The sequence below is a fragment of the Channa argus genome, chromosome 15 (genome assembly GCF_033026475.1).
Source record: "Channa argus isolate prfri chromosome 15, Channa argus male v1.0, whole genome shotgun sequence".
Classification (NCBI taxonomy): Eukaryota; Metazoa; Chordata; class Actinopteri; order Anabantiformes; family Channidae; genus Channa; species Channa argus.
The window spans coordinates 22655460-22933616 of NC_090211.1; the positions used below are offsets into that span (position 1 = coordinate 22655460).

Genomic DNA, 278157 nt, shown 5'->3' on the forward strand with positions numbered 1-278157 from the left:
CTAATCCGCCTACGGAGACCAGTTCGACGGAGAGCAGGTAACTGCCCCCCTCCACCCCCACGGAGCACATTCTCCACTCTTGGTTTTAGCGAACAAACGGCGGCGCTGCAGCGGCTCCGTGCGCCTCCGCTGCGGCACACGGGGCTCGGCTTCAGGGGCGGAGGCTGCGATTCGGCCGCCGGCTCTGCTGCTAATGTGGGGCCAGGCTGCAAGGGACACACCGCTGCTCATTGTCCTTATTCACTGTCTGCTCCTTCTGCTAACGCTGCGTTACTTAAAAAAGGCAGTGTGTGTGTGTGTGTGTGTGTGTGTGTGTGTGTGTGTGTGTGTGTGCGCGCTTAGGCGCTTTTGTGCAGTCTGCACAATGGTGTGCGCTGGTCGCTGCAGCCGGTGTGATAATGTGTGTGAGCTTCGCACAGATATAATCGGCAGTTATTTGTCAGTATTCAGGGCATGACTCAAGCCGCCTGCAGGAGGTGAAGCTGCCAAAGATCCGAGCCCTCAGAGCTGCAGCAGGGCCAGTCAGAGCCCTGTAGCAATGCGGTACAGCGAGGCCGGGTTAGGTTTCCACAGGACCTGGGGCAACTGAAGGGCTTTTATTTATGTTGGCTCGATATGTCACGGGGTCATGGTTTGCTGACAGCAGCAGGAAGGTGCAGGTCAGGAGTGGTCAGCGAAGCAGCTCTCCTGTCTGGGCTGTCAGCCGCAGTGAGGAGGAGCAGCCTGCCAGGTGAAGAACAGCCAATGAATGATTCAGGAACTCGCTGCATACGATCAACGGCTGCCGGAGACAATACAGCAAGAGGCTCTGAGGGTGGATCAGCTGAGAGGACTAGGACATTTAACAGTGGTCTGCTCTGATCCGTCCTCAGCCAGTCTGTTCTGCAGATGTTTAAAGTCTTTGTAGAGGTTCTTGAGTCTTCAGGCTTTGCTGTCCTGCAGTTCCTGACCCAGTGACTGGGGGGGAAGTGTTTTGGGGGTAGATGCTGATTTCTTACTGGTTTACAGCTTGGTTTGCACTAACTTGAATGATTTCCTGATTGCAGCTGACACCCAAACACCCAAACCTGCTCCACCACTGGTAACCAATCAGAAACATGAACCAATCAGGACGTGATTTCCTCTCACCTGTGACTTTGTTGGTCCTCGTGTTTGAATGGAGACTTTTGGAAATGACATTAATTTCGAAAATGAATGTAGTGATTCTGAAAAGTTTGGCAACTGAGTTCTGCCCAGGACCATCAAAACACGGTGAAGACACATGCTGTGAGTGGTTAGTGCCTCCACCTTACATGACCATATGAAGGTCCCAATGGACCCTGACCCCACATACAGCGTACTCTGTCTTCTCCTTGGATCTTCAGAATTGAAGCCTCCAGCTAGATGCAGGACATCCACTGTTGGTGGTCAGAGTAACTATGGTGCGAGTGTCACATGCTGCTCAGAGGCTCAACTAGTTGGACGCCTTCACTAATCCATACAATCATCTTTACCTTGCACAATCCTAATCTCCAGCTCTCTAGGAACAAGGCTTCTTTTTTTTTTAACACTTTGCATAATGTCACTGGTCAGAGTCCAGACCTGCACAGGGACAGTGTGTTGCAACAGCTCGCATTACTACAGGACAAAGCGGTCATGATGAGGACGCACTCTGCTGTGGGGAGTCTCTGAAACTCTTGCTGTGAAATCAGTTGTCTTGCTTTTCCAGATCGAAGAGAACCAGACACCAGGTCAGAACCAGGACAACTCTTCTGTTTTTGCTCCTTATTTTGGCTGTTAGGAGACGGAGGCCCAGGCAGCGAGTTGCTGATGCTCCAGGTCTGCCCTGAAACATCTGGCAGCTCAGAGCAGATCCTGAATGACTTGTTCTGGAATGTAAACGACACTGGAGAAGTGATCAGATGGAGTGGGGGGGGGGCATTGGTGTCAGTCTGCAGGGAACTGTGGAATCTCAAACTATCTGATTTCCTCTGGTTTAGAAAGTCGGGCTTCTGGTGTGTTGAGCTGAGTGACCTGTGTGTGTGTGTGTGCGTGTGTGTGACAGAAGGTTCCAGTGCATGAAGGAAGGAATGATGCAGTAAAATGGAGTGTGCTGAGCTTGTTGCTCCATCCTAACAATCCTCTTTTCTCTCCTCGCTGAGCTTTTGTTTTCTTCTCACGGATTTCTTGTGTCCTAAACAACTCTCTGTAATCCTCTTGCAGAATATGCATAATAATAAGCTCTTTTGTTCAGGCTGCATACTGTATTCTCCCTCTGCTCCTTTCCTTGCTTTAGACAGCCTCTGTCTTCAGCTGATTGTGTCTCTCATTCTCTGTCCTTTGTGGACGGGATGAACCACATCCCTCCGCTGCAGCTCGTCTCCTTTCTGAGTGACGTTCAGTCGATCGAGCCTGTCTCTGTCCATCACCTGCTCTCTCTCTGTGTCTTAGGTGAGCGATGGAGACGAGGGAGGTGATCGTGGTGGCTGGCAGCTTCGTGGGATTCCAGCTGCTCTTCTCCGTAGCCAGTCCGTGGCTTTCCACCACCATCACACCGGACTCTGGGCGGCTGCCTCCCACCAAGTTCACAGAGTGGAACTCCAGGTGTGTCCTCTCTCACCTGTTCTCACGTTTACTCAGCCTGTAAACGGTGTCACTCTCACCTGGGGACCATGTGGAAACCAGAGCTGGGTTTTATTAGCTTCATTACACCGAGCTAACAGCTGAAACATGCTTCAGGTTTTGCAACGTTGGTTTCACGTGTCGCGTTTTGGAGTTTGTCAGCTGGCGAATCTTTAAGTGCAGGCACCAAAGCATCTTTATATTTGGGCGGATTCCACTCCAGTCTCCCACAGTCCTACTGTAGACAGGAATCCTCTATTCTTCCTCCATGTTGAGTCTGTTCACCACAGTCACACGGTGCCGCAGTCTTGTCCACGTGTTAGTTTGTGGATGGTCAGACAGTTTCAGTTGCAGGAGCTGATTCAGCTGTGTGGTCATGTGGAGTTTATGCTCTTATACTGATCTTCTTACTGAATTTGTACCTTTTCACCAATGTCACAAACAAACTGAAACACTATGAGCTTCATAAAGAATGATGTGGCCCCAAAGTGCTGACTTTACAAAAGTAAAATGAAATGACCGTTTTGTAATTCAGGACCTAAGATTTTCACACATTTATCATGGAACATTTGTACAAACGGTAATGCTATAAAGTTATTATATCTGCCTTAGACTCCAACCAAGCAAGTTGGGGAGCTAATCAAAGTTAATGAATGACAGAAAGCTGTGACCAAACTCTTTGAATGTATGCAGCTCGCTGTGTGAAACGCACATGGATTCTTTACACCCGAGGTGGTCGATGTCTGAGTCCGATGATAAAGGTTGGAGACAGAGTAAACTTAAAAATCAATGTCCCGCCGTTATGTGTGTAAACAAATGACTCCAGTCACTGGTGGATTTACAGAACGTGAATTGAAGCCTGCAGAGACACATTTCTGTAGAAAGCTGTTACATCCTTACTGAACTGACCTGCTTAACAAACACCAGCGTTTCTGCTTATGTGGTTCGGTTGCATCAGGCCAACTTCTAATCACTGCACACAGATACATCTGCAAAGAGCGGGGTTAAAGTTCAAGTAGAAACCTCAGAGCTCTGTTTCTCACTGTTCCTTCTCTTTTTAAATACAGTTTACATTAGCCTGTTTGTCCAGGGTGGACTGCACAGAGTGTATTGACCAAAGAGTCGTCCAAAACAAGTCAAAAGCAGAGCGCTGGTGGTTTCAGAGTGGCCCTTCATTGCGTAACAGGCGGCTTTCAGTATGTCAGCATGTAGTTTATGTAACCACAACTTCAGTGCACAGAAAGCGAAGGCATTCACAGGGTAAGCTCAGGGTCACATGTCTAATGTTAAACACAGCTGCAGGAGCTCCAAGTAATGTGCTGCCTTTCTTCATCTGTCCTCTTCTTACTTCTGTATATTTTTTGACCACACATAATCAGGAAGCAGAGAATAGCTTTAAGGTTCCTAACATAGCCCACAATGACGGCTATTTAACCAGGCTCCTCCATGTCCGGTCCATTCCTAAACACTTGACTCCCGTTTAGCAGTAATAATGAACCCATTCTGACAGTAGACCGTCTGTGCAGCCGGTCTTGGCTGGAGCTCAGGCCGGCAGCTGGAGCCTGTGGACAGAACCACTGAGCCGCAGAGGCTGTGATTGTGTGGAGATGAGAGCCACTAGACCTCTGAAGTATCTGCTGACTGCCACTACAGAGGTCAGAGGTGACGCTGTTTCAGGGCCGTTAGGAAACGAGGTGGACACAGGAACATTTCTACCTCTATTCTTCCTAAAAGGGTTGAAATTATGTTTCATCTGTCTCGATGCAATTAGCTTTTATTTTCCTGTTTTTTAAAGTAAAATAAAGATCTTCTTTCTGAACAAGTTCAGAAACGGTGATAAATACCACACCACACTGAAGAAGAGAAGAAAACAATCAGCTACTTGATGAAGGTAAAGGCTACAGGAGCATCTCTGAGCAGCTCCATGTTCCTGGGAACACAGCTGCTCATGTTCTCAACAGGTTTAAGGTCCATGGGAGCCGAGCTGAGTCCAGACAAGCTGAACTCCATGATCCAGTTCCAACAGTCGCAGCAGATGGAAGAGGATCCATTAAAAACTGAGTGGAGTTTGTTCAAATACAGATGAGCCACAATCCCACTGTGGACAAGGTCTGTTTTAGAGCTGCTTCACTGCAGGAAACCGTCAAAGCAGTGAGGAGATGGAGGCATTCTGGATAGAAACTAACTGCCCATTGTCAGACTCTGTCTCAGGATCATGATCCAGACATGAAAGCACCAAGCACTGAAGAGAAGTCCTGATCTTCATCCAGTTGAATGTCTGAGTTTGAAGAAGGAGCCATCAGAGCTGAAAGAACTGGATCAATTTGATCAACAAGTCTTAATAAGAGACGCGAAAAACTTGTGCAATGAGCTAAAAAAACATATAATTATTATACTTATTGCTCCAAGTGGTTTTGTTTTTGCTATTTGAATTTGTTTTACTATTTAATGTCACATTAAAATTCAAAAACATCTGGTTTTTTTTTTCTCTTTAAATGTGTAAAGTTCCAACATCTTCATGGTGCAGAAACAGATGAGACATCCGCAGATACTGGATACACAACCTGACTGTAAACTCCAGCATGTTTAATGACGTGTGTGTGTGTGTGTGTGTGTGTGTGTGTGTGTGTGTGTTTCCAGGTTGGTGTCGACTGTCCATGCTCTGATCGTGGGTTTGTTCTGTCTGTACATCCTGTGGTTCGATGACGCCGTCAACGCCAACCCTGTCTGGTAAGAGCGATGTCAGTGGAACATAAGAGCTCAAGTGTGTAAACCCTGAGTTTACCCCAGTCCAGCAAAACTACAAATGTAGGTTGGGAAAACCCTTGTGTGAATGCAGGAGGTGTTTTTTTTTTTTTTTTTTTTAGTAGACCTCTGTCCTTTTACATCAGAAGCTGTCATCGGCTAAATGCGCGACATGTCCAACAGTCCTGGAACGTCCTCCTTCCGTTAGACAGAAACAGATTTCTGCTGCTGCACTTTCACAGTCTGTTTCTCAGTGGATTGATGAGGAGTCTGGTTTATAGACCTGTTTCTTTTCTGTCCATCTTCTGCCCTAATGAATGAATCCTGACAATGAGATGTGGACGTTTCTGTCCCTCACTTCTCACCTACTTTCTACAGAACTTCCTTTTTCCTGTGTCTTGCTTCCTCTTTGCCTCTGCAGCAGAGTGATGAAAATTCCTCCCACAAGGCTTCTTTTCATAGAAAACACCAGCCCCCCCCCCCCCCCCCCCCCCCCCCCCCGCTTCTCTCTTCATGCTGAACCCCCACCCCACCCCACATCTATGGCTGTCGACTCAATGCAGCATACCTCCCTCGCTCTTATTGTCTCTGTGTTGGCCCCCGGCCGCCATCGCTGCTGGAGAGGACAGAAAAAAGGGGGTCAGAGGAGTTCCCTCCCCCCTCCTTCCCAGTGTCCAGGTGCTTGGTGTCTTGGCCTCTTATCCAAGACTCTTTTAACCCTTTGAGGGCTGCTTCAGATCTGGTTCCAACTTTAGAACTAGCAATTTGCTTTTTAATAGCCTGAGCTCAGCCAGAAAAAATGGTTCCAGATCAGCACCTGGTTCAGAACCCAGACCCACTTGCACCAGGAAATGGGGGTTGGATTATCTTGACCAAGTAGACCAAAAATAGGTCTGAGCTTGATTTATTTGATTTCATTCACCACAGTTAATACCAGGGAGCTACAGGGGTCCACAGGTCCAGGAAAAAGTCTAAAAAAAAAGTCTTATATTCACGATTACTAACAAAAGGCATTAAAGTATTCGTTTTTTAAGTTCACATTGACCAGGTACTAAATTTATTTATTTTTCATTTCCCATGAATTCCATCTGGCACCTGTCCATTGTAAGTTTGGCCTTAAATGTAATTTTAAATTCGGCTTGTTTGTCCGTGTACACAGCCTGTTGGCAGCTAAAGCACAAAGATGAAGTTTGTTACACACGGTGTCTGATCGCTGAGAGCAGCACAAATGTGATGGATCAGTGGTGTTTTGATTCCAGCATAAACTGGAATCAGGGCCAAGACTTGTACGGAGACTTAGTGATGTATACAGTCCAATAAGCACATGGCTCTGAACCATCACTAGCACCAAGTTCATGTGGGTCAAAAAGGGGGATTTGTCTTTATGAACGTTATGAAACAGTCGTCTCTTTGTGGAAATAGTTCCTGTGCTTAGATTTCTCAGCTTATCCCCTTCATCCACAGTAAAACTCTCAGCAACACTGGTGTCTGGTTGTGTTGTAGCATCATTAAGACGTGTCACAAACGGCAGCATTGTTCTCCCTGCTGCTCTCAGCAGTGCTGCATTGTTCCCAGCCGCTTTCAGCACGTCGCTCAGGCCGCCACTGCCGCCTTGGCTGCTATCATAATCCATTCAGTGCAGCTCTCAGCTCCTGGCCTCTGCTGCAGTCTTCGATTGTCTTATCAGGACGTGAACTGAACACATGCAGGGCCCTAAGAGGAGCATGTACGACTACGCCTTACAGTGGGCGCAAACACAATGGGACTTGTGTGAATAATAGATCTGCTCTCAGTCTTAAAATACATCGAGCACATGTATTTGTTTTCCCTTCACCCTTTTATAGCCAGTTTTCTTGGATGTGCCATCTTCCCTATTTCTCTCGGCTGTAGTCCACCACATGCTCAATGGTTTGGCTGATTCTTGAGCTCCTGATCCATCCTGAGTGCAGACAGCATCTCCTCAATGAAAATTACTCGTCCACACAGCAATAACTTTTCAAAAAATTAACTTTTTACAAAAAATAAAATTCTCAGCAGACAGACGCGCAAGTGACCTTCAGCGTGATGACCAACAGGCAGTTATTCTGAAAAACACCTGAACGTGTGGACAGACGATCGTGGTCTGGACTGGACTGGACTGAATACGTTTAGGCCGACAAACTGGATTACAGGATTTGGATTGGGCCAAAAAAGCAAAAATTTTTTATTTTTATAATTTTTGGGAACTTTTTTTTTTCAGTAAGTTTATTTCTACAACTCACACAAATAGGTCAACGTCTTTCAGTTTCATATACTTCAGTCAGCAGCTCAAGACAAAACGAGACGTAGAAATTCCTGAAATTATGAAAAATATTTTTTAAAAAGGAAAAGACTTATTCAGCAGGTCTTAACTACTTTGTTTGTACATAGTACAAGTAGAGGATGTACTTGTACTACGTACACACAAAGTAGTAAACATTGCGTCAAATCACTGGTTTGTTCCCCTGATCAGTTTAAACGTATTAGTCCAGTGCTGTTATCACACTTCCTGCGTAAAAAAAGTTTTTCTGGGCCAAATTCCAGTCGCCTAACGAAACGTACAGGGAGAGGAGGTCATGGCTTTAATGTACATTTAATTAGCTGAAGCACAACTGGTCTTCTGTGGTTATCAGGAGGCCTTTGGACTCTGACAGCTGCCTGCAGACTGTCACGTTATCACTGAGGTTCAATATTTACAGAAAGTGATCCAGCTGATTGGTGTCTTATGAAACACAAGATTAGATACATAAACATAGAACAAATCATCTATTACTGACAAAGCTGCTGCTTCCATGTGAACTTGCAGTCAGTGGTGGAAGAAGTACTCGGAATTTTTGCCAGGAAACCAATTTAAAACACTTACTGCTTTCAACATCCCACAGATGCAAAAAGTTAACAAAACGTCTTAACAAAAACACCCAAAAACTAGATTATTAATGCAGCTGTTTGAGATGGAGTTTAGCAGTGGAAAGATAAATTATTTAGTTTTTGTTTTTTTGGAAAATATTCATATATATTTAACAGTCTGGGATTCGATCAATAATTGTAACCAAACTGAAACTATTATTATGTTTTTCTATATTGGGGCTAAATAAGTACAGTGGTCACTATTTCTTCTTGTATAAGGTTATTTAATATAATAATGTATTCATTTTGTAGAGTGTAGTAATATTTTTATACTATTTTTTTAATTTATAGTTATTATTCACAGCACATGTACAGTTTTTATAAGTCATTTGCAGCAAATGTGCACTGTTTATTTTTATTTCCTCTGTCTTTACTTCTTGAAGAAAGGTTTGTTTTCCAAGATCTGAAAGGTATTTTAGCCGCTTCAGTGACTCATTATGAGGCTTGTGAGCTCCCAGCAGCCCTTTCTGCTCTGAAGGGGACTGTGAGTCAGGGTAAAGATTAAACGGGCTGGTTTCAAACTTTATTTATTTTCTAGTAATAATGTTTATCGCTTGCATTAATCTGATACAAAGAATTACTGAGGTTATCAGGCAAAGTTCCTGGAGATAAAGCCAGTCAGGCTTAAAGGAGACTAAAGCTGCTTTAACACCTTCACTACCTGCTTTAGTCCACATTGGTGTAACTCTGTGTCCAACACTAATTGTTCTAAATAGTGAGCTTCTATTATGCAGGTCTGAGCACAGCAATCGCACTCGGGTACAAACTAGATCGGTCCCTTTGCTGCATGTGGTCTCAGCCTGGTCCCAAGCTGCAGATTTTCACACAGTGTGACACAGGGAGTTCTAGAGGTTTCCGTATAGTCAGCATCTGCTGCAGGGTTTTGGATCATCGCCCAGATCACCACGGTTGTGCTGTTGTTTCAGAGATAGAAAGAGGCAGAGGTGGAAAGAGAGGAACCCTAGAGGAAAGCTGATCAAGTTGGCATCCAAATCGAGCTGTTTCTATCCCTATAGCTCATATACACTTTACAAGTTGAGTGCTGGTCTGATGATCACCTGGTCTGGGAAAGGTGAGCCACCGTACAGTAGATATAGATATGTGTGTGTGCTCCTGGGGTCCTGTTACACCTGCACTCGGCCTGTCACCTGCTACCTGCTACCTGATACATGTGACTAATCTAAGGATTACTTACTTAGGATTGAATGTCTGATGAAGCAGAAACACTTTCATTGTTAAATTGATGGCATTTGCAAGGACACAGAAGGGTCACGGGAGCAGGTCGGTGCGTTACTGTTACCGTCCTTATCAGAATAGCATCAGGTTCTGGGTGAAGGGCCGCACTTCCATCACACTCACACTCCTGTATTTGTTGCATCAGTAGATGATTCTTCAAACACATGAAGGCAGCAGGAATCCAACATTCATGACTTGCAAGTTGTCAAATAGTGAAACACACCAGATCTGTTCTACCCCCTCAAACAGTGATCATTAAACAAGCAAGAAGTAAATCTTTTCTTCCGAAGGCCTGGAAAAGCCCAACTGCACACTTCATCTCTAAAACCTCTCATCCCTCAAACCTGTATGTCCTTGGTCTTCATTTGAGGCTGCCACCCTCAAAGATCTCTAACCAGGTTACCAGTAGGTTTGAGTTCAGTACACAGTTGTACCCAGTGGTATTTTGAAACCCCAAGTCCACATGTCATGCAAAAGTCATTTTGACAACCCCAGGGACCCTGGTCACCTCAAAAGGTCTTTGTGAATGATGCAGTCTTGTTGGAACAAGATATCTTGGGGTTGGAGCCAAAGGCTTCCTCTCTCTGTATCCTTCTGCAGGTATTCACAGCTTTGGAACTTTGTTTCCAGTGTGCAGCTACTTTTCAGAGGGTTATTTATTTTTTTCTGTTCTTTATCTGACTTGAGGGTCCAAGGATGAAGGGTACCAGCAAACCGTCATCGGGCCACTAGAAGCATATAAATAAACTTTGGTTTGACCTGAGCAGGGTCAGTTTTCCCAGAATCAGTGTTTTTCATGTCCATCCTCGGCGGTTGGTGGATGGGTCAGCGTGGCCCCTCTGACCACAGAACACTCAGTATCAGCAGAGGTGTTTGAACAGGTTAGTCTGACAAACTAATGAAGTGTTGCTCAGTCACCTATTAATAATGACCACAGGTGCAGATTGATGCTTTAGTTTCATTAGAGGAGAGATTTTCTAAATTGATTGTGTGTGTTCATCAGTCCCCACACAGACCCCGATGATGAACAAGTCTCTAAAGGTCGCTGTGTTCAAATGACTTCAGTCTGTGTTCTGTTCCACAGGGGGGAGCCCAGTCTGGTCAAACTCAACGTAGCCATAACCTGTGGTTACCTCCTCTATGGTGAGTTTTTTTTTTTTTCTCTCTGTGCTGATCATTTCCTCCTATTTGTCTTGGAAACTCAAAGGGCAGAAGGTCTTTGACTCTGAAGTGATGATGGCGCAACACCATCACAACACAAATGCGTGACTGGTTCATTAGGTAGCAGGTGGACGTCAGCAGTCTTTAGTCACCTCAGTAACAGACATCAATTTTTTTCATGTATATATGATATGAAATTGTGTCCTGGAGGCTTTAGTGGGAGGAAAAGTGGTTTGGTTTGAAATTGGAGAAGTTAGAATAAAGAAAAGAATTTAAAGGGGCAAAACAAATTCCTTTAAATACACTAATTTTAATGCACATTAGTTGGTTAGTACAATTATTTCATCAGAAATGAAATAAATTTTTAATTCTGTAAGTGGATGTTTTTACAACTTTTACATTTAAAATAAATTTCATTATCTGACTAAAACCCCAATAAGAAAAAAAATGTGTAAAATGTAAATAAAAGCAGAATTCAGAGATTTGCTAATTTTATTAACTTTTTTTACAATTTCATGGAAAATATTAGCTCATTCTGAATTAGATGGCAGCAGCATATGTTACTGGCCTGGTGCCAATTAATCTATTTAGTTGTCAAATGCTCCTCCATTCATTTTTGATTTGCAGAAATTACTTTTCCAGCCTTTTGTTGCATCTGTTCCAACTTTTTTTGAGATGTGTTGCTGCCATCAAATTCAAAATGAGCTCATATCTTCCATGAAATGGTAAAATGTCTCAGTTTCAACATCTTATATGTTATGTTCTATTATGAATAAAATATGGCTTGATGAGATTTGCAAATCATTGCATTCTGTTTTTATTTACATTTTTCACATTGAGTTTTATACTCTATTATTTTTGTTGCTTCTGATGATGAAGGAACATTTGTACCAGCTGGATGTGTCTATTATAATAATAATAATAATAATAATAATAATAATATGTTAAGTTTAGCGTTTGGCTCTACTGAATGACATGTAGCAGCACCCAACTGTATGAACACATATATTTGTAATGGACAAGGTTCATACAGTATTAGATTGTGTCCAATCATGACCTTTCAGTTAGTGCTGCCAAAGTGCGTGGTGCTGATCGTGGTCGGCTTCCTGATCTCAGATCAGCATCAGAGGAAACAGCTGACAGAGTGATGTGTCTGTACACTGACAGTTTTCCGCCTTGTCTCTGTATAACTGTCCTCCTGTCTGTCCTCAGACCTGGTGCTGCTGACCTGTAACTGGAGCACTATGGGCGACGGCTTCTTTGTTTGTCACCACTTGGCGGCGCTCTACGCATACGGATATGTGCTGGTGAGGCTCCTTCTTACTGTCTGCAATCAGTTTGACTTGTTTTATTTTAAATCTGTGCACAGGGTTATTGTCCTGTGTTTTTGGCCCCTTTTTATTGTGTTAATTCTCATTTCTACTGTAGACGTTATTCAGCCTTGTCTCATTATCAGTCGTCTCTGCAGTAGGCAGCTGCATTGTTTACTTACTTGCTTACTTGTGTCCTTGCAGACGCGTGGCGTGCTGCCCTACTTTGCCAACTTTCGTCTCATTTCAGAGTTATCGACGCCATTTGTCAACCAGAGGTAAGTCCTTCTGAATAATCCGATATCTGCCAACTAGCTGGATGGAAGAAGTGCTCAGTGTTTCAGTGGAAATACTCATATTCAGAATCCTTCTTGATCAAACATGTCCACATTGAAGTAGTAATTGTGCAGTAAATTTTATTGATTGATTTTTTTTTTTTGTCAATGGATTTATACAACAGGTTCTCAGTAACCTGAGTATTTCATGTTTTTTTTTATTGTTCATTCGAAATAGAAATATCTGTGTGTACAACTACTTCAAAATTGTAATTTCCTTCACTGGCCTCTGCTCTGACATGTCTGACCCCCAACTCTCCCCCCAGGTGGTTCTTCGAGGCATTGAAGTACCCCCGCTCACACCGGCTGGTAGTTTTAAATGGCGTTGCCATGGCGGTGGTCTTCTTCCTGGTGCGTATCGCTGTCATGCCTTCTTACTGGGCAAGAGTCTTCGCTACCTTCGGCACTCCAGACTTTGAGCGGCTAGGCTTGGGCGCCCAGGTGGCCTGGATCACGTCCTGCATCGCCCTGGATGTCCTCAACACCGTCTGGATGTACAAGATCGCCCGCGGCTGCTACAGGGTCCTGACAGGGAGGGGAGGTGGGCGGAAGGTGAAAGTAGGAGAAGACGTGTCTTCCTCGGACGGGAAACACGCCAACAACCACACAGACTAGAGACGTGTGGAGCAAAGGATTTGTAGAAATAAGCAGGGAGGGGGCTGGATACCAGGAACCTCCCAGCCCCCATGTTGCTATAGTCTGTGTCCCCTCCTCACCCACCCCAACCTCACCACCCGACTCCCAGTGTTGGTCCTTGATCTCGTCAGCTGGTGGAGCAGGCTGCGAGTCTCTAGGTCCTGACCTGGCGACTCCCTCAGGCACCAGCCTCTGCATCCTGCTGGGTGATCAGTGCCCCCAACACCACTACCACAATTTCTATACAGCCCCATCCTCTGAAGTGCCTGTGAAAGACAGGAAAGCAATAATCATGGAGGATCACACGCAGAACTTCTCCACCAACCCCCCACACTCAGTGTTAATAGGGCTCTTGTCTTAAACTCACAGACCTCACAGACAGAGACAGACAGAAACCACCATAATGCCTCTTCTACAGTATCACCTGCTGTGGCCTCCTGCCTCGATCACCAGCCAAGCCCCTCCAGCTCCTGAGGATCCGGATTGTGCAGCAGGAGGGACTCGCGTCGCAGAGGACGGCTTTTGGCTTCTTGGTGTTTCTGTGGTTACTGGGACGTCGCGCTGCACCCGTCGCCTCGCTGGGCGGTGCTGCACGGTCCAGCTCTGGTGTTCCCTCTCCCCGGCCTCACGCATTTTTGTCACACGCTCCCTTATCAGTTCATAGCCACATTTTTTTTTTCTTCATACTGTAAAGACTAATTTTAGCCTTTAAAACATGATCCGTCTCGTCCCCGCCGGTTCACAGGGACTCGTCCCTCTCTGCTAACCCCGCCCATGGCCAGTGCGGTGAAATGCCACTTTTCTCCCCGTCCATTTATCTGCTCTGTTCTCAGTGACACTGAGAATCCAACGGATGAAGGAAACAGGACAAGAGTTCACGCACAGCGAAGCATTGGAGCTCGAGTGTTTCTGTCTAATTGGATTCAGTTGGATGCTCTGATCTGCATGTCAGTTTTGTTTTCTCCCCCCACCCCGTAGTGCATGGTGACACTCACTGTGATGCCTTAGTGGATAGTGTAGATAGATGACGAATATCTAAATATGAACTAATGCTGACAGTGTGTCAGCCCGGAGCAAACTCAATGCATGCCCCTCCCCCCTTGCATGTCTGTACAGTAGCTGTACAGGGACAGCTCTTCTCCATGGCTTCAATCATTCATTCATTCCTGTTGTTGTACAGTCTGCCGTGAGCAGACGCTAACACCCACAGAGCTGAAATCAGGACAGACAGAAACACAGGAAGACAACGAGAACAGAAGTTTACAAAGGAAACATTTGTACTCAGAACTCCGCCCGTTTAGCTCCACACTCATCATAATGGACAGATTTCAAACTTGGAACCTCGCGAAATCAAAAACTCAAAGCGCTTCCACCCTCCGCTTAAACGGCAGGTGGAGCAGAATGTCCCTTGCGCTGATGAAGGCTGCGTCAGAGAACAGACCCACTAAGAAAACATGATGACTATGATGTGACACTTGTTCAGGTTCCATACACTAATGTGAGGAAGGTCATGGCCTCCTCATCGTTCCACACGTAGCCTGTGTTTTTCTCTTTATTATTTTGTTTTCAGCACATAAAGCACATCACTGTTTACTTTCATGGACCTGCCAACGTTTTGCGACTCAACAAAATGCAAATGTTTGTTTGGCCAAATCTTTATTGTAAATCAAAAGCTTTCACTGTAATTTCATGCATTCTTGACCTCATTACAGTGCCAGTGTAGACACAGTGAAGCCTGCAGCAGCCACGCACCTTCGTCCTTTAAATCCACACGTCCAGGTTTTCGCTCGGGTCCCTCTGGAGACCAATGTGATGTCCAATCTGTTCTCCTTTAAGTCTTTGTATCACTGCTTCCACGGACAGATGGAATAGTGTGAGAACGTGTGGTGGAACTTAAAGCACATGCCCTGTGGTGCAATAACTCAGTGACGTCCTGTGTCTCTGTCTGTCCACACTGAGGAGAGGCTGCAGTAAATTGTGCCTTTACACACGGTGGATGTGATGCATTCACATTTGGATTAGCATGACCTTTCTAATGTAGTACCCAGTGATTAGCTCCTCTGTATGACACTTGTATACTCTGTGTATATATTTTTGTAATCTGCCTGCACAATGATTAATCTGGCCAAGTATTATAATCCAAAGCAGATCCTCTCGGGGAGCCTCCTTTTTCTGTGGGCCCTGTTTGTCTCTGTGAATGTTGCAGTGGCATTAAGTGGAGTCACAGGTGAACACAATGGAATTCACAGCATATATATATATATTTGAATATAAGCTCCTTTGCGTGTGCAGGAATAGGCACTTCTCCGGCCTCCTGAGCTCCAAACTGTGAATAGTTGTAGAGAAAATCGAATGTTGCTCAGTGAACAGCAGCGTGGGAGATTCCACTGCTGCTCTTTGGTGCACAAAATAAAAAAATTAAAAAATGCACACTGCGCGTTGCCCGTTTGGAGTTTTGTACTCGTCAGGATTTTCTACCGTGATGTCCGAGCTGTTTGCAAATCAACACAATGAGTTGTTTAGTCCACAAATTTGACACAATGATGATCTGAAGTATCAGGTTAGAACAACCACATTGCCTTGGTTTCTCTTTGGAGGCCAACACGTTAAAATCTGTATATCATCAGGATATATAAGAATCACCTGGAACACCTGTTGTGTGAGCTCTTAGGTACGTTCTAACAAAGCTGCATTCCTCTGGTCTTCTCAAGGTTTGGCCCTCTTTTTGTTCTTAAATCTTTTGATTTTGAGTTTGATCCTCAGACGGATTGAATGTCCGCATCACGAATGAGTGGAAAACCAGATGCCAATTTATTTCCTTTTGAATGACTTTGCCAGTGTGGCTTACGTTCTTTCCCCTTTTTATGTGTCTTTTAAAGCAGTTTCTTGAGCCGTTGTTGCTGTTGTTGTTTTTTCTGGAGATTTTAATGTGAAGCAGCCGACACCACACACCGGCCTTAGGGTCGCGGTCTGAGCGTTGCCTTGTGACTCAGAGTGTTGTAATCTGCAGTGACCACTACTAATGATCATGTAATTGTAGTGCTGAAAGCTGAGACTTACTTGAAAGTGTTGCTCTTCAATAAAGTTGAAGACAAGAACATGAACTGAGTCTTTGTTTTGACTTTGAAAGGTTTTTCACTTTTACTTTAGGTCTAATTCATCAGTTTTTAAGTGGGGGGGGGGGGGGGGGGGGGGGGGGGTTGGGGACCTATCGGGTCTATGCCTGGATGTAATTAGACCCCATGCCCACAGAACTCCTTCAGAAGGAAGCAGTGATGACCTTTGCCTGAGCATCACAAACCTGCAAATCAACTTTTTATTTTTTTAGACTCAGAATTTGATCAGTAAAAATGAATTTGTGCCTCAGTAGCTGTCAGATGGGCTTCATCTGTGTCCACTGTCACAGTCTGCATGTGCCACAAGTCAACTAAACGGTGGTTTAATGCATCTAAGGTTTGTGCACTGTCTTTGTAAAGTGTTTACACATCTCATGTTCAGTCCAATTCAACAAAGAACTTGTTCTACTTCCTCCTCTTCGCTCTTACTGTCTACTGCCCAGAGCTAACACCAGCTTTTGTAGTGTGCATGAGCGGAAGCGGTGCCACTTCGTGTCAAACAGAGCACTAGAGGAAAAGCGTGCACGGACCACAGCTCAACGGGCCCCTGAGACTGTTGACATTTCTGGGTTGCAAGTCAGAGTAAACGACCACAAAAGTCAGTTTCCAGTTCCTGAAAAGCAGAAAGAAACGTGTGTGTGTGTGTGTGTGTGTGTGTGTGTGTGGGGCTCCTGCTTGTTATGCTGGAGTGTGTCACAGTTTGGTAGTCGCTCGCTCTTGAGATAACATTTTAAAATTGTCTGACTTAATTTGTGTCGTACTGTCACACACACCCAATCAGTATAATCCATCCACATCCCTTCACACCTCCGGCAGGTCTCACTGTGCTGCAGTTTTCTTGTAGGTGCTCAAACACTATGGTCTGCTCCATGTATGGATTCTGTTCCTTCCTCAACAGATGGCGACGTCACTGGGACTTATTTCATTGTTTGTAATACACTTAACTTCCTGTGTGATGTTTATAATGAGTTCCAGGTGTAAACAGTCCTGTCCTGATGAACCCCCCTGAGCTCCACATGAAGGTGTGGGTGTGTGGGTGTGTGTGTGTGGGTGTGGAGATGAGCAAAAAAGGAGACTTTCAGAGTGAAATGGGGATATGAAGGAGAGAGGTGGTCTGAGCTGCAGCCTCTCTGTGATTGAAACCATCTCCTCAGGGAGAGAGCGAGTGTGCACCGATCGGTCAAAGGGGGCCTGGCCAGAGACGTGCCTGAGCAGCTTTACCAAACATGGTCACATAACAGCCTCGGTGAAGGTTCCTCCACTGCCTGCTGCAGCTCGCGCTCATAGTGTGGGCTTGACTCACACACATCATCACCTGCGTGTCGGCTACACACACACGCACCCACCTGCTACTTAAATCCAACCGTCTGTCAGCACTCGACTCCACATGAACCCACAGAGCACCCAGTGTTTACCGGGTGTCAGCTGCATTTGGGGGACGTTTGTGGGACATTTGAATGTCCACTATGTGTGTTCTCAGTCTGTTCCCTGTGAGCAGGAACCAGCAACAGTATTAAGCCACTTCTCATTATGTGATTTCAGGGATATTTCAGGAGGAATGTATGGTGAAGGTCAAAAAACTCAATCAACATTCCTGAGTGTGGACAGCTCATGAACTAAGCCAGTTTTACAAGGTGCCTAAAGCCTCGGTCGGAGACTTGGTAACAAGCAGCACCCAACTGTCACCACCCGCCCCACCTAAAGATTTCTGTCCCCGGGAGTCACGAGGGCCGGGGTTAAAGAGCGAGAAAAGGAAAAACGTGAAGACCCGCTGCTCGCATGAGTAGTGAGCTCAGCCTCTCGGGTGAAGAAATTGGCCTTAAGAGATAAAAGTTAATATTTCAAGTGTCAGATGAAGCAGAAGAAAATATTCTAGTGGTTGAAGTCATTGAAGCTTGTGCTAAAACGTGGAAGGATCTAGAGTGTCAAGCTGTCAGCTTTTCCCGAGGAGGTTTTCTGGACTGGTTCTGGGTCTTAATGCCTCACCCTCATCATCTTAAAGTCCATCTTCTTCTCCTGCTGAGATAAAGTACTTCCTGCTAACATGATTAGCTAATCATGATCTGATTAACACCACTGCACATATCAATGTGTAACTAGTGAAGTGAATCACCAGCATCTGCACTGACTGAAAGAGGAAAAAGTCCCTGAACATGAAGGAAGATGACTTAATCTGTGTGTGTGGGATCACAGCTGAACCTGTGATTGAACTGGTTTACTGACCAAATCCAGGTTTGTTTGAAGCTTCCAGTCTGACTGTAGCGACACTCTGGAATTATGATGCCATGAACTCAGAACTCTTCTACCATAAATAGCCAGACGGAGAGAGGAGAGGGGTCGGTGGGTGGAGGGAGAACCGGCTCCGAGTGGAAAGGCCCCTCCGGGTTTCTGACACTGCACTAATCTTCCTCTCGTCCTCCTCCTCTCCCTCACTTTTCCTGTTTGTGCTTTTCTGCTTCAGACTGTTTCAGTTTCATGACTTTCATGACTCACATTCATCCTGCAGCTGTGCTTTATATAGCTGTACATTCAGTGGAAGATTGAATAACTATTGGAGTATTTATTTTAAATATCTTATTATGGTAATACACGTTTGCGTATTGGACATAAACACACACTGTAATAAATTGCCTAATTCACAGTAATTATCTGGCAAAAAAGTTGCAAAAATAAAAAGTCTAGTAAAATTTGCACCTAATTACTGAAAGGAATTACAGAATACAATTGGGTACATTTTACAGGGTTTTATTGTATTTAAAATTCCAGCAATACATTGTTTTCTTACAGATAAACAAGAATTAATCTAGTTTACAACTTTATCATGTATTCTATTAAAATTACAACAACTAAAATTGCCAGTAAATAGCTGTTAAGTGTTCACAAAACAGGAAGTTGTTTTAAATATTTTTACTGGTCATCTTTGCTTTTTCCATTAGCAGCTTTTTAAATCCCACCTTAGTGTAAAAGTAATCCACAATTATCATTAACAAAAAACTACTTTTATTAATCGTCAATCATTTTACAAAGCTTAAGAACCTGAGATGAAAGACGCCTCATCTTTTATACAGTATATGACTCGACTGTTGTTTTCTTCTTGTGCACGTTGATGTCTTGGAGCCACTGGTCGCCTTGGTTCCAATGAAATATCTGAAAATTACATGAAAAGAAAGTTATTCTACATGAGAGCAGAATCCACATGGTTCTACATGAGAAACTAATCATTTGCACTTACAAAATGAAATGTGGGCTGTTCAAGCTGAAGCAGAAAGCAGCTCTGCAATACAGGGACAATGGAAATGTGGGATTCTGAACAGGTAAAGGGTCACTGGGATTTTGCGTCGCTAGAGTTACTAAGGAACAGTGATGTAGTTTGATATTACTCAACCAGCCACAGCTTACAACCACAGCAGCATCAAACATAGCATTTAGTTCTCATTACTAAAAATACTGTCATGGTTTAATGTCCTTCAGCAGTGGACTTTTGCTGCGGTTGATGTGGAGATGTTGGGAATTCTGGAACAAAATGACTTCTTTAAAGGAAGGTGGTTGCTACCTGCTTCTGTCTAATAAGAGCAAATGTCCTCAGTCACTTCTCACAGACTGTATGAAACCGAGCTAGATTTAGCTTTAGACGTAACACTAAATACACCAAAGCTCACCCACTAATTAGCGTTATTACCATCAAAAACTGCACGGCACCTTCTGGAAATGTCAATAAGGTCTAAACTAGGTAGTATTACTTTGAAAGGATTTGAAACAGCATTAGTGTAACTGTTACTGACCAGCAGCTTCACTCTGCAGTGTTTGTGGGGTCAGAACAGCTTAGTGAACATGATGGGAAATTACAGTCGCTCTTACAAACAGGACAATTCTGTTCTCACCACACGAATGACTGGTGCTCGTCTGCTTCGGTCATCACATGCTCCCGTTCCTCCTTCAAATTCAACCGGCAAAATCCACAGTATTCACCTGTAATGTGCATCCAATACAGCCAAGATACAACTTGCCTGTAATGGTGGAAAAATGCTGTTAGCAACGGTAATTGGTTCTTACCCATGATGCATTGCAATATACAGTTCAACTGTTGAATGACACAACAAGAAGTTCTTGGAACATTTGACTGTAGAAATTACAGCAATTTGTTAGTCGTAAAGGATTATTTCTGTTAAATGTTGCTGTGTGCGTCTTCCTTCAGAGGCGAAGGTTTACTTTGCACTTTACATGTGTCTGGCAGCTTTGGTTACTCGTTACTACTCAATTAAGATTTTAAAAACGAGCTTTACTTTTGTAAATTCAAGTGCCTTTTGCTTAAGTAACATTATGTATTAAGACCCCACACTGTGGTAATGATACTTTGACTTAAGTAAATGATGGAAGTACATCTTTCACACTTGAAAGTACTTTGTTTCACCTAAAAGACTAATTAGAGAAAACAAAGCTTTGTGTGAGTGAGAACCTTTGAAAATGCAGGGACTTTAACTCAGGGAAAGGTTTTGGCTGTGTGTGTCCATATACTTCTGTCCCAGTGGAGTTTGGATCTCCTCTCTCTGTTTGGCTGTAACACTTGGAAAAGCTCTGGAAAAGTGCCCCCAGCTTTGGAAAGGAAAGTGAAAATGAAGCACGTTGTCACAGTGCGTCTCCCTGCACACAGTTATTGTCTTTTTGTCCTCTGGCTCCGTCCACATGGCATTTCCTAAGAAAACAAACGTGCCCCGCAGACGCCTAACAGCATCAGCGAGCTGGGAGCCAGCACAAACAGTGAGGCTCAGCGTGCAGTAAATATCTCCTGCTGTACTGTGAGGATTCCTCTTCATCGAGACATTACATCTTCATCCCCTCTTCCCGTTGGCTGGGTCCGTCCCCTCTCCCATTATGCCCAAATAAAGTGTCAGCATTCCATGTGTGTGCTGCTTCTTTCTTGTGTTTATAAGACCCCAGTGTTGTGGTCTGTGTGTGTGTGTGTGTGTGTGTGTGTGTGTGCGTCTGCGCACATCAATGAGCATCATGTCTCTGCGATCCTGCAGATTGTAATCAGGTTTTTCGTCCTCTTCTGCTTTGGTCAGAGGACTTTATGTCTTAGCTGGACTCAAAGTCCTGGACTCGAGTAGAAAGAAATTTAGTTACCAGGTCCAATTTATTAAGTTAGAACAACGTAAATTTGTTTTACATTGATCAGTGCAGAAGTTTACATGACACCAAAATAAGTTGCTGTAACATTATTATTTCAACACAAATCACAAAAGTACGTATTCAAATTAAAATGTGGCTTTAAACCAGTAATTTAGGATTGTTATCTAGGAAACATGCATGTAACCAAGTTGTGGTAAAACGTCTCCACAGCCTTTTCCAAACTGCTCCAACAGAAACACCAAATCACTTTTTTAGATTATAGTGTGAAGCTTAGATTATTGGTGAAGTTGTTGTTTAAATTGTTTAATTTAAAAACAAATCTGCAACTGAATTTACTGAACATTATTAGATTCATGAAGGACAATTTACTGTATGAGTGACTCAGTTTGAGCTGGATGTACCTAATAAACTGACAACTGTTTATGTGTAGCAGCATCATTGACTATTTTGCCTCGAAGCGTTGCACTGTGAATCCTCCCTGTGAGATGATCACACGTGACCCTTCAGTCCTTAAAGCCAAGCTAGAGATGCTGCTGCAGTGTCTCGTTACGTTTACTGATACGTGGCCTGTCAGTCAGTTGTTTCTGGTCCATGAGAGGCACATTTTCAGTTGACACTACTGTAAAACCCTGTAAAACCCAACTTTGGGGCTTTGCTGAAACCACTTCTGGGTCTGTGTTTGGTTCTGGTCCAAATGGCAACACCTCCAAATGTCATCACTACAACCATGTTATTTACTGTCTGTGATTAAAAGGAGCTAATTAAAGCTACAAAAACCATTTGCCTGGGGCGTCCTGACTGTAAAGACCCCGGGGGCCCGCACAGTCGCACCCCTCAGGTCGTCACCTCTGCATGTTCTGGAGGATCAGAACCAATCAGCTGCTGGACTCCTGCAACTTCACTTGAACTTTATCACATTTCCTGGAGAAAAAGCCATGTGGAGAATGTTTTTCTTCAGAAGTCACATGGTATCTTCATTCCAGCAGTAAGTGAATGAAACCTCAGAGCTTAGTGTTGTGGTCAGTCAGCGCCTCTCATGCAGACCGTCGCTCTGCACTAAATCTTCTCAGCTGTGGGTAAATCCGCCTCTGACTGACGGTGTGTGTCCAGTAATCTTCCATTTGTACTCTTTCATTGTGCATCAGCCTCTTGTCCGCCACGGTTTGTTCTCTCATCCACCCCTGCTGCCCTTTCCACAATCTTTCTTTCCACCTCCATCAGCAAACCCGTCATGTTTCTGGTGCCAGCACAGAAGCTGCGTTCACAGCACAGGCCGTGCTGTGCGGTCCAGATTCCTCACTCACGCCGAGGACCGCGTGTGATCCACACTGGTGCACATTAAGCAACAACTTCTTTGTTCAAGATATTACATTGTTTGCTAGTAAATAATAGGATAAAAATGTGTCACCTTTCAGGTCTACAGAGGCTCTGTAATGAGTTTTTTCTCATATCTTGTGAACGTAGCCAAACAGAGCGTAAATCAGCTCCTCTGTGCCCTCTACTGATTGATCCCCTGAATCTGCTGCATTCCTTTCCTTGTCATCCTCCTGAGTGTGTGTGTGTGTGTGTGTGTGTGTGTCTTCACATGCTGGAGTAAAATAGCACACCCACCTCATTGTTAACAGTGATGGCAGCATATCTGAAATGTGTGACATAGCTGAGAGGAAATACTGCTGCAGTATATATTTGGATGTGACTGAGCATGTGAAGGATTCTCCTCTGTGCTGGTTGAATTAATAGTTCCACAACCACAACTGCACAGATGTTGTAGTGACATCATTTGTCTGTTTTCATTCTCGCTGTTCACTGTGAAATAATAATAAAATTGTTGTTATTGTTATTTTCTTCTTATTATTATTACCACAGTTCACACAAGCATTATTCACCCACGGACTTTAAGAAAGATGCATAATAACAATGAAGAAAAAGGAAAACAAGTATTAACCTATAAGTAAACTATGACACTATGAGAAGTACAAATTCAGGTAAAGGTAATATTTTCAGCTTGTACCCGAGTATTTCTACACGTGTATTGATACTTCCACATTGTACTTGTTTCCGTTACGGTGGAAAAAGTGACACTGTCTCTAGTATAATCTAATACCTGAGCGGTGACATCACTCCCCCCGGTGAGGAGCTGCTCTCTGATTGGTCGGCGGCAGCGGCCAACCAGCGAGCAGACACATGGGACGAGTTTAAAACCGATCCGGGAGGTGTTGGGCCGTGCAGACGATCCAGCTGCAGGTCGGAAGCTCCGCACGGATTAGTTCGGGACTGTGTCCGAGAGCTGAAGCATGTCGACGCACTTCAAGAGCGGTCCGGCTTTCGGTCTCTCCGCAGAGGTTAAGAGTAAGGTACGGAGGGAGGGAGGGGGGGGTCTGCCGTGGGTTAGTGGAGCCTGCCAGACGTCCTGAACACTCTGTGCACAGTTTATTAGGAACACTCCGGCTTTCCGTTTGTGTTGAGGCTGGATGCAGACCGGTACCCGGTCAGACCGTGAGAACCTTGTCCCTGAACCAAGCTGAGCTCCTTCCTTCGTTAGTGTGTCGGGGTTGTGTGTTTTGTGTGAGCATCCCACCTGTGTTCGTGTGTGGGTGTGGACGTCGGCCTCGTGTCTCTGTGAGGGACAGTGGGGACTCTGTTCCATGGGGGTGAGTCAGAGCCGAGAAAGGTCAGCTGCGACTCATCTTCAAATTTACTGTTGTCCCCCTCCCTCAGCACTGGATCAGAGAGGGGGCCTGGTTTTTTTGTGTGCTTGTTGCTGCTGAATGGAATGTGGGGCATCCTGGTCCGGCAGAGAGCAGCAGGATGGAGACAGCTACATCTGGATCAGATGTAACGGCCTTTTAAGGAGTGACCGGGCTCAGACTCGGAGCTCCACGAAGTGTCTTTATGTAAACAGTTTACAGCTGAGTCAGGACTGATGGGACAGTGCTGACAGGACACAGGAGGACAGGAGACATCCCTCAGCAGCTCAAAGTCACATGTGTGTCAGAGCTCAGTCTCTCTCACCCTGCAGCTAATGGGTTCACACAGAGTAGCCAGATTATTAGGAACCTGATCCCACAGTCCTGCAGTGAATCCTGCATTTACTGATCACACTCAGGAGTTTATTTCTCTCTGGTTTCACTAGTATCTGATCATACTGCTGTACTACGTTACTGCAGTAACTCCAGCTTCGTATTTCAAATGTTCACACATTTTATCGCCTTAGAGAAACAAAAGTTCTAAGTCTAAATATTTATTAATAAAGTCATTAAAAAGTCTCACATCATCATGATCCATCGTTTTATTTTGAAACCAATTCTTAGAATCTTTGTCTGAAACCCTGTAATAAATTATGAAAGTGATTCATTGTAAAAAATAACTGGGTTCTAACTCATCACACCTTTTATACATTGTCCATGTGGTGTTCAAGTCTCACATTTCACTGGAGAAGAGATTCAAGCAGCTGAACAGGAACCGGAACCAGTCGGCTTCTCGCACAGTTAGTGAAATACAAAACGCAGGTACTATATGTTAACATCGCTGTACGTCAGTATTTCTATTTGATACTTGTACGCTACATTTCAGAGAGACATGTTGTACCCAGACTTAATAAAAAAGGTCAGCAGCAGCAGGTGAACAGTGAGTCATTGAAGTTGATTAGTTCAGTCAAGAGCTGCTGTAACTGATGCTGCTTCTGACCCTGTGTGTGTGTGTGTGTGTGTGTGTGTGTGTCCATGCCAGTTCTTGTTTTTTAACAGTGGGAGAAGATGTACTCAGATCTTTTAAAGGAAAAGTATTATTACCATAGTGTAGAAGTACTCTGTTGCTAGTAAAAGTCCTGCATTCAGAATGTTAAAGTACTACTAGCAGGAAATAGATTAGTGAAGTAGTATTTTTGCAGAACGGCCTGTTTCAGTATAGATACTAATTATCAGTGCATTTATTCGTTCATCGCCTTCATGTCAAAGTTGGTTACCATAGAGCTAATTGAACCACTTAATGAAGTCATTTGTTCATTAATCTTCCAAAGTTCAAGTACAGCTGACAGATAAAAGTAGTGCAGTAAAACTTTACTACTAAAGGAAGTACTATAAAATGGACATGTGTAGATAAAGTAGGATACGTCACAGTACTGTGTACAGTCATCTTTGTCATCTTTGCAGCTCTGTCACCATCCAGCTGTGGCTGATGGGAGCTCGGACTTTATCAGACTCTCTGTAAAAGGGTACGTTGTGAAAAACCCCGGGGGGAGAGAAATACGAGCTCGGCCAATCCCAGGCAGAGAGCGAGACGGGGGGGTGGGGGGGGGGTTGGGTCTGGGAAAGCTGTTTCTCCCAAGTTTGGTGTGATGGACTGGAAGCTTTGAAATGTATGTTTGTGTTGGCTGCAGAGCCCAGACTGTGGAGACTTATCTCCAGAACATTTAGGGAGGGGGGGGGGGGCAGCTTCAACCCCACAGCAGAATCCAAAGTATTAAGGCAGCGGGTGTTTGCCAAGAAGGAACTACATGCAGAGCGAGAGACAGGACAGAGTGTTTCTCAGCGTCCACACACTGATTTCATCTCATAGCCGTTTTTATTTTATGGTTTTTGAAAGGGGGGGGGGGTCGACTGAATCTAATGAACCAATAAAAGCTGATGTGTTATTGTGGATAAAGCAGCTGTGTGTTCATAAAGTGTTCAGCTTCACATCACTGATTTACACACATCATTCTGCATAATGAGTATTTTTTTTAAAGCTTAAACACTTTTTACTTTAGTAACATTTTGAATACAAGACTTTCACCTGGAGCAGATTTTTGCTGAACTGTGGTAGTGGTACTTCTACTTAAGTAAAACATCTGAGAACCTCTTCTACCTCAGATGTTGTGTCAAACATGAAGTTTTCTCTTTGCAATTATAGTCCACTTGTGTTTGTTTAGGTCCAGATTCACCATCATTTGTCTAAATAACACATTTACATTAACACTACACACAGTGTGTTAGAAGTATTTATAAGTGTTTATAAATCAGTTACTGACTTTCACCAGCTGCACTTACTTTTGTACCTTTACTTAAGTAACAAGTAAGAGTATTTTTGTGTCTCTGTGTGTTTTATCCTGTTGAATATGTTTAAGTGAACCTATTTGTCCTCGGCTGTTTTTATTCCATCCCTAATAGAAGCTCCCTCTTTATTTTCCTGGAAAGAGCAGCCGAATGTGTTACTGCTTTAGACAAAGTAAACACAGACGCTCTGTTGAATTTACCAGAGTCCAGCTAAACAAATGTGGATAAATAAATAGATATTTACTTTTCCTTCAGGAGAGTTCTTGTTTTTCCATACTGTTGGCAGCTTACATTAGTGTGTTTTCAGCATAACTGTAACCACATGAAGTACTTTGGGTTTCTCTAAATGAGTAACAGAAACGGTGTTGCCGTTTTTTTTTTTTTTTAATTTCAAAGTCATCAGGTAGTTTGACACACTAACACACTGCAGCCCTGCTCCTCATGCAGCTGCAATGCATTAGTCTGCGCCTCGTAACTGTGCACAAGGATGGGCTGAAACTCGTGTATCTGACCGGCCCTTTAACGTTGAATGATGTGGACTCCAGTTTTTATTCCGCTGGACGATATTTAACAGCTTGCAGTTGGTGCATTAATCCTTTGTGTGCTTCAAAGAGCAGACTGTACATTTTTTTTCTCGTCAGTTTCCTTTTCTTCGCTGCATCGCACAAATATTTTCCTGCTCGCAGCATGGCTGCAATTTTTACTCCTGATTGCAGAATCACCGACTGGGAGGGAATGAAATCCGCCGCCGCTTTGTCTCAACTGAAAAACAAATCCAAAGTCCAATCTGCTGTTTGACCTTTGACCTCTGTCCTCAGTTGGCAGGGAAGTATGACCCCCAGAAGGAAGAGGAGCTGAGGATGTGGATTCAGGATGTGACTGGCAAGAGGATCGGGGACAACTTCATGGAGAGTCTGAAGGACGGGGTCCTGCTGTGCGAGTGAGTGGGTCCTCAGTGGGACAGTGCTTGTAGCACAGTGCTGTATGTGACACGAAGCCTCCTGATTTTTCTGTGTCTCTGTCTCCGTAGACTCATTAACCTTCTGCAGCCTGGTTCTGTGAAAAAGATCAACCACTCCAGTCAAAACTGGCACCAGGTAACACACCAGCTAAGTGGATCAGAGCACGTGAAGCTCCGTCATCCTGCTGCACACAGCTTATTTACATGGCATCAAGTAGCTGCTGTATCCAATTACATGCAGCGTTCATTACACTGATGCTAACGCTGAGATGAGGCTCTTCGCAGTTTTCTCACTGTGGAGGCTGCACAGCTGTCGTTTAACAATCAAGTCCAAATATTAAGGGTAGAATAGTGTTTTTAGAGTATTTAGTCTCAATATTCTGATGTTTTTCTCACAATAATCCAACTCTTGTTTATTTACATTTACATATTATCTACATGTCAAACAGTAAAAGAGTTTGAGACTCCTATCATCTTTTAAATCCTTTTACTGTGTGAAGCTGGAATCAGGGTGGAAACTGCTCAGGCTTTGTGGACGATGCCAAACGGACGCTCTTCTTAACTCCTCTTAAAAAATGTTCCTTCTTCTTTAGCTTGAAAATATTGGGAATTTCGTCCGTGCCATCACAGACTACGGCCTGAAGCCACATGATCTCTTTGAGGCCAACGATCTGTTTGAGAACGTCAACCACACTCAGGTCCAGTGCACACTCATCACTCTGGCTGGAATGGTAAGGGTACACACACACACACACACACACACACATACAGCTACAGTGACGTGCTGTCGGAGAATCAGGTGCAAAAAAACTGGAATAGTTCTGTAGCCTACACATTCTGTTTAATGCAGTACAGTAGTATCCTGTAATTAGTGTATACACAGAAATGCAGAATATATTTGTCGAGTTATTTGCTTCTTAAATGTAGAACTTTTAGTATAGATGCAGTAGACGAACGGTCGTCTTTAGCTAAAAACAAAGAAAAGTGCATTCAAAGAACAGGATGTGTAGTTGCTTTACTCCCTATTGTGTAAGTTCCAGCTCAGTCACCTGTGAGTACTTTGTGTTGCGTGGGCAGAACAAAAACAACATGGATGTGAACCATACACTCCATTACCACCATTTTCCTTTCTGTCTCTGCCACGTTTGTCTCTCAGGCCAAGTCCAAAGGATTCCACTCCAAATACGATTTAGGAGTGAAGTACGCTGAGAAGCATCAGCGCCGCTTCGCCCCGGAGAAGTTGAGGGAGGGACGAAACGTCATCGGCCTGCAGGTCAGAGCGGCACACGTGCTGGACCAGTTACCAGCTAGTGTGTTACTTTAGCACCACACTTTATGTGGCTTTGACAGTCTTATTTGTTTTTAGTCCTACAGATGCTACTTCCCAGTGACAACTATGTCCTTTATAGCTCAATCCATTTCGCTGTGTGTCTAGATGGGCACCAATAAGCTCGCCAGCCAAAAGGGAATGACCTCTTACGGCACACGGCGCCATCTGTATGATGCCAAGATGGGCATGGACAACCCACTGGACCAGTCCACTATCAGCCTACAGATGGGAACCAACAAGGGAGCCAGTCAGGTGAGGAGGCACACAGCTGTTTGTCTGTGGAGACACAGGCTTGTTTGTCCCTGTGATTTCCTCCTAAAAAACACACCCACACCTTCAAGTTTACAAAAGTCCACAAAACCAATGTTGTCCATGTTGGGATTTGCTAGTTGCTAGTTTATGGTTTTGTCTTGATATGATTTGGCCATTCTGGATGGACTGGATGTTGCTGTGAATGTCAGTGTGATCTGGCCCATGAGGTGCCACTTTTGCAAGTTGTACAAGTCTCAGCTGAGAAAGGGGCCTGGTGGGTCAGTGGTAGAGGCCACTATTTCGAATCCCACCCCACCAGGTGTGTCCCCGCCGAGGCCCCAAGGACGACCCTGGTGCCGGTCCCGAGCCCGGACAAAAATGGGACCGTTGCAAACAACCGCTTCAATGTACGGAACACGTTCTGCTGTGGCTCGACCGAGAATCTACTGTTATTAGAAGTAATGAATTAACAGATGAAGTGATGGATAAGAATCACTTAGCTCAAAGTGGTGGAAACCTTTAAGTTAGATATTTTTAATATGTGGCAAAAGGGTTAAATGGTCGAATTAGATGAAAGTAAGTTAACAGATGCACATGTCTATAGTAACAAATTAGTCTTTACGTTTGGTAACGAGATAAAAATAAAAAACAATGAACAATGTTCGGACAGTTGGCCAAAAGTGTTGAGACAGGTGAATGTAAAGGACGTGATTGACGCTAACCTCTGCCAGACACAGTACAAGTCTGTGTGTCACCAACATGTTCTTTATAGTTGTGCAGATCTTTATACCAGTAATATTAGGATCAATGATAAATAATCTGTGATATGAAGTGAGTATCACTCCAAGTCGTATTTTCCCTTCGTCCTGTTTGTGTCCCCCAGGCTGGCATGACCGCTCCAGGGACGAGGAGGCACATCTTTGACAAGAAGCTGGAGCTGGAGAACTGTGACACCACCACCATCTCTCTGCAGATGGGCACCAACAAAGTGGCCTCCCAGCAGGGCATGACCACCTACGGCCTGCCCCGCCAGGTCTACGACAACAAGTACTGCACCAACCCGACCGAGACCTACTATAACGACGGCGAGATGGAGTTTGACGGCTACAACCAGTACTCCGATTAAAACCAAACCAAACACGGACAGCATCACAGCCCCTCCGTCCTTTCTGCTTTTAATTCAGACAACCAAGCACATTTGTCTTTGTGATGAGCTTCCAGACTCTTATTTAACACGGATTGACGTCATCGTCGTCTTCATTCTCCGTCTTTGTCTAAATACATTTTTACTCTTAGGAATGTGTTTATCTTTCCAAGAGTAAAAGAAAAATGGTGTGTTCACTGACCTTACGTCAAAAGCAAACCATGCAGTGACCAACTTCTGATCTCATTGCTCTGATGAATTTTAATACTGCTTAAAATATCCAGACAGCACTCAGAAGTTCAGTTTTATTAACATTTGCTATTTATAGATTGTTTTTCTACAGCTTTTTGTTCTTACAATTAGAGATTTCTCAGTGCCTCCTCCCCCCCTGGTTCCAATTTCAACACTGCTGAAGCAGAATTTGAAAGTTTCTTGAAAAAAGTGACCATGTTGGTGCTGTTGAACTTTGACACAGTTGGAGGCAAGTCCACGTCGGGGCTCTGCAGACTCTAGGACTTTAACAGAAGCTCCAGGTCCAAAGGCTGACCAGGGTGGACGACGCAGCTTCATGCCATCATCGCTTTGTGCTGTGAACAGCTGCGCTTCCAAAAAGTCATGTTCACAAGCCTAGTGCGAAAAGATCTGTGCACCGTTTGATTTCCCTGTGCTTGTGTGCAGCATGAATCTTTGTTTTTTGGGAAGTGTTGTGAAAAAGTAGAAGGTTCGGTGAGACACTCTCTAGCAATGCAAGCAAATTTAGGTGTTGGATCCAGTTGAAGTAAACCTGTAGTTTTTGTCCTTAACTTTAGCTCTTTTCGAACTTTTTTAAAACTCATGTCTCAGTGAACTTTGCTTTCATGCTGTTGCTCCATTTGCACTTTACCTGGCTTCACTGCATGTGCAACAAACAGTGGGGGAATGTAACTAAGTACATTTACTCAGATACTGTACTTAGGAAAAATTTGACGTACCAGAATTTCACTTGATTGTATTAGTTGCCAATTTAAACTTCTACTACATTTGGCAGCACTTTACAAAGAGTTTACACAAAACTTTGTAAGTAAAAGGTAACAACATACAGTGAAAGTTTAACAATTATAGGGTTGATTTTCTGCCAATGAATATTTTTACTTAAGAACTTTTCACTGATAATTATGTATTAGTAACATTTCAAATACAGGTCTTTAGAGTTTAGGTGGTTTTGCCATTTATGCTTTAAGTGAAGAATCTAAGCACTAATGAATTGTGGCAAATATACAGACTCATTTGAAATTGCATCAGTTAACCCACCGATTGTCCTGAATGTAATGTTAGATGAGCCACCAGTGGGTTTGTGTCTGTTTACAGGCCCAAGTTGGTTGGTTTTAAACATCTGAGTCTGCATTTGTTTGTGAAATATTCAGATTTGTTGGATTTGAGTTACTATCAGATTAATCTGAGGAAAACCAACTCATTCAGCAACAAGTGTGCCATCTAGAGGAAACTGTGTGTGTTCCTGTATCAAGCCTTCAAACGTTTCCCTTTGTTCATTCTGATGTAGAAATTTAGCAGTTTGTCGTCAGTAACACGCCATGAAAACCCCACTAGTTAGATTGAGTAAATGTACAGTAACAAGTCACCCTAGTGTGTTGTTCAAACCTTTTGACATTTTTCTTTATGCCTTTCACTTAACACGACATTTGTGCAATAAACAAAAAAACACTTAAATTACTGTTCTGCTTTTAATTTTCTCAGTCATTTTTCAAAATACAGTTAATGTGAAATACACAAAGTAGTGTAATATAAATTGCATGATTGTGATTTTTTTTTTTTTAAAAAGGACAAAATAAATAATTACAGTACAAATATAACGATTCCCTTCCAAAAAATAACACTGGCAGCTTAAAATAGACTGTCCAACAACTAAATGTTTCAGTGCATTAGTGACAGGGCTGAGCACGACTCTTACAAAGCTAATAATGTTTTTCCATTTATAAAGAAAACCTGAGAGCGGCTCAGTTACCAAAATAAAATTCTGACATTGTGAGAATAAAGTCAGAATATTGTAAATGTAACTAAAAATAGCCTTATTTCTAAGTTCCGTGAATAAATAACAGCATGTCTGAATACAGGTGTGTTAACGTTACCCTACCACCTGTAGCGACTTACTTTTGGTTAACATGGCACTAAAACACTGTGAAAAATAAAAAGGTCATGGAAAGTTTTCAGTCATTACATTTCAAGCGTACACAGTTTGTTCTGACACAAGAGAAACATCCTGATCTTATTTTCAAAAAAGAAAAGAAACAAACAAAAAAAACCCTGACAATCCAGTCACTGAAAGGAGATGACGGCAGTGCTCTGGCCCAGCCAGAGGAAAGAGTCATGTTTTACAATTACACAATCATCAATATCATTCTAGGGAAAAATAATAATCATGACACACTGTGCTACATTGTGCTAGACAGGAACTGACTGAGTGGACCAATCACAGGGCTGAAATGTCAGAGACTGAGGTTAGAGAAAAGGTAAGACGTGAAATACACGACTACTGATTGGCTGCTTCACAGGCATCGATCCAGTCGCTGTAAACATCCACAGGTTCGGACAGATCTGTTGAGAAAAGGTTAAGGGACGTTCCAGGTGCAGCTGTAACAGAAACTTCAAGTCTGCTACTGTGGGAACTTTTACTGTGTGAATCTAAAACCTTTTCTCCAGAACTCTGTCAACTAATGATGCTCTGTTTAACTTAAGAGTGAACAAAATTTGTGGAAGTGGAAAATCCAACGTTGTGAATAATGTTAAAGTGCCCAATAAATAAATAAAATATCTTGCTCCAAATGCTTTGAATCGCCATCATCTTTTAAAGTGAGTCAGCTGCTAGTTTTGACAAATTGTCTTTCCACTCACAGTTCAGGCTTAAATTAAACCTGCTCTCAGAAGTACCTGGGTTGTCTCAACAAGGCTAAAATAACTTTTTTTTAATTTAAAATGTTGACAATTGTTCAGTCTGAACCCACATTCCATGTCTGCATGAAAACACTGCCTGACTTCAACATGACTTCTTCTTAAAGGATACAGGTTATTGGTGTCTGGAACTCCTCCAAACAAACACTGCATGATATAATTCCTGTGTTGCGTGTTCGTTCCCTGGAAAACAGTTATATGACAAGTAGGTGGTCCAACACTATGTGCTATGGCACAGTTTACATAGAACACACTTGAGACTTCTTATCATTTCAATTTACCTCACCTGGCCCCCAGTCAGATTCTAGAACCAAATTTGGATATAATAATAAAGAGTAGAAAATACTTTTCCAAAAAACAGATTTCAGTTTTCATAAACACGTTTCCAAATCAGCTACATTACAAAGTGGGCTAAAAGTCTGACTACTTTCTAAAGTTGCAGTGTGTTGTTCCTGACGCATTTTTGTGTTTTTTTAGGATGCTACATTGAGTTGAACTCACATTTTGACATCGCAGGATTTCTCGTGGTTACAGAAAGGGCACGTGAACTGGGTGTCCAGGTTTCCTGTCATTTTCTTTTTAGGAGGGGGTTTCCTCTTTGACTTTCTGCGGCCCATTTGTAAAGTTGGACTTCTGCAGAGGAACACAGTTGAAGGTTGTGCATCAGTTGGGGACTACAGCTGCAAGTGCAACTGTTTCACTAACTGTCCAAGCGGACATGTAACAAGATTCTCACATGTTAGGATTCAGTGTTCTTTGCCATATGTGACAGAAAATCAACATATTTTAGTGGTGAGATATTACTCACTTTGAATTAAGTGAACTTGTGGTATCTGAAACTTTAAGGGGATAGTTGGTAACAATGGAGCTCATTTTTGTTTCTTTATATACTCGGAGTAGTTTATTCATTTCGTATCCCAAACCCCACAGAGAGAACCTAAGCACAATACTTAGAGTAACCTCCACCGCTGACAGCTTGATGCAAACAATTAAAGCTTATCAAGCCACAAAAAGGCTCAACTTTACAGCAGTTGGCCTAAAACCTGAAAGGCAAAAACTTCAAAAGGAAACTGTGTGATGTCGTTGATGATATCAGTGATGATGCAACTTAAAAGGGTTAAAAACATGCAAATCTTAAAAAGTACAAAAGATATTAAAAGACCCTATACAAGTAATAATGTTCTTTATTAGCTTTGAAGGCGTTTTAAAGTTTGAACGAGGTTTCTAGCTGAAAATATGCCGAAAGAGTTAGCGCCAAAAACCGTACGGAACAAAAAAGTAATAATAATAATAATAATAATAATAATAATAATAATAATAATAATAATAATAATGCTCCAGCATTCACAGTAGACTCGTTTAAACAGCTATCTAAATAACTAACCCAGAGGTTAAACCAAAAACATCCATAACAATAAAACGTGTGTTTTGTGCCAGACAGCACCAAGATGCTGCCGCTACAAGCTAACGAGATAACTCGCTAACACTGGCTAGCGTCTGTTGAAAATAACCGGACAATGAAAAATGCTTTTGAAAACCTTTTACTGTAAAAGGCAAAGCTGTGGTGTGTGTGTGTGTGTGTGTGTGCTGAGAAGTGTAGCGTGTCGCAATTATGCAACAATATGAGTGTTTTCTTACCAAACAGACCTTTAGGATGCTCTGCGTATCCAGATAGATGCGGATGCAGCGTCTCTCCGAGGAGCATCTAATTGGTTAGTTGAAATTGTGTCCGCATTGTGATTGGCTCAAAAGCAATGACTGATAGCAAGGTGTATCCAATAGCTGATTGCGTTATCTAAGTTAATTCCCTCCTCTAGTGACGATACAATCGTGACGTCATGCGTCATTTGACTGATTTTATTAATTCAAACATTTCATCAAACAAAAAGAGCGTCGATCCATTTACAGATATGCATGAACTTGTTTGTATTTGTGAACTTTTAAATGTCCTTGTAACTTATAATACTTGTTATTTTTTTTCTTCGTGGGAATAAACTGGAAACAATAATGAAAAGGTTTTTAAATACAAATGGCTTTTGTTCAAATAGAAAAAAATTACAAAAAGTCACTAATGAGTGAGTGTTTGTCATATACAGTATGTGCAGAGTTTAGAAAGCAGTAATATGGAACCTTATCTTCTGATTGATATATTTGTAATAATGTGTCTTGTGGACAGTGGAATTAAAGTTAAACACCGTGTAACCCGAGTGTCCTGATTGTGACATGACGCAATGAAATATGAACTTAGACGTGACGAAGGGGGTTGTATGTGGGGGGGAAAGCACAAAAGCACTGTCTTAAAATATGTGTAAAGAGTATATATTAAGTATATATAACGGATGTGTAAACAGCATTTTCACATTGTAGTTGCTAGGGACGATAGTCCTGTAATCTAAAATAACTATATTTATTGAAGTATAGAAATTAGAGCTACGTGTTTTGTCGATAAAATCTAAATCTGTCAAGTCAGCACCAACTAGAAAGCTATCTGAAAATGTAAAGGGGTAATAAAATAAAATAAAATATATATATATTTCCCTCAGACATTAAAAAAACAAGAGAAAAGTATCTAAGAGCTGCACGTAAGTGCGGATCAGACTGTTTGAATGAAGAAATTAAACTGGATAAAAGAGATGAAATGTGGGTTTAAACTCTCATTGGTTGGTGTGAACCGACGGGGGCGGAGTTTGTGGATACAAGAAGTCTGTCTGCAGGACTTGAGGTCTCAGTAACGTTCGGGTTTTGGTCTTTGGGATTGGACTCGCGGTGAAAACACTGAGGTAGGTGAAGCTCTTGTGGCGTTTTCGCTGTAATTATTGCCCAAATAGAGACGAGCTCCGTGGCTACAGCGCTCAGCTTGTCCAACAGCAGCCCCAGGCTGCACGAGCAAACAGGTGACAGAGCCGACGACCCGTTTTTCGTAACCGGTGATGTTTGAAAAACCCAGAATGCCGTTTAAAAGCAGCGAATGTCATTCTGATGGTTTTTCACAAATACACAAACACTCTATTGACCACCTGGGTGATTAAAACATTAAATTCAGTAAGTGATAAAAAAATATTTTGTCTCTTTCCCCAAGTAGCGACTCTGTTTAAAAATCAAAACAAAGATGGCGGCAGACCCAACGCTGGATACGATGAAAGTGAGGCGCGACATATGAAAACGGCTTAGAACTCGTTATTACATATGTGTTTTCGTTCAGATGGGAAGAGGAGTCTGTACAGATTGTGAGCACAACATCGGACGAGCAATAATTGTTTCAACCCCACAGTTTAATTAAATTGGGTTCCAGTTATCAGTTGTAATGTGTTTGTTTGCTCTGCGGCCTTATCAGCTCGATTACACATTGAAGTACCAGCCTGTTATCTATGACCCTGCTGCAGACAGGAACATTATATGCCAGACAACCAGTTAATCTTCAACATTTTAGAGTGGGGTCATCAGTCCTCACCCACCCGATATCTGAAAACCAAGCTTTACTGATGCTGAAAGCTGATGGTTTGACACTTGACGTGACCCTGATGCCAGTGGGCACAAACCACTGTTAGTTATGTTGCATTTATTCTAACACATGGAGGAGCAGGCACGAAAATGTAATTTCAGAGTCCACAGGTTGATAAAGGCTGACTGTGTGCATCTTGTACACCTGTGTTGTTCACAGTGTGACCATGGCCACAGAAGGGGACCCGACAGACCTGGTCAAAGTGCTGCACCTGCTGGTGCTTTCTTTCTCCTGGGGCATGCAGGTGTGGGTCTCGTTCATTGCAGGTACGATGGCACAAGACAGCACAATAAATAAATTCCTGCCACGTTGCTATGTTACATTAGAGCTCTGACTCCTTTTCTTGCTTTTGATGTGTGTGTGTGAGCAGGCTTAGCATTGGTGTTGCAAGTGAGTCTGCACACCTTTGGTTATGTGCAGAGCAAGCTCTTCCCTGTGTATTTCTACTGTCTGCTCGCCAGTAACTCTGTGAGCCTGGCTGTATATGCAGTGTACCACCCCAGGGAGCTGCTGGATGGCCACGAAACTCTGCAGGTACAAGATCTCTTCTCTCATGAGATGATCGGGCTCAGTCTACACTCAGCAATGTATTTTTTAAATTCGCTCCTCTTGTTCTGCAGATGCTGCTGTACTTCGTTGCTGTGATCATGGCCGGTCTGAATGCCAAGTGGTTTAGCCCAGCCATCATTGAGGTGGCTCTCCACATGAGGGATGTAGAGAAGGAGCATGGCCTGGGGAACCAGATCGGCACCACCAGCCATAAAGAGATGTATGCCAAACTGAGACAGCAGGACCCCAAGTACAGAGCCTGGAGGAACAAGTTCAACCGCTACCATGGGTTGTCCTTATTCAGCAACTTCACAGGGTTTCTCTGCACCACCGTCAACCTGATCTACATCGCTCTGAAGTTGTCCACTATCTAAAGAAGGCTTCTGTTGACGCTGCTCTGGCGCTCATCTTCACATGTGAGAAAATTCAAGAGGGCGTTACTGAAATATAATTGCACTAAGATAATTCCTGTTTTCCCGGTGTCCTTAAGAGTAGAGACACTTTTGTTGAATCTTCTCTAATTTTCCATTCTCTCATTCAATATCTGATTAATGCCAGCTCACAAACTGGGTGTGTTTGTGCAGAAAACAATGTTCTAAAAATTCCAGCACACACAAGGGATCATATTCTATTTTTAATAATTAGTTTACATGACTGCAAATGTGCCAGAAACACATTTAACCTTATAGCTTCCTCTGACAACAGGGATGTGTTTTTACAGCTTCTAGTGTCCCTTAGTAGTGAAGCTACAGATCCAAGGACTCATACTGTAGTTGCTCTTAAATTCACAATATCTGCACATTTATTGGATACTAACTATATATTAGATAGTAATTTTGGGGAGGGTTGTGTCAGGAAGGGCCTAAAAACTGTGCCAAATCAACAAGCGGACAATGATCCGCTGTGGTGACCCTGAACTAAAGTGATAAGCCGAAAGAACAGAAAACAAAAAGTATTTACAACTAGTTCTTTGAGTTCTTTGAGTTCTTTGAATCTTGAATCGTTCACTGGGATGGATGTGATCATGTGACTCCCCCCCAGCTGATTGCCGAGGACCATATGAAGCTGTAAAAACACACCTGTTGTTCACAAATTTGTGAACAACATGTGTTTTGTTTTTTTTTTGTTTTTAATTACCTGGTAAATCTGGTAGATGTATGAACACACCTGTGCACAGGATTATGAACTGTGAATTTAGTAGAACTTAAGATGTATTTTTATATTGGCTTTTAATGTTTGTCTGTATTGATCACACCCTGTTAATAATTACATTTTTTATTTTTAAACCGTAAGATTAATTCACTGAAGCTCAGAAGCTGTAGATTGTGTGGGCTCCCCCCCCCCCTCACACTCTCCAGCAGGGGGCGATGTTTAGGCACAGTTTGTAGATTCAGTGCTTACCACAACACAACATCCTGTTTTATTCATCTCTAGAATTGAGTGTCCGGAGACTTAAATGAAAATGTATTTGCACTATGACTGAGAAATTAAAAATGACTTCTCACCATCTTTACGTTAAACTCTTTTTTTTTTTTTTTTTTTTTTTTTTTGCTGCAGTGGAAAATAAAAACCGGCTTTTAATGCTAGTGCACTCATTGTGATGAGAGAAGCCAGAACCTACAGACAGAGCCTGGTTTTGGAACAGACTGCTTTTAATTACATTAGTCTCATAGCAGATTTTGAGAGGAACAGCTCAGAATGCAGAGTAGATCTTTCCTTGTCTTCCACAGCATCAGCACTAATGGATGATAATGGATCAGTGCAGCATAAAAAGCAGCGGCTGGACATGGAGGGAGGAGGTTTTCACAAATACTGTTCTGCCTTCTCTGATTTGACCAGTTTTTTTTTTTTTTTTTTTTTTTTTCATTTTCTGTTTTCCAGTTAATACAGTTTAAGTCAGGAGCCCAAATGACACACACTCTGTTTACATGCACTTAAGTAATCTGATTACAGTCACCTATGTTAATTAGGCCTTATACTATCTTTAAAGAAACTCTAGGACATTTAGCACAGATAATGGACGGTGGACTATTTATACACAGTTGGAAGCATCTTTTGGAGAATTGTCTTAAAGACCTGTAGTAGTGATCACCAAAACCAGCTCCTGGGCTTCTGCAGAAAAAAGTGACACAGTCTGAGGCTCTGGGGAATCTGTCAGGTTGGAAATAATAATGTTTAACTACAGAACAAGTTTATCCACTTATCACTTCACTGCATGGAAGAAGGTGCTTTATGTTGTCAATGTGACTCAGTTAAAACATTAAGAACAGCTGTTAATTTGAACATGTGTCTTGTGCAGACGTCCAAAGTAAAACATGAGGAAGCCAGAAACAGAAGGAAGAGTTGGAGAAACGAGCTTCACCATTCTACATCGGACATGAACATTTACAGTGTGACAGCTCATTGTTTGGAGCTGTGGTGACGCTGCAGAGCAGCTCTGCAGTCTTATTAAATAAATCATGAGTCTAAGAGCCACACAAAGCTAAAGTCACTTTTCACCTGTGGCAACAAGAACCCGTGAGAAAACAGAACTCAGAGCTTTTACAACAAGAAGGAAACTGTCCTGACACTTGACTCTAAAGTCAGGATGTGTTCCCACTACCTAAACTAAAAACCAGTCCTTCCATTTCCAAAAACGTAGAGTTTGTCTAACTCGCTGGACAGCATGAGATGAACTGACACAGCTGAAACCTCTGGATGTTTGGAGTTCACCATGAGCTCATCTGTATTCACAGACTTCATTGAGAGATGGTCCTACTGGTCACAGGCCAAGGGTCCAAAGAGATTGGGGTCCTGGGTCAGAGCCTCTGGGCCTGCTCAGTCCACCAGTGGTTTCTTTCTTTGTTGTAATGTGTTTGCTCAGTGTTGGGGTGTTTCCCTCCAACAAGCCGAATGTCTTCAGTGTACTGGAGAACAAATGTTCCAGTACTTTTGGAGGAGTACATGTAATGATGTGACGGTGTTCTCTAAATATTTGTGATGACCGTTCAAATGTAGACTATTTGAACTTTGGGATGTTCGCAGTAGTAGCAGACATATGAAATAAGGTCTTCACTTCACAACAAACACAAACAGTCCTGAGGTGACGTGGACAGAAAGTCTCCACTGAACTGTTACAGCCTAGTTTTTTCTACCTGCTCTGCCCTGAAGCGTTTCGCCACAGATGAACGGATGAACATTCACGTTGATTCTTTAGGGCGTGTGCGCTTGTGTTGGGCGCGTTCTCGTGCGCGGGCACGGAGGCCAGCCCCCTCCCGGAGCGGTGCAGACAGACAGCCCGAGCTCCACGGCTCCACAGAGTCCGCATTGACCTGTTCCACACCAGCTCCAGCTCTGTGCGCACAGATCAGGGAGCTGCTCCGCTGGCGCCGCGGGAACCAAACGACCTGTTGAGGGAGGAACACGCGTGTGCTGCGGCTGCTGGAGCAGGACAAGACGTTTGAGCGTCCACGCAGCAGTTTATCCCGCATCCGTCTCAGCGGCAGCGACCGAGGTGGACGTCTGCTTTCCACCGCTAGAAGGTGAGTTTCCGTCCTTCAGTCGGAGCAAAGTTACGCGTTGTGGAACAGGTGGCTCGCGCAAGGTCCGCGCGCTAGTCACACTGTGTAAAAGAAGTTTATTAGAATTTAAACTAACGTCCAGGCTTTTCTCGGCATCACCCGTCCTCCTCTAACGAGGGAACAGACGTGACAGCTGCCAACTAATCGATAGCGGTCACTTCCTGCTGATTCGGCTCAGACCTGCACCGCCTCCACGGTCATAATGGCCTCAGCCTGGTTCACTGCAGATAAAGCCGCTGCCATTGTGCTCCTGTCCTGTCCCTGCTCACTGTGGACAGCAGCTGATGTTATCACAGTCCCCACAGCTGGGCCCCGCTCTTTGAAGTCGCTGCAAAATCCATCTGGAGCTGTTGTCATAGCAACGAGTCCTTAAACCCAGAGCTGCCGAAGTGAAGCTTCTTGACAGTGAAGTGGACCGGGACCACTTTTCATTTTCAGACAGAAATGCTTGGGTTTGTATAGATACGAAGAAAGAATCCACACACACAGAGCTGCAGACAGGTTCAGGGCTCCACTTAAAGCTAGTTCATTTGAACAACTGTCTAATATTACAGCTGTTAATTAGAACATCAGCTACAGATTGACAGACTTTTTACTTTAATAGTAATAATTGCAGCACACTGAGTTCTATTCAAGCTTTAAACATGTGCACACAGTTGTAGAAAAGGTAAAATGTGGACACATTCAGTTTCAGGTTTTTCATTTAGAGTCTTATGACACATTCTTATCTTTCATGATAGCGGCTTATCTTTATAGAAATAAAATAAAACTTCATCCTGTTGCTTTTCACACAATCGACACAGAAACAAACCCACAGTTACTGACGATGCTTTCAGCGTCTAGTTCTGCCTTTATGTGAAGCTCAGACACAAATTGAGGATTGTGTTTGCCTGAGGCCCTGGTCCGTGATGTGCAGCAGGTTATTGCGAGCAGCTGTGATGTGTTACACGCTGCTGTAGTCAAGACCAAGACCTCACTAGATATCGAGACCACGTCACGACCATAAGATCAGAAACAAAGCAAATAGTGGACAAATAAGTGGAATTTGGAAAAAGAAAAGGATAAAAGTGAATAAAAACATACAAGCACCCACACACACATATACAGAGAGAGGCCTTGGTCTTGGTTAAGTGGTTTCACTGGCGTTCCGGGTAGAAAATCTGATGAAGATACGTGCTGGTAAGAGAGTCTGTGTTGGGAGGGGGTCTGGGTGAAGACAGAAAACACTGGACTTTCCCACAGGAGACAGATGTGATGGTCCCTGTGTTTAGGGCGACTGATGGGGTGAAGGATTTAGATGTTGGAATGGACCAGGCTCTGCTCTCTGTTCCCAGATGTTACAGGAACTTAGAACATGAGAAGGAAGAAGACTTTATGCTGCATGTGCTGTCAGTTTATTAGGAAGCTAAAGCTATGCAGTTTACATTAAAACCAAAACCTTAAAATCATATTAGGAAAAATGTCTTGTTCACTTTTTTTGGCCTCTACTGAAAGTGATTTTGACAGATTACAATTTAACCTGCTTATTTTTCTTGCAATGAGTCTTCATGCAATAACGGCTCATTTCAGCTCCTGTCCCTTTAAGCCAAGACTTTGTTGTTGTGTGGTTTCTTATGTACGTTCAGCTCAGAACTTCGGCAGGGTCCTGTCACAGGAGCTCAGAAAAAGGTCTCAACATTCTGGGCTATGACCACTTGTTCTCTCTCCTATGAGCTGAATGAATTTAGCCCAAATAATTGTCAAATCTCTGACTGAACACAGAAGACTGCTGTGTTTGGACAGACAGATCCTACAGCAGGTTTTTTGAAATTGTAAAACAATCGGTTTAAACAAAAAGTTTCTCATGTTTATTGTAAAACACAGGAAGGACTTAGCCCTGTTAGCACATTTGTATGAGCCCCCCCTGTAATCTAGAGCAGGAACCTGACACCACAGAATTACGTAAAACCACACAGTAACAAGACAAGTTAGTCCTGCAATGGACAGAAGCTGTTTTATGAAAAGAGGAAGATGATGGCGTATAGACTCCTGCAGATGTCTTAATCTGCACATGTGACTGCGTCCGGCTTCAGGCGGTTGAAGTAAGAAAACTGGCTTTTTGAATAGTGGCTCCATGTTTCCGTGTCAGGAGGTGCATGAGCACAAAAATGTGTCCTGCAGCTCCTCTCGCAGCACAGGCATCGTGTGACTGAGGCTTTCACAGCCAGTTCCTGAGATTAGAGAGACGAGAGTCTGAAGGCTTTTCTGTAGCAGCCACAGTGTCTGTAAAGGGCTAAAAACAAACATGTCCTTAATAATGACCATAGCCTGATGAGTAACTGTCCATAAATGTGCTGCATATACACCAACCTCATCAAGCATGTTGGGCCAAAACAAGGAAAACCCATGAACCCATGATCACAGCCAAACTCTACAGAGGAGCAAAGATTGTTTGTGAGGGAAGATGCTACAGAAAGAACGTCGCTCTAGAAAATCCTGCAGTTACAATTATTAGTTATTCTTTAATTTGTGTCACATGTGGGCATCACTGAGAGTAAATAAAGGACACAGTCATGTATTGATGGCAGCATGTGTTTCAAAGAAAAAACAGGACTTTGGAGGTTTAATTAGCAACGTGTCTCCTTTCTATTTCTGTGCATACATCTGAATGTAAATGAAGACGACAACATGTGCATCTTTACATTTTTCTTACATCAGCGGTCATCAGTAGATAATGTGTAACATTTATGTTAGCTTTATGCTAACAGGCCAGCTAACACCTGATCAGCTGCAGCCATTTTTTTCTTAATCCCAGGAAAAAGAATATGATTTTAGATTCAGACTGAAACAGCACTGGGGCTTCCTGAACCGAAGGCTGGATCCGGAAACCTTTGTCACTAGGGGGATACGCTGGTGCAGCTGAGTCCTGCTCTATAGAGACCAGATCTGCACAGATTGCTCAGCTGTTTGCCCCCAACCTCAGCGTGGAGGACTCACCTCGACCAGCCCTCGGACACTTTACACTGACAGATGGACAGATGGAGCAGTGTTAGCTGTTCCACACAGCCTCTCAGTCATTGTCCCCTGCAGTACAGACCTTTTTAATGCAGTCAGAGCAGGAGTTGACCCTGATCACAGGTGGTTTCATTCACATCTGGATGAGCTGTGGGTTCAGTAGTATACAAAGAAGCTCAAAACATTATTGGATGGATTTGTCCCTAAATTCAATTCAACTTTATTTATATAGCGCCAATTCACAACAAAGTCATCTCAAGGCACTTTACAGAATAAAGGTGCTATAGAGAGATGTAGAACCCAACAATTTCCCTTTGAACAAGTCGTAGGTAACAGTGGAGAGGAAAAACTCTCCAGCAGAACCAGGCTCAGGGTGGACGACCATCTGCCTTGACCGGTTGGGGTGAGTGGAAAGTGAAGAGAGAAAAGGAAAGAGCAACAAAAAAACATTGGTTGTTAGAACCAGTAGCCTCACACTGGAAAACACACAGCTCCAAAGCCGGGGACACCTGCAGAAAGGGACAGAGAGGGAGACAGAGAAGGACAAAGACAACTACTGGAGAAAACACACAGAGTTAATGTCATAAAATGTCTTTTCTGTCTCTCTAGATGGCATCCAATGACTCACGGCTGCAGCAGCAGCCCTCGCAGAAGGACGCGGCCGACCAGAACTTTGACTACATGTTCAAGCTGCTCATCATCGGCAACAGCAGCGTGGGAAAAACCTCCTTCCTGTTCCGCTACGCCGACGACTCCTTCACCTCTGCGTTCGTCAGCACCGTGGGCATCGACTTCAAGGTCAAAACCGTCTTCCGCAATGACAAGAGGATTAAGTTGCAGATCTGGGTGAGTGGACTGAAGAAGTGGTTGTTTTAACTTGTTAGGGTTTGGAACAGCTCACGGCTTTTAGCACAAATTTACTGTGTACAGAGGTTGTTGTTGGAGGAAATGTGTTTTCCAGTCCCATTCAGATTACTTTAGCTGAAAATGACAAGCAGGCGGACAGAAAACACATGTTGGCACCAGATCGTCCCTCTCAGTCAACGTCACTCAAGACGTTGAAAGACAGGGTTTTGTCCACACCTGTGGGTCTGGTCATTGTGCGAGTGTCCATGCACGTTCTTCCTGCTCTTACGTGGTAGCTCACTGTTCACAGTGGTCAGTTTATTAGGTACAACCAGCCAAACCTGGGTCAGAAATAATCCAACAGAGCTGCAGCAAATCCTCACTCATTTTACAGTACACATGTACTTTATGTAATAATGTACAGAGGAGAAACCACAAAGCGCGGATGGAGGTTATTACTGTGCTCTACTTGATGCTCGGCCTTTGTTTGTTAAAGTCATTGCTCATGGCCATGTTCCGCAGGGGAAACGACGACATGACTCAGTAACAGTTTGAAAAATGAACACCTCTGATACGTTGGGTGGGTGGACACAGTCACTCCCATCAACCACTTTGGTGGGTTGAAATGCAGTGACAGTACAACACTACAACTCCCATGAGCACTACCTGCACACAGTGTTTGCTCATTGGTCCATTGTGACGCCTGTTGCCTAGTGACCAACAACCCAGGACACTGTAAACAAGACGTCCCTGTGGAGAACGTGGTTGCACAAAAAAGCTGAAACAAAACCTGTAAATAGGCCTGTCGCTATACGGCACACGGACATGACTTCAACAGGATTTACTCCCCTTAATATTGTTCTTGGGACTGAAACTCAGATGGTAGTTGGAGTGTAGACGTACACTCTCCATTTTACATTAAAGAAACTTAGAATCTGCTTCTATCAAATGCTGCAGGTCTGAGGCGAGATGCGTTCAGGGACACTACAAAGTGTAGATCATCTGTGTTCCCCCATAATATTGTACTAAATCGATTGTAGGATGTACGGTGGAGAACAGGTGAAGGGGAGTCTCGTTCGTGGTTGTGATTTTATTTATCCCAACAATCTCTTTCTAGTTTCAAAGTATCTTATAATTGTTGCCAGCAAAAATACTGAGTAAGTTTAGAAAACACTAGTCACAGTGGCTGGTGAGCAAAACATTAAAAGAAGCCTTCACTGATACTGAACTTGCTTCTTTTGGATCTTTTGGGTGGTACATGTAAAAAAATGTTAATTAAACTTTGCTCTGACTTCCTTATTTTAAGATATAGATAGAAGCAGAAAATGATACTGTATTGAATGATACTGTGGCTTAATTTGAAAAGGTTCAGCACAGAGTTATCACAGTCACTGTCGTCATCGTGAGGTGAATAATCAAAACCAGTGAAAACAGTTGGAAGTCTGGAGGTCTGGAGCCAGAGATAATGGGATGAAGACAGTGGCCACAGTTGTTGGTTTTCCCATGATTTAGGACCATAATCTTTCTCCAACCTGAACAAACTGCTGTGAGAGTCTAAACCCAACCACAAACCACTTTAATAGCTCTGTGGTGGAACTGGGTGGTGTTGTGTCAGATCAGAAATTTGGGTGGATGCTTTCAAACATTTGCTCAGCCTGACACGTACGTTGTCTTTACATTAGCAGAAAGCAGAATGTGGCTGCAGGTCAGTCGTACAGAGACAGGACTTTAAGAGGACGGCGTGTGATCAGGGTTCTCTACACTTTTCAAGACACAAGGAAGAGATGGAAGGAAGTTAACGAGTTTGACCCAAACATGAGTCAAAACGTGAGAACAGCTCAGTTTCCATTCAGTCTGTTTTCTCCTTTTAGGATGTTTTTCCTGCCTCTGTAGCTGCTGAACGGCGTCTCAAAGGTGCAGCCGACTGTAGCACTTTAACAATGAATACAAACTTCAGTACATGTGAGGAAGCTGCAGTACTAACTTACTGCAGTACAACTTTGTAGAAACACGCTTATTTGCCCAGAGCTGGATGAGAAGTTAGCTGCCACTCCTGTGTCTGTGTGACGTTAGAAACACGCTGAACTGGAGCAAAACCTCTGACAGGAAATGTATTGACAGGTTCTTGTTTTATTTGAGTATTTCCATTTTATGATCCTTCATTCTGCTCCATGGTCCCTGTGCAGGTTCTGGGTATTAATACCAACAGGTTCATTTTCATTATTCTCACTTAGCATTAAGGCTTTTTTATGTTGTACATATTATTACTATTACATACAGGGCTTTTACTTGTAACAGGCTGTTTCTACACTGTGCTCCTCAGTAAAAGTTACTTCAGATTCTTCTGTGAGGTGTATCCTTAATGTACCTGCTCATTCCTCACTGCTCACGATAAATCCTGCTGATATACGTTGTTAAAGCTGATCAAACAGATGATTCATCTGAGCCAACACTGTGTGTGTGTGTGTGTGTGTGTGTGTGTGTGTGTGTGTGTGTGTGTGTGTGTGTGTACTATACACAAAGTACGATGAATCAGCATGAGAGAAGCCAACACCAAAACACACACTCTGACCAAACATGTGTCTCTAATAAACCACAGACCATATGCACAGAGGATGATAAGTCATATGTGCTGTGTGTGTATGTGCGTGTGTGTGTTGGGGGGACACTGTGTGTCTGGCATCAATGTAGCTGCCGCTGTAAGAGGAAGGGAGCTGGTATTTCCTAAGCTCAGGAAGCACAGGAAGTTTCCCATCAGCCTCTGTGGCTGCGGCTCAATGATCTACTGCAGCGCTGGCTCAGCTCTGTGTTTAAAGGGCGTGGGAGCAGCGGGCACATCTTCGTACGCTGTTAATGATCTACAGCATTTTCTGGCCCCTTGTGCCACGTGAGCTTCCGCTGAACGCCATCTGTAAAATGTGTCAGCAGACACAGAGCGTTGTGATGCTGCTGCTTTGTCATGGAAACAGGCTGATAACACGAGCTCGCAGTGTGGACACTTTACATCTCACAGCTTTCTGTGTCATGGAAATATGTTTCTGAGCAAACACACACGCCTTTCATAAACGTGCACATGTATGCTGTGTGTGGCAGGGGATGATTTCCTGTGTGTGTGTGTGTGTGTGTAAACACAGGTGATGCTTGTTGAGTGACCAGGGTCCAGGTGACGTCAGAGGCACAAACCAGATTTAACCTCCTCCCTTTCCACCAACACAGGAGGGAGCAGCGTTTGTTTACTGGATGGGGCTGATCACAGTCACCCTGGAGACTGTTTGGACAGACGTCCCATTACACCGCTAAATATTTGATCATCTCTGCATGGAAGAGATAAACGTGAAGCTGGGAGGTTTCAGAGCAGAAATAACCTCTGACAGACACCAAAGTGAAGCTGAGCTGCAGCCTCTGACAGCAGCATCACTGCAGCTCTCTCTAAATCGAGATAGATGGTTTAGGCCGAGCACCCACAGCAATCCAGACTGTAATGGAACATTCACAACCTTCAGTGGCCTGTGGTTACCTGGACAACCTTCATCCTCCTCATTGCTGGCAGGAAAATCTCAGACTAACACAGAAAAGCACAGGGGCAAATGATGACCTCAGACACCAGGAGAGAGGAGTTCACTCTGTGATGTCACACACAGCGACCACTTAGAAGGTGTTAGCAGGTCGACCATGCTGACACGGGGAAACATGTGAAGACGGGAGGTTTAAGCGGAGTTTAAATGACAGCAACATCAGTTACATCTCCTAAGAGTCAGAATCTTAGGAGGGTTAAGCTGGAAAATACCACTGATGACTAGGAACGTTGTGCAAACATGTCAGATTTGTGCACAAACTTTATTCATGAGGTACATGTGGAACACATCTGGACTGGCCTCGTTCAAGTGAAATAGTCTTTATACTTACAAAATACTAAGTACTCCTGATTACTGCATGATTGCGGTGGTACGAATTAGAATTCGTGTACTTGTATCACCTCTGCTGTGACATAACTGTCCGTTTGCATTCTGCACATGTTTCTGAATTTGACAGTGGACTGAGTCCAAAAACAAAATGATGCATTTAGTCCCAACATAGTGTGTGAACAACAGCTCAGACCTCAATCTGAGGACTGCAGCACAAGTCCAGGACGGCACTGCCCCCCTGTGGTTCAGTCAAGTATTGAATGGTTACAGAGAAATGAATGATGTTTAGTCACATTTTTATAGATTCGAATGAAAGTTATGAAGTGTAACAGGTGTATTTTGTGTGTGTGTGTGTGTGTGAATACAGGATACAGCAGGACAGGAGCGCTACCGGACCATCACCACAGCCTACTACAGAGGAGCCATGGGTTTCCTGCTCATGTATGACATCACCAACCAGGACTCTTTCAATGCGGTGCAGGACTGGTGAGTTGGGAATGTTTGAACGCTTTGACCAGTTTGACCAGTGCAGCCACCAGGACAACATGGAAGTTATTGGCTCTTGGATGAAAACAAGCTTTTAGCTGCAGTAGATTTAGTTTATATCGTCTCTGGCTGTTAAACAAATGTGGTCATCTGCAAACAAGAAGTAGAATCAACATTTTTCATGGATTCCTTGGTCCAATTAGGAAATCACCTTCTCACCAACACCCCCAGTTTTCACCACATGGGTAAGATAACATGACAATTCACATACCAACTGTTTCCAGTCTGCAGCAGAACGAACCTTCTACAGACATGGACAGTAACAAGCACAACACGCTTAACCTACAAATACGAAACACTCAAAGGTCCTTTTGCTGTTACCGCACACTGATTTGTCACGAAAGAGATTTTGCTGTTTCGGCTGCTGAAACATTTTATTGCTGGAATTTGTCGCGTTGTGTATTGTGTTGAAGGACTGAAACTTTGTCTTACAGGGCGACGCAGATCAAGACGTACTCATGGGACAATGCTCAGGTGATCCTGGTGGGAAACAAATGTGACCTGGAGGACGACAGGCTGGTGCCCACAGAGGACGGGCAGCGACTGGCAGAGGAACTAGGTGAGAAGTGACATCAGCTTTTGACTGATCTCACAAAAATACAATTTTCTGTGAAATGAACTGAGAAAGGATCCAGTTCTTTCAGCTCTGACTGCTTCTCCTCCAAACACTGAGACATTCAACTGGATAAAGATCATGTCTTCTCTTCAGTTCTTGGTGCACTGGGCAGTTTGTTTCTCTCCAGAACGACTCCATCATCTTCTGCTTTCACTGTTTCCTGCAGTAAAGCAGCTCCAGAACAGACCTGGTCCTCCTCTATGGTCCACAGTGGGGAGGCTCTTCATCTTCTCTTCTTTAGTCACCAAAAAGTTATGGTTCTGTTTCATTGTGGCTCATCAAACTGCATTTGAACAAACTCCACTCAGTTTTTATGGTACCTCTTCCTGGTTCTAAATCCATGGAGCCTCTTTCAGTTAGAAAACCATCTGCTGCGATTGTTGGACCTGGCTCAGCTCTTATGGACCTTAAACCTGTTGAGAACATGAGCACCATGTTTACAGGAACATTCACCAAGTTGCTGATTGTTTTCTTCTTCTCTTCTTGTCTTTCCCTTGTGTTCAGTGTGTTGTGGTCCATTGAAACAGGCTCAGTGACTGATTCTGAGACTGAGGACAACAAGCTGAAGTCTCTCTACTCTCTCTACACTTATTTATCCCCATTTCTGATCTGGCTCAGGAAGGTTTAGAAAGAGATCTTTCGAGATTCATGTTTATATTTTATTTCAGTCCTTTCCTTGAGGAGCCGAGCTTTGTTTCAATGGGTTGTGAAGGTTCCAACAAGTTTGACCACGTGTCTCGGTTGATAGTTCAGGAAATTAAATCCTCTGCTCTTTCTGCTCTTCAGGGTTCCAGTTTTTCGAAGCCAGTGCGAAGGACAACATCAATGTGAAGCAGGTGTTTGAGCGTCTGGTGGACGTCATCTGTGAGAAGATGAACGAGAGCATGGATGGAGACGTCAACCTCATGTCCAACCACAGGAACCAGGGCCTTAAAGACTCTCCTGCTGAGAGCCAAGGAGGCTGTGGCTGTTAAACCACCCACCTTACTCACACACACACACACACACACACACACACACACACACACACACACACACACTCCTTCTCTGTGCCTCAGCCATTGAAAGTGCTGCTCCTCCTCCTTCTCCTCCTGCTCCTGCATCTCTTCTCACTACAGCTCTGTTTCACCCACCCAGCAGGAACTGAAGGACAGTTGGACCAAATTGCCTGTCTTCATCAGCGCTGACTTGTCTCTGTCTCTCTCTCTCACGGTGTGTCGTCTGTGCCCCCCCCCTCAGACTTTGAATGGTTTGTGCAGACACAAACAGCTGATGCCAAATGTGGTGGATGTGATCACACACAGTGTGTAGAGCTGAACCTCAGGCCTTTGTTGTTCTGTTTGAGCGGTTTCCCAAAGTTCATTTAAAGACACTGAGCTGTGTCCTCGCTCTGTGCCACTCATTCTTTGACGCACACTGCATCATGCTAAACACACTCAGACATGAGTATTTATCTTTGTTGTTACTGACATTAAGAAGTGTGTGTGTTTGTGTGTGTGTGTGTGTGTGTGTGTGTGCTAGAAAGGGCAGAACACTGATCTCTGAGCTGGCTGATGTTAAAGATTCTGTCACGTTTTATCTCATTACTGTAATGTCTGTGGTCTCATTAAACTCGTGTGTCTTTCCTCACTACGTCATGTTCATCGCCTCTTCTTCAGTGTCCTCCCCCACACAGTCCAAACACAGACAGTACAGGTGACGTGCCTGGACAGATTAGGACACAACGGGTCCCCGACACTGAAAAACACTCTCAGATCCTACAGCCGTGTCTCTCTGTTGTTTCTTTGTGGCAGTTTTGCCTCATTGGCATCTTTTGAGGACACGTTTCTTCTTTCTGTGGTCGACCATTTAGTGCAGGATTTTTGTTGCGTCTCTGTGTAAGCTTCAGGGGAAGAGGGAGGGGGCCCTCACACTCTGGGCCCCTTGGCCTGTGCCCAGTCATTCATGAGTCCATCCATGTCCATAGCTGTGGATTTCATGAGTGGCTGTCTGTATATGTGTCAGAGTCGTGAACCAACGCCCCCTGTAGCCTTAAGGATGACTGGGTGAATGGAAGACACTGTACAAAAGGACAAATTGCTTTGCTGTTGTTTTCTGTTAGTTGCCTTGTCCAGCATTTACAAGACAGTGTGGATGTCTCTGCGCACATGCTGATCCCTGTCCATCAATTAGCCTTATCCACCTCTGCATGGTTATACCATACACACACACTGTGCAGTCCACCCCAAGTATCTGACAACTTTAGAAACCTTCCAAACGTTTGTTCAACCAGACTGGACAGGACACAAAGTGGCTGTTTTTCTTCCAAACCAAGTCTGTTGTAACTATTAAAACACTGGTCTTTGTCTTTTAGTTTTTGTTGTCTGATTTTTCATCTTTGCAAATATTTTGCAGTTGTGAAAGGAGCTGGTAATAAATATTCTTTCCCTTAAAAAGTTTCATTTATCTGCTGATTGGTACGAACTGAAGTGTCAATTAGTGGTGGGAAGGTCTGTCAAGTGGTTCTCTCCTTGAATCTGTACATGAACTAAACATTTGAGGTTTCTAGAAGCTTTATTTATGAGGCACATGTGGAACACATCTGGATCGGACTATGCATTTATTGCACAAACAGCATTTAGTTCTAATGCAGTTAAATATTTTGTTTTTATCAGTAACTCAAAGAGAAATACATTTCTTACTGCACTTGCTGGACTCGAAGTACATTTTACAGCCTGTACTTTGTACTTCAACTCGAGTAAGCGCTTAGTTGCAGTGCAGTACTCTTCGGGCACTGAGTGTGTGATTACTCCTGTTCATTCCTGATTGGTGCTTTCTTTCGGATCCCTGAAGCTTTGTTAAGAAGTTCGTCTCATAAACGAGAATGATCGTTGAAATGTGGACATGAGAATAAGAACATGTTCCTCACAAGTTAAACTTTGCTCTCTCATTACTGTTCTTACTTGTGTGGCTCTTTTTTTTTCATATTTTATCTGAAGAACCAGAGAAACCACATTGTGCCTCTCTCCTCCACAACAGTTCACATTTCCTCATACTCCTCTTCCTGTCACTCTTCCTCGTGCCCCTGTGCCTCTGCCTCCAACCCCACTAACAAGCACCCGAGTTTCACAACATGGCTGCAGTGTGTCATCACCTGCAGCTGAATGTCACTGTGTGAGTGAAACAACATCTCCGCGCTCGAGTGATGTAAAGAAGCGCTGATGTTGCATTTAAACCAACAGGGAGGGGCCACTACACCCCCCTCATCTACTCATCATGGTTTGAAGAAAGAGCGGTGGCTGCGGCTCTGATAACGCTGCTCAAATGAAGAAAACATGCTAGTGCAGAAAGCTGATAAGAAACCGTTTAGGTCTGCTCCTTTGCGTCTGTGAGTACTCTGCGGTTTCCGTTACTTGGGTTCATGATGAGATTCAAGTGCTGGACTCCACCTCCTCAGATCACCTCCTGAAGGGGGTCAGCCTCTGTCTCCATCCACCTATCGCATGTATAGGGAACAGGCTCAGGGATCAGGAGTCAGCAGGCCCCTGGTCTTCATCTGCAAAGTGTCTCAGAAGCAAAGAATGCACCTAAAATGCCCTCTAACCTTTACAGGTGAACTGAATTTGAGCGTCTCTAAACGTTTGAATGCACGTGTCCAACTGTTCAGTGTTTCACTACTTATTGCGTAACGTGCTGTTCTCCAACAAGGTGATTAACCACAAACATCCCAACGTGAATCACGCGTCGTGTCTGATCCATGAATCGACCCCTAAATCTTCTGGTCTAATGACTGATTGTATTTAAACGGTCGTCTTCTTCACGCTGGTCACATTTTGCGGTGGTTTACCGACCACTGTTGTTTGCTTCTGTCTCAATAAATAGTTTGAGACGAAGACATCACCACTGCAGGCTTCTACTCAAATGTCCTACTATGTCCTACGTGATAGCTGAATGTAGCGTGAACTATTGACACTTTCCATGAATTTCACCGCAAACTAGTGATGTGTCATGAGCAAAAGATGCGGCTCTGAGAGCCGATGCTTTGTAGTGAATCAGAAGAGCCGGCTCGCATCGAGCGAGAGCTGGCTCCCAGTTTTTTTCCTTTCGCTGCTTACTTCAGTTCTCAGCCCGAGCGCTGCTTTAGGCAGAACTTTGTTTTGATTGGTCAGCAATGGCATCGCGGCCAATCAGATGTGAGGATATGGGATCATTATGTGAAAACAGAGAGTCGGGTGCCAAGAAGTGAAGCAGCGTTAACTGTCTGTCAGATAGCGGTGAGGGGAGTGTGTACTGTTGGCGTAATTGAGACTATGAGTGAAACCCGAAAGAGAAGCAGCATCTGGCTCCAGTTTAAAGACAATGGAAACAGCAAAGCAGAGTGTGTTCACTGCAAGATGAAAATTACTTTAAGAGCAGGTTCCACCACAAACCTGCATAGACATATGAGAACTGTCCATCCTACAGTGCAGTTAGAGGAGAGAGGGCAAGCTGGCACACATCTACAGATCCTGGTGTGTCTCATCCCAAAAAAAACAGCAATGTCAGCAGCATCTACAGGCTTCCCCACACATCGTGTATAACCTCTCCTACTGTAACTCAAAGCAAAGTAAGCCAGTTTATACCCAAAGTGATGACCCCACCCAAACAGCACAGCATTGATGAAGAGTTGGCTAAAATGATAGCTACTGATTTCCAACCCTTTTCCATTGTGGAGGACAGAGGTTTTAAAAGTTTTGTCAAAACTTTAAATCCCACATACAATCTATCTATCCAGTAGAAGAACATTGTCCCAAACAACAATATCTAAACTATATGACACAGAATGTGCATTATGGCAAGAAAGGGTGAAAAAAGCTCCATCAGTTTGCCTGACAACTGACTGCTGGACCTCCAGAACCACCTGCTCTTTCATGGCTGTCACTTGCCATTTCACTGAAAATTACAAGATGACATCTTGTCTTCTCGACTGCTTTGAGTTCACAGACAGACACTGCAGAAAACCTGGCAGAGGAGCTAGTAAGAGTGTCAAGTAGAGGACAAAGTGTCGTGCTCTGTGGATTTATTTGCTGTTTTGTTGTTAATTTGTGCAATAAAATGTTTGATTAAATATTAAACAAAACAATGGTTTTGTAACAGAATAAATGCACAAAATTAGGCAATTATAAGGATTCTCATAAAAACACTGCACATGAAAGGGTTTTCAACAAACAAACCATGAGTTTTTGCAAAGTTATGGTAAAATAAAGGCCTATAAAAAATCCTAAATTAAGAGCCGTTCAGGAGTCGAAAGAGCCGGCTCTTCTTTGGGAGCTGAGCCAAAAGAGCCGGCTCCCTGAAAAGAGCCGAACTTCCCATCACTACCGCAAACTTTAATTTCCCTAACTGTTTGTGATTAGTGCATCTTTGTGCCTGTGTAATCTTGACCCAGCGTTCGTGCGCTTTTACACACGGCAGCAAAAACAAGTCGTAATCACTGAGCTCGTGATTCAAGTTTCGAGTACAAACTTCTGTAGCCCCCCACCCCCTTTTCTTTTTTTTTTTTCTCTTTCTTGGCAGGACGTAAACAGCTCGGTTGTGAACACCTTATCGCTCTGCAGCAGGCGCGTAACCGCGCTGCGCTCTCCGTGGTATCAACCCCCCAAAACAAGCCTCTCCCGAGCTGGAGCGTTTGTGGCATGTTGTTCTTTATGATGCAGGTGGACAACGAAAGACCCGCGTCTTTGTGCTCACGGAGAAGACAAAATGATGACATGTGACCACCTGAGACTGGTGTTGGGATTTTACATGATGTTCTGCGCCATGCGAACAGATCTCATGGTCCAGGGCGCCGGGGGCTTCGAGAAGAAAGGTAGGGGGACATTATTTGGACATTATGGTGGATCTGTTGCTACCGGCGCTGCCCAGTTAAATGGGAATGCTGCAGATAGGCGGAGATACTGGGTGAAACAAAAGTAGCATCATAACTTCTTTTTACTATGTTTTCTTTTAAAAAATAGAATTTTATGTGTAAAACAAAAACATGGAAAAAGCTGCTTGCTGCTCTCATGCTTGTCTGTCCTTACAACCCCCCCCCCTCAAACATCAGTATCTTTTTTGCTGAAAGAGGAGCCCAAAGATCCAAAGTGTTTTGCTGAAGCCATGACAGACTTCACGTGCTTCTGGGAGGAAGATGAGGAAAGAGCTGGTTCCTTGGACCAGTACAGCTTCACATTCAACTACGAGTGAGTCCAACAAGCTACGTGGTTTCCAATAGGATCTGTAGTTTACTTGTTGTCTTTTCATGGTTGTTACAACAGGAAAGCACTGAGCAAACTGTGCACTGTGAGTAGAGCCTGTATAACACTTGGGGGCTTAAAGCTACTATTTCAGTGGAGACACTGTAAAAAGGACCATTCAGCAATGTGCTGAACCAAAACAGCAACAGGCGTCTCTGTGCCTCCTAGTGATCCTGTCTTCCTCTGTCCTGAGCAGGAAGGAAAACAGCAGCAGATGCCCACTGAGAAGCCTCCCTGCAGCAGGCGGGAAAAAGCTGTACATCTGCAAGATGAACCGAACCCTGATGTTTGTCCAGATGTACATCCAGGTTCACCGGGAGGGAAAACTGATCCACAAACGCAGCCTCTTCATCGACCAAGTCTGTAAGTAACTTTAGTGGAGCTGTGCACTTCTGAGCAGAAGAAATTGCCACTGTGAAAGAGAAGAGAATAAAACTTTTATTAAAGGCTGAGCATCTTGCTGCTGCACCCTAATTGCGCCGTCTTTGTGTTCCAGTTCTTCTGGACCCCCCTGCTAATGTGACAGTGAGCAGCACTGGGCAGCAGGGCCAGCTCAACGTCAGCTGGGTGCCCCCTCCTCTCAAGTACATGGATGACAGCATGATTTACGAGGTCAGCTATGCTGTGGCAGACAGCCACCTGGAGCAGGTACGGAGGTTATTAATCAGAATCACAGGTTTTACAGATGTTTGATGTGCTCTCACACGTTTGGACTCCACGGTCTGGATCTGTGCTGATGTGGTGAGGACTGTCTTCCAGGTGGAGGTAGCAGGAGCCAGCTCAGAGCTGATCCTTCGAAGCCTGAAATCAGGTACAAAGTACAAGGTCAGAGTCCGTGTGAATCTGGATATGATTAGCTACAGTGGCTACTGGAGTGCGTGGAGTGACCCGGTGTTCATGGAAACTCTCCCTGCAGGTGAACATTCGTTAATATGCACTGATGCAGCACAGGCATCTCTTGCAGAGTTCTTTCTTTTTCAGCGACTGTGTTTTAATCATTCTCTGCCTCCACCAGGGTTCGACCCACTCATCATATCTCTGACCCTCATCATCTCTTTCATCCTCATTGTGCTGTCTCTCACTCTGCTCCTGTCCCATCGCAGGTCGGTCAAACATCGAGCACAATGACCTCAAAAACATTTGCGGTTGCTCCTGCAGGCCCCGTTTCAAAACGAGAATGATGATGTTATTCCTTTTTTCAGGTTTCTTAAAAAGAAGATCTGGCCAACAATTCCAACGCCTGACAGAAAGTTCCACGGCCTTTTTACTGTCTACAGTGGAGACTTTAAGGTGAGAACAAGACACACAGACAGACAAAGAAGACAGTAAACAGTGTGGTCTTCATTCGCTGAGATCGGTGCTGACGCAGACATGGCAGAATGCTCACAGTGACAACACGCTGATGCTTATCTTGGTTTAACATGTTAGCAGGCTCAGCTAATATGATCCATCCAGTAGTAGAAAAGTAACGTCGTCACGGACTCGCTGTAGAAAAAGTCAAGAGTGACCCTTCTTCCTGTTTAGATTAAGACAAACAAAGCTAAACTTTTTCCTTTGTTGCGTCTCTGTACAGGAGTGGTTACGACAGAGCCACGGAGGCTTGTGGTTGACTCCTGTTTTCACCTACTCAGAGGAATGCCCCTCTCCCCTGGAGGTCCTCTCAGAGCTCACCCAGTGCTCCTCACTGCCACCCCTGCCTCTGCCACCCAAGGTCTCCAGAGCTTTAGCCACAGACAGAAATAAGGACACGGTGAAGACTGGTGTGGACGAGAATGAGCCACTGGAAAGGGGAGATCCAGCAGCTGTCACGGACGGGTGGAGAACCATGCCGCACGAGCCCTGGCTGATCGACCGCTTAAGGCTGCTCCAGCAGCTTCACCACGTCCCTCACTCTCAGTCCTCTGTCCTGGAGTCCCAAGATGCGTACGTTACCCTTAGCACCAATGAGTACGGCAGACAGGAGAACATAGATGAAGTTCCCGAGGAGGATTTACCGCTCGAAATGCTCTTTGCCTCCAAAAAGAATGTGCAGTATGAATCTCACTCTGATCTGGGCTCCATGCAGCAGAGCTCTGGATCAGGACGCCTTTCAACCCAGTCCAGCTTCGAGTACCCAAACCAGTCCTGGATGCCAAAAGGCCCTGGGTACACCTACATGGCAGTGGCAGACTCTGGAGTCTCTATGGATTACAGCCCCATGAGTAGAGTAGAGGACTTTGGAAAAGGGATTATCTACACCAACGAGTACAAGAACGAGATCCCCGCTTTCAGAAGACCCTTGCTACAGAGGCAGCTCCCTGTTCATGATGATGGCTAGTAGCTCCAAAGCCCAGGCTGCATATGTATTGAAGCTTGAGGCAAGCAAGGTGGAGTGGATTCTTCCACAGCTAAGCAGCTTCTCATCAACTGTTGAGAAAGGTGTAACAAAGAGCTGACTGATACCAAAGTGTAAGTCCACAGGATGGACACACCATCATTTCTACTTCAGCCAGATCAACTTTGATCTGTACATGGAAACGGCAGCTGTGGTTTACATCACATACCGATGTTCAGTGTAACAGTCTGTGCACTGATCTCATAGAACTCTATCCTGTAAATATCACATTCTTCAGTCCTGTAGAGATTTATTCTTATTTGGGTGTTATATTATTATTAAGCTTAAATGACAGAATAGCTGTTAAAATACAGAATACACATCGCAGAATATTAAGACTGTTATTAATTCTCAATGCTGTTTCTTTTTCTATAACTTGTAATGATAAGACTGTTGATAATGTGTAGTTGTCTTATTGTCAATAAACCCAATAAAAAACAATACATTTATTGTACGTGTTTCACCTGTGCAGCTGAGGCCTGGTACCCTCTCGTCCTCGGGCCACTAATCTTACCAGCTGTGAGGCTACCTACAGTCTGTGTGAGACGCTACTACAGTACTGTGAGGTACTACCGTGTATACTTAGGTACATAAACTGAGTACTCCTTCCTCATTCCAGTGCATTTCCGAGTTAAATAAGTACGTTGAAGTTGTCGATACAAATGGAAAACTCAGACTAGTTTCACCAAAATCCTACTTGGAACCAGAACCTCTGATCTTCCTCAGCATTCACGCAAACTGTGTGTAATAATAAAAGCAAAATGTGTGATAATGTGCCTAAACAGATGTGACGTATTGTATGAAAGCCTCTCCTCTATCATTTCTTTAATGTTTACGCTGGGCTGATGCTGCCTGCCAAATGTCTTTGTCTCAGTCCCACAAAGTTTTCCACAATGTAAACAATCAACATGGCTGAACATGAGACAGCTCATGGAGCTGTGACTTCAGAGGTTCCAAAGAGTTTGGAAATCTCCAGGTATCAAGCTGTCTGGAATGCAACATCACACCTGCAGCATGAGAAGAGAAGTGAAGAAAAGTTACTTAAAATGTTTTCAGTCTTCTTGAAGTGGATGTGTTGGGAGCATGAAACATACACAGCGTGAGGATCTGAGCCACTTTGACAAAGAATGTAAATGTTAGAGGTGAACCGAAGGGTGTGGGATTTGAACCTGCAGCCTTCAGCATCCCAACCCAAACCTCTACCACTGCCCCCTGACTGATGGGTGTATGACAACACTGAGTAATGTCGGAGCATCTGTTCTCTGTGAAGTTGGGTGCCCAGATCCCAATTCGAACACTAAAATCCAGAAATTTAGGTCATAATTTATTAAGTTTCTCACAATTTCTAAATTGTTTGAGGACTTAACATCAGAGGAGTTGTGACAGTCAAAACAGTGAAGCACAAACTGTACGGATGCAGACTGTAAATTAAAGGAAAGAATGTCTGAAAATATGTTTATACTCTCACTCTCACTCTTTATAGACAAAGAAAAGATTCACAATCCTCCAGTGATGGTTACATCCAAGCTGTTGTTCAATGGCAGCTGAGATGCTGACTGGTCAGGAGTCTGGTCATTTAAACTGTGGGCCAGTTAACAGAGAGAGGTGGAAAAAAAAAAATCAAGAAATGTAAGCAAATCCAGCTGCTACTGTACAGACACTTTGAACACATATTATACTGTAGTACACCCCACTGTTTTTAATTAAATATTAATTTTTCCACATTAAAAACTTAAGTGGATTTGCTGGAAGACATTTCTAAAACACCAGAGGACTTGTTACACTTGGCTGGAGTGAAGAACTTTCAGTGACAAAGTGCAACAGGGACAGAGAAGAGAGCAGCAGGTCAGTGTGGAGTCATGAGGGAACTGAAGCTTTTCTCATTAATAACAAACTAACTAACAGAAATGTCACATTTCATCAAGTTCTACACAGTTTTGCTCTGTTTCCAGATGGAATGAAGCTTTTTAGAATTACAAAGCACCTTAATGTCGCATTTTGTTCGGACCTGAGAACAGGCTCAACCAGGGGCTCATCTACATCAACCAGGATGGAAACACAGTATATTTTTTATCCTTTCAAGACTTTTGCTTAGGATCTTTTCTAACTACAGGGAAAAAAACAAACAGTTTGAAACTTAAAGCTGAGTAGTGCTGAACATTTGCCCACATTCTCTAAAACAAAACTGATCCCTGAGTCTTTTCCATAATAATTCTCTGATGCAGAGATTTTTAAACAGGTCTAAACTCTAATAAACCACTAGGAAAGACTGACAGCTGCCACTCCTGGGCTACACCCAGCCTGTCCTCACAGTCTTTGTCATCAGTGACACCTGTCCCAGACAGGTAAACGTGCCACAGCTCCTGCAGTCCGGCTGCTGCAGCGTCATAGCCTCTGTCTTGGTCCAGACTGCACCGGACCTGGAAGTAGCGATCAAGTACATCAAGGACGGGGTCTGTGGCAGAAGAAAGTCCGCCGACTGGTCCAGAGTCTGACTGGAAAGAGACGAGTACACGGCAGGGAGCTGAGCTGGAGGACTGCTGCTGCAGGACCTCTGTGAAGAAGGCAGCGGTGTCGCACAGCAGCGCAGACAGGTGTGCAGCGCAGGACTGCTCACCTGGGTGACGCCCAGGAGCGCACAGGAAGGTCTCCAGCCTGTCGACGACAATCAGAGAGGGAGGTAGAGGAGACATGGACTCGTGAAGACTGGCCACCTGCTGCAGCAGCTCCTCCACTGTCCTGGGATAGGAAAACTTGATTTTCTTTAAAAAAAAAAAAAGGGGGGGAATAAATGAATTTAGACACAGTTAAACACAGTTAATCCTTAATAAATCCTGATATCAATTAATATTCCTACCCGATTTCATTCGTACATGGCAAAGCGACTCTTTGCGAAACCATGACAGGTCTGTGTTAGACCATGTACAAAGGGGGCAGATGTACTCACTAATGCAGAAGAGCAGACCTGTTTCAGGTATGATCCTAATGTTTGTGTCTTCTCATAAGTACAACAGAGAATTCAACAAGCGTGAAAGAAAGTGCTGATTCATATTTTTGCAAGACTCATGCACAGCTAACTGGAAGAAGCCCAAACCGGGTCTACAGTCAAACGTACTTTCATTTCTCGTAGTCATTAGTACTAGTATTTAGTAGGGGTTTTATAGTGCCGTGTACTCTATAAGGACGCTACACAGGTACTGATATAAAAGTACAAACAGTGCAGTGACTTCTACCTTCAGACTTTCTGGGTTGAGGCTGGGGACACACGTCTGCAGAGATACCGGCAGACTCTGGATCGGAGTCTGGGTGAAGAACATGACTCTGACACCCAGGTCGGATGCAGCTGTGACGGCCGCCAGCAGCATCACGGAGCGGCTGATGCTGTGATCTCCGACCAGGAGGGTGCTGCCACAGTCTGTCGGCGGCGGAGGATCGGCCGCGCTGCTTTTCTTCAGGCCCGGTTGTGACATAAACTTCCTAAACACCAGTGTTAAAATATCTGCCATGGCTGACACTAGGACACTATGTAAAGTATCGTTACTTTCCTCTAGTTTATGACGTTTCCCGCGTCTGTTTGCAAGTTGCACATGTCAGTGCTCGTGCTGATGCCGTCCGTGTGGAAACCACTGTTCCCCCGCTGGTCTCTGCGTACACACTCCGCGCTTTGACAGGCATATAATCATGTACTTTTTTTTTTGACTGTTGTCCCCACTGTTGAGGGCAGACATGCAAAAAATTAATAAGATTAAATAAAAAAACATTAACACGTCTTTTTCGGCGCTTCCTATTTGGTTTGGCACAACTTCCGGGACGATCCGGCAATCACAACATCAGCTGTTGTGGCCAAGATGGCGGGGCTGGAGGTTCCCCTGGACGCGGACGGAGCTGGGGACAGAGGAAAAGCGGGTTTGCGGCGTTGCAGAGGACGCCCCAGGCTCACGGACTCAGACCGAGCTCAGAGGCGTCTCGAATCCCGAAAGAAGTACGACGTGCGGCGGGTGTACCTGGGGGAGTCCCACCGGCTGTGGAGCGAGCTCCGCAGGCGGACCAGCCTAAGCGATGCCGGGCTGGCAGAGTACCTGATGCTGCTCCACTCCACCTACGGAGAGCAGCACCAGCAGAAACACGGCGGGTAGGAACCACCGGGGGGGAGATTATTTCTATAAGCTACCGTTACCCAGTCAGGTTATAGAGTCTCCGACAAAGCTAACTGCTGCAGTGGTCTTTCTGCCTGAGTCTGTTCCAGCTTCATTTTAATCTGTGTAACATTAACACCATGCTGTCAAACGCATGGACAGACACAAACGGGCCCCTGTGGACAGTAATGTCCCCAGCACCACAGAAGCAGGAGCACAACCTTCAGACAAAAAGACCAGAAACCACAGTTATGTCGTTTGTGGTCACGTTTTGTGTCTTTGAGGACATTCTTTGTGTCTTTAGGGACATTTTGTACGTGTTTATTGTGGTTTTGCAACTGCTCTGTTTTTGTCTCTGTGGGTTTGCATGTCAACGTCATTTTGTAGCTGTTGTGTGTTGCATCTCTGTGGTCCTGTGTATGTCTGAAGGTTGCACAGTTACACCGAGTGACAATCAGATAAGTGATGTTTCAGGGAGGCAACAGTGTTCAATTGTAGTGTAATGTACTGTGGGCTGACACTTAAAATAAAATAACAAATGACATGATTCTGCATTGCAGGAAGATTGTCCCAGAGGTGTCGATAAAACAGAAAAAAGGTGAGTGCCATTAACTGGAATCACAGAGGGTTGGATGTTATATCTTCTGCTGTTAGAAACCATCTTGTATATTTCGGCCTAAAATCTGTTGTGAGTGCACTGTTTTCATTCATGTTCTGCAGACATGCAAACCAACTAGTAGCTACTCCTCCTGCTTAACTAACTCACACTGCTTTAGACAGCTTCACAGGATAAATAGATGAAATGTGAAGAGTTAGAACATAAAATACTCATAATGAACCGTACAATAGTCTTCACTCATCTTTGAGTGTTTTCCTGTGTCCCAGACAGGAAGGAGTGCGTGTCCAACCTCCGGAGGCTGGTGTGTTGGTACCAGGAGCACTCCCGCTCTTGCCCCCACGAGCCCCAGCTCCAAGCCCTTGAACTCCAGTCTGACTTCTCCACCGCTGCGATCTGGCAGTGTAGCTCCAACCATTCATTTGTGCAGTACCTGTGTTCATCTGGATACTCTGAACACAAAGAGGGAGGGAACGGAGACGGCCATGGAGGGGGTCCAGCCAAAACAGACGGGACAGTGGCAAAAGGTGCAGTGAACAGAAGGAGAACAAAGGAAGCACGCAAACAGTTTACAGGTACAGAACAGAAACCTTCAGTTATTCGGTTCATCAACTCATTGTATTTACCTATGTCTATTTTTCTGTCGATGCAGGGGAAAATGTGGATGTGTCTGATGGACAACATCCCACCCCGAGCCCGACGGAGCAGCCTGCCACTCTCAACCACCAGCTTCGTGTCGAGGCATCTTCCAGGGAGGCTCAGCTGACAGGACACCCTGTCTGGGAGATGGAGATGGTCGTTGAGCGACAAGAAGATTCCCCTGGTGCAGCTTTGCACTCCATCCCCTCAGAGGAGGAGGTAGAGGATCTGAGGCAAGATGATGGGGAAGGAGCAGGAGAGAGACTCAGAAACGAAGAAATCAGGACTACAGCACACAGATACGATTGTGTGATGGCGCCTTTGGTCGATAAACTGGTGAAGACAGATGAAGACTCAGTGCTGAGTAGCTCAGAACCACTGGACTCTCAGCCAGAGCTGTCAGTCCCCCCAACTATGCAGGTACAGGAGCAGAATGACCTCTTTGACCCCCAGACTCTCCAGACGGTGGTGAACAGCTGTGACATTCCAGACCAGAGAACGGCTCTAGAAGGCTCACAGGTATGTGACGGAGCAATTAGCAGAGGAGTGGCTGCTTCACGGTTTCACTTTAGTAACTTGAGAAAATATTCCAAGTCCCAGATTTTGACTCAAGCCCCAACATTATTACAAACAACAAAAGGTGTCCCAATACTTTTCTTAATAGTCACAACTGTTGTTTTCAATTTGTTGTCATTCCCAGTTAATTATCATCACTGGTCCCAGCTATGAGGCCTTGGCATCAGAGGGGATCCAGCTTAATATGGGTGGTGGAAATGTTGAAGAAGTTACTTGCACTGTGATTGGGGGGGTCACCTACAACCAGAGGTCGATGTCGGACTCAAAAATGCGAACGGCAGAGGATGAAGACTCCATGACAGGTGGGCTATGTTTAAAACTCTGCGTGTGTGTAAAAAGAAACAAAACAAACCTGTGATGTGCAAAAAGTCAGTCAAAATTCACAGTCCATCGAAGAGGATTCCAGAGTCCTCATGCAGATAGAAATCAGACAGAAACTTGTGACTGATGCCTATTTAACAACGCTGCACTTGGTCACTGGTACTGGCTTCCACTGGAAATGTTTCCAGCAGAGTTAATTTGCATTGGCTGTATATTTGAATAGGCAGGTGTTTAATTCTGCTTTATGCAAATATCAGATCTGCTCTGACCTGACGAGACCTACGACCGGGGTCCAGTACATGTGTGTGCACAGGCGTGTCCTCAACGCAAACCATGCAGTAATTTATCAACTAAAGGAAAAATAAAATGAAAGTGTGAAAGTCAAAGTAGAGATTAGTCGCAGTGTGTCTTCATGTCATCAATTGTCTGTAGATAAACAGGCAGAGAACGGGAACAAAAAGGGATAAAAAGGGATTTAAAAAAAAGGGATTTGTTTGGAACAAATCCATATAATTTACAAACTTGGATCAGTCAGAGGAATGAATAGATCTGTGTGGAGCATTTAATTAATTTTGTCTCAGATCAATAGAAATGCTCCATAAAGCGAAACATCACAATGAAAACACATTAAACCATAACAGAAAAGTGTCTGTTATGGCAAATTCTAATAGTACTGTTGCTAAATGCAGTTGCTCATTGTTGCTTATCGCTAAATTTCTTAGTTTGGAATAAAACTATTCCGACACGTTATCTCTCTCTTTCTATTTCTTGTAGGCTTGATGCTTTTGATTCTGTGGGCGACCAGTTAGACTATTAGAGCTGATTTCTCTCTGGAGTCATTCTGAAATGGGCTTTTTCTCAATCTGTTTCTCTTCAGGTTTGAGTGACAAGCAGCTGCTGCAGCCTGCTGTTGATGTTCTGCAGCTGAACAGTGAGAGGGACCTGCAGAAGAGTCTGAGCAGGTCTGTGGGTCACATACTGTACATGGTGAAGTTCCCTGCGGGACAGTTTCAGACAGGGGCCGAGAAGGATTTGAGATGTAGGAGCTCAGCAGAGATATTAATCCATCTCCCCTCCAGTAACTTTGGACTTGTTTCACAGGTCAAAGAGAAACAGACGAGGTCCGGTCATTGAGCCTGACGGGATGCTCAAGATGTTCCACTGTCCATACGAGGGCTGCAGTCAGGTCTATGTAGCTATTAGCAGCTTTCAGGTGAGACACTTTCCTTCATACGTTACATTTCAGCTGCAGCGGCAGAAGATTGAAACAACCCCTTTTCTGTAGAATCACGTGAACCTAGTTCACAGGAAAGGCAGGACCAAGGTTTGCCCCCATCCCGGCTGTGGGAAAAAATTCTACCTCTCAAACCACCTGCATCGCCACATGATCATCCATTCAGGTGATACACACAACGACACACCTGACATGTAAGAATCTTTACATACATGTAAATGTAACATTGTTTTCACAGGGGTGAGAGATTTCATCTGTGAGACATGTGGAAAATCGTTCAAGCGTAAGAATCACCTGGAAGTTCACAGACGGACCCACACAGGAGAAACGCCACTGCAGTGAGTTATCAAAGCTGGAAACTTGCCTTACTCCAGGCTGTGACACGTAGTGATGGATTCTGATGGCTGGTTCTGTTTTTGGTCTGGCTGCAACCAGGGAAAAAGATTCTTTAAGCTGCACAGCTAAATAAACCACCTGTCAAATCGATTTTCTGTTTTGACTCTACAGAATCACTTTCAGATTTAGATCCTTTTCACTGCACAGCTCCAGAGCGTCAACGGCAGGATGAAGCACCTTTTTAAATATGCACTATAATATAGTTCTGAGCAGAATTCAGACCAGTTTTCCTCCAAATTTAGGAATATTCAGAGAATATGAATGACTCCTGTCATGTGTGAGTCCATCAAGATAAACCACTGATGGACCTAATTTCCATTTGCTGCAGTTAAATCACTGCAGAAGAAGAAGACACATCATGATGACAAACTCCAGAGAGAACAAGTCCAACTTCAAGGAAAGAAAACCTGGAGATGTGGCTTGGGTGTGGTTTGCTTCATGCACTGATTTGAGGAAATCTTCTTCTTACTACACGCAGCCGTATAGACACTTCTAATAGCTGCTTCCAGTCAGTGTGATTACAAGCAAGATTGTTATTTAAAATCGTGCCCTTTGTTCTGCTACACAGCAGTTGTAAATTCATCATCACGGTCACTTTGAACTAAAACTTCTGCACCATTGGTCTCTGAAACGGGCACAAATGAAAATAGATGATTTGATTTGACAGCCAATAAGAATTTATAATAATAATAGAATAGCCCATAATCATCTGCACGATACTCACCTTCCTTTTTTCACCCTCTCCCTGTGGTCAGATGTGAGATCTGTGGCTACCAGTGTCGGCAGCGGGCCTCCCTGAACTGGCACATGAAGAAGCACACACCCGAGGCCCAATACAATTTCACCTGTGAGTTCTGCAACAAAAGGTTTGAGAAGCTGGACAGTGTTAAGTTCCACAAACTGAAGAGTCACCCGGACAAGCAGTCGACCTGAGGGGCTCCAGCTCCGCTGAGCATTGCTGAACATGTAGAGTTGGCCCTCAGGAAGCACAGGATGACTCGCAGTAAAGAAACAGACTCTCCTTTGCTGTGCCTGACTCGTTGCTCTTGTGAAGGACGAGAAAAGCATCTCAATCCGTGGATAAAGGCATCGCTGTAACAGCTGTGCTGGACACAAGCTGTGTGAGAGTGCAGGGTCAAAAACGCAACGTTAATCTACTGTTAGTTCACCGTTTCACCCTCCACTAAAACACCCGGGTTCCAGTTGTCAGTGGGGAGAACAATAACGTGTGAGTAGAGACGTCCTTCACCAAAGGGTTTACAGTGGCCTTATATGCTGCCAGCGATTCTGATTTCTCCCGTCTCCATTCACACATTTGCCACTGACAGCAGATATCTACTGAAGTTAATATCCAAACTTTTGGATTTGTTGACGTGTGCTCAGCTCTAGTAACAGTGCTTCTCTAGTTTAAAGGAGGTGCTGAACAGCGTTGTCTGTTAGGTTAATGACTGGCTGAATATCTAACTACATAAAGAGTAAATTGTTGGTGAAGCCAGTGGCACCTCATGCTTCATTATGTTATGCAGGTATAATTTAAAAAACGTTCACAACAAGCACATAAACTGCAACTATACTACAGTTTAGGTTAACGATGACATTACTGACTGTGTTTTGCACAGTATTGTGTTTGGGAACATTGACATTCCAACAACTCATTTCCATAGTTTTATACTCACCTGAAAAGACCTTCGTCCCTATGAGTAAAACATACAGTTTGAAAACATGAAGACAAATGCAGCAGAAGATGTCTTAACTTCTTCAGGTGGGGCACCGTTAGTAAATGACTGAAATTCTTGTGTGTTAGGTTTAAATGTGATTGGAGATGTGCACACTGTGATGGCCTGCGTGTCGGAGAAGCAAAAAAACAAACCCCACAATGAGACAGACTAAAGATCACTAAAGATTTAATATCAGCATTATGTTGGATCCTTCGTTATTTTCCTCACCCTGCTAATGGTAAAATGAAATGTTAACATTAGCTGCAAATATCTTTAAGTTATGTCTGAATGTCTCACTCATTGTTTTTTGCTTTTGTGAATTTATTTGTACACTATAATCACACTCTGAAATCAACCCTCTGAAAATGTATTAAGATTCAAACTAACCATACTTACTATTAATTTTCTCTGAAAGGAAGGACGTCTCCCTGTGTGGGGACGTCTCTCTTCTGATTGGTTCGCAGACCCTGGGTCCTCAGAATTGAGGTCCAGACCTTTGGTTGAACATTCTGACATTTTGTGCAACTTTAGCCTTAAGTTCATTTGGAGTTTTTAAGGGGTCTGAGCACAGCCCACTCTCACAGCTCACATTAGCTCCTTTAGCTACAGAATAAGCTGAAGTTAAACCTGATACAACCTTTGCATTGTAAACGTCTGTAATAAAGCGAAACCTGCTTCTATTTACCTCTGTCTGAAATCAAGAAAACACGCTGGTCGTCACAGGAGCGTAGAGTTGTGACTTAAACTAAGAAAGGAAATATTTTCCATCAGAGGAAAATGTTGTTATTTAGGCAGCAGTGATATGAAGGACAGAGTATTTCCATGAAATGGGTTATGGTCTGGTCCTCAGAGCATCACAGAGTACGACGACCCAACATAAGTGTGTGAAATACACGTGCTGTTTGATTGTAGGTTTAAGTGAGCATGTGTTGTGTGGACCTGGAGAACATTTTCCCGTTCTCCTTTTTCGCCACTCCAGTGTCCTGACTCACAGATGAGAAATTATCTGCGAGTTTAATGTTTCTCAGGAAAAATTCACCTCACTCTTTGTGTTCTGTGTCTGTTTCTTAGTTTCTAAACAAATGCACTTTTTCTTGCTGCTGTCAGTTGTGTTAACTGATGAGTCACTAAAACATTATAAATAAGGAGACTTGTTTGTATTGTGCTGTTTGTCTGAAAGATGTTTGACACAAATTATTATTCATTTGCAGCATGTTCCTGCCTCTTGCATAATGAACTCTCTGGTGTGTGTGTGTGTGGTAGTGTGGGTGTGTGTGTGTGTGCATAAATAGTAAGAAAGGACTTGAAAAGCATAAGCGACATGACACCTAATCATGAAGTGGTTTCACAGATACTGGACCTTTTCAGTCCAGCAGTGAAGGCTGACATGTAGCTGGTTTCTGCTTTAGCCTCCAGGAAAAGGATGTTAACCTCTTCAGACTTAGGAGTATTGGATCAAGTCATAGTAGGAGATATAAATATACGAAGGTTTTTAGTAACCGGTTTGTTTCACGGTGCAACGAATCGACTCACCTGGACACTGCTGCTAAGGACCAAAATGTCAAAAAGCAGAACTGGACTGGAAAGGTGCAATGGTCAGGAGGTCTGTGCAAAAGTTTGCATATCCTTCCAGTGAAATTACCAAAAGGATTAAAATTAACTTATTTTTTTTCTATCAACATGTTTAATTCAGTTTGAGCTAATACAAAGTACATTTTGAATCATTTTTTGTTGATGTTTGCTTCCCCTTGATGAATCCATTAAAAATAATGTTTAACTGAATGAATAGATGTATTTATTTTCTTATTACACTTTTCAGACTATCAGGATGCAAACTTTTGCACACAACTGTAAATACAAAGTGTTGAACACGTCAGGTTCCTCCCTCACTGCAAACAGCATCTGTCCTCCTCTGCTGCTTGGATTATTTCACCTGCTGTCAGAAAAACGAGGAGAAACTGTCATTTCCTGAGCTCTGTCCGACCTCCTCTAACCCGCTGGACAATGGAGAACCGCTGGGAGATTTACTTAGCCTGACTGAACTTTGATAGAGTTGGTCGCCTACTTTCCGACAAACACAAGTGAGAAACAAATTGTTGTGTCTTCTGCTTTGGGCTGGAAGATGCTGCATGTGCTATTTTATCTACACACGCGCTGTGTTCTGCTAAAGGATGTGGTTTTGATGGGGTGAGGCTTGGGCTATGATCTGGATCCTCTGTGACATCTTCTATTTCAGCTGTTTCATGTCCAACTGCAAGGAAACCTGTGGTGGACCCAGAACACGCTGCAGAGATTAGATCTCTTATCTGGACTGTGAACAGCTCTGTACCCACAGAAAGTGAGAAACGTTGAGCCTATTGAGCTGTGACAGAAAATCGATGTGTGGATTTTAATAATTAGCTTTAATGTGTGAGGGTGTAATATGACTTATCATTTTCTACATTTAGGCTCATTCCACAGTTACCGTTCACCTGGTCATGTTGGTTTCATCATCTCCAGCCATTTCTCTCCCTCTGTTCTTTATTCTCTGTTTAAAATTATCACGAAGGATTAAACAGAATTTACTGTACAATTAAGAAATACACTTTCCATTATTTAGAAAAATCTGGCGACGCCTACTGACAGCTGTCGACTATATGAAAATGTAAGTCAGGTTATAGATCACATTTATTCCATTCAAATGCTTTTTAAATTGACCTTCATACTTAACCATATTAAAGAAAACAGCAAGTTCAAGAAAAAGTGAACAAAGTTTAGCTGAATCACTGTTTACTTTGATAAGAGCTGGCTTCCTGCTGGGGGTCCGTCTGCATCTGAAAGACACTGTAAGCCCTGACAATCAAAGGAATATGCTTAGTTCCCGTTGAAAGTTCTTCTTGACCATGGAATTTACCAGAATGATCTCACAAGGTTAATTCAGTTGCTGTATCTTCAAAGCTTTTGACCATAGCACATGAGCGTCCTGTGCTGGAACGTGTTCCCACTGCAGATGTTAAGTAAACCAAAACAATGGAGGCAAACTTCCAGTCATCACTTTAATATTTAATATTGATCCATTGTTGATATGAAAATGTTGATTCGTGAAACCCTCTGGGCTCTGGCTGGGCCCCTCAAGGACGTTCACATAGTTGTTCTGTAGCCGCTCCTGTTACCTCGGCTGTGTTCTTAGGGTCGTTGTGTGGTGAAAGATGAACCATCGCCCCAGTCTGAGGTCCAGATGCTCTGGAACAGGCTTTCATCGAGGACGTCTGTGTACATTGCTGCGTTCATCTTTCCCTCCATCCTGACTAGTCTCCCAGTTCCTGCTGCGGAAACACATCCCCACAGCCTGATGCTGCCACCACCAGGCTTTACTGTAGGGATGGTATTGTCCCAGGTGCTGAGCGGTGCCTGGTTTCCTCCAGACATGACCCTTGACATTCAGGCCAAAGAGTTGAATTTATGTTTCATCAAACCAGAGAATTTTGTTTCTCATGGTCTGAGAGTCCTTCAGGTCGGCTATCATGTGCCTTTTACTGAGGAGTGGTTTCCGTCTGGCCACTCTAGCATACAGGCCTGACTGGTGGAGTCCTGCAGAGATGGTAGTTCTTCTCTCTCTCCACAGAGAAATGCTGGAGCTCAGAGTGACCATCTGGTTCTTGGTCACCTCCCCGACTAAGACCCTTCTCTTGATCGCTCAGTTTGGCCGCTCTAGGAAGAATCCTCGTGCTTCCAGACTTCTTCCATTTACAGATGATGGAGTCTACTGTGCTCATTGGAACCTTCAATTCAACTTTATTTATATAGCACCAATTCACAACAAAGCCACAAGGCACTTTACAGAATAAAGTCAAGACTATAAGATGTATATTGTATGAGCCAATCAAGGGTCCAGAGTTTAATTATTTGTTTTATGTAATGTGTATCTGTGTGTAATGTAATGGTTTTATGGAATGAGTCTTTGTGACGTGTCTGTTTACTGATGATGTCATTAGTGACATCATATGGCTTTAATAGTTTGGCTTTGATAGTTGCCTTTGTAGTTTATGTTTTAAGTTTGTTGACCAGTGGTCAAGGAAACAATGCAACGCTAAGGGTTTGTTAAAGAGAGATGTTGTTCAGCTCAGCTACTGAAGGGAGCAGACGTGACACAGTAACTGGTGCAGAGGAACTGACTACAAGGAGGTGTGGACCACAACAAGGTAGAAGAAAAAGGTTCTGTGTGTAGCTGTAGAGGCACACGGTTCTGTGAGTTCAGACATACTTTGAGAAACTTGTTTGATGAAACTGCTAGTGAACGTGCCTGTGAGATCACTGCTTAAAGTTGTATGTACAATTGATCTGTCATCGGCTAAGTTGAGAAGCGAGTACAATAGATGTTCAATGTTTGTGTAACAACGATCTCCGGAGTGAAGTATGTGCTGAAGCGTCAGATTCGAGTAAGATCACCTCTACATATAGAGAGAACCCAACAATTCCAAGGTGTTTGCTTTTCCAAATCATGTCCAATCCACTGATTTTCCCACAGGTGGACTGTAATCAAGTTGTAGAAACATCTCAAGGATGATCAGTGGAAACGGGATCCACCAGAGCTCAATTTTGAGTGTCATGGCAAAGGCCATGAATTCTTATGTACATGTGAGTTTTTTTTGTTTTGGGGTTTTGTTTTTGTTTTTTTCATAATTTGCAAAGGTTTCAAACAAACGTTTTTCACGTTGTCATTATAGGGTATTGTTTGTAGAATTTTAACGAAAATAATGAATTTGATCTATTTTGAAATAAGGTCCGTAACAATGTGGAAAGGTTAAGCGCTGGCATACTGTCTGGATGCACTGTACATAGAGAATTTAGGTATTTAAATCAGAAACGTTTCGAATGCACCGTGAAAAGCAGATTGAGGAACTGTGAATGTCCAATCAGGAAGTCTGCAGACCTGTTCACTTACTAAATATCTTTGTGTGCTGTGGGTCAAAAGTGTCTGTTGAAGCCTCCTTTCACAGTGCAGCTTTACGTTATCTTGGTTTACTGTCTACGGGCATCACCTGGATTTGAGAGGTTTATTCCATTCTTCCTACACACTGTCATAGATCTATGATCTGAGACGTTTGTCCTGGTGGTTCCAAACTGTTTGTTTCACAATCATTGAGGCCAGTGTCCTTTCTGAAGGATTCAGAGCATTTTTTCTCGTCTGCCAGAAAGGTTTCTTGTCCTGACTTGCAGTGTGAATTGTGGGATGGCAAATAAACAGGTGTGTAATAATTTTAAACTATGTCTAATTAATTTGGTTTTCCACAGGTGGACTCTACTCAGGTGGTGACACACCTCAAGGAAAATTAAACAGGAGGAACCTGACCACAATTTGGGGCCACAATAAAGGGTGTGAGCTTTAGAAATAGGTTTTCACTTTGTGGTCGTGGTGTGATGTGTGATGGTAGTTTGGGATTGAATGAACAGAATGTGACGTGAACACAGTGACACTTGAACATGGATTTGACTTTGGTTTGTGATGCTGGTTCTGGGCTGTGGTTATCAACGAGAAATGGTCCCATTATTGTGTCATGTTAACAAACTTGTCATGTTAACATTAACGCCTGGAAACAACCAAAGTGTGTGTGTGTGTGTGTGTGTGTGTGTGTGTTAACAGCTCATTGCTACTTCCCACATGCTCCCTCCCTCAGGAGTGACAAGCCTAACGAACTCCATGGTGATGTGTGTCATTACTCAGCAGCTCTGCTCCCGCCCAGCAGCTCCCCCTCCCTCTCCAGGACTTATAACCAGCCGTTGCTCCTGAAAGAGGAGCACAACACTGGAAGACTCACGCTTTGATAACAAACAGGGACACTCAGCAGACGGAGGGGGGCTATTACACGGTGGCTGATTTGTCTTCAGAGGACACTCCATTTCTTCTTTTATCTTACAGTCAATCTGTTTCCACAGCAACCGCCGGCATCACCTGACTTAAGGTAGAGACTTCACCTGTCGTGTGCCCGGGAGCTCTCATCTAAAGGTAAGAGGAACTCTGACTTCATGTTTGTTTTTTAGCTTTTACTGGGTCCAGTTTTGTCCCAGCGTAGGGCGGAATCCATCCAACAATGATCCTTTGTCCCCCGGGACCTGCCTGTAATTATTCCCCTGAAAGACGTCCTTTCAGCGTTACCTGTGTGTTGGATGGGAGCTGGCCAGTCACACACAATACAGAGTTTCACTGTTGACCACATGTTTAGCACACACAGTGTGTCCACTGATCTCTGAGCAGCTGTTCGGTGATTCACAGAACACAACAATACCATGTATAAAGGAATCTTATTTCTATAATGGCCCAAACACAAAGGGAAGGAGACGTGTAACTTAAAACCAAAGTGACGTCACTACGAAGGGGATGAAAATAGCTTCCACAGCAGAAACCACAACAAAGAGAAATCATGCAGCTCTCAGTGTCTACAGGTCACTTTCTGTTCACCTGCTATTTAGTCACATGTTCACATGCTTGGGCCACAGAAACATGCCGGGCTGAGGTGGACAAATTACTGTGTCTGTGAAAGAAACGCGAGTTGTTTGAGTCGAACGTCACCGAAGAGAGAAAGGAATCAACAGAGGAGCGATGAGGAGGCTGGGATCTTCCTCACGCTCACACACCAGAGAATCAGCTCCACAAACTGTTGATCTCCTGATAGTCGCAATCGTTATTACATGTTGTTTATGATCACACATTGTGATCATTTTTAGGATTTATACATTTGTTTTATATGTAACTCAAGGTTCAGAGAGAAGATGGAAAAACATGTATTATTTGATTTTTTTTTCTTTTAATACAGATCGTTTTATACTTGGAGGAACTATTTATAAAAGCTTTTCTCAATCTTTGTTTGCACATAGTTGAATTTTCAGCTTTTACCAGAATCGCCATCATCAGATTATAAGACCAGAAAGAAAACAAAGTTTGAAATCACTTTTAGATGCAGATTAGATAGAAAATGTGAAGGTTACATTACTGAAGGTGGTTTTAAAGTGGTTTAAATGAGAAGAATACAGGGCTTCAGGAATAATATTAATCATTAATTATGAGCAGGTTGAAGGATTTGTTGTTTTTCTGAAAGCAGAAGCTGAAAATGAGGATTCAAACATTTAATCTCCATTTGTGGGACCAGCTGTGTGACGTGCTGACAAACCCGTAGCTGCTGTTTACAGCCTGATGTTGAACTGTCTGGTTCTTTATTCAAAGTTTGCCGTCTCTTAATGTTGAAATGGCACAAACAGGGATGTCTTTCATTCAGCTGGTACTAATGTTCTTTTACCATCAGAAGTAACAAATGATGGCGTGATCAAGAGTTGTAGTAAAATAATGAAAATTAGATTTTCTTTAAATGAAGGAACATTTGTAGTTGCTCAATGTGCAAAAATGTTCATTTTGCCTTTTCAAAATTAGGCCCCACAAACTTTGTGGACTAATTTCAGCCTGTTCAGTGGAACAAGTCTTTATTGGGGTGTTTTATAGATGTGTCCCAGATGTTCAGTCTCCTCGAAAACTGAACTTGTGTTTCTAAAGTGTGGAAATGTCCTTTTCACACTGTCCTTTTCTGTAGCCGCTGTGACAATTGATGTTGTTAATCCTTCACCAGCTGATTCCTCAGGGTCAGAGAGCAGCTGCTGACCAGGAGGAAGTGGGACACGCTCAGTGGACAGAGATGATTGACGGGGTTTTGGGGGAGTCACCCTCTCCCCCAGAGTGTATGATTAACTTGAAGACGAGCAGCTTTACTGTAACGGTCACTTCCTGTGTTAGCGATGAGGCGTTTGGGGAGAAAAAAGGAGGAGATGGGAGCTGAGAATTAACAGCATGAGGGAAATCTACCTGTTGGTAAACACAGTGGGCTCTGCTCCATCAGTGCTGTGGAGATAACAAGTTGTCTATTTGTCACGCTACACAAAGAGCACTGTCCTCCCCCAGGACACACACACAGAGGCAGAGGCTGTGAGACTTGACACACAGGAAGCCATTAGTTGTGATAAATGAGATACATGTTGAGTGTCTGAGCCCGTTTTTGCTGTCGCGTGAGCACAGAGGTTGTTGATGAGCTGTTGGCTCCATGAAGTCTGACTAACTGAAATTTCCATGCAAATACACAAACGAGTGGGTAGACAGGTAAGGAAGAGGTGGCACTGCACAGGTGTATGCAGCAACAACCCCCACCCACTGTATTTACACTCAGTCACAGTACACAACCCCCCACACACACACTGGGGAGGTTACTGAGTTTCTGATACTTACACTTTGACAGGCCGTCAGTCAGTGACAGATTTAAAATGTCATTCTGCTTGAAAATGAAGTCTGGTTTACACTTATTAGATGAAACTAACACAGTAAATATCTGTTCAATTTCTTTTTTTAAAGAGGAAGTTTCTCATTCAGACGACTCGTTAGGACAGAACAGTTCAGGGACGTGTCTTAATTTAGGCCTTAAATCTTTCAACAAATGACAGATTGTAAAGTTTTTTTTACTTCCTCGTATTTTTCTTAATTTTTCATCTTTAACCATCTAAGTCAACAGTGGTTAGTAGTTAAAGTACAGTTAACAGCATGTACTCAGTACTTTAATATGAAGGACTACTTTTGCTTGCAAAGTAGAACTTTTTAGGCAAGTACTTGCACTTTTACTGGACCATTTAGTTTGTGTACTGTGAGCACCAGTGAAAATAGGATTCACTGTAAACATCCCCGGATTCGTCGTCTGTGTTTTCAGTGTATTTTGTGTTTGCAGGTGTCTGTCTGTCCGTCTTTGTGTCTTTCTGCTGTTAAAACAAACTCAGGCCTTTGTGTCCCAGTGTGATCTGTGAATTTACTCCTTGTCCTCACTCGCAGACAAGAAAACTGATTCATCACGATGAATTTAATGTAAATGGTAAATGTAGATCAGATATAATGCAAATATGTAGAGAAAGATCAGTGTCACACACTGCAAAAAGGGAGAAGTTACAGAGAAACAACATGTGCACGTCGGCGTGTTTATTTCCAGGCCACTGTTTGTTTTTTGTTTCTTTTGAATGGACCAGGAACTGGACTTCCTCTAACATCAGCGCTCTGGTTTCTGTGAGGAAAGCAAACAAAGGGAAGGTGATATCAGCAGCTCAGTCCTCACACTGTAAATGTTTGAGAGAGAAGTTATTAAGATTACAAAGGTGAGCAGCAGGTGCCCCCCCCCCCCCCGGCAGTTACTGCGCTGCCAACCAGGCAACACATTAACAGACAAACACATCAGGCCCGTGATCGACACACAGATGGTTTTTAAGTGTTTGTCTGATGCTGACGTAGTGAAATAAAGTGAGTGTTTGTGTCTTCACAGGTTCAACCATCAGCTGCAGACATGGGATGCTACAAATTCCTCAAAGGCATGATGTTCGTCTTCAACGGCATCATATTTGTACGTTCTCTTTTTCAAAATTACAGCTGATGTCATGGTCTCCTCTGCTGTGTTCACTCTGAAAATAGTGCGAAAGTGCAAAAGATTTATGATAATTATTAAGGCACTTGTGAGACTGAATTTAGTAAATTATGTGTAAAGCGCTTTTCAAACAAAAATTCACTGGTTCACAATAAAAGCACAAGATAAATACAAAATAGTTAAAAGTGTGAGGTTTGAAGATTGTAAATTTAAAACTGGAGTTGGATTAAAGATCAATAATTCCCAAACTCCTCAGTGAAAATATTGGAGTACAGGCACCGTTTCCAAGTCATTTTCCTTAGATCTCGCGTGTACAAGTACCTCATAGGACAGGTTCAGCCTATTTCACAAGGACTGTGAAACAGGTTTGACTTGTACTCAGTCCTCCTGTTAGTACAGGCCTGGATGTGATGGGGGCCCGTGTATTGAAAAGCTCCAAATGAGTCACATTAGGCAGATCTCCTGTTACGTTTAGCACAAATTCTTCCGTATAGCTTTTTAATAACTGCAGGTGTTTTGTTTCAACATACACAACATTATTACCACATGGTGGATTTAATATGAAAATATGATGAACTAATAAAAGCTAATGTATCATTCTGGTTTAACCAGTTTTTATAATTACTGTAGATGTTTTACCATAATCTGTAATCCTTATAATACGTTGAGTCCTTTTAATTTTTTTTTAAATCGTACGTTTTATTTTAAGATGTTACGACCTTAAGTTTGTACCTGCTGCATCCTGATTATTATTTGACAGAAAAGCACACCTGTGTATTAGTACTGGGCAAATACTACAAATGCCAAGAAAGGTCTGCGCGGGCTTTTAAGAGAAACATTGTCGTCAGATCACCATGACGACTAATCTGAGAGGTAGAATAGCTGGACTGCTGCTTTCACTCTAAAGATGACGTCTTCCTGTTCTTTCTTCTCACCATCACCATCTTCATCGTGTCCCTCAGCTGGCGGGCGCCGCCATCCTGGGTGTCGGTATCTGGGTGAAGGTGGACAGCAGCTCCATCCTCAGCTTCCTGGGGAAAATCCCGAACGTTCCGACCGAGCTGAGCCAGGTGCTGAACGTGGGCTACCTGCTGATCGCAATCGGAGTGCTGCTGGTCGTCATCGGCTTCCTGGGCTGCTGCGGCGCCATCAGAGAGAGCAGGTGCATGCTGCTGCTGGTACGTCCGTTTGGGAAAGTATTACAGTGTTGAGAGTCTTGGTGTTAAAATCTCCTCCTGATTAAATGTCCATGTTTTGCCCAGTTCTTCATCATAGTGCTGCTGGTGTTTATAGCAGAAGTTGCAGGAGCCATCGTCATCCTGGTCTTTAGACCGTTGGTGAGTCGTTTTTCACACAGACGATGATAAGAATGACATTATTTACCTGTTAGAAACATTTAGACCATTTATACAAAAAAAAACCACCTGTGTTCACTGCTAAGAACTGAGAGCTGCGGTTACTTCACTGGGGCAGATCACTAACACAGAATCCAATAAACTCGTAAATGCTCAGGTGTGAAAGTCAGCTTCACCTTTGAAGGGTCAAACAGTGAAGAGCAGAAATGAAGCAGACCTGAACATATCAGATTCCTGCAGAAACATTGAGGCACATCAAGTTCTATATGGTTTTAATTCTTGGTTTTTCTCCAGTAACTCACAGAAAATCACTTTGCTGCCTTTGCACAAAGTACACTTTAGTTTCAGTAACGTATTTACATTGTATTTTTCACTCCTAAACTTTCCCTGGAGTACTGACTCTTTGCACCACGTGTGCTCGTGTTTTAGGCCAACCAGATGTTCACCAAGATCGGCATCGCAGCGGCTCAGAACATTCACACCGAGTATGGCAGCAATAGTGACGTCACCGGGCTGTGGAACAGCGCCATGACCACGGTTTGTGGATCTGCAGAACTAATGGCCCCTTTCAGGCTCGCTGAACTCTGTGTAACAGCATCTCTCCCCGTGTCCGTTTTAGATGAACTGTTGTGGATTCAACAACGCCACCGACTTCGTGGACTCTCCTTATTACAAAGCCAACGGGGACCAGGTCCCGCCTCTGTGCTGCCCGGGCTTCATTAACCCGTGCAATATAACTGTGGCTACCAACAGCACGGTACGCGCTCTGAAACTACAGAAACACGGTGCAGGACCCGAAACCAGCTCACGTGATTAACAGTTTCTCGGTTATGATCCTTAGATCACCGGCTGTTTCCCAAAGATCCAGCAGCTGGTCGATAACAACACGGTGGCTATTGTGGCTGTGGCGCTGGGAATCGCAGCTCTGGAGGTAGGAGAACACCTGTCGTGACGTGTACACGTTCACCTTCTTGCTGCATGTTATACTGACGTGTCCCCCCCCCCCCTCCTCCCCAGAACACCTGTCGTGACGTGTACACGTTCACCTTCTTGCTGCATGTTATACTGACGTGTCCCCCCCCCCCCCCCCCCCCCCCCCCTCCTCCCCAGAACACCTGTCGTGACGTGTACACGTTCACCTTCTTGCTGCATGTTATACTGACGTGTCCCCCCCCCTCCTCAGGTCTGTGCCATGGCCGTCTCCATGATCCTGTTCTGCAGAATCAAATCCATGAACAGTTAACTGTGACGGGATCGCTGAGCCTTTCAGCCTGCACCTTTAAACACACCTCATCACTGGATGTCACACGTGCAATCAGATTAACTAATCTATTTTTACTACATTCCAATCTAACAGATTCCTTCAATGAATGTATAATATTTTAATGTTTCGGGAACGCGCTGAAGTTTTACATGTTTATGAGGAGTGTGTGGTAATGAAACCGGCTGGTGTCGGTGATGTTGCCATAAGCAGCATGTGATGTATGTATGAATGTTGTGATCTTCAGAATAAAGTGTGAAGTATTTGTAGTAAGTGGTGAGTTTCTGTGACATTTTAAAAGGAGGAAGGGAAGCAGCAAACAGGGAAAAATGACAAATTCTTCCTCTGTTTCACTTCAACTTTATTTATAAAGCGCCAATTCACAACAAAGTCATCTCAAGGCACTTTACAGAATAAAATCAAAACTATACAATAAATAATAATTCATTTTATTTATAAAGCACCTTACATTTGTTAACAAATCTCAAAAGTGCTACACAAGCAGATTAAAACCCAGAATAAAACATAATAAACATGTAAAGCATAGAAACATAGAAAACAAAAAATAACGGCCTTAAATAAAATGTAATGATACATTACATGATACATGATACATGGGGGGGGGGGTGGAGGCGATAAGTGTTGGTGGTATGAAGATGTCTAGTTGTAGATTGCAATGTGAGGAGTTCCTTCAGATACTGGGGGGGGGTTCTGTGGGTAAGTAAACAGACTTTGTAGTCAATGTGAAGGTGGATGGGAAGCCAGAGAAGTGTCCGGAGAACAGGAGCGATGTGTTCGTGTTTCCGCACCCTCATTAAGATCCTGGCGGCGCTGTTTGAACATATTGGAGCTTTTGAAGGCTCCTGCTGGAGATTCCAATGAGAAGTGCATTGCAGTAATCCAGCCTATACAGACTGTAAAGAAAACCCATCAAATCCACCTTAAGAAAGCCTATAGGCAACAGTGGAGAGGAGAGAAGAAAGACAACTACGGGAGAAAACACAGAGTTAAATTCATACAGTGGTTACAGTTGTGAGGTTCCTCTCAGCCACTACTTCACAAAGTACTAGGCTTTGTTTTTTTTGGTCATGTTAATAAGTTTGACGTAAATGTAATAAACTTTTTTTTAACCACTGTCAGTTAAACTGTTCCAGCAGCTTAAAGGCCTCCTGTGTTGGCGCAGAGAAGAACGACTGGCATGACAGCGTGAGGGGAAGTGTCACAGGAGGTCAGCTGAGTAGGCCTGAAAGTGTCTGGGACAAAAGTAAGAAGGTCAGGTGGTGAGTAGTGGAAGCCTTTTCCCCTCCAGGTGGACGTTTCCATGAAGCTGTGACAGATCCTCCACCCTGGAAACAACTTTAAATGAAGCTGTCGAGTTTCATCTCTTGTTAATTTGAATAAAAACAGTTAGGGGTCACTTTCCATTTTTGTCATGTGTGAGTTTTGAATAGTTTTGTTGTTTTGGTTCTTAAACTTTTCTTTCATTTCTTTTGCTTTATTTTCTGTCATTTCATTTAAATTGTTTTGCCCTACTGATCAGAGAAGAGCAACAGTTTCAAGCACCACCAAGAGCCACCTTGGTGCTGATCCCGAGCCTGGATAAACTGGAAGGGTTTGGGGCAGGAAAGGAATCCGGCCTAAAAACTGCTAAATCATGGCGTGACACGTTCTGCTGTGGCGACCCCTGAAGGGACGAGCCAAAAAGCCGGTAATCTATTAGCTTCTCATTTGTTGTAGTTTAAAGTAGATTGCTTGCCAGGCTGCGTTGAGGGTGGTGGAGCATAAAGAATGAAGTAAGGCGGTTCCAGCGGAGGGAAGAGGGAGGACTGGACAAAGAAAAGGCTGAGTCTTATCTTAGCACCAATGTAAATGACACATTGGAGCTTTAACCCTCACTTTGTACACAAGCTTTGACTCCGGGCCCCTCGACCTGTCAAAAAAAGTTGGGCTATGTTTAGGATATTAGCACTACTGGGTCACATTACCAGAAAACGATTAAGAATAAAGCCATAACCTCTGATTTCCCACCAGGAGTTTCAGGATCGTGTTGACATACAAGATAACATACAAAAGTGTACGTGTGAATTGTGGTCTGGCTGTGTGTGGTGCTTTGTTTAGTTTGATACAGATATAAAAGAAGGTGTTAATGTGTAACTCGGAGCAGCAAGAATTTAATCTGACTTTTACATAGTGAGGTTTTTGAAAGCTGAACTTAAAAGAGCTCCAGTTCATCTGGAGTCAGTGCTTTACCTTGGACTCTGCTGCTGCTCATCAAATGGAAAGAAACTTCCTCGTGCTGCAGGGGCTGTTGGTTTTTGTGGGTTAATATATGAATGATTTCATGATTCCTGTAAGTGGTTGTATTTTTCCAAACCCCTGTGTCCATTATATCTCAACCTTCATTACTTCCTTGTCCCTGCTCAGGAATCCCCTAATTAACCAACCAGCGTGTCAACCAGCTTAGTACTCGGTGTAGAAAGTGCGTACGCGGTCATATACTCTTTGTTCTTTAAGGAGCCTTCAGTTATTGTTCATTCCTGCTTGTATTTAGTGAATACTTTCTTTTTGTTAGTGTCCCTGTCTGTCTTTGAAGTGACGGAGAAAATGAAGCTTTCTGAAGGATCTGAACTGAGAATGAGTCACTAGTTGGAAACCTGAGATAAAACAGCGACATCTGCTGCTACATCTTTGAAATTACACTTGTATCTGTGAGTAATCAGAAACCGTGTTAGAGAAGAGGGAATTAGTGAGCTGAGTATATTTGTGTGCAGCAGTTACAAACAACTTATGTGAAATTTGCAACTTGCACATCAGGTTGTAAATGCTGCTTTGAATAAACACACTAACCTGATGTCAGTGAAATGGCTTCACATACTCTTCTCTCACACCATCTCTCTTCTCTGTCCAAAATGTGGACATTGTCAACCCTTGTCCTTCAGTTGTAGGTACATTACTGATTCTGGTCCTGAGGGTTTGCTTCTGAGCTGGGCACCTCTTGTGTGGAGACTGGTTTCTCCAATGTAGAGCTCTGAGCACTCTGGACTACATACGTTGCTCTTCTTGTGTTTAGGTGTTTGGTCTTTCGGGTGAACGAGTCTTTGTCTCAGTGTTCTTTAGTCTTTGTGCATTTCATCCTCTATGAACTGCAGTGTGCAAGGTCCCAAAGGATCCCTCACATAACCTACTTTATTTTAATCCACACAAAGTGGTTTAAACATGAGCTTTGTCACATATGTACTTTTCTTAAAGATGGCGCACTTCACCTTTTCAGAGCGGACAGACAGAACTTAAAACGTAAAGCAAAAGGAGGTGGAATCTGTTTTTAGATCAGCAGTGGCTGGTGCAACAGTGTTTGGGTGCTGTCTCTGCTCTGGTCCTCGGACCTGGAGGCCTTCATCATTGACTGCAAAGCCTTTTTACTCGGCCCGTGACTTCTCTTTCATTGTCGTCGATGTTTGGCTGACAAGACACTTGTGTGTGGATCAGAGAAACCCGGACGCCTTATTCATCGTCGTAGGAGGCTTTAACAAAGGTCATCTCTCCCACAAACTCCCCAAATACAGTACGAACAATGTACCGTTCTAGGTCTGCTACGACCAGTCTGGATACGTGCACAGACTCTGTGACGTCCGACATTAACTTCTGTGAGGACAGTGTCATTTGAGCAGAGCTCAATCAGCGCATGGTGAGAGAATGGAACAGCTCATGAAATCTTTTGAGCGCCTGGTCTGGTCCCAGCTCCAGGACATCATAGACCCTCTTCTGGACCCGCTGCATTTTGACTACAGAGCCAACAGATGGCATGGTCCTCCTCCAGCATCTGGACTCCCCAGGATCCTACACCAGGAAACTGTTTGTGGACTTCAGCTCTGCTCCGAGACAAGCTGTCCCAGCTGCACGACTGCATTTGTACTTCGTACGGCAGCTGCATAAGTTTCATCTCGCTGTGAAGATGTTGGTGAACTTCTACAAAGCCAAGCTGCAGCTTGTCATCCACTCCGCTGAGAAGATGCATCGACTGCAGCTTCCCAGGATCGCAGCCAACCCCCCCTCAGAGGAACGTGAACTCTTTCAGCCCGTCCTCTCTGGACCAAGACCTCACGCCACAAGAACACTTTTTTCCCCACTGCAGTCAGCCTGCAGTCATTCTCACTTTTTAAGTTGCACTTCTTCCCACTACACACTCACTTCGTCCTGTCCCTTTGCATTATAAATGTATATTTTAGATTATGTGTTCAAACCTGACACCAAGACAAATCCCTAGTACTGTTAAGTGTTCTTAACTGCACCTGCCAATAAACAGATTTCTGATTCTGAAAACAACAATTCTTGTTTCTATGGCACTTTGATTTCACGTATTCATGTCCTGCAGCGCCACCCAGTGGACAGAAGTCAGAGCTGCTTCATTAGTCCGGTGAATTACTGATGTTAACAACTCTTTGTGGTGTGACGGCGCAGTGGTAAATGTTTGGTTTGGTTTTTTCACAGTAAACTCGAACTAAAGGTTATAATGGGCTGAAACATGCTAACAAAAAAAGTACTGACTCAAGATTGACAGAAATATTCTGCAGTCAAAAATGAACAGACGCCATCATGACTTTAATACAAGGATTCGTACTGGAAGCTGAGCAGCTTTAAGGGGCCTTGTAAGCTGTGAACAAGGAGGTGGTGATATTGTGCCATTTTCCTGCAGGAGGTGCCATCAGTCTTTGTGCTGCTCTGATTTAAAATGAAGTTAAGTTAAAATGAATCTTCAGCAGGAGGTGAGATGATGTCCAGGTAAAGCCTATAAAATCGGAACTTTGCAAGGTTTATTAAATGCTATGTATCTCTGTCAACTGGGGGGAGGGGGGTTAAGTGATCAGTGTTAGAGCATTGGGTTGGAGTACACAAGGCTATAGAATGGGAGGGTTGCGGCAGGTGGGGCATCTGGCATAAAATCAATGTGTGGAACACGTTCCTCTCTGAAGGGACAATTTCAATTTAAATTGGTGTTTTTGTCATTAAAAATAATAATCATGTCTTAAAATTATGACCAACATCTTCTAAAGTGAAAGTGTTGAAGTCTGTTCATCTGTGGTAAAAGATGCTGCATTGTTACTAAAACAGCTACACAGGGTTAAAAAGTAAAACTTAAGTTTAGAGGAATTTTGTCATTATGGTAACAACTTATAGAACAAAGTTTCCCAGACCCTTCAGTAATGTTTCCACCTCAGGTACAAAGAAAGAGCCACTTCACCTGTGTGCACGAAGCCCCCTGATAAAACTACAAGAACCCAGTAGTAGTAGTAGTAATCATGTTTAGGACTTGGGTAGTGGTAGTGCTTGGTGTCTTCTGTGCGGCGCTGGCGCCACCAGACCAGACGTCATTCGTTGGCAGACCACAGCAGACAGGAAGGATTGTATACTTGTATGAGTAAGTTGAGATAAGCAGGAGATGTTGAGTTAACCACCCTGTGAGCAAGAGACAGAGCTTGGAACCTGATGCGAGCAGCTACAGGAAGCCAGTGCAGAGACCTGAACAGTGGTTTGACATTGGTCTTTTTGGCTGATTAAAAATGAGGCGAGCTGCTGCGTTTTGGATCATCTGCAACGGTTTGATTGTGGAATTTTACATATCTGCATGATTTTGAAAGTCAGTGTGGTTTTATGAAAGACAGTCATCTTTCTAATAACAATAGACACATGAGATCTAATGAACAGCATTATTGGATTTGATTTAGATTTGTTTGTCTGTCCAGCTGGTTCCTGGCCTCCTGTCATCCCCGGGATCAGTGCTCCTCTGCTGTGGCTCAATTGCTGTGCATGTCCCTCATTAGCAAAGCACACAGGTCTGTAAAGCAGCCACTTTCCCTCTGTCCCAGCTGTCTTCTCCTGATCTGGTCTTTAGTTTATTACCTGGTTTATTGCTATTTGATCTGATGTGTCTGCGTCCCATTACATTTTTTGTACATTTTTTTTAAAGTTCACTTTGTAAATGACAGCAGGTGTTTATTTAAATAATGTGATTGTTTGGGTTGAACTTTTATCTCTGCAACCTCCATTTTTTTCCGTTGTTCCGTGTTTTCTTCGTGCCTACACTTCCCACAATCCACCTCTCCGCCAGAGACCAGCGGCAGCTCCACGTGCCTGTGGATTTAAACAGGTACCTACTACAGAGGGGAGGGGCGGGAAAGTGTGTCACTGGGGCACGAGGCTCTCCCCGCGGTCACATGGTCCCGTTTTCTGCCGCGTGCGGGAAAGAACGGCAGCCCCCGCACATTCACATCATCATCAACGCGCGCTCCCTGTTTGAAAAAATACAGAGAGAGAGAGAAGCGCGTGCAGCAGATACCCGGCTCCTCGTGCAGCAGACGGACATCACCTTTGTTAAAGTAGAAAAGTAGAATCGTGGATTAGAATCTTTTTCTCCATCGTCATCTTCTTCTTCTGCGGTGTTTCACTCCTGTTTTTCGTTTCCTTCTGTGTGATGCGCGCGGCGGAGCCGCAATTTCTCAGGGATCTTTAAACGCCGCTCCAGTACGTGACTGTGTCAGAGTCAGGATGACAACACCTGTCGTGGACATGAACAACAACACAGGTAAAGAACACGGCTCCCCCATGCACGCGCCCCTCACACCTTTCCTCTCCCCGCGTCCGTGAAATTACAGCTAACGTTAGCTAGCGGCAGATGCGGTGCGTGAGTTTTAGAGCAGCGGAAAGTTTCGTTTCGTCGTGAAGCTTGAGGAGCAGTTCGGTGTAAATCTATCAACTTCATGTTTGGTGTTTGGTTCGCTCAGTGCTTTAAAAATGTCATATTTATGTCCGGATAGTCGGACTATTGCCGAAACGCGTTTGGATGACTTGTTTAGTTTGACCCGGGCGGTGTTGCGAGCAGCAGTACTTGGGAAGGTGTGAAACATAAGGTGTGAATCCACTTTAACGGGCGACTCCGCAGCTAAACGGACAAGCGAAACTGTGTAGAATAAACATGAATGGGGTCTGACGCGCGTCGCACTGCTCTGCCGTCAAACGCTCTGTTGGTGCGTTTTAACTCCTAAATAAATGTCTAATAAGCTACACACTTAATAACCGAATCCAATCCGCGCCGTCAGCCCTTATTAATTTGTGTGACGTTGTCAGTTTGATTGGGTTTGACTCTGAGCGTCAGTGGGTTTCGGTACCCACTAGGGAACAGGTGCGCGTTCTGATGTGGACGATCACGGGGACAGTCACCGTGATTCCGGCTGCGTTTTGGGGAACTGGGTCATGATGACAGTGCTCGGTCGGTGGGTCGTTCGGTGTCAGGTGGAACAGCCCGGATGTGTGTGTGTGTGTGTGTGTGTCTGTGACATGTGTGTTCCTTCACTATAGCTGCCGTTGCCGGTTCACATGGACCGGCAAACTGGGCCATGTGCGCTTTGTTTTCACTGAGCTCCGCGGCTATGATTGGCTGCTGGAGGAAGTGAGCTCATTACATAACCCCCTCCCCCTCTCCTCCCCCTGACCGCCTCACCGTGTGTTTCTGTTCTCAGCTGCTCCACATTTTAATAACAGCAGCATTAATCATGATAAAAATAAAATCTAAATGTTATTTTTTTTAAATACTTGATTGAAGCATTAAAATTAATCTAACTTACCTTTTTACATTTTTCCAAGTCAGGCAATGAGTTTGGAGATAAAACTTGTTTTTCAAGTTGAAGGTCCAACATAGAAATAAGTATAAAACTAATTGGTTAATAACACAGTTTTTTGTGATGTTGTGGTGGTGGAAAGTTAAGTAGTATGACTCGAGTATGAGGTACTACTACATGAATCTGCCAGCAGCGGTTATGTTGGAGACGCTTATACAAATAATAATCAATTAATTATGACATTATTATTATTATTATTATTATTATTATTATATGGCCTGTTGAGGACATAAGTATAAGATAATCACACCTGAACCCAGCTAGAACACTGTGAAGGCCCAATGCTTTCTATTCACTTTTAGGTTAGTTGTAAAAAAAATGTAGTTAAAAAAATGATAGTTATTATCAGACTTCCAATGGCAGAGCTGCAGGTAATGATAATAAGACTATATAGCTGTTCACTTCCACCTGTGTATCACTGAAAAGTGAACCATGTAGATTTGTTTGTAGTCACTGTATGAACTAAACTACAGTTTGTATCTGTAGCTTGTACCGTGCATCTTTCAGAAACACTGGATTGCTTCATAACAAGTTGAGTATGTTTTTAGTGACAGTGTCTATTTGGTTTTACTTTTAAAATGTTTCCCATTTCTTCTGCAAGTTAGTACTGCTGCTACTAACATAGAAAAGTTAAGTACTTTTTCCACCACTGTATGTGTAACTTCAGAGCTGATTTAGCCTTAACTTTTACCTTAAATTACGAGGTGGACGTAGGCAAAGACAGGATAACTGTACTGATGTGTATTATCTGACTCCCACCTCCTCTTCATTCCTGTTTTGCTATGTGCAGCCTTGACTGTGCCCCCCTTTCCTTCACCACCCTGCAGTGTGAGAAAGTGAAACAGCAGCCACACCAACAACCAGAAACACACACAACACTCTTCCCATAACCATCAAACTCAGGCTGATTTGATCTGAAAAAACTCCCAAATCATTTTTATCAACGGCCTGAAACACAGCACCTCACAAGAAAGTGAGGCTCCTCCACAGCAGGAGGAGAGGGAGGAAAGAGGTGTCACAGCTTCTGTGGTGGTTTCTGATGGGACGTTTTACAGCCTGAAGTTTAGGTTTAGTGCTTACATTTTGGAAATGTCTGTGCTCAGTTTGCCTTTACAGTGTAACTGAGTGGAAACCTGTTAAACAGAAAAGTTTGGAAAAAAGTTTGGTTTCTGGTCCTGCAGTGGCCCATATCCAGACTGATATTGACTGAACCACAAACTGAACCCATGTACAGTTATTACAAATGTATGGAAACAGGAGATAAGAGATGTTAAACCACATTTTTCTTAACTTTTTAAATGGATCATTCTGTGTTTTACTCATCGCCCTGAAGACCTAGCGTAGCATAGGGTTTTTTCATTTTTGCTGAATTAATTATTCCTGTAATCCATAGATGGACATAAATCATGTGTTTGAGCAAGGCAGTAAAAACGTCCCTGTTTCACAAAGCGTTTGACTCCAGTCTGGGAAATGGTATCACATGTTAATCCACCCCCTCGCTGTCTCTGAAACACTCACATTTTCCAGGAACACCATGGACAGCTCCACACACTTTGTCTGTCTTTCTCTGTGATGTCAGCTTACGTCTGTAAACACTCAAACAGCCCAGAGCGGCTGGAGTTTAGGTTCAATGGAAACCTCAGCTTTAGGTTATCCTGCAGTTTTATTTCTGCTGTTTTTAGCCATTTTATCTTTGTATCTTTTCGATTTCTGGTCATTGTGCATGTCTTTGTAGAAGTCATTTTTCATTTCCTCCGTAGTTATTTTCTGGTCTTCTGCAGTATTTGTCTATTGCAGTGTATCAGTGAACCCTGTGTTTGTGTGTTGGTTGTGAATGGCAGGAACGTGAGAGGATGGGCAGAGGGGAGGAGGCGTGTGGGTGTAGGCGGGCTGGTTTTGGGCTGGTCTCGTTGTGGAGCCGGCTGTGTGGAGGAGGCACGTGGCTAAGGGGCGTGACAACCGAGGACACACGAGCCTCCCACTGAGTCTCACAACGGAGGGAGGGAAAATAAAAAAGAGAGCAAGTGGGGGAGAGACGGAGCTGAAAGAGCAGCACTTTGAATTAAAGCCTAGAAACCAGATTCAGTGTGTTTGTGTGGAAAAACTGCAGGGTTACTGATGTAACTGTAAGGTTTGGAGTACTGTAGGTCTTAGTGATGACATAATAATACTGCTTTGATGTTTCAGTGATATTCTTATATTAGTACACTTTGAGTGCCAATAGGTAGAAAAGCACAGTGAAGTGCAGACCATTTATTTTCAGTTGTTGTGTTATATGATATAAACCCAACATACACGGAATTTTTGTACATTTGGATTTCAGCCACTTTCTGTCACAGGGCTCTGGAAGACTGTGTGCGAGGAAACGTGTTCTTCTACGTGTTTGTGTCATTATGACCCATTTAGACAGTTGGCAGGAGGCCTGACTGGGAGTTATGTGCTGTTACATAATGAAAGTAATGGATCAGACTCAGGACTGGTCTCCATGTTTACATCCTCTGTCCTTATTCTCAGGGTTACAACAAGCTGAATATTTAAACCGCTGTTAATACCAAACCTGCAGCTTCATAAAACCCAGCAAAACACTTCATTTGTTCCTGATGAGTTGGAAATTTCTGCAGCAGTACAGTATAATATACATTATAAATTTTGGGCTGATGCAAGACATCAGGGCTTTACATTAAAACTGCCAAAAAATATACATTAATGGGAGTGTTGTGAATAATCACAGGACTGTGCTCCAGGGAAAGACTATTAATTCAGTTTTCTTTATATTTGAGATATTTAATATCACACAAATATCATTCAAATGTATCTATCTCGGAAAAATACAAATATGAACTTAATGGAGTAATGGGAGACTGGTGGTATTAGTAGAAAACATTATTATGTAACATTTTTCCTGAGGGTCATTTTTCATAGCCGCAGATTCTGTGCTAACACAGAACAACACAAATCAGGTGTCGCTTTTTTTTCTTCTCCAGCTTCTGTTTTGATGGACAACGATGTGAGTAATTCTCTGTATTCAGCCTACAGCTGCTGTTTGAACAAAGAAAATATGACAAATGAACAATGAAAAGATCAAATATACATTATGCTCCAATTACTTCTGTATTATTTCAGTGAGTTCTAGTTTAATAATCAATACTTTTTGAAAGACTAACACGTGGTGATAAGAATGTGTTAGTCCTACCTTACTCTTCTACTACTACGATGACAAGTACTGCTGTATAAAATCGGCACTCAACTAAACTGTATCTATCTATCAACTGTACCATTTGACGCAGACCCTCACAGTAAACCAGTGCAGTCCACTGTGTTTTGGGTAAGAAAAGTAAAAAAGAAAATTCAGAACTTTTGTAAAATTACCGGCTGTTTTGTTGAATATCTCTCACACACTCACTTAATATCTTAACATTTTTCCCTCCACTCATCCTTGAATGCACGTTTTTGCAATTAACTTTATTTTTTTCAATTTCAAGTATTTAAACTGGGCTCCTTTCGCTGACAAATCAACTTGAGAAAAGCAGCCACTAGCTTAAAGACAGGGTGAGGGGAGGTGTCACTCGAGAGCAGTCAGGGGCACGTTGGATTTGAAAGTTTGTTAAGGGTCCTCATTAAACTGTAAAAGGCTCGGTAGGAAAATGGAAGCTCCACACAGAGATGCCCCAGTCAGCTGGCAGATTCAAACAGTGCTGCCACCAGGCTAAATGATATACTGGGAAATAATTAAAGTCACAGAAATACAGCTAATTTCTATAAAATATTACAAATGCTTCCTGATGTTAGTCCCATGTACAGAGCAACCAGCCTAGTTTAAAAATGAAACCATGTATTTGTGGCAGGTTTTTAAATGATGATGTTTTTAGTAGGAAATGGGCTTTAAGCTGAGACCCTCAAAGAGCAGGTCAGAATGTTCTATGACAGATGCACGAACACATTTTTGGTTATCCAAACAAACAGACTTTGATTAAGCTCATGCATAAAACATCACAACTGGCAGAAGTGATGATGATGTGTTTTCCCCTTTTGCACCTCAGCTCTTATTAAAGCAGCAGTGTGTTTCTCAGTGAAACCAGGCTGCACTGTGTGTTTATCACCTCATGCAGACAGAAATCAGGCTTCACATGCAGCTCTGACACGTGGGAGAGTTAAGACTCACTGCAGGGTGAAGGCAGAACATGCACTCGGAGAAAAACTGGATATGCGAGGGTTGTTTTTTCCTGTCAGGTTACACCACACTTCTCTCTGTCATCTGTAACAAAGTACAAGTACTGCTTCTGCTACAAGGCTGCTACTCTGACTTATTTGACATATTAGCAGTATTTAAAGTGAGCCAGTTCTCAGTAATTGTACTCTTGGCCACAGCTAAAGTGATAACGGTCTAAATGGTTCTTGGTTCTTGATGTTGCTGCACTGAGAACACAGCTGGGACACAGCTGGTCCCTGCTGATTCATTCATTGATAAGACTGAAGAACTGACTTTCTCTTGGCATCTTCTCAGTGGTTGTATTGGTGTTTTATTCTTGAAATCACAGAGCTGTTACAGAGGCTGTTCCTGTCACTATGCGATGTTACAACATAAGAAGTTTAGAAATAGATAAAACAGCCTTAATCCATTATTTATGTTTATTAACATTAATTAGTTTATCTGAAGTTTAAATGAGGCTTCAGCTTTTCTCTTCATTTTAGCCCATTAAATCCAAATTTCCCTCTTTTGTTACTACGATAGAGAAACTGTTGTGACAGCACAAAGACTAAATAAAAATGTCCTATAAACAAGGCTCAGTAATTTAAGCCTCTCTGCAACAGCTCCCCATCACCCTGTCCTCTGATAATAGTTAATCTTTAGGTATTGTGAAGGTCACTAACTATGACTAAATTACTCTCCTTTCTCCTGCAGGAGGTGTGATATCCTATGTGGGTTCATGTGGAGACTCTCCAACCCGGACCAGTCCAGTGTCTATGTACAGTGAGAACTCCAACTCCCAGCCCAGCTTCATCTCCTCCTCTTTTCCACCGTCCTTCCTCAGCAGCAACAGCTCCAGTTCTGGCTCTGCAGGAGAAGACGGCTCCTCCTCAGCATCCTCCTCTGCAGGAGGTTCACCTCGAGGCCGAGATGACGGAGGCTCTCTGAGGACGTTACCCAGCAAGTCTGTGGCCAGTCTGACCAGTAAGAACCAGGAAAATGCCCATTAAAGTGAAAAATTATTCTCTACAATTTATTGATTTTGTAGGTTAATTTGATTTTCTCAGTTCAATTCTAGATTAATCAGTTCTGCTCTCAATTAAAACTGCAGATGAGTATGACGTCCTGTCGAATCAGTAAAAGATGCAGTCAGATTAGTAACTGGTGATTTTCAAACAAATTGTCTTCTGTAACTGTGAAATCAGCCTCCTTAATTTATCAACTAAGAATCATAACCTCCCGCGCAAACAATACATCATAGTAGTGGTATTGAAAAGTTTAGAGCGGTTTCTAGGTTTGTTTGAAGACCTACTGACACCTAATCACTGTGTTTCAGAGCTGAACGGGATGATGCTGCTGTGTAAGGTTTGTGGTGACGTGGCCTCAGGTTTCCATTATGGAGTTCATGCCTGCGAAGGCTGCAAGGTGAGAGATCCCACAATTCTGTATACCCATACCCTGTCCCTAACCCTTACCCAACCCCTTATCTACACCTACAACACAGCAGTCATTTCGACTTAGGATCTGCACTGGTTATCTGTTCCTGCAGGGATTCTTCCGTCGGAGCATCCAGCAGAACATTCAGTATAAGAGGTGTCTGAAGAATGAGAGCTGCACCATCATGAGGATCAACAGGAACCGCTGTCAGCAGTGTCGCTTCAAGAAGTGCCTGTCTGTGGGCATGAGCCGAGACGGTCAGCACCCACCTTGCTCTCTGCACACACCTGTACACTTGGCTGCGGTTCTGTTAGCACATCTGCATTCCCTGAGATCACTAACATCCATATACAGTACTTAAACATTCCTGTAAGGTTGTCGCGTACAAACCAGAACACACAACAGATTTCACTCCACTGTCATCGTCCTTATTACCAAAATCCATTCTGATTTCTTCACACCTGTTCAATGTGACCTTCTTTTTGTCTGAAAGAAGCGATAATGTAAGGTTGTAATCACACCTCCTTCTGCTCCTTCTGCTCCTCCTGCTCTTCTGTCCACAGCGGTTCGTTTTGGCCGAATCCCGAAGCGTGAGAAACAGAGGATGTTGGCTGAGATGCAGAGTGCCATGAACAACATGGTCAACAACCAGCTGCAGAATGACTTCCAGCTCACCCACATCTCTTCCTCCTCCTCTTCATCCCCGTCATCCTCCTCCTCTCCGTGCCCAGGAGTGACCATCGCCCTTCAGCCTCAACCCTCAGCCCTGCCGCTCGCCCCGTCCTCCCCCTCCCCTCCTGCCCCAGCTTCCTCTTCCTCACCTCCACCTCTTCCTCCTACTCATCACCCCTCCCCTTTGTCCACCCCCCCGCCGAGCCCTGGATCTGACTCCACCATCAGCGCCATTGCACGTGCTCACCGTGAAACTTTCCTGTATGCACATGACAAGCTGGCAAATCCCCACGTGCCACTTCAGCAGCAGCAGCAGCAGCAGCAGAATAACAACACTCACCACGACCCTGGGGAGGAGGCATTCTGGGGACCCAACCGCTGCCCCAACGGTTACCATGCCAACGGCTTCAACACTATCTATAACCATAACAACAACCTAGAGAATAGAAACTATATACCAGACAACAGCGGCAACATCACACCTCATCACAATAGCAATGGGAGGAGGAACAGTAATGTGATTGGAGAAGACAGGCTTGGTGATCATGTAGCCAAAGAACAGAACTGTCCAATGAAGAACCGAACCGGGATTGTGCTGGTAAGAGCTCCCTGGTAGATTGTTACCGGTTGTCTTCAATGCTATCTGATGACAACTGGACTTGCCTGAGGTTCTTGATAATGTGTTATGGAATGGCTTGATGGGTGACTGACAGGTGGGAATGCCATCTTCAAACACCTCAAGCAAGTCTAGTTGCCAACAAGTAGTACTTTTAGGGATAGGCCGACCTGGATGACTGAGAACCTCCACGAACATGGTTGATGTAGTTCTCTCTTTGCAGGCTTGTCCGATGAACATGCAGCCTCATGCCGACCCCTCAAAGTCCCCCCAGGAGATCTGGGAAGACTTCTCTCTGTCCTTCACCCCCGCTGTCAGAGAGGTGGTAGAATTTGCCAAACATATCCCAGGATTCAGTGCTCTGTCACAGAATGACCAGGTCGCCCTGCTAAAAGCTGGCACCTTCGAGGTATGATGAATCTCTGTATCTCTGTTTTACTATCTATGCTGCTGTCTTACCTGTCAAACAAATGTGTACACTAAAGATTCAACACCTTTTTCTACCTTCAGGTGCTAATGGTGCGTTTTGCATCATTGTTCAATGTGAAGGAGCAGACGGTGACGTTCATCTCTGGTGCCACCTACAGCCTGGTGGAGCTGCAGGCGATGGGGATGAGTGAGCTTCTCGGAGCCATGTTTGACTTCAGTCACAAACTAGCTGCAATGGAGTTGAACGCAGAGGAATTGGGACTATTCACTGCTGTGGTGCTGGTGTCTGCAGGTGAGGATGGAGGGATAAAATGATGGAGTCCACATTTAACAAAGTTTGGTTCATTATTTTAAGTGAGCATGTGTTTAAATTTGCAATATGTGGTCATTTTATTCAAATAATGTCCGTCTGGAAATTGGGCCTGATATTTATGGAGGAATGTGGGCAGTGTGCGTCTCTTAGAGAGAGCAAACGATAAGAATTGCTAGGTATGATTCAGTCGTGTATCATCTGCATATCAAGAAACAAATCTGCAAGAAAAAATTGTCATCACACAAATGCAAGGGAATAGAAAGTGGAGCATTTTACTGTGAAATGTGGTTAAGTTAAAGTAAAATTAAAATTGAAATATTGATCAGGTCACCCTTGAAAAATATGTTCTTAAGCTCAAGAAGCTCTCCAGCTGGTTAAATAAAGCTTACATTTAAAAAAACAGTGTAACCCTTTAACTACATCACAAGAAAAACAGTTTTTGTATGTAGACAAAATCATGTTCTAAACAGTTTTCCTCATGCTCTTCTACCTCAGACCGATCTGGTATCGAAAATGTGGCATCAGTGGAGCAGCTGCAGGACAACTTGATCCGGGCTCTGCGATTGTTGGTTAACAAGTCGTCCGTCGCTCTTGGTAGCGACCAACACAATGTGGACTCGCCACGTTTCACCAAACTGCTGCTGAAATTGCCGGACCTCCGGACCCTCAACAATATGCACTCTGAGAAACTTCTGTCCTTCCGCATCGATGCGTGATGACGTTTTCTGAATTTCCAGTGATCTCTGGTGACGACAGACATGACTCACATTATGTCACATTGTTACATCAACATTGCCACAACATAAACACAGACATGATGATGATGATGTCATCAGCAGAACCACAGCTTACTGCCAGAAGAAAAGTTAAAGAAGCCGTTTGACATTTTACCCAAATCCTTTAATGAGTATCTGACTCAGTGTAAAGCAGAAAACAATAGGATTCATACAGGATTCAAAATGTCTACTCGTCTTGTCCAGATGATTTAAGGTGAAAAGGGACACTTTCAAAAAACTCGTTCAGACACCAGCACGTAAAACAAGTAAAGAAAAATAATAGAGATTTTAAAAAGGACACTGTGGATTTAGTGCTGCATTACTAAAATAAAAACATTCTGAGAATAAAGTGAGGGTTTTATTTGCATATTACTACAATAATGTTGAAATACTTGAAATATAAGTTAAAACTATTGTTATTTTCTAAATATTATAAAAATATATATTGTACATTATGCTGTATTCTGACTTTAGTCAGTGAATTTCCCAAATGGATTCCCAGACTTTTGCAACTTTATTCTCAGAACATTATTATTTTCCTTATTTATGGGGACATGGTACTATAACTCTAAGATATTTGCTTCTTTCAGAGGACAAAGAAGAGAATTTACCTTTTACTGTGAGGAGGGAAACTTCCATGGTCAGTCCACCTTTCCTCTTCTTCAAACCCAATAACACCAGCCAATAAGTGAAGGACAAATAGAAAATGAGACATTACAGCCAGCTGCAGTCTCTCTAATAAACATTATGCAGCAGACGTTCTACATAAAAACTGTAAATACTTATAAATACAAATATCCAATTAAACTTGAACAGTTAGCAGAACTGTGTTCCACAAATATATTATACTGTACAGCTATATTTTTTTGTTAATATGATTGATGCCTGTGTAAATATGACTATAATGAAACATGGTTCAATATGAAATGCATCTAATAGAGCTGGGATTGGGATGTATGTATTTTAATCTGTTTTATGTTGTAAGACATATATATACACACTTTTGTTTCAGATAGTGTGGAAATTATTTTTTAATCCCGATTACGAATGGATTACTGAAGTCTGTATAAAATGTTATTTTCTTTTTAACAGGGTCTCAGAATAAATACCTAAAATGTGTAAACAAATTTTTTTTTCATAGTTGCTTTTGCAGTAAACTAACTTTGAACACGATCCACTTCCAGGTTTTGCACTGAGGATGTCTTCTATTTTTCTGTGTCTCATATCATTTTTAAAATTAATCTCATTGATTTCAAGGGATTGAGCTAAAGGAAGCATTTAAGAAAATTAAGTAAAAAACACCAAATGGGCCTGGTCATTTAAAGTCAGGCCCATTTGTTTGTAATAAGATATAACAGACCTAAAGAAGTTTTCATTAGCCGAAGTTCTTTTGTCAAAACTCTTCAGTATAATACACGCAGAGAGATCAATGAAAAACCTTCACGCAGGATGTACATACATATCATATTGAAGTTATTACCAAAATATATCAACAGACTAACAGAAAACAGTGTCTGAATCAGAGTGTATCTGAAACTGGGAAGCAGCCCCTGCTGCTGCTTCCTGATTGGTCAGTTGTGATGCCGAGGTGTAGCAGCAGCTGGCCAATCACAGAACTGTGGGAAGTTGTTATGAGGTTCCAGTTTGACCCATTTTACATTAGTGTGACTCTTCATCTCCCTTTGTTACAGTTATAGTTACAGATAACTCATCTTCTCCACTCTGAAGTTTCCCTATAGAACACATGAAACAAAAAATGTATTTTCATTCAAGTGACCAAGTTTTACATATTTGTATGGCAAAAGGAACTGGTCTGACCCTCGTTTTTCATCAATAACCAAACATTACCTTTAGCTGTCAGCTCTGCACATCAGCTTAGAGGATTTTAGCCCATTCCTCTTTACAGAGCAGCCTCTCTACAACTTCTGTATTGGACGGCTTCCTGCATAAATTCCCTGCTTCAGGTCCTTTCAGAGCATTTCTGTAGGATTAATCTACATCAAAAGATTCAGTTTGGTTGCAGACGTTTTCTAACACGTGTGCGTGCGTGTGTTATGTCACAGTGTTCAGAGGAGCCGCAATGCTTGCTGGGAGGAAACACTGACTCCTGGGGTCCACACAGCAGCACTGCAGAATCAGCTTTACAAAACCCACGAGCTCAATCAGCAGCATTTCATTTGTGTTAATTTACTTATTTGGAAAAGTTTTGTCTTATGTCCCAAATGTTTTACATAACAAAGAAAAAAAAATTACTTACTATATTTATTGTTTTAATTTGTAGTCTTTCCCATCCTAACTTACTTAAGTTAATACACAGTACAGACACAATACAATATATTTAATTCTTCATAGTCACTAATACATCTGTTTCTGATTAAGAAATCTGTAAATATCTTTGAATTCAAACAAAATAAATAAAATGCTCCACTTTTCTCCAAGAGGTTTGGAGCACTGATGCAAAATCCCAAATAATAAAAACAGAGCAACATGAAAAACAAGCAAATTTAATATAAGAACAGAACAAAGAAATAAATACAAGTTAGTGGTTAATGGTTCAAAAGACATTCAGACACACAGGGAGCCTGCAGAAAAGGATTATAATAAGTGTAGAGGGACAGAAGAAAAGAAAAAGAGAATTGTCATCTTTTATACAACTGGACTGCTGCAGAGGAAAACCAACCAATTTGTCAGACTGAGATCAGTTTTCTGAGGCTGAAAAAAGAAACAGAAAGAAACAGATTAATTCACGTAAACAACAAACTATGACACAACACAAAATCACAGATTTCTTCAGTCGTAATATTCTGAGCATTGTAATACTTTGAAAGGAAAACGTTTAACTGGAGAAAACTATTTATTTTAAGGGGAATCAAGTTACACAGAAAAGTATTTCTGTGTTAAGCTACATAGAGCTCGGTGACATACGCAACTCAAGAAGCCACTTGGATGATTAGCAAAATGTTTCCACCATAGAAAGAAGCCCAGTTGACATGACTCAACTCCCACATAGCCACACCTGGAGGAGTGAGAGCCGACTTAATCCTGGAACTCATTTACATTACTTCATGTTAAACGATCTTTTCAAAAATGTTTTTGTGCTGCTGTTTTACAGTTTGTCTCAGCTTTTTCGCTTTTTGTCTTATTGTCAGTGGACTGTAGATGAATTTATTTTATAAACTTGTCAGATGTCTGAGAAGAAACTGAATGTAAGACGCTTCTTACTGTGCAGCAGATAAATCAACTGTTGAAGCAGAGATATTTTGTTTTTCCTGATCAGAAGCCACAGTTTTTAGCCGAATGTCAGAGCGAGGACTTTGTATTCTTACTTTCAGTTCAGATGTGTCCACAGGTTGTCCGTCTCTTCGTACCGACAGCAGTCGAACTCTTCCGCTGCTTGGATATCCCTCCTCCACCTCCAGGTGACACACCTGTGATGCAGACTTCAGGTATATCAGCAGCCGCTGAGCAGGACGCCAGTCAATGGGAAAACTGGAAACACAAACAGAGAAGTCTGCTGAGTCCACCAAAATCTAGGGGCTAGTCCAAAAGTTTAAAACAATGTGTCAAGCTTCAAAGGGAGACTTCAGTGATATTTAATTATCTTTGTTTCATGTCAGAAACAGTATTTTGTCCGGGTGACAGAAAGTCAGTCTCAGAACTGTCAGCTCCTCATGACAAGTGGTTATTGATTGAACAGTTTTACATCTGATCAGATGATCATCAGAGGTCTCGCTGATCATCACAGACTAGCAGAGAAAGCAGGGTTTTCACTATAGCTGGTTTACCTGGATCTCAGCGCCTGGATCTCACACAGCAGCTCGGCCTGACCCACGTAACACTGCATCACCTCCAGGAGGGCAGCACTCAGCTCAGACCGTCTGCCTGACATGCAGTCCTCCACCAGGCCAGCTGTCCCCTCATTCACCTGTAGTGATACAGACACAGAGGGGGTCTTCCATCGAAATATGGCTAAATTATGAAATACAAAAATCCTACAACAGAAAATACGAAGGAATGTATTAATGTAGGAAAGGTTACAGTTTCCTCACCGCTAGTGGTGGGACGACACATCGACGTAATCGATTAGGAAAATGTCGATTTACATAATGTGGGTCATAAGCAGGGCTCCAAATAATGGTGTCCCATTGTCCCATGGACATCAAAAAGTGCACCTGGGACACCAATATTTGGGATCTGGGATCATTTTGAGACAGTAAAGAGGTTGAGCTCACAGTGCACGAATTATGTGATAAAAAGCTTAACTAGAGCGCGAAAATGAATCTCTGTGTTCTGACATCATTGTATACGAATTTCTAAAGACCCCACTGAGATTAGCAAATAAAACAATAAACTTCTCTCGGAGTATGAGTGAGGAGGTCGGCCAAGTGTCCCTGTCTGCAGCAGAGAGGGAGCAGACAGCTCAGGTAAAGACAAAGTTACTCCTTAACTCGACTGGACAACATCAGTGTTCGTTCGGTGTACTGGTGTAAAAACGCTCTGTAAATTTACGACCAATAGGAGAAAAGGATCCAAACACTCATTTAAGGATCATAAATGTGCAGGAAAGTGATCATTTCAGCTGTGCGCACAGTTCCCCATCCACCATCATGTGTTCGCCACAACAACTTTTTAATAATGATAATAAAAAGTATGCCAACATCAAAAACAAAGTCATATCAAATCTGTGAAATTACTATGAGTAATATGAGTCTTTATAAACAACTATCTCCTTGACTTCACTGTCCACTTGTCCTTACAGGTTTCAGAGTCCATCCTGCATGGAGCTGGAGGCTCAGCAGTAGCTCGACTGCTTTACCTTGTGTCCACTAGGAAGTTTTACTTCAACCTGTGTTTATGTGTCTTTTCATTGGGCAACTGTGGTGCAGGAAGGTAGAGCGGTTGTCCACCAATCTCACAGTTGTTGGTTCAATCCCTGGCTCCTTTATTGCTTTGTGTGGCACTCAACTTTGAATGTCATGCTCATAAAATGTAGGATAATTTTATTTTTCACAATTCTTTTGCACAACAAATTATAGAAACAGTATCAGTCTGTCCAACCTGTGGGTGTCAAATATGACAATTTACGTCAACGACTTATTGACGTAAATTCACCCTCACATTAGTCGAACCGTTGATTGGTTCCTGGACGTAAGAATTAGGAGAACTGTGTTTAGTAAGTCCACTGAAGAATGAGAGAAAAAAAAACCTTGACCGTGATCATCTGTGTTAGGGAGTATTTGAAGCAGAGACCAAACAACATGGTGCTTTGCCAGCTCTGCTAATTGTTTGACTTATTTTGCTGTTGAATTGCTAATGTAGATTGAATCACAATCCTTAACGGGAAAAAGAGCTTAATTGGAAAATAATCTGGAGATTAAACGACAAAAAATAATTGCTAGGTGTAGCCCTGCTCATCGCTAATCTGATTTTGTCTGCAGCCATTTTTTGACAAGTAATAGTCATATAAGGTGAAACTCATTGATATTTTTGCGCAATATATAAAGATATGTCTGTACGTTCAGCATTCGCACTCAGGATTTTTATGTGCAAATTAAAAATGAGAATAAGAAATGTCGATGCAACCACACCTATTATTAGACTGAAGTGTTCTTTCTGTGCAAGTTGCAAACATTCAGCGAAAGTTGAGATCAAGTTAGACAGAGCACTCAGAACAGTTCTGACCCTATAGGATCTCCAACAAGCAGGAATGTTTACCTGTAGAGTGAAGCGGTCATCGTGGGTCCAGCTGACTGACAGCTTCAGGGGCTCCAGCTCACTGGAGGACAGGCTTGAGGAGGGGCGTGGCCTGAGCTCAACACACAGTTCTGAATGGTTAAAGGACAGCAGCTTGATCTGCATCACATCCTGTACAGCGGATACATACACCTGCAGCCTGACAGGTGAACAGGAAGCTGAGTTAGCAAACGGGTTAATTGCCTGAATGTAGGTTACCCAACCTGATGGCACTCACTCATCTCTGAGTTGCTGCCAGCTGATTAGCTGACTAAACACTGCCTCTGATTCCACCCTCAGCTGGGTCAGCTGCCGATCGCATAATCGCAGTGCATCCTGGGCCTTCTGCAGAGACTCAGCCAGGTGTTCACTCTGCTGCTTCTAAGGAAGATAAGGAGACAAGAGAAAAAGAAATAAGCAGAGAAGTATAAGCAGTGAATTATGGATATTGTAGTACTAGATATATACAGTAACATAATGAATCCTCAGACAGTGATTTGTGTGTTTGTATAATCCTTTCTTCTATATGGCTGGATCACTACATCGACCCCCTAAAAAAACACAAATTATTACATGGACCACCCGGGACCATTGGGACATTCCCGTAACCTTCACTACTTTTTTCTCTCATCCAGACCATGTAAGACCAGGTCAAGGAAAAACCACTATACTAAGACTTACTAAATCGGGACTAAATTAACAGGTACAGCTGAAAGAGTAGTATTCACTACTAACAATGTCATAAATATCATATACATAATCTATAACGTCAAAAAAATGATAAGTGTGTGAGTTAGTACCTGGTTGTGTAGATGTTGAACCAGCTGTGTCAGTTTTTGACGTCTGTTGTGGACCTGTTGGACTTTGTCCTGCAAAGATCTAAGGAGAGTCTCTGTTTCCTCTGTGCCTGATCTGCTCTCCACCTTCAGACTCTTCCACCTGCTGCGAGCCCCACCCTCTGAATGAAAAATAGGTGCAACCATGTAGTAATTCCAAAAAGGATATTGACAAAAACACTGTGTACTACAGTATATGTAATCTCCATGATTGTTATAAGGACTGCATATACCAGGTTGAGGTGGGCAAGGCTGAGTCATCAGTTGCTGGGCAGACTCAAGACCCTCCAGTAGAGACATCATGGAGTCTAAAACAGACAACTGCCGCCACAGAACTTTCTGGATACGACGACTGTCCTACACACATACACACACACGCTTTTATGTAAGTTCAGCAAATTAAATTTCTTTCATTTTGTTGAAATCAGTGACCAGCATCAAAGCATAAAAATAAGAAGTGTCATACTGTACACATGATTTAAAGACTAAACATTTGTTAAAAACAAGAAAAAGGATTTTTTTAGAATCCTTTTCATTTGGCTAGAGGGCAGGAGATCAGACTCATTACTGACAGGTAGATCCAGATTAGCCACCAGTAAGATATGGAATCTACTAAATGTTCAAATTTTGAAAAATGAGTGAGACAGACCGTCAGGTAGAGGATCATCATAGCTGCTTCTGAACATTCAGGTTGATCCAAGTCTCCACAAGGATCCAAGAGAGACGGATCACAGCGCTGCAACACACTGTGAAAGTAACAACATACAGTGTCATTATAAGTACTTATACTTCCAACACCTGTGAGTTGTACTTACTTTAGAGACTAAGCTTAATAATCAGAATAGTGTTAATTCACTAGCGGCTGAGGTAAACAAGTTTACATTTCTCACTAACATAAGCACATCAGCAACAATTCAGTCAAACCGTTTGAGCCATGAAAACTCCAGTCTGAACATTAAAAACCGTGTATCAGATCGGTTAAACGTTAAATATGAGATCATATTTATAGAGACTTACGCTCGAACTTCAGCCATTTTTATTTTCAAATCTGGGCGGCAACACGGGATATCTGATTGGCCAGAGAACGATGACGTTGTAACCACTTCAGCCAATCATACACTGTTTACTTGCAAACTTTATTGCAAAGGTCTATGAACATTAAACTAAATAGAAACAGCGCCACCTATTGTTGGTGTTTAAAATAAAGTAAATACAAAAACAGCCCAGGTAATGAAATTAAACATCTAAGTAATACAATTATACCTTATCCAGGCTAATATCCAGCCAGGCTAATTTAGATTTAGATAGAGATTTTATATATAGAAGCTGAGACTGTAGAAAGAATAAAATAAGAAAAGATAAGACTTTATTGATCCCACGATGGGGAACTACCACTGTTCCAGCAGCGAAATTGCACATCACATTAAACATATTTCCCCTCACCCCTCATCTAAATGAGTATCGTACAAGTGAACAAACAAGTTACATGACAGACACAAAAAATATTTAGTTTACATTTGTAAATATTTTTTTTTTACATTTGTAAGTGATATTTTGTTATATTTTGCCACAAAATTATTAGAATTTACTGTAGAAAACAAGTTTATTATCCTTGAATGAAAGTGATACATTTCACCTAATATTTTCAGATAGTGTACTTTTTCTTCAGCTTTGGTTACTTTTGCAAATGATAGTAAACTTTTCAAATTTTTCAGAAATTGAAATTACACTGTCATAAATGTTGATTTTAAAGTGGTTCTCTCCTTGAATTTAGACAAGAATTAAAGCGTATGTTCACAATATTTTGTAAAATAACCAGCCAGGTGGCCATACCAACACTGAATGAGGTCTTTCTTGCTGTAACCATTGCTACAGGGCAAAGAGATCCCACGTCAATGGAAGTGGTGGTCAAAATCCACAGTCCTTGTTTTGTGCAAAAACATTTTGTAATGTTCATTTAAAGCTAAGACAAGGCTCAAGTAGCCTGAGTTTATTCAATCAATTGCATTTCTCTTGAAGTTAGTCTTTCTAGTGTGAAGTGACCTTGTTGTGTTTCCCTTGACGTGTTTTCCTGTTGAGCTACAGTGAAAAAGTTAACAAAAATAGGAAATTATGAACTGAAACGCATTTTTTTCATTTTTTGCAAACATGAAGAACTGTGGATTTTTCATTTTGGCCACCATCACTTATTTAAAAATCATGTCCTGAATAAATGCCATAAAGGACCGTATTAACAGCAGGAATGATCACAGCAGAAATAAACTTTTAATGTTGGGACCTGACTGTTGTTTTAAAACATTATGTGGACGGAACTTTTCACTGGTATTTAAATTCCGTTATTGTGAATCAGTAAATGCTCCAAAGGCAGTAATGCTGCCTTTTAGCCAAGTACCTGGACTTCTGGCACATTGAGCTTTGTACTTTTGCCACATCTATAAAAGACTAATCTGACGAACCGGATCAGCATCCAGTCCTGCTGCAGATGCTGCGGCGAGGCGCCTCCGACCGGTCACGTGCTCCCGTGTCTTCACTGAGAAGACAAATCTCAGCTCCGCAGCGGACGGAGTCTAACGGCGGAGCTACACAGCTGGAAGCACAGCACCGACACAGACAAACCAAACTTCTGAACGGTCACAATCAAGCATGATTCAACAGGCAGAGACGTGGTAACGTGCACAGGTAGGATTTATTTTACCTGTGTGGATGTGTCAGTGATGCTAACGCACAGCCAGCTAGCAGGCGGGGCTAGCTGGTCGGCTAACGGCGCAATTATCCGCGGATGGTTATATTAAGAGTAGTTTAGCTGATGACGGGAAGGTTTGTGCCTGTGCGTGCGCGCGGACAGACGCTGGTCGGTAAGACAAACAGCTGGAGAAGAGCAGAGATGCTAACGTGTTAGCTTAGAATCCTGGAGGCCGGTGCGGAGGATGGTAGCTAGTAGCTAAGTGAGCTGATTAGCATCACGACACGGCGATGGAAACGCGTTTATTCTGTTTTATCCAGTAAATGTGTCAGAAATCTCAGTTTTGGGTGTTAAACAAATACACGTGGTACAACTCTGCACTGTAGTATTTTATGTAGAACCGGTCTAATGTGGTCGCGATTGTTTTCAAAGGAGGGAACTGGCGTAGCTACGGGTTTTAGGGAATTTATTCAATTGTAGAACTAATCTGACGCTGTCTGTGAAATGAAGCCATTTTTACACTTTAATCAAAGAGAATAAATGGTCCTTAGTTGCTGTGGGCAGTGTTTCATGTAAAGCGACATGATCCTTTATGTGTCACAAATGTTCTTTTTTCTCGTCCAGGTATAAGCAGTTGTAAGGTGTGATCCTGGTTTATTGGTGTACAGCTGCATCTTCTTTAAGACTCAATTTCCATATAACTGAAAAAGGCTCTTCGTTCATCATTTTTCAGAAACACCCCAGATGAAATGCATCAGTGAGAGGTCCGTTACATATTTTAAATGTATTGTATATATTTGTAGTATTAAATTACTAAGGTGTATCCAATATTAATTTAGCTCTATAAAATGTCATGAAATGACTGCTAAAATTAGCTAGAAAAAGCATTACCAAAAACACGATGCAGTGTGAACTGTTTGTACTGAAAAGCTGAAATGTTTGCTTTTGCTCTAAAAATGTGGGGAAAAGTAAAAAATAAGCAGAATTTTAGGTTAACTCGAGTAATTGTAAATGTTCAATCGGTGAACCTGGACCTATTATTGCAGGTAAACTAAAACAATAAACACATTTTTACCAGTATCAAGAGGGCTTTTATTTTGAAAATCTGTTTCCTGTGTGTGTCTCCACTGTGTATCATGAGTGAGAAAATCTGTCTCATGATCTGATTGGGCTTTGTTCGTTACCATGGCAACAACAGCATTCAATCAGTTGAGTCATTCACATTTGTTGAAGATATATAAACTGCTCAGACTGTGGTTCACAAAAGTTAAAATTGGATTAGTCCTTTAACAAAATAAAAAAATTTCGAGTTCAACGCTTCACCGAACGCAGTGTTTTTTTGTTTTGTTTTTTTGGCCTTTCGGTTTATCCCGTGAGTTGAGGGGTCGCCACAGCAGATCATTGTCTGCATGTTGATTTGGCACCGTTTTTTACGCCGGATGTCCTTCCTGACACAACCCTCCCCAGTTTCTACCGGACTTGTCATTCACCCTCACAATCTCACACACCAATAGTGGAGCTGCTATGCAGTTGACCAACGCTCACCGGGAGCAACTAAGTTGGGGTTCAGTGTCTTGCCCAGAGAAGTCTGACATATAGCTGGGACCGGGGATTGAACCACTGACCCTGTGGTCTGTAGACGACCGCCCCTGAACGCAGTAATATACTTTATTTGAAGAGCAGCGCAGCGATTTAAATCTAACCCCTTTGTGATTTGATTTGAAATTCAAATCACATCAAAGTGAGTGTGATTGCAATTTGAATGACAAGCAGTGTAAAGCGCTTTAAGTACCAATAGGTAGAAAAGTGCTGTATAAGTACGTCTGTACTTATTAAATTGTCTAATTTACATACGGAGTAGTACTTAGTTTAGGGTGTAAATGTACATTGATGTTCATTTCCTCAGTTTTTGTGCCATGAAGCAGATTTGTGTCCTTAATCAGGAAAAAACCTTTGTGATTTGCTGTTTGTGTGTTTCAGGGTGATCAGGTGTGTATTGTATCAGCAGCAGGATGCCTATACCTCCCCCTCCTCCTCCTCCACCAGGGGGACCCCCACCTCACCCCACCTTCAGCCAGGTAACAAGCTAAACGCATCATCATCATCATCATCATCATCATCATCATCATCAACACCACCCACCTCTTCTCTTTCTGTCTCCTTATCCCTCGGTTTTACCCTCTCTGCCTCATCTTCATCATCACTCATGCATGTCACTGAACGGAGGGATCAGGGGGCTGCAAATGACCACAAATAGACACAAAGGTAGCACAAATAACAATGCCAAAGATTAATTCTCTCTGCAATATGTTGAGTCATTATTTTACAGATTCAGTATTTACAAAAAAAATGTAACCGATTCCTTTTGTTGCCAGTCACAGGTGATACTGCCTTAATGTGTGGTGAGGTGAACTGTGAAATGTTCTAAATGTTGTGTGGACCCTGTGAAATCAAAGCCATCTTTTCTGTGAGAAAAGACTGACCACATCTCCATCGCTCAGGCAGCAGATTTCCCCTTTACATCATCAGATAGATCAGACTCTACATTTCTGAATTTGCAGTCCAACTGGTTATGCAGGGACTGGTTATATCGCATCACAACTACTGCAGTGTCCTGGTGACAGAGCTACAAGCAGGAAGATCAAAGCTCATCAGATGATCCAAAATGCAGCAGCGTGTCTCATTTTTGATCAGACAAAATGACACGTCGCACCTCTGTTCAGATCTCTGTACTCGCAGAGTTTCAGTGCCCTGACTCTCAACTACAGAGTTGTCAACTGAACATCATCTTCCTACCTGAACTCTCTACAACCTCCCACTGCAATCTGCCAACAAACAGTGTCCGGTGGTCCCAACATCATACAAGAGACTACCTGAACAAAGGTCTCAAGTTCAGATGGTGAAATGAATTATCTAACTCTGTGTCTTCACTAAAAGCTCCACTAACTATATTTTTAAAAAACTGTTGAAGACAACTCTTCTGCAACTTCTTATGCAGTTAGAAAATAAATTACTCTTCCCTCACATCACAAAACTGAAACATTTCTCTTCTTCAGGATTTTTTTTGGTTGCTCTACCGTACGACTCCCTTTAGATAAAAACATCTGTGGAAAATATTAAATGCAAATGAATAAATGTAGACTCACGGTTCAACTCTTTTTACCTCCCGTCAGGCCAACACCAGTCCCCCAAAGCTGAGCAAGGATGAGGCCAAAGGTCGTGGTGCTCTGCTGTCGGACATCTGCAATGGCACCAAGCTGAAGAAGGTGGCGGTGGTGAACGACCGCAGTGCTCCTCTGCTCGACAGTAAGAGTCAAACACCAAAGAGCCAAACACCTACCACAGAGCACCCATACATTCGCTTATACCAATACCTACACCAGCAACAGAGCCAGCCTAAACAGCAGGGGGCACCGTCTGCGGAGCAGAAGACCACAGCCGGAGATAAGAGCTCCACTCTGTCACTAGAGAGTAAGACAACAAACCTTCTCTGATAATAGACTGCAGGAGGCTGAGGGTCAGATGGTAAACAGCCGCCACGTTTCCTGTCCACACATTTTTAAATTAAAGCTGTGAAAATGCCAGAGTGGACTAAATAACTCTCTCTGACGTCTGATTACGTAAATTAACTTTTCTGCTGCAGTGTACACAAACCAAATCCGGTTTCTTCAGATCCAAACTGGTCCATATGTGGTCCAAGATTTGCTTCATATCCAGTCTCTGGATCTGCAGCTGCTGTCATAATGCTCAGATCAAAATTTGTATGTTTGTGTTTTATTTTGTTTGTTTTATTTCCTCAAACCTCAGATATCATCACAGCTAACATCTAGTGAAGGTTGTCTTCATGAATATAGATTTATTACAAGTTTTCATCTTGTCTGTAAATTATCATTAAATCCCAACTGTGATTAATCAGAATGAATAGAATTCTGACTAAAACTGCGATACTTGTCGGAGACAAAATGAAAATTCCTTTGAACTACCACACACTGAAACCCAGACAGCACCTAAACCCTCTGAAAACCCTAATGTGTGATTATGGCAATAGTGGAGAGAAGATGAAGTTAGAATTTTGAAACCGAAACTGGATGAATCATAACATGTTCAGCAATCATCTGGCGCTGAATTTATTTAAGTAGTTTTATCAACAAGAAATATGATAAACCGATCAGATCAGCATCTCTCAGTGATGCCCAACCGAAACAGACTTGGAGCAGGGTGAGAGAAACTTGACCTGGATATCCTGTTACCCTGAGCACTGAGTCCTGGCAGAAAACACATTACACATACATTTCATTCCTATTTTAACTGCCACCTGTGAAATGATTTAATTGAAGAAAAAACTGGATTTTATGCTGTTTGTTCATGTTTGTTGTTTTGCGTTCTACTTTTTACTGTTTCTCCATCTCTGATATGTTGGTATTAATTGTGTCATGGATTTTTCTTTGAAAATAATTATTTATTTTTCTCCTCTGTTTCCTTCTGTTGCGGATCTCCTTTAAGTTGGGGTTTATAAGTGGTTTGAATATTTACTAATGTGTATTTAAATGGTATCATGTCAGCCATCCAACTTGCTCACTTGGCACCATAGCAGTGCTGTGATTGTACATAAATTATAAGTGCAACAAACCGTGTGTAGGGTGGATGGACAGGCAATGGTGCGGCTGTTAGAACAGATCCTGCAGCTTCTTGCAGAGCAGCTGTTGACCTGCTGATGTCTGCTGTTCACGTTAATGTTGCAGAGAGTTTCATTCATCTGTTCTGTGAAAATCACACATGCCCTGAAAGTCTTGTGTACTGCAGTTTGTGAAATGGTGAGTTAGCTAAGTTAGTTTAGTGAGTCAAGTTAGTATCTGAACAACAGAACATGAAATCTGTTCTATGGAATTAGTGCTGCTCAAATGTGCAAAATATTAGAGCTATGATGTGACATTATAGTGCAGGTGATTTAAAAATATACTCCAATATCACCTCGACATAACCAGTACATATTACACTGATATTACTTTTAATAACTCATCTACAATATTTCTCTTATCTAGTTTTTACTAAGCTGTAATGGTAAAAATTCTACCCAGTTGTTTGCAAACTATATATAAAGTTGATTTTCAAATTAAAAAGAAGAAAATTCAAAATGTGACAAATTGTAATTATCCATCGGTGGAAAAAACATTTGTACTGTGCCCTTAGAACAGTTTAGGAACAAATTTTCAGAGTTTGAAATAATGTAATAAATTGTTAATTGATTTGTTGATTGACAGAAAGTTAAGTAGCCAATATTCTGATAAAGATTAATCATTTTGATTTATATTTTTAAAATGAATGACCAGAGTAATCTGCGTCCATCTTGTTTAAATTGGGTATTTTCCTCACAGTAAATTTTACATTTTTGGTTTAGACAGTTCAGACAAATCAATGTAATATAATGTATTTCTTTGTACTATGACAACATAGTACAGTTGTAAAGTGTAATAGTTATAAACCTTTTCTGGAACTGGTGTGAACTAGTTTGAAATGAAACTAACAGTACGGCACTGGGCACAGCATGCAGCAAAATGTGTTAGCATGGCAGCTTAGCATAACTATGTAACGAAATTGACTTTCACCTGCTTGCTGATGCTGGCTTGCTGTTTAAAAGCTTTGCATTTACCTGCAGTAGAGGACTGATCACACATCTGTGATCTTTACACAGAAACTAAGAAGCTACGTAATGCTGGGTTCAGACTACACGATGGCACATCAGAACTCACAGTTGCATCGTGTCTGACAATCGTAACGTAGTGGATAATGCCCATTATTGTCTCCAAATTGTAAACACTTGTCTAAAAAAAGATATCAGCAGATGTATTCAGTCCCTGCATAAAACATCTAAAAGACAAGTTATGACTTGGCATTTCTGTTAGGATTTGTCAGATAGCAACATGTAGTCTGTCATGTATCTCAATCAAGTCACGCCAAGAATTTATGACCTTAAAGTCTAAATTGACCCAGCGACGTTCTAACTAGACAAAAATATGTTGTAGTCTGTACCGGGCATAAGAGCTGCTCAGCGCATTAATCTTATTCTGAAATTCTTCTTAATGCATAGTTCTGTTTGAATAAAACAGGTCTGGTCTTATTTTGGTAGTAATACCATGAAAGTGAGACCTGTGAACATTGACATTATTGAAGAATGTGGTTCAGAAGGTTGAATTTTGCATTTACAGTTAGTTGTATTGAAGGTCTGGCTGGAAAAACCAGCACATCTGTTTTTGGGATATCAGAGAAATATGTGATGATACAGTTGAGCCATCAAGTGGAAGGAAGCTGTGTGTTGTCATCATAGCAATGATAGGAAAAACCCTGTGGGTGGATTATGTGTTGTAGAAGGAGAAAACTAGACCTGTGTGGATGCAATAAGAGCTGGAAACCTAGCTGAGCTAATACATGTAGAAGGTTTATCCAGATAGGAGAAACCCTGATCCAGGAGAGATGGATACCACAGAGTGCAGAGAATAAATTGGTGGTAGACACTGTCAAAGGCTGTAGGAAATGGTAAATGGTAAATGAAGTAGGATTAAAACAGATCTCTAAAGCTGCATTGACTGACGACAAGGAGATTGTTCAGAAAACAAGTCTGAAATTTGTTTGCGGAGTATTTGTTCAAGGGTCTTGATCAGTAATAGAAGAAGAGACACAGGTCTGTAATTTTCCACAAGGTGGGGTCTTAAGTAGACGTCTTAAGCAGTGGGGAGACCCAGGGCTGTATTATCTTCTAGAGCTATAGTTAATGAATAATTCACCTATTAATATCTTATAACAACATTTTGTTGTTGATATAAGTGTGTCACTTACAAGCCAGGTTTTAATGGGATTAGTTTAGATGAATGATGTGTAAAATACGACCAGAGTTAGGAAAATAACTTATCAGGGTAGGTGGAATAAACAGACTTTTTACCTGCCTATAAAACGTCTTTCCGGGGTAAATAAAAAGCTCATCCTGTGAATTGCCATGTCACTGTGCAGCCCTGTTATGTGAAAAATGATAATTACATGTTTTCAACTGTTTGTTGCTCATGTTGTGCTGTCGATGAACATCGGAGCTGCGTAGGAGCGTAAAACACTTCATTTAAATTTTCAACCTCACGTAACTGCATCTCAAAACATCTCACCTGCCTGCATCCCACCGTCTGTACCGACGTCTGTATAAAGTAGTTAATTTGTTTCTCCTGCATCCAACCTTCACACATTCATTCACTCATCCAGTCAGTAATGTCATCGTAGTGTCAGTGTATTGCAGTGACATGATGCCTTTAGAAGGCAGAGCCCTCACTCACTTGTTTATTGGTTGTGGTTCTCAGAGCCCAAAGGAGGTGGAGCAGCAGCAGGAGGAGGAACCACTGTCAGCGGAGCAGTGAGCCCATCAGGTTCCGCTCCACCAGTCGGAGGCCTGTTTACAAGTGGAGTACCCAAACTGAGGCCAGTCGGTGGTGAGGACTCTGAAGTATTCTGTATATAAGTGCATCCAGAAAGTATCCCAGCGCTTAACATTTCCACCTTTTTTCATGTTACAGCCTTATTGCAAAATGGATCAAATTCTTTATTTTGCTTAAAATTTTACAAACAATACCCCATAATGACAACGTCAAAAAAGTTTGTTAGAAATCTTTGCAAATTTATAAAAAAAAATTAAAAACAAACAAATTACATGTACATAACTATTTGACGCCTTTGCCATGACACTGACACAAAATTGAGCTCTGGTGGATCCTGTTTCCACTGATCATCCTTGAGATGTTTCTACAACTTGATTAGAGTCGACCTGTGGGTTGATTGAACATGATTTGGAAAAGCAAACGTGTGTTTGTGGTCCCACAGTTACCAGAGCACAAACTAAGCCAATTGTAGACCTCTGAGACAGGATTGTATCTTGAAGGTTCCAATGAGCACAGTGGACTCCATCATCTGTAAATGGAAGAAGTCTAGAAGCACCAGGATCGGCCAAACTGAGCGATCAAGAGAGAAGGGTCTTAGTCGGGGAGGTGACCAAGAACCAGATGGTCACTCTGAGCTCCAGCATTTCTCTGTGGAGAGAGAGAAGAACTACCATCTCTGCAGGACTCCACCAGTCAGGCCTGTATGCTAGAGTGGCCAGACGGAAACCACTCCTCAGTAAAAGGCACATGAAAGCCCACCTGAAGGACTCTCAGACCATGAGAAACAAAATTCTCGGGTTTGATGAAACATAAATTCAACACTTTGGCCTGAATGTCAAGGGTCATGTCTGGAGGAAACCAGGCACCGCTCAGCACCTGGGACAATACCATCCCTACAGTAAAGCCTGGTGGTGGCAGCATCAGGCTGTGGGGATGTGTTTCCGCAGCAGGAACTGGGAGACTAGTCAGGATGGAGGGAAAGATGAATGCAGCAATGTACACAGACGTCCTCGATGAAAGCCTGTTCCAGAGCATCTGGACCTCAGACTGGGGCGATGGTTCATCTTTCACCACACAACGACCCTAAGAACACAGCCGAGGTAACAGGAGCGGGTACAGAACAACTATGTGAACGTCCTTGAGGGGCCCAGCCAGAGCCCAGAGCCCCCCCCCCCCAACCTGATGGAGCTTGAGAGGTTCTGGAAAGAAGAACTGGAGAAACTGGGCAAAACTAGGTGTGTGAAGCTTGTAGCATCATACTCAAACAGACTTGAGGCTGTAATTGGTGCTAAAGGTTCTTCAACAAAGTATTAAATAAAGGGTGTGAATACTTATGTACATGTGATTTTATTTTGTTTCTTATTTTTTATCTTTTGTAAAGACTTCAAACAAACTTCTTTCACTTTGTCATTACAAGTTATTGTTTGTAAAATTTCTGTAATGTGCTGGGAAAACTTTCTGGATGCACTGTACTCTGTATTTAATTTTTAATATGCAAATAAATATTTTATTATGTGTGTAAATGTTTTAATATTTAGAAATATTTTTTTCATTGTTTTTGTTTTTTAATGTACAGTTTAGATTTATTTGTATTTTAGTTGTGACTTCTTTTTTACTTGCTATCATTTTCATGTTATCATGTTTTTGATTTTACTAGTTTTACTATTGTAGCATTGCTTTACATTTTTATAAAAATTAAAATGAATCATGACTTTATATAATGAGTTTAGAATTGCTCAGATTTTACTGTTTTGTTTTTTGTAGATGGCTCCTCTGGCCGTTCCTCCTCCACTCGAGCTGCGGCTCCTCGCCCTCCTAGTAATTGTCATGACGACGCAGAGACCCCCTCCCCTCAGACATCATCACCCATGGAAACGTCTCGCTCCCAGCGTCCCTCGCTCCCCAACCTATCCTCCTCTCCCTCCCCCTCATCCCCCTCCTCTGCAGCCTCCTCCCCCTCCACTGGCATGAAGTACTCCTCCTCAGCCCCCCCTCCTCCTCCTCCCCTTTGTCGCCGTGGCAACGCACCTTCTCCTCCCTCATCTTCAACTTCTTACAACAGAGAGAAGCCCCTCCCACCAACCCCTAACAACACTCCGCCACTCCCATCCAAACCTCCCCCATCACCTGCCAACAGCAGACGCCCCCCTACCTCAGGTGGAAACCCCACATCCTCCTCCACCTCCCTGGCCCCCCCACCTCCACCTTACCGCATTACAGGGGAAGGAGCTCCTGAGCTGCCACAGCGCCACAACTCCCTCAGCAACAAGAGGACCGCCCCCTCCCCTGGAGGCCACACCCCCACCAGAGGCCCTGCTCCTCCACCTCCCCCAGCCTCCCCCACCCCATCCCAACAGGGAACCAACAGGCCTCTGCCCCCTGCCTCCCCCACCCCATCCCAACAGAGCACCAACAGGCCTCCACCCCCCATCAGAGATCCCCCAGGTAGAGGAGCAGGTGAGAACTCAACACATTTCATATCATTTGTTCAACACGTTGAAAACAACTAAACAACTGTTTACAGTGATGTCATCCAATAGTCCAGATGAATGAATTATGGGAAATGTAGTTTCCCATCTCCTGCTCGGGTTTCTGTTCTAAATCACCTTTCACATCAAATCATCTATGTCGTAATGATCAATGATCAGCTGCATTGATCTCTTACAGCTACTCCGGGTCCAGTCCAGTCGTCTTTGAGGGCGGGGGGCAGAGAAGCTCCACCTCCTCCTCCTTACAGGACATATGGTAGCCCCTCCCTCTCTTCTGACCCCCCCATCAGAGGGAAGCCTCCTCCCCCGCCAACCCGTACATCCGCTGCTCCTCCCCCGCCTCCCCCTCCTCTCCGGAATGGACACCCACCCTCCTCCTCCTCCATTATTCGCTCATTTGTCGGTGAGTCTGTCTTTACCAGAACACCTGAAGCTTCCATTAATGATTATTTGGGTTATTTTTCACATTTAATCAATTTGTATTAGTTTAGTTGCTCATTGATTTCGTTGATTATTCTTGTTCCAGATGTTTAGACTTGGACAGTTTTCTAAACTTCAAAATTCCTCAAAAAATTCCATTGGTTTGTTTGGGCTCATTCTTTTTTTTTTTTCCTCCTCAGCCTTTTCCTTTCCTCACGTTTTCCTTTATTTGTCTTCAGTTTGCCTGCAAACACCTAAACTCCAATGTTGCAGCCCTAATAAAAAAATGTTAAAATAAATTACGAAATGAGAATTAATGTGACGTCTCATGTCTTCCAACAGATGATTTTGAGTCCAAGTATTCATTTCATCCTCTGGATGATTTCCCTCCTCCAGACGAATATAGACACTTCACTAAGATTTATCCCAGCAAGGCCAACAGAGGTAAACTCACTCTTTCTGACTGGTTTACTCATCCAATGCTTTCTAGAATTTTCTATAACCTTTTTTAAAATTTAGTTTAACCCTTTAAAACCAAACATGTCAGTGAAGCATTTTAGCAGGTTGTGCTAAATCTACCCTACTTATGAGAATCTTGGTCAAAAATATCTAAATTGCAATTGAAACTACACAGTCAACGCTGCATCACCGTCGTGCTGCTGCTTGTGTTCATCTTTTAATGAGTTCTTTATGTTTTGATCTTTTTGTTGCAGTGATGAGAGGAGCTCCTCCACTGCCTCCTGTCGGGAGGTGAACCATGAACACTGCAGCACAGCTGGGCCCCACACATGCACACATGCAACGTATAAATCCATCCTTCATCCTTTCCTACATGTGCAGCGTCCAGCTTCGTCATCTTTGGCTCCTCCATCACCAGCTCATCCACACATGCAGCTGAAGGCTGATGGAACATCTGAAATAGAGACAAACTGAGTTATCTTCTGTCAACAGCTGGAAATGGAAAAACTTCTGAAGAAACTGATGAAAATAACAAAGATCTTTAAAGTGTCAAGGAACAGAGGACGTGAAACGTAGACCTGTAGTTATACATTTTTATGTTCCACTCTAGAAGAGACCACCTAGTAGTTTTTTCTTTTTTTTTTAAACTTTTTTTTTATTATTTTATTTTTATTTTTATTTGCACTTGCACTTTTTTGTTTACAGGACCACCACACGGCTCCTTGTGTGTCTGAACATCCAAGGATGTTTATGCTGAGGCTGATGGAGGACTGTGTGTGGAAGTGAAAGCTGATGCAGAGACCTTGTAGTGAGAGGATGTTGGTGGCAGGAGCTGCTGTGTGACAGATGGAAGATAGTGGGAACAAGTGTTCTGATTTCTGTAACATAAATGATGAACTGAATCAGAACAAACAGTGTGTGGTGAAGGTAAGACTGCATTTTGAACATGAACAGTTCCACATTTTGGGAACGTTGGTTAGTTTTTCTGTCTGTTGTTGGTCGACAGAAAACAGTTCCAGCCTTTGACAAGATGTTTGTTCTACACCCTTTAATTTCAGAAACACTGGAGTCTCTGTGCATCAGAAATCCTTGTTCGTTTACAGTTTAAAACAAAAAGGTTTTAGTTTATTTTTAGTTTGATTAGAAAATGTTGTTAAAGCAAAGACACATTATTTTTATCCTGTTACTAAGACAGCTGCACACAATTTCTGTTATTTTGGAGCATTTAAGTTACTTTGTGAAAGAGTATTGTGTTTCAAGAGGAAATATCTGGTAAATGTTGATCAATGGAGTGTTGTATTTTGCAGGTGCATACAAATTTAATGGCATTTTATAAAATACATTTTCTAGAAAGGGTACAAGTGCTGGGAAAGCATCCAAACAATTAGGCTGACAGCTAGCAGCCCAATGAAGTAAACATTCTGAAAAACAATATGAAATCTCATCTCACAAGTCAAGTTGCCCTCAAAATGTAGCTCAGATTGGTTACAGTCACCTTTTCTTTACTGAGAGTGACGGCAGACATACTGCAGCATTTATTCACAAAGGCTGTTTCACTCGGATTTTCACCCTCAAAACAAACACTTCTTACACGGCCAAAAAGAAGAAGGAAAAACAGAAGAGTTTGTTAAAAACAGTGTGGTGTTTTGTTTTTTTTTTTTTACACCAAAATGTTGAACTGTTCTTTCATGTTCATAATCGAAAGGATTCTGATGAACCAGACACAAACTCATCGTGATCTCACAGACTGGAGTACCTTGTCTTTCTGGGTCTGAAGGGCCCAGAAAACTAAAACTGAACTATGTTTGTGGGACTTCTTACTTTGCTCTGATCCAACATGAATAATGTTCACCAACTGCAGGGCAATTTGTGAAATCACCTGGAAAGAATATACAGATTCACCTGCATCATCAGATACACCAGGCAGGGGGACGTCAGCACTGTGCTGTTTTTCTTTCTTTGGTTTTGTGGCGAGAGACAACTGCATTGGACCACCCACACAGACAGAGATCAGTTTTGAGTCTAAGTGCCAAGACAGACTGAAGTAACCAGAGAAAGTCACCTGAACTGCTTCTCTAACTCCAAACTGGTGCATGTTCTCTTCATCTGTGCGAGCAGCATGATGCCGATGCTTCAGGTTTCTACATGCAGTGTAAAATTAGCTGATGTTGATATTAGATCTTATTCAACTAATCCTCCATCAGGCCTGCGTGACCTTGCAATTTAAAAAATCAAGTTACTGTGACATCCGAGTCAGTTCAGGAGCAAATATAGTGAAAATAACTTTTCCTGAAATTTTGGCTTTATATTTACATTTTCTTGTCACTATGTATTTTTTCCAAAAGGTTTCATTTTTAAATTTCACAATTTTAGTTTAATCTGGACAAAGAAAATAACCAAAATACAGTAGTTTTACTGAAACCACAATGTAATCACAACAAAGTTTTGAGGAGAATAAAAATCTAAATTCTTCAAGGTCGTGTTGGAAAATGAAAGCGGTCTATAAGTAATTCAAACAGTTAATATGCACTTTGAGTTTCTCATTCTCACAGAAACTTTGCTATTTATTTTTTTTTATTAAACCACTTTTAGTTTCGTTGATTATCTGCAGTATAATCTGTCATCAGCTTTGCTTTGTGTCTTAAAACATTTAAAACAACAAATAAAATTGTAAATGTTTTCTTTCAGTAACGTTTTCCGTTAATTTGGGCTCATTTACTCAGGAAATGTGTGATTCAGAGATTTGGATTTAAATAATGTTCCTGAGCACGTTTCTGATTCCATAATCCATCTTAAAGTGGACTCAAGGTTTGTTGATGTCTAAAATGATTTGTTTCTCATAAATGATACTTAGCGATTCTAACTGACTCGTATGTTTGACTTCCACACTGTTTGCTGTAACTCAGACACTGTAAAAAGCTTCCAAACAAACAAACTGCAGCTGTTGTAACCACGTGTTTAGGTGGCGGAGGACCGATGGACATGATGCTAGTGTCCCACTGTAGCTTGGGACCAGTTTAACAGCATGCTCGCTTCCAGTGGTGTCTTTAATTTACATGCAGCTGAAATAAAGTCGACGTCACTCGCTGTTTGTGTTTCTCTGTCAGGTAACACTAAGCCTCCACAGACTGAAACACCAGCACCTCAACCACTGATCCAGGAGCAGAATGAACATTTTATCTTTATTATGAACAAATTCATTTCCACCTTCCCTCCTTGCCTGCGCTGCCATCTGTCTTATGTCTCTAATGCATCCGACGTCACAAGTGCTCAGCAGGTTTTATATCCAGCTCACTTTTGTGAGGAAACTTGGACACAATCCTCCTTTTGAAGGAGCTAGTTGAAGTCTGTGCATCAGCATCTTGTTCCCTCTTCTCTGTGAACTGACATCACACCAGGTGACGCTGCAGTGTGGATCGTTTTCTGAGCGGCGGAGACGGGAGACGCACCTCAGAGCAGGTGGGTCCCGCCGAACACAAACAGCTGCTGGAGGACAGAGGAGAATCCGGGCTGGTAAAGATGATTCATCTATTAATAAAAGTGTAAAACCCCGTAATGCTGTTCCTGTATTTAGACTTTGTTTACATATGCAGCTTTTGTTTGCACATATTCGTGCGTGTGCGTCGAATCGTGAAATCACGTGGTTTGAAAACACGGAACTGGATTCTCAGCGTAAACAGCGCAAAGCTTTTGGCTGCAGATTCTCTAAACTTGGTTCCCTTAAATCTTCAGGAACAGGTGAGAAAAGGTTTTTTTTTTTTTTTAGTTTTTTTTTTTAGTTTTTTTTTTTCTTCTCACGTTTCAGATCTGAAGTTGTTTGTCCGTGTTTAATGTAAAAGGCTGAGCTTCGCCTGCGAACACACCCTGTGACTTCTAGCCTCTTTGGGAGTTGGAACACTTGCTGTAATAAACTTTAATTTTGAAGTATTTGTACTTGAGGTTTAGCATTTTAGGTGATTATTTAGTACCGTAGCTAATGTTTTCCGTCACGTATCTGAAGCAGAGTCCGATTGTTAAAACTGAATGTGATGAACTAAATTAAAAAGTGTCAGTACAGGAAGTGTTAAAACCAACTCCACCTTTACCATCTGCTGGTTTTGTCCACACACGGTCTCTGTTGTAACTGAATTGTGTCCTTAGTTTTATTCATCACTACAAATGTTTTACTAATTGTTCAACTCAGATTGTTAACACATTACAGCAGAAATGGTTTGACATTTTTTCTTCATTTTCTTGTTGTAGCCTTTAACATTTGCTGCTTTTTTTCTTTCTTTTTTTAAAAATAGAAATTAGATTTCAGCAGAAACCTTATTGATGAGGCACGTGGAACACATCTGCTCCAGACTTGTGCTGTACATTCATGTTATAATCAGCATGGGAGGATTTGGTTATTTGGGGGTCCCAGGAAAGCCCACATATCACGTTCTTTAAATAGGGTCTTCTGCTTGGGTCTCTGTTTTTTATTGTTGCATCTTATGTGTACAGTGAGGTGCATCGCTGTACATAACTCGTGTTGGCTAGTTTGCCAAAATGGAAGCGTCTGCTTCTGCAACAGCATCAAATTCAATAGTGCTAAACATTCAGAACCTCAGAAAAATCACTTCATCAATGCTGTATTGCTACTCTTATCCTTTATTACACTTTAGGGAATGTAGTTTTTACAATGTTTGAACCTGTGCTTCACATCTCTGTTTCAGTCGCATTCATAACTACAGAAACATTCAGTGTTACATAGTAGAGCATCTCCCCTCACACTCAGTCTTTGAGTACAACACCCGCTACAGAGACACATTAACCAACAAGTCCCTCAGTGTTGATGCTCATTAGTGAAGCCCAATCCACAGGTTGAGACTGAACACGTGTTGAAGCTTTACCACCCCAACATGATTCTCAAGACATCGCTAATTGAATGTGTCCTCTGACGTTCTTCTTTCAGCCTCCTGCTCATTTCACTGTGGCAGTTTTTTGCCTCCTGGTCTGAGGATCAGGAAGATGCAGACATCCATCTTGGCCACTACTGAGCAGCTGCTGGAGCGGAGTTTCACCTCGATCAGGAGGAAGGAGTGCTGTGCAGAGAAGTTCATTAAAATGGCCCGAGAGCTGGAATCACTTAAGGAGAAATGCAATGCAAGTCAGTGTGTGGGCACCATGTGCATGACTGTATTTCTGTTTGCAGCAACTGCTCATTTGTTAGATCTGGTAGGAATATGGTGTTTAGGTGTAGGTGCCACAATCTCTGTAGCTACTCCCATCATTGAGCAGGTCATGTCCTTTGTCACCATGACAAAGAAGCAGGATTTAGAAAAGCAGAGCAACAAAACTACAGGAGAAATCCAGGAACAGTTCAAGCAAGTGAGAGAGCAGGTTTCTGTGAATAAAGGACCCTCGCACACGACTCCCAACCAGCGCTTCTTTCCACCTCAGCTGCTACTTTCACTGCCCGGTAAACGTTTGTCTGTAAACGGAACTCAACAGCTCATCCAAAAAATGATTAAGATTGGACTGAAAACAGCTGCTGTCACAAGTGTCACGGTGAGACTGTGTGAACATGTACTGTTAGACTGACTCATGAAATGAAGTTATTTGTTAAACTATATCAGGACACACAATGCATTTACACGCTCCTATAACAACATTATTGAGCAATGATAACAATGAGAGTATTGAAAATGGCTCCTGTTGATCATCAGGCTGTGGGACGAGCTGCTGGGATGGCATTTGACAGCTTGAAAGACCAGATCATGGAAAACCATGTGGCTGCACAAAGCCAATCACTGAGAGACACAACCAACAAAATCCTGAAGAGCAAGTATGTTTTCTGTGAAAAATATTAAACTAATCTATTGTAGATGCAGGTTCAGTTAGGTGCAAAAGTTTGCATCCCCTTACTTTGAAATACTGAAAATAGTAACTTTTTCCCCTCATCATAACGTTTACTTAGTAAAAAGTTTGCATCATCCTTGATGTTTCTGAAGAAACATTTGTACTAAGTGAGCCTCAAATATTATGTTGATGCTGAGATTTCTTTGTTTTACTATTTTTGTTGTTTTAAAATAAGGGGATGCTCACTGTAGCAACCATCTTTGCTGCAGCATGAACCAGGTTTTTCAGGTCATGTACAGAAAACAAATGTCTGATTCTGCTAATATTACAAATTATTACATTACAGCAGTTTTTAAAACTTTGCACTGGCTTTAAATTAGTTCTAGAATCATTTTAGGATAATTGTACTTGTTTTTAAATCACTAGATGGTGTTGGTCCTAAATTAATGTCTCATCTACTGACTCCCTATGAACCTGTTAGAACCCTCAGAATATCGGGGACCTGCCTGTTGACTGTCCCATGGGTCAGTTCTAAGCACGGAGATGCAGTGTTTAGTTACAATTTGTTACCTGTGAGTTTAAGGCCCAAATGAATGATAATGTTTTCCAAAGCCTCTGACTTATGTTTTTATATGGGTAACATTTTTATGTAATTTGTAATTATATTTCAATTTAGTTTTTATGTGTTTTATGAGTCTGATTAGATGTATGTTGCACCTGATCACAATCAGCATAATACGGCCTCTTTAAATCACATTAACTGTACCTTCATTTGTTTTGTCCACAGAAGGGAGTTTGAAGAGACGACTGGAAGCCAACGAAAACACCAGAAGACTTTTGCTGAATGTCAGAGAGAGGAGGACAGTGATAGTGAGGATGAAGACAGTTATGATGATTATGATGAGGATGAGTATGGTGAGGATGGTTATGATGAAGATGATGAGGGTGGTTATGGTGAGGATGAGGACGATTATGATGAGGATGAGTATGGTGAGGATGAAGATGAGGATGGTTATGGTGAGGATGAAGATGATGAGGGTGGTTATGGTGAGGATGAGGACGGTGAGGATGAAGATGATGAGGGTGGGTATGGTGAGGATGAGGACGGTGAGGATGAAGATGATGAGGGTGGGTATGGTGAGGATGAGGACGGTGAGGATGAAGATGATGAGGGTGGTTATGGTGAGGATGAGGACGGTGAGGATGAAGATGATGAGGGTGGTTATGGTGAGGATGAGGATGAAGATGATGAGGGTGGTTATGGTGAGGATGAGGACGGTGAGGATGAAGATGATGAGGGTGGTTATGGTGAGGATGAGGACGATTATGATGAGGATGAGTATGGTGAGGACGAGTATGATGAGGGTGGGTATGGTGAGGATGAGGACGGTGAGGATGAAGATGATGAGGGTGGTTATGGTGAGGATGGTTATGGTGAGGATGAAGATGATGAGGGTGGTTATGGTGAGGAAGAGGACGGTGAGGATGAGGAGAATTATAGCCAGGATGAAGAGCATGATCAAGAGGAGGAGGATGGTGAGGAAGACACAGAGGATGATGAAAGCAGTGTTAAGAACACAAGGAAACACAAGTTTGAGAGCCGCCCAAAGGCTTCTACAGCAGTTAGGGTGGCGCTGCTCAATGTTCAGTCGATGAATAATAAAAGACGCGAGGTCCTCGACATCATAACGCAAAACAACCTGGATGTACTTTGCACAACAGAGACATGGTTACAAAGACACACTGGACGCGACGTCCTCAGGGACGCTTCACCACATGATTTCAGTTTCTATCATCAGGTGAGGCCCTATAGGGGCGGAGGGGTAGCAGTTCAGTTCTTGAACACGTTGCTGCATAAAAGATTTCATTTTAACTGCAAAATAACAAGATTTGAATTTGTGGCCACAGTTCTCAAGCATAATGAGTGGGAGGAACCTGTCCTCATCGTCAATGTGTATCGTCCACCAGGGTCCAACCTGATTGAATTCCAGGAGTTCCTGGATCAGTTTAAAGAGCTCTTGAAACAGGCTGAAAGCTACAAGTGCGTTATTTTGACTGGAGATTTCAATATCTGGTTTGATCCAGAAACTAGGTCCTTTACTGATGAGTTTCTGTGGCTTCTGCCGATCTATGACTTTGTTCAGCATGTAAAGGTGCCGACACATGAGGCAGGTCACATTCTGGATCTGGTCTTCTCCAGAAATGTGGAAATCTCTTGTCTCTCTGTCAGAGATGATAGAATATCAGATCATTATACTGTATATTTCAGTGTAAGGCCGAAGCCAAAAGAAACAATGGCAGAAAACACAGATAAAGACGAGCACGGAAAACGGTTCAGAAGGAGTAAAAAATAGGAAGATAGTGTTTTAAGAAGGTAACAAAAAAGTAATCATTTGTTTAAAGTTCCTACAAATGTCTGCATGAAGGAAAAATCTAACTGACTACAACTGCTTTTAAGAGGTGTGAGGTCATGTGTTTTTTTGTAACTACCTGCACACAGTATTAATGTTTTACAATTATGATAAACGCTGAGTAAATCACCTTTAGTCTTGACAAAATCAAAGTAATGGGAATATTTCCTCCATCTTTATGACGTTTTACTGCTCATGGTGCTGGTGATAGTGACGTTTGCAATGACTATGAATGTAAATGTAGGATTTCAGATCAATCTTTGCCATGTTTACAACAAAAGTAGTGTTTTTGAACGGAGTAATTGCCATATTTTTACTGAAGTTTTATTTGTAACTTTTTACCCTACTTGTTACTGGGGAAAGTAATATTATTCCAGTCAAGTGTTACCAGTGAAATGTTGCATCCCAACACTGCAGCCAAAGTGTCCTGCAGGAACCTGTTGAGATTACATCACATTGAAGCTGTGCTGGTGGCTTTTAATCCTTTGGACAGTTCACCGCTCTATTACTTGCTCAGACAGTAGCTGGACTTTGTACTGGGGGGCTCACAGGATACAGTCTGTGTAATATCCGAACCGTCTGACTCTGACATTTGGTCACACATACAGCTCCCCTGGGTAAAGTCTAGAGAAGTTCAGCTTCTCATCTTCAAGGTGACCATTGGGTCCTGGTCACCTCCCTCACAAAGGTCCTTCCTGTCCAGTTACTTGCTTTGATCAGAAGGCCATTGGTTCCACACTTCTTCAACTTCACGATTACTGAAGTGTTGTGTTGTTTTGGAGAAGCTCTGACCCTTAATCAAGCAACGTTACAGCAGGACAAACCATCTACTGTCCTTTCAGAATTATCATTTCTCTAAGGTTCTGTCTGCTATGAACATCTGGATCATGTGACTCAGCTGTAGTTATTCTCAGTCAGTTTCAAACTAAAATATTCACTTAATAATAACTGGCAATGTATTTGTTAATGTGTACAAATGTGCTTTTTCATTTTTGAGTCAATAGTGTTCAGGTTATTTTTTATGTGGTTACTATTCAGTACGACTGGGTTCATGCTGTTTTAGGCCTGTATGGAGAAAAACAAATGCCTTCATCTGAAATCCAATGTGCATAATGGAAATGACAAGGGAAGCTGATAATGCATCACTTGTCCTCATAAAATAAAACGCTGTAAACATTGTTTAAACTTTTTGCACTGTAACAGGACATCGTCACAAAAAAAGAAAAGCCACATTTCTCTGGTTTTGTCAACTCTGCGGATGCAGCCACATGGTCTGATTGAATTTTATTGGTATTTTCACTGCACAAACTTGACTTGATGGTTAGTGTGAGCTCCTCATCATGGCCTGTTCCACCTGATGTGGACCTGGGCGATGTGGCCACCACCATCACAACATCATTCCAGCTCTGGGTATGAAGCAGGTTTGTACAGGGCCATGACAACATGTTCTGTGCATTTCTCTTTGTGTCTTCAGATTATATTAGGTCTATATGTGTTAACCTGAGTTTTCCAGAGCGTCACTGTGTCCTCCACTGCACAGCTTTCATCTGTCAGAAGGATGGAGCATGAAGAACTGGGGGCATATAGATGGAGATAGATTTATGGATTTAAACTACACCAGCAGCTCAAGCAAAGAAGGATTTAGTCTTAGTCTTAAGAAGCACACAGGTTCTTTTAAATGGAGTGACGCGCAGTACAAGAATTTAAAACACGACAACTGATGAGTCAAAAATTAAAATCTGATCTGAAGCTTATTTTTAGATTTAAGGATTTTACTGCATGTACACACAAAAACTACTCTAACTGCTGTAGCTTCTAGCATTTCCAAATGCAGGTGACCTACGCTGTTTCGACCGGACAAAAATCCTGAAGTGTTGACTAACACACACACACACACACACTCGACACCAAAGCTGCAGCTGCTTCTCTGCAGATGTGCTGCTCACACTGCACTTTGTTTGCTCATACATGTAGGTGATGCAGCACATTAGTAAACATGGTCCGGTCCTAACTTTTTTTTAAACGTGTTATTGGCATCAAATTTAAAATAAGCAAATATTTTTTTAAATCAACTTTGACATATGATTGTGTTCTGTCTTTAATTACACAGCATCCCAAACTTCATCTTTACAGTGTGTCGTGCTTTCACGGTCTGCAAATCAGCACGTTGGAGTCAGATCAGAGCTGGAGATCTGTTGGCATCAGCTGCAATCTGAGAACAGACCCTGGCTTCCCACGTGCTGTGCTGATATCAAGAGTAGATCTGGACCCCCCCCCCCTCCCACCACCACCACAGGTATTTGTTCTGCCTAACGTCAGGCAGCTTCTTTACAACCACTACATTAAATAAAACCAACAAACAATAATACAAATACAGAAGGTGTAGGTGTAGTCATCTCTACAAATAATCCTAGTTTCACCAGAAGAAAACAAAAACTGCAGTATCACAGTTTATCAGGCTGAAATTCCAAACCAGGGCTCAGACTCTTTGAACGCGCTGCACATTTCCAACCAGTTTTCTTAATGCTTCACTAGAACGACTGTCCTGGTGTTGCAGTATTTCCATAGTGGCCGTGAAGATTGTGGTGATAGAGGACTGCAGATAGCTCTGGGGAGTCAAACTGTTTGTCTTCTACCTGCTGCTGCTCCTCCCTGAAGGCTGGATCCTATTTAATGCTCATGCAACAGGGTTTCACTTATTTTCAAATACATTTTGACTGTAAGGACCACGTATAGACAGTAAGTTCATGTGAGGGGAAAACAGAAACTTCCTTTGTTTGATGTCAATTTGAAGGTTCAAGGCTTAGATGATGAGTTCCTGGTGAGTTTCTCTCTGGACTTTATTCTGAACGTCGCATTTTCATTTAAGTTTTCCAGTCAAGCATCAGGCATCAATGTCTCTGGTCACGTCGGCTCCGGTCGAGCTCAACCGCTGGTGGAAGCAGCTGAGGTTTCGCCTGCAGAACAAGAAAGGATGGAACGAGGTTCTGGATGAGACGTTTCTTCTCCAAACCAAACTGTAAGAAACTCATATCAAATGTCACTTTCTCGTAATAAATTAGTGAGTAAATGATTAACAGGTGTGAAGTCAAAATGTCTAAATTCCCTTTTAATTTGGTGTTTTTCTTCTGTTCTCCTTCCTCCAGTGTAAATGACATTCCTCTTTTCTATGCGGCTAAAACCAACAGTGTTGGTTCTGTTAGGAACCTGCTGACTTATGCATCCACTGATGTTTTTGAGAGAGGTGAGGCTGAACTTCACTGTGTTTTATCTGAATGTGTTACAGTTATAAATTATGAAATTGTTTTCTTCTGATCTAGGAGCTCTTGGGGAGACAGCGCTTCATGTCGCCGTGATGAATGAAAACCTGGAGGCAGCTGTGGCTCTGATGGACGGAGCTCCTGAACTCGTCAACGAACCGATGACCTCTGAGTTTTTCCAAGGTTGCACAAAAACAAGCGTAGACACTTTATCATGCAAACATGGATGTTGAGATATTATAATAAAACTAAATCAAATAAGTAGCAAAGTATTTCCAGTGTAATTTACAGTAAATATATTCATATAACAACTGCAAACTAACAATTATTTTTATTGAATATTAAGTTTTACAGCTTCTACTTTCTTGTAAATTGATAATGACTAATACCTGAAGGGCTGATGGAGCTTTAGTTTTAATTTCACATTGTATTTTTGAGCCAAATCAAAGAAATCAAACAGTTGTGTGACTTGAAAAGGGTCAAGGTGGTAACACATTGAACTTAGGGCTGTCAACATTATTGCAAGATTTATGTCTTCATGCAAATTCCTTTGAACAGCCCATTTTTATGACCCACAGTAAAACTTTTTCTTGTGATGACAGCTTGCCTCACTGTGAGTGGCTCGCGACTAGTGATGGCCACTGAACTTGGATGGTGCTTGAAGAGTGAAATTAGTGAAGGTGAAGGTATAGTTGTGGTGTTTATAGTTGCCTGCCTCTGCTCTCTGTGTCTGTAATTGACGGAGGGCGGGGCTCAGCACACAGCAGTGACCTGCTGCCTGCTATAAAAGGAACAGAGTTCGGCTGAGGTGAGCCACTGAGGTTATCAATGTCTGTGCTCGTTACTGTTCGCTCAATAAAAAATTTGGCGAGTATACACAATAATTTAACAATAAAAGTATCAAAGTAAATTGATGTCTTGCGGGCAACAATGTGCTTCCTGTTTAGCTCTTTCAGAGACATGTAAAAACAGTTCTTTCGCATTAGACTGAACTAACTGTCTCTGTCTTCTCTGACCCAGGTCTTACTCCTCTGCACATCGCTGTGATCAACCAGAACACCAGTCTGGTCCAACACCTCATTAGTCGTGGTGCTGATGTGGCTACACCTCGAGTCACTGGCTTGTACTTCAGGAAGAGGAAAGGAGGACTCATATACTATGGTACTGTAAGTCTGCATGAGGGAGGGGACAGACGAACAGGGTGGTTGTAGCTCAGGCTCTTAATAAGAAATGTGCCAATGCAAAAAAGCTTGTTTGCTGTTTGTCACAGAAACGCACCACGGATGATGAATATTTAAATCTATGTTTGGTCACCAGGTGAACACATCCTGTCCTTTGCTGCATGTACTGGGAACGAGGACATTATGTCCATGTTATTTGATGCAGGAGCCAGCACCAGAGTCCAGGATCACAAAGGTATGAAACTCTAGCTCTACAGTGTGTGTGTTTCAGTATTTAATCCTTAATGTCCCTCTGTTTTCTCCTGTTGAACTCTCTGCACGTTGTCTTCTATGTAGGCAACACACTGCTTCACATTTTGGTTCTGCAGCCCAACAGGGTGACTGCATGTCAGGCCATTGACCTGATTATGGTCCGTGATGCAGAACTGAATGAGTCAGTGCCACTGGACATGGTGCCCAACGTTCGAGGCCTTACACCTTTTAAAGCGGCTGCTAAAAAGGGAAACACTGTGGTGAGTGAAGCGTGGGAAGATCTACAGAGGATTTCACTGTTGTTTAGTCCTTAATGCTTTAATTTCACCTTTGTCTTTCTCAGATTTTTCAGCACCTTGTTAACAAAAGACGTGTATTCCAGTGCAGTTTTGGCCCTTTGACCTCTAACCTCTATGACCTGACAGAGGTTGATTCATGGGGCGACAGCAAGTCAGTGCTGGAGGTGGTTGTGTGCAGCAAACACAGTGAGGTACTATTTTAAAAAAAACTATATTTAGGGGAAATAATCAATATTAATTTGATCCTAATTACAAATTAATAAGAACAAGATAAATTTTTGTTTTCCAGGCGAGGAACATCCTGGAGTTGACCCCTGTGAAGCAGCTGGTCAGGTTGAAGTGGAACCTGTATGGAAAATATTACTTCTGGTAAAGTTTTCTGTTAATCTGAAGTCAAATATATGAACTGTGCACATGTCCAGCCTTGTTTTACACCGTTTTCTCCGTCTGTCTTGTGTCAGGTTGCTGCTGTTAGTTTATACACTTTACATGTCGATCTTCACATGGTGTTGTCTGTTTCGCCCTCTGAAGCACATTCCACCAGACTACGTAAAACCAGTCTCCATCTACAACGACCAAACAATCTACATCCCCAAAAGACTTAATGTGTGTATAAATGTGATATGTCACTTTCTCACCCATGGTGGAATGGAACTATACCATCTGTGTTTACTACAGTACTTGAAGTTTTTAACTATTGACACTTGACTTTTTACTCTTAATGAATCTTACTGTCATTACTGTATATGTGTGTGTGGAAAATCTAGAGAGGTGGAGGTCTGCTATGGAAAACAGGAATGAAGCTTAGCCGCAGTAAGACAGAATACATGTGTGTGAATGAGAGGGACCCAGGTGGAACAGTGAGGTTACAGGGAGCAGAGGTGAAGAAGGTGCAGGACTTTAAGTACTTAGGGTTCAATGCAACAAAGACTGTGGAGAATGGGTGGAAAAAAAGAGTCAGGTGTGTTGTGTGATAAAAGAGTATCAGTGAGAATGAAAGGAAAAGTGTTCAAGACGGTGGTGAGACCAGAGATGTTGTTCGGCTTAGAGACAGTGGCACCGAAGAAAAGACAAGAGGCAGAGCTTAAGATGTTGAGGTCCTCTTTGGGAGTGACGAGGATGGACAGGATCAGGAATGAGGACATCAGAGGGACAGCTCATGTTAGATGTGTTGGAGATAAAGTCAGAGAGGCCAGATTGAGGTGGTTTGGACATGTTCAGAGGAGAAACTGTGAATATATTGGTAGAAGGATGCTGAGGTTGGAGCTGCCAGGCAGGAGGTCTAGAGGAAGAACAAAGAGGAGATTTATGGATGTAGTGAGGGAGGACATGAAGTTAGTTGGCGTGAGAGAAGAGGATGCAGAGGACAGAGTTAGATGGAGGCACATGATTCGCTGTGATGACCCCTGAAAGGGAGCAGCCGAAAGGAAAAGAAGAAGACTGTATGTGTGTGGTTGTCAAACTGTGTAACCACATATACAGAGTTTGTTTTCTAATATTATTTAAATATCAATACAAACTATATTTCCTGTTGTCGTGTTTCAGGAGAGTTATGTGACATATGACGACCACCTGCGGATGGGAGGTGAGATCATCAGCGTCGTGGGAGCTGTTGTGACACTGTTGTTAGTGGTAAATATAGAAAGGTTTTTCTGGGCCTTTGATGAACTCTGTGCTTTATTCTTCTCTCCAGAGTTCATAGAATATAAAAACACTCTCAGTGTCTTTTATTACCACAGGGTTTGCCTGGGCCCACAAAATGGTCTAATATGTGAAGAATTTAATATCTTGCTGCAGACTGCGATGTAAGAAAAACTGAACTTTAAAAAAATATATATGCATAAAGAAAGTGCACTGTAAACTCACCTTAAAGGGCAAGTAACCAATTTTCAAAGTGCTTTTTATGGCTTTTGTTTAGGGTGTGAATGAACATCAATGCTTTTAAACCTCCCTCTATTCCAAGTGATGTCATATGGAGGCATTTTTCAGCTAAAAGTAGAGAGATATTTGTTACAGGAAAGTCAGTGGGAAGTTAAATGGCATTTATGTACATGTACTACCCAAACTAGAACCATAAGAAGTTCGGAATCAGTGAAGGTGTCTTTATAATACTCAAAAGCGTTTAAGTAGTCTAAGAGATACTTTTCAAACATTTGCACAAGTTCTTGTCAGAACTGTTAGAGCCTTTCAGATAAGAGCTCCAACGTCTTTAAACACCACAACCAAGTCCAGTTTCCAGTGAACAGCTCTTGGAGGATATGTGACAGTGTATTTCAAAAAAACTCGATCACAAAGCTTTTTTTTCCCCACAGATCCCAGACATTCTGAGAGTAGGACCAAAGCGTTACTTTGGCCATTCGGCACTGGGAGGCCCCTTTCACTTATTTCTGTAAGTACAGACACATTTAAAATGATGCCTAATGTTGTGAAACAGCTTCTGACCCTTTGCTGCTTTTCTCTTTTGTTTTAACTAGTGTCATCTTCGCGCTCTTCGTGGTGTTGCTGTGTGTGTTCAGACTCTGTGAGGTGCAGCAAGAGATGTCAATCATGGCAGTGTGTTTAATTCTCGGCTGGTGCAACATCATGTTCTTCGCCCGCGGTTTTGAAATGCTCGGCCCTTATGTCATTGTGATTCAGAAGGTAAGAGACTCAGTGTTGGAAGCAGCAGGAGCTCATGAGTCCTGTACCTACACCTGGAATGAAAAAGGCTTGAAGCAGATATATTTTGAGTTTTGAAGTGTATCTATTTGCAATTTCAGACTGAAGCTAAAGTATCTTATTTCTATTTTTTCCCTAGATGGTACTTAGAGACCTGGTAAGGTTTGTCTGGCTCTTTTTAGTTGTGCTCATTGGTTTTTCCACAGGTAAGTACATTTTTGACAAAAACAAACATGAAACCTTCACATAGTTTTTAAAATAAGAATTTGACAAAAAAAATTTATGAGTAATATTGTTGTTGTCCTGTTCGTCTATTTTTCCTCTCAGCTGTGTGGATGTTTTATATGACCCAGGACCCTCTGTCGCTGCCTAATTTTACCACTTACCCTGTGATTCTCTTCACTGAGTTTGAGGTTGATACGACCTTTGTTAATTTGCCTGTGGATGAAAGCGTCTATATGTCCCCAGTTATTTATGTGGTTCATGTTGCCTTCACTCTGATCTCTGCCATGCTCCTAACAAATCTGCTCATAGCCATGATGAGCGACACACAAGCCAGGGTGGGTCAGGAGAGAGATGAGCTCTGGAGAACTCAGGTAACACATACATGCAGTCAATGTTAATGCAGTTGAAATGTCCTGTATGTTGCTGTGTCATTGTAAGAGCTGCAGTGATGTTGTGCAGGTGGCCTCAACAATTTTGATGCTGGAGAGGAGGTTGCCACGCCGCCTGGTGCCTCGGCTTGGGATATGTGGTCTAAAGTATGCCCCAAAGGACCACTGGTATCTGAGGTAGGACAGTACTGCAGTGCAGTAACGGTGTGTTAGATGAAAATAAGTCCACTAAAGTAGCACAACTATACATTATACTTACATATACCAAGGGCCACATTGGCACCTGTCCTGAGCCCAGATACAAATAGGAGGCTCGTGGCAGGAACGGCATCCAGCATAAAAACTCATGCCAAATCAACGTGGTGAACACATTCGGCTGTGGTGACTGTGGATAATACAATTATTATATCAAATAAACATTTATCTTTTAAAAGTAAATAAACTACAGCAACAGTACAATAAATTGTGGGATAACAAAGGCAAGTATGTGATGTACTGCAGTGTGAAATTATAATGAACCAAATTAAATACAATTTATTAAATGCGTAAACTGTTGTTTAGACTTTGCGCTAAAACTAGGGGTTAAAATATCCTAAGAGCTGGTTCAGGATCACCGAGCAGGTCTAAGTATAAGCTTTATCCCAAAAAAAAGTTTTAAGCCTGGTTTTCACAGCAGATTCGTAAAATCCAGCATATATGATTAACTGGAGTTTAGGACATCCTAATAACAGGGACTTACAGTAGTCCAGTCTAGAAGTAACAAATGCATGGACCAGTTTTACAGCATCACTCTGAGACAGGATGTTCCTAATTTTGGCAATGTTCCACAGGTGGAAGAAGGCTGTTCTGGGGATTTGTTTACATGTGAGGTAAAGGACAAATCCTGGTCAAAAATAACTCAAAGGTTCCTTGCAGTAGTACTGGAGGACAGAGTTATGCAATCTAGAGTTACGATATGGTTGGACATCATATTTCTGAGACATTTAGGCCCAAATACGATAACTTCAGTTTTGTTTAGTAGGAAATTTTAGGACATTCAGGCCTTTGTCTTTTAGAGAAGTTTAATTAACTGATTTTTTTTCATCTGGTTCCATAGATAAATATAGCTGGGTATCATCAGCATAACAGTGGAAATGTATGAAGTGTTTTCTAATAATGTTGCCTAAAGGAGACATATATAAAGTAAAAAGCATTGGTCCTAACACAGAGCCTTGTGGAACTCCATAGCTAACCTTTGTGTGCATGGAGGATTCATCATTAACATGAACAAATTGGAATCTGATAGATAAGATTTAAACCAACCTAGTGCAGTTCCTTTAATCATAATTTAATTTTCCAGTCTCTAATAAAATGTTGTGATTATTGGTATCAATTGCAGCACTAAGATCTAACAGGACCCGGATCCTGTTTGTTCTGTTAAAGGGAGCTTTTCCTCTCCACCATTGGCTACTGCGGCTCAAAGGGGATTTGAGGGGATTCCTCTACATAGTATCTGTATAGTGTTGACTTTACATAATAAGGTGCCTTGAGATGAGTTTGTTCTCAATTAGTGCTACATAAACATACTTGTAACATGACTGAGGAGATGTGGTACTTTGTATTTATCATCGCACGTGAGTTATTTTGATTCACTTCAGTTATGATTAATGTGCATGGATTTAAAATATTCTGAACAACCTAGATCATACCTGAGCACATTCTCACCTATCGGATCATATAAGGTTATAATAATAAATAAAATACATTATTTTCTCTGTCTGTTTTTGTTGACTGTGGAGCTCAATAAAGTGCTGCCAACCAACCACCCACTGCTCACCCTCACCAGTACTGAGCTCACCTAACTGTCCAAAAGAATGCATTTTCCCAGATGATGAACTATTTCTTTAATATAGTTTTAGAAATATCAAAAACCTCAATAGTGTACTTTTTAGTTGGAAAACATGCAGGTCTATGACTCTCAAGGGCCTGGAATCCTGAAACAATCATCCCTCGTTTACAGTGTTAACGGGTTTTTTGTTTTGTTTTGTTTTTATTTTTTAATCTTGAAACGTTAGTTTTTTAACTATATCAACTTCACAGAGTTAAGGACACAAATAAGCAAATGATGCTAAAGATGAGACAGTACATCAGCATCACTGTGAGCACTGCTTGTGTCAAATAACTCTTTATATTAAGGTCTTGAAAGAAGAACTTAACAGTCCACCTGCATCTGTTTTAGTGAAGCAATTCCTGTCTCGCTATTGATTTGTTTCATTTAAAAAAATTTAAAAAGTGGTTTATGATGAAATGTTTAAGATATTGTGATTTTAACATGTAAAACAACTTTAATTATTAATGTTGTGGAGTAAAAAGTACAGATATTTGCTCTTAGATGAGGTGGGGCAAAAGTCAAAGTACCTGTAAGTAAATCTACTCAAGTAAAGTACAGATATGTGAAACAGACATATATAACAAATTATTGACTTGGTATGAATATTTGATACCAATACATTTCGTAATGGTATCAAATAACTTAACACAGTAAACAATATTGATGTTTTTCTTGTTTATTATATCATCTTCACAGGGTTGAAGACACAAATGACCAAATGATGCCAAAGATGAAACAGTACATTGAGGCCTTCTGCAAAGGGGACGGAAAGGCCGACATGACAACATGGCCGCTCTCAGGAAACTGCACGATCAGCTCTGAAGACAACGGTGGACATAACGAAACAGGGGTTTTAAATAGGTGGGAGTTGATTCGCCACAGTGTTTGGGGTTTGGAGATGAAGTACAAAGAGCTGTAGGAGAAGCAGGACAACAATTAATTTCAGTGGCTAGAGGATCTAAAGAGACTCTATCCCTAAAGCTTTATGATACTTATTTTGAAGTACTTCCAGTGCTGACTGTGGAGACATATATCAGTTTTGATGAGGAGCTAGAAGCAGATTTTGTGAGTTTTTGCATCTGCATAGAAATTTAGTCCATGTTTCTGTTTCATCCCGACTTTCTCCAGCTCTCATTCCGTTCATTCTTCCTAAAATATAAAATACCCCCGTTTAACATGGACACAGGTGTTTAAGAGCTGTACACTTACTCGTAAGCTGATTAAACCATGTGATAATTAAACAGTAAGACAAACTGAATGGTCTGAATTATGAATACTATCAAACAAAATGCTGCATGACAGTTTTTTGACAAAGAAAAATGTTGCTCCACCTCAGAACAACAAGCAAACGTGGACACATTCGAGGGTTAGACGTCACGTTATTAAAGCTGACTGAAACCTAAACTGGGAGGTCGTTTCTACCAAGTTTATTGAATTTAGAGAACATAAGACAAAAAGCTGTCACCTGCTATGTCGTGTACGTGTGTTTTTAAAAAGAAATATTAAAACAACCATTTTAGCTCAGTCTTGTGCAGTGTTTTTCACTTTCATGGTTGAGTGTATTTAGCTCTTCAAGTGTGAAACCATGAGTGGCACTGTTTGCTTCAATAGTTAATGTAGAGCTGTGGACAGAGGTTAGTACACAGTGTACCGCATAACTGTGGTACACAAGTGAACTGTACACGTGTAATAATTCAAAAACAGTGTTGCCTTACTGGTTTCTTCATTTACACTTGCATGTGGGCCCACAACCACCAAGCACATTTAGAGAGACTGTAAAACATGTGAATAGTGTAATAACACCTGTAATAGAAGTTTAGAATGATAGATGATAATGTAATAAAAATGATGAGTGAATGTAGAAAATTCTGCACATAATGTTTCATTGTCTCATGGATCATGAGTTTTCAAGTCTAAAGATGCTGCTCACACACAAACCACACAACGTTGTAGTTATTACCCTAATGGGCCCTTTGGGTTTTTTATGTGTGAAGAACTGATTCCCGCAATTCTCTCTAAAAAAAATTGCCAAAGGCCACAAGATATTTCAGCAAATCTATTTCAGTCTGTGAACATGTAAATATTACCTATGTGAATATAATGTATCAGCTTGGAAAGTTTTGTCTGAAATAAAAAATCTTCAATCTCACCTTCTCTAACAGGATGAATAGTAGTGGAGGCTTTAAGCGTTTCTCTTCCTGAAACCATCTAATCGTATTAAGTCTAAATGCATTCAGGCCAAGCTATTATACTAAAAACATCATTACTATATGTACATAAGACATTTTACATACATTTTTAAAAAATATGATCAACAGATTTCAGCTTGTCCCTTCAGTGGTCCACACAGTGGAACTTGTTCAGTATTCATTGTTGTTCGGTGTTTGGCTGATGGTGGACTCTGGAACACTGATATCAGCCACTGCAAAAGGGGTCTTTAGTTTCCGTGGCCTGGATTATTTTCTTGCCATTTTGATATTCTAAAAATTACTGATTAAGGACTTTTTCTTCATCCATCCCTTCCCAGTTCCCATGTTGCCTCCAAAGATCTAAAACTGGCGAGGAATCACCTAGTATTTGCCCCAGGGCCTATACGAAAAACCTGGTGACCTTTGACTTTTTCAAAGTTCAGTTTGAAGGTTTTCGTTTGGACAAGTATCTCTATTTCTCCAGAACATGGCACCTTTGCTTCTTATGTTGGGAACATTCTTGACATTTGCGATTCTTTATGAACTTTTGAAAATGGTCCCTGTCAAGTAAAAAGGTTCCAATGTGTCACTTGGATGTGTCCATGTGTCTTCTTTTCCTTTGGTCTGTTCCCTTTCAGGGGTCTCCACATGTGCCTCCATCTAACCCTGTCCTCTGCATCCTCTTCTCTCACACCAACTAACTTCATGTCCTCTCTCACTACATCCATAAATCTCCTCTTTGCTCTTCCTCTAGACCTCCTGCCTGGCAGCTCCAACCTCAGCATCCTTCTACCAATATATTCACAGTTTCTCCTCTGAACATGTCCAAACCACCTCAATTTGGCCTCTCTGACTTTATCTCCGAAACATCTAACATGAGCTGTCCCTCTGATGTCCTCATTCCCGATCCTGTCCAGCCTCGTCACTTTCCTTTCATTCTCGCTAATACTCTTTTATCACACAACACACCTGACACTTTTCTCCACCTGTTCCAACCTGCCTGCACTCGCCTCTTCAGCTATTTTCCACACTCACCGTTGCTCTGAACCGTTGACCCTAAGTACTTAAAGTCCTGCACCTTCTTCACCTCTGCTCCCTGTAACCTCACTGTTCCCCCTGGGTCCCTCTCATTGACACACATGTATTCTGTCTTACTGCGGCTAAGCTTCATTCCTCTGTTTTCCAGAGCAGACCTCCACCTCTCTAGATTTTCCTCCACCTGCTCCCTGCTCTCACTACAGATCACAATGTCATCTGCAAACATCATAGTCCATGGAGATTCTTGTCTAACCTCATCTGTCAGCCTGTCCATCACCAGAGCAAACACAAAGGGGCTCAGAGCTGGTCCTTGATGCAGACCCACCTCCACCTTGAACTCCTCTGTCACACCTACAACACCTCACCACGGTCTTACAGCTCTCATACATGTCCTGCACCACTCTAACATACTTCTCTGCCGCTCCAGACGTCCTCATACAATACCACAGCTCCTCTCTCTGCACCCTGTCATACGCTTTCTCTAAAGCTACAAAGACACAATGCAACTCCCTCTGACCTTCTCTGTACTTCTCCATCAGCATCCTCAAAGCAAATACTGTTTCTAGGCATGAAACCATATTGCTGCTCACAATGTTCACCTCTGCCTTTAGCCGAGATTCCACTACTCTTTCCCACAACTTCATTGTGTGGCTCATCGGCTTTATTCCTCTTTAGTTGCCACAGCTCTGCACATCTCCCTTGTTCTTACAAATAGGCACCAGTACACTTCTCCAGTCCTCAGCATCCTCTCACTCTCCAAGATCTTGTTAAACAAACTAGTCAGAAACTCTACTGCCACCTCTCCTAGACACTTTCATACCTCCACAGGTTTGTCATCAGGAGCAACTGCCTTTCTCCTTTCTCTTCATCCTCTTCAACGTCCTTGTCACTTCACTATTACTAATCTAGAAATTAGACACTGGAGCTTATTTCTGACACATGGGCTGTCATTTTGAAATACTATTTTATGAATGGGCACCAGTGTTCCCCATTGTCATGTACATTTCACAACCTGGATGACATTTGAGTCCCAGTACAAGGGGCAGTGTCCTGGGGTGTCACCAGTGTTCCCAAAGAGACACTCCCAAAAGGTTTGTGAATTGTAAAAATACCCAAACGGAACATGACCAACATCTTTGACACAGCCAAAGGCAAATGAGTAACAGACTGTGTCTAAAAATGGCTTTGTCATTTAGGAACCCTGGGATTCCTATTGAAAGGACCTTTTCGTCGCATTTGAGAAACTGTATGACAAGAGGGTGCACTAGAACAAAGTATGTGAGACAGTCCAACACAGAGTGGTAGGCTGCATGGTGCATGCAGTGAATGGCTGCATTGTGGGCAGAAACACACCAAGTATGGGATGAATGGGAGAATGTAGATGGGAGACTCCTCAGCAGGTCATAGAGAACAACGGTGCAAAGATCCTGTGGGCCTTCCTGCAGTGTGCAGCATGTTTCATCCATTTATTACTATATTGTCTATTCTTCAAGGGTTGTGGGGCTGCCAGAGTGTATCCCAGCTGTCATTGGCTGCCAGTGTATAACAGGGCCAACACATAGAGACAGACAACCAGTCACACTGACATTTACATGACCTTCACAATGTTAAAATAGTGTGTTTGTCAGCAGGTTTGAATCCAATCAGAGTTTGACATCTGCTGGAATAAGCAGCAGATCAAAAGTGACCCTGTTAATATCAGAGCAGCTCTGAACTGTTAGCGAGTCCATGCACACACACAGACACACACCCACATTTGTGTCTTCTGCCAGTCTGGTTTTACTGCTGTGTTGTTTTTACGTTAAGTAACAAAAGTTCTTCTCATGCTTGCAGACTTTAGCACTTTCAGTGACTAATTGCTCCACCAGTGCGGTGTTAGTTATGTTCCTGCTGCCCTCAGGAACATCACCATGTAACAACTAACATGAACATGAACAATCGCAGCTTATCAGGCTGAAATTCCAAACCAGGGCTCAGACTCTTTGAACGCACTGCACATTTCCAACCAGTTTTCTTAATGCTTCACTAGAACGACTGTCCTGATGTTGCAGTATTTCCATAGTGGCCGTGCAGATTGTGGTGATAGAGGACTGCAGACAGCTCTGGGGAGTCAAACTGTTTGTCTTCTACCTGCTGCTGCTCCTCCCTGAAGGCTGGATCCTATTTAATGCTCATGCAACAGGGTTTCACTTATTTTCAAGCACATTTTGACTTTAAGGACCACGTATAGACAGTAAGTTCATGTGAGGGGAAAATAGAAACTTCCTGCTGGTTTGTTCATTTGTTTGATTTCATTTTTGAAGGTTCAAGGCTTAGATGATGAGTTCCTGGTGAGTTTTCTCTCTGGACTTTATTCTGAACGTCGCATTTTCATTTAAGTTTTCCAGTCAAGCATCAGGCATCAATGTCTCTGGTCACGTCGGCTCCGGTCGAGCTCAACCGCTGGTGGAAGCAGCTGAGGTTTCGCCTTCAGAACAAGAAAGGATGGAACGAGGTTCTGGATGAGACGTTTCTGCTCCAAAACAAACTGTAAGAAACTCATATCAAATGTCACTTTCTCGTAATAAATTAGTGAGTAAATGATTAACAGGTGTAAAGTCAAAATGTCTAAATTCCCTTTTAATTTGGTGTTTTTCTTCTGTTCTCCTTCCTCCAGTGTAAATGACATTCCTCTTTTCTATGCGGCTAAAACCAACAGTGTTGGTTCTGTTAGGAACCTGCTGACTTATGCATCCACTGATGTTTTTGAGAGAGGTGAGGCTGAACTTCACTGTGTTTTATCTGAATGTGTTACAGTTATAAATTATGAAATTGTGTTCTTCTGATCTAGGAGCTCTTGGGGAGACAGCGCTTCATGTTGCCGTGATGAACAATGACGTGGAGGCAGCTGTGGCTCTGATGGACGGAGCTCCTGAACTCATCAATGAACTGATGACCTCTGAGCTTTTCCAAGGTTCATATAAACTCATACCCACAGAAACAAGCACAAACCACCATAATCACTATTATGGTCAACTACTAAGAAAAAAGAAGAATTTGAGACAAAGACACCACTTATTTATTATTTATGTACTTTTATCTACATTTACCGCACTACACTGTTTACATGCTGCTCTTTTTTACACCCTTAGCACACTTTACTGTACTGTACTGTACTGTACTGTAAAATAGTATACAGTAGGTTTACTGGTCGGCACTGTCTTGGGTTTTGTGTCCTGTCCTGTGTTACTTGTGTTGTCTGTCTACACTGTCTGTCTGTACTGTTTTTCGTCTGCACTGTTTGCACTTGGTTGCACTCGATGCACTTTACATACCTTGTGTTGTTTGTAGCACCTTGGTTCTTGGAGGAACGTTATCTCGTTTCTACTGTGTACTGTGTACAACTGTGTATAGTAGAAATGACAATAAAAGCCACTTGACTTGACTTGACTTGAGATTGTGTGAGATTAAAAAAACCCATTCACTGTTTGACTGATCTTTGTCTCGACATCATTTTGTACTTTTTCAGAATCAAGAGTGCTCTCCAAAAATAAAAAAAAGAAAACAGCTCATGTCTTTAGTTGCATTAAAGAATTAATATGATAATGACTACACCCTGAAGGATTGTGCAGAGCATGATGCAGCATAGTTGGCAGTAGAAAAGTAGAGCATGGCTGGGTGGAGCAGAGTAGGTTGATTATAAGTTTCGTGCCAAGTCAAATTATGTCACTAATGTTTTCGACTTTATGTTGATCGAGGTAGTAAAAGATTAATAGTGAAATAATTTAAACAAATATTAAAGTAAATCGATGTCTAGTGGGCAACAATGTGCCAACTGTTTAGCTCTTTCACAGACATTTAAAAACAGTTCCTTCGCATTAGACTGAACTAGACTGTCTCTGTCTTCTCTGACCCAGGTCTTACTCCTCTGCACATCGCTGTGATCAACCAGAACACCAGTCTGGTCCAACACCTCATTAGTCGTGGTGCTGATGTGGCTACGCCTCGAGTCACTGGCTTGTACTTCAGGAAGAGGAAAGGAGGACTCATATACTATGGTACTGTAAGTCTGCATGAGGGAGGGGACAGACGAACAGGGTGGTTGTAGCTCAGGCTCCTAATAAGAAATGTGCCAATGCAAAAAAGCTTGTTTGCTGTTTGTCACAGAAACGCACCACGGATGATGAATTTTTAAATCTATGTTTGCTCACCAGGTGAACACATCCTGTCCTTTGCTGCATGTACTGGGAACGAGGACATTATGTCCATGTTAATCGATGCAGGAGCCAGCACCAGAGTCCAGGATCACAAAGGTATGAAACTCTACAGTGTGTGTGTTTCAGTATTTACTCCTTAATGTCCCTCTGTTTTCTCCTGTTGAACTCTCTGCACGTTGTCTTCTATGTAGGCAACACACTGCTTCACATTTTGGTTCTGCAGCCCAACAGGGTGACTGCATGTCAGGCCATTGACCTGATTATGGTCCGTGATGCAGAACTGAATGAGTCAGTGCCACTGGACATGGTGCCCAACGTTCGAGGCCTTACACCTTTTAAAGCGGCTGCTAAAAAGGGAAACACTGTGGTGAGTGAAGCGTGGGAAGATCTACAGACTTGGTGCATCCTGAGGGGTGTCCCTCTGCTCTAAAACACCATGTGGCTGAGTCCTGCTCAATGAAACCAAAACCACTTTCTGTGAAATATCAGGTCCTATGCAAGAGTTTTTCCTCCAGTCAGAAGCAGTGTAAATATCAATGAGAACAGGTTACAGGAATAACGAATGCCTTTAATGTGAAGGAGCAACAACAGGAAATGATTTGTTATCATTGCAGTTTTACTTCCATAGTGTCCGTGGTCTTAAACTGAATTTTAATTAACATTACTGCAGATTAGAAACTTTTCATAACTGTCTTTCAGCTTCAGATGTGGACAGTTAGAGACTTCTGTCAACGTTTCTGTGACTCGCGGGATGTTTCACTGCACAGGACTAGAGCTAACACTGATAGCTTCAAGCCTGGTTTATCTCCATACACACAGTTATTTTTTCTGAGCCGGTGACTTGTACAATGCAATACTAGGGGGCCTGGTGGCTCAGTGGTAGAGCATTGGGTTGGGCTGCAGAAGGCCACGGGTTTAAATCCTGTAGAGAAGAAACTGAGTTTGATGGTCCAGGTCTGTGTAATTTTTTTTTCACATATCTGGTATTTTAGGCTTTATTAAACAATATTTCAGCGCCGTGCCCTGTAGCTAGCAGAACTAACACCTAGTATATTTGACATTTACCTTTTAGAGACGTGCACACACAGCTGATGAAAACACGCCCAGACTTAAGGGAAAAAAATGGTAAAAGGCAAGGTGGTATTTGCTGGGTTCATCTGAGATGATAAATTATCTTCCGTTTCTATTGTGAACTTTTAAAGTCATCAGTGTTTTGTTAGGATAAAGCAGTAGAATTATCTTGATAGGATTTGTCTAAAATGTGCAGCTTTCCTGATCAGTCTCCTAAGATGTGATTTCTTTATTGGTCTGTTTTTAGGACAAGTGCTTCTGACATAGGCTATAGACTAGTGAATGTCTGGTGTCAAATTCACTCTGAAATGTTAAAGTCCATCAAACACCGTTTGTGCAGAGCCGTTATTGTGTCTATAAAGGTGTAGAATCATTAAAATTACAGATCTCAGTTAATGCTGTGATTCCCTTTGTCCTACTCAGGTTTTTCAGCACCTGGTTAATAAAAGACGTGTATTCCAGTGCAGTCTGGGCCCTTTGACCTCTAACCTCTATGACCTGATGGAGATCGATTCATGGGGTGATAACAAGTCAGTGCTGGAGGTGGTTGTGTGCAGCAAACACAGTGAGGTGCCACAGAAAATAGAGTTTTTATAGGAATTTACAAGCTATTTGTCAGAATCAACATTAATTTGATGCTTAAACAAGGTTCATTTTTGTTTTCCAGGCGAGGAAGATCCTGGAGTTGACCCCTGTGAAGCAGCTGGTCAGGTTGAAGTGGAACCTGTATGGAAAATATTACTTCTGGTAAAGTTTTCTGTTAATCTGAAGTCAAATATATGAACTGTGCACATGTCCAGCCTTGTTTTACACCGTTTTCTCTGTCTGTCTTGTGTCAGGTTGCTGATGTTAGTGTACATGCTTTACATTGGGATCTTCACTCTCTGTTGTCTGTTTCGCCCTCTGAAGCACATTCCAACAGACTACGTAAAACCAGTCTCCATCTACAACGACCAAACCCTCTACATCCCCAAGAGACTCAATGTGTGTATAAATGGGAAATTTCAGTGTGACCCCATCAGATTATAATAAGTTGAAAACATGCAGGACCACAAACAGATCCACCTGTACAGTACAGTACAGTGTGATTTTCAACATAATAATACAAACAATATTTTCTTGTTTTGTGTCTCAGGAGAGTTATGTGACATATGACGACCACCTGAGGATGGGAGGCGAGATCATCAGCGTCGTGGGAGCTGTTTTGATCTTGTTGCTAGTTGTAAATATATAAAAAATATTTCTTCTTATGATTGGGTGATATGAGCATAAACATAGACAACGTTTTCATGCACTTATTCTGAAGACCTGGCTCCGTTAAGAAACACGGTTACTTAAGTCCATGTGAACACACTCATAGAAACACAGACACGTTTCTCCAAACCAGCCATAGACAATTTGATCTCTTATCACTTACTTTGTGGTCTTAGACGACGTGACCCACGGACACAGGATTGTCTCTCATGCTAGAAAAGGTAAGTAAGTACTGCTTCCATTGGATTTAGGATGGGAAGTTGCAGCCAGGAGCTGCTTATCATCAGGCCTTGATCAATTGATCATCAGCAAGTCTGCAGAGAAGCTGACCAGAGTCATTTGTCATTTAGCTGGTCTGCAGCATTCAGATGTGTGTTAACACAATTCCAAAGATATGAACAATGGTCTTAGAGATCAAATGCTTCTGCACATCAATCTAAAAAGGGCTATAAAACCAATACCTAACAAATTGGAGTTCAACGTTTTTCTGTGAGAAAGATTATTCACAAGTGGAAAACCTTCCCAGGAATGGACGTCCCAGCTCATTCAACCCAAGGTCATACCACACGATGCGCAGAGACATTTAAAAAAAGCACGTTAAATGTCCATGACCGCATGATCAGAAGAAAGCTAAACAAGTACGTTTTTTTTTGGAAGGGATGAAAATCAGAAGAAGATCTGTTTTATCTAAAAAGAACATGACAGAATGACTGAGGTTCACTTCTGAAACAATGTCCTATGAGCAGATGAGACCATGGTGGACTTGTTTGGCCTTAATGCCCAGAGAACGGAGAAAACCAAACACAAGGACCTGGACACCTCACAGTCACTGAGTCAACCATGAACAACCATGAAGGATTCTAGAGGCAAATGTAAGACAGTCGGCTAAAATTAGGTCATGATGTGAAGCAGACCAGTAAATCTGCATCAGAATGGCTGAAAAGCAAAAGAATCCAGGTTTTGGAGTCACCGAAAAGTCCAGACCTCAAACCAACTGAAATACATGAAGAGAGCTGTGCAGAAGGAAATGAAGCAAAGTTGAAAAGAAGAATGGCCCAAAATTCCTCCACAACGATGAGAGAGAGAGCGATAATGTCATACAGGAAATTATTACTTCAAGTTATTGCTGCTAAAGGTGGATCTACAAGCTATTAGTGTTGTCCACATATTGTGTTTTTCTTTTTGGCTTCATTTTTGGTAAATCAAAAAAAAGTATTTCTTCATGTTGATACACACCTTATGCTACATTAGAGTGTATTTCTCCCACACATCCTGATGTTTTCCTCTTTCCAACAGATCCCAGACATACTGAGAGTGGGAGCAAAGCGCTACTTTGGCCAGACAGCACTTGGAGGCCCCTTCCACGTCATCCTGTTAGTGTAGAACCCGTCTGAGCATTAAAATGACTTCTTCTGTTGTGAAATGTGTTCTAACCTGTCACTTCCTTTCTCTTCTCTTTGGACCAGTATCATCTATGCAAGCTTCGTGGTGTTGCTGTGTGTGTTCAGACTGTGTGAGGTGCAGCAAGAGATGTCGATCATGGCAGTGTGTTTAATGTTGGGCTGGTGCAACGTCATGTTCTTCGCCCGCGGTTTTGAAATGCTCGGCCCTTATGTCATCGTGATTCAGAAGGTACAAGACTTAGTGATGGAGGCAACAGGAGCTCATGACTTCTACATCTACACTTGTAATAAAAAAGGCTTTGAAGCAGATACAGTTTGGTGCAAAGTCTGTTTCCCCTTTACTGTGACAAAACCAAGAATGTTTTTCATCAATATAATATTTAATGCACACTGAGCTGGTACAAATGTTCCTTTATCAGAAACTTAATTAAAGGTGATTTGTAATTATTTATTAACGCACATGCACATTTGTAATAGTCATGATTTTGCTATAACTAAATGTGCATAGTAATTCAGGTTGTTCCCCCTTACACTGAATTTAACCCTAAACAGAATATTTATCATAGTGCACATTTAGCTGGTACATCATCAAATTGTCAAGAAGTGTATAATAAAAAATGTTAAAGTTTGAAAGATCAGCAGTTTGTATTTTCACACTCGGCTACTTTGTGTCTGCTTTCTCCCTAGATGATATTTGGAGACTTTCTGACATTTATGTGGCTGCTTATCATTGTGCTCATGGGTTTTACCACCGGTAAGTGCATTTATAACCCAGGTTACAGGGAGCAGAGGTGAAGAAGGTGCAGGACTTTAAGTACTTAGGGTCAACGGTTCAGAGCAACGGAGAGTGAGAAAAGAGGTGAAGAGGCGAGTGCAGGCAGGTTGGAACAGGTGGAGAAAAGTGTCAGGTGTGTTGTGTGATAAAAGAGTATCAGCAAGAATGAAAGGAAAGATGTTCAAGACGGTGGTGAGACCAGAGATGTTGTTCGGCTTAGAGACAGTGGCACTGAAGAAAAGACAGGAGGCAGAGCTGGAGGTAGCAGAGCTTAAGATGCTGAGGTTCTCTTTGGGAGTGACGACTCTGACTGAACAACCATAATATTTTACCTGAGTGATAAAAAAACTATGATCAGTGACATCAAAGGCAGAACAGCTTCAACTAGCAGCTTCCTGTCATAGGACATGTTAGTGATGCACCTTAACTAAAATAATTTCGTCTTGTTCTGTTATTTTTTTTCAGCTCTTTGGATGTTTTATATAACCCAGGACCCTTTGGCCCTAACTGATTATACCAATTACCCTGTGATGCTCTTCACCGAGTTTGAGGTTTATACAGGCTTTTTAAATGTGCCCGTGGATGAAACCATCTACATGCCCCACATTATTTATGTGATACATGTTGTCTTCACTCTCGTTGGTGCCATCCTTCTGTCAAATCTGCTGACAACTATGATGAGCGACACACAAGCCAGAGTGGGTCAGGAGAGAGATGAGCTCTGGAGAACTCAGGTAACACATACAACAGTATCAGTATCAATGCAGCTCAAATGTTCAAATGTCCTGTATGTTGCTGTGTCATTGTAAGAGCTGTAGTGATGTTGTGCAGGTGGCGGCCACAATTTTGATGCTGGAGAGGAGGTTGCCACGCCGCCTGGTGCCTCGACTTGGGATATGTGGTCTAAAGTATGCCCCAAAGGACCACTGGTATCTGAGGTAGGACAGTACTGCAGTGCCAGGAGCAGAAACAGTTTATTTAAAATAAGTCCACAAAAGTCTTGACAAATAATGGAGGTGGGGGGCAGCACATATCCAGTTTTCATATTTTTGGTGGAAATGTCCCGCAGTCCTTGGTGGAGATCACGTGCTTAAAAACATGGATGCACAATAAATGTGATAACTGCTGCCTCCTCTCCACAGAATGCGGAGTTGACCCAGTGTTGTTTTTAATGCATTATTTTTTTCTGCGATTCATTATTTTAAATGAACGTGGTCTTTTCACAGCCCTACATTAACATAACTGCTGCTTTATTTATCATTCATCATCTTTACAGGGTCGAAGCCCCAGACGACCAAATGATTACAAAAATGAGACGATACAACCAGGCCTTCTCCAAAGGGCACGAGAGGGCTGATGCAGCAGGGTCACTCTCAGGAACAGACAGAGGCAGGCTTAACAAAAACAAGGCTTCAACTGGGTGGGAGTTGATTCGCCAGAGTTTGGAGATTAACAGGGAACCAAGATATTAAATCAACTGCAGCTAATTTCCCTCACAGTAAAGCTCAACCTGCTGCTCTTTGACCCTCCAGTCCTGTTTGCTGAAACTTTTTACTACAGTTGACTGGTCGTCCTAGTACGACTGAAGATGTCATTGTTTTAAAGATTGTTGAGCTGTATCGGACAAATTTGTGATTGGTTTAACTGAGATATGCTAATAAAGCTTATTTGGATTTTAGGAATTTTAACCATCGCCTCACATTTTGTTGTTTATTGGCAGTACAGTAGATATTAGTGTAATTTTTACCTTATAAATCAAAAATGGGCATCTATTGCACCAAAAACTTTTCACATTTCCCAGGTCAGCAGGTTTGGGTCTAATTCGAATTTAAATCTGCTAGAATCAGCCACAGACGTTTGTTTCAGATCTGGACACACAGCAGAAAAAATCAACATGTATTTGTTTTGCAGTTTTGACTAAACTGCTGTGTTGGGTTTTCAGATTTTTTGTCTCTTGAGACATTTTTTATTACTGCATCCTTAAGTTTTTACTTTGAGTTGCAGTAAAAATATCTCAACTTGTTTTCTGCAACACTGTGAACAATTAAAAAGGAATTTAGTAGAATCACTTCAGGTTCTTCTAGTTAACCTAATATAAACATTTAAGCTTTATTAATCCTAAGTAAGTTAATAAATTCTGCTTTTAATTTTCAGAGCACTTTATAACTTACACAGAGATGTTGTGAGAAGACTTGAAATGATGAGTTGAATGAACTCAACTCATTAAAAAACAAACCTAACAGACTTCCCAGCATGCATTGTTTGAGAACAAAACTCAAATTGTAGTTGGAAGAATGTATTCATGAAACTCTCTGTGTGTCTTTATTATGAATTATATTGTTTCTTTTGATAATAATAAAAGTTTTGGAACCCATGTTGAATTCAGTGCCTATGTGAGTCACAAATGACTTTTTGCCGCACATGCACACGTAATAAGGACTGTCGGCTCGTTACACACAGACGGGTAATTTTATTGCCTGACTGTGCTTTGTTGAAGGCTACAGATCACCAAAGGACAGGTGTTAACCTATGATGTTAACCTGTGATTTCTGATAGTGAGATGGTCCATGTCTGCTACACAGAATTAAAAGCTTTAGTGTAATAACTTTTTCCTCTCTTTCCACAATCATAATAGGTTGTAGTTGACTTGATGCTCAGCACACTAGAGCTAAAGCTCTAATATTATAATGATTTAATATTGAAAAATCATTTAAATGAGTAAGCAACATACAATATTGAACGGCTGTGTGTCTCTGCAGGTATCAGGCCTGTGACCAACTGTCGGCCCGTCATGAGCATATCCTGGCTTTTGGATGATGATGGCTGGGATTGGCTACAGCTCCCTGTCTCTATAGATGAGAGAAACAGGCTGGTGATGGATGGATGCATGGAAAACAAGTTAAGGTGAAGGTTTTTTTAATATAGACATTCAGAAAACATTTTCCACCTCTAGTTAAAATGACCTTTATGCTTGATGCTGCAACATTAAGCAGGAGTCAAAATCCTAACGCTCAGCATCAGCGATGCAGAATGAGAACGTGAGGTCACCTGAGTAGAAGAAGGTCAGACACAAGTGGAACCTCAACCACGAGACTTAAACCCTGCAGTTACACAATAGAAACACGCGAGTTTGTTTCTGACAGTTTGGCAACATCACAGTAAGAAAATGTGTGCTGGCCCCTGATTGTCACCTTTCACTTTCTTTTTCTGCAGCCACTCCACAGATGGATGAGCACACATGTAGACCAGTAGGTGGTAGGTGTAGACCAGTGACACAAGTGGACAGAGGACTGGACATTGCTGACCAGGCATTCCAGCACGAAACCTGAAGTGTTTCATTCACTTATTTACTTGGGCCAAGGTGGTTGGTGTTGCTATTTTAGTCTTTACGCTCAGTGACCATTTTAACATTGTAAAATTTGAAATAACAAAATTTGCCAGATGGCAAATATACCTCTTAATTTAAATGACAGTTACAAGTATTCTTTTATTAATCTAGCTATTGTAAATGTTCTTACTTGTCAATTGAATGTTGGACTGCTGTTTGCAGAGCAGCCAGGCAGCTCAGATCGTTTCAATCTCCCAGATGTTGTAAAGTTTTCCCTGTATTGTCCTAATACTACAAATAAATTCAGAATAAGCACAAAGCCCATCTCTCTTTGTTGACACCGGGCATGTTGTGTTTGTTTAAAATGGATGAGAAATGTCACTGGACAAACCAACAAGGGGTTCAATGTTTGTCTTCACTGTGAAGTCCACATTGACGCTGCTGAACTGATCAGAAGCTGGCTCCACTGAGGTCATGAAGGGATGGACGTGATCACAACAAAACTCAGGTACTGTAGGCTGTGGCATTTAAATGATGCTCAGTAAGCACCAAGAAAATATCCCCTGCACCAGTAAACCACTGGCAGCCTGAATTGTTGATGCAGGGCAACATAGATCCAAGCTTTCATGTTGTTCATGCCAAATTGTGACCAACCATCCGAATGTAACAGCTGACACGTTGTGTGTTCCAACGCCAACCAGGATCCAACGCCGTGAGACCAGCCTGAGTGCTGACAAACCTTTATGCAAATGACTTTATTCGGACAGAGGAGTGTTGATTTCAGGTGACCAGGGATGATTAAAACATCTGGATTTACAGGGAGCAACATGGGAGACGTGGAGACAGAAGAAGAAGAGTAGGATTTGTATTTAAACAGCAAAGATCACACATGAGCTGCTGCTGGAGCTTTTTCTCTATGGCTAATGCTCTGCACATCCCTCATCAGTACCTGAAGCATTCAAACACACACTCACAGGAGGAGCCGGGAATCAAACAACTCGGAACCACTGTTGCCTCCGCACTGTCTGCAAAGATATAACTATGTCTCATATCTAGGATTTAGACTGATTCTTGTCTCTGTTGTATTTTGGCTCCAGCAGCTACACCTTAAAATATTTACCAGGTATTGTTTGACTAACTTTGCATCTTCTTATTCTTATTTCTTCCTATTTCATAATCCAAGTTTCACTAGGAAGTCTGTTAATTAATACAAAATCAACCACTAATGCAACACAAACAGCTTGAAAAATTCCAAACCAATGTTCCCACACACACCTGCACATTTCCAACCAGTTTTCTTAATGCTTCACTAGAACGACTGTCCTGATGTTGCAGTATTTCCATAGTGGCCGTGCAGATTGTGGTGATAGAGGACTGCAGACAGCTCTGGGGAGTCAAACTGTTTGTCTTCTACCTGCTGCTGCTCCTCCCTGAAGGCTGGATCATATTTAATGCTCATGCAACAGGGTTTCACTTATTTTCAAACACATTTCGACTTTAAGGACCACGTATAGACAGTAAGTTCATGTGAGGGGAAAACAGAAACGTCCTGCTGGTTTGTTGATTTGTTTGATTTCATTTTGGTTCAAGGCTTAAATGATGAGTTCATCACCTTTTCATTTAGATTTTCCAGTCAAACATTAGGCATCAATGTCTCCATCTCTGGTCACGTCGGCTCCAGTCAAGCTCAACCGCTGGTGGAAGCAGCTGAGGTTTCGCCTTCAGAACAAGAAAGGATGGAACGAGGTTCTGGATGAGACGTTTCTGCTCTACTCCAACCTGTAAGAAATTCTTATCACATACCACTTTCCACTGCTTGTCAATGTCAAAATGTTCCTGTGTAAATATTGTTTAATGTGGTGTTTTCCTTCTGTCCTTCCTTCAGCATAAATGATGTTCCTCTCTTCTATGCGGCTGTAAATAACAGTGTTGGTTCTATCAAGAATCTGTTAACTCATGCATCCACTGATATCTATGAGAGAGGTGCGGTGGAACTGTGATTTTAAATATTACATATACTACAGGTATTTTACAGTTGTATTATCAAGTTGTTTTTCTCTGCCATAGGAGGTTTTGGAGAGACGGCGCTTCACATCGCTGTGATGAACGATAACCTGGAGGCAGCTGTGGCTCTGATGGACGGAGCTCCTGAGCTTGTCAACGAACCGATGACCTCTGAGTTTTTCCAAGGTTCATATAAACTCATAGAACAAGAATTAGAGATTCCTTTTTGTTTTTTACTATATTATATTGTGTCAGAAAACAACAACAATCTTCTAAAGACTGAATCAGCTCAGCTTATGCATTTTTCAGCACAAGCTGGAATGGATATGGAAATAAAGTTTTACTGTACTTAAAGCCTCAGTAGAGGCTAGTGTGAGGTACTGATCCAAGTATACAGGTTAGTGAGGCTTCGCAGCTGAATAACTTTCATTGGTTGTCACAATCCCATAGTTGTCATTCTCAGACAATTCTCAGGATTTCAAATCATCAGACTGTAAGTCAGGACGTTTACAGTCATGTCTGCAAAGCCCACATATGGTCCAGTAATTACCCATGTGAGATGCCAAAGGACATAGTGAACGTCAGCAGATCGCGTGGTCCGCATGTTGATTCGGCTCAAAAACATACACTTCCTGACACAACCTTCCCCAATTTTTACCATGCTCTCAGACATGAGCTGGCTCGAACAACTGCAGTGGCTTGGGTAGGGCAGTTTCAGGGATTCAGTGTCTTGCCCATGGACACTTCAACATATGGCCAGGGGGAGTCGGGCCTCAAACTGCCGACCTTATGGTTGATATGTGGCTACTCTATCCTGAGCCACTGCCACCTTCTCACCACCAACACATTTTTTTGTTTTGTTTGTTTTTACATGTTAATTAGGTGATTAATTATTCAAAATTCAAACTATTATTTCATCTGAACAGAACTTCACTGTCCAACTTCTCTGACCCAGGTGTCACTCCTCTCCACATCGCTGTGATCAACCAGAACACCAGTCTGGTCCAACTTCTTCTTGTTCATGGTGCTGATGTAGCTACATCTCGGGCCACCGGCTTGTACTTCAGGAAAAGAGTACGAGGACTCCTGTACTATGGTAAGTGACTATAACTTTGGCCTCCAGTACTACAGTGAGGAACCTTAGAGTTATTTTTAACCAGGATATGTCCTTTAACTCACAGATAAAGCAAATCTCAAGAACTTCCTTCTTTCACGAGGGGAATATCACCAAAAAATTCAAAGTGCAATTTGATATTTTATTACTACAATGACAGTAAAGTCTCTAGTCTTACCAACTTTCAGCCTTAAACAGGTTGGTGAAGTTACCCAGTCACCTCGCTTTTATTGGCCGGTGTGGGTTTCTGCTCAATTTACATCTTTGTTCTTTCCACACAATTGGATTTTGATTCTAGGAGACTCTGAGCCAGATAGGATCTCTAAGATCATGTCTGTAAACCCTACACAGGATTACACTCCAGAGGGTTCCTAATAATTAAAGTGTATATGCAAAAACATGGGTATTGTTTTGGACTTAAGCCTTTACCATGTAAATAATGTACGTTTTGTTCTCAGTAACACACAAAACGTGTTGGTTTGCTCAACAGGTGAACACATCATGTCTTTTGCTGCATGTACTGGGAACAAGGACATTGTCTCCATGCTAATCAATGCAGGAGCCAGCACCAGAGTTCACAATTATAAAGGTATTAAGTTCAGTCTCTTATTGATGACTATAAGAAAAGTATTGTATTATTTTGTGTGTGTTTATCAGAAGTTTGCAGGCACAGATAAAGTCAACCTTTCCTGTTTAAAAGCCTGCGCTGGCCAAACCCCCCAGATTCTTCAACAGAATCTGTGTGAAGTCCCTTAACTCTTCAAATAGTGAATCATAATTCCAGCCCCAAAGAAAGATACTTTCATGGGGCTAAATGTCTACAGGCCAATCGCTCTGACATCTGTGCTTATGAAATCCTTTAAGAACCAGTGTTGAACCACCTGAAAGCCATCAAAGGGCCTCTGCTAGACCCCCTGCAGCTTGCCTACAGGGCAAACCGGTCATTAATCGATGCCGTTACATGGGACTGCCTTACATCTTGGACCACCTCGACAGCCCAGAGACATACGCACAGCTTTTGTTAATGGATTTTAGCTCAGCATTCAACACCATCATTACAGAAAATCTATTCTTCAAACTCTTCCAGCTCTCTGTACTCCCCTCCTTCTGTCAGTGGATCACCAGCTTCCTCACCAACAGGACAAAGCAGGAAAGGATAGGAAAGTTACTTCCTGCACTCAGAAAACCAGTACTGGTAGACCTCAGGGATGTGTCCTCTCCCCTTTGCTCTTCCCTCTCTATACAAACGACTGCACTTCAAGTGACACAACTATCAAGCTGCTAAAGTTTATTTGAGGTAGGAGAATAACATGGACTCTTTACTCAGAAAAACTAAGCAGAGGTGAGCTGAGTTCAACCTATGACCGGAGCTCCTGATCCAGTTCTACTCTGTTATCATTGCTCCTCTATCAATTGAATTCAATTGAATTCAAGTTTATTCATATAGCACCAGTTCACAACAAATTCATCTCAATTAAAGTTAATGATACAGATATGTAGAGAAAACCCAACAAATCCACCTTGAGAAGCACTCGGCAACAGTGGAAAGGAAAACCTCCCTTTAACAGACCTTAACAACCTCCAGCAAACCAGCCTCAGGCTGGGTGGCCATCTGACTATCACAGTCTGGTTTGGAGCAGCCACCAAACAGAACAAGAACAGACTGCAGTGGACAGTGAGAACTGCAGAAAGACAGATCGGTGCTCGGCTGCCCAAGTCTCGTACATATCGAGAACCAGGAAACAGGCAAAAAAAATCACCATCGAGCCTTCTCCCCTTGGACACAACCTCTTCCAGCTTCTCCCCTCTGACAGGGGATACAGTGCTCTATCAGTCAAAACCACCAGGCATCAGAACAGTTTCTTTCCTCAGACCATCACACTCATTAACAGATGACCTCAAACTCACTGCTACATTGCAAATATCCATGCTGCTGTATACACTGGACATAATAATACTCAACCACTACCATTGCCATATAATGATAAACACACACTCACTCACACTTGGGAGCTTGTTAGCATCCTTGTCCAATAAAGCTGATTCTGACTCTAAATATCCTTATGTTTTTTCTTCTTGTGTCTCCTTTTGTCTAGGGAACACACTGCTTCACATTTTGGTTCTGCAGCCCAGCAACATGACTGCGTGTCAGGTCATTGACCTGATCATGGAATATGATGCAGAGTCGGAACATTCAGTGCCACTTGATATGGTGCCAAACTTCCGAGGCCTTACACCTTTTAAACTGGCTGCCAAAGAAGGAAATGTTGTCGTGAGTAAAGCATGGGAAGACCCACAGGGTAAAAATCCAGAATGAAAGGTGGAACACATGATATATGATTCCCTTTGTCTTTCTCAGGCATTTCAGCACCTGGTTAATAGAAGGCAGGTAACACAGTGGAGTCTGGGCCCTTTGACCTCTAACCTCTATGACCTGACGGAGATCGATTCATGGGCTGACAACAAGTCAGTGCTGGAGGTTGTTGTGTGCAGCAAACACAGTGAGGTACCATTTTATTTGATCATATTTAGAGGAAGTCACAAACTATTTTGTGAGAAATAACAAAAATAATTAGATGCATAGGAAAAAATGTAAACAAATCTTTTTGTTTTTTCAGGCGAGGAAGATCCTGGAGTTGACTCCTGTGAAGCAGCTGGTCAGGCTGAAGTGGAACCTGTATGGAAAATATTACTTTAGGTAAAGTTTGCCGTTAATCTGAAGTCAAGTATATGAACTGTACACACGTCCAGCCTTGTTTTACTGTGTTTTGTCTTTCTTGTGTCAGGGTGCTGCTGTTTGTGTATCTGCTGTATATCAGCATCTTCACAGCGTGTTGCATGTTTCGTCCTCTGAAGCCCATTCCACCAGGCTACAAACAACCAAGTAACGACAAATCCATCTACATGCAGAAAAGACTCAATGTGTGTATAGATATCATTTGTTTGTGGGTGTTTAAAACTTAGAAGATAATGTGTTATGGGGCGACTGTGGCGCAGGAAAGTAGAGCGGTTGTCCACCAATCTCACAGTTGTTGGTTCAATCCCCGGCCTCTCTGGTCACATGTCGAAAATTTGAGCAAGACACTGAACCCTAACTTAATTGCTCCTGGTGAGTGTTGGCCAGCTGCATAGCAGCTCCCTCATCAGTGTATGAGTGTGTGTGTGGTTGTGAGTGTGAATGGGTGAATGAGAAGCAGTGTAAAGCGCTTTGAGTGCCAATAGGTAGAAAAGCGCTATATAAGTTCAGACCATTTATATCCCATGCAGAACCACAGAGAAATCTCAGAATGGTGGGATGTAGCTAATCAGTCTTTATCTACTTTTGTCCTGTAGTTAAACACTGCAGGTGTAGGCAGACGTTTCATGTTGAAGTTGAATACAGTAACCCAGTTTAATTTTTTTTTTTTCTTTTGTGTACCTTTGGCATGTTTTGGTGTTGTCCATCAATACAGCTATATCATTTTTGTGAACACATTATCCACTTGGACTTAAATATGAACTGATTAGGTTTTAGGGTCACTGGTCAAGATAACTGAGTCCATTTTAGTGAACATGATATCACAGGAATGCCTTCGGGGGGTCTCCTCAACACCCAACAGGACTCAAAGATTATCTGTTTAGACATTTTGGGTTTAAAGGTCAAAAGTCATACTTACTTTGACTTCATATCTGTCCCTTCCATCCATGCTACTTGTGTGAACGCAGTATTCCAATAATGTGTCAAATATTGTGTAAATGACCAAAATGTTTCAAGAATGAACTGACTTGATCGTGAAGGTCAACAGAGAAATGTCAGAGTCACTGTGCCTTTTCATCAACCTATTATTTGAACGCAACATCTCAGGAAGAACTTGAAGAAATTTCTTCAAATTTGCCACAAATTTCCAGATGGACTCAAGGATAAACTACATTTTGGGGCTTATACACCCATGGTGAAGGTTACTGTGAACTCACATCTGTCCCATTCTTGTGAACATGATACCTCAGCAACATATTGATGGAATTTCTTCACAGTTGCTACAAGCATCCACCAGGACTACAGGATGAACTGATTAGATTTTGTTAGTCAAAGGCCTAAATTTCAAAGTCACCTGTTAACTCACGTCCATCTCATGTTCATCAGTGCGCTATCTCAGTTATGCCTGAAGGTAATTTTATTACATCTGGCACAAATGTCCTTCTAGAGTAATGGTTGAACTGAACTGAAGTGTGTGAAGTCCAACTTGACTGGTTCACAGAGTCATACAACTGCAACGCAATAATTGTGGTTTTTAATTTAGAATTTAATGTATAAAAACATCCATCGCCTGACCAGTGGACCCCACAAAGACCTTGCTTTCACAGCTGTGTGTAAATTTAGTAATCAAATATGATTTCAATATTAGTACAAGCTTTATTTTTTCTTTTTGTGTCTCAGGAGAGTTATGTGACACATGGCGACCGCCTGCGGTTGGTTGGCGAGATCATCAGCGTCCTGGGAGCTGTTGCGATGTTGTTGCTAGAGGTGAATTTTTGGATAGTGCTTCATCTTCACATATAGGGTGCTCTGGTCTCAATGGGTAGAGCTCTGGGTTGGGATGCCGAAGGCCGCGGGTTCGAATCCCACCACACCTGGTGGGGAAGCTCAGCCATCAAGGGCTGCGGCAGAAAGGGCATCGGGCGTAACAAAAAAAAAAAAAACTCATGCCAAATCAATGTACGGAAAACGTTCCGCTGTGGTGACCCCTGAAAGGGACAAGCCGAAATGATCTTGATTCATCTTCACATCTAATGTACTGTATGCCCCATTACCGTGTCTTTCTTTCCAACAGATCCCAGACATACTGAGAGTGGGAGCAAAGCGCTACTTTGGCCAGACAGCTCTGGGAGGCCCCTTCCACGTCATCCTGTTAGTGATAACATTCTGGTGAAAGGCTTGGAAACAATCTTTAGCCCATGACGTGACTGCATTGGGCCACTGCTGCCTTCTAACTGGGAAAAATGAGGCCTTCTGCTACAAAATAACTTGTAACCTTTGTCTTTTTGGTTTGTCACCAGTATCGTCTATGCGTTCTTCGTCGTGTTGCTGTGTGTGTTCAGACTTTCTGAGGTGCAAGATGAAATTACACCCATGTCGGTGTGTTTAGTTTTGGGCTGGTGTAACATCATGTTCTTCGCCCGAGGTTTTGAAATGCTTGGTCCTGTTGTCATTATGGTTCAAAAGGTAGGTGACCACTCGGTCTGGAGTCGGGCACGGTGATAATGCTATGGAAGCTCCTCAGTGATGCAGAAATTGTTCTCAGACTGAGCTAAATTGTGTTTTATCTCCTCCTAGGTTTTGTTTGGAGACATGTTGAAGTTCATGTGGCTGATGTCCATTGCACTCATGGCTTTTTGCACTGGTAAGTCCATTTGGAGCAAGAGCAAATTTTGTCCTTTATAAACCTTCTAAAAAAAAAAGTGTAAATAAGACATTTCAACCATGTTGTTGATTATTTTCTTTCATAGCTAAGTGGATGTTTGACATGACCCAGTACCCCAGTGCCTTACCTGATTGGAGCAGTTTCCCTGTATCGCTTTTCACAATGTTTGAGGTCGATATAAGCTTCATTAATCTACCCGAGGACCAAAGCATCCTTTCAGCTGCAATTCTTTATGTGGTAGATATTGCCTACAATGTGGTTGCCGCCATCGTTGTGACAAATGTGCTGTTAGTCATGATAAATGACACATATTCAAAGGTGACTGAGGAGAGAGACGAGCTCTGGAGAACTCAGGTGAGACACGTGTTTAGACTTGTGTCCAAGATACAAACACAAATGTACAGAACACTTTCATGTCCCTGCACATTGATGTGTCATGGAAAGAGTTTTATTGATGTGGTGCAGGTGGTGGCCACGATTTTGATGCTGGAAAGGAGGATGCCACGTCGTCTGTGGCCCCGTCTCGGAATATGTGGCCTAGCATACGGCCTTAAGGAGCGCTGGTATCTCAGGTAAAAGACTAGTGCAGTGACAGGAACAGAAACATGTTCTCCAAATGAAAGCAGCCCTTTAAATTAGCAGAAATTAACAAAACAAAGCTGAAACTATGTAGAGTGACATCACTGTTTCCCTAAAAATAATCATGCAGTGAGACACGAGGTTGTTCACTTATCACAACCCACCAAACAGGTCATGTACTCAGACTGATTGGGTGCCAACCACAACATATCGTTCTTACACTTGGGTTTTTGTACAAATTGAATAATGTGCAAAAACGTAAAAATAAAAAGTGCACTGCCTTTTCTTTAAAGAAACTGTCAAAACGTAATTAACATAAGTGATCACATTTGCAGCTTTTGCATAAAATGTCACAATTAAAGCAGAAATGTCTCAACTACAACTACATTTCTGTTAGCATCCAACAATTACATTAGCAAACACAACCCAACATGTCTGAATGCAACACACTTTAATGTTTATCGCTTGATATTTACAGAATACTTGAAAACAGTCAGAATTTCCAGGAAAGACAAAATGCCCCAGAGCTGCAGCTCTGACTTCCTGTTGTGCAGCCAAGATGGGCTCACGTGGATCATGAGAGTGACATTAGCCTTGTCATCTAACTTTATATAAGAAAGCAAATAAGCCTGCATTAGCTTCTTTGGCAACTCCTGTTGTTACCAAAAAAATAAAAACTATTAAAAACTGCAGACTGTAGGTGACACGTTACTTTCTTCCAAAACGTGGCCCAAACTAATCCAGGCAGACTGACCACAAACCAAACATGAGTAGAAACGAGTCGATGTGGATGAAACGGTTGATTTAGAAAATGTTTAGAAAACCTTTTCCTTTAATTTACTGCTAGTTTACAATAATCAGCTGCGACTGCTGCTTTCTTGTTTCACAGGGTTGAGGATAAAGACGACCCAGTGATACCAAAGACAAGGCAGTACATGAAGGCCTTCTCCAAAGAGGATGGAAGAGAACATCAGGGACTGGATATGAGTGACTCTACACCTGGTGTCAGTCTCAGGAATCCCCCTGATTGGCTGTGAAGGCAAAGGCAGGTTTCACAAACAGGGGTCTGACAGGGTGGGATCAGATTTGTCAGGCTGTTATAGGTTTAGACATGGAGCAGACGACAAGAACATTAGAGCAGCTATAGCTACGTTTTAAAGCCATAACAGGGTTTGTAACAATATAATGCTCCTGATGTTGCTTGTAGAGTCCGAATTTACATTGTTGTGTGTTTGTTGGTGAGTGTGAAGCTAAGATCATGATCACATGTCTGAGCTGTTTCACACTGGAGGCAGTTAGAGACGAAAATGTTTGACAGGCAGCCAGTTTTTAAACCTGGACCTGGTCACATATGTACACATGTAATGATTACATGTGTACATGTACGTATGGTTATTCATTTTAATACAAATCAAGAATTGTTTTATCTGTGTAGGCTCATAAAATGGGTTTTATGAGGTTTTAATGGTTGTTGTTTTTTACTTTATTTTTAAATATTTTAACTTCACATATGGTGGTTGAATGTTTTTACATTTTAATTAAAGAAATGTTGGTTTTAATTTTATTCCCTATTTCATTAATTCAGTTCTGATTAAGGAGACACTGTAAAAGATCTGGGTGTATTGATTTTATGATGACTTGTCCAGGTTTTTATGGTAAGATAAAGGTTAAATAAAAAATAAATGTGTGGTAACTTCCAGAGGCAGCTGTCATCTCATTGGGTCTTTCTGTGTTTTGCTTATGTTTACACCTAGTAACAATTTGCCTTGTTTCCTTTCACAGTATTCCAACATGTGTAATCCATCTTTTTCTTCTTTAGTGTCACAGCTCACTCCCCATCTGGATATAATTGAATAGGTTTTGTTTGTATGATGCAGTCCACACAAAAGTTTATATAGTTCATTAAAATAAGGATCATCAAGTCCTTACCCAGAGGAGGTAACAAAGTAAATTTACTGCACTCATGTATTTTGAGGTACTTTCCATTTTACCACAGTACAATTGTTTTGCCCACCATAAGATGAATGAGGTGGCCAAAACATTAGAACCACCTGTTCTTATAATACTCTCCAGTGTGACTCCACTAACCAGTTTGACCTCAATATTAGAATTATCACCTTCTGATAGTATCAACCTAAAACTGAGAAATAATGATATTGTAAAAGTAGAATTCATGGCAGATTCATTGTGCTGGATTATATTTAGTTAGTTATGCTGCACTAAACTTTGACATTTATCTTATCAACAGCATCAGATTTAGTGCTGTTTAAAACAGTTTTCTTAATGCAGTACTTTTGTTCTGTAAGTAAAGTTTAAAGCATGTATAAAGTACTTTTACTTGAGTAAAACATTAGAAGTGGTCACTTTACTTATAGTGGAGGTATTTAAGCACTTAACACTTGCTGGTTAATTGGTGTCTTTAAATTACCCGTATATGTGTATGTGTCTCTGGGTTGGCCCTAAAACAGACTGGAGACCTGTCCAGGGTGGCCCCCACCTCTTGCCCTATGACACCTGGGATAGACTCCAGCCTGAATTTTAAAAAAATGTGGGGGAAAGTGACCATTTAGACATCTATGATTCACTTTGTCTTAGTTAAACTTTGTGTTAGCCCCGTTATGAATCCTTTCATTCCTTCTTTCACTCAGCTCTGTGTTCATGTGTGCAGCCTTTCGTTACACATATGCTCAGTTAGAGAAAGATTATGAGAAACCCAGTTACATGTTTACGTGGCAGAGAAATCTGTTCTCCGACAGAAATGTACCTGGAGAAAGCAGGTTTCCCTAAACCCTTACCCCGATTTCAGAAACCAGCTTTCCTGTTTACATGACACTTAAGAAATCAGATTTTCAGAGAACGCAGCCTGTAACCTGGTTACCAAAGTCCTCATTGTGTGTTTGAGCCTCTGGTCCTGAGGTGTTGTTTCTCCTTTTCTGGGTCATCCTCCTGTGTACTGCCTGTTTGTTGTCTTCAGTGAAGGACTCTGGAAACTCTTCACTTCACTGGACCGTTAACACCATGTTGCTGTTTTTGTGTTTTGTTTTCCAGTCCCTAGTCTAACTGCACAGTCCAGGAAGGCTAGTCTATTGTCCTTGGTGTCTTCCCTGGTGAACTTTATGTTAATGTCCACTGCATTTATGTGGTGTGTGAAAGCCTGGACTTCCTGGATCCTTCATCCTGGTGTAATCTACATACTGTATCTCAATCAGTGGGTTGGTGCGGCTCCTGGAAAGAAGTTGAGCACTTTCTTCTTCACTTCCTCCATCTACAGGTCGGCAACAATAGGTGACACTGGGAAAACTGTAGGTCTCCTCTGTAGGTGTTCAGTCTATGATGGAGCAGATCTGATCTGGGTTGAAATTACTTCTGATGCTCAATCTTCAAATGACTGTCAAAGCATTGGTGGTGGGGATGCTGCTAAAGAGGGATATGACATCTGATAAAACCATGGTTATATATGCATCCAAAGGATGGAGCTAGTTACATAGCAATGTCAAATGTCCATCTAATGAATCTTGTTCAGGCCAGTTTAGAAACAGAGGGCCAGCTTGGTCCCCCATCCAATTTCTATGAGTAGCGATGAGTAGTTGACATGACTCAACCTGTGTGAGTGAGAGCCTTTACCAGCATCTCTGGGGATTCCAAGGTCTGGGGCACAGGTCTAAATCTGTGTAGAACATATCGTCCCACACAAGAATGAGACTGGTGAAGGAGGCCCACAAGATACCTTTTAGTCCTCTGAAGGAGCTTCAAGCTTTAGCAGCTGAGATTACAGAGGCTGTTCATAGAACAACGGTTGGTTCTTTAACAGTCGGACCGTCTAATGGTCAAAAAGCCCAATTTTGGTTTAGGCAGACTAACAAACCTTCCTCCAGTTGTCCCACATGTCTTCTGACAAACTCTGGCCTAAAATTAATATGAGCAGTTTCTTCTTTACCACTCTCCCTTAAAACAACTTGTACAATCACACGAGCGTGATGGAGCATAAAGAGCAAAACAGAGGTGTTTGAGAGCAGGAAGTGGGTGGGGTCTCTGCTGGGCAGGAAGGACTGATCTCAGGTTTCATGCTCTTTAATTTAATTGCAAAGTTATATCTGCATCTGATAAATAATATGATTCGGTGCACTTTGATAAACTAACTTGACCTTCACAAGAGGCTCCACAGCTCATCAGGGACGGAGATCTGCTGGAATCAGCAACAGTCTGAGAACTGATCCTGCTGATATCAGAGAAGATCTGGACTGAATCACACGAACACCCACATTTCTGTCAGTTTTTAAATAACAAAAGCACTTGTGTGAAGGAGTTACAGTATGTTCCTGCTCCCACCAACCTCAGATAATATTTTCATGTGCCACCACTGTCTGAATTTGTTGTTGGACATATGTCACACACACTTTGCCATGTTCACTATCTAAAACTCACATTATAAACTTTGATCTTGTAATTGTGAATCATTTTTAAATTTAAATGTCTCCAATTGCTTAGAATGAAATCAAATTTTTAACTTGACTAATTCTGGGATTCTAAATTATACATTTTAGTTAGAATGTGATATATTTTTAAATATTTGTGATTACAAATTAGTGATTTTTGAATTACTAACATATCTGACTATTTTTGTATTTTTCCCTTAATTTAGTTTCTCGTCTTCTGATTTAGTTTGCCAACATTATCTTGCTCAGGATTTGGCACAGTATGTTGTAAACTTTACACTTTGGACTTGATTTATAACTGTTAGGACTTCATAGTTAAAATTTTAGAAATATATACTTGTATTCTTACCTTTTTATAGCAATGTTGAAACTTTGAATCTTACAATTTTACTGCAGTCATGGTTCCGTTTCTCATTATTTTGATTCACTAGCAAAAATTTTTCAAATTATAATTCTGACTTGGAGGCCAAACTTATTAGTAAAACACTATCATTTCAACTCCATAATTGGAGTTGAAAAGGTTCATAATTTGGAGTGTAATTTAAGTGTAATTTTAAAGTACAACCCCTGTCTCAAACTCACGCCTCAGCACTTTTGTTGCTTAAAGTTGTCAAATTATGGCAAACTTTGTTTCTATCTTGTGAAAAGGACTAATTTTACTTAAACTTGCATTATCATCTTACAATTTTATCTCAGTCATGATTCAGTTTCTCATTATGTGGACTAACTGTATACATTCGACTCAAATGACCATTTTGACTTTACCCTATATCATTGTATCTCTAAAGTAATTGTTTTACAGTAATCCTTCATTTCAATCAGGTCAGTATCTCATTTACACTTTGACTGAAAAATATTTTGAATTCAATTCAACTTTATTTATATAGCACCAATTAATTTTTTTTTCAGGGAGGGGGAACCCAAACTTGGGGTCAGGGATGTCTGGGGGGAGGGATTCACTCTGGGAATCAGGAGCAGTGTCATGGCGAGTGCATAAGCCCAAATTTGGGTTCTATATTTTGTTTCCTAAACCTAACCCTGCCGAAAATAATGCCTATCCCTAAAGACTCTATTGAAAAAGAAACTATTGCTTAAACTGCAGCTTCGCGCCCTCAACCATCGTCTCTTTCTAACCCTAACCACTTCCTCTTTGTGACTAATCCTAACCAATTGGAACTCACCCAGTGATGACAAAAACACTCTTCTGGAAAAGGCTGAAAAACCTTTTCCCATCAGGGGCATCCAAACCTCTACCAGCTCAATAAACAGCTGTCTCAGGACAAGAGAAATCTCCTCAACTCTAAGTCTATCTGATTCCAAGCTAAAAAAAAACTGAAAAAATACCAAATTGAGAAAGTGACAAAACTGTGGAAGAATTTGAGCTAATTAAAATTTCCATGTTGGATAGCTGATCTAGTGACATGCTGAATACCTGTTGGATTGATAGATAATCTGTTTTGTCATACGCCCAAGGATCAGTCAGACGCCTGCACTGTACCCACTGCGTAGAAAACCTGAGTGGAAATTCCTGACCTTTGCCCTGAACCTTAGGCCCTAACCCTAACCATCTCAGGGGGTCTGATAAATAGATAACAAAGGCTAACATAACAAACAAAGAGAAAAACACACACTTTGAAAACTCAACTTTAATGGACCGTTGTCCATTAAATCCATTCAAATCCACTTGAGTCAGACGTCTGACTCTAATCCTTGGGCGTATGAACTTGGACAACCCAGCTGTCTCAGGGTCTCCTGGGGGCTGTCTTTAAACTGTCTTTAAACTTAAAAAAGTGAAAAAAATACCAAATTCAGAATTACAATCAAAGTAAAACAAAATATATATTAATAAAATTGATATTTGAGGGTGTAGTTATCACAACACATGCACAATGCAAAATAAGTACCATAAATCTTTTTTTGCAACCATAAAAACCTAAGTTTTTAAAAAGAAAAAGGCTTCCTGTGCTCTGGAAAAGCACCACAGGGAAAGCAGAGAATATTAAACACAGTTGGTGATAACACACTGTGGAAACTGAGTCCATTAAAGCTGCTGGCACAGAGACTCTAATTTTCAGACATGACTGGTTGCAGTGGTGGAATAACCATACACAAACTTTATTTAGCAACAAGACAAGGTAAAAATGCTCCACCTGCAAGACTTGCAAAAACCTTTAGCAGAAAACCATCTGATTAACTAATTGGAAACTACTTGCCAACTACTAAATCAAGAGAAAAGACAAATTAAAACTAGAAAAGGCAATTTCCAAGGAAATTACGTGGGAGAGCTGTTAAGTCGCCCGGTAGAGGCCGACCGCTCAGAAGCTGCTGAGAGCAGAGGCGTTTGCACGTTCAAAGCCGCAAACGCTGAAGAGAGATAAATACAAACAAAAAGAGAAAGAAGAAGATGACAAGAAAAGGAAAAAATCCAAAATCCCAGGAAAAGTTGAATTCAGAAAAGAAAAAAAGTAGAAAGTAACAATGGAGGAAGTAAATAAGTAAAAAGTTGATATTTAAAGTGTAAAGAAACAGAAAAAGAAGCAAAGTAAAAAGTTGCTATTGAAAGTGTAAAGAAAAAAGTAAGAAGTGAAAAAGCAACAACTTGATTAACAAAAGTGGAAAGAAGTAGTAAGAAACAAAGGAAAAGGTAAATATTTCCAAAGTTAAAAGAAACAAAAAAGAAGCAAAGCTATTAAAGTGTAAAGAAAAAAGCTAGAAGTAACTACTTAGAAATGAAGGAACCATTTTAATGCTGAAAAACTGTTGAAAAAAAAAAAGTTGAAAAGAGCTTTTAATTTGAAAGTGTGTTTCCTGTCTGTGTCTGTGTGGTACTTTGTGTGTCCACTGTAGGGAGACTTCAAAACAAACTCATTTTAGCATTTAAATGCTAAATAATTAAAATAAGAATGATAAAAGGCTTTTATTCTGAAAGTGTGTTTCCTATCTGTGAGGGTGTGTGTGTAGGGAAACTTCACCACAAAGTCATTTTAGCATTTAAATGCTAAAAAGTGGATAAAATATTATGAAAGGCTTTTATTTTGAAAGGGTATTTCCTGTCTGTGAGGGTGTGTGTCTGTGTGTGTCTCCACTGTGTATGTTGAGGGAGATAAACTCAGGTAAAGTGTGTGGACACAGCTCTGAGGCTGATTACATGACGTCATGCAGCTGTGTCCGTTACCATGACAATGACTGCTGCCCGCTGCCTGCCTGCTGAGTCATGTGAGTCAAATGCAAAGGCAGGCTGGAAAAGTGCTGAGACTATGCCTCGCAAAATGCTCAAAATATGAAAAAGTATTAGTCCTATCGAAACAATTCAAAAACTGTGAGTGACAAAAGGCTTCAATGAACACAATGATGTACTTTATTTGAAGATACTCCATAAAATGACGGCGTGGTGGCGATTTTAAAACAGCCCCCCGTTTGTGATTTGATTAGAATTTAAGAACCTCTGTTATAATGGGCTCCAATGGGAGTTTTGACGGCACTCTCTCTGCTTCTGGACACTTGGAGAAAGAACCGTCAGTCCTGTGACTATGAGAGTTACATTTACTGAAAGAACACAAAAATACCTACATTCTGATGTATAGTTTGTTTATGTAAGATTAAAGTTGACTGAAGGAAAGAAGGAAAAGAAGGAAAAAAGTTAGAGTGCGTGTGATGTCACCCACTCTAGCTGCTCCAACATTCCGCAATACACACTAATGGAAAAGTTGAAAAAGCTCCAAAAGTTGCCTAAAACTAAAACTGCGATTATTCAAAAAGTATAAAAGATACAAAGAAGCTGATCAACACAGAAAAAGTTGAAAGGGACTAGACCTGTATAAACTTTAAATGAAGTTTCTACGTAAAACTATGAAGCTACAAGAAGCAGTTAAAAAGAGGCAAGTTGAAGGGAAATTTTAAGTGCCTTCCATTCATTTTCTATGAGAAAAAAAATTCATAAAAAGTGAAATATAATAAAAAGTATAAAAGTTATTAATGAGAAAAGTAATACCACCCCTGTCCTAAAAGGGACCTACGTTTAGGAAGTGGAACGAAGTTTCTACGACAAACCGTCTAGGACTAGATAGCGACCGAAAAACGAGCTATAATAATAATAATAATAACTAGAAAAGGCAATTTCCAAGGAAATTACGTGGGAGAGCTGTTAAGTCGCCCGGTAGAGGCCGACCGCTCAGAAGCTGCTGAGAGCAGAGGCGTTTGTACGTTCAAAGCCGCAAACGCTGAAGAGAGATAAATACAAACAAAAAGAGAAAGAAGAAGATGACAAGAAAAAGAAAAAATCCAAAATCCCAGGAAAAGTTGAATTCAGAAAAGAAAAAAAGTAGAAAGTAACAATGGAGGAAGTAAATAAGTAAAAAGTTGATATTTAAAGTGTAAAGAAACAGAAAAAGAAGCAAAGTAAAAAGTTGCTATTGAAAGTGTAAAGAAAAAAGTAAGAAGTGAAAAAGCAACAACTTGATTAACAAAAGTGGAAAGAAGTAGTAAGAAACAAAGGAAAAGGTAAATATTTCCAAAGTTAAAAGAAACAAAAAAGAAGCAAAGCTATTAAAGTGTAAAGAAAAAAGCTAGAAGTAACTACTTAGAAATGAAGGAACCATTTTAATGCTGAAAAACTGTTGAAAAAAAAAAAGTTGAAAAGAGCTTTTAATTTGAAAGTGTGTTTCCTGTCTGTGTCTGTGTGGTACTTTGTGTGTCCACTGTAGGGAGACTTCAAAACAAACTCATTTTAGCATTTAAATGCTAAATAATTAAAATAAGAATGATAAAAGGCTTTTATTCTGAAAGTGTGTTTCCTATCTGTGAGGGTGTGTGTGTAGGGAAACTTCACCACAAAGTCATTTTAGCATTTAAATGCTAAAAAGTGGATAAAATATTATGAAAGGCTTTTATTTTGAAAGGGTATTTCCTGTCTGTGAGGGTGTGTGTCTGTGTGTGTCTCCACTGTGTATGTTGAGGGAGAAAAACTCAGGTAAAGTGTGTGGACACAGCTCTGAGGCTGATTACATGACGTCATGCAGCTGTGTCCGTTACCATGACAATGACTGCTGCCCGCTGCCCGCCTGCTGAGTCATGTGAGCCAAATGCAAAGGCAGGCTGGAAAAGTGCTGAGACTATGCCTCGCAAAATGCTCAAAATATGAAAAAGTATTAGTCCTATCGAAACAATTCAAAAACTGTGAGTGACAAAAGGCTTCAATGAACACACTGATGTACTTTATTTGAAGATACTCCATAAAATGAAGGCGTGGTGGCGATATTAAAACAGCCCCCCGTTTGTGATTTGATTAGAATTTAAGAACCTCTGTTATAATGGGCTCCAATGGGAGTTTTGACGGCACTCTCTCTGCTTCTGGACACTTGGAGAAAGAACCGTCAGTCCTGTCACTATGAGAGTTACATTTACTGAAAGAAGACAAAAATACCTACATTCTGATGTATAGTTTGTTTATGTAAGATTAAAGTTGACTGAAGGAAAGAAGGAAAAGAAGGAAAAAAGTTGCTAAAAGTGGAAGCTGAAAAGTTAGAGTGCGTGTGATGTCACCCACTCTAGCTGCTCCAACATTCCGCAATACACACTAATGGAAAAGTTGAAAAAGCTCCAAAAGTTGCCTAAAACTAAAACTGCGATTATTCAAAAAGTATAAAATATAGAAAGAAGCTGATCAACACAGAAAAAGTTGAAAGGGACTAGACCCGTATAAACTTTAAATGAAGTTTCTACTCCAAAGTATGACGACACAAGAGGCAGATGAAAAGTGGCAAGTTGAAGGGAAATTTTAAGTGCCTTCCATTCATTTTCTATGGGAAAAAAAGTTCATAAAAAGTGAAATATAATAAAAATTATAAAAGTTATTAATGAGAAAAGTAATACCACCCCTGTCCTAAAAGGGACCTACGTTTAGGAAGTGGAACGAAGTTTCTACGACAAACCGTCTAGGACTAGATAGCGACCGAAAAACGGGCTATAATAATAATAATAATAATAATAATAATAATAATAATAATAAAGAAAAGGATCTCAATAGTGTGAGAGCTGTGCTTACAGCTCTCCCACTAATGAGAGCTGTGCTTACAGCTCTCCCACTAACTAGAATGGGCATTTCCTGCAGAAAATGCGTGTGATTGCTGAAAGCCAGCCGCTGCACCTGCTGCAGCCATCGCCGAATCTGCAGCTTTGAAAGTTGTAGAAGCGACAGGCAACACTGTAGCATGTGTAGTTTTTTAAAATATTGAACAACTAATGAGTTGCAGTACCGCGAACGGCCGCCAGGTGGCGCACGTGGTAGTACTAAAGGCCCTGTACAATATAGAAGTGAAATCAGAAAGAAAAAAAAAAATTTTTTGAGTTAAAAAACGAGTTAAATAACTGACCACACGGTGGCGCTAGAGAGCCCACACTGTAACATGTGAAGCATTTCATCATGGGGCAGCTTTCCTGAAAGTTTCATAACAATATCACGTGTAGTTTCCGAGATACAGCCATGTGTAGATTGCTCTCATAGACGGCAACAAACAAATCATACAAATATTCATAATAATTATTGTACATCAGCTGTCAGCCCACAGAGTAATACATCATCTCTCCTAACTGTACTTAACATATTACAGTTGGAACCATGTTTCTAGCTGTAAGCGTGTAGGAGTAGTAGCGTGTCAAAAAACGCACAAAAACATGCTGATAGCTGACCACACGGTGGCGCTATGGAGCTCACGCTGTAACATGTGAAGCACTTCATCATGGGACAGCATCCCACAAAGCTGCATCATGCTACCATGTGTAGTTTTTGAGATATTGCAGTTTAAACATCACTCCCATAGACTTTCCATTCAAAAAAAAATTCATATTAATATTCATAATAATTACAGTACATTAGCTATCAGCACACAGGGTAATAGCACACCTCTCCCAACCATGCTTAACATATTACAGTTGGAACCATGTTTGCAGCTTTTAGCATTCAGGACTTACAGCACGCCGAAAAACGGGCGGAAGAATACGGAATAATAATAATAATAACTAGAATGGGCATTTCCTGCAGAAAATGCGTGTGATTGCTGAAAGCCAGCCGCTGCACCTGCTGCAGCCATCGCCGAATCTGCAGCTCTGAAAGTTGTAGAAGCGACAGGCAACACTGTAACATGTGTAGTTTTTTAAAATATTAAACAACTAGTGAAAGCTCATGAAACAATGAAGAAGTTTTCAATTGTTATTCACCAACTCTCCAGCAGATGGCAGCCTGTCCAAAGGAATCAACTGTTGCCATCTTGCCCTCTCAACACTAATGAAGTTCTGAGGATAAAATACCAAAAAAAAAAAACACCCACAATAGCGCCCCCCAGTGGATAAACGTTTAACACGCGTGTTTAGGGCAGTGTCCTGCACATATTTGTAAAGTTTCATTCAAGTCAGTCATTGCATTAGCTTAAAAAAAAAGATCGAAACAGTTGCAGTACCGCGAACGGCCGCCAGTGGTAGTACTAAAGGCCCTGTACAATATAGAAGTGAAATCAGAAAGAAAAAAAAAATTTTTTTGAATTAAAAAACGAGTTAAATAACTGACCACACGGTGGCGCTAGAGAGCCCACGCTGTAACATGTGAAGTATTTCATCATGGGGCAGCATGAGTCAAAGTTTCATAACAATATCACGTGTAGTTTCCGAGATACAGCCATGTGAAGATTGCTCTCATAGACGGCAAAAAACAAATCATACAAATATTCATAACAATTATTGTACATCAGCTGTCAGCCCACAGAGTAATACATCATCTCTCCTAACTGTACTTAACATATTATAGTTGGAACCATGTTTCTAGCTGTAAGCGTGTAGGAGTAGTAGCATGTCAAAAAACGCACATAAACATGCTGATATCTGACCACACGGTGGCGCTATAGAGCCCACGCTGTAACATGTGGAGCACTTTATCATGGGACAGCATCCCACAAAGCTGCATCATGCTACCATGTGTAGTTTTTGAGATATTGCAGTTTAAACATCACTCCCATAGACTTTCCATTAAAAAAAAAATTCATATTAATATTCATAATAATTACAGTACATTAGCTATCAGCACACAGGGTAATAGCACACCTCTCCCAACCATGCTGAACATATTACAGTTGGAACCATGTTTACAGCTGTCAGCATTTAGGACTTTTTGCATGCTGAAAAACGTACGGAAGAATCCGGAATAATAATAAAATTAAATACTGGAAACAACATAAATGTTGCTTTCAGCAATCACACTAATAATAAAGAAAAGGATCTCAATAGTGTGGGAGCTGTGCTTACAGCTCTCCCACTAATAAGGGAAAAATTTGGAACGGGAAAAGGGAAAGAAGTGCTTGAGTATTTGCTACAGTACCACAGTAGCCTAAAGGTCATACGTCAGGTCAGTCTTGGTCTAACTCTCCCTTTATGCAATTAGCCACATGTAAGATTCTAACCCCTAACCCTAACCTTTGACTAAGCACGGTACAGGGATCGACTGAGAACAGGATCCCTGGGGATGGCCCCTGCATTTTCAGTTCCCCGTAAAGAAAAGTATTTGGGGAATTCTCACTGGCGATATCAACGCTGCTTGGATGTGTTGCTCCCTCCTCTACATGGAACAGCTCTGCACAAATAAATGGTAAATGTTCTGCACTTATATAGCACTTTTCTAACTATTGGCACTCAAAGCACTTTACACTGCTTCTTATTCACCCATTCACACTCACAACCACACACACACTCACACTGCTGCTATGCAGCTGGCCAACACTCACCGGGAGCAACTACGTGGGGGTTCAGTGTCTTGCTCAAGGACACTTCGACATGTAACTTGAGGAGCCAGGGATTGAACCAACAACTGTGAGATTGGTGGACGACCACTCTACCTTCCTGCACCACAGTCGCCCAAGTAAAGCTGGACTTTTTATCCAGACATGAGGGGAAGAGACGCACAGACCTGGAGAGAGGGCTGCTTTTAAGGATGAAGTTTCCTTGTTTTTTCTCTCAGCTCACCCTCCTATTTCTGTTTCACTCTCTCTGTTACCATTTCCCTTCCTCCCCCTTTCTCTCCTGGTAGACTATAGTCAAGTCATCTGGCCTCATCCGCTCCTGTTTTGCTTGCATTTGTGAGAGGAAAGTCCCTGCGAGGCATATATATAAAAACTCAGTCCACACTCATCTCACAAGCTACACAAGTGGCCAGCAGACAACTGACCTATTCTTTCACACAGTATAACTTTTTGGAAGTTTCTTGGTATAAAGTACAACACTCCAGTTGTGGTTTGTCAAGAGGCCATCAGACACCCTAATGAGGACACAGAGGCAGATAGGGAGACTAAAGACAGCTTGCCGTGATAATTAGCCAATCATTAAAGATGGCAGCACACCCAATGATTTTGGTAAAACCAGCCCAGTAGTAGCAGAAGTGGAAGTGCCAATGAGCAGCCCTGCTTTTCACCAGCAGCAGCAGCATGAGCAGATAACACTATCTGCACTGCCAGTCTTTTGGCAATAGCCTGGAGAGAACCACACCCATAGAATAGTGTAGTTGTCGAGTTAAATTGGAAAACACTTTCTTTCACTTTCACAATCTTTGGTGCTATATAAATAAAGTTGAATTAAACTATCTTAACCTCTGTCTGTAGAAATACATTAGATCAGCAGCTACAAAGCTTGTCAGAACCACACTCACCCCACAAGCTGCACAAGTGGCCAGCAGACGACTGACCTATTCCTTCACACAGTAAGTATAACTTTTTTGAAATTTCTTGGTATAGAGTAGTGAAAATGTATTTTCTTTCCTAAATTTGCAATTTAATGGTTTGCAGTGTAGTATATGAGGCTTACAACTAGGCCCCTAAAAAAAGTTAACGGCATATCAGACAAACATTACTCTGTAATAATGATTATTTAATGGTGCATGTCCATGGGAATACCAGGGGTCTATATGTGTGTCTGTGCCAGAAAGACAGACAGGAGAGAAGAAAAGGCAGAAGAAGATCAAATAAAGTATCTGAACCTGTGGTTGTATGTAAGTGAGTGTGTTGGCCAGCAGTTTGGTTTCCTGTGCTCTGGAAAAAGCACCACAGGGAAAGTAGAGAATATTAAACAGAGTTGGTGATAACACACTGTGGAAACTCTGAGTCCATTAAAGCTGCTGGCACAGAGAATCTAATTTCCCTGATTCCTCCATGGGACTTGATCATGCTCTCTAGGTGCCTCAGGAATGATGGTCAAAATACAGTGAATTAAACCACTGATGTTAGACTTTAAAAAAGACAGACAGGCTAGTGAAAGGAGCAGCGTCCCTTCAGACTGGACTGTTTCCACTTGAGGTTGAATTTGGAATAAATAAAGTCAGGAGTCTACACAATGGGAAAGAAAGTCCATGAACATAGCATCTTTGCAAGAAGGGTTATTCTCCAAGTATAAGAAGAGACGATCTGGCAAGTATTAGTTAAATAAACGGGCACAGGTGAAAGTAATCAGGACTAACAACCGTGGGTGAAAAAGCTAAAGAAACTAAGAACAGGAAGTGGTGTTGAGGGACTACAAAATAAAAGGCAGGGACAGGAAGTAAAGCTTACAAAAGTAAAACTAAAGTCCAGGAACTGGGATTGTGACAATATTAAGTTCACCTCTTTACACAGAAGTCAAATAAAATGTGTAAATTACTGAGGTCCCAGTGGGGGGTGTAGTGCATTATATTAAGATGTTCTCTTGTGTTTTGGCCACTGTATTTAAAATGAATGAGGATTCATTTAAATAGGGGATTATCACCTTTCTGACTGTTTCAACATTAAATTGATAAATTAGAACCTTGTAAAAGTAGAATTCATGCCAGAGCTGCTGGGTTGGATGAGTTTGTACAGGTGCACTGTACTCAATGAAGTGTAGTTCACTAACCTTCACCATTTTTCCTGCAGACACCATGTCCTCAAAGTGTGACCACAAGGATGATGCCAAAGTGCTTGTAGAGAAGATCCACAAATGGCTTCAGTTACAAAAGGAAGCTGCAGACAAGTTGAACAAACTGGCCTCTGAAGTGGATAACAACAACAAAAATGTTAATATCAGTAAAGTTGTTGGGACCTCTGTGGGTACAGCAGGAGCATTGTCATTGATAGGGGCAGGTATAGCAACCCTTCTTACAGGAGGGTTGGCGGCTCCTTTGCTAATTCCAGCAATAGGAGCAACAGCGGCTGGTTTTGCCACCAATGTTGCTTCTGATATTGCAGGTTTTATATTGTCAAGTGGAACCACGAAAGAGGCAAAAGAAATTTCAGACAACGCTGAAAAGCTTGAAAAGGAAATCAAAGACCTCATACAATCACTGGAAAAGGAAGAGGAGAAAGAACAACCGACTGGATCCAGCACAGTTGTTCCCCATGAAGATTATGTTTTGGATCGAATCCTCAAAGCAATTGCCAAATCCAGTGAACTGGATTTAGATCACGTCACCAGTTTGTACCAAGCATCTGTCAAACTTTTAAGTTTTGAGATAAAATTCCTTTCAAAACTCATTGTAAAGAAGGCAGTTAAATACATAGTAACAGCACCAAAGACGTGTGGAAAAGTGAGTATCCAATGTGATCTGTGAGTTGCCATTTTAGGATTTTTATAATTAATTCCAAGCCATTTTTGTGGCTGGAAAAGCTGGAAGTTTGTGTGCGACCACGCTGTCCCAGAGTGGAGAATGACATCTTCTCTCACTTTAAATTACATATGTTTCACAGGAGTTTTTACTAAGCGAAGCTTAATAGGCAGCGAGTTCCTTCACAGAAAAGTCTTATGTGCATTTGCATATTCAGGAACATTTGCTTAGATTTTAAACTGTTCAGTGGTTTACTGGCAGTTTGTTTGGCAGTTTTTCATGCAGGAGACTTGTCTTCAAACTCACCCAGTTCCTATTCTGTCCCCTGCAGCCCGTGGACACATCCATGTGTTCAAATTGAGCCGCACCCTAAATTTACCTGCGTCCATCCACCGTGTCTCTTGATTACATCATGAGCAAGTGATACCAGGCAGCTACCAAACAAGCACACACCTCACATAACTTAGTTTACTGCCTATTATTCCAAAGAAACAGATCATAGAGGCTCATTAATCCTGTGCCTCCAAAAACTACATCCTTTGCAGTTTTTCAGCAATTCTTCACATTAGTTTGACTTACAACATGATAGAGTAGAAGACTGAGAAAGCACTGCATTGATGTAGGCCAATAATACACCTCAGTTATTAGTCGATGATTTATTTTCTCAGCTCTCACAGACAAGACACCTTTGGGGTGAATAATAGTTTCAGTTAGATTTTTGTTTGTGTTGTTACATGTTCAAAATGAATTGAGGCTGAATAATTTTATTATTAATAATGAATTGTTTGTGCTTGTCAGATTGGAGGAAATGTAGTTGGTCTTGGGTTTTCCATTTATGATCTTGTTGAAAGCTCTATGAATGTGAACAACCCTGAGACAGAAGTTAGTAAGAATCTGAGAGAAAATGCTGCAGCCATATGCAGCCGTGCTGAGGAGCTGAAAAATGAGCTTCGTGAAATTGAGTAAGTGTGAAATTAACTTTTCCTTTTTTTTTTTTTTTTTACAATTTCTACTTGAAAAATACCATAAAGGTTTGTTTGTTTCAGGATGATAAAAATTCATGAGCTTTTCTATATTTACTCTAATGAACGGTGACATTTCCATCATTTCAGGTGGAAATATTCAAATTTCTTATTTTTATTCCTCTTACAGCAAACTGTTTAAGATGTTGGCCGAAGTGAAACGCTGGATTCAAAACACCAAGAGGAGCTCGGATGACAAGAAAACCTTAATAGAGTATGTGATAGAAAACTGCAAGGATAAAGATGTTGTGGAGTGGCTGAAAAAGAATTCACAATGTGAAGCTTTAGCCCAAATCATTGAGCAGTCTCGACTGATTTAACCTGATTTAAAGTTTAAACCAACTCATTCCCGATATTCAAAAAACTGCTTAAAACAGAATTCTTTCTATGCACTTAAATCTAATTAAAAAAACCCAAAACAAAACAAAAAAACAACAACAACAAAAAAACATAAAAAAACCTTTTATTTTTGCTTTTTCTTGCATCTCATGAAATGTTCCAGGAACCCAGCAGGTAGACACAGGACACAGTGTGATGGAAAATCAAGTCTGATTAAATGATTGCATTTTACTCAGCATTTTTCCTATTTATAATGGCAACTTGTACTTAGTGTACTTTTAAAATCTTCTTCAAACTTTGTCTCATATATACTATTGTAACGGCCCAGCAAGTGGGTTAGTGTGGGCGCTGACGCAATCTGCCCCGAGGGAATTATGGGTAAATGTGTACTGAATAGCTCTGTGCTTTAATTGCTTAAATGTTAAATGTTGTTAAATGATTACGTTACAGTTAGTGTTATTAGGTGTGTTCACCTGTTTAGGGTTTAGCCGGCACCGTGAAAGAAGGTGATGGGTGTATGAATGGCGGTCACGGTGATCGGCTACTTGTGGGTAGATAGTGAGATAGTTGTTAAAAGGCGAGAATTGTGTTGTGATTACTTCTGTCAAACAGCTCGAGGCTCTTGCGGTCGTGCGGTGTATGGGGAACAAGTGTTTTCTCTTCCTCCTGCCATTTTGATTTATTCGTTTGACGTTAGCTTGCTAGCACCCAAGCTAGCTGATTAGGTTAGTTAAGTCAGTTAGGGTTAGTCTTAGCTTTAGCTTCACCGCCTCCCACAGTTAGCTTCCATAAACCGTGGGTTGCTACACTATGTTTGACTTTTAGTGTTTGCAGAACTGCTCCAAGGTCAGTTATTGTCTAACAGCAGACCATCCCACACTGAGTCACTCCCAGCTCACAGGTGCTTATCAAAGTGCTGGAAAGGGAAAAGGAGAAAAGGGTCGGGGGCAGTGTCCTGAGGTGGAGAATGTTCTGCTCAGCAACAGAAAGTTATAAAACTAATGTGTGATGTATGAGGTTTAGAACTGCATAGTATAGAGAACTGAAACTGTCGATGTTCTTCTCTCTTGCAAGATAATAAAACCCTAAAAAACATCCTGGATGTTGAAGCTTCTTTACTGATTACACTTGGTGCCTAAGACCAGAGATTGTCATTTTTGCCACGACACACAGGAATAAAGTCTCAGAGGAAAATGGGTTTTATTTACCCAAATGTAACATATACAAAGAAATTTGAATTACTAACAAAAAAAGCTAAACTCAAACTATCAAACTGAAATTACAACACAAGTTCTAACCACAACAGAGACAAAACTTGTGTTGTAATTTCACACAAGGGCCAACATATAAACTGTCTGGCCGAACCAATATGACACACAAGGGGTAGAAATAATGGTGAAACAGTGGTGACACTGTATGACATTAACTACTCTCCAGTGTGACTCCAATATCCACTTTGACCTCAATATTAGAATTATCACCTTCTGATAGTATCAACCTAAAAACTGAGTATTTATAATATTGTAAAAGTAGAATTCATGGCAGGTTCATTGTTCTGGATTATATTTAGTTACACAGGTGGTCACAATGTTATGCTGGACTAAACTTTGACATTTATCTTATCAACAGCATCAGATTTAGTGCTTTTTAAAACTGTTCTCTTATTGGAGGACTTATACTTTTTTCACTGTTTATAGAGAGAAATTGACTTGGTGATGCTGTGATCTGAGTCACCTAAGGGTGGTGTTAACCGCCTCTTGTATGCATTTCTAAAACCGCCAAAGCACAGGTGAAGAACACGCTTTCCTTTAGTAGGACACGGAACACACAGGTACAACTGGGACAGTGCGTATTGTGGAACAGCCACTTGAGACTGTGAAGTACTGGAGAGTATGTCATTTGTTCTGTTCACAAAAAACTATTCAGAGATACATTTAGGAGGCAGCGCAGTGGTGGAGTGGTTAGCACTGCCGCCTCACAGGTAGAAGGTCCCTGGTTTGAATCTTGAGCGACCGTGGCCTCTCTGTGTGGAGTTTTCTGTGTGGGTTTCCTCCTCTTCCTCTATGACAGCTGGCATAGACTCCAGCCTGAATTTAACAAAATTGTGGGGGAAAGTGACCATTTAGACTTCTATGATTTACTGTGTCTTGGTTAAACTTTGCGTTAGATTTTATTTTCCAAATGAGGCGGCATTGCACCATTATGACTCCTTTCATTCATTCTGTACCTCAGCTATGTGTTCATGTCAGCAGCCTTTCATTAAACACATTCCCACCTGGAGAAAGACGGTTAGAAACCCAGTTACATGTTGACAGGGCAGAGAAATCTGTTTTCTGACAGACTTTCTAACTTTTCTGGTTAAATGACACTCAAGAAATCAGATTTTCAGAGAAAGTCGACTGTAACCTGGTTACTAAAGTCCATGTAAACACAGTCATTGTGTGTTTGAGCCTCTGAGAACTGATCCTGCTGATATCAGAGAAGAGCTGAACTGAAGCACACGGACACCCACATTTCTGTCATTCTCTAAGTAACAAAAGCACTTGTGTGAAGTAGTTACTGTACGTTCCTGCTCCCACCAACCTCAGATAATATTTTCATGTGCCACCACTGTCACCACCATTGTTGTTGGATATACACACACTTTGCCATGTACATTATCTTACTTACATTGATCACATTCTTTATCATAAAGCAGAAAACTATAATCTCCCTACAATAAATCACTTAACTCACCAGGAGAAAAGAGATTCTCCAGTGACACTAAAACATTTGCTGACAGCTCTGATGGTGTAAAAGCTGCTTCGTTTGAGCGGAGAAGCTGTGGATCTGTGTGCAGCAGCTTCCTGTTTGCTGTGCAGAAAATCATTTGACAAGGCTCAAGGGTGGTTGTTACTCCCATCCAGTTAATCACGGACACAAGGCGATCTCTTTTCACTGGCATTTATTTCCAAAGATGTTCATTATGCCGTGAGAACTAAATAAAGTTCAAATATAAATAAAACACACATATAAATTACAATCTTTCTTTGACATAAACAGAAAATAAAATACAACACAAATAGCTTAATAAACTTATTTCAAACTGTACAATATCACTTTATAAGGATTATTCTTAAATAAATATAGGTAAATAACAGTTGTTACGTTCCCTTACATGTCGTATCGCTAATTAAACCAAGTTGGTAACAGTCGGTACAATATAAACAATGACAAGATTCACGTACCTCATTGGCCACATTAACATACGGGGAGAATATAACTTCAGCTTAACAAGTCTTGCTCTGTCTTAGACCTTGGAAACATTTTACAGCAACGTAACTTAAAACATTATCTTCAGCTGAACACGACAACTCGGCATCACACGTGTAACATAATGATGTCGCACTCAATAATAACCTGTCTTTACCTGGACTGGCGAACATTGGTTCCGCTTGGGAAACACTATACAAATGACTTAAGAACGAAAACAAATATTCTTAATCATATAAATTTCTCCTTTTCCGTACAAATTATATGTAATCGTACCTAAAACAATTATATAAACTTAAACATTATACCTGCTTCTAACAGCAGTTACACTCCCACCAATCACTGGTGATTTCTGTACTAATGTGCAAATATAAAATTCCATAACACAACTAAAAATAACATAACCCAATAAAGCTATATTACTCAGCTTCCATCAAAATCACAGTCTTATGAATAGGCCTCTCCAAATAAACTGGCTTGGTAAGTCGTTTTCCTTGCTCATCTAGTTCCTTGTCACTTAACAGCAACTGTAGCTTTCTCACACATCCATCTTTACTAGGATATACTGCTGTGACCTTAGCCAACTTCCACTCATTTCGAGATGCATTGTCGTCTTGCACAATCACTATGTCATTGATCTTTGCATTTCTATGGATTTTGTTCCATTTTTGTCTCTGTTGCTGGTTTAACAGATATTCTTTCTTCCATCTAGACCAAAATTCATTGGCCAAGTATTGTACCTTACGCCATCTTTTGCGAAGGTAAAGATCTTCTCTTACAAATTCTCCGGGTGGTGGCAAAACAATAGAAGATTTCATTGTCAGAAGGAGATTAGGTGTAAGAGGTTGTGGTCCTGCTGGATCGTTGAGTAAGTGTGCCGTTAAAGGTCTGCTGTTTATGATCGCCATAACCTCATATAGATAAGTTCGCAATGACGAACTATCCAGTTTGCGGGACGACTGATCTAGTATGGACATTAGCACATTTCTTATTGTCCTAATTTGCATTTCCCAAGCTCCACCCATATGACTTGCAGCTGGAGTGTTCATGACAAATTCACAGCCTAGTTGTTTTAGGTATTCTTGGTCCATCTCCTTCACAGCTTCCAAGAACTGACGCCTTGCACCAACAAAGTTAGTACCCTGATCAGATCGAAGTTGTCGAACGTTTCCTCGTAGTGCAATGAAAGCACGAAGAGCATTAATAAAGACATCAGCCGTCATATCTTCAAGCAGCTCGATGTGTACTGCACGAGAACACAAACAAGTAAATAATAGACCATATCGCTTCAACTCCTTTCTTCCCTCCTTGACATAAAATGGCCCAAAACAGTCCATACCACAATAAGTAAAGGGAGGCGTTGTCTCCATCCGTTCAAGTGGCAAGTCTGCCATTTTTTGTGTTTCTGTAGGTCTTCTAAACCTTCTACACTTAACACACTTGTGAATGCAAGATGACACAGCATGACTGCCACCAAGGATCCAAATACCACTTGATCTTAGTTCGTTAAGTGTTATACCACGACCTTGGTGTTGCACTCGCTGATGATAATGCTCAATCAGCAACCTTGATATGTGACTAGTCTTTGGTAAAATCACTGGATGCTTGATGTGTGGGTGTAAATCAGCATACTCAAGACGACCTCCCACTCTGAGAATGCCGTTATCATCCAAGAAAGGATTCAGTCTGTAAAGCTTGCTACTCTTATCCTTTGATTTCATCTCACCCTTACTCTGCAAGTTTCTTAATTCCTCAGAGAAAAATGTACCTTGGACAATGCCTATGATGGAAAGTTCTGCATCCTTTCTCTCTTGTAAACTTGTGGCTTCATTGGTTTTTGATGTCAAGCCCTTAATCTGTTTGACACGTCTTATGAGTCTAGCAATAGCCTTGACTAGTTTGGTCCAGTTGGAGAACTTTAGAAACCGATTATTCAGTGAATCTTCAATGGTCAAGGTCTTGTGTACATAAGTTTTACGAGCTTCTGGGTCTTCAACTGAAATATCTCCCACCTTGACATCTCTGCTGGGAAGTTCATCCAGCAGAAGAAAGGCTGGACTCGTAAACCAGTTGGATGTAGTGAGTTCTTTCGCTGTAAGACCTCTTGATGCATGATCCGCCGGATTGTCTTCAGAGGTTACATATCTCCATTGACTTGGATCTGTGCTCTGTTTGATACGCTGAATGCGATTTGCCACAAACACATGAAATCGTTTAGCATCATTGTTGACATATCCCAGGACAACCTTTGAGTCTGTCCAAAAGAACTCTTGGGCCTCTATCTCCAGCTCCTTTCTAAGCAGATCACTTGTACGGACTGCCACAACTGCTGCAGACAGCTCAAGTCTGGGTATTGTGGTAATCTTCAAGGGTGAAACCCTAGCCTTGCCCATAACTAAACAACAGTGGATTTGTCCTGAAGTGCTAATTGCTCTCAAATAAGTGCATTCACCATACCCTGTACTGCTTGCGTCAGAAATGATGTAATTCATACCTCTGAACTTCCTTAAAACTTTCTGGAATGTAACATCGACTTATTTTGACATCAGATAGGTTCTGCAGATCAAAAAGCCAGGATTCCCATCGTGGCTGAAGATCCTCAGAAAGTGGTTCATCCCATCCAATCTTGTCTTGACACATTTGTTGAAGTATTTGCTTTCCAACTAGAATGAAAGGTGCTACAAAGCCAAGTGGGTCAAAAATAGAGGCCACGGTCGATAAGACTCCCCTCCTAGAGAGTGGGCGTTCACTCACGATTACCCTGAATTGGAACTGATCTGAGGCAACACACCAGCTGACCCCTAGAGCTCTTTCAATCTGTGACTCTCCCAACATCAAATCTTGGTTCCGTACTGTTTCTGCACAATCTTCCTTGGGAATTGCTGCAAGCACCTCAAGGTGGTTAGAGATGAACTTGTGAATTCGTAACTTTCCAGTGTTACAGAGCTTCCTTGCTTCGTTCACTAACTGAATAGCTTCCTCATGTGTTGAAACACTTATTAGACCATCGTCGACATAGAAGTTCCTCTTAATGAAGCGGATGGATGCTTCACTGAAACTACCCTGTCCTTGAGCAGCGATGTACCTCAACCCATAATTTGCACATCCAGGTGAAGAGGCTGCCCCAAACAGGTGCACTCTCATACGATAGACTGATGGTTGAGATTGAAAGTCTCCATTATCCCACCAAAGAAATCTCAAGTAATCTTGATCCTCTGGTCTTACATGAAATTGGTGGAACATGCATTCAATATCACACATTATTGCTACAGGACCCACACGGAACCGACAAAGCACACCCACTAAGGTATTTGTCAGTTCTGGCCCAGTCAGCAGATGGTCATTCAATGACACTCCTTCAAACTTCGCTGAGCAGTCAAATACAACCCGTATCTTTCCCGGTTTCTGTGGGTGATATACCCCATGGTGAGGGATGTACCATGCAGGAGTATTATTGACTTCATCTTCTGGAACCTTCTCTGCTTCTTTGCGAGTTATTATTCCATTCATGAAGGTTGAGTAGTCCTTATGATATTGTTTGTCCCTTTCAAATCTTTTCGGCAAACATCTGAGACGATGATGGGCACACTTCTGATTATCTGGCATACTTGGCCTATTACCTTTGAATGGCAACGGCATTTCACAGCGACTATCTGCATTAATTTTTGTCCCTTTCTTCATTATTGATAGGAAATGCAGATCTTCTTGTGAAAGGTGAATTTCCTCTTCAGCTCTTTCAACGAAGTCGGATTCAAGTGCCCTTATCACTTGTGGTGGAGTGACTACTTCTTTGACTTGTGTGCGAAACATATATCTCACTTCATTTGTAAGATTATTAGGTGATTGCAACTGAGGTATCACTTGTTTCACAACCATCGTGTGGCTGCCTCCAATTGTATCGCCATAATCAATACAAGGGTTGACATGACCAATTATGCTCCAACCAAGGTCTGTTCTTTGAGCAAATGGTTCGTTGTCCTTACCTGCCACAACTTCTCTGGGTAGAAGTGCTTGTGAACAGTCATATCCTATAAGCAAGCCAACATCACAGTCTATTAAGGGTGCAATCTCTTCTGCAAGATGCTCCAAGTGAGGCCAAGCTCTTGCTGTCTTTTGTGTTGGAATGTGACTTACATTAACAGGAATAAACTCTCTTGAATAAGTTGTTGGAAGAGGAATTTTCTTTGATGAATAAAACCCTCTAACTTGTAATCCATTCAATCGTTGACTTGGAATCACTGTATTTCTAGATGACAAAGTGGAGATTTTTAATTGTACAGGCTCTCTTTGTGTGTTGAGTGTTTCTGCCCTTTCTTTTAAGATGAATGTGGTGTCACTTTGGTTGTCCAGCAAGGCATAAACAAGAAGTTCATTCTCAGGGTCACTCGTGGTAGACAGCCACACTGGAACAACTGTGGATGTGTGAGTATTGCTCTCATCTTGGAACAATCTATTAGATATTGCTTCATTTGACATTTCGTCTTTCTGTAGAGATTGCATTACTTCTCCTGATCTTTCCTTTTCCTTCACGTTTTTCCTGTTGTCTGTTAGTTTCACCATTTGCTGTTCTTTCTTTCCATCCGTTGTGGTTCTGTCTTCATGTAGACATGTTGGGTGCTTCCTTTTACAAGTATCACAGATGCTTCTTCTCTCACAGACCTTTGAATGGTGTCCCGGTTTCAAACATCCAAAACACATTCTTTTCATTTTTACAAACTTGACTCGTTCCGTAATTGGCTTATCCTTGAATTTCCAACAAGTATGAATACTATGTGATGGCTTCTCACAAAATACACACCCTTTCGCTTCCAGAGTTTCCTCTGTGCTGTTTACCAGTACACGTGAACCCACAGTTCGAGGTTTTGCCATCCGTGGCTTCTCACCATCACCGGACTTCAGGGCGTGAAGGGACGTCACTGGATTACAAGCTATTTTAGCTTCTAATGTGAGAAAGTCAACGAACTGTTTGAAACTTGGGAATGTTTGGCTGATTTCTTCAATTTCTACAGCCTTTCTATTCCATCTGGCCACTAACCAATCTGGAAGCTTGTTTAGAATTCTTTGGTTTTCACCACAGTCATTAAGGATTTCAAGACCTTTGATTTGTGACATTGCCGTACAACAGCCACGAAGAAAATCCACGAACTCTCTTAATTCAAAACAATCCTTGTGTCCTATCTTTGGCCATAAAGCAAGTTTATCCCTAAAGGCCTTTGCGATCACAAAGGAGCTTCCATACCTTTCTTCTAGGATATTCCATGCAGCATGATAAGCTTGGTCTGTACCTAACAGAAAATAACTTTCAATAGCTTTCCTTGCAGGACCCCCTACATACTTGCGAAGGTAATAGACTTTCTCATTTACAGGAATGTTTTTCTTGTCTATCAACAATAGAAAGGACATCTTCCAGTCTGTGTATCTTAATGGATCTCCACTGAAAACAGAAGGTTCGGGTAATGGTAGGCGACTTACATTAATAGATTCCACTATTGCTTCGGCTAATGCTGCTGTGGTTTCTTCTTTAGGAACATCGGCAGTAGACTCTCTCTTTATGGCAGGTTGAGGGATTGTAACAGGTTGAGTATGAGTGATGTGTTTTGGCATTGCAGAGTTGTGTGCTGGAGGTTCACTTGGGCTTAGAGCGGATTTGATCTCTGCAAAGTTATAATCATGGAGCAAACTTGTTATCTCTTCATCCGAGCTCGCTTCCTTCTCATAAACTTGCAAACGTGCCCTTGCCGCATTCATCCTCTTAACAGTCTCTAAGCGTTCTATCTGCCTGCGCTTCTCTTCTAAGGTCCTTTTTCTTGCAGCATCTTCTGTTTCAAGAATTTCAAGTGCTTGTTTCTCACACTCTATTTCTTCTAAGATTTTTAGAGTGGCTTGAGTGGCAGCTAACTCTGCTGCTGCCTCTTGTTTATTTGCTGAAGACAGGCTTGAATGTGTGGAACTTATACTTAACTTATTTATGGACCTCGAACCTTTAGAAGTTGCCCTGGACCTCTGGGAAACAACAGATGAAAATACAGAGCCAGTATCAGTCCAGTGAATTTGTTCCTTATGAGAACCCTCTCTCATTTCAAGACAGTTCCATGCATAGTCTAAGAGTCGCTTTGAAACTGCATCACAGGTGTCTGCTCTGCGCCGTGTCTCTCCATCAGGGACACTTTGTTGTCGCAAGTCATCATAAGCTTGTTTGACTTCTGTCAGAGCACAGTGAATCTTAGTCCTGAGGTCTAGTACAACGTCGGTGGAAGAAGATCCACCAAGCTCCCCTTTAGCTTGTTTGGCTAGAGCTTTCCATCTGTCATAAGTAATGGCAAAGCGATGTTGAAGCCTCCTAATTTTGCTGACATGCAGTTCTTGCCCCCGTGCAGTAAAGGTTCTGGTTCTTTGGCTTCTTCGTAATTCCTGTATAACAACAGCATCAGTTTCCCTTATAACATCATCATTGTCTGATGGATTTGGGCTTATATGCTCCTTATTGGAATCTTTAGACTGCTGTTGTGTCCTTTGGGCATAGCTTTCTTTATCTGAGCCCTTTTTGTTAGCTTCTTCTTCATGTTCGGCCATTGTATTATTGTCTGAGTTTATCTTAATATTTCCTAGTTTAATTATTGTTTATCTTAACAATGTACATTGTAGAAATAACTGAAGGGAACTAAACTATTCTGTTCAACCAACAATACCTTAATATAATCTACTCAGTACCAAACAACATACTATGATACATATGAATTAGTTTCAACTTACAAACTGAACCACTCATTTAAACACTTAAGAACAGTAAACAGTCTATAATATATGCTATTTACTCTTTCACGTTGCAACTTTCTTGATGATTGAGATTAAATGTGCTCATCAGCATTTTAAACTTAGAACATGTACATAACACTTTCTTTACAGTACTTATTGAGTCCTTTAACCATTTAATAACACTTAACTTGTTTTAAATGTTTCTTCTTATTGGCTTGACTCTCTTCTGTTCCACCCTTTTTAGGTTATTGGTGTATGTACTGTCTTATCTGCTTGATGCTAGTGTGCGTTGAATCTTGCTTGCAGCTTCTTCTGCAGCAGGCGTTTATCGTCTCTTCACCTCATGTCGAGCAGACTGAGTTCTCACTGTTACTCCCATCCAGTTAATCACGGACACAAGGCGATCTCTTTTCACTGGCATTTATTTCCAAAGATGTTCATTATGCCGTGAGAACTAAATAAAGTTCAAATATAAATAAAACACACATATAAATTACAATCTTTCTTTGACATAAACAGAAAATAAAATACAACACAAATAGCTTAATAAACTTATTTCAAACTGTACAATATCACTTTATAAGGATTATTCTTAAATAAATATAGGTAAATAACAGTTGTTACGTTCCCTTACATGTCGTATCGCTAATTAAACCAAGTTGGTAACAGTCGGTACAATATAAACAATGACAAGATTCACGTACCTCATTGGCCGCATTAACATACGGGGAGAATATAACTTCAGCTTAACAAGTCTTGCTCTGTCTTAGACCTTGGAAACATTTTACAGCAACGTAACTGAAAACATTATCTTCAGCTGAACACGACAACTCGGCATCACACGTGTAACATAATGATGTCGCACTCAATAATAACCTGTCTTTACCTGGACTGGCGAACATTGGTTCCGCTTGGGAAACACTATACAAATGACTTAAGAACGAAAACAAATATTCTTAATCATATAAATTTCTCCTTTTCCGTACAAATTATATGTAATCGTACCTAAAACAATTATATAAACTTAAACATTATACCTGCTTCTAACAGCAGTTACAGTGGTTCTACATAGTTGGTCCTCATCACAGGGGGGTCATCATCACTCCTGGCTAAAGTCTGGCCACCTCTCTCAGTATTATCAGTCATACTTATGAATCATGATGCAGAAACAGTTCCTCACAACATTTGCATGAATTAATAAATTAACTAATCACTGAATTAACCAATTAATTAAGAAATTCGTCGGACTATAAACAATTAATTAGAATTATTAGATGAGATAATTCATGGATTATTAATTAGAGTTTTTAAATAACCAATCAAATTACTGCTACAGGACTATGTGAAAAACAAATGTGGTATTTGTCATGTGTTGCTTAATCCTGCTGTTACACCAATGTGCTCAACATGTTTAAGGATAAGGTTTAATAACAGTCCCCACATGCTCTGAATCAGCATTTTTCCATGTTTTACCATAGAATCTTTATTGGTCATCATTGAACACATATACATCTTTCAGTTACACTTTACATTAAAATTCTGTTTCTGCATTTAACCCGGGGATCTAACGCTGAATGTTTCCTAGTGGACAGGCTGAGATTTCATCCTGCACACTTCTGCATCCCAGGCTGATGCTCTCCTCATTTTCCGTTTGCAATAATCTGAACTCAATAATCCCAGTTCCACTCAGAAAAACAACAAATAATGCAACACGAACAATCACAGTTTATCGGCTGAAATTCCAAACCAGGGCTCAGACTCTTTGAACGCGCTGCACATTTCCAACCAGTTTTCTTAATGCTTCACTAGAACGACTGTCCTGATGTTGCAGTATTTCCATAGTGGCCGTGCAGATTGTGGTGATAGAGGACTGCAGACAGCTCTGGGGAGTCAAACTGTTTGTCTTCTACCTGCTGCTGCTCCTCCCTGAAGGCTGGATCCTATTTAATGCTCATGCAACAGGGTTTCACTTATTTTCAAGCATTTCGACTTTAAGGACCACGTATAGACAATAAGTTCATGTGAGGGGAAAACAGAAACTTCCTTTGTGTGATTTTATTTTGAAGGTTCAAGGCTTAGATGATGAGTTCCTGGTGAGTTTCTCTCTGGACTTTATTCTGAACGTCACATTTTCATTTAATTTTTCCAGTCAAGCATCAGGCATCGATGTCTCTGGTCACGTCGGCTCCGGTCGAGCTCAACCGCTGGTGGAAGCAGCTGAGGTTTCGCCTGCAGAACAAGAAAGGATGGAACGAGGTTCTGGATGAGACGTTTCTGCAACAAACCAATCTGTAAGAAACTCATTTATCACTTTCCACCCCTAGACGAATGACTAAATAAGTAATTCACATGTCTTCATTCCCTTTCATTTAGTGTTTCTTCTGTTCTCCTTCCTCCAGTGTAAATGACATTCCTCTTTTCTATGCGGCTAAAACCAACAGTGTTGGTTCTGTTAGGAACCTGCTGACTTATGCATCCACTGATGTTTTTGAGAGAGGTGAGGCTGAACTTCACTGTGTTTTATCTGACTGTGTTACAGTTATAAATTGTAATGTTGTTTTCCTCTGATTCAGGAAGTTTTGGAGAGACAGCGCTTCATGTCGCCGTGATGAATGAAAACCTGGAGGCAGCTGTGGCTCTGATGGACGGAGCTCCTGAACTCATCAATGAACCAATGACCTCTGACCTTTTCCAAGGTTCGTATAAACTCATACACACAGAAACAAGCACAAACTTATTATCATGCAATTTAAAGTTTAGGCACATGTGCATGTACACAGAGAGAGTTATCAGGTTTTTATCAATGATGATAAGTGAACCTGTCACATTGGACTGAACTGGACTGTCTCTGTCTTCTCTGACCCAGGTCTTACTCCTCTGCACATCGCTGTGATCAACCAGAACACCAGTCTGGTCCAACACCTCATTAGTCGTGGTGCTGATGTGGCTACGCCTCGAGTCACTGGCTTGTACTTCAGGAAGAGGAAAGGAGGACTCATATACTATGGTACTGTAAGTCTGCATGAGGGAGGGGACAGACGAAGAGGCTAGAGTTGTTTTGGTGTTGTGGTTTTTCTGACAATATTACAAAGAAAGTAAATATAGGATACTTCAGGAAACTAAATATGAAATAAAAACTAAACTTGTTCAGTACAACGTACACATTACTTCACAAGCTCCACCGATACGCCTGTCAATCTGACTTATTTTACCCTCACTTCCAAACAAAACCCCATGATGCTTAAAATCCTTCACTTGAGGAAGTTACTAATTCCCAACCCGAAGGGGGAAATCCAGCTAGTCATGGCCTTAGACTTTGAGGTGCTGTCACACAGCAGAAATCGGCAGAACTACATCATCTGCAAAATGGAGAGAAGCAATGATCAGACATTGTCCTTCCCCTGGATGCGCCTTAAAATCCTGTCCAGTAAAATTACGAAAAGGATCATTGACAAGGGACAAACCTGATAGAGGCCAAGAACAACTGGGAACTTGTTTTACTTCTTTTCAAGAATAGACACAACTCCAGTTATAAAAGGACCAGATGGCTCATAGCGATGTCCTGGCACCCCACACTCCATCTGTTCCAGAACCCTGGAATTTGGCTTTTTCAGGGATGCTGAGCAATGTGATAATTGGAGCACACCTTCCAGTCGACTTTTTTAAATATCCCCACTTGGCCAGTTCTTAGGCAAAGACTACCAGTCATTCTACCTTCTGACCAAAACTCAAAGTGGCTTCTTCCAGAACTGAGTATTTAAACATGGTCCACTCAGCCTCCCCCAGAATGTAGCAGAAATTCTACTGGAGGTGGGAGTTCAAGATCTCACAGACAGGGGCCTTGGCCAGCTGTTCCCAGCACAGCATCACTACACATTAGGGCTACCAAGTCTGACCCCTCAGTTTCCCCCCACCACCTGATCCAACTCACCGACAAGTAGTGATTAGTGTGTTCAAGACATTTGGCCTCTGATCTAATGATACGATGACAAAGTTAATCATCAATCTAAGGCCTAAGATTTCTCCATCATTCATCAAGTCCCCAAAACAGAACTATGGAGTCCCCAGATCATACCTCCTCAAGGATCCCTCCCAAGGACTCCAAGAAAGCCAACAACTCCAAACTGCCATTTGGCACATGAGCACAAAGAACAGTTGCCTTCTTCTCAATGACTTTCAGTCGCACATACCACAGAGGCTAACCACTTGTTCTCTGTGGAGAACTTCAACACAGCTGTGCTCAGCCTGCAAGGTGTGGCAACAGAAGGGTGTCTTGGACTCCCTATTCTGGATGCGGTACCAAATTCTTGAATTGCCATATCATCAAGGATCTATTATTTGCACTTGTTCTGGCCCCTCCCCTGGGACCACTTGGAAGACCCTACAAGGGGCTGTTTCCGTGGACAGCACAGTTCCCAGGATCACAGAGACACACATACCCCTCCATCTTTGTTTGCTTTGTAGACAAATACAATAAACCCCAAATGCTCGTAAGTAGGAGTGTTTGGGAATTAAAACATTAATTTATGTTTTTGTAATCACTGATTTGCAACAGATGATGTTTTTCAAAATCTACATTTGGTCGACAGGTGAACACATCCTGTCCTTTGCTGCATGTACTGGGAACAAGGACATTATCTCAAAGTTAATTAATGCAGGAGCCAGCACCAGAGTCCAGGATTACAAAGGTACTGTATTTGTCAGGTTACAGTCTGACATTTTAGTGATGTCCATTTTTTTTCCTCTTTTATTTCTTGCCTATGTTATTTTTGCCTTCTTGTCTTTGTTCTAGGCAACACACTGCTTCACATTTTGGTTCTGCAGCCCAAGAGGGTGACTGCATGTAACACCATTGACCTGATTATGGTCCATGATGCAGAGTTTGACCATTCAGTGCCACTGGACATGGTGCCCAACATTCGAGGCCTTACACCTTTTAAAGCGGCTGCTAAAAAGGGAAACACTGTGGTGAGTGAAGCGTGGTAAGACCCACAGGGAAAACAATCCAGATTATGTCCCTATTTTTGTCCTCGGTGCTGTTATTCCCCTTTGTCTTTCTCAGGTATTTCAGCACCTGGTTAATAAAAGACGTGTCTTCCAGTGGAGTCTGGGCCCTTTAACCTCTAACCTTTATGACCTGACGGAGATCGATTCATGGGCTGACAACAAGTCAGTGCTGGAGGTGGTTGTGTGCAGCAAATACAGTGAGGTACTAATGAAAATAGAGTATTTAGAAATAATCACAGACTATTTGTCAGAATTAAAATGAATTTGATTCTTAGAAGAGATGAAAGAACTAAATTTTTGTTTTCCAGGCGAGGAAGATCCTGGAGTTGACTCCTGTGAAGCAGCTGGTCAGGCTGAAGTGGAACCTGTATGGAAAATATTACTTTAGGTAAAGTTTGCCGTTAATCTGAAGTCAAGTATATGAACCGTACACACGTCCAGCCTTGTTTTACTGTGTTTTGTCTTTCTTGTGTCAGGGTGCTGCTGTTTGTGTATCTGCTGTACATCGGGATCGTCACACTGTGTTGCATGTATCGCCCTCTGAAGCCCATTCCACCAGGCTACAAACAACCAAGTAACGACAGATCCATCTACATGCAGAAAAGACTCAATGTGTGTATAGATATCATTTGCCGTCAGTTCAGTCAGACAATACTATCCACCTCTACCAGCTTCCAGATGATGATCACATGTTCATTTGTACAAGATTCGAACTGAAGCTAAATGCTGGACTGGACTCTGTATAATGGGAATCGATCACAAACTCTATAGTTGTTCTGGACCCCACAATGTGTTAGTTATTAAATTATTAGGTGGTCAAACCAACCTTTTTATTTATTTTTTTTATTTATTTTTAAACAAATATCAAGTCTCTATCAAAAAGAGGGCACAGTTTGTTTGCTATTATAATTTAAATATTAATTATAAGTCGTTGTTTTTTCAGGAGAGTTACGTGACACATGGTGATCACCTGCGGTTGGTAGGTGAGATCATCAGCATCGTGGGAGCTATTGCAATGCTTTTGCTAGAGGTGAATTTATGAAAGATGCTTCCTCTTCACTTATAATGTTTTAAATGCTCCATTACACTGTGCATCTTCCCAACAGATCCCAGACATGCTGAGAGTGGGAGCAAAGCGCTACTTTGGCCAGACAGCTCTGGGAGGCCCCTTCCACGTCATCCTGTTAGTGATAACATTCTGGTGAAAGGCTTGGAAACATTCTTTAGCCCAATCCTTAGGGCTTCTGTCATCAATTACCCTCTAACCTTTGTCTTGTTGGTTTGACCAGTATCGCCTACGCGTGCGTCGTGGTGTTGCTGTGTGCGTTCAGAGTGTGTGAGGTGCAGGACCAGATCACGCCCCTGTCGGTGTGTTTGCTTTTAGGCTGGTGCAACGCCATGTTCTTTGCCCGAGGTTTTGAAATGCTTGGCCCCTTTGTCATCATGATACAGAAGGTAGGAGACAGCTCAGCCACAGATACTGTGTTGCCTGTTCCTTTGTGTTATTGGACTGAGCCTTGTGTTTCTTTTCCCCCCAAGGTTTTATTTGGAGACATGATAAATTTTGTAATTCTGATGTCAATTGTGATCATTGGTTTTGGGTCTGGTAAGTACATTTGTGGTCACAAGGACAATTTCACCCTCACAGATATTCTAGAAAAAAAAAGTTGTCTTGTCCTTTTTTCCCCTCAGCTGCATGGATGTTTGATATGACTCAGTACCCTTGGGCCTTCCCTGATTATAGCTCATATGCCATAACTCTCTTCACTGAGTTTGAGGTGGTTGTTCTCTTTATAAATCTGCCTGTGGATGAAACCATCATTTCACCCCCAATTGCTTATGTGATAAACGTTTCCTTCAATTTGGTGGGTGGCATCTTTATGTTAAATCTGCTGGCAGCTATGATGGGTGACACACAGGAGAAGGTGACCAAGGGGAGAGATGAGCTCTGGAGAACTCAGGTATAACATGCAGTCACACAAAACTACGCTGCGCTGCAAATCGAGAAAACACAAGCAAATTGAAAAAACAAGAACAACCTTTATTGTCATTGAGCACATACACGTTACACTGAAAGACTTTCTCTGCATTTAACCTGTCCCCCTGGGGGAGCAGTTGGCAGCCACTGGGGGACACCTAGGGAGCTGGAGACACCTGGTGCGTAGGCTGGGATTTGATTCCTGCTGCTCTATCCACTGAGCTACCAGGCCGCCTATTTCATGACAACAACTGCATTAGTTTGACTAATCAGGCGGAGCATTAAAAAATGTGCTGCACAACACAACCAAACTGAGAAATGCCCGTCACTTTTAAGAGTCCTCCGGAACCATTGGAGACAACTGTCATAGCAATGTTTCCAGGGGACACTAAAAAGTGACAGACAAGCGATAGATATGTAAATGTATTTTTAATTGCTTCCGGAGCCGTTTCCATTGTGTTGTAGCATTTTGCAGCACATTTGTTAATGCTGAAGACTCTTTATTAATTTGTCTATTTGCATGTGTTTTCTTGATTTGCAGGGCGATGTCACCATAGTTTGCACATTTCACTCCATTTAAATCAATGAATGCAGGTTTTGACCATGAATCTACACAGAGTAACACGTTTTACCTGAGTAAAAAACAATCGTTTTTAATCGCAAATTTGTTGTCATTTTGTAATAATGCGATACTGTGTGTATGTTGATGGACAATCATAGCAACATTTCCCATTTTGAAATAAATTCATAGTGTAGTAAAATGTATAAAAAGTGAAGGGATGTGATGTTAATGTACATGTGGACACAAATAGAAATGCACACTGCTGCTTGTCCTGCTCCTGTACATTGCTGGGTTAAAGTAAGACCTTAATGACTTTGTGCAGGTGGTGGCCACAACCTTGATGATGGAGAGGAGGCTCCCACGGCGCCTGTGGCCTCGGCTCGGTGTATGTGGAAAAAACTATGGGCTGAAGGACTGCTGGTATCTCAGGCAAGAGAGCAACACAACACAAATGTCTGAGATAGCAAAATAAAGCTGAGCTCAGACTAAACTGCAGTGACATCATCAGTAAAGAGTAGTCTCATTATTTTCACTAAGAATAATCACACAGATTAAATCACAAAGATGTTCACCGAGTCTCCTGGCACCTCTGGTGTCCACTGGTTGAGCTTAGTGGTTTACTGTATTGTCTTTGCAGGGTTGAGGACAGAGATGACCAAATGATGGAAGAACCAAAATATCAAGGCCTTCTCCTGAGAGAGTGGAATTGAAAAGGGGACACAGCAAAGGGCTTTGTCTCAGATGGCACCAGAGCATAAAATTATGGCAGCAGCAGCACACAAAGGTGATACGTCACAGACGTAACGTAAAGCTTAGTGCAGGTTCACAGACATCTACATATGACTTTTAGATGTATTTCAACGTCCAGTATTTGGACCTCTTCCCTCTCCCTGTGGACATATGTTGGGTATTTGGACGCTCTGTCAAGACCTATTTTAGACGTCTATTAACATGCAAGACAAGGCAAAACTGGAACATAGTTCTAATTCAAATTTAGTTCAAATTTAGACGTCGATTACACATCCACTCTTACGTCCAAGTGAACATTTTTATGACGTCTTTTAGCACAACTTGCTAACACTGAATTTTCTAAATCAGGTTCTGATTATCAGAATGAGGCAGTTAGAGAGGAAACCAGGTCTGTTTCTCCTATAAATCTGGACATTAATTGATTCATCAGAACATCAACAACTGGGTGCTGTTCAGAATGTCTCACAGCAGACTAATATTTTGATTGTGATGAATGTCTAATAAAAAAGTTTGATTTTAATTGTTCTGTCTGGATCATTTGTTGTGGCTTTAGAATTATAAAAAAAAACATTATTCAAGAATTTCAACCAGATTTTCATCACCTCACAGTTTCTTGTTTATGTGGCATTACATACAATCAGGGTCCAGTATAAACTTATATCTAAGTTAGATATTTTCAACCTAAAATTCCTAGTTTTTTTCACTCAAAATAATGAGTTTAAACAAAGTGTTTAGAGGTGATATTAAGGAACTGAAGGTCACCATGACTGTGCGGAGAGTTAATTGTTCTGCCATTTTGGAACCACACATTTAACCATTAAATATTGCAAAATCATCCATTTCAACATTTTTAATCCATTAAGCAAATCAGTCAAATTGTTTTTACACCTTTCATAAAGATTAATACAACTCAAAGTGCTTTACAGATGATGGAAGTTCATGAAAGTGCACCAAGCAAAGACAATAAAAGATGAAACAGCACACAAAACCAGAGGATTACAAATGTACAATGTACAAGGGCAATAAGACATAGAAGGACAGAGAGGAGTTTGGACGACTTCCTCCTCTCAGCCACAACATGCAGAGGGTCCAGCTTCTCCCCAGAACAGAACCAGACCTCCTTACTAGTTTGTCCAGTCTGTGCCTGTCTGCCACCTTCATAATGCTGCATTAACTGACCAGTCCAGTTTATTGTCCAGGTGGACACCCAGGTATTTGTACTATGAAACTACTTCCACCCCCTCTCCCCATATAGAGAGAGGATTGACAGGAGTCCCGGACTTCCTGAAGTCCACCACCAGTTCCTTTGTTTTACTGATGTTGAGCTGAAGATGATTGTGCTCACACCAGTTAACAAACTGTCCACCACTGATTGATACTCTGTGACATCTCCATCCTGGATACATCCATCAATCACAGAGTCATCAGAAAACTTCTGAAGGTGTAAGGACTGAGTTGTACCTGAAGTCAGAGGTGTACAAGGTGAAGAGAAAGGGACATGGAACTGTCCCTTGGGGAGCTCCTGTGCTGCAGGTCACAGTGTCAGAGACACAGTTCGTCAGACGGACGTACTGAGGTCAGTCAGTGAGGTTAGTCCACGATCCAGGCAACCATGGGGGTGTCAACGATCATGCTCTTTAATTGGGCCTCCACTGCACCAACCACATAATACAATACAGAATGCGATAAAGAACTATAAACTATAAAATAAAGAATAAACATAACTACTAAAAAACGCTGGTGTCTACATGTATTTCTACATATTTATTGTTTCTGTTTAGTTGTCACCTGACTTTTTCACTTCGGTTCTTGTTGTGTATTTTGGTTATTTTTCTTCTAGCACACAAAAACTGACATTTTTTGCTTCAGACAGCATATTTGTCTGATTTGTGTTTTTCAGGTTCCACACAAATCAGCAGGTTTGAGTCAAATCACAGTTTGGTATCTGCTGACATCAGCATCATTCACATATGCTGGTTTTCCACATGTCCTGCTGATACCAGAGTAGATCTGGACTGATAGCAACACCACACGCACAAACACCGAAAGTTTCTTTTCCATGAAAGAAGCTTTACATTTTGTAGCTTATCATATTGCTTCAGAAATATCATCAAAGAGGTATTTTTATTTGATGTCAGTATTTTATTCTGTTTTGTTTCTCCACCAGATGGAGGAGAAAGATTCGCTGTGAGGACCCCTGAAGGGGAACAGCCCAAAGGTTAAGAAGAGATTTGCAGAAGAGCCACAGTGTCCTTTATGATTTGACAGTTTGTGTTAAAGTGAGTGGATAATGTGATCTACCATTCAATATGTCTATTCAAACAAACAAGCGGTCTTAGACTGTGTAGATTCACCCCACACCTGCAGAGGTTGGGAAAGGTGAGACGACAAATCCGTTATCCCTCATCCGAGCCAACCACAGTAACCAGACAGGAGCCAATTGGATCTAGAGAGCACCACGAAAATAAGCGATACAATGCTGACCCAGTGTCTCCTAGGAAAGAGGCAGGACGGGCACCAAACACGCTTTTAGTCTCACTAGCCTGCCACTGCAATTTCCTCAGTGTCTGCGCCCTCTGCATGAAGGTGGAGCCGGGACATGGTAGAGGTAAGCCAGAGAAAAGCTGAGGCAAGGAAGTTCTGTCCATTCTGTCTGAACTGAGCCCAAGTTTTCAAAAGAGGGTCGAAGGTTTAGGAGTGTTTGGTGATCATACACCAATGGAGAGTTGACTTTAACAGTGACAACTGTCACTATAACACTATATAAACACTATAAACACAATCTAGTTTTGAAAAGACAGCCAGTGAGCCACACACACTGGTGCCGTCTTGCATTGACATTAAAGTCAGAAGTCCAAGCTAGGACATTTTTTCCACTTGTAGGGAATCAGCATCATTATCTTCACTCAGTCTCGATCTCATGATCATGGTTTTGAAATACAATTCAAGCTTTGGACTCGTGAAACATCTGGCACGGTAGCTGTACTGTGATAAAATCCCACATAGTCTGAGCATCGTCTTTGTCCACATAGCTGCACTTTCAACACATTTAGTATGTGTGAAGGGGATGTGAGACAGGGATGCAAGTGTCCCCAGGCCCAGATGGTGTCTCCCCCTCGTCTGAAGGCCTGTGCTGACTGACTCCTGACTAGTTCCACTGATCCCCAAATTCTGAAAAGACTAACCAGATTGAGATGGAGATCCACATCTTGATCAACACCAGTAAACGACTCCAGACGGATCCCTTTGACAGCTGTCATCAAAGTCCTTTGAATGGTCAGTAAATGATGCAGTCAACATGGGATCACCATGACTGGCACTGGACATGTGTGAATATCCTGTTTGTGGATTTCCATCATTCCTGAAATTCTCTCCTCCAAATCTCCCAGCTTCAGCTTCCCCGTCCATCTATCACTGGACCACTAAGTTCCGGTTTATTATGATGAAGCAGGTGAGACTGGGAGATACATACAGTATATAATATTCAGCACTAGTCCTCCCCAGGGATGTGTCCTTATCCCTATGCTCTTCTCCCAGCGACCCCACCGTCAAACTCCTGAAGTTTGCAGATGATATGACTGTCAGCCTACATAACGTAGTGATGGCTGGTTGAAGGCTCTGATGGAATCAAAACAATCTGTATTTAAACGTGTTGTCGGATGATAGATTTCGGCTTAGAGTGCCCCAGACTTTTGGTTTAAGTTCTACTATTCTACTGTTATATTGAAATTCCATCTCATCAAAATAAAGCAAAAGGACAAGGGGACACACCTGAAGACTAATCAAGACTTTAAAAGACACAGGAGATGTTTATCTGAACTTTTACTGCATGAAAACACTCTCTCCTGATAATGTATTTACTTTTAAATACATTACTGCAATAAAGTGTTTTTGCAGTGTGATATTACTACTTTAGTGAAGGATCTGAACACGTCTTCCACAGCCAGCACAGAGTGATGATTCCCTTTTTACTATGTAGAAACAAAATTTTAACGTGAACAGTTTCTGGAAAGATCAAGTACGGAAATTAATAAAGTTGAAAGTTTTTAAGGGGAACTGAAATTAAACAAACCCTGGTACTAAATGGTGAGCTGTGAATCAGATAAATGTGATGTTTGTAAAGCTCCTCAAACTGTAGATTTTGTGTTAATAAGGGCGAAAGAGGGACATCGTCTGTAATGAGCTAGTGCGAGGCTGGAATTTGCAGTGGTTTCTAGTAATGAGGCTCTTTCCTTTTCCTAAATACACAGAATTAGAAAGTAAAATGTTGTTTGCTAGTTTTGTTATTTATTTATTTAAATACATAAACTCATGGCGTTACCCACTCCCGAACAGTAGGCGGCGATATGCACATATTTACGTTGGTCTGCGAGCCGCCATTAATTCGAGTAGGGAAGAAGACGAAGGAGGAGGAAGAGGAAGAAGAGAAGACGAACGAACGAACGAACGAACGTTTTTCCCCCTCTCTTTTTATTGAAAACATTAGTTGTACAAACATGCATTTTAAGTAAGAACAAATACTAAGAACATGACTGATTCTTTAAGAACGAACGTACGTGCTTCCGCTCGCGAACGTCAGGGGGCAGACTTTTATTTTTCCGGGTTTTCGCCGTAACGGAAGCACGTGGTTTGACAGAGGAAGAGAAACACTGCTCCTCCACATGTGGATGTGTTATGAGACCTGGCCGAAACATTAGCGGCTACACGTAAAGAAAAAGTTCATGTCTGGCGATCGTTTTGTAAATCCGTTTTCCTACTGGAGTTTGGTTTGAGTAGGTTTTAAATCATGGATGATGTGAACGTTATCAAGCTCCCGGTGACGGAGGAGAGAGAACCGGCCAAGAAGAGGGCTCGACCACCGAAGTTTGACCCAAAGGTGGAAGTACAGAAACGGCAGAGAAACGTGCAGAGTTTGGCGGTGCTGGGACAGACGGACAGCTCGGTGAAACTACTGGAGGAGCTGGTATTCGGAGCGGAGGACGAGCTGGTGGAGAGACTCGTGGAGGTGACGTTCTTACCAGACTCCGCAAACAGAAGTCTTTATTTAAAGCTATTTAAATCGTGGGCAAAAACAAATACGTTAGCCTGAGAGAAAACAAGTATAAACAGACACAGTGTCCCCCGGAACCATTGTAAGACAACTGTCATAGCAGTGTCTCCAGTGGCCACTAAAAAGAGACGGACATTTAGATGTGTTTCTTAATGCTGCGCCTGTGTGGTCAAATTGATAAAGTAGTTTATTTAAATTTGCTTGTCTTTTTGTCTATTGCATGTCTTTTCTCAACTTGCCGGGCCCCTGTAGTGATTATATATATTATCGGGCATAACATTATAACCACCTGTGCAATGTAATGCAGTCCAATACAGCAGCTCTGCCATGAATTCTACTTTCACAAGGTTATTATGTCTCACGTTTCTTATTTCTTTTATTAGGCTGCGTTTTACCAGACTTTATTCAGATTTTTGCAAATTTGATGTTGGTCATTGTTCAAATGGGTTTGCATCTGAAAACACATTTCCAACTCTAACTATTCTCGTGTCTTTTTGGTAGGCCAGCACCTGGCACCGTAGCTATCTAGTAATTTGAAGAACATTTATCTGAAGTTTGGGTCTTTCTCCAGGTTGATATCGCGGCAGGTGTAGATATGTGTCGGTATCTAAAAGTTGATTCCGTGTCATTGGGCAGGAGGATGAGGAGCAGACTGGGAGCCTGTTGTTGGAGGACCAATGTGAAGAGTCGAGGGATTCAGAGGATGAGAATGAGGCTCATCTGCATCTCCAGTCGGGCAAAAAACCTGCTTGGGTGGATGAAGATGACGAGCTGGAGGAAGAGTGAGTGTTTTGAGGTTCAGGACAATAATAGATTTTGAGGTTGTAGTTTCTGGAACTTTCTCCCATTGAAATGAAGACACCTAGGATCCACTTGTTTAGTTGTGCCTTTGTTTAGCTTTTACTATTTGTGTTTTATGATTTGTTGTATTATGTCCTATCTTACTGCATAAGCCTTTCTCATCGTTTTGCTGTAAAGCACTTTTGTGAGAGCTGCTCTTAAATGGTGTGTTTTAAAAAAACCTCCCGACAATTACTATTACAATTTTTAGTGCAGCATGAAGCATAGTGGAAGGGGAATTTCTACTGAGACCTGAAGTGGGGATGTAATGTTCCAAAAATGTGAATTCCTAGAAATTGTAGAGCAGACTGACAGCAGGAGTCTGTGAGAAGGAGAGAAGCCAAAGAAGAAAATAATTCTCATGATGGCATCCTAAAAATTAAGTAATGTTGGCGTTAGAGTCATTTACCACATCCCACAGATACTCACTGCCATGACTGTTCATTATGAGAAACGCCTTCACATTAGTAATTAATCGCTCATGTTAAAGTACACAACAATGCGGCTTTTACTCTTGATAGAAGCTCAAATTCAACTTGTTCAGTGTGAATTGTAACTGTGAGGACATCGTTGTTGTTGCTGTTGCTGTGTAACGCGGAGACCTGATGATGTTCCTATTTCACTGTAAGTGCAACTCATGTGTTTTAAATATTGTTAACGGTGTGTTTCAGGGTAGACATGAAACATCGTTATCGCAGAGACCTGATCCGGGGAGAGGCAGAGTCCACAATGTCCAAACAGAAACTGCAGCAGAGGATGCGGGAGCAGTGAGTACACACTCATCTGTGCCAACCCGAACATACATTTAGCTGCACACACTCTGAAATGTTGAACCTGGTGCATTTCAGGTTTCAGAAGTCGATGGGAGGAACTCCATCGTGGGCAGAGAGCGGCATTAAGAGGAAGAAGCACAAAGGTAGAAAGGATTTTTTTAGTTACGTTCACTAATAGTCACTTCCCACAGGGTCCCTTCACTGGCTACACTGTAAGAAAAGATAAAATAATTAAGCCAGAGTGACTTCTGTCATAAACTAAAATGACTCTTTCTGTGTTCCTGAAGATGATGAAGATGAGGAAGAAGATGAAGACGACCTGCTACGGAGGACAGGAAACTTTGTGGCATCTTCAGAGAGTCTGCCCAGCGGCATCTTGAGGGTCGGTGATTCTCTGCATGCGAATGAAATATACAATAAAATCACTAATTAATGGACATGCTCTAATTTCTGTCTTTGGTCTCTCAGATGAAGAAGTGTCTTCATGCCAACAGTGCACGTCCATCAGAGGACAGACTGACCACCGTCCAGTTCCACCCCTCTGCTCAGGTTCTCATGACGGCTGGTCTTGACCAATCAATCTCCCTGTTTCAGGTACAGACAGCCAACCAGCCTTCTCCGATGTCCAACAATATCATGTGGATCAAAGTGTCTTTAAAATAAACTCATAAACTCCTTCTACAGGTGGATGGAAAGACAAACCCAAAGATCCAGAGCATTCACCTGGAGCGATTCCCTGTCCACAAAGCTCAGTTCAGCGTAGATGGAGAGACAGTGATCGCCACCAGCTTGAAGAACAAGATGTTCTACTTGTACGACATGATGGAGGGTCAAATCACACCTGTTCACGCAGTCAGAGGTCAGGAGACGAAAAAAGGAAGAAAAAATTACAGCTGCTCACATCCCTTTAAAAATAATCAGAGAAACAGTTTTCTTGTGTGGACATTTCAACTTCCTTAAAGAGCCACTAAACCGTGTTTTACTTTCTACTGTACACGTGAATACAGAGTAGTGGTGGCATGTGAAATATAGACACTATTTCATTTTCAGGAAAATTCATTTTGTGCCCACAGTTTACTTTTATTTGATCAAATTGAGCCGTTTTTGTCACTTTAAGTTTAAAACTTTATTGACCTGGATCCTCTGGACCGTCCCAAGTCGTTGGGGATATTTCTCTGCTCCCCACATTGTGTTTGTTTAGCTACTTTGAATGTCAGAGATTTGTATAAGCCCAGTGTGTTGGGCCCCTTTTAAACAGTGATGGATGTTAATCCTTTCAGAATAAAAGCCTCTTGTTTATGTTCAGGACTGAATGAGGCCAGAGTGAAGGAGTTCTCGGTGTGTCCTGAAGGAGGCACCCTGCTGCTCACGGGAACCAATGGGTACCTGCACCTGCTCACGCTTAAGGTAACCCTGCCTCTTCTTTCTGCTGCCGGGAGTCTGTTGGTTTGTTTGTTGTAGAGTTTGTAGAATTGGCAGATGAGTCCCCTGCTGTGAGTTTCTTCAGAATTGGCCAGATTTCCTTTATTAATAATAATAATAATAATAATAATAATAATAATAATACATTTATGGGATGTTGAGTTTCTCCTTGTTGGTGTGAATCCAAGTTCAAACCCACCAAATTAGTTTGTGGTAATATACACTGACAGGCCTAATGAATTATCACCTGAATGTAAATAAGCAAATGGATAAGAGACTTCCAGTGGTTAATTACTGCAGTGATTAAATTACATTTAGTCATTGTCAAGTGTGGAGTGTGTCTGATTATGTCTCCGTGTGTGTTCAGACTAAAGAGGTGGTTCGCAGTATGAAGATGAACGGTAACGTTAGCGGAGTAGCTTTCTCTAACGACGGCAGCAAAGTTTTCGCTAACTCTGGTGAGTTCACGACGAGTTCAGACAGTTTGTGACATCACATACATGATACTTCCTGTCATTCGTGTGATTTGAAACGGTATGTTTGTGTGTGCAGAGGAGGGGGAGGTGTACGTGTGGGACCTGCGCAGCAGTCGTTGTGTCAACAGGTTTACAGATGATGGCTGTGTGAAGGGAACATCCATCGCTGCTTCACGTAACGGACAGTACCTCGCCTGTGGGTAAGGTGCACACACGTCCTCTACTCTCTGGCTGATACCTGTCAATCATCTTTTTTGATTTCAGTCACCACATGGCTCATCCTTTCATCTCCTTGTGATTCAGGTCTCAGTCTGGCGTTGTCAATGTCTACTCTCAGGAGTCATGTCTAAATTCGGCCAATCCGAAGCCTCTAAAAGCAGTGATGAACCTGGTGACCTCTGCCACATCCCTGGCCTTTAACCCCTCCTCTGAAATCTTGGCCGTCGCCTCCCGAGCCGAGGATGAGGCCGTGCGATTGGTAAGTCTGCGATGACAATGGATACAAAGCAACAGTGTCTGTGACCATGAACTTCAGCCACGTCCTTGGAGATTTGTTGCCTTTGTTTTTGAAGCAGAACTGAAGTTCACATTGTTATTATTTGTACTTGAGACTTTGTTTCAGTTTTAAATCCCAACCCTAGTCCAGGTTCTGACCTCAATCTCTCCTCCTAGGTCCACCTGTCAAGCCTCACTGTCTTCTCCAACTTTCCTGTCTCCAAGAGGAAAATCATTTATCGACCAAGCTGCCTCGACTTCTCCCCACACAGCGGCTTCTTCTCCCTGGCTAACAACAAAGGACACGCCCCTCTTTTCAGGTCAGCCAGCCAATCAGCTTCAAGCTTTTTTGTATATTTGCATAGGTAACAATCAATCACAATTTACAGAGAGGAAAAACCAGTTTTAAATACAAACTGGTCAGTGTTTCATTACATATAGAGTGTGGATGCCTATGGGAAATATAATTCTATTAGTTTTTAGAAATATTTGAGCTGCAATAATGTGAAAAAAACTATTTGCTGTAGCCACAGTGTGTTCACCGCAGCACCAGTTCTCGTCAGTACATCTGCAGTTTTTCAGGTACTTAGCTGGTGTGTTGTTCCAGCATCGGAGAGAACTTGCCACAGTTGTTGGATTAAGAGCTGCCTCATTGTCTTTGTCTCTTTGTGTAACCCCCAGTAGCTGGTACACTAACAAGTAACCAAGCACCGTACATTTCCATCATAAGCGAGAAACATATCTTGCAACCCAAATATGATCATAGTCAAAGCAGCAAAACAGGGAAGCACTGCTGCCTAGTGTCATACACAAGACGTGGGGCTGTTCCAACTTGCTTCGGTTGCCTCCCTGCAGTGCATATTGGGGGACAGGCAGGATTAATGCATCACTCAAAACAAAGCACAACAAAAACTCTCAAAAGTTTCAGATGCTGTTGACAAATAAAGGTTTACATAAAGAGCAGAAAACCATTTTTATTTGGTTAAACTTTGGAAAACTTCAGCTCAGGTGCTCTGTTACATTTTAACACTTCAACACAGATGACAGGGTTTTCACAACGGTTTCTCATAATTTGGATTAACTTTATTTTTATTCCCATGTGAAATAAATTGACTCCCCTTTGTGTCTGTGTGTTCAGGCTCCTGCATTATAAGGATTTCTGAAGAGCAGAAACATGAAGTCTGGTTTTGGAGCAACGCTGCTGTTTTTTATGTTCCAGCTACATGTTGTCTCTTTGTGATCATTTTGCAAACCCTTGAGTTTTTAAATATTTTCTTTTGGTTTAATTTACTTTTTTTTTTTTTTTTTTATTGTGTCAGTTATTAAATTGTCAGCGATGGATGCTTTTACATCCAAAACTGTATATTTGCAGGATGTGAGGAAATGGGAGGTTGCTGCATTAAAAAGGTTTAATGGCAGATTGAGATAAACTGAGCTGTGTTATCTGGGTCATTCCTAATTAAAATTACCACAATGAGGAGATAGTTAAACATTTGTAACTGAAAAGAAGGGAATCAAACTAAAACCCAGTGGGTGGTTTGGAAAATGATCAGCAGGAGCAACACGGGGTTTGGTCCAGTGAACTGCAGTGTCCGGCTACTGAGCAGCAGCCTGATGGGACTGAGGTGGATTGAAAAATACTTCACTTGATCTATGAACCAGTGTTTGTGTGTGTTTTATTATTTGTATCATTGTATAAAAGATCTAAAACAGAACAAAACGTCTATTTTGTTTTTATAGTGAGAACAAGGACACAGGAGTAAACTGTTCACACTGAGTCTGTGGCTCATTCTGTACCTAACACCAGCACTTTAACCACATCTTTTCTGGTCTTTTACCTGATTGGAGCGTAACCACCCCCCACCACCTTTTTTCATATAAAAAGACAAATGACACAGTCTCTGTAGAGTTAGCTGTAGTCAGTCAGATTTGGCTTTGAAATTACAGCTTTTATTATATGTTGGACTTAAAACCTGCTCATAAATTCACTCACAATATAAACGTTTATTTTGTAATTGTGACTTAACCATTTTTAACTTAACTGTCTTCAGTTGCTTAGAATAAAGTCTGATTTTTAACTTATTCTGGGAATCCAAATTATACATTTGAGTTAGACTGTGATATATTTTTAAATATTTGTGGTTACAAATGTGTGATTTAGAATTTCTAATGTATCTATTGTATTTTTTTCTTAATTTAATTTCTCCTCTTCTGATTTAGTTTGGCACAGTATCATCAGGATTTGGCACAGTATGTTTTACACTTTACAATTTGGACTTGATTTATAACTGTTAGGACTTCATAGTTTCTATTTTAGAAATATATACTTGATTCTTACCTTTTTATAGCAATCTTGAAACAATTTTACTGCAGTCATGATTCAGTTTCTCATTATTTTGATTCGCTATCAAAATTTTATTCAAGTAGGTAGGTTGGTAGCTGCACACTGGAAAACACACAGCTCCAAAGCCGAGGACACCTGCAGAAAGGGACAGAGAGAGGGAGACAGAGGAGGACAAGAACAACTACTGGAAAAAACACACAGAGTTAATGTCATACAGTGGTGACAATTGTGGGGTGAGAGGAGGGGAGAGAGGGTCAAGAGGAGGAAAGGAGCTCAGTGCATTGGGGGGTGGGTTCCCCAGCAGTCTAAGCCTGTAGCAGCATAACTATAACTAACTATATGCTTTATTAAAAGGGAAAGTTTTAAGCCTAAACTTAAGAGTAGAGAGGGTGTCTGCTTCCCGAATCTGAACTGGGAGCTGGTTCCACAGGAGAGGAGCTTGATAGCTAAAGGCTCTACCTCCCATTCTACCTTTGGAAATTCTGGGAACCACAAGTAGGCCTGCATTCTGAGATCGAAGTGGTCTACTGGGATGATATGGTGCTATGAGGTCTTCTATATATGATGGAGCCTGACCATTCAGAGCTTTATATGTAAGAAGCAGGGTTTTAAATTCTATTCTCGATTTAATGGGAAGCCAATGGAGAGAAGCTAGTGAAGGTGAAATATGATCTCTCTTGCTAGTTCCAGTCAGCACTCTTGCTGCAGCATTTTGGATTAATTGCAGGCTCTTTAGGGAGTTACTGGGGCATCCTGAAAGTAGGGAATATTCCGTAGGTGGAAGTAGGCTGTTCTAGAGTTTTATTTTGTGAAAAACATTTTATTTATTTGACTATATGAATATAAACATAATTATTTAACTTAGTATTGACTCTGTATTTTATGTTACCTGAGGCCGTCAAATTAAAAAATAGCTTGTTTCTATGTTGCTGACCTCTGACACCTCTGACAATTTCACTTGCTATTCTGTCTTCTAATCACAGCAACAACAACAAAATCATATTTTAAATTTGGACATGTCACAGTTTAGACTTTACGAAAGGGGGTTCAGATGCAGAAGACCAGTGGTCAAATCCCATCCCAGCAGGTGTGGCCCTGCCAAGCCATCAAGGGCACCGTACAAACATGCCAAATCCACGTGTGGAATACGTTCCGCTGTAGGGACCCCTGAGGGGACAAGCTGAAAACCGTTGATCTTTGACAGTTTAAACTTTACACCATAATTCTACCAGCGGTCACTTGGATTCACCATGTGCTGCAGAATGGATCGTCCATACACGTAGAATGTATTTGATTACAAAACAATAGACAGAGTTGCACAACACAAAGGACACAGGTAGAAGAATCAGTCGACCAAACAGGATTCACCAGCTCAGATTTACATACATTAACAAACACATTCCCCTTTACACACTATCACAGATCCGAACCCTAAGCAGCCTGCTGCAGAAATGTGGTCGGTCCGGTCGCTCAGGATCAAGTGTGACAAGCGTGTGTTTCTCTGTGAAAATGTCTGATCATTGTGACACGACTTAACCACGACTGTCACGTCGTGATGAAATGAAGCCTCTAAGCAAGGCAGCAGTCCCACGAATGAGTTCAAACCTCTTCACCTTCGTTCACAGAAGGACGGATTTGCCCTCCAACAAAAACATCTTCACTTCCTGAAACATTAAATTATGCTCTTTAGAAATGTAAAGGCCAGATTGAGGTGGTTTGGATACATACTTCATACTACTCCAGCCACATGTCGAAGTGTCTTTGAGCAAGACATCGAACCCAAACTTAATTGCTCCCGGTGAGTGTTGGCCAGCTGCATAGCAGCTCCCACCATTGGTGTGTGAGTGTGAATAAGAAGCAGTGTAAAGCGCTTTGAGTGCTGATAGGTAGAAAAGTGATATATAAGTGTAGACAATTATTTTACTATTTAAAATAAATGCAGAAATTAGAATAATATTTAATATTTTAAGTTTGTAGCTTGTTATTTCAAACACATTCACATTTTGATCAAATATGACAAAATAAATCATGTCATTGTCTAAAGCAGCATAAACAAACCTTCTCACCTTCTAAACTCGCTTGACAACTTTCAGTCTGTTGAGATTCTCCGCCCACTGATGACATCACAGACTGAAAGTAACCTGAGCTTCTGCATTTCTGACAGAATCCCCTGGACCGAGCAACACAAAGGTAAGAATCCACTGCTCTTTTATTATATGAACATTACCTGATGGCTTAAAATTAATTTTCAAATCCACATCAAACTTTTAACTGTTGTAAGGTTTTTACACACTTCTTCTTATGCAAAAACTTGGTGGTGTATTTCTGCCCACTCTGCAAGACGAATAGGAAGCACAGTGATTAAGAAATATTTTTCACAAAGGATTTTGTCATTTGTGAAAAACGACAAACACAAAGTTTTCTTTTAGATATTCAATATTTTCTGACAGGTGATTTTAATATTTGCATCTTTACCACAAACAGCTTTTTCTTTACTTTATTGTTTTTGGACAAAACCATAAATAAATAAATAAATCATACATTTTTTGAATTATTACCTCTGTCCCTGAATTGTTTGACTGCAAGGAGAAATATACTCATTTAGTACAAGTGCATGTGAAGAAGAGCTTAAGCAGAGAATTCTCTGTGCACAGTTCTGCTGAGATTCACCATCAGCTGCAGAAACAGGTTTAGTTCCTCCTGAAGAGAATCTGTCAGGTGATTCAGGCAACAGTCAAAATGCAATGTTTTATTGTTGCAGGATTATTTATTAGCTACGTCTGTCAGCGAATGTATTTTATCTGCAGACATACGTTTTCTGTGTGTTATGTAACAAGCCCTGTATCACTGCAGCTGTTGGTTTGGTCTCTTTTTTAATCCGTGTGGATCAGACGACTGAGTCCAAAGAGTCAAGAGGATGAGGGGAGTGAGTGCACACTGAAGTCAAAGTACAGGTCATGGTCATAGACATTTACAAAAATTTCAAACAAGCTTCTTTGTTTGTGAATAAAAATACTTTCTGGATGCACTGAACGCTCACATTTCTTCCCGTCATGGTTCCACTTCTGAGACCGAGCTCTGCCCTCGAAGGATTTGTTAAAAGCTGAGTGTGGGTCACACGTGGTGCGATAAGACAAAAGGCTTCATTTTCATTCTGCTGCTGATGTGCAGTTAATCAAATGACAAATGACATGAGCTGTTATAGACAATGTTGAGATAATAATCAACGGTTAAAGAAAAGTGTGAGATTAATAAAAGGGCATCAGACTCTTCTGCTACAAGGAACATGAAAACACAAAGACTGTATTTGAAGAATATATATTTTATTTGGCTAAAATCCATTTAAACAAGCTGCATGAATGCTCAGTTTACATTTCACATTTTTCCTCCAGAAATGAGCTTTTGCCAAAAAGTGGGACATGAGGATCGGAGGATCTGTTTTTCACTGTTTGATTTGTGTTGTCTGAATCATGGATCATCTTTTTAAATAGTTGCAGACCTTCAGGAGTTTGTACCTTTTAATTAAGTTGCCTTTACTTCATATACTGAGTTGGTGTGAGAAAGGTAAAGCTCAGTCCCATCAACTTGATATTTTAAGTTTAACCAACAAGTGAAACCAACACAAACTTAAATCCCAGTTGACACTTGAACTAAAAACAACCAGTCAAACTAACAAACTTACAGAAAATTAAAATTTTATATTTAAAACTTGTAGTATTTTGATCCAAAGTACATCTCCTCAACAGTTTGTTCATCTACACTAACAATGACTCCTTACTTTGAATCACTGTTGATAAATCGCAAAACTTCTTTTCCCTCTCAGGCCTTGTGTTGTGCAGTTTTCAGGTGCTGTGTACGTAGCCACAGTTTATGTGAGTGTGATGTGTTATTTCAGACAGAGCAGTAGAAGAATTGGAGCTTGTCGTACCTGGTCACTAAACTTAGTGAGGAAACATCTGACTTCGAGCAACTCTGATCATCTCTTTTGGTGTCAGCTCTCACTAACTTCCTCATTTCTCAGCAACATCAGGAAGTAAAACGTCCCCTGCTCATGTAGCCTCTTCCCGTGAATCCGAAGTCTAAGCAGCATAATTAAAAAAATATGGAGTAATTAGGAACTTCACTGCTGTATGTTGAGAAACACAGCCGCAGATATTCGTGTAGTTAAGTAACAACAATCTGTGAATATAATGTGGAACATGTGCTCAGTAACATCAGAGTGAAATGTCTCAGATGACGTATTTCTCCTAAAGCAAATGGTTTGTTAAGGTTTGTCAAAGATTGTTGAATCCTGAAGTAACCCCAGACCCAAAGTGTTTACTCAGGTCTCCAACCGTAAAGGACGCCTTCACTGATGCTGAACTTTCTTCTTTTGGATCTAGTTTGAGTAGTACACGTGAATGAATGCCATTAAACTTCCCTATATTATAGTATCTCTCTAATCCTAGAAGAAAAATGCCTCCAGATGACATCACTTGGAGGAACCTCCAGTTCAAATTATGTCCTCTTGTTCCTCCCACCATCGAGCTTGTAATCATGCTCAACCTGCCTTTCCAGAGCTCCTCCAGATGACATCAGGTCCTAACGATGAAAAACTCCTCCAGGTGATGTCATTTGGAGGAGTTTTTCAGCTAGAATCAGAGAAATATTTTAATTTAAAAGCATTAATGAACATTTACACCCTAAACTAAAGCCATAGAAAGAATATTGAATATGAGTGAAGTCGCTCTTTACCTTCTAATCATGTTCACATTACAGGCTTTAATGCAGAATTTTGATCCAATCTTATGTTGGTGGTTGATGTTTGTTGTTGCAGTTTTGACTGACGTTCACAAAGACCGCGTTTACATGAATTTAAGTAATGGGTGTCCTCAGCTTTCTCTGTGGGAAACATGCACTTTAGAAACCAGGTTACTGTAAATCCAGGTATACATGCAGCAGCAGAGAAACCGGATTTTTCCTCCACCTGTGACTCATGTTAAAGCCTGGATTTTAACTGTATAGTGAAAGACAACGCTGCTTTCTGACGTTTCTGTGTGTGTTCATCTATCAGCAGAGTGACAGAGCAGGGGGAGACGCACACAGCTGATCCACTACAGGAACTGTCTGAAATATTGTCAGCTTTCATTCATTCTTTTACTGAGCTGTGTGTTCCTGTCTGCAGCCTTTGGTTACCCACAATGCACAGTTGGAGAAAGCTGATTAGATATCAGGTTACGCGTTTACATGGTCAGAAATCTACCTGGGGAAACCAGGTTTCCCTGATCCCCTACCACGATTTTGGAAACCAGCTTTTTTGTTTCCATGACACTTAAGAAATCAGCTGACTGTAACCTGATTACTTAAGTCCACGTAAATGCACTCACTGTCAGAGATTGAATATGAATATGAGAATTAAGATCACATATGAAAAGTCACCAAGCGGATGTTGAATTCGCCTTCGTCTGCCTCGTTTGAGATGAAGGCTAAAACTTCATCCACTCAGTATAAACACAGAAAAGACACATCTAGTGTGTAGTTTTGGTTTTTGACTGAATCGTCTAGTGTGAGTGTTCTAAATATTAAAATACCAAATAAAACACCTAAATCCGTCATCATTTTTTTAACTCAGTTAACATTTGGAAATCCTGTCATGTGGACCAGGTCTTAGTAACTAAGTATATTTATTCAGTACTGCTCTTATTTACCGTTTCAACTTTACTTCATGTAACTTATTTATTTTTTAATCAAACAGCTTTAGTTACTTTGCTGATTCTGATTAATTTATTTAAAACATTATAAATAATACATCTTATTAGGGGTTAAACCAAGGAACATACAAAGGTTCAAATTAGCTTAAATATTTTCAAGTTGTTGAATTAAAGTGAAAGCAGGAATAATTTCTCTGAAAGCAGAAAGATTCTCTGAAACTGAAAGAAACTAACGTGTGGAAACTCTGAACGCACCTCACAGACCGGTGAGCTAAAAGGGGCCCCTCTTCCCCTTCTACCGGTCCACACCTGTTGAGAGCAGGTGTTTATCGTGAGAGAATCAGACACAGGTGCACAGAGTGGGAGCTGCAGACAGGTAGAGCTGTGTTTCAGGTGACTCACCTGTTGTGTTATTTTTGTCTTTTTTCTGTTTGTGCTTCAGAGTTGAGCTAATCTTAGCAGGAATCTTGTTTGACCAGGTGTGTCTTAAAGTTAACGTAGCAGCTCACATGTTTTATTCTTTTTCAGTCTGAGAAGTGTAGACTCGATGTAATGCTGCTCAAAATGAATTGTGCTCGGACTGAAAAGTTGTTCGGTGTAACTTCCACTTCCTGTTGAGAACAAACCTCAAGAAATCCACTTAGAAATCAGACAAAGAACTTCATTTAGAATCTCCATCAAGTTTTCTTTAGTATCACTGATAGTTGTATGTGTACCAATGATAACACCCCAAACAGCAGATGATCCCAGAGGATTCGTCTACTTTTACCGAGAACTAATTGCCTAAAAGTTTGTCTTAATTTACATCTGAAGACTGGCCAACACTGAAAAACTGAGCAATGTGAGTCATAGTTTTGTTTCTTTGAAGAATAATTTTAAAAATATATGAAAACCATCAATAAATGTTTCGTGATCAGACATTTTACTGAAGAAGGGGGAAACAAAAAACACCTGACTGGCTCAATGAGCTTTTTACTGGCTGAATTTAAAGTCTTTACTTAGACACAACGTCTAGTTTATTTACGGAGACAACTTGTGAAAACTGCCGCACACTGCACCTTTAAATAGAGTGAAGTGAAACTTGGGGCTGGAGCTCTAGAGAAGCAGAGACGCACAGGAGCTATTACAGACTGGGACAATAATGTGTTTGGCGTAAAAATTATGCTTCTGATCTTCTGAAGCGCTGATCATAATCTTCAGCTCAATGTTAGAAAAACTAAAGGGCTAATCAGAAGAAAGACCTCGATGGCAGCTGTGTCTTTCTGTTGAGAAACGCTGAAGTTAGACTTTCAGTTTCAACGCGAGTTTGTTTTTCTTCAGCGTAGATTTAACAGCTGATTTGTTCCAGAGCTGAAAGTTCTTCAGCAGTTGGTGAATCTGTTTTTAATGTGTTTGTCCTATGGTGTATTCATGCTTTCACAGGTAGAAGTTTTTCAGTTTACCAACTGAAGATAGACAAACATTCTCCAGTTTGATCTTTTAAACATAAAACCCTCTGCTCTCAAAGTCACTGCTGACATAGGTCAGGACATGAATGGGAGTCAGTTGGAGCAGGATGTTTAAACCTGCAGCTGTAACCTCAGTCACTAACACAGCAGCATAAAGACTGTGTCTCCTCCGTGTGTCCAGCAGCAGCTGTATGATGATGGCGGAGGCCGCAGCAGATCTCTTCTCAGAACAGGAGTTGACCTGTTCCATTTGTCTGGACCTGTTCAGTGAACCAGTATCGACTCCCTGCGGACACAACTTCTGCCAGGTGAGACACCTGACGCTGGGTCAGAGGTCACATCCACGAGGAAGTCGAGGCATTTTTGTTGCTTTCATCCTGTCACCTCACCATCTGTCTTCTTCTTCTTCTGTTTTTTTTAGGCGTGTATTGGAGGTTACTGGGCGTCCACCACCGTCTGCTCCTGTCCTCTCTGTAAACGTGAGTTCAACGAACGTCCTGAGCTCAGTGTCAACAAAATCTTTGCTCACATCGCAGATAAATACAAACTAAATCGTTATGGAGCCGCTGCCTTATCGGCGCCGGTCCGAAACGGGACGCCAGCAATGAGCATCAACAGCAGCAACTCTTTCCTGGCGGCGCCTACATCACTGGAGGAGGTGGTTTGGTGTGACATCTGTACAGGTGTGAAACTGCCTGCAGTCAGCTCCTGTCTCACCTGCACTGCCTCGTACTGTACTGAACACGTGCAGCCACATGAGACGTCGCCCTTCTACTCCAAACACCCACTGATGGACCCACAGGAGGCCCTGAGGGGCCGCACCTGTTCCCTACACCACCGCCTACTGGAGGTGAGAGGAAATACAGACTTTTTATGAGCCATGTTCTGCATAATTTCAGCTTTGTTTTTATTTGGGGGATCTACTGAAATGGTTTTGGACAAATCATTATTTTTTTGTTACTAGTAGTACTACTACCTACTTCAACCATGGATGTAATGTGCGAGCAGGCGGGTGAGATTGTGTTCTTTGTGAGGGGTCTGCATAGGACTGTCTGGAACATTTTGGAGGTTTCCAGAGTCTTTGGAGACACTGGAAAACCTTTTCAAAAGAATCAAGAGAACAGACATGACATTTTTCAGCTCACGTTTTGGACCTTTTGCTGTTGTTTGATGTGGACGCCTATCTTTCCTACGACAAAGCAGAAAATGTGATCTTGCTGGATCAGTTTTCTGCCCTCTGAAGCCCAACAGGTCTAACGCCACACAGGGTTTGCAAGGTCCAGTATTTTTCAGTATTACCCCGAACAAAGTCAGAGAACCAACACAGAACAACAAAACCTCTGTTCTACACACCTAGTTGTATTTAGGAATACTTAAGTTTTTGGAAAATTATTTGCTGTTAAAATAATGGGAAACAAACAAATGTTGTATAGTTTCATCTATTTTATACCATAAATTACAATTACAAATACATTTTGTCAACAAAATGTTATCGGACAAAATATTTTTTCTACCAAATTATCTGGTCTTCAACATCCAGTTTCTCTGACTACAGCGTTATTTAACAGTTTCTGGTCGTGTTTACAGCACTTGGTTTAGGCCAGACAAAGATTGCAGTCTGGATTAATAGAAAAATCCTTTCTTACCCTTTTTATTTTAGTCCTAATTTTTAACCAAGGAGCTCTTGTAACCTAAACAGAACCACTCTGTTCTGACTCTGGAGTCAAACTCGGGTTGTACGACCACAATCCACCCAACAACCTCCTAGAAAATTGGTTCCATTGAAAATTGCAGCTCTTTATTCATTTAAAAAATATATTGCATTGAAACATAATGCATTATTATTTTCCTTCCAAAAGCGTATTGGATGTGGATGCATCCGTATGTGGATGCAGTTTAGTAGCATAGAAGTTCCTTATTTTAGAAGAGAACTGCTGTATTTTATGTCAAAGATGCAGCACCAACAGGTCTTTAACCCACTGATGAGGCTCAACTTTTGTTTCATGCTGTGTTTACTGTGCAGGTTTACTGTAAGACGTGCGAGCGTTGCATCTGTGCAATCTGTGTCCTGGAGGAACACAGAATACACAAAACGGTCTCTGTTCAGACCGAGAGACTTGTTAAACAGGTAGAGACAACAGAAATACGATCTCATTAAAAACATCCCGCAGGTCTGATGGGATGGAACAGCAGGCAGGACTCAACAACAAACTCGACTCTGTGTTTTATTCAGAAACAGGTAGCGAGGACGGAGCAGGAGATCCTGAACCGGATCAGAGAGCGGGAGATCCATGTGACCGAGCTGAAGAACAAACTGGAGGGACTCAAGGTTGATTTATTTATTTTTGTCCTCAGTCATTTAAGTCAACGGACATGGACATTTTCCCCTTTAAAATTTCCAATGTCCATTCCTGTTCACTTTGTTTTTTCAGATGTGTCCCTCAAACAGAAACTCAGGTACAATCAGTAATCAGTGGGAAATAAACTGCTGTCTCCCACTTTGAAAGTCATCTGTTTTGATGCCCACCCCCCAACTTCACCAAAGTTGTGCACACACTGAAGGACACTGAGTCTATTGGACATAGTCGGTCCTGGTCTGCTTCACTTTTGCCCAGTCAGTGTTGTCAGTCGGCAGAGAAACTTGTGTGTCCTCGTGTAAAGAATTTGGTCTTTAGTCTCAGATATTTTTATTTTAAACGTGTATTATATTTGACCAACATGATGAGAGAGATCTACAGTAACTACGAATCTGAACTTTGCAAAGTTGTACAAATTATATTTATATCATTATAATTATGGGCTGCTGACAGGAGATAAGAGCCCACTGATTCATGTGATAAGAGTTGAATATTCTGGTTTAATATCGACTATTTCATCGGTTTAGCCAGTGGTTCTAATTTTATTATTTGAATCATTAATTTGTTGTTATATTCATTATTTAACTATTGAATATTTTAGCTGCTTAAGTTTCAACAGTTTGACTATTTAGTTTGACTGTTTAGTGTAATGCTGGCATTGTCTGACTGGTTTGTGGCTTAAATAAAAATAAAGTTCTTGTAATTAAACCTCTTTTCTACAATTTCCTGAAATCACTTTATTGTATTTGTGACTTTTTTCCCCAGAACTACGCAGATAAAGAGCGAGGGGAGGTTGAGCAGCTTCTGGATGAGGTGTCTGGTTCGTTAGACCAGATCCGGTCTCAGGTGGTGGGGGGGATTCAGAACCAGCTAGATGCCGTGATGTCAAAGGGAGGGGGTCTGGTGAGCCAACTGGAGGCAGAACTCCGTCAGCTGATGGAGAGACGGGCTACGCTGGAGGCGCAGGCCATCAGTCAGGACCACATCAGCTTCCTACAGGTGAGAACTGAATGGACAAAACTGGTCTTGTCATGGTTAGTCTTTCACTTGTCCATGTTTATAGTTAGTTTCTTGCTCCCCCTTCTGGTCTGTCCTCAGAGGTTCAAGGAGGCCACAGCCCCTGTGGCTGATGATACGCAGAACGAGTTAGATGAAGATTCCGAGTTCTCCCTCCAGTTCCAGCTGGGCGATGTTAAGAGCGCTCTGTCTGAGGTGAAGGACAAGATGGATCACATCAGGAATGGGGAGGCCAACCCAAGAGAATCCAGTGGAGCCAGAGGTGTCTGTGAGTTTAAACAGATAGTAGTTTAATTATGTTTGCTAGAGTAGGTACCTGGAGAAAGGGGAGGGAATGTTTGAAGGCAGTAGATTTGTGTAATAAGCCCAGTGATGACCTGGGACGAAGTGGAGCTGGATGAGGAACAGTGTAATAATATGGTGGTGGACTGATGTTTGCAGCAGGGCTCTGAACGGCTTGCAGCTGGCGAAACTTAATGGGAACAAAGAGGAGGTGGGGTTGCAATAACCAGAACTAGATGTTAGAGGATGTATCGGTCTACATGTGTACTGTCAAATATAACGGACACATTTTCTGCGTTCCAGTCTCATCTGGTGATCTGATGGCAGCTGAGAGCATGCTCAGTCTGAGAGGAAGTACTGTTAACCTGAGGAAGAGTCAGTGGTCTCTGAAAGGTAAGAGGCTGTTAAGAGGGTTTATTCATCCTCTGGGGAGCAGTAATATCAGTAGAAAGTCAATGGGTTTTAATGTGACTGACTCTGGTTTCCTCTTTGCTCCTGTAGAGCACAAGAAGGCCAAACCAGTATCAGGTATGTGTTTTTAAAAAAAAAAAAAAAAAAAAAAAAATTGAAATTGGTGTCCGTCATGATGTTTTATTTAAATCAGCAGTAAAATAAAAATCTTCATTGGTTTTGTTTCAGCACACAAGAAAGCCAGGATCTACATGGGTCAGTAACTTTAATTATGTTATTTTATTATTATTAAATTTCATTACATTGAATTATTAAGGGAGTTTACAAATGTAACATTAGTGTGGTGATAAATTATGATTTATGTTATTAGTAGACTAATAACTAATATGTTAGTAGTAGACTAGTTATTGCATAGAATACTAAGACGCTAATGTTGGGGAGATGCTAAAACACTCTACAACTAACGTTAGCATAGCAGTATGCAAGCTAAGTAAAATAACTTGTTAGCAAGTCAACAAGTTGAATAAAATCCATCTATTTGCCTTTACATTACATTAGCAAGCTAACAAACATCCGTAAAGCTAAATGTTAAATGTAGCCTGACAACATGGTAATGTTAATTTAGAAGTAGTGTACAATTAGTTGTGTTTTTAGTGTGAAAACTTGCTATGATGCTGCTGTTAGCACACGAAATGGACACAAGTTGTTTGAACTAGAAGCAGCTGATTAAACTATAGCAGCTGCTGAAGTTGTTAGCAGAGTCTTTTAAAGGCCACTGTACAGAGGGAAAACTCCTGGATCTGTCCTGCTCATTCCAGAGGACGTGACGCTGAACCCAGTGACCGCGTACCCGTTTCTGATTCTGTCTGAGGACAGGAAACAGGTCAAGAGAGGAGAGAAGCTGCAGTTTTACAGAAACAGTCAACAGAGATTTGACGTCTGGTCCTGTGTCATCACTAAAGAAGGATTTAACACGGGACGACACTACTGGGAGGTGAGAATCACTGGTGGATTCCTGTGTTACTTCACCAATGAAATGATTAGAGCTTTAAACAGCAGCCTGTGATGAGCAGCTTTTTAATTCTGTGTCCAATAATCCCAGAAATGTACTAATTCTGATCCAGAACTATTTTAAAAAAAAACTTTTATAATGGCTGCTGGTGGACGTTCTCACTCTCTGATATCTGAATGATTACCATGAAATCACAGTTCAGTTCTTTCTAGTCAAAAAAAAAATAATTCTTTGGACAGATGGTGCCATTTCTGTCAGTGTGTATTGGGCTGTTAATTTCACATATCCAGAATATTCACTGTGAATAACATGACATTATGTATATTTACAATAGAATTTTTACTGGGGAAAAACTCCCATTTCACATATCTACAATGCAGTTGTTACTGTTGGATGTTGTGGATTTCTGAAATGTTCTTTTGGAGCAGGAACAACTGAATTACAGACATGTAGAATATACTGTATAAAGTGTCCAGCTTAGGTATTAAATTAAACAGTCCCATTTATATGTTTGAAGGAGTTTCCAAGGTCTTACTTACTTTTGTAGTTGTAGATATCTTGCAATACATTTTCTAGTAGGAGGAATGTGACTGGGCATCTTTTAACAAGCATTTTGACTGACAAGAAGACACCTGCCTGGGAGAAATGCTATTATGGATCTAAAATATACATCCAGATTGTTGTGTGGTTCCATTTAATGTTGAAACCCCTTGCTATAAGAGATGTTTCTGCTGAATTTATGAAGTGGTCCTAGAGCACAATCCTGTAGTCAGACCAGGCTTAAACAGCTGGAGCAGAACTGGAAACCAGATACGGTTTCTTTTTCACATGTTTCCTGAGGCTGGCTTGGTTGTCGGTCGTCCACACAAACATTGTGGGATAGAAAAGTCTATAATGACATAAGCTAAATCTCCCTGGGGGTAAATAAAGAGGCATTGGAAACAAGTTATGCCTGAGGCCCTGATAAGGTTTTAAAAAATAATTTTTTGTTTGTCAAAAGTTCTTCTACCTTTAACTTTCCCTTTGTGTCCACCTGTGTCAGGTGTTTGTTGGTGAGAATAGGGACTGGAAGCTGGGCGTTGTCAGTGAGTCTGCTCAGAGGAAAGGCCTGTTCGACATGAGTCCCTCTAACGGATACTACGTCCTTTGGTGGAGCAGCAACAACCTGAGAGCGCTCACTGTACCGCCTCTTACCAAGGTTTCTGTTCTTTGGGATCCTTTTAATTAAGTTATTGGCACAACTTTTGAAATAAGCATAAGCTTTTTAAAGATCAATTAAGTTTTAACTAAAAGAATTGTGAATCAAAATACTGAATTATTACAAAGAATAGAAAATGTTTATGAATTAAACCAAATCCTTTACATCCCTTGAGCTACTATGTTAAAATGCACAGTATACATACAACCCCAATTCCAAAGTGGTTTCAATGCGTAAAACATGAATAAAAACAGAATGCAATGATTTGCAAATCTTATCAAACCCATATTTTATTCACAATAGAACATAAGCAACATAAGATGTTGAAACTGAGACATTTTACCATTTCATGGGAATTTGAATTTGATGGCAGCAACACATCTTAAACAAAAGGGCAACAAAAGCTGGAAAAGTAACTCCTGCAAAGCAAAAACAAATGGAGGAACATTTGACAACTAATTAGCTTAACTGGCAACAAGTCAGCACCAGCTGGGTATAAACTGAGGCCAGCCTCTCGACTGTAAATATGGGCAGAGGTTCACCAATCTGAACAAACTGTATCTAACAATTATGGAACACTTTCGGAAAAATGTTCCTCAATGTAAAATTGTGAAGACTTTGAAGATCCCACCACCTACAGTTTATAATATCATCAAAAGATTCAGAGAATCAGGAGGAATCTCTGTGTGCAAGGGACAAGGCCAATAAAGGATGCACGTGATCTTTGGGCCGTGAGGCAGGACTTCATTAAAATCAGGCCTGATACTCTACTGGACATCACTGCATGGGCTCAGGAACAATTCCAGGAATCACTCACTGAACACAGTTCACTGTCCAGTCCACAAATGTGAGTTAAAGCTGTATCATGCAAAGAAGAAGCCACATGTGAACACGATCCAGAAACAAAACCATGTTCTTTGGGCCAAAGCTCATTTAAAATGGTCTGAGGCAAAATGGGAAAACTGCTCTTCTTTTTGAAAACCATGGACACTGTGGACTAAAGAGGAGAGGGACTATCCAGCTTGTTATCAGTGGACAGTTCAAAAGCCTTCATCTCTGATGGTATGGGAGTGCATTAGTGTCTCTGGTGTGGGCAGCTCACACATGTGGAAAGACTCCATCAATGCTGAAAAGTACATAGAGGATTTGGAGCCATTTATGCTCCCATCTAGACAACATCTATAGAGACTTTCCCTGAAAGACATATTTCAGCAAGACGATGCTAAACCACATCCTGCATCATCACAACAGCATGGTTTTGCAGTAGAAGAGTCCGGGTGCTGAACTGGCCTGACTGCAGTCCAGACCTTTTCACCAATAGAAAAATATTTGCCATATCATTAAACAAAAAATCTGGCAACAAAGACCTAGGGGATGGTACACAATGGTAAACACCACCTGCTTCCAACATCTTTTAAATATATTATTCAATTTTATTTTTTTTTTCCAAAATTTTTTGAATTTTTACACATCTTCACAACTTTTGGAATTGGGGTTGTAATATAACATCTAAGTAACTGTTTTACCGTGGAACATTGAATTGATATTTATTTTTTAAATCAGTGAATTTAAAAACAGTTTCTTTGTATCCTGCAGGTGAAGAGTACTGTCAAGCTGCGTGAGGTGGGCATCTTCCTGGATGTGGATGAGGGTCAGGTGTCATTTTTTAACGTGAAGTCAGGCTCAGAGATCTACAGCTTCAACAGATATTCTGAGTTCACTGAGAGAATGTTTCCTCTGCTGGGAACCGGAGACAAAGAGGTCCCCCTGATTCTCATGACCACACAGCACCACTTGACCTGAGTGACCAGAGACATTAGGACGGAGGAGGAGCAAGACTGAGTGACACACTGGGAGGGAAGAAGGAAGGAAGATCAGCAATCTGGGTCACGGTCTGTTAGAGGGGTTCTGCTCAGATGTTGAGACAGAAACTGGATTTCCTCAGATTTTTACATAAGTGGAAACTGTGTAGTATTGATGATTTTAAAACAAAAACAAACAAACAAAAAAAAACTTAATTCCTCATTTTGTATTGTTGACATTTATTTTGTCCTAGTAAGATGTTTTTGGATAGCAGAGATTTTTCATGTAACAAGGAAATATTTGTGAGAAACATCACCACATGAAACAAAAGGTTTTTGAGAAATGTGATACTAATAAATAATTGTTTAAATTATTATTTTTTTACTATCAGTGTCTATGAAACATTAAATTCATTCAAATTGCATAGGGGGTATTTTTAATGTAAGGGAAAGCAAACTCAAAATGCACATTCAGCTGGTACAAATGTTCTTTTAGCCACAGATATAACAAATTGTTAACTTTATAAAGTTTTGTACACTCTACAAATATTTGTACCAGCTTATTTCGCATCAAATATGTTGAACAATATTTTCCATTTCAAAATAAAGATGACGCAAACTCTTACAGTTTCACTCGACTAACAAACTGATGATTAGAGGGAAATAAAGGAGGACAGGGGAGTTAAAGTTAACATTTTTAGTCTGAGGATGCCAGAAGCTGAACAATGAGCGTTAAAGAACATGTCTCCCATTTAGAGCAGTTGTCCACCAATCTCACAGTTGTTGGTTCAATCCCCGGCTCCTCTGCTCACGTGTCCTTGAGCAAGACACTGAAACCAAACTTAGCTCCCTCATTGGTGTGTGATTGTGAGTGTAAATGAGAAGCAGTGTAAAGCGCTTTAAATACCAATAGTTAGAAAAGCGCCATATAAGTGCAGAGCATTTAACTCTGTAAAGACTGGGACCTTGTTAACACCAAATGTGGGCCAGTTGGGCCTTGTGGCAAACTGTGGGCTTTCTCCTGGTTGCAGTAGTCTAACATAGTTTTTGCAAATTCTTCAGTTGTCAGTTTGATCTCAGCAGCATCTAAGCAACTTTTAAATTATTTTTTCAAAGCTGTTGATTGTTAATGCTGATGTCATTCTGGGATGTAATTTTTTTTCATCAATAAAAAAAACTAAATATGTGAAGTTAGTATTAAAATTATACACTTTGCAAAAGCCCATTTTTTAATATTGAACTGAAAGTGCAGTGAACTTGTTAACTGCCCCAAATTCAGTTTTATTAGTGTTTTTATAACTTGAACTGAAAATAAAGCTTACTTCATTTGATACAGAGCGATATGACACTGTATTCAGAGCCAACTGTAACACAACAAAGTACCTGTCTTATATGTGAGATTCCTTTTATTCATGGCTGCAAACTGATGAAATTATGAAATTATAAATTTAAAATTACATTTTTAGGAAGCTTCTGTCACACTATCAGCGCAGTGACACCCTCAGCTGGTTAAATATGGAGCTGCAGGATGAATCAAAAATTCTGAACTTGAAAAATGAAAACACTGCATCAAATACAGGAAAACATATTAAAGGCATTGTCAATTGTTTTGTTAAACATAAGTTTTATTAATTTAACAAGTTAAATAGTTCAACTTATTTTACTTGATTTGAATTTAATCTAAGAAAAACATTAAATTTGATCCACAACAACTTTATTTGGCTTAAACAAGGACCAAGCTGCATATTAGTGCAGAAATCTCTCTGTTAAAAGTCCTGCACCATCAGCACCATATATTTACAGCAAAAGTACACATTTCTTTTTGGAATATAATTCCTGATTCATTAATGTATTCATTTTAATGTTGCAGCTGGTACTGGTGAGGCTGATTCCATCCTTGATCCTTATACACTTTTTTGATAATCAGATGTTCTACAGTTAATAAAGTACTGTACATACTGCTTGGTTGCTGCAGAGTTTTACGATGGTCTCATTATTTTACAACCCTCTATTTTTTTTTTTCCGATTATGAAAAGTAGGTCTAGTTATAAAATACATATTTGTATAGTATATTTGCCTTTGAAATGTAGTGGAATGAATACTGAATACTGTTCAACGTTAAGATGGGGCCTGGTGGTTCAGTGTTGGTGCATTAGGTCGGGTCCCACCTCACCAGGTGCGCGGCCCTGTCCAACCACCACGGGCCAACTTGGTGCCGGACCCAAGCCTGGATACAAAGGGAAGGTTGTGGCAAGAAGGGCATCTGGTGTAAAAAAACCCAACAGTCCATGCTACATCAACATGCAGAACAAGTTCAGCTGATGCGAACCCTGAAAACACGAGAAAGCCGTTATGTTTGATCTTATAGAGCGTTAAGACCATATTTGATTATAGTCCTTGAGTAAATGTAGTTACCTATTTGCTATCATTGCTTATGTATCTATCAACTTCTATCTACATGGTAACTTTAAATAAGCCAATAATGCACTAAGTGCTTCACATAACATTTTCACTTAACAGTAGAGCCAAAACTAGATTTAACGTTCTTGAAAATGTATTGAGATATTTACCAAAACTCTGCAGCTCAGTAGACACTCAATCATGTAACAAGCTTCCAAACTCAGGTTTGAACTGTGGTTACAGTTGTTTCAGATGGTGAACAGACATCACAATAGTTATAATCATTCAAGTTCATATTTTATTTAACATAAATCATATTGCAGTCAATGTGAACAGCTGGGGTTTCAATATACACAATAGAATCGTAACATTTAAGCCCCTCCCCTCTCTGAACCCCACCCCACCCCCAACAATGACCCTCCCATTCCAACCCCCCAAATGAAAACAAATGCCCCTTTCCCTCCCCCACAAACTGTCCACCCTCCACTTCTTTATACTAACACACTGGTACCAAAGACCCTGCCCTAGACAGCGCCTACCTAGACATGACAATCCACCCACCCCCCTCCCCCCGATGCTGTGCATGAGGTTTAGCAGCAAACTCCAAACTGATCAAACTCCTGTTGCTAAAAAAAGATCTGAAAGCAAAAACAAACGCTGTTTCACCACAGTTTTTGGCTGAAGGCCAAAAGTTTCGGTCTCGTTTACCACTTGTCACACCTGTGGCCTCACTTTAAGGGATATTTTAAGGCAGCTCTGAACTGGTCGTAAGCCCCCTCCCACACCAACTCAAACCACTCCCCATAATACATGCTCATCTCTTCTGCTGATAAAATAACAGCTGTGAAATCACAACACCCTGAAAACTGCCTGTTTAGCTTTTAGAAAATGTATACAGTCTAACAAGCCCCTCCCATTCTGACCCATTAGCCCCTGTCTACACCTGCATGCTGAAAACTCAGTTTGGATCTTATTTCAGGTGCATTTTTAAAGGTGCCTATACTACTAATGTGTTGCGAAGTCAAGCTGAAAGGTATCAATGTTTAGGCGGGACTTTCTTAAGGTGTTACAACTAATAACCCCCTCCCTCTAGTGCAGAGGTCATATTCCAACAGGTGTGAAATCACTCAGGTGACTCCACAACTGCTCCATTGTGACTAAATGCCCCTCCCCTCTACATGCTGTCAAAACAACACTTTTTGTGTTTTTTTGGATGATTTGTGGTTTTAGTTTGTGCACTGGAACTACTATCTTAGCAAACAACAGGTAACTACTACAAGTGTTGATACTTGAGGCTGCCAGGCAACTATCACTACAGCTGCTGTCAGGTTGTTAGGGCAACTATCGCTACAGCTACAGATGCTCTGCACAGAAATCCTGGGCAAACATTAGTTGGACAAGAACAGTTTTACTGTTGTTGTGTAGTTTGGAGTTTGCTGCTGGTTGCTACACGATGAACAACCAAACTGCAGCAAGAGGAAGGGGGTGGGTTTGGGCGTGTCCTTCTGACCACCTGTCTGATGTCAGATGTCTTCACCACGCACGCAAAATCAAAGAAAAAATACATAGGTGTATCATCACCATTGCCATAGGCGTTGTGGCACTCACTGAATCACCAGAGCAACATTCACTGACCACCCACACCTGCCTTCCCCCTTCCTCCCCCTACTCCCCCAGTTCTTCATCATTGTCCTGCTCTGCTGCGGCTCACCGTCAGGTGTCTTTTCAAGTCCAGTTAGGTGTTGTTGGCGCCCCCCTGTGGCGTGTAAACGGTTGAATGCTGTGTCTTGGAAGTGAAACAGGGAAAGGAAGAGGGGGAAAAGGGGAGGTGAAAACAGAATGAGGAGGGGGAGGGGGGTTTCTGTGATGTCTTCTTTTGTTTTAAAATAGAAAAGCATCTTCTGGCGTGCTGCTTTCCTTTTCTGTGCTTCCAGCTTCTGCCAATGAGCAGCACTGAAGAGTAAGAGAGGAAGAAGGGGTGAGGCAGAAGGGGAGCAGGAGGTGAGTAGTGAAAGGGGGAGGAGTGGGGGGAGGATTATGGGACGCTGAGTTATTTAAGACACCTCTCGAAGTAGGTGGCACCCACGTAGCCGCCCCTCAGAGAGCGATGGACATTCTGCTCAAACAGCCGCCGGTTCGTCTGGAGGACCTCTGCTGCCTCCTTGTTCAATGGGTCCTCTGGGTTAGGCTCCTGTGAGACGGAGGAGGGGGGGAGAAAACCGCTCTTTAATTTACATTAACACTTCATTCTTCAAGTTTAGGCATAAAAATAGATATTTTCTAGTTTCCCAATAACTGGACCCTGCACTCACCAAAATGTTCAAACTGCGTTTTTATCAATAACCGGTTAACTTGCAACTTCAGTTAGAATGTTCCTTTAAAAGCTTGTTTTAGTCCTGAATCTTGTGTACTGTAATGTGTCTGTTGTTAAGTACACAAATTTTAAGACTTTTTAAAATAATTGAAGGCTCTTTAAGAGATGCCTGCAGAATGAAAAAGCAGATTTTTAAATATCGGTCTGACAGTTTTAAATTTGATGTTTTTCACAGGCTTTAAAGACCCTTTAAAAACCACACAGAATTCAAATTCGATTCAATTCATTTAAAGCTTTTTTAATGATACAAGTATTAGGAATAACCAGTGGAGAGCGCAAAACTTTTTCCACATTTTGTCTGGTTTCCTCCAGACATGACACTTGGCATCCAGGCCAAAGAGTTCAATCTTTGTTCCATCAGACCAAAGAATTTTGTTTCTCATGGTCTGTGCCTCGATACAATCCTGTCTCGGAGGTCTACAGACAATTCCTTGGACTTCATGTCTTGCTTTGTGCTCTGACATGCACAGTTAACTGTGGGACCTTATGTGATTTTTTTCCTTTTTTTATTTTTAATAAAACTCTCTCCACTAACACTGGTTTTTAGATAGACGTGCCGCCATTCATACGTACATTGATGTGTTGTACGTGAGTACACTGACAAAAACATCCAAAATAACTCAGTGAATCATTAAGTGTAAGTGTGGGTAAAACTTACTAGAAATAGATACTGTAGACCATAGATGATAGAGTTTATTGTCAACACTGGTTTCCAATCCTCTCTGTGGAGCAGGAGAGAAAAGCAAAGTCACACAACACTGCAGACTTGTTTATAACAGATTAACTCCAGGAGGTAACGGTATATCACCTGGAATCTAAATTAAACAAACTTAATCAGATTGTTTCTGAACCTCAACGTTTAAACCAAAAATAAAGTAAGCGCAGTTGAGCACAGACCTTAAGATATTTAGGCAGACGTTTCCTTCCAGGTCGATGTTGGGGTGATACACCATCGTCTCACACTTTACCTTGGGGGGGTCGTGTGGGTAACCCTGTCCTACCTGAAACACAAGTTTCTGTTAGAAACAGAACTGACAAGCCTAACAATTAAACGTACCACACAAAACAGTATAAAGAAAGTGTTATGATTTTAAATATGATAAAGTGCACAGTATAAATATCCAATTTATTATACAAATAAAGAATGTTTAAAATGTCACAAATGCTACTATTGTTATATAGTTCTGTAAATGTACTCAATTTACTCTAATTAAATATTCTACAGTTTAGAATGATACTGTATGTATGTAAGCAGTTTGGCAGACTGAACACAAAGAGTGAAATAACTAACCAGAGACTTTCAGGGCTTATTCACACTAGGCAATATGTAGCGTGCTGGAGCCCAAGTCTTGTTTATTGCAACGGTGGGAACACTGCTGGCCGTGTCCTGCCTCCCATGAAGAGGACAGCCAGGGCACGGTTCAGCCGAGCAAACACCTCCAATGCTGTATCAAGGGGAGCGCTTGTATTCCAAACTAAGATTCACGTGGCAGTGATGTGAGCATCTTGGGGCACAGATCACTGTAGCTCAAGGTGAGCGTCAGCCAACAGGGGAAAGGAGAAGGGCTAACAATCGTGCTTGGGCACTCTACAAGGCTACTGTGCCTAGCGTGAGTATGCCGTGAGACAAAATGAGAGAGGACAGCTGTGAAGTGTGTTTCTCACCTTAAAGCTGAAGACAAATTTTCCTCCTTTGTAAAAACCCTATGAGAAGAAAACAAACAGATCTTACACAGTGAAAAGAGACATCTTCAATCCCTGAACATGATTTTTCTGCCTAACTTTAGCCTGTGATATGGTTACCAACATACTGTGACTTAAAGAGAAACACAGCACTATATGCACCTGGCTGCAGTGATGTACAGGTGAACTTTAGAAAATTTCTGACCATGTTCATCAGGAGTTAATTTTCATGTTCTGATGAGTATTTTCATCATCCATCGATTTTGATCAATAAAATCTAAAAAGCTTGTGCTCAATCCTTATATATCAGTTTTCACGACATAAAAATTGTATATGTTGGACAAAAGCAAAAATTTGTGTTAACTGATCTAACTTAACTTGTGACTCCTCTGAACTAAATTCCTGCAAGAAAACTTTGTTCCCAAGACAGGAGGTAAACACACACCTCGTCTGGTGAGATGATGAGTCTGAAGTTGAGCAGGTCATCGTCATCAGGGAAGTTGATCTCACATGTCTTTGGCAGGTTCAACTCATTGATGTCTGTAACACAAGCGCAACTTCAGCAAAATCAGCTTCAACAACATCAGCTTTAACATTAATTTTAACATTTTATCATTAATTAGATTTTAGTTCATAGTAAAAGCTCCACAGATGCCAATGTTGAGTTTTAGGTACAGCCACTTGTACTCATCGAAGTTGTTTGATACAATGCACCAGTATCACTTTACAGCAACATCCAATAAGCTCTACTAGCTGAGGAGACATTTCAACTACTGTAAATTAAAATGTCTTTCTGCTCTGCTTTCTGCTCTCTGTGTCTGAGAAAGAAGACTTTGCATTTTGTTCAAAGTGACAAAGGCTGATACACACGACAAAATCTAGCAAAAAATATTGCAGCGGCTATAACAGCTGCAAAATACTTTTATATTTTATCAGCTGCTATAAAATGTATATATATATATATATATATATATATATATATATATATATATATATATATATATATATATATATATATATATATATATATATATATATATAGTATAAAACATTTCTGCACTATTATTATAATTTGTATGGTTACAATACTGCATTATTGTTAAGTACTCTTATCAGTTCTCAGTCTGAGATAGACTGGTGTCCTCTTGCTAAATGACAGATGCATAGGTTCCAGCCCACCACGACCCTGAACAGCATAAAGAGTTAAAGATGATGGATGGATGGATCAGTACTCATGTCTGTCATGTCTGACAATTTGCTTGAGTATATTAAAAACTAAATAATTGGTTTCCTAGAGAGCACATGTGGACCCTTCCTTGGATAAAAAAATACTGGACCCCAGGTCTTAACTATTTAAGTTTATTTTGTAGAAACTGGGTAGTAATAGCATGCATCTGGGGGGGGCACATGGCCCCAAACATGTTTGCTGCAGAGGACTGCACGTAAGCTCCCCTGCGGGGTCGTGCCTGCCAAGTTCACACTTCCACAAGCCCTGCTCTCGTTCATGTTGTTGCTCTCAGATGTTGTAGCTGGCTCTGTGGGTGGGTCTACAACAACACACAGGAGGCTGCTGTAAAAGAAGAACATAACATCCATCCATCCATCCATCCAAACATTATCTGACCATGTTTCCGTTCAGGGTCACTGATTAAGAGGTAGGGTGCACCCTGGACAGCTCTCCAGTCTATCTCAGCCCAAACCCAGAGACAAATAGAAAGACATCCTTTCACACACATTTAGAGTCACTGTGCGCTAGGGCTACGCCAAGTTTAAAAGAATGACTGGCACAAACGTAACTGTGAGGAGGGTTTGGCAACATTGTTGGCATCCAGCACAAACCTGAATGAGAGGCAAAGGAGCCTGGATTTGTTTCTTTGTTTACATAAACATAAATCTGAGAATGGACAGTAGAGTCTTTTGCCTGTATACATAATTGCCCCTTTGGTGTATCAGTATTACATGTGATTTCAACATTTAATAGGTGGACCGGATTCAAATTAAGGAAATCTTAACAAGTAGAAGATGCACTCAAAGTACATTTATTACTAGTCAAAAGTAGTTAAGATATCTTTAATTACATGTTGATAAGTAAAAATTCCCAGTCAAGTTGTATGGAAAATCTAATTCAAGCAATCTACAACTATCTGAAATGTGAATTTTGATGTATGGCTATACTTGGTCTGTTGTTGTTAATAAAATCTATACCACACTAAAAACACAGATATGTTTAGACCAGCTTATTTATTAAGGTGTTGGCCAGAATGTGGATTTTTACGTTTTTAGGAACCATTCAAATACGGACTAATAGAAGGAAAGAAAACAGTCTACTGACACCAGAAAGTAGCTGGTTATTTGCCAGGTTTGAGGTTTCTAACCTCAGTAAAATGTGAAAAACAAGTTTGTAACCTTTTAGACAATGAAACTGAGAGCTGTCACAGCAGGTTAGCTCGTTTAAACCAACCTTGTTAGCTGGAAATATTCCTCAGAAATGTGATTATTGCTCGAGACTGTGAAATGTTGACTTTTGGCAGTTACACGTTAATGATTTTGTGTTTTTTGCTGTTAGCTGACTGCTAACATACTAGCCTCAAACATTCACATAAGGTAGGTAACAGCTTGGGGCTGTCTGCGTTTTGTTTTCAAATCTAATACAAGCTTGCCACCTTGCTAACTTCAAGCTAACGTTAGCACGCTAGCTCCTAGTCTCTGTGACTCGTAATAATAATCATAATGATACATCGCTTTTAGTCTCTGTATTCCTGTATTATATACAGTGAGGTGTGCGTCGCCACCCTGTAATTTACTGGTAACTAGTCATCCGGCTAACCGGGTATCGGTGTTGATAACTAGCCTACCTTTCTGTATTCGGAGCTGGGCCGCGCTGGCTTTTTTACCCCCGGCTCCTGTTCTGTTTCCTCCAGCAGATTCCTCGTCTTTCTTCTGCTGTTTCAGGGAAAAAAGCTTAATCATCTTTAGTTGTTTGATAAATGAATGCCTGTACTTTGTGTCCCTAGTCGTGTCTGTGGCTGTGTGAGGATTTCAAGAGAGTCAGATCAGATCCTAACAGCACCGTAGTGTAGATGGAGCCGGTGCGTCTCAACTAATTAGACTGAGCAGAGATGCTAGCCACCGAGCTAGCTTAGCCTGTTAGCTAGCAGGAGAGGCCAGGGAGGGGAAGGATTGGGGGGTGGGGGGGGTCCTACTCCGACTGTCTTCCAGATTATGAAATATGTTTTATCGTCTGCTTTATTACTGTAAGAATATGTTAAAGACTGTAAATACTGTTAAAATAAGCTGTTTTTGGTTTGTATGGAAGACCATTATTGCCAAAAAAGCGTGGGACAAAGTGAAAGTATATTACCCATCTTTGAAGATTTAACTGTGTTTCAAAGAACTCAGAAGTTCTTTAAAACACACCAGCCTTTACTCGTTGTTTCGGGGAAGCACAACAATCCTGAAGCCTTATTTAAGTTTCTTATTAGACTGGGATCAGGTTCCACAAATCTTGACTTGAAATATTATTAATAAAAAATATAATTATTCAGTTTCTTATTACTTGTTATCTTGTTATTTAACAATATATATATATATATATATATATATATATATATATATATATATATATATATATATAATGTGTAATATATACACAGACACACACACATCTGCATCGTCTTAAAGCAAACTACGTATCCCAAAACGCATTTCTGCACCTGACGTTTGTTGACGTCATTATGTAGAGGTGGGGTTGTATATTTTCGCTGCCCATATTTTATTTACTACATATATTTATTTATTTAATTTCTTCCCTCTTCCTCCAATCCCAAAAACAGAGCGCTGTAGCTGTAGTCACCTGTGTGATGTAATCAGTGCGGGGGGGGCGGGGGGGGGGGGTAAACATGCCACAGGAAACCAAATGACTTACAACTCTAAACCAAATCACGCACAGTCCGCAGCCAGCCGCCACACAATAGACACGGAGAACAATAGCCGCACGCAGGTCCACATAAACAGTATCTGCCTCATGTGTCTGCGGTGATCTGAGAGGTCTAGTTTCTGCGGAAGGTTATAAAGGAACGTAGATTTAAAACGGTGCTCTTCAGGTAAATGAGCCATTCGAGGTGTTTTGAAGCCCCCCCGGGAGGAGGAGGAGGAAAGGAACACGTTGTAACGTGCTGAGTAGGGAGAGAGGTGGACTCACTCAGGGAGTGAGAGAGAGGGGGAGATAGGAGTGAATGGGCACGACTCACTGCGCCCTTCACCTTATCTATATCGATCAGTTCGGAGACATTTAGAACCATAGCGGGTCCGGGAGGTTAGCCCGGGAGCTACCCGGACCACTGGAGGCTACCATGATGGGACGCGTGTGAAGCAGCCCGGGGCTAACTGCAGCCTGGCAGAGAAAGGAACAAGGAAGCAAACGGCTAGCTGCGCTACACACAAGCTAACGTTGGCTAACTGTTTGCTAATATTATTTCTAATGAGCGACCCAGGAGTATGCGACCTGAAACGAAGAGGTGAGCACCTACTGCGTTGCGTGTTTTTTATGTATTAATGTTTTATTATTATTATTATTATTGGAATGTTTTGATTAAACCACATCTGCCTACTTAGATTGTTTTATTCGGCGGAAAGATAATGAAAGAGGAAGCATTACTGCAGGGGGCGAACGGAGAGCTAGTCTGCTAGCATGTTAGCAACCGTAACGATTCAGACATCTGGGGTCGGAGATGAATCGTGTGTGATTTCAGACTTGTAATTATCCGATTAATATTTATGGCAATTTTTTATAAACGTTTCTAGGTGTCATTTGCTTGTCTTGACTAACTAGGTTACTGTATTGCGCTAGCTGTTAGCCGTTAGCAGCTATCTCCAAGTGGTGCCAGATGCGCATCTTCATTATTCTGCAGATCTTAAAAAGTCTTAAAATATTAAATTCAAATCCTTCAGGGAAAAGTCTCAGAAGGTGTCAGAAACTCTATAATAAATCTGCAACGACGAGTGGATTTATCAATGCACCTATAAAGAGAAATGAATCAGCAACTATTATCTGTTTTTGTGTGTTTAAGACTGTCAGATATTGGCTTCATATTCTCAAAGTGCTTTTCTCCGACGTATGACAATAAACTCAACATCTTTGGGTGGTAGACTGTATGTTTGACACTGTCACTGTATAGCTTAATATTTATTATTTAAACCAGGGCTGCAACTGATACCTTTTTTATAATCGATTTGCAAATCAATACATTTCCATTTCTAGATCTATCAGATTTTTTTGTAACTTTAATTTTTAGTTTAACCCCACATAAAACTGACACAAGCAGTAAGATCTCACAGTTAAAGCCTGCGAAAAACTAAATTTAAATCCTTCAACAAAATCTGAGAATGTTTTAAATGAAAACAGTGGCAATTTACCGAAATAAACCTGACACTATTTTGATTATTGAGTAATACCTTATTTTCTTTAAGCAATAGTGGCAAATATTTGATGGACTCAGCTTTCATCTACACTTTAATTTGCCTTTTGACAGTAAACAAACAAATTTAAGGCTTTGATTTAAATTTTGATCACTTTGTGTTGGTGTAAACAAAATATATATTATGAGCCAATAAGTCTTAATCACATTGTTTAAATTAGAGCTGCAACCGATATTTTTTTTGTCATTATTAAAGTTATTCAGATGTCAACACCTGTTCAACCCTCTGATTGTTTTAATGTCATTAAACCCCCAGTGTTAAAAAAATCAGTTGCATCATCACACTTAAAGCTCAACTATAAAAAACTCAAATCATTAGTTGATTGGTAGGAACATTATTTGCAGCAGTATAGATTAGTTCATATAAGCTGCATATTTCTTCCCAAAAATGCCCAGTATTGTCTGGTTCCCTGTTCACATTTGTCAATATTTTCTACCTTCCTTTGTTATATTTGAGAAAATTTGAATATCTTTTAAAATGAGGACATATTAATATATCTGGGAAATGAGCCAATTTCTGTGTTTCGTCACTTTTTGTGACTCTTTTTGAAAAAAATAAACAAGAATATAAATGGCATTTTTAAGTTTAAAGTTGGGTTTTCAAAAAGTTTTAGAATCAAGCTGAATTTCAGTTTGGTCGTTTGATGCATGGATGTAGTGGTTTTTACAAATCTAGAGTCCCCTTTACATCATTGTTTTGCTGAAAACTTGTATTATTTAACTGGATAATGAAACTGTCAATTTAACGAGATCACACAGCACATTACATTTACATTTACTCATTTAGCAGACGCTTTTATCCAAAGCGACTAAATTCCTATCAGAAACCAAAGTGATACAGTTTGGACATTTTTGTATTGTGATTATATTCTGTCCCTATAAATACAATTTCTAATACATTTGAAAACATTTCATTGACCTGTGGGAAATTATAACTGGCATTTCTTGTTATTTTAAAAGTCATCCTTGATGGAGAAAATCAGATTAATCAATAATGACAATCACTGTTAGTTGCAGCATTGACAAACCAATGCCTTTTGTGGAATCATTGCAGCAGGTTTCTTTATAGGATGGTTTTTACTGTGTGTGTGTGTCTTGTGTGTGTGGTGGGGGGGCGTTAATGTCCATTCTCTCTAACAGATATCACCTCCTGCTCATCTCAGCTCCATGTGTCCTTCTGTGCTAAAACTGGATTTCTGTTTGTCCATCTGGTCCTGACACTCCAGAGCTGTGTGGGAAAACCTGCATAATTATGAATCTCAAATGGTTACAATGAAAATGTCAGCACTGATCTCCAGATTTAGCTATGATTCACAAAGAGGAATTATTTTTTGTACATAAAATCAAAAAGTTATTTGACCAAAGTTTTGTTTTTATCTTCAGTTTTGTGTTCACTCTCTGCAAGGGTCTCTCACTTTTAGAAGATGGGACATCGCACAGACAATACAAAACATTTAAACTACAAATAATTTTCCGCTGACAGTCCTTTTTCTAGTCCTGTCTTAAATTTCTTCTGCTTCATTAATCTAGCATGTTTTTGTATTCACTAAACTTTCACTAGCATATACGTGTTGTAAATCACTTGTTTCAGACTAATTGGTGGCACCAATCACTGGGATTTGACCTTACAATTATCAACGCTCCTAAGAGTGGTCATAAAAGGCTGCCTACCAAGCTTTGTTCATGGGATTGTTTCATTTAAAGAAGCTGTGAGTTTTGTTTTTAGAAAATTTGTGAATGCCTCTACTCAGAAGTATATAATTTAACAAAAATTAACCTTCTAAATATTGTTGTGGTTACAGCCTCTCCTTGTGCATGACCTTGTTAAGAAAGCAGGGTACAATGATAATTAAAAATATAGTGTGACAGTGTTTGCTAAGTGGTAAAATTAAATGTATACAGCGTCTGTGCCCATATTTTAGAAGTCAGGGTGGAAAGGCACACATTTAAACCGGCAGATTTCTTGTTTCATTGCTTCTTTGCTTTGTTAGCAACATCTACTAAACTCTATTTTAAAGGGTATGGGATGACCGCATTAATGCGTGGTGTAGACTAAGATGTTTGATAAAACGATCTCTGGGTAAATTGACCTTTTAGATGCACGTTTATTTAACCTGGTGAGAGATTAGTATTCTCTGGCTTTCTCAAACTCGGCATAACTGTAATGGTCATGTAATGACACATTTATTTAATACATTTAGAAATGGCTAAAGTTGCCATTATGAGGTTTCACTGAAATGGAACACTTGAACTTGAGACCTCTGCAGCACAGACTGTTTGTAATGTTGACCTTTGTGTCTCTGTATCCACAGCTGACTTGTTTGGGGATGTCGGGCAGTAAGGCGCTGGGCGGGGGGGCGAGGCGCAGGCGAACACGGTGCCGGCGCTGCCAGGCCTGCATGAGGACAGAGTGTGGGGAGTGTCACTTCTGTAAGGACATGAAGAAGTTTGGAGGGCCCGGCCGGATGAAGCAGTCCTGCCTCCTAAGACAGTGCACAGCAGTGAGTCCTACACACAGACACACTGGTTGACTGACAGGTATTGCCTCTGTGAGTGACTGACAGGCTGTGCTTCACCTGTGGAGGACTGATGCGGTTTTTATGATCTGGGTCTTGCTCAGCAAAACAAGGGCAAAATCCTAACCGATCAAAAGCAAAGTATAACTATATGTCTAGGTCTTATGTGATGAGTTGTGCTTAAGTTAAAATGAATGCTGGTAATTTGGATTTTAAGCTGAATGGACAACATTACAGACCCGTAAAAAAAATCAATAAATGTTTTCTTAGTGATTTGGAACAGCTGTTATATTATTGTTTTTATTTTCTGTCCAGTTCTACTGATGTCAATTCAAGTATTTTTAAAAAACAAACCCAATTATAACAAGTGAGCAGTCATTACTTCAATTTCACTTACAATTAGTACCAGACTGCATCAACCTTTGTTGTCAGGAAGGGAAAACCTTGTAATTTACATACAGCTGTACTTAAGCTAATGTTTAGGAAATTATCAGGAATGTTTCAAGGAAAATATGTGAGTGGTAAAATAATAACACTGCCACATTTTTTTAATATTAAAAAATGCTATAACATAATGACATTTCATTTATTCGTTAATGGGTGCACTATACACCCAGTATATTTCTTGTTGTATATTGCACTAAATTGAAAACCTCAAGATTTTTTTTTTCACTCTGAGGCAAAAATCAAATCTTACGCTGTCATGAATCAGTCATGTTTATTGATTGATCTCATTGGTTTGATACATAGATTGATGAAGAATTGAGTAGTGGACAAAATGTTCACATTTATCAGCTGCTCCTAACAAAGATAGAAACACACATTCATGGGCTGTCTGTAGTTCTGAAGACCTTCACTGACTTAATAAAACCTTGATCAGTACAACTAAATGTCTCACCATAATCTAAGCCCAATTTTGAAACCTGATCTTTCAAGCTGTGAGGACCTGATAAAATGTCCTAAAATGACTGTATCAAACAAAATGTGTCTACAGACACAGAAAGGCCTGGACACAGAGTCAGAACATCTTCAAACACTAAAGGTGTGATTTTTATGTCGATTCTTCAAATAGCATCAGCTGGAGCCCAGCAGGCAACGATGCTGGGTTTCCGTGGCAACTAGAATTGGTTGATGGAGCTGTGAGTTGGCTTTGATCCATCGCCATGGTTTCACATAGATGGGTCCAACACACAAAGCCAGGCGATCTGCGGCTTTTCATATAATTTCTGTTCAATATTTATTTATTTATTTGTTTGTGCTTATGGGAGGATGAGAAGGAGGGGGATGTTGGTTTCATTTGACTGCTCTGAAGGAACAGGAGGGGGAGGAGATGAGAGTGGATGGATAGATGCAGAAGGAAAGGGGTGAGGAGGAAGGGAGGTAGAGCTTCTTACTTCTTCTCTAGCAGCAATAGTAGTAGGAGGAGTAGGGTGAAGAAGAGACGCCATCTGGTGGTTTCTCTGATTATTTAGCATGTTTGACTTTTTTTTTAATTCTTAAACCATTTCAAAGTAACAAGAAACCAAAACTAATCACTTTTATTTGTGCAACATCTAACAGTTAAGACACATGCTTTATATGACATTAAAATTATACAGCAAAAGTTAAACCACAAATTACTTAAATTAATATATTTAGGATACATTACGGCCCAAAATGCCTAGAAGCAAGTTTATTTACATAAACCTGTAAAATATAACAATTAATGTTGATGTACCTGCCTGACTCACCTTTTCCCACTGTGCAGCCTGTTTTGCCTCATACGGCGGTGTGCTTTTCATGTGGTGAGGCTGGGAAGGAGGACACTGTGGACTCTGAGGAGGAGAAATTCAGCCTCTGTCTGATGGAGTGCACCATCTGCAATGAAATCATCCACCCCAGCTGCCTCAAGGTCAGTCGCCAGGCTGGGCCCGGTATTTATTGTATCTGATAACAGTCAAGGTCTGAAATTTAGCAAAAGTCAAATGTAAAAATCATTCACTTAAAAACAATTTTAAACTGTTGAAGCCAAAATTTGGTGAAATATACAGGTTCATTCTATGACCTTTGGGTGTGCATTATTCATCCATTACTACATTTATAAGCAGAGAAAAAAGGGATAGAGCAGTTGTTATGCTCCTGCACTGGTAGAACAACAGCCATGACCATAGGCATATGAAGTTAGACATTAGAAATCTGTCCAATTTTTGTCAACTCAGTATCTCAAGAATGATTTGAAGCAATTTCATGTTCATGCTGCTCCCGAGTGACAGTGCAGAGGAAAAGGCAGGAGAGACAAACTCAGCTGATCCAGAGTGAACCGTCTGAATTTTAAGAAATCTGCTGTGGAAAGCGACTTATTTAGATTTCTTCTACGCACTTTGTGTTAGTTAAATATTCTTTTGTACTTCAAGCAGACTTTGAAAATCCTTCACATCTACTCATTAGATTACATATAAAACTATCAATCTAGTTTTATATAAAATTATGTTTTACATATTTTTACTTACAATCTGTTGTTCATCATAATGTGCCAAATTAAAATTCATTTTATCCGAATAAGGTTTAAAACAAAATCCTCTACTGAATTTAAATGCAGTAAGTCAGGGACATGTGTACATGGACAGACTGTAGAGTGTTTTTGTCTCCTCAGATGGGTAAAGCTGAAGGAATCATCAATGATGAGATCCCAAACTGCTGGGAGTGTCCAAAGTGCCACAAGGAGGGCAAAACCAGTAAGGTAAGAGGAAGACCACTACTGCGGACTTCATTTCAAACTGTTGTGGTGAAAAGCAATGAAGTGCAAGTACCTTGTAACTATACTTAAGTAACCACAAATCAAATTCTGTGGAAAATCAGTCAGAAATCGATAAGGTTGTTGTTGCTGCACCTGATATTGGTGTGATTAAGTGAAGCAGCATGTTGAAACTGTAATATTACTGTGCAGGAGTTAGAGGTAGAGTTAGTTAGAGTTAAAATATAGTATGTTTAGGTTTTTACTGCTTGGACTGACTCTTGTTTTTTTGTTCTCAAAACATTAGTAACTGGAGATGTACTCTTCTTATAGTAAAACTATCATTAAGTTACCAAAGTGCATGAAATGATATTAACAAGAATTTTTTACTTAAAGCACCTGGTGGTTTTATTATAGAAATGTATATGGGTTTTATTAAAATAATGCTTTGTTAGCACAAAGTGGTTAAAATCAGCTCCACTTTTACCAACAGTGAACTTTGACCCTTGTAATAATGTCTTAGTTTTAATAGTTTCTTAGTAGAGTCCTTTTGTGTTTTACTTCTTCGATCTAGGAAACTTCCGCATCCTGGCCTGATGCTCTACTCGTTGAGCTACTAGGCTGATACTACTTTAGATTAGAAGATGTGAATTTCTTTTTGTTTTGGCCAATACTTGCACGTTTGAGTATTGACTTTGTAAACTTGCACCGCCTCTCTACGCAGTGTATCACATTTTGCTGTGTAGCTGCAGACTGCTCAGAATGGACATGCTGATCCTTGTCCTCCATGATCTTATTAAGACCACCAGTGGTAATATTGTGGCTGAATATATTATATTGTCACTAAAACAATCAGATTAGGCAGACATACTTCAACAACTACAACAGCAAGTCTGTTAAGACCTACTTTTACATTGCGTGTTACTTCACTTGTAAGTTGCTTTGCATGAAAGCGTCTGTCAGATGACTACATGTAAATGTACCTTTAGCATACGCTAAGCCTAAGCTATCCTAAGCATGTCCAACCTCAATAGGTTCTACAAATATTATGCAACCAGCCGCTGTGTGCATGCCTGGACAGGTAAGAGCTACATGAAACATTGTATTGTATAAAGCAGTCAAAAATGTGTCACCTAAAATGACAATGGAACAAAAGTGTGGAATGTGGTGGGTTAAATTACATTTTATATTTGTGATTAGCAGCTTAAAATTTATAAGATATGACCACAAGTGTGTAAGAATCAAAAGCATTTTTTTTTAATCAGGTGTAATTGATGATGGCTCTTCCAAGATGGATGCCAAAGAACAGACATCACACAGAGGCTGCAATATAAACTAAAATCATTCTTCTTCCCGTACTGCTAATCCGACTCTGGTCTCTAAAGCAGAGATGAAGTGCTCCTAGTTTAGAACCAACCTGTCTTGCACCAGTGCACCCAAATAATTTCTACAAATTTTTCCTGGCACATGTGAGAGAAGTGCTTGCACTGTAGAGCCCTGGCTGTTGTGAAAGTCTGGCAAAACACAACTAAAGTTTTATGTAACACACTGAAACTGTTTTAGCATCCTTCCCTACTTCAGGTGGGGTGTTTTAATGTCTTTTTTTTCTCAATATTGTTGATTTACACATTTGGCTAAAAACTAATCAGCACTGGCCAGGGAAACAAACACATTAAGTACTTGAGCTGCCCTGCTGGCTTGGTGGGTAGAGCATCCGGCTGGGATACAGAAGTCTCCTGGTTTATATCCCAGCACACACCAAGTGTATCCTGAACTGACACAGCAAAAACCCATGTGCCCTCTGTGGCTGCCTACTGCTCCCCCAGGGGAATTGGTTGAATGCAAATTCCAACATGTGTCTACATGTGTTTGTACTCAATGATGACAAATAAAGCCTCTAAATTATTTTACTTTTAATACACTGAGTAAATTATTATTACTTATTTATTTCCCAATTTGTATTCAAGTCTGATTGTTTGTGTCTTTACATTTTTTAGAGAGTTAGTTTACCAGAAAAATATGCAGTACCTCAAATAGTCATTTGAAAATTTATTATTTTGAGCATTTGAGATGTAAAATTATGGTAAATAAACTACAGTTTTTAAAATGAGAATATATTTAATATTTTTTTATTAAATAAATTAAATACATTTTATTAAAGTTTTAATTTTATTTTTTATATAATACTAGAGTAAAGACATTTTATAAGATGTGATTTAGGTATCTTACTTTACAATTCCATGGATGATTTTTGTTTTTATACATTTGTACTATTATTATTATTTTGTAATCTTTTGTATTTACACCTTTAATTTTATGATTGTAGTGTTACAACTCTTCTGCGCATTAAAATTTTTCTTGACATAAAGACTATTTTAAATTATACAATTGCAGCTTATTCCCCCCCAACTGTTTTTTATGAGTTGACAATAATAAAATTGTAAGTGTAATATTGTATTGGTCATGTTCCATAACGCAGTATTTTGTTGAAAGTAATGTTATCAGCTGAATGTGTCCAGCCTGATTGTATTAAATCTGTTTGCAGGACCAGGCAGATGGCTCTGGAAAGCGAAGGCTGGATAACGGGGCAGTAGGCCGCTGGAAGCTCACAGATGATCCTCCCCCCAAAAAGAAAGCCCCTCCCTCCCTGGAGGAGGGGGTGAGGACAGAAGGGGGGCACAAGAGGAAGAAGGAGAAGGAGCTGCCTCAAGACAGCGGGCCCAAGAAGAAGGTGAACATCCAACATGAAAGGCTTTCCAGTACAAAGTCAGACTTTATAGAGTAGTGAAGTAGGTGTCTCATAGCTGCAGATCCTTAACAATAAGTCCACTTGCTGAGAACCATGAGGCAACATTAGGAGCATTTCATTTAAGGGAGCTGAGTGGGCCTGGAACTTTGTCTGCTCAGAATTTTTGTACCTACATTACCAATGGAAGGTTTGTGTACTGAAATCAAAAAAGATTTGTTTCAGCTTGAAGTTATTATGGTGGATTACATCTGCAGAAAACTAAAATGTCAATAAGTTTCTTCTTCTCCCACTTTTAATTATGATTGTTTTGTTTGAGCTTGTTGTACTTAAAAAGTGGCCCCTGTGTGTGTTACTGTGTTGAGTGAACAGCTCTGATTGTGTTCCTTCTTTCTGTTTCCCTCTAGGTGAAAGGTGCCCATGAAAAACGCCTCAAAAAGGTATAAAAGTTTGAAGTTTTACTTCTGTATTATCCCCAAAGTTGAACTCTAATTGGCTTACGAGCATAACTGAGTACTGTGCACCCATATAAAGATTGCATATTTTACAAATTATTTTTTTTTTCATGTCTTCACCAAGTGTCACTAAACCCATGCGCCTGGCCAGTGGGTCATTTTAATTCTGTAATTTTGATATAAAAGTGAAATTGGTAATTAATTATGATAGATAGATGGATATAAAAAGTGGATCTGCATATATATTAAATACCTTTACACTCTGTTGACATCTTTTTTTTTCTTCTTTTTTTTTTTTAAAGAATTTTAAGCATTTAACTTCTCACCATCAGAAACCCAAACAAGAGGCAGCAGAGTCGAATGGTACCACTTTGCCAGCTGGAGGAGTAGCAGGAGGACTGCAAGGTTCCTCAACTTCTTCGTCTCAACCTGGGGGAGGAGGGGGAGGTGCAAGTGGAACCTCGAGTGCAGACCAGCGCTCCCATCACAGAGAGAAATTGGAAAGGTTCAAGAGGATGTGCCTGCTTGAGCGTCGACCCGAATCCTCCTCATCATCCTCCTCTAGCTCAGAATCGGACTCCGAGTCAGATTCTGATGACTCCCTAAGGGGGGAGCAGGGGGGAGGAGGCTCCTCGCCCTCATCCTCTTCCCCTGCTCCACCTCCTCCTGTTGTCTATGGCAACAGCAGCAGCGGCAGTCGGGCAGACAGAGAGAGGAATCGCAGTGAGAGGGAGAGAGAGAGGGAGCGAGAGCGGCGTCTGGCAGAGCTGGGCTTCAGTGCCAGCGAGGAGTCTGAGGGAGAAGGAGGGAGAGGGGAGGAGGAAGACCGGGAGGAGGAGCAGGGAGGGGGGGACAAGGCCCGGAGAAGAGGAGGAGTTGATGGAGGTTTACCTCAACGGGGACGGAAAGGACTGATTGATGGAGAGGAGGAGGACACCCTCACCTCAGACAGGACCAGGAAAAACTCTGCCTCTCTCCCCCCACCCTCACCCCTATCTTCCAATCAGATGACCCCATCGTCACAGCACGATGGCTTTACAGGGAAGCAACGCAGTAATGGGCAGGATGCACGAAATGGACGGACACGAGGGGGTGGGGGAGGAGGGAGGGAGGGAGGGGAGAAGGAGAATGCCAGTGGTGTTCTAACAAACCACAGACACAGTGGGGGTGGTGGAACCAAAAGCAGCGGGAGCCGCGGGAACAAAATCCGTAGCAACAGCAAGAACCAGACGTCCAGAAATAATATGTCCTCCTCATCTTCCTCCTCCCTCCCCACCTCTAATGGTGGAGGTGGTGGAGGCCCTGGGGGAGCAGGCCTGATGATGTCAGCGATGGCGGCATCCCCATGCTCGCAGCCATCCCGTCTTGCCCCTCGTTCTCAGATGATGAAGCGCAGCCCGCCGGCCGTGCCCTCGCCCCCACGGCCTGTTCAGATGGAGAGACATCTGGTTCGTCCCCCTCCAGCCTGCCCAGAGCCCAGCTGTCTACCTCTGGACTGTGGATCCTCCCACATCATGACCCGCGACGTGTGGCTCAGAGTCTTCACCTACCTGAGCCACCGGGAGCTATGTGTCTGCATGAGGGTCTGCCGCACCTGGAGTCGCTGGTAAGTTTAACAAACAGAGACTGAAGGTTTAACAATGCAACCTGACCAGTCAATCAACAACCACAACTCAATGCTACAGTCAGTCAAAATGTACTGCAGCAATAACTCCTGAGAATTACCTGCACCTGTGGAACAAGTTCTACATTTTTAGTCTCAGCTTTTGTATATTTATCTGTTCGTGCACAGGCATCTAAATACAGACATGCCTCCTTAATACCACACAAAGCCCTAGTAGCTAGTTTTTATGTGGCAAGACATTAATGGTGGAGTTTGTGCAAGTCCTCAGGAATTACTGCCATTTCAATACACACACCCCCACTTTTGGTGGCTTATTAATAATGGAACTACTGCTGACAAGCAATGGACAGCTGTGGCCTGTTCCCTCATTACTGTATGATTATTGAAGACAGTAAAAGGCCTGGAGGTGGTTCTGAGTGTTACATTTGCATTTTTAGCTGGCCCAAAGAGGTATGTATTCAGGTTAAGGAGGCCATCATTAGGCTGAAAAAACAAACTCAACCCAGAGAGAGAGCACAAACATTGGGAGTGTCAATACCACAGTTTGGAATATACTTTAAAATAGAATTAAGTGTCAAGCTAAGACCACAGAATCCTGTACGTTGTGAGTATGAACCATTTAAACACCATCTAGCCAAGTAATTAAGACTCTTGAAGAGGTCATTGTCAAAATCTGTAGTCAAGGGACGGCTTTATGAAGAAAATACAAGGTGGCAACCCCTGGTAAAACTCAAGAGAAGACTAACTATGCCAATAAACACCTATGAACCTGTGCAGTTCTAGAATAAGATTCGGCTGATGAAATCAAATTAGCTTGTAGCAGAAGGATAGGACAAGAGAAGATGGGAGTAGGAAAGGAACAGCGTCATCATCTGTTAAACATGGTGGAGGCAGTGTTGTCTCATGGACTTGTACGGCTTGAAGACAAGACTGAAGTCAGAAACACCCGCACACAAGCAACAGCTGCAGTAAAGACTTGGCAAAGCATCTCGAGGGAGGTCATGTCCACGGGTTAAAGACTTGAGAAAGTCATTGACTACAAAAGATTTTCATCCAAGTATTAAAGCCAACCCGTATGTTTGTAATTATGTTTGTTGGTTAGTTTAATTAGTTATGAGCCATCAAAAATGGGGGATATGTGTATGACAATGGCAGTAATTCCTGAATGGTTAATGCCACACTTTTTTCAACCCCCCTTGAATTAAAGCTGAAAGTTTTGACTTTGCTCAAATCTTGGTTATTTCATTTCAGATTTAGTGTGGTGGTGTAGAGACTCCAAATGTCTCACGCTTCACATGAGATGCTTGCACTTTTGGTTGTTTGTTTTGTGAGTAGAGGACCCGTTAACCATCTGTTTTGGTTTTTATTTGTTTTATTACAACTACATGATGAACACATTATTACAATGATCAAACACTGCATTATCTCAAATGACAGTCCATTTTAAAGTGATTCTTGATTGTATGGTCTTAAATGTTATATAAGGGCAGCAGAATCCTCTGATTCATAAAGAAGAGCAGCTGAATGTCCTGTGATCTAATGAGGATTATTTAATCAAGGCTTGTGCAACTATTGAGACAGAAATGTGGTTTCATGTCTGAAAATGGCTTATGCCAAACTGAAATGAGAATTATTCGGCTTGACGTGTTTTTCCTGATGACGGTCAGAGTAAAAGCTCATTTAACTAAGCTAATGCCATTGGGCCCAGTTGCATCTGAAGCCTGTTTCTCCCTCTTTCAGGTGCTGTGATAAGAGATTGTGGACTCAGATCGATCTGAGCCGCCAGCGCTCCATAACTCCCCCAATGCTGAGTGGTATCATCCGCCGACAGCCTGTTTCCCTCAACTTGGGTTATACTAACATCTCCAAGAAACAGTTAATGTGGCTCATCAACCGCTTACAAGGTAACAAACTGCAATGGCTGCAGGATAAATGGTTTGAGCATCGTCATTTGGGATGTCACTGCAGGGCTCGCACTGTCAAATGAGGCAAATTCATTGGAAGATGTAAAGCTACATATTTTGCTTGATTTAAAAAAAAAAAAAAACAAACTCCTGGATATTTATTTTTTCATGACTAATCTACAAGAGAAATGTAATATACCAGTTTTCATGAGTCTCTTGTTAGTGAAATGCAGGCTCAGCAAGCACAGGAAACCACCAATCAGCCCTCCTAGTCAGGTTTTTAAAACTTAATGCTATGTGTAATTATTTTGGCAACATTGGAAAACCCTTACAAAAATCGTATTTACTATGACAGTACTTGCCGTCAGTATTTCCATGGTGAGCTAATGATTGTAATAAGCTACTTTATTTCAGTCTCTAAAATCCCTTCAGAAGACTAACAGTGCTCCCCTGCTCAAGTGTTAAATCAGTTGCATAGCCAGTGTTGTGCATTGACAAACTAAAAAAGTGCTGTTCACTGAAACTGCACTTTTTTTTTTTCAATCCAACGTTAATTGAAAATATAAATTTGTAAAGTTAAGTGAATATGACCATCGTTAACGAAAGGTAAAAGTGAGATGCAAATTAAAGCCAACGAATCTTAACTTTATCCATCTTCATTATTTTGTTTGTTTGTTTAAACATACATCACCTTAATGCTGTTTGCAACACATGGTCAGTTTTTTACTCATTGCTACCTGAGTCTCACTTATCTTATCGGTCCTGGTTAGGGCTGCTGGAGCTGAATGTGTCTGGTTGCCCAGGACCGGCAGTCTCAGCTCTGTGTCAGGCAGTCTGTCCCTGTCTAAAGCTGCTGGATCTCAGCAGAGTGGAGGACTTCAAAGACTCGCACCTTAGAGAGCTGCTGGCACCCCCACCCGACACCCGGACAGGTGAGACTCGTGAGCAGTTTTATCATTGATAAATCTTAAAACAATTTAAGGTTCTGGAAACTTTTGATGAATTATTCAATGCTGTTTAAATTGTTTTACATGTGACGGTTACGGAAATTGATACAAATTATTCAGAGCCACCTGGTCTAAATAAGTTTTGAATCCCATGTTGATTGAATGGCTCATAACAAATATATAATATCTATCCTATCTAATAATGACGCATTTCAGAATAAATAATGGTTAAAATTTTGAAATTATTTTAATCGATTGTTGTCGGTGTTAAGGCTTTTCTTAGTGAAAAAGAACATAATAATAATATAATCCCATTACAGAACTTGATTACATACAGTTTTTGAAAAAAAAAAAAAAAAGCCAGAATACCTGAACTCTTCCAAGTTAAATGTGTTGTGAAGTATAAATTATTGTTGTCAACTTAAATTAATAATTGATGAAGTTTTCACTTTGTAAATGTAATATTTAAACAAAATTTGGAAAGTGTCATAACAAGTGAATGTAGGGTTTTTGAAGTTTTTAGCTGCCCTGACATTTGTAACTGGGTTAAAAAAAAAGTATTAAAATTGACCAGATGGCATAAAAGTAATCTGTTAAGAGGTTTTATTTAAGGTGACAACTTTTATGTTCTGTAGGCAGTTTTGAATTAGTTTATATTTACCATAGTAAGTAACCAGGTAACCTATGAATAAAAATACATTCTGACCTATTATCTTTAATAATTCACCTTAAATTAAACCAAACCCATGAACTTGAAGCTTATTTAAAAAACTAAGGTGAATGGGGTAAATGTGATAGGGAAGGTCCTGTAGGACTTAAACCACTTTAAGGTATTTTCAAGTGTTGTGCCTTTTTTTTTTTTTTTTTGACCCAAAGACATTTAGGGAGAAATTAGTATTCTTAGTGAATTTTTTGTTGTTAGTTTTTTCTGGCTAGTAAAAAAGGAAAGACTTAGGAAAGACAACTTGAATGTAACTGCATCAAATAAAATACCAAACAATCAACCTGTTCCCTTTCCTCTGACTGATCGATCAGCTCACGGTGAGACCAGAGTGGGGCGTTTCCAGAACGTGACTGAACTGCGATTGGCTGGTTTGGATCTGACAGATGCATCATCCCGTCTGTTAGTGCGTTATGTCCCTCACCTGACCAAGTTGGACCTCAGTCACTGTGGGAACATCACAGACCAGACGGTGCACACCCTCACCTCCCCTATTTCCCCCCTCAGAGAGACCCTCACCCACATTAACCTGGCAGGTAAATATCACAGATATTTATCTCGAACCCACAGTTTTATAGTAGAGGATGTGAACGTAAAGTTATTCTTGATTAGTTAAAAGGAATATAATTATATAATTTAAATGCAGCTTGAAAAAGTAGTTGTGTTTTACAAATGTCAAATGTTTTGTATCATAGCAGACATATGGTAAAGGGATTGTGAAAATCTTTACTTTAGTAATATAGTTCTGTGCTTGACTTTTGGGGTTAAATTTAGAGGCAATTCAGAGTGTTTTGCTCAAGGACACACAGTGCATGGGTGAGATTTGAACTGGGAGGCCTCTGCTGCCCAGTCTGATGGTCTACACATTTAGCCACCAGGCTGCACAGCATTAGCAAACTTAGCTCACTACTAATGCTACCTGAATTCTTTGACATGATGCTACTTGCAGCTTACCTTTTTTGGTACTTGTAACATACTAGTATTGCGTTGGGCATATGGTAGCAAGTAGCATAAAGACTCAAATAGACATTTGAAACTCTGAACAACAGCAATGAAAACAGTCACCTAAAGAACCTTTTGAATGGAGATCCAGTAAACCATACTTGATACAGAGAAACAGGATTAGAGCAAAAGAATCACGATCATCAATATACACCAGGGCGTCAACTGCATATAATGAAATACAATGCTATGTTTTTTGTGTTTTCAGATGTTTGAGTATTTTCTTACTGTTGTACTACTACCACAAATACCACACTGTATTACTGTAGTACCCTGACTGTGTTTGTGTGTTTCAGGCTGTGGCAAAGTGACGGAACAGTGCATCTCATTGTTGCGTCGTTGCACCTCTCTACAGACGGTTGACCTGCGCTCCTGCTCCCTTCTTTCCTCTGAGACTGGACAGCTGCTCTCTTTCCCCTCCTACAACTCCTCATCCTCTTCATCTAGTACCATTATGTCCTCCTCTTCCTCTGCCACCAACACAAATGCCAGTGTTGCTGCTTCATCCTCCGCCTCCTGTCCTCCTGAAGACAGAACGCTGCTAAAGAACAGCTAAAGTCTGCCTCCATATCATGGAATATGTCCATATCTTGGACACTTGGTCCAAATTACCTGCAACCCCCCGCCTCCCACCTTGTCACACTACATACAGGTGAGGAACACAAAGAGGAGAAAAGGAGGAGGAGGACCTTTGCAACATTTTTTTCTGAGGTTGGACAAAGTTTAGTTTTGTTGGCGACCATGGAAGAGGATGAGGAGGAGGAACAGAAATATATGTTGGGAAAATGTTGTCCGTAATAGTTAACAAAAAAATAGAAACCCTGAGCATGTACATATTTGTTCTCTGTACAATTTTGGGTGTGTGTATATATTTGTAGTTTACTGTAAATGATGACCCCCCCCCCCCCCCCCAACCACCCTTCCCGAATACACTCCTTTCCTACTATCCTTCCTTCCGTCCTCCCACCCTTTCACATTCATCAAGCTGGGCATCCACCTGCTTGTCAGTAGCTGCAGAACAGGGAAAAAGTGAAAATGTAATACTTGTTCAGAATTTGCTGTGGCTTAAACAGGGATGAATTCCCTCCAACACCCCCACAAGAAATCTGCAAAAACATTCAACTGTAGAACAACGGTCATTTGACATTTGTGTCTCACACAAAGTTGAAGTTCAAATCTAACAGATTTGAAGGAAAGTTGCAGCTGTGCTAACAGATTCCCTTTGCTTCCAGTCTTTGTGCTAAGCTAAACACATTTGTGTCTCTAAACTGGTATCACTTTGCAGTCTGATATACCTGTAGAGTTGATCAGGCTGAAATCAGTTTAAATGTCATAAATTGATTAATCTTTGCTGAATTTAAAAAGAAATGTCACTAATTCAGACTGTCTGTCAAACCTTACTCATAACCAGATGAAAACTGGGGATGTTTGGTTCATTTATTGCCACAATGGCAACCTGTGTAATACCAAATTCAGTTAATGTTATATATCTGTGAACAGTATTTTCACCTTGCGTAAAACCAATTCATAGAATTATATAAAATGGAAAGTTCACTCATTTATCAATTTCAAAGTAGATACAGGCTGAGAAAGCTTGCAGATATTTCGGCTGTGGAGTTGGAAAGTGTTTATAGAACACAAACATGGAAAAAGAATTTGGAATTTGGAATAATCTTCCAAAGTGTAGCCCAGATCCTACAAAGGCCATCTAAACCAGTTTAGATGGTGTTGCAAAGAAATGTTAGCGTTAGCTTAAAGTAAATTTTTAATAAGAGGCTGCTGGCTGTAATCACAGCCTATTCAGAACTGAATTCACCATTCGAACAGAAACTTTCTGTTCTCCTGCAATATACTATCCATAAAGTCAAGGGTGGGATGTTTTCAGGGGCAGGATAAATGGCTGTAGCTATGGTTATCTGTAAAGGTAAACAAGTAATAAGTTAGATTTTTAGGCTTTAAATCGAGACAAAAGGCAATAGAACATGTTCTTGCAGGCAAAAATAGCTGCTAAACAGCCTAATGTTTTGTGTAAAAACAAAAAACCAACAAAAAAAACTGCAGTGTTTAATTGATGTTGAAACATTAGTGGAGTGCAAGACCTTTCTCCAGATGGAATTGTAAAACTAATGAAATAAAGATTGATATCTGGAATTGTCTGATAGAGAAGATTATGAATTTGAGCGAATTACACAGATTAAAAAAAATATATATCTGTTGTGAAGCTGTAGTTGTGAAGTGAACGCAAATACTGGAATATGGAGGCCTGATACCCAGAAACTGCAATAAACTTCATTTTCCAAATTGGACAGGTTCTAACAAAAACTGCAGCATCAGGGCTGTTAACCAAAAAAAGACAGTGTTCAAGTGTTTCCAAGTGGTAAACACAAGCTGTTGGACAAGAACTCTGAACAAAAATCGGTAACATTCCTGATTCTCACTGGAGATCAAATTGAGTTTCACGACAATCCAGCTCCATTTTCTTGGTAATCAGCACAGCTTCAGTCTTTTAAAAACTGCGATGAACACATTCATTCTTATATTTACATTAAACCACATCTCTATCTGCAACTAAACATACATGTAAGTCAGACATGAAGCTAGGCTAACAGTTTCCTCTTGCTTCCAATCTTTGTGCTAAGCCAGGCTAAATGCCTTCAGCATCTTCCAAGCAGACTGTTCATTTTGAAGCACCAGGTGCAGCAGTATCTTTCACTTTGTTTTCTGTTTGTTTTGTGGCCACTGCAGGTGATTTTTGGTCAGGTGTGGTAAAAGTTCCAGAGGTTTTCCTTCATGTTTCCTCCATCAGTGCTGGGAGTCTTTAAACCTCAACATCTTCAACATTTGCCTCAATCCTATTTGTCTTTTTTTTTTTATTTCCTATTGTCTGCCTGTGTGTGATTATCATGGAGGATTTGTGTTTTTTTTCTCAGGAGTAATTTTTTTCTTTTTTATTCAGTTTCTCTTAAGGCAAGGTTTTAGTTTATGCTTGTGCCACTGAAATGCTCCCATCTGGTCCTTATGCACACATTCCTGCTAAACACAACACTCCATGTTGCTGTTTTTTTTTTTAAATTTTTTTATGTCACACTCCTTATGGTTACACAACAGTCACATTTATTTTTAAAGATTTATGTTTTGTTTGTTTCGACATTATGAGCATTACATCTTGTGTTTGCTGCATTGGAATATTTAAACCTCTGTTCTACGATTGCCCATTTCTGCCAGGAAAGCCAAAAACAGACTTACATTGAAAATAGTCAGTATGTTGAGGGGAAAATTTTGACTTAATAGTCTGGATTTATTTTATTTTTACATATTCTAACCCTTTCTGAGTTACTAAATAAAGATTAGACAGTAAGTAAATCAAGATTTCGAGCTCTCGATTAGTCTTTGTCTCACAATCTTTGTTACATAATCTTGATGTAAAAGATTGGTTACTGAATTTACTGTCTCAGAACCTTTGTAATTCTTTTTTATTTGTGAACATAGACTAAAGATCTCATGATCTTGACTTAATGTCATGATCTGGTTTTATTCTAATAACCTTAGAAAACTCGAACCAAATTATGACTTCTGCTGAAATAGGGATTTACTTTTACTTGATAAATTGTCTCATTACCTTGATTTATTAGGTTTTCCCTAATCTTAGAATCAAATCCAAAAAGTGTTAAGCACCTTTTGCACAGATTAATGCAAGCTCTGTTTGAGAATCTTAATTTATAATCTCCATCAGGTGTTCTTTATCAGCCATTATTTTCTGTGTCAGGATTTGTACTGTCAAGACTTTTACACTCAGATTGTCTTTACCTAGTTTATTATCTCAGAATGTTTTGTTGTGATGTTGAGATACCATATTGTTCAGACTAACAATTTCATAATCCTAATTTAATATTACTGCCATAATGTCAGTTTCTTAAATTTTGGTGTGTGATGAATTCAGATATTTACTAAATCAAGACAATTAACAATACTTTTATGTATTGTGACTTTTAAATTTATAATGATTCATATTTATTTTGTTTTCCTGGTTGAAATGGGCTTTCGGAAATTCTTAGGGGCCTTATGTATGAAAAATCAGTCGAGCACATTATGAATTTCCTCCTAGGACCACTGTCGAGGCTAATTGAAAAGTTGCTGTTTTCCTCACAAGACTTCTTGAACTGAAACTGATGTTTCATAAATGACGCCTAGATGTTTGTGACCAGATTCACATTTTCAGGTGTGATGTTTATTGTACTTTGTGTGAACTTGCTGTCTTATCACGTGAGACGGCGGCACTGAGGGAAGGGGGGGATCAAACATGTTCTTTAAATCTTATTTCATATTTTTGTATTTTTAAACGTACATGACAAATCAAACAGCCAAACACACCATGGAATACAGATGTAATAATGAAGAATTAATGAATATTTGTCGTGGTAGAAGTCCCCAAATGGGGTGTTCTGTTCTGATTAGCACATTCAGTTCCATTTGTTGGTGAATTACTTCTGCTGCACTGCTGTTCATCTAAACCTTGAGAAGTAAAACGAAATCTGCAATTTAAATTAGTTTGGCAAATGAATGGAAAAGCAGTCCCAGACCTGCAGTGATGGATTTTTAGCAATCTTGGGTAACAAGCTAATGTACATTAGCATCTATAGTGGTAGATTCATTGCTTAGCAGACCAGTGAAAATGAATCAGCAGTCATGTTGGGAATTTATTCCTCATGTGTGACAATTTCCATAAAAAGATTTTTATATTTACATTATCTGAGTTTTGGATTGTTGTCAAAATATCTGACATTTTGCTTTAAAGATTAAAAAAAAAAAGATTTGATAATTACAATAATTTCTTATAAAATTCATGAATGCATTACAGAACATGTCTATCTTTCACCTCCAAATTCTGTACAAAAACATACTATGTAATTTGTGAAAAATTACTCTGACTTTGAACCTCTACAGAGTCAAACTACCCCAGTGCACAAGGTTTCAAACAACTGCAGAGAAACTGAAGCCCCCACAAAGACTCACAACGGCCTTAAATATCCAGAACGGCTGTAGAGTGACCCAAACTGACACCAAAGACTCCTAATCACCACAACAAGGCTCACATAATCCAAACAATCGAAAAGAAGCACCAAACATGCAGGTGTGACTGTAAATGACACAGCCATATTGTTTGTAGTTAACCTGAGTAGGTTTGAGTCTGGAGGTCCTACATGATGTGGGTGGGGGGAATTTGACTTGTCTGTAAGCAGGTTCCTGTCCACGTTAGTGCTGCAGCAGAGGTAATTCATAAACATTATCTGTGGTGGTGTCGGAGCTACTGTTGTTCATGAAATCAGAAGTATTAATGAATAAAGTTAAAGTTGCCATGACAACTTGTTGTGCCATAAACTCACCAGATGAACTTCTCACTGTGTTAAACTCTAAATGGGTCAGGTTTTGTATTTAATTTTTCTATTCTGTTGTGATATTTTTTTCTTTTTTTTTTTTTTTTTTTTCTTTTTTTTTTTTTTACTGTAACATGATTGGAGTGTTCTGTTAATAATGCTTCAGCCTTCACCTAGCAACAAGTGAAGAGATTAAACCTGTTTGGATGATAATCCTTGAATTGTGAAAGCTCTTATCCAATCAGATGCCCTGACATATCTCTGTCATAGTAAACAACTGAATTGATGTTTTAAAGATGCACTGGATATTAATCACCATCATCATCCCCTTCCTTTTCATCTTATGCCAAATGTGTTTTTTTGTTGTGAAAAAGGGCATTTTATCCTGTTTTTTTGTCCTTTTTATACTTTGTCCATGACTCTTCTATTGTGTTGATGAAAATGAGGAAGAAGTTGGAACAAAAAGTAAAAAGAGACAAAATGACCAACTCAAGGCAGCTACATATGAGTGACTACTGTATAATGACTAACTAATAAAGAAGCAATGGGTTTGTTTTTACAATCTGTGATTGGTCATTTCTATGGCAATGAAGATTTTTAACCCTCAGAGGATCTCATTGGTCATTACTTGTATTATTTGTAACTAGCCAAGTATTTTTGTAATATGTAGTTTGTAAAAATGTCAAAAAAATAGAAATGCTGTTACAGTAACTAAACTGTCAAGTTTATGAAAAATACATTCTAATAAGAAGACAGGCAAATACCCCTGAGTATCTAGAACAATGAAATACTTTAGGCATTTTTGCATTAAGAATTATGTAAATGGTTATCAAATAATTGAATTACTAGCTATTTAATTAGACAGTAAAGTCAGAACTAAGTAAATAATTTGAGTCCCTTGTAACTAAATGGTTAATGTTCACTGTCTTGAGTTTGACTGGGGACCTTTGTTGCTCGTCATAACCTTGAACTTTGCAGTGAAAGAAAGGCAAACAAGTACTCAAAAATAATTCGAACTACATTATTTTATTGATTCGTTTAGTCCATGGGTGGGGAAGATAAAATTTAAAGAAAACACAGCAGTAAAATGCAATAGCACAACACTTAGAATCTTTGCCTATTTCTAATTTAAAACATTAACAATTAGAGCATTTTCAATTTGAAATTATGACTTATTTAGAAACTATGCATTTTAGTTTTTTGTTTGTACATTTTTCTGACTTATTTTACTGCCCATCAAAAACTCGTCCTCCATACTTTGATTAATCGATTTCTCCACAGTAACTGTTGGGTAGCAAAGCATCTTATTTCCCTCTAAAATATATAGCGACCTAGAAGTAAGAGGAAGTTGATGTTTTTCAAGAAAACTGCAAATGAAGCTTTACCACTTGAGTAAGTATTGCTAGTAGCATAGTTATTAAGATTCGGGCGGACCGTGAATGCATCACGATTTCGTCACAGTGCGTGATATCCCTCCGCAGGAGAGAAGCGCGCGGCCCTTTCCCTCCCGACAACACAGGATGCGAACGGGTGGCGGTGAAGACGTTATTCTGTTTCACGGTCGTTAACGTTTCTCGCATCATCCGAGTGAAATACGCCGACTTTGCACCGGGGAACCTCCGCCTTTTTTCTGAACCCGCCCTGTGGCTGGCATCGACCAAGTTCTGTCGAAGAAATATAATTCCACTGTGAGCGCTGCGCGGCAACCGAAAGTGTCCGAGTGCAGAGCGAGAGAGCCGGGGACAGAATGGAGCTCATCACTATCCTCGAAAAAACGGTCTCTCCGGGTGAGTACTAGCCCCGCACCTCACCTACAGCACGGACGGGCTCTGGGGCGTTGTTTCGGTTTTGTAGCTGCAATGTTGGTGCGACTGCGGGTGGCTCCGGTGGACCGGTGAAAGTTTCAGGGAGGGAAATGCCTCGCTAGCGGGCTGCTAATGCTAACTCTGATGCTAACGTTACGGCCTCAGTCACCCTTGACACCGCTGCTGACTTCGCATTCTGTCAGGCGTTAAATCACAGCTTACCGTTGTAACTAACCCACCAGTACGCTTAGCCGGGATGAAAACCCGTTGCCATATTACAGTTCTGTAGATTTATGGCCAGAGGGGGGTACCCTGACAGCTGTGTGCAGCCTGTTTGCAGTGGCGACCCTGCCCATGCCTGATGTAGCTATCTGCTAGCACGTTAGCCGTTAACTTGTATCATTCAAACTATCGGCCGCTTCCTCGCACGCTTCTCCCGGCTAACGCTACTTTACACCCGTTGAGAAGAGAGGGGACTCCCTGTAGTTGTTAATGGCTGCCTTCACCTAGTTAAAACTGAGATAAAATTGTTTTGAATGGTTGGATGTTTTTCCATAAAACTTTGTGCTGTCACTTCTGTCACCGGCTAACGTTAGCATGCTAACCAAAATCTCCTGCTTAACGGCGGCTAACACATGTTGGAACCGCTGTGCGTTTCTTTAGCCAAAGCGCTTGTTATGCCACAAAAATTGTTACTCAAGTGGAGATTAACCCTTTAATATTTGTGCTTTGGTCAACTGCTAAATGCGTATATCATTCATTTTGAGGCACACATCAGGAGCTTCGTACTAAAGGCGTGTGTTAGCCTGCATGCTAACTTTATCAGTCAGCTAATTGGCTAACATTACACTGAATCACCCCTCTCCCCCTCTCTCCCCCCTCTCCGCAGATCGGAATGAGCTGGAGGCAGCACAGAAGTTTCTGGAGCAGGCGGCGATAGAGAACCTGGTTAGTATACCATTGTTAAGGTGGTGTTACTGGTCGGGGTGAAGGTAAAGCTAGCTGAGATGCAGCAGCATGGATGGAGCAGAGGACAGCTGGAGCCCGCCCGGCTACCGCTGCCTCCACCCCTCCTCCTCCTCCATTAACACACTCAGCAGTCTGCTACACCCATCTGATGTGGTGAGGGCTGCAGATCTGTGCTTAAACGGTTTACCTGGTTCACTCTATTGTTTAGAAGTTTGATGGGTCAGGTCACCTAAACTGAACAAGTTCGCTTCTGCACACTTGACTAATTACGAACATCTGGTGGTATTTTTAGTTGGAGCAATTTCAAGTTTATCATTTTCTCTAACTGTAACAATTCCTAAAGGTTATTAAAGTAGTTAGCAATGATGCTACGCTGAAAGTGACTTTCACATTTTCTCACTGCTTTTATTCATTAACCCTGTCCTCACTCACTCTGCTTCTCACGGTGGTCCTGTGCTTTATAATGCATAACACAAATGTAAATAACCAACCAAAATGAGATAACATTACAAGTGGTAACAATATATAAGACAGTCTTGACAGTTTGTTAAAATGTAGTTTGTTGATGAAGTAAGGTTTAACCCATGTGATAGGAAATGTCAAAATCAGACATGGGTGAACTGACAAAAATACATAGGTGTATTTTTATCAGGTTAACAGTTGGGTTACACATACAACTTCATTCATCCTGAAGTCAAGACATGAACAGCTATTATAGAAGGATATCAGTGTGTAATAGTATTAGTTTTGATTATACACATTTAGTATTAAAATTTGTGCATATATACTAATTAGACTATTAGACTAAGGTGTAAGATTTGCCAATTTAAAAACCAACCAGTTGCAACGAATTAGTTAAGAGTTACTTTCCAGTTTGAAATGTTTAGTGTGGGTGTGAAGAGCTTTTCAGAGTGATGGAGCTGCCTAGGATGACGGTGATGATCAGACATGAAGGGAAGCCATTACAGTGTTTAAGAGATTAATGTGGAGTAATGAACCTGCAGACAAGTTTACTGCTTCAGTCATTCATTTTAAGTTGAGAGCTTTGAGCAGATACGTAGGGGTGTTTTTTTCATTTATTAAATATATAAATTATTTCACACCATATCTGAATCTTAATAAGTCTGAAACTGAGGGAGCAGTATAAGATTTATGTATGTATGTATACACCTTCATTACTGATGAACTTGACCAAGCAATTTCATCTAAAAGTGTTCCATTTTTATTTTACACTGCACAGTTACAAAACCGATAAGACTTAACTATTTAGTCACTGTTACCAAACTGGTCAAGTTTATTTTTAGACAGCATTTCAAAAAAGCTGGAGCACCGTCAAATTACAACAGGCACAGGGGAGGAAATGGGACACTATTAAAGCCAACAATAAAAGACAGGGGAAAATCTCAAGGTAATGTCATAGCAAATACACAAATGTAATCTAAATAAGTCCAGTTGCAAAAACAACAGATTAAGATAATGAATTTTGAATTAACTAAAATTCCAATGAAAAGGCTTCAGTCACGTTTCTTCTTCTAATCTTGTTACCTTGTTCCCCCCCAAAAGCCCACGTTCCTGGTGGAGCTGTCCAAGGTGTTGGCAAATCCAGGGAACACTCAAGTGGCTCGTGTCGCTGCAGGTCTACAGGTTAAAAATTCTCTAACATCCAAAGACCCCGACGTCAAGACGCAGTACCAGCAGAGATGGCTAGCCATCGACGCCAACGCTCGACGCGAGATCAAGAACTATGTAAGGACTTAGACAAAACCCCATGAGCTTTAGTTGTCTGATGTTTAATTTCTGATCATGTCTGACCCTCCATCTTTGTTTGACAGGTTTTACAGACTCTGGGCACGGAGACATACCGGCCCAGCTCTGCATCGCAGTGCGTTGCTGGAATTGCGTGTGCAGAGATTCCCGTCAACCAGTGGCCCGAGTTGATCCCACAGCTGGTGGCCAATGTTACCGACCCCTCCAGCACCGAACACATGAAGGAATCCACTCTGGAGGCCATCGGATATATATGTCAGGACATTGTAAGTCATCACACACATCTGTATGAATTTTATTTACATATCAGAGATGGAAAATGTGACTTTATAAATCATCCACCAAATTAAATACACTAAAAAAACTCACAGGCCTGTAATTTCCAATAGTTTTAATTCTGTAACTTAGTAGTTCCAGGTTAATTATGACCTCAAGAAATTGAAAGTTTCTTTTTAATATTTACTGCTTCACTGTGACCAAATGTCATATTTTGTTACACTAAGCAGCTCTGTTTAATGCTCTTTACCATGAAATTGAACTAGAAAAGTTATTTTCAGAAAGCTTTGAAGATTCGCCCACGCTTTAAAGTATATTTTAATCTGTATATATGGATTAGTAATATATTCCTATCAAAATCCGTTTGAACTTGATAGACGAAGTGTCCAATAGTTTGTGCTGTTTCCTCATACTCTCAAAGTTTAGACAATTGTCAAAAATAACACAGATGTCTTATGACAACATCATTTACATGTAAATAAAACCATTGTGGCAAAAACTCTGGTCCTGTGTGCAGGACATGTTGCCACAACATATAGAATAGATTTTAGAAGCTACTGAAATCAATACTTCAATGAAACATTTTAAAATTTGTAAAATTATATCTATCTATCTATTTATATCTCTAATTATTTTTTTTAGGGAATCCTAATATCTGATTGTGGATATACTGATATTTACTGTGTACTGATGACCTGTCTACATAGAGCCAAATAGTGTGGAACTTGACAAGTTTGAAGAATACATTTTGGTTTTTAGGCTGATACTGGAACCAGTTCTGGAGTATTAACCTGCTTGTTTCCTTCAGGACCCAGAGCAGCTGCAGGAAAATGCCAACCAGATTCTGACCGCCATCATCCAGGGCATGAGGAAGGAGGAGCCCAGTAACAATGTGAAACTGGCTGCTACTAATGCTCTGCTCAACTCTCTGGAGTTCACCAAAGCCAACTTTGACAAGGAGGTAGATACGCATAATCTATTAAAAGTTTAACTTGCAGAAATGGTGATAGTGCAAATTTGTCTTTTAAAAAAAAAAAAAAACTGTACAATTTTATGAAAATGCACACAATAATAAAAACAATGCAGAGTAATTCAGCCAGATGTAGTATGAGTTTGAAATGATTTTTCTCAAATTTGTATTTAGAAAATGTATTGTCTTCTGTTTTAAAAATGACTTTTAAAGAAAAATGATTATTTCATGTTCCTTTTAGTTTTTTCAGATCTTAATAAATGCTGTTTTTTCCTTTTTGTTTCTGGTTTTAGACAGAGAGACACTTCATCATGCAGGTGGTTTGTGAAGCAACACAGTGTCCGGACACAAGAGTGAGTTTGTGTAGTATTTATTCTGGTCTTTGATGATGATATGAGAGTTAATTAAAAGCTGCTCTTCTGTTTTCCTGTTCACTCTTAAGCTTAATGTCTTGAATTGTCTTGAAAACAACTTTAAGTGCAGACCTTTTATCATAAACCTTTGTTTCTGTCTGTCATCCATCTTTTCTAAAAGGTTCTGTTTCACATAGACCTCAACAAAGGATTTAGTCGAGCAATAATCAGCCCTTTTCTATCTTATCGGTACCCAAAGCACTTTATATTTTGCTTCCCATACGGGAACAGGTGAGGCCCTTCACTTGTTTACTGTGCACTGACATGTGGCTTTATGTGTGTTTAGGTGCGAGTGGCTGCATTACAGAACCTGGTGAAGATCATGTCTCTGTATTATCAGTACATGGAGACATACATGGGCCCTGCTCTGTTTGCGGTAAGCCACCAACATGCCAAGAACTAGCTGACTTTACAACAGAGGACTGAAGCTATGTTCCTACCATGTTTTAGTTATTATTACAAATTTTTTATTACTCTACGTATGTTTGTCTTGAGAACCCAGAGGTCTGTACCATAAAGTGAGGTTTTTGAGTTATCAGGTCTTCCAGCTTAACCCCAATTTTCTTACAAGGTTTCCCACAGAATTTCATCTACTTGCATATGATACTTAAATGAGTAATTGACTGACTTTAGAGTTCAAAATCAGTTTTCAGTTTGTGTTCATAATCAGAAAGATGTTGATATAGTTTTGGAAGCTTTAGTTTGTGCCACTGTTAAACTGACAGCCCTGCAGACATGAGAGATCGTTTAGCAACTCCTCCCTGATGGACTAAATAATGTAATTTGAGGCTCCACTGTGACCACTTGTTAATGTTTATATATATATATAATAGCCACCTAACTTATCAACACATTGTCCAGCACCTACATGCTTTAAATGGACAACTGAAGGTTGTGATTCAGAATTAGTTAGATTTATTGTCACATGTGGAGTCAGTTCACAGCTGGCTGACTGAAAATTGCCACAGTGCTGCCCAACAAAACTTGTATATCAGTTTAATTATGCATCACTTCCGGTGCTCTTCAAGCTGCTGCATCCAGCTCACATTTCTTTATTAACTTTGCTAGCAGTACTGAATTGTATTATGAACATATCTAAAGTAATAACACATCATACATGTTAATAATTTCATGTACTAAATAACTGTTTTTTTGTTTTCTTACATATGTGTATAGAAAAGGCATGACTGTGGAAGGACAAAAATGTTTAAAAACTAAATTAGAACTCTATAAAACATTGGTTAAATATTAATATTTTTTTATTTTTAATCAGTGGCTCATCAATCTGCAAAAATGAGAAGGGTCATTATGAAGTTACTTAACTAAACTTTAAACCTAATTCTTCAGATCAGGGTGTTAATTCATCTTCTACTTTCTTTGCCATGACACCTTTCAGTCTTATTTTATTTCTCTTTCTGTTCTTTGTCAGATCACCATTGAGGCGATGAAGAGTGACATTGATGAGGTGGCCTTACAGGGCATTGAGTTCTGGTCCAACGTCTGTGATGAGGAGATGGATTTGGCCATCGAGGCCTCAGAGGTAAGTGCTGAGGATTTTCTTCTCTTGAAAGTCTCCACACAAACTTTCAACCTCTGATGAAACTTCTTATCCATTGACAGGCGTCAGAGCAGGGACGCCCCCCGGAGCACACTAGTAAATTCTACGCCAAAGGGGCCCTGCAGTACCTGGTCCCAATTCTGACTCAGACTCTCACTAAACAGGTAATCTATCTGATGGGTTATTTCCTTGTCATCCTCACTTGTTTGTTCCTTTTAGATAACTTCACTCTCTGCCCGCCCCCACAGGATGAGAACGATGATGATGATGACTGGAACCCCTGTAAGGCAGCAGGAGTGTGTCTAATGCTGCTGGCAACCTGCTGTGAGGACGACGTGGTTCCTCACGTTCTGCCCTTCATCAAAGAACACATCAAACACCCTGACTGGCGCTACCGTGATGCATCTGTCATGGCTTTCGGGTCCATTCTGGAAGGACCAGAACTGAACCAGCTCAAACCACTTGTCATACAGGTGAGACACTAACTTGGTATTTACTAACTAACCTGTTCACACTTTTCATAATCTGACAATAGCTGCTTCCTGTACAGAACTATCATCACTTTCTGAACGGCTAAAATCAGTAAGTTCTCTCTGCCCCCTTCCTGCAGGCAATGCCGACCCTGATTGAACTCATGAAGGACCCAAGTGTGGTGGTGAGGGACACCACAGCCTGGACTGTGGGGAGGATCTGTGAGCTGCTGCCTGAAGCCGCCATCAATGAGGTCTACCTTGCCCCTCTGCTGCAGTGTCTTATCGAGGGTCTGGGGGCTGAGCCAAGGGTGGCCTCCAATGTCTGCTGGGTGAGACTGTTTTCACCATCACTGATTTTGTCTTACATGTAGGGCACATCCTTGTTTCCTTATCAGATCAATTGTCACCTGACTCTGAAGTCATTCTGATACTTTAAGATGAAGTATCAAAATGACACCTGAATCTGTTTTTGGCGTCAGAAACCAGAGTCACAAAGTCTAAACTACACTGTATCAGCTTGACCGATGAAGTGAATCAGCTGGAATAGTTGATGGTTTTCTCTAATAGAGAATAATAGTGGAGAATATCTGGGGCAACAGGTCCAGACCACACTTAGTGTTTAGTGAAAAACATGATGGTAATTTTGGTGCTCATGCTGTGAAGTGAAACAGAGTAAAGGTTCTTGGACAACAACACAGGCTAGTTTTGAACGTGTCTTAAAGAAACAGAGTAAAATCTAAAGCAACCCTTCTGAAGATTGAAACGAATATGCATGAACATGTTGGCAGATTGAAAATTGGTCCTTATTGCACCTTCTGAAGACATCATGCATATTGTGAGAGACCAATTTAGGGAATTTGACTATAATCTTCTCGTTTGACAGACTGCATTTACACACGCTTAAGTAACCAGGTTGCTCAGAGAAATCTGCTTTCTTGGGTAATAGGGGAACAATGTTTATATGCACTTAAAAAATCGTGAATTGTCCAGAATGCTGAAAAGATGTTCTGAGCCACATCACCCAGCCATAATCTCAGCCCACACAGAAACTAGGTCAGGTGTGAACGGGCCTAGGCAGGGTCACATCCAATCAATCAAACCAAGGACTTAAAGAGGAATTGTTGGGTTTTCATTATACATCTTTATAGTATTTATTATTTAAAGTGCCTTGAGATGACTTCTTGTCAATTAATGCTATATAAAGTTGAACTGTATACGAAAAATAACCCTCTGTTGTTTTCCTTGTCTGTGTCCACTGCCACGGTTTTAAAAACTCTAATATGGTCTAATATGCATAACAATCATCTAGAAATGAACAACTTAATTCCCTACAAGTTTGTGTTAACATACCATAGATCACTGTTTTTGCGTGTGGTTTCCTCAATTTGGTGATGTTGGCATGTTTGAATCTAAGGAATTCTATAGACTTATGTGATCTTGACTAAAATATCAACTTTTGCTTCTCCCATCAGGCGTTCTCATCACTGGCTGAAGCAGCCTATGAGGCAACAGATGCTGCAGAGGACCAGGAGGAGCCTAGCACCTACTGTCTGTCCTCATCCTTCGAAATCATTGTCCAGAAACTCCTGGAGACCACAGACAGGTGAGACAGTGACGGGTGGGCGACTGGATCTGTAGTTCACATACAAAGTGCACTTGTGGTGTGGGTTTGTATATTTATTTTCCTAACTTAGTTTTATGGCTGTAGCACTGTGACACTCTGGCTGTAGCGTAAAGATCAGTATCGGTCTGTCTCTGATGTGACAGTTTCCTGTTGCAGGACTTGCGGTTTCAGTGTCAACTAAGCAACTTTAAAATGCAGCTGAGCATTTAACAGCTGATGAGGAACATGTAAAAAAAAACACTGACTTCTGCATGGACCCAAATCAATTGGTCAAGTCTGAACAAATTAATAAATAAAAAACACATTAAAGATGCTCACTCCTATGTATGTAGGAGATGTATAAATATAACACATAATGCAGCAAGAAGGGCATCTGGTGTAAAAACACCAAATCAGCGTGCGGAACGTGTTCCACTGTGGCGACCCCCGCAGAGACAATCCAAAAGCCGTTGATCTTTATTTTTGTGTTTCCTGTTCAGACCCGACGGTCATCAGAACAACCTGCGCTCTGCTGCCTATGAGGCTCTGATGGAGATCGTAAAGAACAGCGCTAAGGACTGTTACCCTGCAGTCCAGAAAACGACACTGGTCATCATGGAGAGACTGCAGCAGGTCCTGCAGATGGAGGTGAGGCACATAATAGGACACTTCTATTGCATGTGTAGCATTTTCTTGAGAAATGCAGATTTATATGTGATGAGACACTTCCTGTCCAATAATTAAACATCCTGTTTGTCCCCCCAGTCTCACATCCAGAGCACTTCGGACAGAATCCAGTTCAATGACCTGCAGTCACTGCTGTGTGCCACTCTACAGGTAAGACCTCACATCTGAGCAAACATGCCATCAAAGGCCATGCACAGGCCTGGTACAAGCAAGAACACGGACCCAAGCACGTCTTCTTAGCCTTCCTTGGACTCACATGATAAGATAATTTGTTTCTAAAGCCCAGAAACTACATAAAAGCAAGTGCGACTAAGAACATATATTGTACAGTTTGACTCCTTCTACAGTAGCTGCTTTTGAGCTGATGTAAACCCATCCACACACCAAATACAGTGGTGGTTATTAACGAGCAAAGTTTGCCCGAGTATGAACTCAGTGATGGTTGCAGATGTTAAAAAACACAATGCGATGTAAAATGTAAGAGGCAGCATGACTTCTGGCTGTTTTTCTTTTGCAGAATGTCCTTCGTAAAGTTCAGCATCAGGACGCCCTGCAGATCTCAGATGTAGTGATGGCATCTCTGCTGAGGATGTTTCAGAGCACGGCTGGGTCTGGAGGAGTCCAGGAGGATGCGCTGATGGCCGTGTCTACGCTGGTGGAAGGTACATGCCCTGAAAAACACACGGCCGATAATTATTCACCTTTTAATGCTGATCACAGGAAGAAGTAAAATCCATGTAAATTCTTTGTGCTTTTCTCTGGAGCTTGTCATGTCTGTGCTCATAATTGTTAAAAACTTGATTCTCTGAAAGGAAGTTTGTAAAGTCAGCTTAATAAAATCTGAATTTTTTAATTTATTTATTTTTATAAATGTTCTGCTTTTCTCAGACCAAACAACCCTATATTTATATTCCAGTTGTGTTGAGACACAAGTGCTTAAAATTTTGAAAATGTGTTCTACAGTGGGTCACTGTAGTTATCAGAAATATTCCATTTCTGTAGATCCAGATCATTAAGTTCCTACTTTTAAAAATTGAAAAGCATTAAAGTTTGAAATGAAATCTGAGATGAAAGTACATTGACCAATAGGATGTAAAATGATTTAGACCCTAGATGTTGCTTGGTTTTATCACTTTTTACGATTTATAAACTTTGTTAAGTTACATTATTAAAAACAGTTAATTTTTGTAAAGTTCCACTTAAACAAATGTGCGTCAGGTAACTCTGATAATCATCATGGATTGTTTGTGTGTTTCAGTTCTGGGCGGTGACTTCCAGAAGTACATGGAAGCCTTCAAACCTTTCTTGGGAATTGGACTTAAGAACTATGCCGAGTATCAGGTGGGAAACCTAATCAAACCACAGTCGGGTTTAGTAAAGTTGAGCATGTAGAGCTCCTGTGTTCTCACCTTATTTAAGCAGCCTGTATGTGAAGATGTCTGTATAAACAGTTTGGTAGCAGGGGTGTGATATTAATAATGAGGTTTCTGCAGGTGTGTCTGGCAGCCGTGGGTCTAGTGTGTGACCTGTGCAGAGCTCTCATGTCCAACATCCTGCCTTACTGTGATGAGATCATGCAGCTGCTGCTGGAGAACCTTGGGGTGAGGTTCTTTTCCTCTCCCACCCACTCTTCTATTTCTCTAAATTCCTTTTTTCTTCCTCCTTCACTTCCACGCTTCTCTACTTTCATTGGCTTCTCTTTCATCAGCCTTATGTCAAATTCTTGTTTCCTCACTGAATGTTTGTGTGATGTTTGGTCTGTGATGATAATTCATGCACCACGCTGACCATGATGTTAAACTGACCACATGAATCTGAGACCTCTTCACACGTCCAAAAATATTTTTTCCTGCCATTTCTTTTTCACTGATTCCTTGTGGGTTGTTATACAAACCTGTTAAGTTACCAGTGGAAAACTTTCTTCAAACATTTGTTGTTCTTTCGTGTTTTTCTTTCCTTTTTTCCTGTCTTTATACTCCTTTATTCTGCTCATCTTTTCCTCCCCCTTCTTCACCCCTGCTGTTCTCTGAACGTGAAATGTGTGTGTCTGCAGAATGAGAATGTGCACCGGTCAGTGAAGCCTCAGATTCTCTCAGCATTTGGCGACATTGCTCTGGCCATTGGGGGAGAGTTTAAGAAATACCTGGACATTGTCCTGGATACGCTGCAGCAGGCGTCACAGGCTCAGGTTGACAAGGTGAGTAAGATGAAACGTGGCAAGTTTAACTTTATTTAAATCAACATGATGACTGACACGGTTTAGATCAGCACATGTGTTGGAACATTCTATTTTTCAGGAGCACATTTTAACATGTAAAATGCAGAACAGAGTTAGACAAGATCAAAAATAATACAAAAAATCCAACTTGCCCAGGGTAAGGTAACAGTTTAGGCAAATGTAGTTTAGTGAAATGTATCGTGCAGTGGCAGGTGGTTAAAAAACACACACACATTCTGTATAGACCCTGTGTTTATGCTTTAGGTTTACATGGTGTCGTTTATGAACTGAACCAGATCCACAGGTGTACAGTCATGATTTAAAAGTTAAAACTGGGCTCAGCAGCAGAAATGAATGTTTGCTGCATTTGTGTTTCAGACGGACTACGACATGGTGGACTACCTGAATGAGCTGAGGGAGGGCTGTCTGGAGGCCTACACTGGGATCATCCAGGGCCTGAAGGGAGACCAGGAGAATGTCCACCGTAAGAGACAAACGCACTGATCACAACCCGACGTCAGTTCCACCTCCTGTCAAAAGTGAATCAGGAGGTTTTTATGACGTCGCAGAGAAATGTGGGTCTTTTTCACCCAGAGAGCTTCAGGCTGCAGCCGAACTTTCAAAAGGCTTTCTGGTTTTGCAGGACCCAACAAACAAAAACAGAGTCACAGAATTAGATGATTTATAAACTGAGGAATTTGTTTAAATATGTTTCATTACTTTTTCTTTACTCACATTCTCTCTCTTTGTCCCCCTCCCTCATTGCAGCTGATGTGATGTTGGTTCAGCCTCGAGTGGAGTTCATTCTCTCCTTTATCCACCATATAGCTGAGGATGAGGATCACTCTGACGGAGTGGTGGCTAATGCTGCCGGGCTCATTGGGTAAGATGCTGCTTTGTTTAGTTTGATTCTGTAGCTACAGCGAGGACCTAAATCTGTCAGTCACATTTGCCTTTATCCTTTTATAATCCAAAAGTCAGGTTATCAAAGTGAAAGAATTTAAAGTAAGAAACCTAAAATGCTGCTTGTTTGTGTTTGGTCTGTGAAGAGAAATCATGCACCACTCTGAGAGTGTGATGTACAACCAACCACAACATCTGAGACCAACACACAGAAAACTCACTAGTTCCTGTTTTACCATTTAAGGTTTCACTTCAAACACGCACTGGAGGCTCAAACGTTCATTTGCTTCATTAGTGTTTTGTTTTGAATGTTGTGATGTGTAGGCATTAGGTAAAAAGTAATGTATCTGAACAATTCATTTTTAAATCCGTATTTTCCTGTAACAGAGAATTCGAACTACGTATCCAATTTTAGCTCAACTGGAAAAATATTTTTGAAATGTTGCCTAGTAGTTGTAGCTGCCTCTGCAGAAGTTCTAGACATAAACAAGTTTAGCTTTATTTTGTCTTTGAAATTGAAAATAAACTTTTAAATTTAATTTTCAGTTCAATTTGCTCTTTATCACATTGTCAATTTTTGTTTCCATTTAAATTTTCTTCTTTAATCATATTTATGATGCTTTCACCTTGATTCTTTGTGTTTTGAGGTTGATGTTTGTTCACAGTAAAAAGCCTCCAGTTTGTTAATAAGCTGTGTGCGTGTGTGCAGAGACCTGTGCACGGCATTCGGTAAAGACGTGATGAAGCTGGTGGAGGTACGTCCGCTAATCAATGACCTGCTGACGGAGGGGCGACGCTCCAAAACCACCAAGACCAAGACGCTGGCCACCTGGGCCACCAAGGAGCTCCGCAAGCTTAAGAGCCAGGCCTGGTCAGTCACACACATTTAGACAATACACGGTTTATTCAGTATCTGCAAGGAAACTAAACAAGACAAAAAAACAAAACACAGAGGGACAAAAACTCTCCTTTGGTTCCTTGTGTGTTTGGTCTGTGAGGAGAAATCATGCACCACTCTGAGAGTGTGATGTACAACAAACCACAACATCTGAGACCAACACACAGTAGAACAGTAGGTCTGTGGATCGTCTTAATTTTTAAAGTGTAAGTCTTTAATGTCTGAAATGTACTTACTTAATTTACTCAGACACACAGTCATATTAACAGGTTTGTCATTTTGCAAGGTTTCCTCTTACATTGTACTGACTTGAGTTTTGTTCACTTTATGGAATGAAGGAGAAGCAGCCTCTTTTACATATGCTGAAACTTATCTGCGCTTTATCCAGAGGTGGTGTATTTGAGAACAATAATCCCAAAATTATCTGGACTTTGTATTAGGTGGATCGCAGGATCCAAGTCCAGATTATTATATGATTCACTGAAATAAAGTTTCTCACTCAGGTCATCTCCAACTGTAACTATATATGTAATGTCCAGAGTTTATATGTGACAGGCCTATGTTTGTTCTCCACTTTCAGATTGTTGCTGGTGGGGATAAAGTGAGCACGAGCTGTGTGAGAGATCCGTGAACAACGAGGACAAACTGCCCCCACTGGATTAACTCTTCTGTCTTTGTCGCCAGCGATCGGTCGAAGCAGAAGTGACGTGAGATGAGTGTCTGTGTGAGAGATGTGTGAGCGAGCGAGAGATAATGACATCACACCACCCCCCTCCAAATGCCCCCCTCCTGGACTGGCCTGTGGACTGGACTGACTCGACCCCCACCACCCCAAATAAAACACATCTGAGGCCCACCCCCCCTCCTTCCTATTCTTCTTCCCACAGTCCGCCTCTCTCGCCATAGCTGGGCTCTCCTACGACATGATGCCCCCCAACACCACCACCACCCCCACCGCGGGAGGAGGAGGGGGTAAAGACACAAGAAACTAGGACTTGTGGAATCAGAGCTGAAACTCGAGCGGACTTTGTGGACTTCTGTGGAAAACTTCACATTTTTGTTGCTCTTATTTTCTTCTTCTTCTTCTGAGCACTAAAGCAGCAAAGGAGATCTGGCGGACACCCAAACAACAACAGCACTAAATTCCTTCAAAATAAAAGAAATCCTCAGAGGAGCGAGTGCCAAACAGAAATGGAGTGGTGCGAGCTGCTGGTGAAGCGTTTCAGTTTATTTCCCCGCTGCACTTTGGTTCGGGAAAAGGTCACTCAACATTTTTGCTTGTTTCAAAAAAAAAAAAAAATCTGAATTGACGTTTGTATAAGGTTATATTTTTCCATTGCTATGATAAAAATAAAGTTAAAAAAAAAATAAAATGATATGAAACATTCCCTAAGCAGTTCTGGTGTTTTCGGTCTGTTTGTCGTCTGTTGGACTCCTGGACTGAAATGTTCTGGACTCTGCTGAACTGTCGGTTTGTTTACTCAACGCCACAAAGAACCATGATTTTTGTTTTTTGGGTTTTCCACTCACTTCATGGCTTATTTGGTAGCAGCAGCTCGGCGGTCGCTCCTCACTGACCGATGGAGGAGTTCTGTTGGGACGCTGAAGTTTAGACGCTGCAGTGCACGCTGAGTGCCGCCTGTCCACCTCCACTCCTCCACGTCTGGATCGCTTCACTCTGTGTGGGGATACTGAAATGTTAAACCAGACAAAATATTCAGAGTAAAGTTTAAAGTTTCCTTTCTTTTGAGCTGAAGTCTTTCCAGCCTTGGAGGACCTTTTTGTAGGTGTGGCAGCTGCAGGTGGAACATACTTCCTGTGTTAATGATAAACCTGGCAACTCTTATTACTGAATTGTGAATCATTTAAAGCCAATCTGCTTTTTATTTCATATTCAACTTTAGTGAACTAATAAAGTCTATATTGTACTGAAACAACTTCTGCTGCTGCTTCTTCTGATCAGTCTAGAAAACAGATGTTACTTGAACCTTAGTGACAATGTTAAAAAAAAAAGATATATGTAGTTACTGCTGTGAGACTTAGTAAAATTTGATCAGATTTTCACAAATCCTAGAGTTAAAGGAAACAGTTAAACAAAGGAAACAATGTAAAAGTGTGTGGATTTTAGCCCATTCTTCTATACAGAGCAGCTTAAACTTGGCTGTAGGTTGGCTTCCTCCCTGAACTGCCTGCTTCAGGTTCTTCCACAGCATCTCTATAGGATTAAGATTTGGGCTTTGAACTAGATTCATAGCTTCTGGTCCAGATCCTGATGCTGCCACTACCTTTTTTTTGATAGGTGGGATGAAGTTCTTGTGCTTGAATGCAGACTTTGGTAATCAAACTTCTCATTTAAGCTAAAAAAAAAAAAAAATAGTACTTTTGCCTCATCTGTCTACATAACATTCTTGTAACAGTCCTGAGCAAACTAGACAGGCAGTGATGTTCTTGGAGAGCAGCAGCTTCCTCCTGCAGCTCTGCCAAGTTTACCATTCAATATTCTGACACTGGACTTCAATATCGACCATTAAAAAAAGTGACTTCCTGGCTTCTGGTGTGATCTTTGTCTGAGTCGAATAGTGGAGCCCAAATTCTTTAGAAAATGTTTTGCAACCCTTTCCAATCTGATGAACATCAACAGCACTTAGAGTTACCACCCAAACGACTCCCTAAATAATGCAGAACCTCCCTGACTCAGCTGATCGCCCCACTGATTCAAACCTCCCCTTTAAGTGTCAAAGAGGTTCACGTTTTGCCGATTACTCGCATGCAAGATTGGAAATGTGTTTCCAATAAATACACACAAAACGTTAGGCATATTCGACTTCTGAATTTCCATAAATTTCACCTGAAAGTCAAATATCCCGAACTTGTGTGGGTTACATCTAAATTATGAAGAAAATAAGTGTAGGTCTAACAACATGCTGTATACTGAATCCGACAAAGACTTTGACATTTTCCATCACTGCACACCGATAGAAGTGCAAAAACTGCAACTATGGAGGACATTCAGGTCTTTTGACAAACTTTTGCTGCAGGGAAACATAATGTGATTCGGTGTGACTTCTTCTTCCCGAGGGTGTCATTATGTCTGACGATCATCCGCCGTTATCCTCCACAAATCCACTTAGAAATGAAAGAAGGCTGCAGAACTTCATTCAGAATCTCCATGTTTGTAGCTTTGTTCATGCGGTGCAAACAGCCGCTGATTGTGGTGAAACTGCTGTAATTAATTTTCCACAACAAATTAAGGAAATGAACGGAGTCACAGCTCAGTGTCAAATTATATTTCTTGTCTTAAACATTGGTGTTAACAGGATTGAGGATTAGAGGCCACCTCCAAAAACTGAATGGCAGCAGCAAACGTCATTTTATTATTATGACAGCGTATTGCTCCCACACTTAGAACAAGGGTTTTCACCTTGACTTAGATTCTTGCTGCTTTGTAGCTCACTTGTAAGTTGCTTTGGATAAAAGTGTCTGTTAAATGAGAACAAAGATACTTAATGGTACTAGTACCGCGAAATACTACTTGATGAGTGCCAGACCTCTTCGGCCCGCTGCGATGGCCGAGTGGTTAAGGCGTTGGACTTGAAATCCAATGGGGTTTCCCCGCGCAGGTTCGAACCCTGCTCACAGCGGTTTTCTGAATTTCTTTTAATCAACACCTGAACCGTCCAAATACTTGTGGACCACTTATTATACAGGACAGAGACCCACTGTCTTCAGGACACTACTCGTTTTTAGTTTGTTCGGGGAAAAATGGTTAAACCAAATGTTATGATGTCAGGAGCTCAGAGGAAAGAGCTGAAAAGCAAATTCAGTGATCAAATACAATGTTTTACGACAGACATGACTGTTAATTTTATTACACATTAAACAAAATACAAAAACTATATTTAAAATAACTAATAACAAAATATCGAATAAATACAATCAAGCAAAAATAATATAGAACAAAACAATCATACAAAATTAAAATAGCATTAAATACATTTTATAAAATGTAACACAGAATCATTAATCGATTGAACGGATATTTAGAGTGAGGGTCACATCAGTAAAGTTAAAAGGAAAATATTAATTATTAAGACCGATCCGGTGTCTGTGGAACAGAGAGAGGCGGTAGAGAGACCTCCGCTACTGACGGAGACTCTCGGTACCGGGAAGTGTTCGGGACTTTTCGGTTTTGCGGTCTATCGTCCACAGTGTCCACGATCTCCGTTAATCAATCAGCAACGATCGATTATTGATGCCGCCCCGCGCTCCCCCCTCCCTCCTTGTCACATCCGTGTTGTCTGACCGGAGGATGAGTAGGTAGGAGGCTAACAGCTAGCTAACGTTACCGAGCAGCGGTACCGGGCGGGTTTCTCATGTCTGTTCGCGTTTTCACGTCGTTCCGCGGAGCCGTCACTGTAACGAACCGGTCCGGACGTTACATGGCTGTTTGTCGGTGCTCCGCCGGGCTGCCCGGTTAGCTCAGCGCGGAGGATGCAGCAAGTAGCCACCGTTAGCTCCGCAGCTGTTTATTTCTGTTGGTGTTATGTAACAGAGCCGTTAGCCGCTAACGTTAGCCCGTCAGCATGAACGACGCGCAACAAGAAATGTCTCCGGACTTCGTCCTGATGCGGCTCGTATCCGCAGCCGAGTACGACCGGCTGGACGAGCCCGAAGACCTGATGTCCGGAGGCGGCGGATTTGGGCCCGTTAAGGCCGTGCTGGGACACCACGGTGGCGGCTTTGATCTGGACCCCAGTGGCCCCTCGGCAGGCCTCGGCTCGGCCTCCCCGCACTACAGCTCTCCGCTTCCCGGAAAAGGCGAGTTAGACGGCGGGCTGGTGTTGACGCAGGCCCAGCCGGGCTCCGAAGCTCCTCTGTCCCCTCCGCCTCCTGAGGACTTTGCCGTTGCGGCCCAGCGGTTCGTGGACTTCCAAGTGCCCCACGGCTCGGGGGGGCATGGGTCGAGGGCGCAACTGATGGTGTTTCAGAACCTGCTGCGGTCCGGAGACCGGATCCTGGAGTGCGGATTGGAGCAGCCGCCCCCGGGGTTTCTTCAGGAGGAAGCAGAGAGACAGAGACAGCCGTTGGACTGTGGATCAAGCTCTGGTCCTGGTAGCACAACAGCTGGCCCCGGACCTGGAGGGGGTAAGGACCCAATCTCACACTGCATCCCATCTGCAGAGGAGAACCTGCAGCTGCAACGACCACAGCTCCTACAGTGGCACCCGGTCCTCAGACTGTCCAAAGCGTCTGACAGTCCCCAGACTCCTCAGCATGGTGTCCAGGCTCTGGACTCTGAATCCAGGTCGGTCTTGTGCCACAGACACCGCCTGCTGACAGACCGACTGGCTAAATGGCCTCCAGGCCTGCTGGACCAAGCCCTGCGTCTAGGTCTGATGGAACCCAGGAAGAACTGCGTGGCTGGGAGCGAGGACCCAGTACTCGCTTTGGCTCGGAGACTGGGGCAGCTGGGTGAAGGGAGGGAGGAAAATGGTGGTGGTGGTGGTGGTGGGGAAATGGTGCTTCCGCTCCCTCAGTGCTCTTGTCATAGCGTCCTGGCCTCGGGGTCGGGGGTCATGGGGCCGGGCGAGGATCCGAGCGAGACCAGTGATGCCTTGCTGGTTCTGGAAGGTTTAGGTTCTGAAGAGGTAGTAGGACTGGGTGAGGGAGGGGACAGGGATGGAGGGGACTTGGGGAATGCCGAAAAAGGAGAAAGGGTGGGGAGAATTATTGCTGGGGGCTCTTCTGGGGGGACTCTGAGTGGTCTGATGCGGCAGGTCCACAAACTGGCGGAGGAGGCAGGGGTTTGCACTGATCAGAAGTGCCGATCCTCGCTAGCAGTCCTGGGTGCTGCAGTGTCTCTTCCCCCCTGTGCTGTCTCCCACACCTCCATCAGCAACACTCCAAACCCTTGCCTGTACCCCTATGTCTGCCCACAGGCCCCCCAGGCTGCAGCAGCCCTCAATGGTCCCCCCGACCCCCTCCCAAATTCAAATGCGGACCTAAACCCCCGTCCACAGCATCAGCACCAGTCCCGCTCGCAGCCCCAGAGCCGTGCCACCACCCCTAAACTTGGCGTAGCTTCAGGAGGCCGGTCCGCCTCCCCGCTGGTGGTACTAGAGGGGGAGCCGGAAGGAGTAGGAGGAGGGGGGAGGGAGGGGGAGAAGACTCCACGGGGGAAGTCGAGGAAAGGGGGTTCCTTAAAGGTCAGACTCAGCAAGCTATTCAGAACCAAGAGCTCCAGCGGTGGTTCAGGTGGACTGCTGGACAAGAGGCCGTCCCTGGCATCATCCACCTCATCTGGGGGGAGTCTGTTGGATGTGTGGGGGTCGACATGCAGCAACACGGAGCAGGACAGCAGCAGGTAAGAGGCCTGGGGGGGTTCACTTCAGGACTTAAGAGTGAATGAGAATATGCTTATTGTTTATTATAGCAATGAGGATGCTTATTGCCATGGAAACAAATGAAGAGAGTGGACAAAATAACAGGAGCAGTTTAATAAGAATAAATAGAATCCAGCAGAAAGACAAAAAGAAGTGAAGAAGTCGACACTTTCCTCTGTTGTTACAGAAATACAGAAAGAAAGGAACTGAATGTTTAGTTTTCCCAACACCAATATGAAACAGGATCAGTGTCCTCTCAGGTTTGAAATCATGAGCACTTTTCTTCAGAGCTGTTGATGGACAGAAGGTTAACTTGCAGCTGTTCTCAGAATCAACAGACATAGGGGAGGATATCATTGCAGAAAGTTTAGAGTGCACTGTCCCGACTGTGTCTCTGTCTGCTCTCAGGTGTTTTAGCAGCTTTCTGGTTTTCTATTTTAAAAATAGTTTAAAATGTTACCCTGAAATGTTCTGTTTCGGTTTTTATCTAATTAACAGAAAACCTTTCAACTGCTGTCGAAGAAACCTTCCTTTTTAGGATTAAATACAGAATTATTATTATTATTATTATTTTTACCTCTAAAACAAAATAGATACTAACAAATTGATTTAATTAAAACGTAATATATTTTTCATATGAAAATAGTAAGTCATTCTGGTGTCTGCATGGATTTACTGGTTTGTTGTGCTATTTCTTTTCCGATTGTTAGTTTCCGTTGTGTCAGGACGACCGCGGCAGATTTACACTTATGCTAATGTCAGTGTTGATTAATGTGAATTGTCCCATAGAAAGAAATAGTTTGTAGTTATCAGCTGTAAAATTAGTCAAATAATAACATGAGCTTACTTTTGTTGGATGCGGAGTTTAAGGTATTCCTGTTTTTTTGTCCACGCCACTGCCATATGGTAAGGCAAGTCTCTGATCTAAAAAAATCAAACTTCGGAGGACTTTCCAACTGTTGTCATAGCAATAAGCATCCTCGTTGCTCAAGACACATCAGAGATTAGTTGTTGCCTTGGAGACTGAGTGTGCCATCAACACCCTAAAGAGACGACAAATGTACGATGGTCCCTGCTAGTTAACATCTGTGGTAACCATGCCAACAGAAAAGCATCAGGATCCCATTTTAATTTGTTTAATCTTTACCACAAAGAGAACAGAAAGTTGTTTTTTTAAGAGATTTAAGTGCATAGGAAGATGTGGAAGAGTTCAGTTTTCAGCATTTTTTTGAATATTTGAATAATTTTAACTGCAGCCCATAACCCCATAAATTAATATTCTGAAAATCATCATTATGGCTGACAGTTTATTAGACTCTTTTTACTGTCGTATTTGGTCACAGCAGCTTGTATGTTTCAGGAGTTAAGGACGGAAAATCCCACAGAGCAATTTTGCATTTTACAGATAATTTAGGTTTTTCTGAAGGTGCTGAATTAAGGCTCTTAATCAAAAGATTGTTGGCAAAATGTTTGACATAGAATTTAAAGCTTTAACACTGTAAAATCCAGTTTCTGATCTGGAAAAGTGAAAAATCTTTTTTTTTTCCTCCACTCAGACGACCACAGACCAGGTCATAAAAAGAGCAAAGGTTTCAACCATCTGACACTGATTTTCGAACAGTTAATCAGGGTTTTTTTAGATGCACGTGTTCTGGACGACCAAAACCACGGATATGCTGTAAAGTAGAAAATGCAAAATGTGATAAGTTGCAGTTTAGTTGTAAAGGAGCATGAATGAGCTGTTACCGTCAGGTGAAGGCACAGTGTTACTGTCTCTGTTCTCCTCTACTACTTTCACGTGTTCTACTGGTGATGGGATGTTTGCGTTGTTTTATGTCTGTGATTTTTATGATCTCCTTTGCGTGTTCATGTCTGACAGTTGCTACAGATATGAGAAGAATTTGTGAAAGGATAAAAAAACAAGTTCATGTCCTTCTTGAAAAATACTTCCCAGGGTTCCACTCAGCAACACCTATAGTCTGTTGAAGACAAACGTTTCCTGTTTATCTTGACAGTTTTTCCTCACTGAGGCGGTGGAGGGAGAACTTGTTCCAGTTTGTAGGGTTTTTGTTGAAGCTGGCTGTTAGTCACATGTTACAAAGAGAATGTGATCAAGCCAACAGTGTTACAGAAAGAAGGTTTGATGAACATATGATGGTTGTTGAGAACTATATAGTTTTTGCAGGTTTAAAGTGTTTCTGGATTTACTCCTGACGTGAACGAAACCTTGTTTCATGCTCACTAACATTTCATTTAAGCTCTGTTTATGATCGTCCATCTGTGGTTCCTGATGGTTGGTTTTAATGATTTGACTTATTACATATGTCTGAGCTGTGCAAGCAGGTGCAGGAAACTTGGTGGTTTGTTGTAAGAGCTGATTCATTGGTTAAGTCACCTCCCTCTGAGTTTTCACTTCCCCCCAAAAACTAGTTTTTCAGCTCTCCGTAACAGAGTGGACTCGTGAGGATGATGACGATGAAGCAGCTGCAGTAATTCTCTGGTTTCTCTGTCTCCATTAGGCTGCAGGTGTCCAGACCCCACAGTGCCTTCTCTCCGGTGCCCTTCACTCCTCCTTTCACCGGTGAGTCTTTGAGGTATTTTTACCCGACTTTGTCTGTCAGCTGGTTTTCAGGGACACAGCAGCCTCACTTTCCCCACACTGTGAACTGAGACGTCTGTATTGTTGTGGTTCTTTTGGCAGCGTTCGACAGCATTTTGTTGGCTCTGAATCCAGTATAGAATGAAAGTCAAATCACTTATGTGATGTGATGAAGTGGTTAGTCCATAAATGAGCTGATTTTGCTTGGTGCTTTTTAAGAACACAATTAGTCAAATATTGCACAGTTATCTTCCTGCTTTACAGCTCCATGATAATGTCAATTAAATAAATAATTTAATTCTATAGAACAAACTCACTGAATAAATGTTCTTACATCGAAGACATAAAACCTGTTTAATAACCATTTACATCATAAGGCCACAGTTCCACCAGTAAGTTCCTGGTACTTTCTTCCCAGGAACCAGCAACCTTCTCTGGGTGAAAGGTGTGATTTGCATTTCACACTAGGACCAAAGCCCCGGTAAGATTGAGCAAATTAGCTGCTGATGTATCAAAAGCTTGACAGTTGGTTGCTTTTTACAGCAGGGCTTTAAAGATGCCAGTCATGGAGTGTCCTGAATGCCAAGGGGTTACAGGTACAGCTGTCACGTAACAGCATCCTGGGTTCGAGTGCAGTTGAAGACCAGGCAGTTTGCTGCCTGTCTCCGTTTGTCTTCTCCCATGTTAACTGTCTCCTGTCTACTTCAGCTTATTGAATAAAGACAAACAACCTCCCAGAAAAATGAAATGCCAGGTGTGGGTTTGACCATTCAGGACTCCAGACCTTGCCCCGATAGTTCCTGGACCTTCAGAAAGTATGACCAACCAGAGACTACTCCATAGCTCCTTAAGTAATTAGAAACTAAGGTTGTTTGCAAACCCAAAGTTCCTGTGGTGGAAACTGGACTAAGAACATCTTCTTCTTCTGTTGAACTGAACTAACATTTCCCAGCTTCTCTCTAACACATTCTTTTCCTGTGTGTGTGTGTGTGTGTGTGTGTATGTGTGTGTGTGTGTGTCCAGGTGAGACGGTATCTCTGGTTGATGTGGATATTTCTCGGAGGGGGGGTAACTCTCTTCATCCCCCAACTCCTCCTCCCCCACCCAGAAGAAGCCTCAGTTTACTTGGTACTTCTTCTTTTTCTTCTTCCTCTTTTCCATCATCTTCCGATTTCTGTTTTCATTTCTTCTTTTGTGTTCATCCTACTATGAATCACTTTTTACTTAACACAAAGTCAAATTTATCTCCACAGTCTGATTTATGGCAACGTCTGTTTTTTTTAAATCAGTAGAATTAAAATCCGCTGACCAAAACCTTACTGAGGGGGAAAAAACACCCAGTAGATGTTATGTGCAATAATATAAATATATAAATATTGGGACAGTAACACATTTAATCTGGTTCTGTGTGTGACGGCTAAATAAAACAATCAATCTATGTTTAAAGTTTGGACTTTTTAAAACTTTTAAGATAAGATTTGGTCAAAAAAAACATTGAACTGTGGAGGAATTGCAGGCGTTTAGTTTTACAGCTATATTATTGATATTGACTGCTGATATGAATGAGAGTGAAGCTCTATCAGGTTGTTGGGAGTTCAGTAGTAACCCTGAAGTGTAGGCAGCAAACTGCACTAAAGACAGTAAAGACCACCAAATAATCAGCATAAACCACCAGCTGAAGGTTCTGTGTTGTCTGTGCAGTGACTCACAGTTGGCAAATGTTTTTCTCTGACTGTCCAGATGATTTTGGTGGTCCTCCTCAGCAGCAGGGTCCCTTTATGGAGCGAAGTGTGGGGGCGTCGATGCAGTCTCTGCCTCCCCGACCGCTGGCCCTGCCCCCCTCCCTTAGCACC

At 41.4% G+C, this 278157-nt stretch overlaps 25 protein-coding genes and 2 non-coding genes across 50 annotated transcripts in view; 22 read left to right on the forward strand and 5 right to left on the reverse strand.

Moving 5' to 3' along the window:
- Positions 1-16049, forward strand: part of tlcd4b (TLC domain containing 4b) — a 16345-nt gene extending 296 nt beyond the window's left edge. Inside the window, exons 1-7 of one of the 3 annotated variants that reach the window (XM_067476735.1) lie at positions 1-37; positions 2431-2583; positions 5242-5331; positions 10592-10650; positions 11881-11975; positions 12183-12256; positions 12580-16049. The exon at positions 1-37 is cut by the window's left edge and continues 291 nt beyond it. In XM_067476735.1, the coding sequence (XP_067332836.1) occupies positions 2438-2583; positions 5242-5331; positions 10592-10650; positions 11881-11975; positions 12183-12256; positions 12580-12928 (813 nt within the window). In that variant the 5' untranslated portion in view covers positions 1-37; positions 2431-2437 and the 3' untranslated portion in view covers positions 12929-16049. Of the gene's footprint in view, positions 38-286; positions 1731-2430; positions 2584-5241; positions 5332-10591; positions 10651-11880; positions 11976-12182; positions 12257-12579 lie in introns of those variants that run through there. The other 2 variants (XM_067476736.1, XM_067476737.1) reach the window with 2 other exon arrangements.
- Positions 16050-23390: 7341 nt separating this feature from the next.
- cnn1b (calponin 1, basic, smooth muscle, b) lies at positions 23391-30315 on the forward strand. The gene is made up of 7 exons (XM_067477447.1): positions 23391-23549; positions 27047-27168; positions 27259-27325; positions 27783-27920; positions 28346-28462; positions 28625-28771; positions 29655-30315. The coding sequence occupies exons 1-7, from the start codon at positions 23490-23492 to the stop codon at positions 29895-29897; spliced, it is 894 nt and encodes a 297-aa protein (XP_067333548.1). The 5' UTR covers positions 23391-23489; the 3' UTR covers positions 29898-30315.
- A 2050-nt stretch (positions 30316-32365) lies between these two features.
- On the reverse strand, positions 32366-35052 carry elof1 (elongation factor 1). Of its 2 annotated transcripts, none has more exons than XM_067477450.1 (4): positions 34509-35052; positions 33363-33494; positions 32974-33044; positions 32366-32507 (listed from the first exon to the last, which is right to left on the reverse strand). In XM_067477450.1, exons 2-4 carry the CDS (start codon positions 33476-33478, stop codon positions 32443-32445), a joined length of 252 nt encoding a protein of 83 aa, XP_067333551.1. In that variant the 5' UTR covers positions 33479-33494; positions 34509-35052; the 3' UTR covers positions 32366-32442. The 2 variants fall into 2 exon arrangements, with proteins under 2 accessions (XP_067333551.1, XP_067333549.1); XM_067477448.1 differs by having other exon boundaries at positions 34500-35049.
- A 474-nt stretch (positions 35053-35526) lies between these two features.
- tmem205 (transmembrane protein 205) lies at positions 35527-38421 on the forward strand. The gene is made up of 4 exons (XM_067475950.1): positions 35527-35641; positions 36523-36629; positions 36734-36897; positions 36984-38421. Exons 2-4 carry the CDS (start codon positions 36530-36532, stop codon positions 37284-37286), a joined length of 567 nt encoding a protein of 188 aa, XP_067332051.1. The 5' UTR covers positions 35527-35641; positions 36523-36529; the 3' UTR covers positions 37287-38421.
- Positions 38422-40118: 1697 nt separating this feature from the next.
- rab3db (RAB3D, member RAS oncogene family, b) lies at positions 40119-51731 on the forward strand. Its single transcript, XM_067475948.1, has 5 exons — positions 40119-40433; positions 44076-44312; positions 48585-48703; positions 49198-49322; positions 50166-51731. Exons 2-5 carry the CDS (start codon positions 44076-44078, stop codon positions 50351-50353), a joined length of 669 nt encoding a protein of 222 aa, XP_067332049.1. The 5' UTR covers positions 40119-40433; the 3' UTR covers positions 50354-51731.
- Positions 51732-51875: 144 nt separating this feature from the next.
- On the forward strand, positions 51876-58448 carry epor (erythropoietin receptor). Its single transcript, XM_067475945.1, has 8 exons — positions 51876-55206; positions 55444-55579; positions 55830-55996; positions 56130-56281; positions 56393-56549; positions 56649-56736; positions 56836-56923; positions 57207-58448. The coding sequence occupies exons 1-8, from the start codon at positions 55101-55103 to the stop codon at positions 57948-57950; spliced, it is 1638 nt and encodes a 545-aa protein (XP_067332046.1). The 5' UTR covers positions 51876-55100; the 3' UTR covers positions 57951-58448.
- A 131-nt stretch (positions 58449-58579) lies between these two features.
- On the reverse strand, positions 58580-61637 carry swsap1 (SWIM-type zinc finger 7 associated protein 1). The gene is made up of 2 exons (XM_067475946.1): positions 61241-61637; positions 58580-60769 (listed from the first exon to the last, which is right to left on the reverse strand). Exons 1-2 carry the CDS (start codon positions 61511-61513, stop codon positions 60239-60241), a joined length of 804 nt encoding a protein of 267 aa, XP_067332047.1. The 5' UTR covers positions 61514-61637; the 3' UTR covers positions 58580-60238.
- Positions 61638-61658: 21 nt separating this feature from the next.
- Positions 61659-67841, forward strand: znf653 (zinc finger protein 653). 3 transcript variants are annotated; one of them, XR_010910737.1, is made up of 11 exons: positions 61659-62139; positions 62704-62741; positions 63029-63334; positions 63412-63917; positions 64099-64276; positions 65173-65257; positions 65397-65508; positions 65581-65695; positions 65768-65867; positions 66254-66349; positions 66681-66820. XR_010910737.1 is itself a non-coding variant. In XM_067475943.1 (10 exons), the coding sequence occupies exons 1-10, from the start codon at positions 61856-61858 to the stop codon at positions 66856-66858; spliced, it is 1902 nt and encodes a 633-aa protein (XP_067332044.1). In that variant the 5' UTR covers positions 61661-61855; the 3' UTR covers positions 66859-67841. The 3 variants fall into 3 exon arrangements, 2 of the variants coding, with proteins under 2 accessions (XP_067332045.1, XP_067332044.1); XM_067475943.1 differs by lacking the exon at positions 66254-66349 and having other exon boundaries at positions 61661-62139; positions 66681-67841; XM_067475944.1 differs by lacking the exons at positions 65768-65867; positions 66254-66349 and having other exon boundaries at positions 66681-67841.
- A 5523-nt stretch (positions 67842-73364) lies between these two features.
- On the forward strand, positions 73365-79951 carry tspan34b (tetraspanin 34b). The gene is made up of 8 exons (XM_067475947.1): positions 73365-73629; positions 76964-77041; positions 78025-78240; positions 78325-78399; positions 78847-78954; positions 79037-79174; positions 79259-79348; positions 79601-79951. Exons 2-8 carry the CDS (start codon positions 76985-76987, stop codon positions 79658-79660), a joined length of 744 nt encoding a protein of 247 aa, XP_067332048.1. The 5' UTR covers positions 73365-73629; positions 76964-76984; the 3' UTR covers positions 79661-79951.
- A 5942-nt stretch (positions 79952-85893) lies between these two features.
- Positions 85894-96910, forward strand: nr1d1 (nuclear receptor subfamily 1, group d, member 1). Its single transcript, XM_067477927.1, has 8 exons — positions 85894-86258; positions 92255-92524; positions 92877-92965; positions 93090-93234; positions 93541-94247; positions 94489-94674; positions 94776-94986; positions 95503-96910. Exons 1-8 carry the CDS (start codon positions 86222-86224, stop codon positions 95721-95723), a joined length of 1866 nt encoding a protein of 621 aa, XP_067334028.1. The 5' UTR covers positions 85894-86221; the 3' UTR covers positions 95724-96910.
- Positions 96911-98267: 1357 nt separating this feature from the next.
- si:dkey-225f5.4 (chromosome partition protein Smc) lies at positions 98268-103432 on the reverse strand. The gene is made up of 9 exons (XM_067477928.1): positions 103370-103432; positions 103002-103098; positions 102586-102709; positions 102317-102474; positions 101755-101897; positions 101499-101676; positions 99569-99708; positions 99110-99272; positions 98268-98495 (listed from the first exon to the last, which is right to left on the reverse strand). Exons 1-9 carry the CDS (start codon positions 103384-103386, stop codon positions 98430-98432), a joined length of 1086 nt encoding a protein of 361 aa, XP_067334029.1. The 5' UTR covers positions 103387-103432; the 3' UTR covers positions 98268-98429.
- A 1399-nt stretch (positions 103433-104831) lies between these two features.
- Positions 104832-118505, forward strand: LOC137099597 (WAS/WASL-interacting protein family member 2-like). 5 transcript variants are annotated; one of them, XM_067476641.1, is made up of 9 exons: positions 104832-105031; positions 105769-105799; positions 107016-107113; positions 108209-108506; positions 112376-112504; positions 114215-114907; positions 115118-115342; positions 115702-115803; positions 116073-118505. In XM_067476641.1, exons 3-9 carry the CDS (start codon positions 107048-107050, stop codon positions 116111-116113), a joined length of 1554 nt encoding a protein of 517 aa, XP_067332742.1. In that variant the 5' UTR covers positions 104832-105031; positions 105769-105799; positions 107016-107047; the 3' UTR covers positions 116114-118505. The 5 variants fall into 5 exon arrangements, with proteins under 5 accessions (XP_067332742.1, XP_067332741.1, XP_067332745.1 ...); XM_067476640.1 differs by lacking the exon at positions 105769-105799; XM_067476644.1 differs by lacking the exon at positions 108209-108506 and having other exon boundaries at positions 104833-105031; positions 105660-105799.
- Positions 118506-119037: 532 nt separating this feature from the next.
- On the forward strand, positions 119038-125231 carry LOC137099594 (cilia- and flagella-associated protein 251-like). 5 transcript variants are annotated; one of them, XM_067476632.1, is made up of 6 exons: positions 119038-119331; positions 119412-119556; positions 120755-121350; positions 121509-121627; positions 122429-123440; positions 123550-123751. In XM_067476632.1, the coding sequence occupies exons 3-6, from the start codon at positions 120811-120813 to the stop codon at positions 123619-123621; spliced, it is 1743 nt and encodes a 580-aa protein (XP_067332733.1). In that variant the 5' UTR covers positions 119038-119331; positions 119412-119556; positions 120755-120810; the 3' UTR covers positions 123622-123751. The 5 variants fall into 5 exon arrangements, with proteins under 5 accessions (XP_067332733.1, XP_067332735.1, XP_067332731.1 ...); XM_067476634.1 differs by having other exon boundaries at positions 123610-123751; XM_067476630.1 differs by having other exon boundaries at positions 122429-125231.
- A 960-nt stretch (positions 125232-126191) lies between these two features.
- On the forward strand, positions 126192-136861 carry LOC137099595 (transient receptor potential cation channel subfamily V member 5-like). Of its 3 annotated transcripts, none has more exons than XM_067476637.1 (19): positions 126192-126348; positions 126588-126791; positions 126930-127071; positions 127199-127296; positions 127373-127495; positions 127915-127992; positions 128333-128478; positions 128630-128728; positions 128862-129005; positions 129089-129235; positions 129334-129413; positions 129506-129650; positions 130590-130676; positions 131357-131433; positions 131519-131684; positions 131842-131908; positions 132030-132298; positions 132387-132493; positions 134883-136861. In XM_067476637.1, exons 3-19 carry the CDS (start codon positions 126947-126949, stop codon positions 135103-135105), a joined length of 2181 nt encoding a protein of 726 aa, XP_067332738.1. In that variant the 5' UTR covers positions 126192-126348; positions 126588-126791; positions 126930-126946; the 3' UTR covers positions 135106-136861. The 3 variants fall into 3 exon arrangements, with proteins under 3 accessions (XP_067332738.1, XP_067332737.1, XP_067332736.1); XM_067476636.1 differs by having other exon boundaries at positions 126196-126348; positions 126922-127071; positions 128333-128473; positions 128830-129005; positions 134883-136859; XM_067476635.1 differs by having other exon boundaries at positions 126196-126348; positions 128333-128473; positions 128830-129005; positions 134883-136858.
- A 2588-nt stretch (positions 136862-139449) lies between these two features.
- LOC137099596 (transient receptor potential cation channel subfamily V member 5-like) lies at positions 139450-147800 on the forward strand. Of its 2 annotated transcripts, none has more exons than XM_067476639.1 (17): positions 139450-139646; positions 139801-139942; positions 140070-140167; positions 140244-140366; positions 141310-141450; positions 141607-141705; positions 141801-141976; positions 143104-143250; positions 143348-143427; positions 143520-143664; positions 143816-143902; positions 145231-145307; positions 145401-145566; positions 146025-146091; positions 146578-146846; positions 146944-147050; positions 147389-147800. In XM_067476639.1, the coding sequence occupies exons 2-17, from the start codon at positions 139818-139820 to the stop codon at positions 147582-147584; spliced, it is 2103 nt and encodes a 700-aa protein (XP_067332740.1). In that variant the 5' UTR covers positions 139450-139646; positions 139801-139817; the 3' UTR covers positions 147585-147800. The 2 variants fall into 2 exon arrangements, with proteins under 2 accessions (XP_067332740.1, XP_067332739.1); XM_067476638.1 differs by having other exon boundaries at positions 139451-139646; positions 139793-139942.
- A 2937-nt stretch (positions 147801-150737) lies between these two features.
- On the forward strand, positions 150738-160376 carry LOC137099600 (transient receptor potential cation channel subfamily V member 6-like). Its single transcript, XM_067476649.1, has 17 exons — positions 150738-150957; positions 151065-151221; positions 151326-151423; positions 151508-151630; positions 152400-152540; positions 153049-153147; positions 154655-154830; positions 154918-155064; positions 155177-155256; positions 155345-155480; positions 156976-157062; positions 157370-157446; positions 157596-157761; positions 157873-157939; positions 158046-158314; positions 158426-158532; positions 159429-160376. The coding sequence occupies exons 2-17, from the start codon at positions 151091-151093 to the stop codon at positions 159574-159576; spliced, it is 2052 nt and encodes a 683-aa protein (XP_067332750.1). The 5' UTR covers positions 150738-150957; positions 151065-151090; the 3' UTR covers positions 159577-160376.
- Positions 160377-171882: 11506 nt separating this feature from the next.
- On the forward strand, positions 171883-177018 carry LOC137099601 (uncharacterized). The gene is made up of 4 exons (XM_067476650.1): positions 171883-172711; positions 173895-174544; positions 175361-175524; positions 175715-177018. Exons 2-4 carry the CDS (start codon positions 173900-173902, stop codon positions 175902-175904), a joined length of 999 nt encoding a protein of 332 aa, XP_067332751.1. The 5' UTR covers positions 171883-172711; positions 173895-173899; the 3' UTR covers positions 175905-177018.
- A 1834-nt stretch (positions 177019-178852) lies between these two features.
- Positions 178853-187015, reverse strand: LOC137099598 (uncharacterized). Its single transcript, XM_067476645.1, has 2 exons — positions 186636-187015; positions 178853-186385 (listed from the first exon to the last, which is right to left on the reverse strand). Exon 2 carries the CDS (start codon positions 185746-185748, stop codon positions 181648-181650), a length of 4101 nt encoding a protein of 1366 aa, XP_067332746.1. The 5' UTR covers positions 185749-186385; positions 186636-187015; the 3' UTR covers positions 178853-181647.
- A 500-nt stretch (positions 187016-187515) lies between these two features.
- LOC137099599 (transient receptor potential cation channel subfamily V member 6-like) lies at positions 187516-194748 on the forward strand. Of its 3 annotated transcripts, none has more exons than XM_067476646.1 (16): positions 187516-187952; positions 188081-188222; positions 188331-188428; positions 188505-188627; positions 188798-188938; positions 190521-190619; positions 190724-190899; positions 190994-191140; positions 191247-191326; positions 191415-191550; positions 191882-191968; positions 192045-192121; positions 192228-192544; positions 192631-192899; positions 193801-193907; positions 194116-194748. In XM_067476646.1, the coding sequence occupies exons 2-16, from the start codon at positions 188098-188100 to the stop codon at positions 194186-194188; spliced, it is 2055 nt and encodes a 684-aa protein (XP_067332747.1). In that variant the 5' UTR covers positions 187516-187952; positions 188081-188097; the 3' UTR covers positions 194189-194748. The 3 variants fall into 3 exon arrangements, with proteins under 3 accessions (XP_067332747.1, XP_067332748.1, XP_067332749.1); XM_067476647.1 differs by having other exon boundaries at positions 187534-188222; positions 192228-192393; positions 192478-192544; XM_067476648.1 differs by lacking the exon at positions 187516-187952 and having other exon boundaries at positions 188111-188222; positions 188305-188428.
- A 3888-nt stretch (positions 194749-198636) lies between these two features.
- On the forward strand, positions 198637-205004 carry utp18 (UTP18 small subunit processome component). Its single transcript, XM_067476651.1, has 13 exons — positions 198637-199233; positions 199915-200060; positions 200790-200885; positions 200967-201034; positions 201179-201273; positions 201360-201485; positions 201576-201750; positions 202198-202298; positions 202681-202771; positions 202866-202989; positions 203093-203267; positions 203462-203604; positions 204423-205004. Exons 1-13 carry the CDS (start codon positions 199015-199017, stop codon positions 204445-204447), a joined length of 1584 nt encoding a protein of 527 aa, XP_067332752.1. The 5' UTR covers positions 198637-199014; the 3' UTR covers positions 204448-205004.
- A 2730-nt stretch (positions 205005-207734) lies between these two features.
- Positions 207735-222051, forward strand: LOC137099603 (E3 ubiquitin-protein ligase TRIM39-like). 3 transcript variants are annotated; one of them, XM_067476653.1, is made up of 13 exons: positions 207735-207818; positions 212951-213074; positions 213188-213616; positions 214790-214894; positions 215000-215095; positions 215889-216122; positions 216222-216408; positions 216726-216815; positions 216924-216950; positions 217062-217088; positions 217652-217827; positions 218888-219043; positions 220640-222051. In XM_067476653.1, the coding sequence occupies exons 2-13, from the start codon at positions 212958-212960 to the stop codon at positions 220844-220846; spliced, it is 1851 nt and encodes a 616-aa protein (XP_067332754.1). In that variant the 5' UTR covers positions 207735-207818; positions 212951-212957; the 3' UTR covers positions 220847-222051. The 3 variants fall into 3 exon arrangements, with proteins under 3 accessions (XP_067332754.1, XP_067332755.1, XP_067332753.1); XM_067476654.1 differs by having other exon boundaries at positions 207786-207818; positions 212948-213074; positions 216222-216402; XM_067476652.1 differs by having other exon boundaries at positions 207788-207818; positions 212948-213074.
- Positions 222052-223529: 1478 nt separating this feature from the next.
- On the reverse strand, positions 223530-230446 carry ube2m (ubiquitin conjugating enzyme E2 M). The gene is made up of 6 exons (XM_067476655.1): positions 230158-230446; positions 227748-227842; positions 227285-227323; positions 226517-226620; positions 226278-226341; positions 223530-225436 (listed from the first exon to the last, which is right to left on the reverse strand). The coding sequence occupies exons 1-6, from the start codon at positions 230270-230272 to the stop codon at positions 225296-225298; spliced, it is 558 nt and encodes a 185-aa protein (XP_067332756.1). The 5' UTR covers positions 230273-230446; the 3' UTR covers positions 223530-225295.
- Positions 230447-231228: 782 nt separating this feature from the next.
- Positions 231229-253344, forward strand: zgc:158376 (uncharacterized protein LOC100101643 homolog). 2 transcript variants are annotated; one of them, XM_067477045.1, is made up of 11 exons: positions 231229-231819; positions 235092-235280; positions 237043-237186; positions 237928-238014; positions 240554-240739; positions 241162-241194; positions 241512-242815; positions 244574-244737; positions 245508-245669; positions 246720-246941; positions 247704-253344. In XM_067477045.1, exons 2-11 carry the CDS (start codon positions 235107-235109, stop codon positions 247961-247963), a joined length of 2736 nt encoding a protein of 911 aa, XP_067333146.1. In that variant the 5' UTR covers positions 231229-231819; positions 235092-235106; the 3' UTR covers positions 247964-253344. The 2 variants fall into 2 exon arrangements, with proteins under 2 accessions (XP_067333146.1, XP_067333147.1); XM_067477046.1 differs by having other exon boundaries at positions 231231-231819; positions 241542-242815.
- A 914-nt stretch (positions 253345-254258) lies between these two features.
- kpnb1 (karyopherin (importin) beta 1) lies at positions 254259-268710 on the forward strand. Its single transcript, XM_067477047.1, has 22 exons — positions 254259-254569; positions 255477-255535; positions 257120-257302; positions 257389-257589; positions 258408-258560; positions 258863-258922; positions 259269-259358; positions 260412-260522; positions 260603-260704; positions 260789-261013; positions 261151-261342; positions 262486-262616; positions 263117-263264; positions 263382-263453; positions 263821-263965; positions 264562-264644; positions 264797-264904; positions 265357-265500; positions 265900-266005; positions 266290-266404; positions 267134-267295; positions 267903-268710. Coding segments are annotated over exons 1-22 (2631 nt in total). The 5' UTR covers positions 254259-254529; the 3' UTR covers positions 267904-268710.
- Positions 266034-266176, forward strand: LOC137100652 (small nucleolar RNA SNORA79). Its single transcript, XR_010910957.1, has one exon. It is a non-coding gene; the product is annotated as a small nucleolar RNA SNORA79 (small nucleolar RNA).
- A 2171-nt stretch (positions 268711-270881) lies between the features above and the next one.
- trnas-uga (transfer RNA serine (anticodon UGA)) lies at positions 270882-270963 on the forward strand. The gene has a single exon. It is a non-coding gene; the product is annotated as a tRNA-Ser (tRNA).
- Positions 270964-271333: 370 nt separating this feature from the next.
- LOC137099781 (suppressor of cytokine signaling 7-like) overlaps positions 271334-278157 on the forward strand; it is a 12818-nt gene continuing 5994 nt past the window's right edge. Inside the window, exons 1-4 of one of the 3 annotated variants that reach the window (XM_067477044.1) lie at positions 271334-273686; positions 276225-276286; positions 277328-277432; positions 278045-278157. The exon at positions 278045-278157 is cut by the window's right edge and continues 25 nt beyond it. In XM_067477044.1, coding sequence (XP_067333145.1) covers positions 271906-273686; positions 276225-276286; positions 277328-277432; positions 278045-278157 — 2061 coding nt within the window. In that variant the 5' untranslated portion in view covers positions 271334-271905. The remainder of the gene's footprint in view (positions 273687-276224; positions 276287-277327; positions 277433-278044) is intronic. The other 2 variants (XM_067477042.1, XM_067477043.1) reach the window with 2 other exon arrangements.

Excerpts from the sequence above, each read along its gene's own strand:
- swsap1 (XM_067475946.1), bottom strand. The coding sequence starts at position 61,513 with ATGGCAGATATTTTAACACTGGTGTTTAGGAAGTTTATGTCACAACCG. Across the intron at positions 60,770-61,240 it reads TCAACCCAGAAAGTCTGAAG|AAAATCAAGTTTTCCTATCC; the intron begins GTAGAAGTCACT and ends TTTTTTTTAAAG.
- kpnb1 (XM_067477047.1), top strand. The coding sequence starts at position 254,530 with ATGGAGCTCATCACTATCCTCGAAAAAACGGTCTCTCCGG. Across the intron at positions 260,523-260,602 it reads TGGCCATCGAGGCCTCAGAG|GCGTCAGAGCAGGGACGCCC; the intron begins GTAAGTGCTGAG and ends ATCCATTGACAG. Across the intron at positions 262,617-263,116 it reads CTCCTGGAGACCACAGACAG|ACCCGACGGTCATCAGAACA; the intron begins GTGAGACAGTGA and ends TTTCCTGTTCAG.
- tspan34b (XM_067475947.1), top strand. The coding sequence starts at position 76,985 with ATGGGATGCTACAAATTCCTCAAAGGCATGATGTTCGTCTTCAACGGC. Across the intron at positions 78,241-78,324 it reads GCAGGTGCATGCTGCTGCTG|TTCTTCATCATAGTGCTGCT; the intron begins GTACGTCCGTTT and ends TGTTTTGCCCAG. Across the intron at positions 79,349-79,600 it reads TGGGAATCGCAGCTCTGGAG|GTCTGTGCCATGGCCGTCTC; the intron begins GTAGGAGAACAC and ends CCCCCTCCTCAG.
- LOC137099600 (XM_067476649.1), top strand. The coding sequence starts at position 151,091 with ATGTCTCCATCTCTGGTCACGTCGGCTCCAGTCAAGCTCAACCGCTGG. Across the intron at positions 155,065-155,176 it reads TGTGCAGCAAACACAGTGAG|GCGAGGAAGATCCTGGAGTT; the intron begins GTACCATTTTAT and ends TTGTTTTTTCAG. Across the intron at positions 158,533-159,428 it reads AAGGAGCGCTGGTATCTCAG|GGTTGAGGATAAAGACGACC; the intron begins GTAAAAGACTAG and ends CTTGTTTCACAG.
- LOC137099601 (XM_067476650.1), top strand. The coding sequence starts at position 173,900 with ATGTCCTCAAAGTGTGACCACAAGGATGATGCCAAAGTGCTTGTAGAG. Across the intron at positions 174,545-175,360 it reads CACCAAAGACGTGTGGAAAA|ATTGGAGGAAATGTAGTTGG; the intron begins GTGAGTATCCAA and ends TGTGCTTGTCAG. Across the intron at positions 175,525-175,714 it reads AATGAGCTTCGTGAAATTGA|CAAACTGTTTAAGATGTTGG; the intron begins GTAAGTGTGAAA and ends TTCCTCTTACAG.
- zgc:158376 (XM_067477045.1), top strand. The coding sequence starts at position 235,107 with ATGTCGGGCAGTAAGGCGCTGGGCGGGGGGGCGAGGCGCAGGCGAACA. Across the intron at positions 235,281-237,042 it reads TCCTAAGACAGTGCACAGCA|CCTGTTTTGCCTCATACGGC; the intron begins GTGAGTCCTACA and ends CCCACTGTGCAG. Across the intron at positions 246,942-247,703 it reads CACCCACATTAACCTGGCAG|GCTGTGGCAAAGTGACGGAA; the intron begins GTAAATATCACA and ends TGTGTGTTTCAG.
- elof1 (XM_067477450.1), bottom strand. The coding sequence starts at position 33,478 with ATGGGCCGCAGAAAGTCAAAGAGGAAACCCCCTCCTAAAAAGAAAATG. Across the intron at positions 33,045-33,362 it reads AAATCCTGCGATGTCAAAAT|GGAACGAACACGCAACACAG; the intron begins GTGAGTTCAACT and ends ACTGTTTTCCAG. Across the intron at positions 32,508-32,973 it reads GTTCCAGACACCAATAACCT|ATCTGTCCGAACCTGTGGAT; the intron begins GTATCCTTTAAG and ends TTTTCTCAACAG.
- utp18 (XM_067476651.1), top strand. The coding sequence starts at position 199,015 with ATGGATGATGTGAACGTTATCAAGCTCCCGGTGACGGAGGAGAGAGAA. Across the intron at positions 201,035-201,178 it reads TAAGAGGAAGAAGCACAAAG|ATGATGAAGATGAGGAAGAA; the intron begins GTAGAAAGGATT and ends GTGTTCCTGAAG. Across the intron at positions 201,486-201,575 it reads AATCAATCTCCCTGTTTCAG|GTGGATGGAAAGACAAACCC; the intron begins GTACAGACAGCC and ends CTCCTTCTACAG.
- cnn1b (XM_067477447.1), top strand. The coding sequence starts at position 23,490 with ATGTCGACGCACTTCAAGAGCGGTCCGGCTTTCGGTCTCTCCGCAGAG. Across the intron at positions 23,550-27,046 it reads CCGCAGAGGTTAAGAGTAAG|TTGGCAGGGAAGTATGACCC; the intron begins GTACGGAGGGAG and ends CTCTGTCCTCAG. Across the intron at positions 27,326-27,782 it reads CCAGTCAAAACTGGCACCAG|CTTGAAAATATTGGGAATTT; the intron begins GTAACACACCAG and ends CTTCTTCTTTAG.
- tmem205 (XM_067475950.1), top strand. The coding sequence starts at position 36,530 with ATGGCCACAGAAGGGGACCCGACAGACCTGGTCAAAGTGCTGCACCTG. Across the intron at positions 36,630-36,733 it reads GTGGGTCTCGTTCATTGCAG|GCTTAGCATTGGTGTTGCAA; the intron begins GTACGATGGCAC and ends GTGTGTGAGCAG. Across the intron at positions 36,898-36,983 it reads ATGGCCACGAAACTCTGCAG|ATGCTGCTGTACTTCGTTGC; the intron begins GTACAAGATCTC and ends CTTGTTCTGCAG.
- nr1d1 (XM_067477927.1), top strand. The coding sequence starts at position 86,222 with ATGACAACACCTGTCGTGGACATGAACAACAACACAG. Across the intron at positions 86,259-92,254 it reads GGACATGAACAACAACACAG|GAGGTGTGATATCCTATGTG; the intron begins GTAAAGAACACG and ends TTTCTCCTGCAG. Across the intron at positions 92,525-92,876 it reads GTCTGTGGCCAGTCTGACCA|AGCTGAACGGGATGATGCTG; the intron begins GTAAGAACCAGG and ends ACTGTGTTTCAG.
- epor (XM_067475945.1), top strand. The coding sequence starts at position 55,101 with ATGATGACATGTGACCACCTGAGACTGGTGTTGGGATTTTACATGATG. Across the intron at positions 55,207-55,443 it reads CGGGGGCTTCGAGAAGAAAG|TATCTTTTTTGCTGAAAGAG; the intron begins GTAGGGGGACAT and ends CTCAAACATCAG. Across the intron at positions 56,924-57,206 it reads TCTACAGTGGAGACTTTAAG|GAGTGGTTACGACAGAGCCA; the intron begins GTGAGAACAAGA and ends GTCTCTGTACAG.
- rab3db (XM_067475948.1), top strand. The coding sequence starts at position 44,076 with ATGGCATCCAATGACTCACGGCTGCAGCAGCAGCCCTCGCAGAAGGAC. Across the intron at positions 44,313-48,584 it reads GGATTAAGTTGCAGATCTGG|GATACAGCAGGACAGGAGCG; the intron begins GTGAGTGGACTG and ends GTGTGAATACAG. Across the intron at positions 49,323-50,165 it reads GCGACTGGCAGAGGAACTAG|GGTTCCAGTTTTTCGAAGCC; the intron begins GTGAGAAGTGAC and ends TCTGCTCTTCAG.
- LOC137099598 (XM_067476645.1), bottom strand. The coding sequence starts at position 185,748 with ATGGCCGAACATGAAGAAGAAGCTAACAAAAAGGGCTCAGATAAAGAA.
- LOC137099595 (XM_067476636.1), top strand. The coding sequence starts at position 126,947 with ATGTCTCTGGTCACGTCGGCTCCGGTCGAGCTCAACCGCTGGTGGAAG. Across the intron at positions 127,993-128,332 it reads GAAGAGTGAAATTAGTGAAG|GTCTTACTCCTCTGCACATC; the intron begins GTGAAGGTATAG and ends TCTCTGACCCAG. Across the intron at positions 129,414-129,505 it reads TATGGAAAATATTACTTCTG|GTTGCTGCTGTTAGTTTATA; the intron begins GTAAAGTTTTCT and ends GTCTTGTGTCAG.
- LOC137099596 (XM_067476639.1), top strand. The coding sequence starts at position 139,818 with ATGTCTCTGGTCACGTCGGCTCCGGTCGAGCTCAACCGCTGGTGGAAG. Across the intron at positions 141,977-143,103 it reads CTAAAAAGGGAAACACTGTG|GTTTTTCAGCACCTGGTTAA; the intron begins GTGAGTGAAGCG and ends TGTCCTACTCAG. Across the intron at positions 143,251-143,347 it reads TGTGCAGCAAACACAGTGAG|GCGAGGAAGATCCTGGAGTT; the intron begins GTGCCACAGAAA and ends TTTGTTTTCCAG.
- LOC137099594 (XM_067476630.1), top strand. The coding sequence starts at position 120,811 with ATGCAGACATCCATCTTGGCCACTACTGAGCAGCTGCTGGAGCGGAGT. Across the intron at positions 121,351-121,508 it reads CTGCTGTCACAAGTGTCACG|GCTGTGGGACGAGCTGCTGG; the intron begins GTGAGACTGTGT and ends GTTGATCATCAG. Across the intron at positions 121,628-122,428 it reads AACAAAATCCTGAAGAGCAA|AAGGGAGTTTGAAGAGACGA; the intron begins GTATGTTTTCTG and ends TTTTGTCCACAG.
- LOC137099603 (XM_067476653.1), top strand. The coding sequence starts at position 212,958 with ATGATGATGGCGGAGGCCGCAGCAGATCTCTTCTCAGAACAGGAGTTG. Across the intron at positions 216,816-216,923 it reads GAGTCAGTGGTCTCTGAAAG|AGCACAAGAAGGCCAAACCA; the intron begins GTAAGAGGCTGT and ends TTGCTCCTGTAG. Across the intron at positions 217,089-217,651 it reads GAAAGCCAGGATCTACATGG|AGGACGTGACGCTGAACCCA; the intron begins GTCAGTAACTTT and ends TGCTCATTCCAG.
- si:dkey-225f5.4 (XM_067477928.1), bottom strand. Across the intron at positions 101,677-101,754 it reads TGGCAGCAACTCAGAGATGA|GCTGCAGGTGTATGTATCCG; the intron begins GTGAGTGCCATC and ends TTCACCTGTCAG. Across the intron at positions 99,273-99,568 it reads ATCCAGGCGCTGAGATCCAG|TTTTCCCATTGACTGGCGTC; the intron begins GTAAACCAGCTA and ends TTGTGTTTCCAG.
- ube2m (XM_067476655.1), bottom strand. The coding sequence starts at position 230,272 with ATGATTAAGCTTTTTTCCCTGAAACAGCAGAAGAAAGACGAGGAATCT. Across the intron at positions 227,324-227,747 it reads TCATCATCTCACCAGACGAG|GGTTTTTACAAAGGAGGAAA; the intron begins GTGTGTGTTTAC and ends TTCTTCTCATAG. Across the intron at positions 226,621-227,284 it reads AATTTGTCTTCAGCTTTAAG|GTAGGACAGGGTTACCCACA; the intron begins GTGAGAAACACA and ends CTTGTGTTTCAG.
- LOC137099597 (XM_067476641.1), top strand. The coding sequence starts at position 107,048 with ATGCCTATACCTCCCCCTCCTCCTCCTCCACCAGGGGGACCCCCACCT. Across the intron at positions 107,114-108,208 it reads CTCACCCCACCTTCAGCCAG|GCCAACACCAGTCCCCCAAA; the intron begins GTAACAAGCTAA and ends ACCTCCCGTCAG. Across the intron at positions 112,505-114,214 it reads CAAACTGAGGCCAGTCGGTG|ATGGCTCCTCTGGCCGTTCC; the intron begins GTGAGGACTCTG and ends TGTTTTTTGTAG.
- LOC137099599 (XM_067476646.1), top strand. The coding sequence starts at position 188,098 with ATGTCTCTGGTCACGTCGGCTCCGGTCGAGCTCAACCGCTGGTGGAAG. Across the intron at positions 191,551-191,881 it reads ACATGCAGAAAAGACTCAAT|GAGAGTTACGTGACACATGG; the intron begins GTGTGTATAGAT and ends TTGTTTTTTCAG. Across the intron at positions 192,900-193,800 it reads ATGAGCTCTGGAGAACTCAG|GTGGTGGCCACAACCTTGAT; the intron begins GTATAACATGCA and ends GACTTTGTGCAG.
- znf653 (XM_067475943.1), top strand. The coding sequence starts at position 61,856 with ATGGCGGGGCTGGAGGTTCCCCTGGACGCGGACGGAGCTGGGGACAGA. Across the intron at positions 62,742-63,028 it reads GTCGATAAAACAGAAAAAAG|ACAGGAAGGAGTGCGTGTCC; the intron begins GTGAGTGCCATT and ends CCTGTGTCCCAG. Across the intron at positions 65,258-65,396 it reads CTGCAGAAGAGTCTGAGCAG|GTCAAAGAGAAACAGACGAG; the intron begins GTCTGTGGGTCA and ends CTTGTTTCACAG.